Source organism: Chelonia mydas, chromosome 1 (assembly GCF_015237465.2).
Source record: "Chelonia mydas isolate rCheMyd1 chromosome 1, rCheMyd1.pri.v2, whole genome shotgun sequence".
NCBI classification, from domain to species: domain Eukaryota; kingdom Metazoa; phylum Chordata; order Testudines; family Cheloniidae; genus Chelonia; species Chelonia mydas.
In genome coordinates, this window is record NC_057849.1 from 258,066,043 (window position 1) to 258,347,809 (window position 281,767).

The window sequence follows — 281,767 nt, forward strand, 5'->3', positions numbered from 1 at the left end:
AAATAAATAATACCACCAAGCTCCTATCAGTAGATCTCAGTGCACTTCCCAAAGGTCAGTATCATTAACCCCACTTTACAGAAGGGGAAACTGAGGCACAGAGCTTGGAAGTGACTTGCCCAAGCAGGCCAGTGACAGAGCTAGGAATAGAACCCAAGTCTCCTGAGGCCCAGTCCCGTGCCTAAGCCACTAGCCCACACTGCCTAAATAACGCACTTAACCACTGAAAAGCAGCTGCCACGGAGGTGGAAGGCAATAGTTGTATGACAATGCACAGCAATGCTACATAGGAGAGATGTTCGTGACGCTCAATTTTAGACAAATTCCCACTTTGATTCCAGAAGTAAACTTCAAAATATTATCCTTGAAGCTGCCTTTTATTTATTTACTTATTTCTATAAAAGGTGTTTCTCCAGCCCAGGAAGGGATGGGAGAAGTTGCTCCAAAGTAGTTACAACCAACAGAGAGAATTCAAGTTATCACAGAATTTCAGATAGGCTCCCCCAGCAATCTCTATACCAATATTTATTACAATATATTAGATTGTGGGAGCACTGTAAGTATGATAGACACTCAACACAAAGAGACAGGTGCTTGTCCCAACAACCTTATGAATTAAAAAACTAGAGGAAGGGATGGTCAGAGGTATAATATACAAGAAAAGCGGCTAGGGTGGGGATTACCTGCTCAGACGGATTCTCTTTCTGCTTCTTAGGTCACCCCCCACAATAAAGCTCCTGGAATCCAAAACCCTGGCTGGGTATTCCGATGATTGGCAAAGCAGAACGTAACCCAGCTTTGCTCTTCTGCAGGGCTGATACTAACCAAACCAAGTCTTTCTCCAGTGTAAGTTAAACGGATAAGACTGTGGTGATGGGAACAGAGGTGGACACACATCTGGAAAGGCCAATTTTAGACAGTGTCACTTTTCTCACCACAAACATTTTGATGTCTCAACCCTTTGTTACCGATTAGGAACCCGCCTGGCTACTGGGACACTATGGGTGTCAGAGGGGCACTGCAGATGCTTTCTGTAATAGATGTTATTTACCTTAAGGAGTGGCTGAGATGCAGGCAGCAGGATAGTGGTGGTGAGTGGTGCTCAGAAGCATGATAAATTCTACAGCTTAACACATGCCCAAGAGTCGTATACAGTTTCTACTGCAGGCTACCCAATACTCAGGGACAGATACTGAAATAGTTTTCTCTGTCCAGTGGAAGGGTGGGGGTAAAGCCCACTCCAGTGGCTATTCTGGAACACAGGTGAATTGGCTTAACTATTCACAGGCAAAAAAAGCCTTTAATACAGAATTGAGGTTGCAGGTGCTCAACCTCTTGCCCTTCCAGTATGGGAGAGTTTAAGTTCTCAAAATGCAAATGTTGCAGAACAAGGAAGTGTGGTGCTAAGGACCCCCTGAACAACTGTTAGCACTACAAGAAAAAACCCTCAAACATAAGAAAGCCAGGAAATGCAATTAAGGCCATACTTCCCACACAACATAACCTTCACTTCGCCCCCTTGGATCCCCACCGTGAGGAGTCCCTCAGGCAAATCACAAGAGGAGGCAACGGAGTTGGATGCCTCCCTACACATTGTTGTCCAACCAGCAGCAAGTAGTTCCCACAGCAATGGTGTTGCTCAGAGCATAGAGAAGGTCTGTTGGAGTGTATGAACAGGTGAGCCAATTTAAAGTTGCGGTGAGCATACAGAAAACAACAGCTTTTGACAGGGACAGGTGATGTTCCTCTTGGGACTTCTACCTGGGTAGAGTTAAGGTTGTGAGGCTTGAACCATTCCTGCAACCTTCCTAGTATAATTAGAGACCTGAAAGAATCCTGAGACCCACACAGCTTAGGAAAAGCAGTAGCAGACCTTTAGTGTGCGATGCACCATCCCCAGGAAATATGTACGAGTCTTCCAGCTTTGTGATGTCATACAGACAGATGCAGAGGCCAACATTATACACAACCTGTTCAGAGAAAAGCCAATGAGCAATAAATCCCTGGAGTTGTAAATCCCCGCAAATCTCTGCCCCACACCACTCTCAAACACAAGTTTTTAAGCAGGAAGCTCATGCAAATGGCCAACCAGATGAGCTGCCATAGGAGGAACTGGACAAGAGATCCATGTGCATCAGATCAGAGCACTGTAGAGGTGCAAGCCTCAGCTCTTGTGAGGAAAAGACAGTGCGCACCCATCATTACCTTCTAGGGACCCCTCTGGCTCTCTCAGAGGTATCGGAGGGCACGTGTTGACCTACTCCAGAAACAGCACTGCTGCAACCTGAGCCTTTTAGGTTGTTGCCAAAGATGGGAAAATGGGAGAAGTGAGCCCTATGAGTGGCTTAGATAAACACCACCACCTGGATGAGAAATACAGCATTTCCAGAACTAGCTCTTCCAAAGGCCAGAAACGCCCCTTGCTGGGTAGCCATGCCCTTGAATCCCTTTCTGTAAGAGACATGCTTCATTCAGAAGCCACGAAGATTGTTAGCGCAGGTGAAGAAAGCCTTTCCCCTCCATCAGGGTACACCCATCATTAACTCTAGGCCCATCAGTTGATACTCAGGTCAGAGGGAGCATAGGTTTTTTCAGAATAATGAAAATACTGAAGATGTCAGTATACCCCATGGGCCTGGGACTGCCTCACGATCCAAATTACAAACAGAAGAGACCTAATAGGTCCCAACTTGCCCATTCATCCCAGTCAGTGGAAGATGACTCCCTATAGTGTATTAAGTGTCCCGACAATGGGGCTTCTGCCATTCCTTTAGGAGATTGCTCCTCAGCCTATCAGAAATCTTTTCTGTTGTTCAGTTCTGTTTTGTGGGTTGGGAAATTAGCAGGATAAAACTAAAGACCCTGAACATTCCCTCTCTTTCTTTGCTGTTCAAACACTTGTAGACATCAACCCATCTCAAGTCACTGGTGGCCAACTGAGATGTGTTTAATAATCTTTCCACATAAGTCACTCTTCATAGCACGTGGTCATTCTTGTTGCTCTTCTCTGAACTCCCTCCAGTTTATCAGTTACCTGTGTAGAACTGAATGTTGCAATCTAATCATAGTCCCAGTATTTCTATATATGAGGGGTCGTGATCTCTCTGGTCTGTGTTATGATGCCTTTTTATATGCTGTACCAAATCTCATCAGCTTTTTTGTTGCCAGATCACATTTCAAGTGCTTAGTGCACAGCAGTGAGATACTATCACCCCATGAAAAGAAAAGGAGGACTTGTGGCACCTTAGTCTCTAAGGTGCCACAAGTCCTCCTTTTCTTTTTGCGGATACAGACTAACATGGCTGCTACTCTGAAACCTATCACCCCATGGTTTCTTTCAACATTACTGCCTTCAAGGCATTTCTCCAGCCAAGAGGTGTAAATTTGCATTTTTCCAGGCTGAGTGTCCTATTGCTACTTCCTACTCCTGCCAACTACTCTAAGTTCCCTTCATTATTTCTCTGCCCCACTTGGCATCCTTCTCAGTTCGTATTCCCTCGGAATATCATTACTGTGCTCTTTACCCTCCTTGTTCTACATAATTTGAGATCACATTAAGTAATGCCAGAGCCATCACCTTCTCCAACTCAATATTTTTGATCATTACCCTTTGTAGATGGTCCCTTAGGTAGTTTTCAGTCTTTGTAATGGTCCTCATATCCAAACCAGTCTGAATTTAATTTTTTGCTACTTACGCTGTCACCCACAGCTACATAAAAGTCTGGTTCACATGTTCAGTGCTCTAAGCTTTACCTTGTTAGCTAACTTCTTATTTAGTTCTTCAGCAATGGAGTCATTGAGCTTCATTTCAAACTGCCACGGAGGAATCCGTACCGTATCCACCATCTCCACTAGAACAAACATGGCAGCTAGTAGCAAGTGTCCCTGTAGAAAGAGAGCAGAGGGCCAATAAAGTCTGGTCTACACTACAAAGTTTTGCCAGCATAGCTATGTTGGCTAGGAGTGGGGGGAAATAAAAATCACACACAACTAGCCGATATAGCTATGCCGGTAAATCCCCCAGTATGCAAGCAACTATGCTGACAGAAGCATGCTTCTGTTGGCATAACTAATGTTGCTTGGGGAGGTGGTGGAGCTATGCCAGGAGAACCCCCTATGCAGGCCAAGGCTCTGTACTGTAGATAAACCCTAAAAACAGAAGGACCCTTTCAGATCAGGGGTGGGCCTCTAACAGCTCATAACGGTTGGGTGAGGTGTCTGGGAAATCGTTCAGTCCCTGCAGCGTAGACACTTCATTCGCATGGAATGTCTATAAAATCTGGCAGGTTCAATAAAATACTCAAATGATTCAGCTATGCAGCAAAATGATCTTTTAGATTCACTTTGCTAGCTGTCCTACCCAGTAAACCCCAAATGGTAACTTTCTATTTTTCCATTCAAGTCTCCAGCTCAATCCTTTATAATCATGAGTTCTTTGGGACAAAGATTATCTCTTCTTTATATGCATGCACAGTGCCTAGCAACTGGGCTTCTAAGCACTACCCAATAAGACAGCTGAGAAAGGGATCAACATAATTGCTGAGAGCACATCCACAAGACAAGCTCAAGCGTAAGTGAGGATGTGTCCCCCCTGCTGGAAGTGAAAGGAAGGGCTCCTGAGAGAGCATGACTGAAGGGAACTTTGGTTCTTAGCTCATGCAGAAGATTCTGCACCACTCCACTACCTGCCTAAAGGACAGGTTAGGCCACTGTCAAAGATGCCACCTGCACATTGTCACAAAAAAGTGATCTTCAGTTGTGGGTTCGGGGGAAGAAATGGCATTTATTCATACAAACTCAGGAGCAACCCTTTGAACCCACACTGTCTAATCCCTCCCCACTAAAAATACAATCCCCCACATATAGGAACAAACAAAGGAAAATCATTTGCTTTTTTTAAAAAAGGAGTTTGTAATAGCCATTAAGGTGATGGGCACATTACAAATCCCTAAATTAGATACTGTTGTTAACACAAATTGATCCTTAATTACAATATGCCAGATGCGCATGTGCCCCAATGTTAGGTAGTTAACAGTTCTGGGCTTTTTTCCACATTTGTAGAAAGGGACTTGGACAAAAACTGAGTAGCATGGAAGGGGGATAGGAAAATCAGTTTGGATTAGTTCCTCCAGGGGTAATCAACAAACAGACCAAGGGACACATCCAGACTACCAGTCACCTTTGAATGGCCCTCCAAAATATTTTTATTTATTTATCATTATTGGGGATTTATTATTTTCTTCTCTGTATCTTGACTATACCTTGATGAAGAAATTTGGACCTTGAGAAAAAATAATTGTCTACTCCTGATTAATGACAGGTTTCAGAGTAGCAGCCGCGTTAGTCTGTATCCGCAAAAAGAAAAGGAGGACTTGTGGCACTTTAGAGACTAACACATTTATTTGAGCATAAGCTTTCGTGAGCTACATCCGATGAAGTGAGCTGTAGCTCACGAAAGCTTATGCTCAAATAAACTGGTTAGTCTCTAAGGTGCCACAAGTCCCCCTTTTCTTTTTGTCTACCCCTGAGTTACTCCTAGCAGAGCCCAACGCAAGGGTTTTAATCGGACACACGGCGGCCCCTCAGCTGGGGAATCCGGGGTACCCCCGGGGGATCAGGGCAAACCCGGATCGCACAAAGGCCCATCGCGGTCCCGAGGCCTTTCCCCCTTAGGCAGCGAGCAGCGGCCTCCCGCCCGGGCCGGTCACCGCGCGCTGCTCCCGCGCGCCCGCTCCCCGCCCCTGGCACTGGCTTCAGCCGCGCGGCCAGACTCGCCCTGGGCCCGGAGAGCGGCGTGGCGCAGCGTCCGCGCGGGCTGCGCTCGCCCCCCCCCCCCCGCGCAGCCCCCTCCTCCCCGCGCGCGACGGTAGGGCTCGCGCAGCGCCCTCACCGCCCCTGGGGGCTAACGGGCCCGCGCGTGGCCCACCAGCGAGCGAACCGGGGGGAGCGGGGAAGTGGACCCTATGGTGCCGCAAAGCTTGGCGGGATACGTAGACGGCTCCCGGAGGACCAACCTGGTTCCTCTCCAGGCACCTGCCCTGCGGCCCCTTTGAGCCCCCCCCGTGCACCCACCTCTCCCGGGTGCAGCGCGCACGTGGCAACCGCAACACCGGCGCCAGCAGATCGTCCCGCGCCGCGGCAGCCCCCTAGTTACCGGCCAGGTGACTTCCGGTGGGCTGGCCAATCGCCTTTCCCGGGCGGGCCGAAGGGGTTGATTGACATATGGAATCTATATCAGGTGACCAGGGCTCCCCCAATCCCCGAGCGAGGAGCGAATCGGGTCTAGCTCTGCGGTGGGGCGGGCGGGTTGTTGCAGGCTGCGCCATTCCCCTACCCCCGCCCCCCCCGTTGCAGGGACTCCCCTGATCCCGCCCAGGCTCGCGGGGCAGCGACGTCACGTCCCTGGCCAGCCCCGCGCCGGGCGCGCTCTGGCTTGGCCGCGCTGCCGACTCGTGGCGCTGGTGCCGGAGAGGGCCCGGCGCGGGGTTCCGCTCGGCCCGGGGCCCAGGGAGCCGGAAACGTGCTGGGGGGAGAAGGGCTCGGGCTCGCTCGGCCCCGCCCCGGCAGCCAGGCCCGGGTGGGGGACGGAAGCCGCGGCCTCCTCAACCGGCCTCTCGCCGGCAGGGTCCCGCCCCTTCCACTCGCTGCCCAGCCCCGGCTGCCAGGAACGGGCCGGGGGCAGGCACAGCACAGAGCCCCCTCCCTCCCCCCGGCGGGCCAAGCAGAAATGGCGGGGAGGGAACTTGACCCCACAGGCCTCCCTACGCGTCACCTAGGCCTGGCAGGATGTGGCGGGACAGCCCCCTGGGGAGCCAAGCCAGGGCTGGGACTGACCCAGCCATGAGGAGGGGACCTCGGTGCCCTCCTGGGGGACACATTGTGCAATCGCTAGAGCGCAGGGGAGCAAACTACAGGCCCCTCTAATCTCCCCATCCTGCTTCCTGGTTTAGCAGGTCAGGTGGTCATTGGTCCAGCTCTTCGGCTACCCCAGCTGCTGCCCACACCCGACCATTGAATGGCCGGTGATGGTCATTTTGTCCCACCTTTATGCCATGCCAGAGCAGACCATTGACCCATCTAGCCCAGTATCCTATCTCTGTTGTTTATTATTATGTTTTTTTATTACAGGAGCATCTGTAAGCCCTAACTGGGATCAGGGTCCCATTGTGCTATGCAGATGCAGTTCCTGCCCCAGACAGCTTATTGTCTAAGATGAACAATATACAAAGGGTGGGGGAAAGGGACATAATCAAACACATAGTTGTTAATATAAATATTTTGTAATGATGTCAATAAATATCAGCTTTTGTAGCAACCTTGCATGGAAGTTGGAGGGAGGAGCAGAGGTTGCAGGCGGAGGTATCCGGAGGTCAGTCTGGGTGCACATGGCTGGAATGCTAGCTGCAGTTTCAGCATCTCTGTAAATAGTTGTTTTAATAAAAAGCCAATTTAATTTTAGAAACTTGGATCGTGTGCTGTTACTATGCCGTGTGCAGTGCATGAAAGAGCTTTCCCCATTGTCCCTCAGCAGCTTGCTTAAATTGCCCTTGGTCCCCTTCTGTCTGTGCTACTCTGGTACTGAATTCTATGGCAGATTCAGGTAAAATGGAAGCTTTGTTTTCACATTTAATCCAATACAATCATACAACCAGTGCAGTGTCCCTTTGTATGATTTATTTTGCTGGTAAATTCAGTTTATTTTATTTATGCTGCCATAACTTTTCAACATGCCACAGTGTTTGCTACTGATCAGGCCTATTTGCAGTGTAGTTTTCAGCAGAGAGCGAGACGTTTGGCAGTGCAGTGGTGGATATTTGGTATCCAAGAAGGTGTGAGGGTCAGTTTATGTTTTTAACATGCAGGCAGCTGTTGGAAGCTTTTCACACTGAAGAGAGACTGCATCTTATTTTTTCCTTCCCTTTGTAGGTTGGGACATAGGTGACCGGAAACTATGGAGGGGCTTCAACTCCTAGTTCTCCTTCCCCAGGAACTCTTGACAACCACTAGCCTTCCCATTTCCCCCGACCCAATATCTGCCATTCCATCCAAGTATGATGAATATCTACATTAGCTGAATGTTTCTGCTAAAATGATCAACTGGGAAATCGTTAACAGTTATCATTTCAAGTGTCATTGTTAGGCTTTGATGTTAACCCTACTATAGAGATAACAGTTCCCACCTCTCCTGGAGCATTTATATCGGGCTGTTTGCATACTCAGGTGGTAAAAGATTTACATCTGGAATGTTTTCCTCACAGCTACAACAGCTAGAAACTTCGGACCAGATTCTTAGCCAGTATAAAGTGGCATAGCTTGGAGCTGTGATAATTGGACCTTGTCTACACTACAGAGTATTGTCAAATGCAAGTTATGCTGACAATCAAAAACCGGTATAATTACATCACTTCTGTATGTTCGCGCAACGCTCCTTCTGTTGGAAGAGCGCATTCACAGCTGGTGCTTTAGCACTGACAGAGCAGTGCACTGGAGGTAGCTATCCCACTGTGCTACTCGCCACCTTCTGCAGCTAGGAGTTGTGGGAAGGTGGAATGGATTGCAGGGCATTATGGGAGCGGGCTCAACATCCCACGATGCATTTTTTTCTACCGCATCATTCCATGGGCTTCTAACTGCATTTCACGGCATTTTTCAACGACCCGTTTACTGTGTGCCCACCATCTCTGTCTGAACAGATGGATCCTGCACTGCTCTCTACTGTTGTGGTCACTGTTATGAACATGTCATGGCTGGCCATGCAATATATTATGAGCACCCAGTCTGAACAGGAATCAGGGGTGCCTGACATACTGTGTGAAAAGAAACACCAGATCACTTTTGGCATTCACAGAGCAGCTACACATGGTGGACCATTGCTTTTTGGCTTGGGAAACAAGAACTGAGAAATGAGATCGCATTGTTATGCAAGTCTGGGATGACAAGTAGTGGCTGCAGAATTTTCAGATACAGAAAGTCACCTTCCTGGAACTGTGTGTGGTTCACCCCAGCACTGTGGTGCAAGGACACCAAAATGAGAGCTGCCTTCTTGCTGGTGATTGCTATGTGGAAGCTGGCAACTCCAGACAGCTACTGATCAGTCACAAATCAGTTTGGAGTCAGGAAGTCGACCATTGGGGCTGCGTTAACACGAGTGTGCAGAGTCGTTAATCGCATCCTGCTACTGAGGACTGTGACTCTTGGCAATGTGTGTGAAATAGTGGATGGTTTTGCAGCAATGGGAATCCCTAACTGCGGCGGAGCAATAGATAGCACACATATCCCAATTTTGGCCCTGGACCATCTTGGGATGGAGTACATCAATAAAAATGGGTACCTCTGTATGTTATTGAAGGTGCTTGTGGATCACCATGGGCATTTCACTGACATCAATGTGAGGTGGTCCGGGAAGGTGCATGACACATGCATCTTCAGAAACACTGGCCTGTACAGAAAGCTGCAAGCAGGAACTTTCTTTCCAGACCAGAAGATTCCAATGGGGGGTGTTGAAATGTCCATAGTGATCCTGGGAGACCCAGCATACACCATACTTCCATGGCTTATGAAGTCTTACCTGGGAAACCTGGACAGCCAAAAGGAGTGCTTCAACAATAGGCAGAGCAGGTGCAGAATGACTGTAGAATGTGCCTTTGGCAGATTAAAAGCACTCTGGCGCTGCCTTTAGGGCAGGTTAGACAAAAGTGAGGAAAATATTCCCATGGTCATAGCAGCCTGCTGTGCGCTCCATAATATTTGTGAGCCTAAAGGTGAAAAGTTTCCCCTGGGATGGAGCGTGGGGGTGGAGTGCCTGGTGGCTGATTTTGAGCAGCCAGATACCAGCGCTATTAGAGGGCCACAATGGAGGGGGGGGCTATTAGAATCAAGGACTCTTTGAGGCACCATTTTGACAATGAGCTCCAGTAATGTGTCTTTCTATACACCACTCTGCCATGCTTTATTAACTTGCTGCCTTGCATGAAAATTTTGATGATTCCTGACTGTGATTTGTACACAGAAGTGATCAGATTGCCACAGTGTATTAATTCCAGCAGCAACCACTGTGTATAGGAGACAAATAAAGATTGGTTATCTTTTAGAGAGTATGTTTTTATTAAATACCAATTAACAACACACACAAAAGGCTTAGTGGGAAGGGAGATAACAATGAAGGGCAGTGTAGGCTCTTATAGCTGTGTGTAAGTCCAGCTATCCTTTTGGAAGCTGTCCAAAGGGGTGGAGTGAATGGGGTACTGAGATGGGCCGGAAAGTTACAAGGAATGTGTGGGAGGAATTTGGAGAGGGCATGGAAAGCAGTTCTGTATCGACTGCAAGGGGGGGGCCGAGCACACATTAATTCAGCCTGCAGTGTGATTAGGGACTTTAACATCTCCGTTTCCTCCTCCATCACTTCTGTCATTCACTTCTGGCCCATTAAAATTCGCTCCTGGCTCTCCTTCTGTTCTGCCTGTCTATTTTATAATTTTCTTGTAAAGTCTTTCTCCACACCCCGCATTCTTGTTTTTCAGCCTCTGAGGATTGGAGCATCTCTCAAAACATGTCTGCCTTGCTCCTCCTTGGTTGCTTCCTTATCTGGCGGAGGCCTTCTGCTGGTGTGTAGGGTGTTCCCCTGACAGCCACATCTGCAGAAGAACAAGAAACAATAAACAGAAGCATGATTGTTAGTGCATGCACAACATTAAATCATTATAGTAAAATGCATCTTTTAAAAAATATGAATCAGTTTCTCACTGTTCCTTGGCAAGCACACAGCTCGGTGAATGCCCTAAACATGGTGAGTTCGGCCTGGGGTTGGGGGGAATGGGGGAGAGCACTCAAGATGGGGCAAAGGATCTTGGTGTCTTTTTAAGGGGATTACTGCAGGCCAGTAGGGGCAATATTGTAAATTCTGCCACCATTTTCCACAGGCGGTCATCGAAGATGATATCTCACTCCTGAGGATAAGCAAGGATGCAAAGGTACATCTCCTGTGTACATGAGACTTCAGACTGGGTTCTTATGCTGCACGCCTGTGTGCAACTTTGGTCTCTGCATAAGTGATTGCCGATTGGAGCAGGAAAGTTTCCTACAACGGGGGAAGGAACAAAGCAGCTCTGCCAAGGAAACTTTGGCAGAGGATTGGTGAGTACCTCCAGGAAAGTTTCCTTGAGATCTCTCTGAAGGATTCCCTTGAAATCTTGGTGTCCTTTAACACACTGTTCCACTACATTGCTTAGCTGCACAGGGGAATGTGAAGTGCACACAAACACAGCTAGTCTTGTACATTTCTATCCCTTCACCCACTTCTAGAATATACAAAGCAAAGGACAGCTCTGCCTCTTATAACCAAGCAGCATCAACTCAAAAAGATCATTTACCAGAGCTCTCCTCTCCTGTATCATGCACACCAAAAATGGACTGCTGGGACTGGCTAGACTCCTCTGGAGTGGAAACGGGGTCCTGACTTGCCACGCCACTAGGTGACCCTGCCATGTGCTCCACATTGTCCTCCAACTCAACCTTGTTGTCTACAACTTTGTCCTTGAGGTTGAGTCTCTTGTCCACTGTCTCCAGCCCCACTGAAGTATCCATAGGGCTTTGGCGGTGGAGGTTGGGTCACCGCTGAGGACGGCATCCAGCTCCTTATAGAAGCAGCAGGTCTTTGGCACAGCACCAGAGTGACGGTTTGACTCCTTTGCCTTCTGGTACACCTGCCTCAGCTCCTTTATCTCTGCATGGCACTGATGTGTGTCCCATCATAGCTCTTATCCAACATGCCCAAGAAATCCAACCGTAGGTATCAAAGTTCCTACAGCTGGACCAGAGCTGAGACTGCACAGCCTCCTCTCTCCACAGTGCCAGCAGATCCAACAACTCTGGTGTGCTCCAAGCAGGAGAGTGTTTGCTGCATGGATCCTTCATGGCCAGCTGGGAAGATGCGATGTGAGCACTCCATGCCAAGCAAACAGGAAGTGGAATTTCAAAAATTCCCAGTCCTTTAAAGGGGGAGGGGTAGAAGCCTTCCTGGGTGCAGGGCAATGGAGTTCAAACTGCTGACCAGAGCAGTCAGGATAGGCATTGTGGTATACCTCTTGGAGGCCATTTACAGTGACGTAATCAAGCGAAGTGTCTGCACTGACACTGTCGATATAACTTTGCTGCAAAAAGATCTATGCCCCTTGTCGAGGTAGTTTTATTTTGTCATCAAAGCAGGAGAGTGTGACAGGTTGGACACCCTTCCGGGATGCCTGTGATGTACTGGGATTTCACTGAGCCCACCTGCTCCACTAGCCTGGTCCCCCTTTCCCTGTTTTGCTGAATCAGGATCTCTTGCCTCTGGCAGTACGCACACAGGTAGGGCGTACCAGCTGTAGAATCGCACAGCGTCTGCAAGCAGCTCTCTATGGGGAGATTCAGCTAGGAAATTGCCCAACAGTCAAGTGCAGCTTCCCTCTGGAAAGTACACGCAAGATAATATTGTCTTGCGCTGTAGAGAAATCTCTATACAACGTAAGCTCATAAATTCACCCCCTCCCTCAATGTGGAGGAAGATATGCACACCTTCTTGCCCCCCACCCCAGTTATAAGTTGCACAACCTGGGTTTTATAATAAACAAAAACAAGTTTATTAACTATAAAAGGTAGAGTGTAAGTGATTATAAGGGTTAGCAAACAGAACAAAGCAGATTAATGAGCAAATAAAACAAAACACGCAAACTAGGCTTAATACACTCAAGAAACAGGTTACAAAATGTAATTTCTCACTCTAAATGTTGTTGTAGACAAGTTGCAGAGTTTCTGTAGCATAGAGTTCCAGTTATTTCTCTTTACAGACTAGACTCCTGTCTTAGGGTATGTCTACACTACCCACATTACAGCACGGCCACGGCAGTGCTGTGACATGGGCAGTGTAGACACGCTTTATCGCTGGGGAAGAGCTCTGCCTGTGATAAAAAAAAAACCCCCACCCTGAATGAGCAGTGGTAGCGCTCCCGGCGATAAAGCGCTGTGTATCCTGGCGCTTTTCAGTGCTAAAATATTTGTCACTCAAGGGGGTGTTTTTTCACACCCCTGAACAACAAAAGTTTTAGCGCTGAAAGTGGCAGTGTAGACACAGCCTCAGTCTAGACTCATCCCGTGCCTTCCTCTCAGCCCAGTTCCTTTGTCTCCTCGGGTACTTTCAGCTGTCTTTCTTCTTGGGCAGGAAGGCAATGGAGAAGAGTCCTGTTTGCCTTACTCCCAAGCCTTATATAGAATTTACATAAGGTGGGAAGCCTTTGTTTCCAGTGTAAAAGTACCAACAGTGTCCAAGGTGGTACTTTTTACCAGGTGACATTATCACCTGACTTTGTAGTGTCAAAACAACCATGAAACCAGGTTTATTTTCAATGTCCACAGGAAGGAACTCCCAAAAGATGAGGGATCCATGTTGTAGGAGAAGCAGTGATCTGTATGCTCTGTATAACCTGTATATTCAAAAGGTCTGTTACACCTTTCCCCCCACCCCCTTTTGTCTCCTCTCCCTCTTCGAATAACTGTGAAGTGGCTTTCCCCCTCCCTCTCCCTCCTGGAATGCCTGTGGGATGAATGGGCTGGTTGAACAACTGAAAGATCAGAAGAGGTCCCAGGTAGACAAAGTGTCTGGCACTCTGATTAGGCAGCGCTCACACACCCAATGCACGACACTGCGTGGACACTGTCCGAGGAGGAGTGTGACCAACAAGATATGGCCAAGTCATCTCTAGTCACAGGCCCTGAGGAGCAGGTCCTTAAAAGGAGAAGGGACCGTGTGCTCAGGAGTGCACTCACAAGCTTGTACGTCCCATGAAGGCCCTTCGCCCGGACTGCCTGGCCAGTGTTTCGCCACGTTGCATTCCATCGTGCCTCGGGAAGACTTACCTTCATCGCACCATCCATCGCTGAGCTATGGGACACTTACCTTGAAGAATCCTGACATCTCCAGTGCTGTGCCTGTCCTGGGAGTGTGAGAGTGTGAGTGTGACCCCCCTTCTTTTGAGCTTAGCTATCAGTATAATAAACATGCTACTTTCTGCCAAACTCTGATGGGTCATTAGTCCTCCCTAAGCTTACTAGCTGGCCCAATTTTGGGTGATAATTCACATCTTTGAAGACTCATTGTCTTTTTCCTAGCAGCCTATTAAGGCTGATTGCTCACTGTCTGGTGGGCATCTCCAAATATAACCACAGTTGTAATTGTTACATAGTCAATATTCCTAACTCCAGATACAGAAATGATACATGCATACAAATTGGATAATCACATCCAGTAAATCATGACCTTTCCAGTGATAATCATAGTTTCTCCTGCGCAGTTATTCAACAGTGGATTGTGCAGCAAAATGAGTAGTTGAAGAATTGTGGAAAACAAGGGGCTCTGCTAATGCCTGAAACTTGCCAAAGCAAGATGAAAAGAGAAGGCTTGAGGTGTTTAAAAAAAGCTTTAAGGAAAACCAAGCATCTCAGCAGCTGCCAGTCAAAACCACAGTCAGTGCAATCGCTTTGATGCAAACACTAAGTTCTACCCAGCAGTATGCAGCGGGAGTGTTTCTGAATTATTAGATACTGTACTGTCTTGGGGAACACACGTGGGAGTAGGATTGGGACTAGTGTCCCTAGGCTTTATTAGCATGTTATTTTTCTGTAGTTGGGGTTTTCAGATCAATATTATGCTCTCTCACTTAGTAATTATCCCGTTTCGCTGGAATTTTTTTCTTCATAAATATTTGTGATCTGAATATTTTTGTTTTTTTAATGGGGGATGATGAAGGCTAGAAGCATGCTTAGTGGGGGCATGTACTATTCCAGTTTCCACCTGCCAGGTGAGTACCGGAGTCCTTAACTGCTGCTATCCCAGTCCTGAGCTCTCCACACAGCTCTGTTAATGTACCTCAAGCTTTATATACAGCTCCCCTTGCTATTCCAGTCCCAACCCCACACAGACTACAAGTGTATCTTCCTGCTGCCCTACAGCACCAGCTATCCCAATCCTGGCCCCACAGAGCTTTGCTAGTGCACCTTGATTGAGATCTGCAGCACCCCTTGCTATTCCAGGCCTTGCCTTACATAGGTCTCTCAATGCACCGTTGTTAGGACCTGTAACTGAGGCACAGTTGTTTTGTTACACTTGTCTGTTAGTTTTGCTCCATCACTATTTTGTGGAAGGGTGTGGCCCTTTTCTCCATCTCCCCAGGCTCTTGCTCACGTCCTTCTCCCAACGGTATGGAATAAAACATTTCTACCTCACAAGAGGAAATAGAGGTATTGGGATGGCAGAGAGAGATGATCAGTCTGGAGAGTTTTGAATAAGAAACAAGACAGTTAAGTCGGGGCAGCAAAGGAGAGAGGAAGGTGAATTAGGGATGGGGAAGGAAAGTGAGTTAGCGGCTAATCATGTCATATTAGAGTCTGTCAAGCCTTTCAGCTCTAGATCACATTTGATCTAGTCAGGCCCATGTTGGTAATAACCAAAAATGGTCAGTGTGCAAAGTCTGCTGAGTGTCCTGTAGGAAATGCGTTTGTGGGTCTCAATTCAACAGTGGCCATATCACAAAAAACACCACCACAGCTGGTACTAATTGATAAGTCGGCACCCTCTGCCAAGAATGGAATGGGGCAGAGAGACTGATCTCTGTTCTCATCCATTATGGTTGGCCCCTCCAATAAAAGGTTGTGCCGGAGGGGTATGATGCGTGGCAGATGCTTGCATTGCTATTTTCCATGCTTTATCTCTTCTGTAGGCACACAGAGGCACTCAGTGCTCCCAGCCATCAATGCAGCACCATTTATAAATAAGCCTAAGATTTTGTCATGGATATTTTTAGTAAAAGTCTTGGACAGGTCATGGGCAATAAACAGAAATTCACGGATGCCCGGGACCTATCCATGACTTTTGCTAAAAATAACTGTGACAAAATGGGAAGTGGAGGGTCCGGCATCCAACGCCGCTGCAGCTCATGGCAGTTGTGCGGTCCCCCCCACCACCAGTGGTGCCTTAGAGCTCTGGGGCCGGTGGCTAGGAGTTGCGGTTTTAAAATTCTGCAAAACTCTGCATATTTTACGTGTCAAAATAACACAATATAGTCATGCCAGATTCAATTATGTTGGTAATTTATTTCAAAATACCTGTCAGAAAGTAATGTCTGTAATAATACAGACAAACATAATTCAGGATTTTTATTTTTTTTTTACAAATAGATTCCTCACTAGGCAAATTAATACATAACTTTGGGTAATAATTCATTTAAACTACAATAAAGAAATATATTTCCTGCACCCCTCCGAAGTAGTGCAAAGGACTGCGGGAATCTGGAAAGGGAGGAGCTGAGGAAGAGGGAAAAGAGCATGGGCGTGAACCTGGAGGGTTGTTTGTGTGGGTGGGAGAAGTATGGAACAGTTTTTTTATGGGGGAGGGGAACTGTTGGGGAGCTGACCCCTAGCCTCTCCCATTCAGTCAGGCACATCTGCCCCTGTTCCCATGTGTCCCTGCACCTCCCTCCACCCTGTCCCCATGTGGCCCTGCAGCCCCCTCCCATTCAGCCCCTGGTGCAATGCTTGTCACCCCACTAGCTCCTGTCCCCCCCAGCCCTTCTGAACCACAGTCTGTGGCCCCCAGCAGCCCCATGTATTCCAGTCTGTCCCCTCATATCCTGTGCTTCCTAACCTGGCTCCGCAGTCAAGGGTGCTGTTATGAATGCATCCAGCTGCTGGCTGTTACTGCCTGTCAGCTGCTGCTGTCTATTCTACTGCCACAGTAGCCTCTGGTGGGCAAAAGGCAGAACTGCAGCACTGCTCGGGAAGAATGTATTTTCTGTGCAGAAAATAAATTCTGCACCAGACAAGAATTCTGCACGTGCGCAGTGGAGCAGAATTCCCCCAGGAGTAGGGTATGAGTGAGAAATTCACATCTTTGCAAACAGACTTGCTCTTGCCTGAACCCCAGTTGGAGATGATTCTCAAAGAAGAGAAACGCTATAAGCAGGGAGAACAGAGGACCCAAATCACCTCTGTCCTCTCATCTCTACTCACAGCATCAACAATGTTAGAAAGAGAAAAGAGGCATCATTGAACTGGGGGAAGGGTCCTGGCTGAAAAATCCAGCCAGACTGCTGTAAGCATGTGGTGAGAGAAACCTTTTTGCTTTAAATTCACTTAGCTTGTTAAGTTACATATTAGCTTGCATGTTACCTTTTATTTCTTTGTAACCATTTCTGACTTTTATGACTCATTACTTGTAATCACTTAAAAATCTCTCTTTCTGTAGTTAATAAACTTGTTTTATTGTTTTATCTAAACCGGTATGTGTTTAGATTGAAGTGTCTGAGAAACTCCTTTTGAGATAACAGGGTTTGTGCATATCATTTTCAAAAATAAAATGACAGACTTTATATGAGTTTGTGTTGTCCAGAAGGAGAGAGCTGACAGTATAAACACACATTTCTGGGGACAAGTCTGGCACTGGGAATTTGCTGGTGTCTCTCTATAGTATAATTCAGGAGTGGCTGGCAAAGAGCACTCATATAACTCAGCTGAAAGTAACTTACATGCTGGAGGCTGTATGTGAGCAGATTGGGACTAGTTGCTCTCACAGAAAAGTAGTGTAAAAGGCACTCCATGTTGGAGAATTGAGGGGACACAGCTGTCAATCAGTCCAGCTTATACCCTGGGGATTGTCACAGGGCTGAATGCAAAGGGGCTGGGTATTGTTTTGGTGGAGCTGGGGAGGTGCAGCCAGAAACACCACAGAAGCAGACAGACCAGGTAGCAGAAACACTTAGTAATAATAATCCCTATTTATTATACAGTGTTTTTCATCAGTGGGTCTCACAGCACTTTACAATCTGTAATGTGTTTATCCTCACAACACATCCACACAGTAGGGAAGCATTATTATCCCCATTGCACAGTTGGGCACAGAGAGGCTAACTGACTTTCCTAAAAGCATACAAAAAGGCCATGGCAGAAGAACATAGCTTATGTTCTTAAGCTAAGAGAACTTTTTGGGGAGCATGCTGGCTGGAAAAAGAGGCTTGGACTACACAGAAAGAAAACTGCCTCTTGTTTGCTTCCTGTTGTATTCAGGGAATCCAAGACTTTTTTGTACATTCTTCATAAATACACAGGACTGCATCAAAGAAATAGCAGAGTTCATCATCAATTTCTCCTCCTGGTGGAAACAACCCACAAGGCCCCAAATATTGGTAACCTCTTAGGTCAAAAGGGGTAACAATACATATACCAGAGTGCCCTTGTTTCTGTATTGTCTTTCTCTCACTCGCTTGACCTAATGATTTAATGTTATATGTGAGGCTGATTTTCTGAATTCTTGACTTTTGTAAAACTCTGGAAATCAGATACTCAGCTCAATGTGTGGTGATAGGGTATGCATCCTAGATCCCACTGGTCTTGATGCCCTGCACAGCTGTAGACCTGTGTGTGTGTATGCACATATGCATGCATATATACATCTGCAATGTTGACAACCTTTGCTATTGTATTGCGAGTGCTGCAATATTTGGTGTGTTGCTTAAAGCCCTGGTTTCTGGAATCAAGAGATCCATGAGAATCTCAGCTTTCATTTTCTTTTTTTTAAAGGTACATTTCTAGACCTCGTGGTTGGGGAGAAAAGCTTTAAACCATCAAGTGAGTGTTACCTAATGGCTCATAAACCAGCAGGAAAATCAAAAGAATCCAACATTTATTATTGTAAAAAATCTCATGATTTTAAAACCAACCTTATGGTTTTTGGGGATCTGACTCATGATTTTTGAACACTTGAAGTTGGCAATCCCATAGATAGACTTTTCAGCATTGGGTTTGATCCCCCACAAAAGGTTCAAGTATCTTCTAACATCCAAAGCCCTCCATCACTCTGCCCTTGCTTCCATCTCTGTCCTTATCTCCCTCCAACACCCATACCCTAATTTCAGTTAAAGCTTCCCTCCTCTCATCTCCTTTTGTCTTCTTTACGCGCTCTGGACTTTATGCCTTTACCACTGCTCTATATGCCTTGAACCACCTTCAAGTCACCATGTGTCATGCTCCCAAGAACTCTTCCTTCAAAAACCTCTAAGCCCCCAGTTATTCCATGAAGCATTCAGGTTCTGATACCCATATCCCAGTCTGTCCTGTCTTGTACCATACTGTTTAGCTTATGCTATTAGACTGCAAGCTCTTTGGAGCTACCAAGGAAACTGTTAATTGATCAACACAGAACATTCATTGTATAGCTCCATGTACACTTATAAGGAGGACTTGTGGCACCTTAGAGACTAACCAATTTATTTGAACATAAGTTTATGCTCAAATAAATTGGTTAGTCTCTAAGGTGCCACAAGTCCTCCTTTTCTTTTTGCGAATACAGACTAACACGGCTGCTACTCTGAAACATGTACACTTATGGCACCATAACAAGTAAGTAAAAATATTTTAAAAGCTACAGACACATTATGTACTTTATTTATGTCACAGCATTTTTATGGTACTCCTCACTGTAGTAGCTGAGTGCCTCACAAATGTAAGGCTACTTCATCACCTCTAGAAGGTAGATCTCTCTCCTCCTTTCTCTAGGGAAGTCAATTTCTCATGGAGATTGGGTGCTGCTAGTGGCCGATTCATTTTGTGCTGGGTATTTTACACCATGGTTATTTGGGAAAACTCTAGTTAAAAATCTGTAGTTTAAAATCTGTAGGGCTGAATTCTTCCCTCTGCTGATTCATAGGGGCTGTGAGGCAGCTGGGTCTGCCCTCTGGACATAGGGTGAGTCCCCAGCAGGCACAGCTTTACTCTCCAATCCCACAAGAGCACCCAGTGCAGAAAGGATGAGAGCGGATATGTCCAATGCATTCCTATGCCCTGGTTGTTCACAACGGCCCTTTGCCATTGCAGCTGGGTCACAAGCTAGGACAGCTACTCGGGCTTCTGTAATCTGAGATGGGAATCTGACCCCAGGGAATACCCTGACATAGGTGCCTTGTCTGTCTTCTTTGTCCCTGCACTGGGTTCAGCACCCGCATAGGGATAAATTCAGCCCAGTGTGTCTTGCAGCACGCTGAGCAGGGCTAGTGGTTTGGTATGGTCAGTTGTATGGAAAGCCATTGTCTGAGCACAGGGGAAAAAGACAAAAGTCACAAATCTATAGTTTAAAAAAAATGCCCAAAGGGATGGGCTGCCTCTCTTTAGTCTAAATAGGGTTTATTTTAAAGCCATTTAATAGTATATAGATAGTAGCTTAAAAACATTTTGGACCACGGTCCCAGTGTCGGCTGGTTCAGCCCTGCAGCAGCAGCTGAATGAGGAGGCAGGTGAGAATCCACAGCTCTCCTTTCTTCAGTGCTGCTTCCTCAGCTCCTCAGCTCCTGCCAAAGCAGCAGGAGCAGCAGCGGACACAGTCACCTCCAACCCAGCCATATAAACTTGAGGACAGTGTGATTTGGGCTCACTCAGCTTTCCTGTAGGCGTTTATTCTGTAATTGTGGGCCCATCACTGAGGATGCCTTAAGCTGAGCTTTCACAAGTAGAAATCTAGGCTCTGCACACTGCAGTGGCTCTCTTGGGCATAGCAGGATTGGCAAAGGGCAGAAAGATATGGCCCCTAAAGCAACTGGGGCCTCACCCAGCCAGGCCTTTGAAGATGGGGACCTTGAAATGCACCTGAAATGCAAATGGCAGCCAACACAGAGTGCCACGCCTCCGGTGTGATGAACTGATGGTGTGTAGCTCTGCTTAGAAGGCATGCTGGACCATGCAGTTTCTGGGTACCTGTGGGGGTAGTCAGCTCCAGGTGAAGTGAGTTGCAATAGTCCAGCCTGGCAGCGACAGAGTCTCAGATCTCTGTGGCAATGTGTCTAGCAATGAGTATTGGTAGTTGGCCAGCTGAAAGCGAACAGAGAGATTTCTGGTTACTACATCTTCCCAGGCATCCTGGGGCAAGCAGGCCCCTGAGACAGTGTATGCCTGACCACAGCAGCCAGCAGACACCATCAGGGAAAAAGGAAGTCTTCCTTTCAGTTAGTTCCTCAAACTGCTTACTCAATTTTGAACAGCATTATCTCTGTCTTGCCTGGTTCAGTCAGCTGCTCTTCATCCAGGTCCATACTTCACTCATGTGCTGTGTCAGGAGGGAATCACAGCACCCATGATTAAGGCTACATTTATGTCATGGAGGTTGCAGAAGTCATGAAATCCCTGACTTCCAGAGACCTCCGAGACATTCTCTGCTTCAGCCACAGGGGCAGCAGGACTGGAGCTGGCAGCCAGCAGGGCCCCAGCAGGGTTTCAGCGAAGGCTGAAGGTCGACAGCCTCCTCAGGGGGTTTTCCTCAGAGTTCCAGCACAGGGGCAGGAAGGGGAGACGGACCTCGGGCTTGTGGCTAGGCGTGTCCCATTTTCTCTTTGGGAAATATGATCACCCTGCAGCTCCCAGCTGCCTTGGGAAGAGGGGGAAACCCACAGCTCACAGCCACCACAGTGGGGGAACCATGGAGCTGCAGCAGCAAAAGTCACAGACAGGTCATGGCTTCCATGATTTTTTTTTTTTTTTATTGCTCATGACCTGTCTGTGACTTTTACTAAAAATAACCATAACAAGATCTTAGCCTTACCCACAACTGTTGAAAAATTCACACTAAATTCAGAAGGTCATTTACTTTACGTCTGTATTATTTCTGCTTTTATGTCATGTTTTAGAACCAGGGATATGAATGATTCAGGAACTGAAATTTACTGTATGATATCTAGAATTGATTACTGATGACAATGGGGCTGAAATATTGTGAGACCATCTGTCACTGTTTACCAAGTAGAAAAGTCGTAACAGGCAGAAATAGTCAGTATAGTGAAATTTATTTCAATGGGCTTAGTATGGCCAGTGCTAATCTATACTTTGAATAAACAGAGAGATTTGCTAAGCGTGGACTAAACTGTAATGAAGTTTGACCCAATACAATAAATTAATGGTGGTTTAAACATAATGAGTCAACGCTATTAAATAGAAACTTTGTGGACCTCTCTATAGTGCACCATAAACAACGTTGCATTGAAGCAGAACCTGAGAGCAGGAGAGCTTATAGCATTTCACAGTCTCTCCGGGGGCAGGTACTGAGGAGGAGGCATGATAGGACTGATGGGCCTAAAGTCCCTGGGGAAGAGAAGTTACCCTTCACTACTCTTTGGGGACCTATTCAGTAGGAATCACAGAACTGGAAGGGACGTGGAGAGGTTCTCTAGTCCAGTGCCCTGCACTCATGGCAGGACTAAGTATTATCTAGACCATCTCTGACAGGGTGTTTGTCCAACCTGCTCTTACAAATCTCCAGTGATTTTTAAGAGCTGATTATGACTGGGAATGACTGGAAGCAGCTTAGAGCAAGTCTAGCTCCACCTGCCAGGGCCAATGAAATAAATGACTGTCGCCTCCTTGAACCCCAGCTTCCACCCTCTGCTATTCTTGGGTCATTCTCTGTTCCTCATAATCAGCCTCTTTCCCGGCAGTTTTCAGGGCTACCCCTCTTAGGCCATGTCATCTCTCTCTCACACCCCCAGCCCGAGTCATGTCTGAACTCTTGAGAGATGTGCTCCTACAAACCCCCCTATATCCCCCCCCCCCGGCGCAAAAAATACATGTCTCTTTAAATCCAGAGCAGCCGTTATCATCATCATCCCTCCCACTTGTCCCCTCCATCCTCCCGCCTCCCTCAGCATCCTGACGTCAGGAGTGTATAATGTGCGAGGCTCAGGGTGCAACCTCACACACGCCAAATATTTTCAATTCACCAGGAGCCGCCAGCAGCCCGACAAGAGGAGAGAGGGGGAGAAGAAAAACCCCGGAGCGAGGCTGAGTGCCACAGGACCGCTGCTCCCCGCAAGGTAACAGCGGAGCCTGCATCCGCTCTAGGCACGGAAGCTTTTTGTAAATTACAAGCTGCAGGAGGGGCTGTAATTGACTAGGAGGGGAGGGGAAATGCCCCATTTGGTACCCTCTGGAATACTGCCTTGAGAGCCAGAGGTGTAGAGTGACTCATCCTCGGAGATTGAGGAGAAGGTGTCAAATTAAATGTGAATTAACTTTCCCCTCCTATTTCTCTCTCTCTCCTCTTCCCCTCCCCTCCCTTAAAACAGAAACCCTTTGGCATCAGCCGTAGTATTGTGTGTGTGATCTATTTTTTGTGTGCTGTGGGTGAATAGCTGTAGTTTTGCCATCGAAGGCTGGGATCAGCTGGGCTACGTCTCGTATCTACTCTGTCATTTTCGGGGGGGGGGGGGGGAAGCGATTGGTTAAAACCTCTCCTTAATGATCTTTGAAAGAGGGTGGCTTTTTTTTTTTTTTTTGACTGACTGACTGAAATTGTTTCCTGCAAACAGCAATTCCAGTCTCCAAAGGAGGAAGGAAGAGGGTGTATGGAAACATTAGCTTGAGGTATTAAAACAGCCACTCTTCCCATTAAAAAACAAGCTGGGTATCTTTTTTTATTATTATGCATATATATAATATATATAGACTCCATGATGGCTTCTCTTTCCAACCCCCACCCCTTTGGCACTGGTAGCTTGTTTGTTCTCTCTCCCACCACCAGCCCCCAAATCCAGTAACCTAGCACTGACTAAGAAGGCTCTTATAATCTAGCTATAAAGGTGACATTTATATTTTACCATTAATCGGGCTGGTCTGTTGTAGACGTGGCTGCTCCTCGGAGGGGTAAGTGTGATCAGCTCAAGGGAGGCGAGCTTTAAATATGTAATCCAGTAAATGGTTTATTTATTTATCTTATTGTGATTCATCTTCCTAAAGGAGCATTTAACATCTAGGACATGTAAGTGAAAGTGCATTGCTTGTGATGTGATTTAACTCTTGGTTGCAGGACACTGTAACCAACACAGGCAGGGATAAGAGGCTTTCATTAGCATTGGATAGAGACAGCATTTATAAAAACCTGCCAGACACCAGAGCTCTGATCTGAAGAGGAGGGAGAAAGGAAGGAAGAAAGAAAGAATAAGGGTAGTCTGTAAACCAATGCAGCAGACCTGTTTATAATAACCTATTTATTTAATCACCACATTTCCCAGATGAATATCCATTAGAATAATCACCCAGGGGAGCAGTCCAGTCCAGTTCTCAGACCGGTGACCTTAAGTGGATGTGTATATAAGGGGGGGAAATAAAAATGTAATTTTGTTACTGAACTCTGAGGACAAACTAATTGTATGTGTGTGTAGACCTATATGGAGAGAGAGATGTCTGTCTAGACAATTTGGGTTTTGGGGGTGTTAGACCAGCTTCATGAATGGCTACAGGCCAGAATATGCTGCTTTAACTTTTCTGTGCCCATACTACCGCTATCTCATTGCCTGAGGCCAGGGTGTGCCAAGAATGCTTTCTAGCCTGAAGGAAATACACATGGTGGTCTCCAGTTTGGCAGCATGCTCCCTTTGATGCAGTAGTTGGGGAGGGGGGATTTTCAGTGAAATGTTGCAGGTATCAGCCCCTTCTTAAAATGTATCATCTTTATTAATGATCTGGAAGAGGTGGCAAATAGCACAAGGAAACTCGCGATGGTTCTAAACTGGGAGGAGTTGCAAACACTAGCGACCTAGATAAGTGAGAGAGATGGGCAGGAAATAACTAAATGAGATTCCAGAGGAAAAATAATCTGAAAGCAGCTAGTCTATGGAATAGGAGAAGCTAGGGAAGCAGGAATAGGAGAAGCTAGGGAAGCAGGAATGCTCAAACAGACCGGGGTGAGAGTGGACAGCACACTAGACATGAATTTGTGATGGGATATAATTACCCACCAAAAAAGCTGATGCAATTTGGGGTTGGATGTGCAGAGGCGTCCAATTAGAGAGCAGGAATGTAAAACAGTCCCATTTTAGTTGTCTTTGGTGCAATCACCCCTGAAATATTGTTATCTTCTGGGCACCTCCTTAACTGAAAGCTCTTGACAAGTTGGAGGAAATACGAAGAAGAGCAACAGAGATGATTAAAGGGCTGGAGGCATTGATTCACAGGGGCAGAGTAACCGAACTAGCTATATATACCCTAGATTGGCTGAATGATAGCTGAGGGATTTTCTTTGCTCCTATACTGAGGGGAGGGTGGGAGGGAGAAAGGGGGGTATTATCTCTTCGAAAGCATCCTTCCCATATTTGGAGGCACCCAAAGGGTGTTTAGTTAAAGGAGGCACAGCCAACTCCCAGATGAATGTGTCTATATTTAAAAGAGAGATTTTTGTTTGATAAATTGTGGGCGCTTCTGATCATCGGGATGAATGGGGTGCAGGGAACTCTGGATGAAAGCTGATGTGTCTACAGCCTCTCTTGAATAATTGAACTAGGTTTTTGCATATTCTTTGGTAGAACAAGTCTTCTTTTTTTCTATGTCAGTGACACTTGGAAGTGTTCCTTTTTTCTTTCTTGAAGAAGCTAAGGTAGCTGTCCCTCATGCTGCTGCAGGAGAGAGTAAAACTGCAGGGTTCAGGACTACTGCAGCACTTTTAATGAAGTATAAGGGTTTGGTTTTTAATTAGAACACAGGCTGCTGAGCCTGGTCCCCCAAATGAGCTCAGAGTGGGAGGCCTATACGCTCAGGTCCTGGACTCAAATGGCTTTCACCTTCTGCTACTGTCCAAGCAAAGCCACGGAGCTTCTGTTCCCCGCCAAAGGGAGATGCCTGGGGCGAATGAGTCTGTCAGCAATGGGCAGGGAGCTGTACTGGAAAACCTCTTGACTTCCATTTTGCGGAGCTGCATTGGTGCATGCAGCACTGTGCCATGGGAGTGACCTGGATTCCCTTCCCCTGGGCAGGTCTGTCACTCGGATCTCTGTTGCCAAGGCCGGCAGAGGTTGAAACACTTGTGAAGGAAGCACTCTTAGTCCCACAGCAGAGGTGAGCATGGCTGTTGGGGGTGTGGAAGAGAAGCAATGCAAGGTGCTTTTCTCAACAACCCTCCTCCACCTTGCCTAATATAGATCTTACCCGTAAGAATGTGGCTGCTGGGATCCAAAGGGGAATCCTGCCGGGGAGGGGCATGAAATAGGCTTTCTCTGTGCTCCCAAGCCCCTCTGCATCTCCCTCCGGCGAGATGGGAAGAGCAAGGACTCTTCTCATCCTCTAGTGCAGGGGTTCTAAACCTTTTTCTTTCTGAGCCCCCCACCCCAACATGCTATAAAAACTCCACGGCCCACCTGTGCCACCACTACTGGTTTTCTCCATATAAAAGCCAGAGCCAGCGCTAGGGGGTAGCCAGCAGGGCAATTGCCTGGGGCCCCATGCCACAGGGGCCCCCACAAAGCTAAGTTTGGCTTCAGACTCGGGTGGTGGGGCTGATGGCCCTGAACGCCTGCCCCATGTGGTGGGGCTTTGGCTTTCTGCCCTGGGGAGTCTAACACTGGCCCTGCTTGGTGGACCCCCTGAAACCTGCTCATGGCCTCCCCCCAGGGGGCCTCGGACCCCTGGTTGAAAACCACTGCTCTAGTGCATCTTTTCCATGACTTTATTTTCCTCCATTCCTTTGGTTGTGGTGGGGCTTCAGATTAGGTTGTGGTCAGTCTGACTATCCCACAGTGACCCATTGTGCTAAAGTTTCCACCCTGACTTACTTTTGAGCAGACTATCCCATGTCTTGGGACCCTTAATGGGTCTCTGGAATTGGGGAGGGGCCCTCCTGTCTCTCTGTTTCAGGGCATGTGGATTGCTTCCTTGCAGCAGAGGTGGATGTGGAAAGGAGGGTCCCTTCCCTGCTTGTATTTGTCTTGTGGGCATCAATGAGACTGCTGTCATGAGGTGTCCTGGCATCAGTAGTGCCTGACATAAACTTGGGCACTTGAATGGTCCAGTGGGCATTAGCTTCATGGCACTGCTGTGTGAAGCTGGATGCTGCCCTGTGGATTTGGGGATATGTGGTGAATGCCATCTGTAATTGCAGATGAGATGGAACGTAATCCTACCTGGCATTCTCTCCTCAGCCTTGCCAAATGCACACGCTCCTCAAGAGGAGACCTTGAGACCCAATCTCTAGTGGTGGGAAGGCTGGACTAGGTGATGCCCTTTGGGCCACATCAGTGTTGCTATTTGACTGGCAAGACACCAGGGCCAAGCTAAAGGAGGGTGGTTTCTCCAGGGCAATGGAGATGTAAGGACCCACGGATGCCATGGTCCCCCAGCATGGAAAGCAACATCTGCCAAAAACACCCCACTTACACATGGCTCTGTCCCTTCTCCATTGCCCTCCCACCTCCTGCTGGCCTGTGAGAGATAGGGATGCCAACCCTCCAGGATTGGCCTGGAGTCTCCTGGAATCAACATTGATCTCCCAGTAAGTATTGAAACCAATCGGCGAGATTTTAATAGGATATTTTAAGAAAATGACATTCCGTTGTGGGGGGTGGGGGGAGGAGGGAGGAAAATCTCCCAGAATAGTTTCAGTCAGAGTTGGCAACCCTAGTGGGAGAATCAACTTGAATCTGAGGTGTGCTCTCCAAGCACATACTCACCTAATCGAATGGTCCAATAACTTGCAGGCATAGGTAGAGGGGTAAAACTTGAGTCACCACTAAGGTGCTAATTAAGAGATAGTGCCTGAAAAGGTTGCTGTTGCCCAGATTATGAACCCCTAACTAGGGAGGGTGGAGGTGGAAGAATCCTATGGCCCCCCCGTTAGAAAAATATTGATCTGCTAGGAGGTTTATGGGCTTCTTATTGTGCAGCAGCTTGATCTTGAGAGATTAGCTGTATGTAGAATGCTTTGCAGACAGAGGTGACATGGGGGGCATGTGAACCCAGGTGCTCCCCCAGATTTCTGCCTTCCATTTAGCTCTTGGGGGAGGAGGGTGCACCCCACTGTTTGAAAACCATCTCCTGCCAGGAGCTGGTGGATTAGAAGTTGGTGGGAGCTGCGCAGGCTGTGGGAGCCAGGGCGCTAGCTGGCTGCCTGGCATCCCTCCCTGCCGGACTGCTTCTGCATGGCCGGGCACTCCCCAGGTAGGGCAGGCAGCACAGCTCTGAGCGGCACCCTGATGCATTTTTGCCTCTTCCCCTGGAGGAGCGCGGCCCCTGCCTGTGGAGGCAGGCTCCAATGAGATGCTCCCTGAGGAGCTTGCTCACTGCTGCCCTAATGCTCTTGACTCTGCTGCTGCTCCTTAGCCCAGAGGCAATGGGTGGGGCAGTCACATACCCCACCCTCCAAATCTTGAAATTGTGCTCCCGCCCATCATCAAGAGCTATGAGTCATCTCTGTTTGCAGATTACGCCGGGGGGAATACTGCGCACACGCAGAATTCATGTGCCATGCAGAATTTTCCCCCCCCGTTCTGCTGGAGCAGTGCAGTAGTTCTGCCTTTCACCCACCAGGGGCTGCTGTGGCACCAGAACAGAGAGCACGCACTCCGGGCCAGTCCCAGCTGTGGACAGGGGAAAGAAGAGATTGCCTTCCTCACAGTGCTCTGCTCATGGGGCCAGGTCAGGAGGCGCGGGGTATGGGGAGGACAGACAGCATGGGGCTGCTGGGGAGTCACAGACTGGGGTCAGAAGGGCTAGTGGGGGCAGTGGTGCTGGAACAATTTGTACTCTGTGTGTGTGTGTGGGGGGGCATTGAGTCAAACTGTAAACCCTGTATGTGATGGAAATCTCTTCAAGCCAGTGGGTGCTTCAGCACCTATGTTCAAGCACCAAGGAGTGTGGGGGGGGGGGGGCAACAGACTGGGGTGGGGACTGAATGGGAGTAGGGGTGCAGGGACACATGGAGCTGGGGCACTCTGGGGCTGGGGGGGGTCACATGCTGCCTGGCACTCAGGGGCTGGCAGCCTTGGGGGTGGGGCCTCTGGGCTCTGGCAGGGCCTCAGGTGGGAGGAGCAGGGCCTTGGGCGGGGGCTAGCCTCCCCGACCAGGCAGGCCACCTGCTGCCCAGATGCAGATGTGCCTGACTGAACGAGAGAGGCTAGGGGTCAGCCAGCATCTGCGCAGTGGAGGCTCCCTAACAAGCCCTCTCCGCCCCCCCCGCCAAAACCTGTTCCTTACTTCTCCCACCTACATCCAACAACCCTGTAAGTTCACACCCAGGCTCCTTCCCAACAATTACTTGCCTCTCCCACAGCTCCTCCGTTATCCCTGACTTCCAAGCCTTTACACCGCTTCTGAGGGATGCGGGAAATATGGTTCTGTATTGGAGAAGACTTGGTGTCCAGCAAAGTCTTGGCTGGGTCCATTACATGATCCACGAGCCAGAACCACACATCCTTCTCTTTAGAAGACCTCTTCCGAAAGACCAACAAAAATGAACTTTAAATGAATTATTACCCAGAGTTCTGTATGAATAGGCCTAGTAGGGAATCTACTTGTCAAAAAACATTTCCTGAATCTCTTGTGTTGTCTGTATTGTTACAGATGTACTTGCTGACAGGTATTTTGAAATAAATTACCAAAATAATTGAAACTGGCATGATTTATATTGTTGTTTTGACAAATAAAATATGCAGAATTTTGCCAAATTTTAAAATACTGTGCACAGAATTTTTAATATCTTGGCGCAGAATTCCTCCAGGAGTAGCAGCTGTAAAATGCCATGGGAATGCTGAGCGCTACTTTACATCCCAACAGCTGCCTGTGGGGCTCTTTCTGTGACGGCCTCAATCTCTGCCTCCAGTGGCTCTTCCATGTTCTCACAAAATGTCCCTTCAGCCCATCCACCCAATCCAGGGACAAGAAGCTTCCATGGGAGAGTCCTGGTTGTCATGGGTCTGCCCCACAGCCTTATGAAACAACTGAAGAATCCCAAAGAAGTGACAACAAAGAGATTGAAGTGTCACATGACAAGGTGTCACAAGGAACAGGTGGGAGATGCTAATCAAAAACAGCGTTGGCTCTGCCAGCAACTTCCTGTGTTTCCTTCCCAGCTAATGCAGATATTTGTGCCTTTTGGAATGAGCTTTTTCCTCCCCAACACTTGGCTTCTCCTTCTGCCAGAACTTGCTTGTGATGTTCCTCTTGGTCAGCCACAGAAGTGGTTGTGATGTTACAGGCATTGCGTTGGGTGACTGCCCTGCAGGGTTGACTGGGGGAAGGCAGAGAAGGTAGGACTTCAAGGGAGAGGAAGAGACTTGGGCGATGGGGAAGATAATCCCTTTGCTACATTTGCTCAGATATTGGCATTTGAAATTAAAGGGAAATGATGCTACAATAATCCCAAATGCTGAGCGGGCGGAATATACAGGGATTGTTTTTATATAAATGTTAAGTTTTGTTATTATAGCGTGGCGGAGGTTGTGTGGCTTGAGGAGTGTGACTGCCAGTGACAATCCAACAATGTCTTAGGAGGGGAAGTGACAATTAGAACCCACAGGAGGTGGGGTTAGGCCAACAGAATATTATCTGATTTGGAGTCGGGCCAGGATCTTATTGTAAACAACCCTAATTTTGAGAAGTGCCCTGAGATCTGTAATGACTGCCAGTGACCAGAGCCCTGGCTTCTCATTCTTTGTAAAAGACTGGGGCAGAGGTAAGCAGGCTTCTGCTGTGGTCCAGTCCATTTTGGAGTCTGTCTCTCGGGTCCCCAGCCCCTGCCTCTCTGCGTGTCAGGTGGCAGCAATCCCTGGCTGTGTCACGCAGCGGTGCGTCCGGGGGGTTGGCACAGATACCCCTCCTTCAGCCTTCTGTGCTGTTTTGCAGCATGCTGGGTGGTGTTTCGCAGAGATAGGAAGCTGTCCCTCTGCCAGAGCTGGGCTCAGTGTTGTGTGTGGGAGGGGAGGTGAACATATATAGGAAGGGTGGAGGGGCCGTCTTAGGCCACAGGATCAGACAGGAGGGAGGCAACGCTGTTGCTGGGGCACAAACCAGCCTGGGGGATCGAGACTTGGATCCAGCAAGAGTCTGGCAGAAGCAGAGGAGGTGAGAAATTGCTGCTGCGGGGGCTGATATGAAAACCAGGGGCAGCCGGTGAGAGGGGGGAGAGAAAGGCAGGTGTTGGCTTAAAGTCTAGGAACAAAGAGGATCATCCGGTGAGGCTTGTTTGCAGACTCCCTTAGCAATGGAGTCTCCAAGTATAAGGGTCCGATAGACAATCTGGTGGTGCCCTTTGTGAGACTCTTGGCAGGGAGAGGACAAGCCCTCAATGGGAGTAGGTCACTGGAGGGCACTGATAGTCCAAATGAGAGCTCGGGGACAGTTCTGAGGCAGGCTGGCTGCATTGAAACAAGCTGCCTAAGCTGGTTTGTGGCACAAAGTAATGAAGTGCCATTATCCAGCAATGAGAGACATGCCACTTCTTGGAGATCACTGTACGCCCCAGGGGAAATCCAGCTTGCTCTTCTGATCTCTCCTCCGCACCTCTTCCTGAGTCTGAGGGCAGGATCTGAGTGTGGGGGCAGAGGGAGCCCTCGGACACTGTTAGAGTTTGGATGCCAGAAGAAGGGTGGGGTGGGAGCAGTTAGTTTATTTCAGACTGGTCTGAGTGATCTCCCAGCGTGGGAGATCTTGGGGCACTCAAAGCTCCCTCATTTAGTCTGACATCCCCCATGGGGCTGCTTCTTGCACTGAGGGACTGTGTGTGTGTGTGTGTGTGTGTGTGAGAGAGAGAGAGAGAGAGAGAGACTGCAGGATACCAGTCCCTGCACCTGCCTCCAGTTAGTTCTGGTCCCTCCATACTGGAAGTGTGCCTGACTAGCAGAGGGTGGAGGGCGTTGTGGGGGGGCTAGGACTTGTCTGTACGTGCACAACACGATTTCAGCCTTGATTACTGCACTGCCTTGCTTCCTGTGGGGCTTAGGGCAGGCAGGGAAGGTGCTTTGTTGGGATTGTGCCACTCGCTGCTGCGCACGTCCTCTCCGTGACGTAGCCTTTTTCTGCCTCTGCTGCCCAAAGAGAAGGTCGTACGTTGCCCTGCAGGGCTGGATGGCTGAGGGGACTGATACGACACCCAGCCTGTTGCTTCTCGGCTGCTGGCTCAAGTGACCCCCGAACTGGCAGTGGCTCAAAGCTGCTGGCTGTTCTATGGTCCATGTGTAATGACTTGTGGTGGGTTGGAGGGGGTGTCAGCTAATTTCCTAGCAGACAAGGGTCCTCATTATAAAGAGCCACCAACACACCTGGCTCCCTTCTTGACTATTTGAGGAAAGAGGCCAGAGATTGAGGGATGAGTCCTGCTCCCATTGCCATCAACAGGGCCAAAACTGAGCATGGAGACAGACCTCTCCTGTAGCCCAGACCAGGAGGAAGGCCTGGTCCGTGTGGATAGGGAAACCAGCAGTGCCACTCCACACTGTATCTCTTCTGTGGCTATACAGGATATTACTCCACTGCTATCAGCCCAAGTGCTCAAAGCAGGAGTGTGGCTTAAAAAATTCAAATAATAACAAATACTGGGTTCTTGTTCTTTGCCATCTGGGTTCTGAGCCTTTCAGTGACGCTCTCGTCGTGTTTTCATACATTTCTCTGCAACCAGGAGAGCTAGAAACTTTCTTTTAAATGAAAGCTGAGATTCTCCTGTAAATCTCTTGGCTCCACCAGCTGGAGCTTTATGCAAAACATCAACTAGTGCAAGTCATCTGATAAAACCAGGAGTTGGCCACACTGCCATGGTCTAGGGCTGGACAGCATTCAATTCATACGCAAAAGCTGCTGCTGCATTGTCTCCTGAGAACTTCCATTCTCTGCCTCTCACGTAGTGAATGGGGAGAGCGGTGGGGATCTGTCACTAGATCTAGTGACATATGACACTACATTCCCCAAAGACACAGCACCCTAAATGCCAGCTGTATCCTAGCAAAGCCATACGGTGACGTGGTTGCTTCTTCCCGGAGGCTGGTTACATGCAGCTCTTCAGAGAAGGCAAACATGGCATAGCTGCATCTAAAGTGGTGGACAGCAAGGGAAGGAGGTAAAATAAGAGTTGATCAGTGTCCTCTACTGGATTGAAAGCACTGGTCTCAAGCAGGCGCTGTGCAACCTTCCTTGCGCAGTTCTGCCAATGCATTTCAATTGTGAGCTGCAGCATCCCCTGCTACTGCACACCTGACACTGTCCTTGCATCTGCCGATATAGCTCCGTCTAGACATCTGGAAGGTGCAGATCACTGTGGTGTCTAGGCATCAGAATAGGAATGAAGTGATGCAAGAAAATTAGCATAAGAGACTCCAAAGCAGAAAACTCTGTAGTGCAGGTGACTATGTCCCTTCCTGCTATTCTAGCCCTGAGGCCCTGCTCTTCCTCCACCCAGCTCTCTCAATGCATTTTGGCTAATCTGTGTTCCCTACTGGGGCTCCCCTCTAGGTCTGCCAGTGTGCTGTTGTTTTACCCCAAGCAGGGCTGGTCAGACGGTTGATCAAAGCTTTTTTGATTAAAAGAAAAGGGAGCTCAGCGAGAGGGTTCTGTTTTGGGTCCAAAGAGGGCTGGAGTAAGGTATTGTGCCCTGATAGCCTCACGCCATGGGGCCTCTCATAGCTCTGCCCCTGTGGCCTCACTCCCACTTGGATTGGTGAAGGCGGGGGGGGCCCCACTCCCTTCCTAGAGAGACAGGGGCAGCAATATGGGGCCTCTTCTTCCCCACCTTCCAGAGGACAGCAGGAATTCTGTCTTTGCCCTCTGGAGAAGCTGGCGTGGCAGGCTGGGGTCCCCCTGGTACTTAACTCAGCAGCCAGGATCTACCTGCTTGGGTGAAAGGGCAGGGCCCCTTACACTCTTTCCTGTCATAACCATAATCCCTTATTGGGGTATGTTAGCAGAGTTCTTCCAGAGCTGTCTGAGAAGCTGGGGGCAGTTCACGCTTCTCAGAGCCACTGTTTCAGGATGGTGGCAGACTCCAGCAGACGTCTCTAGATTGCTAAATGTGACCCAAGCATAACAAACCATAAGGGCTAGAAACTCTTATTACATCAACAGGGCAGCTTTTTTTAATCACATGACTCCAGAAACAGGGACCCTAGATGCACCTCTGTAGTGCTGCTGTCTTAATCTGGCTGTCGGGCTAAATTCACATCTGATCAGGTTTCAGAACTGGTGTGCTCTTGGGTCTCTGAGTGTGTCCTGTAGCTCTTAGAATGGAGCAGGCCAGAGGAGGATGTACGGCACCATTTTGTAGCAACTGCTGCTTCCCCTAGGGGAGAAGGAAGTGGAAATAGTCCCCTCTGCCGACTGTAGGAGCCAGAGGGCTCTGGTGCAATCTTTGGAGTGACACTGCAAGAAGTTACCTAATCCTGATGTTTCATTTCAGTGGAACTAGATGACACTCTACAGACAGTCAAAAAGTCTTTTCCCCCTCAACCCCCGAATGCTGTGATGTGAGCCAGACTGGTTCCAGTGAGAGGAGAATGGTAGGAGGCAGGAAAGCTGGATGGGGCTGGGAGAAGTAGGTGACCAGACAGCAAGTATGAAAAATTGGGACGGGGGTAGGGGGTAATAGGAGCCTATATAAGAAAAAGACCCCAAAATCGGGACTGTCCCTATAAAATTGGGACATCTGGTCACTCTCGGGAGAAGGGATAGCATCGCAAATTTGTGGCCATTTGGAACTTTCTTGTCTCTGCTGCACACCATGACTATTCAAACCGTCCTGGGGATGATGGGGGAAGAAGGCTGGTCATCCTGCTCCAAAAGCACAGCCCCCTATGTCTGAGCTAAAGGACTCCCCACAGATAGTTAGCAGTATAAGGCCTATGACACATCATCATACTCGGAGCTTAAGGCCAGAAGGGACCCTCAAGGTCAGACTAGATGCTTTGCTGTGTATCACAGGCCACCAGCACCCTCACACTACGTCTACCACTGAAATTAAACCAAAGTATTACCAACCCCACAGGAGACTGGCAGAGACCCTGTTTTTTTTCCGCCTTCCTCTGCAGCATGGGGTACAAGTCACCATTTACTCTAGTTTAAACTTGCAAGTGGAGTCTCCGTAACCTGAAGTCTTTAAATCATGATTTAAAGACGACTTCAGTAACTCAGCCATAGTTAAGGGTCAGTCTATTACAGGAGTGGTGGGTGAGGTTCTGTGGCCTGAAATGTGCAGGAGGTCAGCCTAGATGATCATGATGGTCCCTTCTGGCCTTAAAATCTGAGAGTAGACTCTTATGTGCCAGAAGCAGACATTAGGAGAGATCGAGGTGCACAATGTCAGGGACATGATTGTGAGGTATATACAGATAATCCTGGCAAATGACCTGCACCCACCTCTGCAGAGGAAGGCGAAACCCCCACCCCCAAGACCCTGGGTCCCTGCCAAAATTCCTTCCCAACCCCGCCTATGGCGATCAGTTAGGCCCTGAGCATATGAGCCAGAACCAGCCAGCCACGCACCTGAGAGAGAATGCTTGGTACCACCTCAGAGCCCTGGGCTGGCCCCACCCATCCAACGTCTCATCTCCAGTGGTGACCATCCCTGATGCTTCAGAGGAAGGCGATTAAAATAAAACCCTCACAGAATACATTGTATGTGTGTGGGGGGGGGATCCCTTCCTGAGCCCGACAGGTGACCTGCTGACACCATGATGCATGAGCTTTAGGAACATAAGACATCAACTGGACGTGAGCCCCTGGGGCAGCCGAGCCCTCTCCCCTGCCATCACAATCAGCCCCATTTCACAACCGCATGCAGAAATTTGTCCAGCACTCTCTTAAAGCTAGTTAAGTGGTTTGCCCCCACAGCTCCTATTCAGAGGCTGTTCCAGAACCTCGCCCCTCGGATGGTAGAAGCCTTCGTCTAATCTCGAGCCTGAATTTTGTTCATGGCAGGCTTATACCCATTTGTTCTTGTGCCATCATTGTCCATTAGCTTAAAAAGCTTTTCACCCTCCCTGGTATTTACCTTCCCCTTCCCTGGCAATGTATTTATAGTGATCAAGCATATTCCCTCTCAGCCTTCTTGCTAGACACAGCAAGCCAAGCTCTTCCAGTCTCCATTCCCCTGGTCATCCCAGTAACTCTTCTCTGCACCTGTTCCAGCTTGAATTCATCTTTCCTGAATGTGGGTGACCAGAACTGTACACGCTATTCCAAATGAGGGCTCACCAGAACAACGGCATTAATACTGCTCTACCAATCAGTGCTGGTTCCACCTAGCAGAGGGCAGTGTTAGGCGATGGCACTACCCGGTTCATCACAACAGGAAGTCAGTGAAGGGGATAAAGAATTTGGAAGGGGTGGTAGGATGGCTAGGAAGCCGGGGAAGGACCATAGAATGGTTTGGGGTAGTTAGGAACATGGCGAGGAAGCCACCAAAGAGGGTGGGAGCGATGATGAGTTGTGACCTCTGCCTGCCATAGCTGTGCTGGCAAAAGCCTCTTGTGTCAATGTGACTATACCGGGGATAGCACAGCTTTGCCAGTGCAGCAGTGCCCACGTTAGAATCACTTTGCTGGTCTGTTGGGAAAGCGCTCCTAACATAGGCCAGGCCCACTTCCTAGAATGAGAGCAGCATGGCCTCAGTATTCAGGACCCACAGAAGCTGAGTAAAAGGTCTGGGGGGGATCACAAGTGCAATGGCTGTTGTTCAGATGGGAAGTGGTTAAGGCATGGATACAAGGGTCTGCTGGGGCAGAGCCAGGATGAACGCTGGCAGCGTTCTGGCTCAGCAACTTGCAGAGAAAACAAAACCTGTGGGAGGAGCGGGGGGTGCTCCACTCGGCTTCTTTCTTCCTGAAACTGGAACTGATCTAGAAAACTTCCCCAAAGCCCTTCGCACTTTCTCTTTGCAGAGTGGACGTGAGGGGACCCCCTTTATCCGTGCACCAAGGACTCTGTTCCTTCCTCTGGAGGCTATGCATGAGTTTGGAACAAATTTCAAACCTCTGGGTTTCCTAGGGTGTTAAATGAGCCCAGCTGAAGGTGCTGGTGGTTTAATTGCAAATTGGGGGCGTGGAGCTAGGCTAGCCTTTCAAAGCCTCGTTCCCCAACACACACAAACTGCACCTACTCATGAGCCCCCCTAAGCCAGGTGGTATCTTTCTCTCACCCCTCCCCTGGACAAAAGTGACTTTTCCTTCTGGAATCTGACAGCATCATGTTCACAGCCTTTGTACAACTGCCCTGCTTCCCATGCCCACAGCATGGTGCAAGTGCTTTGGAGGATAGGATTAACATTCAAAATGATCTGGACAAACTGGAGAAATGGTCTGAAGTAAATAGGATGAAATTCAATAAGGACAAATGCAAAGTACTCCATTTAGGAAGGAACAATCAGTTGCACACATACAAAATGGGAAATGACTGCCTAGGAAGAAGTACTGTGGAAAGGGATCTGGGGGTCATAGTGGATCACAGCTAAATATGAATCAACAGTGTAACACAGTTGCAAAAAAAGCAAACGTAATTCTGGGATGTATTAGCAGGAGTGCTGTGTTGTAAGCAAGACACGAGAAGTAATTCTTCTGCTCCACTCCACTCTAATTAGGCCTCAACTGGAGTATTGTTCTGGGCACCACATTTCAGGAAGGATGTGGACAAATTGGAGACAGTCCAGAGAACAGCAACAAAAATGATTGAAGGTCTAGAAAGCATGACCTATGAGGGAAGATAGAAAAAATTGGATTGTTTAGTCTGGAAAACAGAAGACTGAGAGGGGACATAACAGTTTTCAAGTATGTAAAACGCTCTTACAAGGAAGAGGAAGAAAAATTGTCCTATCCTTAGAGGTTAACCAGAACAAGAAGCAATGGGCTTAAATTGCAGCAAAGGATGTTTAGGTTGGACATTAGGGGAAAACTTCCTAACTGTCAGAGTGGTTAAGCACTGGAATAAATTGCCCAGGGAGGTTATGAAATCTCCGTCATTGGAGATTTTTAAGAGCAGGTTGGACAAACACCTGTCAGGAATGCTCTAGATAATTAGTCCTGCCACGAGTGCAGGGGACTGCACTAGATGACCTCTTGAGGTCCCTTGCAGTTCTATGATTCTGTGCTGGACAGCTACTCACGTGGAGCATGTCCTGGAAATCCGCTTACCCCCATGGCATGAGGGCATGGTCACTTTTATCCTAGCTGGTGCCAATTAAGTTCTGTTTGGGATGATTTCAGGCATGTGATTAGATAAAGCTAATACATTCTTCTCTGGCATATCCACAGTGCTGCTACCTCGGAAGGGGTCTACCGCACCAGAGACCTAGGAGTCACTCATTTGCTGCTGCAGAGCAAAGGCCTTTGAGCGGGACCATGGCAGCAGTTTAAATGCAGTGCCATAGAAGGGTCTGAGGTGTGAAATGAACCCCAGCTCCAACTGAAATTGCCACTGGGATTTGCCCAGGGCGCCCCTCCACTTGGGAAGTGCCGAGCGCTCCCCACATGATACAGTGAATGCGTCTTAAAAACAAAACAACCCCCGAAGTGATGCATCCACCACAGCTGCCTCCCGATGACATCACATATACACATCAAACAGAGGCCACCGAATTGCCCAACAGGATAGAAATGTACAAAAATAACCTCTCTAAATGCCTCTTGCACCATCAGAGCGAGCACTACTATGCAATTGGACCGAGTGCCAAAACAGTTGAGATCACACTCACGTGGTGATTTCAAAATGACTAAACAACTAGCTCTCTGGGATCCTGATAATGGCTCTGATTCTGATTTCAGCTGTGGCCAGATCGCCCACAACAGTATCGGATTTCTCATTCTTAGCGTAAAGTCCGGCATCTGAGTGTTGCCTACTCTTGCAATTTAATTGCTTGTCTCTCCGAATTTGCTGTCTGTCTTAAAGCTCTGCTTTACGTGAGACTTTCTAGCTTTTGTGGCAGCAGACAGAAGCTTGAGAACATGAACCCTAAAGGTTTTAAAAACACAAGGCCAACCCCCCCCCCAATTTTTAAACCTCTCATATTATGCCAGTCTCACGATTCCTGATCTTTTGAATGTGTGGGGTTGGCATTCCTGCATATATAGAATCATAGAACTGGAAGGGACCTCAAGAGGTCATCTAGTCCAATCCCCTGCACTCAAGGCAGGACTAAGTATTATCTAGACCAGGGGTCGGCAACCTTTCAGAAGTGGTGTGCCTAGTCTTCATTTATTCACTTTAATTTAAGGTTTCGCGTGCCAGTAATACATTTTAAAGTTTTTTCGAAGATCTCTCTCTATAAGTGTATATATTATATAACTAAACTATTGTCGAATGTAAAGTAAACAAGGTTTTCAAAATGTTTAAGAAGCCTCATTTAAACTTAAATTAAAATGCTGATCTTACACCGCTGGCCTGCTCAGCCCGCTGCCAGCCTGGGGTTCCATTCACTAGGCTGGCAGCGGGCTGAGCGGGGCCTGCAGCTGGGACCCCGGCTGGCAAGAGGCTGGCAGCCAGAACCCCAGACCAGAAGTGGGCTGAGCGGGCCGGCAGCCGGGACCCCAGACCAGCAGTGGGCTGAGCAGCACAGCCTGCTGCCGCTCAGCCCACTGTCGGCCTGGGGTTCCGTCTGCCGGCTCCTGCCGGCCAGGGTCCCGGCTGCTGGACCCGCTCAGCCCTCTGCCTGTCTGGGGTCCTGGCCCTGCCCACGTAGAGTGGGTACATACCTTCTCCCTGGTTCTAGCCATTCTCTTCCTCTCTCTCTCTCTGCACTGAGCTGAGGGTGGGAGTGCACTGAGTACAGGGCTGGTGGTGAAGGCTCAGGCTGGGGGTTGGGGTGTAGGGTCTGGCCAGGAGCTAGAATGAGGGAGGGGGCTCAGGGTTGGGGCAGGAGGTTTGAGTGTGGAGTGCTTACCTGGGCAGCTCCCATTTGGTGCAAGGGGTGCAGGTAGGAATGTGGGGGGGGTGCAGGAGCTCCCGTTTGGTGCTCAGGGTGGGGGTGAGACTGTGGTGGGTGCAATAGTCAGGGCATGGGGTGGGAGGGCTGTGTATGTATGGGGGGTGCAGGAGTCAGAGCAGGAGGCTGGGGGTGTGTGAGGAGGGTGCAGGAGTCAGGGTAGAGGGCTAGGGTCCTGGGGGGGGGTGCAGGGGTCAGGGCAGAGGGCTGTGGGGGTGGACTAGGGTCGTGGGGGTGCTCCTAGCCCCCTGCCCAGAGCAGCTCACAGCAGGGGGCTGGAGGGGATATGCCCTGACTCCAGCCCCCTTCCCCAAGGCCTCGTCCCCACCTCTTCTCCGTCTCCTCCCTGGAGCCGCGAGCACACTGCGGCTCCTCTTCTCCCCCTCCTGCGCAAAGGCCATCAGCTGGGAGGGAGAGGAGGCGGGGCAGGAACCCAGCATGCTGGGGGAAGAGGCGGGGGAGGGGGGAGCTTGCCTGCCCTGCAGCGGCAGCTGGCAGGACCAAGCTTCTTCACCCTGCCCCCGCGGGGGTGGGGGCGGCGGAGAAGAGTGGGCCGGTCGGGCAGGATTTTTAAAGGCACGCTGCTGCCTGCTGGGGTCCCGGCCTGGGTTCGGCAGCGGGCTGAGCAGTGCCGGCGGCTGGGACCCGGCAGGCAGCAGTGTGCCGTCTTTGGCATGCGTGCCATAGGTTGCCGACCCCCGATCTAGACCATCCCTGATGGTGTTTGTTCAACCTACTCTTAAAAATCCCCAGTGATGGAGATTTCACAACCTCCCTAGGCAATTTATTCCAGTGCTTAACCACTCTGACAGTTAGGAAGTTTTTCCTAATGTCCAACCTAAACCACCCTTGCTGCAATTTAAGCCCATTGCTTCTTGTCCTATCTTCAGAGGTTAAGAACAACAATTTTCTCCCTCCTCCTTGTAACAACCTTTTATGAACTTGAAAACTGTTATCATGTCCCCTTTCACTCTTCTGTTCTCCAGACTAAGCAAACCAATTTTTTCAATCTTCCCTCATAGGCTATGTTTTGTAGACCTTTAATCATTTTTGTTGCTCTTCTCTGGACTTTCTCCAACTTGTCCACATCCTTCCTGAAATGTGGCACCAAGAACTGGACGCAATACTCCAGTTGAGGCCTAATCAGCACGGAGTAGAGCGGAAGAATTACTTCTTGTGTCTTGCTTACAATACTCCTGCTAATACATCCAGGAATGATGTTTGCTTGTTGACTCATATTTAGCTTGCGATCCACTATGACCTCCAGATCCCTTTCCACAGTACTGCTTCCTAGGCAGTCATTTCCTATTTTGTATGTGTGCAACTGATTGTTCCTTCCTAAGTGGAGTACTTTGCATTTGTCCTTTTTGAATTTCATCCTATTTACTTCAGACCATTTCTCCAGTTTGTCCAGATCATACGTCTTTCTGAAGAGCCACCTGACATCAGCAGGCATAGAGGAGTTTAAAATCTGCATTGAAACCTTTACAATGGGAAACTAGAGAGAGAAACTACTTCTTCCGTCTGGGCAAGGTGGATTGAGTAACATCCGGGGAAACAAACACTGTGCTCCCAAAAAAGGGAATCAGGGTGTGGAGTCAACTCTGAATATCCTCTTCTGCTCTGTGGTTCAAATCAAAATGAATTGTTAGTGTTAGCATTAGCATTATGTTGTTATCTACTGCCCTGACTGAGATGGGGGGCCCAGTTGTGCTAGACACTGTACAGCAACACAGAGTCCTTGTTCTGAAGAACTTACTTTGTAAATGGCTGAGGCAAAGGGTAGGAGGGGAAATGGAGGCACAGACAGGGAGGTGAAGTGACTTTCCTGGGGTCACACAGCAGATCAGTGGCAGAGAGGGCAGGTCAATGTTGTATTGCCAAGTCCCAGGAAAAGCACAACTTTTCTAAAGCAATAAACTGATGCAGGTTTCTTTAAAAGTTGGAATCTCTCTGGCTCAGTTAAGATGTTCTGTGCCTGGGCATGGCCAGGCAGAGCAGGGAGTCTGGTGAATAGTCACTCTGCAGCATGTTTCCCTTGGAAAAACATAGAATCACAGAAATGTAGGGCTGAAAGGGACCTTGAAAGTTCATCTAGCCCAGCGCCTTGCACTGAGGCAGGACCAAGGAACCTAGATCACCCCGACAGGTGTCTGTCCAGCCTGTTCTTAAACACCTCCAGTGATGGGGGTTCCACAACTGCATTGTGACTTTCTATTGCCTGAGTATCCTTGAGGGGCCCTTCCGGGGCTTTCCGGCATACGGAAAATGACTGGGTAAGCCCCTGATAGAAAAGGAAGGATGGAGCACGGGTACCTCATCTTACAGAACCATCACTAGATTCTGTTCTAGCTCTTTCTTTCTGGTGTGGGGAAAAAATAACTTGAGACGATTAGCTTAGCAGTAGGAGATTAAGTGGGAGGGCAACGGAAATGGAGAAGTCTGTTAAAAGAAAGAGGTGGTGACAACAATGTAGTTGAAGTCAATGCCAGTTTGTGAGGCACAGCGTGAATCTGGGATGACAGAACAAAAACGGAGAGGATTCTATTCAATCGAACAGCTTCCATGGGGTTTACTTTCCTCTTGGTAATTTTGAGTTGGCCCGTTCTACGTGCCTTGATGTTCACAAAGCTTACGGCGATGGGTTGGGAGGGAGGATAAAGGTTTGTTTCCTCCAACAGCAGATACATTTCTGAATGCTAGTATAGAAACTCTTATTCGTATTCCGGTAGCACGTAGATCCCAGCAGAGACGGGGGAGCATTGTGCCCATACTCACCTCTTGAATCTACTCATGGGATTTAGAAAAAAATGGGAGAGATTTTTAAAAGTGCCAAAGAGATTTGGATGCTCAACACGCACTGAAAACCAACGAGAGTTTTGCTCCTTAGGCTAGGTCTACACCAGAAAAGGTGTGTTGGTATAGCTATGCTGGCAAACCCCCTGGGGTGGATGCAGCTGAAATTGGCAAAGGAGTGTTTCTGCCAGTAGAGCTTATACTGGTTCCCAAAGCAAAATAAGCTACACTGATAAAAACACTTTGTGGTGTGTTGGAATGTAATAACAGTAGAAAATGTCAGAATAACTGGCTCCAATGGAATTATTTAATCAGAGATTCATACAGCACTGCACAGGATACAGAAAGAAAACGTCTTCCTATCCCCTGTAGATAGTGAAGAGAAGGTAGTTGGGCCCTTCCTCTGTACCTGCTGGAATGCTGGCAGCGTTCATTCCCAATCTAACTCCCCAAACCTCTGTCTCTTTATAGGGTGTGAGACAAAGAATTTTTCCCTTTTTGGAGGGAAAAATACTTTCCCATGATTAGTTTCACCCTGTTCTGCTTTTGATACCTTATCTGAACTAATTACTTATGGCGTTTCTGTCATGGCTGTCCCAGGTTCCATGGCTGAGTTAAACTAAAGGGCTTTCTGATCTGGTCATTATTACTGACAGCTGTGGCAACTGGCAGTTCTTAATGAGTTTAAAAACACCTTTCAGTGGGTCATTATTTCACCCCTTACAGAAAACATTTGCAATCACAAGTACCTCTTATTGCTCAGAGAACATAATTAGATGGCAAGCACTCCTTACCAATTACCCAGTCTTATTTATTATAACATACTTCTGTAGGTACCTTTCATTAGTTCTGAGGGGTCCCTTCCCTGGGTGTCTGGCTATATTAGTAAGGTCAGGGTAAAAGATTATACACGTTCCATTACTGAATTCAGTGTCTCCTTCACCCATTAGGTTCGATTGAAGGACAAAGTACTTTTCCGTTTCAGTAGATATAAGGCACTAAATATATTGATTCACAACATAAAAGGGACTTTGGTTAGCATATAACAATTATGAAAGTTTAACACTATAAATCATAAAGCTAATATTTACTACCAACTTTTATGCTGGTACAAACACTGCTACACTAGGCCTTTTGCTGGTATAGAAATGTCACACGAAAATCCCACCCCTGACTGAATTTACTGTACTCGCAAAAGTTTCAAGCATAGCCCTGGCCTAAATCACATCTGAAAAGTCCCACCCCATAGGTCTAACCAGTGGGAGTTACCTGTAGCTCTGTTCTATATGATGAGATTTTCAAAGCCTACTAGGGGACTTAGTTGCACAGCTCACATTAATTGCAATGGGGGTAGTGGAGCTAAATCCTCCTAAATTTTCCCTACAACTTGCCTAGTGAATTCCTCCCCAGCACGTACATAGCGAATATCTGAAGGTTCCTTCAAGCAGAAGTGACAAGGTTTTGATCCCTGCTGCAGCTCTGACTCTCAGCAGTAAAGGAATTGGAGACAGGTCCCTCAAGACGACAGCAAAGTCAATAAAATTGAGTCAAATGGGCAGCCAGCGGGAGTTCTTGCAGCTCCATCCAGCCTAGTAGCTTTCTGGGTGGGGCCCATCTCTCCACATGGGGCCCTGCAGCAGCAGCCACAGACAGATATTTTCTAACCACAAGGAGGGGGAAGACCTTGATTTATTTTTTCCACCTCGGATCAACAAATTGTACCAAATGCTTAAGTGATCTGACAAACATATGTGGGGGGTCTTGTCACCCCCATATGTGCCCATTCACTTGCCCACCAACTGATTCTGGCCCCACCCTCACCTCTGCTCCTCCTGGGGTTTCAGGCTAGGAGTAGTAATTCACAGAATCCGAAGGGACCTCAGGAGGTCATCTAGTCCAACCCCCTGCTCAAGGCAGGACCAATCCCCAATTTTTGCCCCAAATGGCCCCCTCAAGGATTGAACTCACAACCTTGGGTTTAGCAGGCCAATGCTCAGACCACTGAGCTATTCTTTACCTCCCTTTCCCAGACCAGTGAGGGGTGGGAACAGGATTCCCTCTACCCCTTCCCAGGCTGGATGCCGCAGGGAGGGACGGGGGCGGAGCCATCCTATTGCTCCCAGGAGCAGTGGAGGAATTGGGGCCACCCAGAGCCACTGGGTAGTTTCCACTTCCTCCTTTGCCCTCCCCTCTTGTGAGAACAGTGTGGGTTCCAGTGGGGAGGGGCGATCCTGGGGTGTGTGTGTGTGTGTGGTGAGCGTGTTGTGCCTGTGTCTGTGGGGGTGTGGAGCCCAGTCTGGGGGCTGCAGGAGCGATGCAACACAGGAGCTGTTGTAAAAAGCTGTGCTTAAAGCATGCCCCACTGTGACCCAGCTTGATTTCAAAAACAACAACCACTCTTGTCCCCAGGTCTGCAACCCATTCCCACGCTGCCCGCTTGAAGCACTGGCGGCACTTCCATGCTGTTACAGCACGCTGGGGCTTGGGGGGTCTGTACGGACTCACAGGGAACGCCACCGCCTACCATGTTGCCAACCCCACCTCTACAGCACCCAGCTTTTCCTTGCTGATCTCCAACTCAAGCACCGGCCAGGCCTGGCCCTGCTCATCCTATGAGAGAGAGGGGGTCAATGGGCTGCAGATCACACAGTCTGTTCCCTGTATGTTACACCGTCTCTTTCTCTGCTTTGTACCATAGGTTGAAGTAAGAGCCAAAATTGTGAGCTTGCTCTCTCCTTCCTGTTGCCACTCTCCCCTCCAAACGACGGCTCATCCTGCCAGCCACGCCATGTCGTCAGACCCAACCACCCCTCCGACAGTCCCAACCCTCCACTCCCCGAAGTCGCCTGTCTGGCCCACCTTCCCCTTTCACCGGGAGGGAAGTCGGATCTGGGAGAGGGGCAATCTTCTCCTCCGGGACCTGCCCAGCCCCCTCCCCACCAAAAGAACCAGAACATACTCTGCGTAAGTATCTGGCTTAGGCTGCTGAGGGTCGGACAGGGCGGTCACTGCACAAGGGGCAATAGGGCAGAGTATAAAAATCCTGTGGACTGCTCCAATGTGGGGGAGCAATGGGAGAGATTGTAGCTGCTGTGTGTATATGATCACACCCAGACACCCACTGGGGCGGTCTCCCTTTGCTGGTTCAACCACAGTAGCTCAGAGACAAGCAGGTATTCCCGGAGCTGTGCTGACCTGGATGATGCATACACATAAGGAGTAGGAAGCCAGGGGAGGCAGGGCCATGCAGAGTGTGTTTTTGAGTGTGTGCTGCAGACGGGGGAACAGCTTATATGTAACTGAGCTGGCACTTGCCCTGTGGTCTCTGCACAGGGGTATGTGTGTGCATGCACATACTGTTACACGCCAACAATGCTCATGGTGAGCAAACGCAGACCCATGTCCCCGGGTGCCCTAGGCCTCCACAAGTAGCTCCCTTACTTCCACCCACCCAGCTGGTTCCCTACTGTCATCCCCTCCCCTAAACAGAGGGATTGGTACCCACTCAAAAGCGCACGGGAGGTGCTTTTAACTTCAGCCCCCCTCCCTCCTAGAACCCTCTGCACTAGTTAGTGATGCTTCAAAGGAGGTCCTGAGGTAACGGACGCGAAGGATTCTAGGCTGCCAAGGACCCCTCCCTCATACACACCTCCCCCTCTACTGAGTAAAAATGGGAGCTGCCCCTTAGCAGCCATGGGGGAGCAGATAGGCAGACGCCCCAGGGCTGGTGAAGAGCTGTCTGGGACTGGCACGTTGGTGGGTGATCGGCACTCAGAGTGCTATTCCAGAGGTGCCACTTTAACATGTGGCACCCTGGGCTGCTGCCTCCCTAGCCAGTGGCCACTTGACATGGTGAGTGCATGGCTGAGCCCCCCCCATGTGCCGCAGAGGTTGAGAGAAGTGCTCTGTGTGGCATAGGGGGCCCAGCCCTTTCAGTCGCATAGTGACTGATCTACCTGCCCCCCTTGAAAGGAGGCTATTGCCTGGCTACTGTCTGTTAATTTTGTAAATAACTGACTGATTTCTGACCCAACCTTCTCCTCTTCCACCGCCTACCTCTCCGCTGCAGCGCCAGCAATTCCTGGGTCTGACAGGCCTTTGCCAGACAGTGGGGATAACAATAGAAGCAATACAATGTCTTTAATTCCTGCCTGGGTTTGGGATTGTCCGTTTTGGAGAGCTGCTTTTGGCAGAGGAGAGGGTCCTAAAAATCTGCTTCCTGGTTGCAATTGCAACCTTGATCTTCTGAGAGATCGTGATTAACGGTGTCCGTCCTGCTAAACTGAGTGGCATCCATGGCAACCAGAAGACCCTGTAAACAACTGACACTTTCAAACAAACTCTCCCTTCTTTATCCCAAGTGTGCAGGTCTAACTCTGGTATTAAGAGCACCAGTCACTTTAGTATCTAGCTTCTTGGCAGATGGCATATATAAAAGATACCCATTACCCCCTGGACTGCCAGTTCAGTGGTCCTGGGAACACAAGACCATGATCTTCATGGTAAGGGACACCATTTTGTTTAGAAAAGTGGCGACACAACCCTCTCCTGGGCTAAAGATGTGGTGAGACTGATTGGTCTGGCTCCTTTAAGTGGCACTGCCTAATGGTGTCTCTTGTGGTGCCAACTGTGAGACTGCTTCACCTCTTCCCCTTCCTCTCTCCTTCCCTAGGACAGCTCGTGCCTCCGCTGGCCCTGTCTTCAAGGGCGTCTGTAAGCAGTTCTCGCGCTCCCAGGGCCACGGCTTCATCACTCCAGAGAACGGCACAGAGGACATATTTGTACACGTGTCTGAGTGAGTCCTGCGGGGAGTGGGATATAGAACCTTTCACCGGGAGGGCATTGCTAGGTCCAGGAGGACTGGATGAATGAAGGGGTTCCTGCCCCCCCTCCTCTCCCTCCCTGCCGCTGTCCCACTGTGAATGGGACAGGATCCTTTAACGTGGAGGTCACTGGTAACAATAGATGGGAATGACCAGAAATTGTTGCCACTTGATGGCTGTTTGGGGCCTGTGAGAAGTGACTTTGGGCTAGGGGAGCCAGCAGGATCTCAGGTCAAGTTTGTTGTGGAGATGCGTTCACATCATACAAATAGCCATGATGCCTGGTGTTAACTGGGGCACGAGGGCTAGCTGATGAGATTGGTTATGGAGGGGCTAAAATCTGCAGGGGGGAGGGATGGGCCGACTCCACTTTGAAGCCTGCTCCTTTCCAGAACTGGGCTCTCTAGGTTGGAGGCACAGTGGGTGTCAGCGAAGTGCACACGCGGCTGCTGGTGGGGCAGTACCTGTACTGGGGGTAAAACCTCTTCCCGAAGTCTGGATCTTGTGTCCCACCGCAGCAAAACATTTATTAAGGCTGGGATTTCCAAAGGGGCCCACAGAGTCAGAGGCCTGAATGCCAGAGGCGTGAACTTGCTTTTGCCCCATTGAAGGACCCCAGATAATGGGACTCAGCCTGGTGCCAGAGTCCCTCATGGCGCCATCCTGTAGTCAGGGAGAGGAGGGGCCATCACTGCAGCTCTTTCCACCCCTATAGAAAGGGCACAGCTGATGTCAGGTCTTCAGGAATGAAGCATTTGTCCCCACTCCCCCAAGAGCAGCCTGTGACCAAGGACATCACTAGTGCCTGATTATTTTTTTGGCTTCAGTCTTGTTTCAGCCCCTAACGATCTACCATGTCTTCCTCTCTTCCAGCATCGAGGGGGAGTACGTCCCCATGGAAGGAGACGAGGTCACATACAAAATTTGCCCCATTCCACCCAAGAACCAGAAGTTCCAGGCTGTGGAGGTGGTGCTCACCAACCTGGCCCCGCACACAAAGCACGAGACATGGTCCGGGCAAATAATTGGATCCTAGGCTTCGGGTGGAGTCTACATGAGCTAGCTCAGTCTGGAGGCGGGGTGGGGGTGGGGACAGGGACAAAGTCTGGGACAGCTGGCTTGTGTGGGAGAGGGGTGGGATCACATTTCTTGTTTGCAAAGTGACATGTAGCCGTATCCATTCTGTGTCTTTTATAAGATTACATCCTTGTTTGTAACTGTGTCTTCTTGAGGGCGGAGGGAGAGGCAGAGCTGCTTTGGGGCAGATTCCCACTTTCCTACATGTCATGAGCTCATGTGGTCTCTCCTCAGGGACATGTGCAGAAGCGCCCGCTTTGTGTTGGGAGAGGAGAGGTGTGAACCCAGCAGGAGTTGATGTCCAGTTTATCCTGCTGCCCATGCTATCCAAACTCACCACTCTTCCCTGATCCCAACTCCTTCAGGAAGCTCCAAATCCCCCATGCAGGGGGCCAGGACAGCCAGAGTTTTGACCCCCTCAACTTCTTCAAAGCAGACGCTAAGGAGAGCCAGGGGGAATGAGGGGTGGGTGGCAATATCCCTGGAGAGAGTGGGCAAGGAGGCACTCATCATTTGAGGGGCAGGGCAGCCCCACAGAGTCTTAAAGAAGCATGTAGATTGAAAGCTCCAGTTCGGGATTCTAGAGTCTTTCCTGGGACTCTCTCACCTGGCAAGAGATAGAATCTATTCCCCCTCCAGCCAGTGAGGGGAGAGAAGAGGCAAAATGGAGTGTACCTCCCCCAGGTCATTTTATACACCCGCCTGCTGGCTCTGAGCAGCTGCAGAGTGAACAGCTGTGCTCCATGGGCTCTGGATCTGGCCACTGCTCCAGTGAGCCTCATTTGCACCCCCTTTGCCTGTAATTCCCCCAAATACTGGCATCCTGAGCCTGGGGAGTAAGAATATACCAATAGGGTGTTTTTTTTTTTTTTTTTTTTTAAGGCAATGGAATGTACCACTATGCGGGGGGAAGGGGGAGTCTTAAAATATGAATTAAGTCTCTCTCCCCACAACCCTTCCCTCAGGTCCCCACACATTTGATTGAGATTTGCCAAATCTCATTAGTGTGGAGGGAGATGTCCTAAAAACAATGAGGTTAGCTTTGAAAACCTCTTCCTGTCCAGAGTGCGAGGAGACTTTGGCTCTATTCTGCATAAACTCACTGTGGGGCTTTGGACAAGTCACTTAGGTAGCAGACTCAGAAGCGATCTCTGATTCTTATTTCGTGGTGCTTTAGTTTTCAGTGGCCCAATTTGAATCATCTTGGATCTGACATTCTGAGGTGCTGAGTATCCACAGTCCCCAATCACTTCATCTGGAGTTGTGGGTGTGCAGCATGTCTGCAAATCAGGGCCTAGGTGTCTCAGTATATGCTTTTCTGAACCTTAATCTCTCTGCCTCCATTTCCCCATTGGGACGATGAAGTCTGTTCTCCCTCAGTCCTACCCATTTTGAGGCCTGCGCTTCGTAGGTCCACTAGAAGTGCTAGTTGGTATTTACAGTCTTACTCATACTCCTTTATAAATCTTCCTCCTTCAGATGATCACAGGTCAAACAGCCCTGTATAGACGTTTGTGTGGTGTTTATTGTTGTGTGGGTGTGTGTGGAGAGAGATCAGGAAAGAGCATAACAAACCAAGAAGGCAATGGGAATAAATCTAGACTCTAGTTATTGATGTCCTGTCCAGTCATGCAGACTCACCAAATTGTAGGCTAGACGCTGTCTTTAATCCTCAAAAGAGTGGTCCTCACTAGCTACATAGCTAGATAAATAGTTTCCTGCTTTAGATTAAGTTGATTAACTTATTTAAGCAATTTAATTGAATAAATCTTTGCAAATGCAAAATGTAAGATTTTTCTTTTTTAGGAGGCACTCTTCTCAAGTTTCCTCTAGCCACAACAAGTGGTACATTCTGGTTCCTGCTCCCACATCTCACACACACACACAAAAGCCCATGGTTTGTTCCTGTCCTTGAGTGTCCTAGTTGTTGTAGCAACTCTCTCTGTCTCTGAGAACCCGTGGATTTACATGGCATAATTGCTGTGGTTGCTATGGTACCATGGTGTGCTGTACGTACAGGTCACGCTCTCTAGACAGGATGGGGAGGATTGTGCCAGGGGGTGACTTGGGCTTGATGGCTGAAGAAGGAACTCTTAATATCCTGATCACACACAGCACTATAGATGCTGCAGATGAAAAAGACCTGCTAGGTTCACCCCCCCCCCCCCCCCCCCCCCCCCGGCTGGTGATTTTTGCACTGATAATGGATGGATAGCAGAGCAGCGGTCTGGGCTGGTAGCTATTGCTGTATGCTGCTGCATGGCCAGAGACCTGGGGTTGAAGACCCCTCTGCACTTCCGCAGTGTTTAGAGGTGTTGCAGGTGAAGAAGCACTTTTCTTTGGATGGAGCTGACCTGAGTTTTGGGCTACAGCTCCCCTCCCCTCTTGTTAACGTAAATTCCCTTTGCGTATGTTTGTGTTGCTGGCTGTGGGGTGGGAAGCGAGGGAGATGGAGGAAAGGCATAGGTGGCCGTATGTTCTCAGGGGTAGTAGTCTAGTGGGCTATGCAGTAATTCATGGTGGGAATTCAGCTGCCTAGGTGTGTCTCCTCAGTCACTGCTTCCTCCAGTTATAGTACGTGGGTATCTCTGGGCACCTCCCCCTGGGGCACACAGGGTTACTGCTACAACATAACCTTAATTTCTGGTCTTCCTATAAGTATCCTGAGGAGGCAAATCTTCCAATGCAGCTTGTCAGGAGAGGGGAGGGGCTCTGCGTGTAGGGCGTGGCTGCTATGAGCTTGCATATTATTGGCAGGCTGAGGCCCATTCCAGTGTAAGCACAGGTGTCTTGACCGGGGGTTTAGCCAGGGCTGCAACTCTTTGTGCACTGATACTATCTACTCCTCAACCTGAATCAACCCTTCGGAGACTCTGTAACTGAACACGTCCTCCTGAGGCCTTATTTGGGCTGGTCCTCTGGAAAATGCCCGCATCCCAGGGGTGAAGAAGCTGGAGCGGAGTGGACGTTGCCCAGACATAGCAACAACAGTGGCGTGAGGGGTGAAATCAGTTTTGCTGAGTGGCAGGGTGCCCTTGGATGGGCTGCCAGGTCCAGAGAGTGAAAGCACCTGTGCACGAGCAGCACCTGTGTTAGAAGAGGGGGCAACGCTGCCAAGTGGCTTTGTATGGTGGTTAGAGGGCAGTGTTTTCCCCGCTCTTGCTTCTGGTACCATGGGAGCGCGGATTCTGCCGTAACTCTCTGAGAGGGGACCCCATCCTGCCAGGACTTTGCTGAAGCCTAAAATGCCTGACCCTGGTATGCTTTGGAGCCTGGCCCAATATCCACGCACAGTTGAGGTATCTGGTGAGATCAGTGGCCCATCAAGTCTGGTTGGTTCAGCAGCCCGCCTTTCATTTCCCCTACCCAAATGGGTTCAGGCTGTGCCACTACTATTCCGTGGGTGCAGTGTTACGCTCCCAGGAGCAAAGGGGAAACTCCTTGTGAGTCACAACAGCCTTCCTAGCCTGCCCTTTGAAGCTGAACTGTTCAAGGATGGGGGGTTGTTTACAGCCCCATCCTACTGCCACTGAAGTCAATGGCAACCCTTGTATTGGCGCTGCTGGGAGTGGGATCTGGCCTATCAGAGTGATTCATAACAGGGCTTATTAACTCCTGGAACCCATTGGGCTGTGAGCTCCTGCCCGCGTGCGTGAGACAGAAGCAGAGGAAGGAATGCTGTAGTCTGCTCATCTCATGCAACATCTGCCTCCGCCCTTGAGGGCAAACTAATCAGGGGACCAGGTTATTCCCTCTTCCTCACTGGAGGCTCTGTCCTGAATGCTGAGGTAGCTCCACCACATCCTCACTGCTGTTCTTTGGTTATCAAGCTTAAAACAGCAGCAGCCACCCATGTCTTCTCCCGGTGGAGCAACAAGTGCCAGAAACTGCAGCTCCGTCTCCCATCTCTCCTAGAACGGGCAGCTGGCTTGGCCATGACCAACTCTTTGGTTCTTTTGGAAGTAAACTAAAATCTTAGAAGTGTTTTTTGTGTTTTTTACAACTCTGGTGTGGTTCCTGCCTGTCTGACCTTGTGTCAACTTCTGTAACACTGGCAATAAACCATTGAAAGTGACTTTCCCATGAGCCCTGCCTCTCTCGTCTCTCTTGTGTGGTGGCTCTTTCATCTACCTGACATGGGCAGGGCCCTCACTGCAGGACTGTCCCCAGGATCCTCCACTAAGGCTGATTAGTCTCACAGCTGCAGCAGGAGAGAAGTATCTGGCTCCCCTTCTGTTACTAGACCCTGCTAGCTATTGCTGTGATTGGCCCCAGTGGGTTGCAAGAGTACTGCGGTACAAAGCACAGAGCACTCCTTAGCCACATTTAATATTTTAATGTTTGTTAAATAAATTTATTCTAAACACTTGGGATCAATTGTACAGGAGCTGCCTGGCTCTACTGCAGATGTGACCAGAGCCACCTGTCTCCTTGGTCACTGACACATCAATCGATGTTCACACACACACACAGCAATAACTCTGATACACACATTCCTGCTTAATCGTGGTAGATATCACGACAGTACAAGCTGTGGACAGTACAAAGAGAGGTTTCAGAGTAGCAGCCGTGTTAGTCTGTATCCGCAAAAAGAAAAGGAGTACTTGTGGCACCTTAGAGACTAACCAATTTATTTGAGCATAAGCTTATGTGAGCTACAGCTCACTTCATCGGATGCTCACGAAAGCTTATGCTCAAATAAATTGGTTAGTCTCTAAGGTGCCACAAGTCCTTTTTTTTTTTTTGTACAAGGAGAGTCCTCCTACATCCCAGGGCAGGGGGGAAGGCAGAGGGGAGTGCTAATAGGTCCCGCCACCTCGTGGCTTGTCAGAGGTATAACGCAAAGGAGGCATATTCCTTGTTTTGTAGCCCTTCGTGGGCTACTGAATGCTCTGTCTCCTGTTGTTGTGAGGAGGAGTGTGTGGGGGGGAGCGGGGGGGGGGGGGGGGGGGGTGAGGGACAGGACAGGGCTCCCACTTCATGCCCTCTCCACCTGTCACAGTGAGATCAGCCCAGCAGGGTTACAAATACAGGGTTAGGAAACAGACATGGAAAAAAACAGAGATGCTAAATTCTAGACCGGGGTCGGCAACCTTTCAGAAGTGGTGTGCTGAGTCTTCATTTATTCACTTTAATTTAAGGTTTCGTGTGCCAGTAATACATTTTAATGTTTTTTAGAAGGTCTCTCTCTATAAGTATATATTATATAACTAAAATATTGTCGTATTTAAAGTAAACAAGGTTTTCAAAATGTTTAAGAAGCTTCATTTAAAATTAAATTAAAATGCTGATCTTATGCCGCTGGCCCGCTCAGCCCGCTGCCAGTCTGGGGTTCCATTCACCTAGGCTGGCAGCAGGCTGAGCAGGGCCTGCAGCTGGGACCCCGGCTGGCAAGGGGCCAGCAGCCAGAACCCCAGACCGGCAGTGGGCTGAGCGGTGCCGGTGGCCGGGACCCCAGACCAGCAGTGGGCTGAGCGGCTCAGCCTGCTGCCACTCAGCCCACTGTCGGCCTGGGGTTCCGTCTGCCGGCTCCTGCCAGCCAAGGTCCCGGCTGCCGGACCCACTCAGCCCGCTGCCAGTCTGGGATCCCAGCCCTGCCCACGTAGAGTGGGTACCTACCTTCTCCCTGGTTCTAGCCATTCTCTTCCTCTCTCTCTCTCTGCACTGAGCTGAGGGTGGGAGTGCACTGAGTACAGGGCTGGTGGTGAAGGCTCAGGCTGGGGGTTGGGGTTAGGGTCTGGCCAGGAGCTAGAATGAGGGAGGGGGCTCAGGGTTTGGGCAGGAGGTTTGAGTGTGGAGTGCTCACCTGGGCCGCTCCCATTTGGTGCGAGGGGTGCAGGTAGGAATGTGGGGTGTGTGTGTGTGTGCAGGAGCTCCCGTTTGGTGCTCAGGGTGGGGGTGAGAATGTGGGGGGGGCTGGGTACGTGTGGGGGGTGCAGGAGTCAGGGCAGAGGGCTAGGGTCGTGGCGGGCAGCAGGGTTCAGGGCAGAGGGTTGGGGGGGGTGGACTAGGGTCATGGGGGTGCTCCCAGCCCCCTGCCCAGAGTGGCTCACGGCAGGGGGCTGGAGGGGATATGCCCTGAATCCAGCCCCCTTCCCCAAGGCCCCATCTCCACCTCTTCTCCGCCTCCTCCCCTGAGCACACTGCAGCTCTGCTTCTCCCCTCCCTCATCAGCTGATCGGCAGCAGGGAGGGAGAGGAGGAGGGACAGGAACCCAGCACACTGGGGGAAGAGGTGGGGGAGGGGGAGCTTGCCTGCCCTGCAGCAGCCAGCAGGACCAAGCTTCTTCACCCTGCCCCTGCGGGGGGCTGGAGTGCGGAGAAGAGTGGGCTGGGTTGGGCAGGATTTTTAATAGCATGCTGCTGCCTGCTGGGGTCCCGGCAGCAGCGTGCCATTAAAAATCGGCTTGCGTGCTGTCTATGGCACGCATGCCATAGGTTGCCGACCCCTGTTCTAGACCAACAATTATTCCCATCTTCCCTCTCACGTAACACCATTGCCCCCCGTGCACTCCCTGCTAGGGCAGTGGTGACACAGCTGGGATGGGTGCTCCTCATGCTTGTGTGCGGACACCAGCCACACCAGGGCATGGTGTCAGGACTCAGATGGGTGGATTCCCCTTCCCAGCTCCTCCTAGCGCTGGCAGAGTGGCCCTGGGGCATGCAGACCCCGCTCTAGCCCCCTGGGAGGGGTCTGACAACTAGCACCTGGTGAGTATTTCCAGGGGGCAGGAAGAGTGACTACATGAGGGAGGGCTCTAGGAGCAGGCGGTGCACACAAGCGCTTCCTAGGAATGTAACCATGGGGTGTGGTCAAACTGAGGCTTTTCCACTCCTGAAAGCTGCTGCTCAGGCAGGGCACAGGCCCTCACCCACTCCAACCCCTCCCAAGGAGCCCAGTCCTGTCCCTTCCCTCCACACCTGCATTTGGGCCCTTGCCCACATCAGTCTAGTACAGCAGGGCCAGCATTGTCAGCAGGGCCAGCGCTAATGGGAGGCAGCCAAGCTAAGCCACCCGGGGCCTGCTTCTCCGAGGCACTGAGCAGGTGCACACCATGCGCTCAGCCCCTTGGCACACAGGGTCTGGGGGGTTGGGGTTAGGCCCCCAAAATCAGAGGTGGCTTTTGAAAATGTTGGTACAAGCCCATCCCCTTCCCCCCATGGCGCTGCCTCCCTACTGCTGTCGCTGCCAGGCCAGGTGGGGGCCTGTGGGCAGTGAAAGGCTAGAACAGGAGGCCTGGCTCAATCTTTGCTTTTGCCAAGGATGGTAGCAGGGTGGGCTCTGCTCTACCCCAGCCAGGCTAACTGCTTAAAGCCAGCCCGGCCTCTCCACTTACACAGCCTTAAAAGCAGGGCTGTGACAGCCCCGGCATTGGCCAAGAGTGCAGTTTGGAGAAGGGGCCTCCACAGCTAAATCCATGAGCCTCTACAGCCAGAGCTGAAGAGCCTTGTGCTGTGGCTGAGAGGTGCAATGGACTCCCCTCTGCTGTGGACTGGCACGGGGGGAAGCCCACCTCATGCTGACCTGGCCCCTAATATGGTTTGGGTTCTAACAGACAGGGGGCCTAACGGTAGCCCAGGGCTGGCAGGGCATCACCTACTACAGTGGTTCTGAAACAGATTCATGGAGCTGCATCTGCTACCATGAGGAGCAATATTCAGGCGGCAGGTGCTGAACTGTGCATTAGCGGGAGCCCAGCAAGGCCAAGCTCCATGTGAAGCTTAGCACTGCTGAGGAAAGGCCCTTTGCGTTCCCAGCTGAGTAGGGAAGCCAGCGTTGCCCACGTTGCAGTAGTGGGCCCCTGGGAAGGTGACCCCAGGCAAGTCCCAAGTAGTTGCAGGGCAGAGCACCGTGATGAGCTAGAGCCAGTTGTTAAATTTAGAAGCCCTTTTAGAACCGGTTGTCCTGCGCTGTGGGTGCTCCAGGGCTGGAGAAAAATTTGGGGAAAATTTGGTGGGTGCAGAGCACCCACCGGCAGCTCCCCTCCCCGCCCCTGGCCCCAGCTCATCTCCGCTCCGCCTCCGCCCCTGAGTTACGCGCCACCTTGCTCTGCTTCTCTGCCCTCCTGGCTTCCCGCGAATCAGCTGTTCGCGCGGGAAGCCAGGGGGCCAAGAAGTAAGGGGCGCCTTCGCGCTCAGGCCCAGGGAGGCAGAGGTGAGCTGGGGCGGGGGGGGGGGGGGGGGGCGAGGAGGGCCACCCGTGCTGCAGCAGGTAACCCGGGGGGCAGGTAACTCCACCCCGCCCTAGCTCACCTCCACCTCCCTGGGCCTGAGCGCAAAGCCGCCGCCTGCTTCTCAGCCCTCCCAGGCTTCCTGCGCGAACAGCTGATTTGCGGGAAGCTGGGGGAGGGGGCGGAGAAGCAGAGCGGGGCGACGCGTGCAGGGGAGGAGGCGGAGTGGAGGTGAGGTGAGCTGGGGCCAGGTGCAGGATGGGGAGCTGCTGGTGGGTGCTCTGCACCCACTAAATTTTCCCTGTGGGTGCTCCAGGGCTGGAGCACCCATGGAGTCAGCGCCTAAGGCGCCACTTTTGATGTGATCAGTGGGGGGAGCAGCCGCTCCCCCTGCTCCCCACCTAGCTACACTACCCCGCCCCTAGGAGCCAGAGGGACCTGCCGGATGCTTCCCGGGAGCCGCCCCAGGTAAGCACTGCCGGGATGCCCCACCTCGCCCCCTGGCAGGTCCCTCTGGCTCTTAGGGGTGAGGTGGGGTGGGCACCCACTATGGTGGCCCACAAGACCCTCCTGCCTGGTTCCAGGGGCAAGTCAGGGGACAGGGGAGGGGGGTGGATGGGACGGGGTCCGGGGGGGGGGGCATCAAGGAATGCAGGGGTTGGATGGGGCAGGAGTCCCGGGGGCGGGGGCGGGCCATGACCCCCTCGTGGGGTGAGGAGGGAACCGGTTGTTAAGATTTTGGCAGCTCATCACTGGCAGAGCACCATGGGGTGGGGAAGCTGTGTAACCCTGCACTCAGGGCACAAATAAGCTCCTGAATGGGGAGAGCAGCCATGTTAAGTATCCTCACACCTTCTTGTCAACTGTCTAAATAGGCCATCTTGATTATCACTACAAAAGGTTTTTTGCTCTCGCTGCTAATAGCTCATCTTAATTAATTAGCCTCTTACAGTTTGTATGGCAACTTCCACCTTCTCTGTTTGTATATCTATATCTATATCTTCTTACTATATGTTCCATTCTATGCATCCAATGAAGTGGGCTGTGGCCATGAAAGCTTATGCTCTAATAAATTTGTTAGTATCTAAGGTGCCACAAGTACTCCTGTTCTTTTTGCCTCCTTAAAGGTGACTGGAAAAGGGAATGGGGCAAATTAGAGCTGTTCTGTCCTTTGTTTCCAGCTGGATAAAGAACGCTTGAAAGGGTTGGGTTGGCTTTTTAAAGGGTGGGGTTTTTTGAACTAGAAATCGAGCTCTTGTCTAGGCTGACAGTCCCAAGGGTGTCTGGTGATATCACTTCATAGCTTCTCCAGCCAGGAAGACTTGAGCAATTGGGAGAGAAAAGGGCATAACACTTAGACTGCTGAAACTGCCAGAGGTGGTGTTTGTTGTGTTTTTTTTTTGTTTTTGTTTTTGTTTTTTTTATAAACTTAATACCCATCCAACTCCAATGCCTAATGGTTAAAAGAATGTCTTTGTTAAAATTTCTACTTCCCAACCTCTTCAACTGAGGTGCTAAGGGCAGAATAAACCCCCACAGACCTCCCACAAGTCCTCCAGCAAGATAAGAGATCAGGCACAACATTCCTGATGTTTCTAGTGTAAACAAAAACAGAAATCCAGTGCACCCCTTTTCTATATTTTTTGTTTATATATATAAAAAGGGTACAAGCTCATAAGACCAGCCATAATGGATCAGACCAATGGTCCATCTAGCCATGATCAGGTCTTCTGACGGTGAACAGTGCCCTATGCTTCAGAGGGAATGAACAGAACAGGTAATCCCCTGTCGCCCACTCCCAGCTTCTGGCAATCAAAGACTAGGGACACCCAGAGCATGGGGTTACAGCCCCGATCATTTTTTAAAACCCTTTGCAGGTCACCTTTAAGGACTGGTCTGCTGTGTGAAGCGGTCTGAGAACCACCTGACTTATGGGGGTCCCAGACCCTGCTTCCTATTTAAAAGGTGCTAACTGATGAGGAGTGCATCCGTTGTGCAAATATGTTTAGAGAGTGAGACTGTAGTGATTGGCCCCTACAAATGCCTCAGATGAACAGAGCAGGGAACCGTATCCCACCAAGAACTGAACGTTCTCCTGGAAAAGGAAGAGAGTCCGTTTGGCAGCAGAAAGGAGCCTGGTCCCACACAGCCCACCTGTAACTGGGGGTAGTGGAAGGTTAATAACCCCCCTCCCTATCGCCTCCTCCACCTCAGTTTAAATCCTTCCCTCACAAGCAGCTCTGGAAAGCTTTCTTAAAAGGGCCCTGCACAGAGGCCTCGAATGAAGGTGGTTTTCATGATGTGGGAGCTCGGGAGGCGGGGTGCTGGAGAAGGGGTATCAGAGTCACGATTCATTAGCTCTCTCCGGAAAAAAGATCTCACGGCACCTTTGGACTGTGTCCTGGGGAGACTGGACGCTGTGTCCTACTGTCCGGGGGTCATCGTAAATTTCATAATCATTCCCTCCCTGTAGGGGGAAAAGAAAATAGGGAGGAGGGTAGTAATCACAACCATAACCCCCTCTCTAGCTATCGCTTGCTTTGTCTTGTACAATCCCCAATGCACTGGAGACTCTGTAGAAGGGTCATTCATCTGCCACTGAAATGCAGCCACCTCTGCAGCTGGAGGAGAACGTGGCAGCTTGTAACAGGCTACGGTGTGTTAACTGTGCGAATGGAGTATGTGGGAAAGGTCCCTGCTTACACCACTGTTCTGCAGCTACAACACTGTGGAGCAGTTTAGGACAGGAAGTGAAGAATACCACACCCATCTGAAATGATGGGAGAATTTTAGAACAGCACAATGTAGTCACCCAAGCCGGAGCTTGGCTAACACCATTCCCCCTACGTCAGTGGAGATGCCCAAGTCAGCTTATTGCAGCAGGTAAGGATCATCTTGTAACCGACTCCAGAGAGTAGGCAGAGCCGTTCCTGTTTAAACTGAAAAACCTCTGTGGAAGTGGGCGAGGTTTTGATTTACAGCTCATTGGTTACATGGCACCTTCAGCAGCATAGCCCTTCCCAGACTTGTGCTGGGCCACTAGGTCAGTAACAACTCAGAAGGAAGAGAGCCACCCGGTGAATCCCCAACACCACTTCTTACAGCACTCAGTTTCCCTCGGAGACGTAAGTTCTGCTGGGACTGCAGCCTGCTATGGTACAGTTGCAGGCCCTCATTCGCACTAGAGAGACCCCCCCTTCCCACTAGAGGGCAGTGTTGCTTGACAGCAATTCCAAAGGGAGTTAGGTGAAGTCCCATATGGCTGGGGAAGGACTCCTGCCCTCTCTTCCGAGAGGCTGCCAGCCTAGGAGAGAAATGTCCCCCGGATATACTCACTGGGGTCGTCTCGTTCCCAAAGAAGTGGATGGTGTCGAACCTCTCGTCGTCGAGGATGTTGAGGCAGTATCGCTTGTCCCAGCCCTCAGGGAAGACATCAAAGCTGATCATACCACCTGCCAGCAGAGGGAGGTTGTTAGGTCAGCAGGCTGGTGTTGGAAGGGTGCGGGGTGAATTCCAGACCTCGCTACCCTGGGGCAAAGGGAAATGTCTGTCCATGTTGTGGAGGCAGGCACCAGCCCAGCCATGGTGATCGAGTCTCTAATGCATTATCAGGATGACAGCAGCTGCTGTTTCTATGACAATGGGCTGTGGTGGTGTCAGCAAGGCCCTTGTGATTCCAGCTAAGGGCACAAGCAGGAAACAGTGAGGCTGGTGGTGGTGGTGCTCCAGAGGAATCTGCCACGGGTACTGTACCAGAGCGGTCTGTCCCCTATCAGGTGTAGTGGGATCTGGGCCTAGCCAACCCTGTTTCATGACATGGCCCCTTTAAAGAACAGCTGCTTAAGGAGGCAGCAGAGAAGCTGGAGAATGGGGGCCAGGTGTTAGTCATGGAGCTACCTCCTGATCCAGGATAAAACCCAGCTGTTGGCTGAGCAGAGTGGAAAGAGAGAGACTCTGTGGAGTAGGCCTGGATCCCAGCAGGCAGGGGAACTTGACTCTGTGCACAACCCATGGAGGAGCTGTGGAATCCCTTGACCAGAGGAATGGCACTGAGACACCAGGGCAAGACACCTGGGGAAAAACACTCCGCAGAGTGGCCAGAAGCTGAAGTGGGAAGACAGTGTTCCCTAGCAACGAGCTAACTGGAGGGGGAACTGCAAACCTGAAGGCCTAGATGGAGGGTGAAACGGGAAGCCCCAAGAGGGAAGGGCTTGGGCCTGAAAGGGCCAAAAGAGACTAACTATTTCCTAAAGCCTTAACTGAACCCCAAGAAGGGGAACGTTACTGCAAGTATTCTGGGCTATGACCATGTTCTTGGGAGAACTAGGAGGGAACTGAGGGCTGGGTGCCTGCAGGGCCATGCTGTGCCATGAGGGGGTGTGCTTTGGGACAGACCCCTGCCACAGTGCTTCCATGACCCCATCTTCACAGTAACTCCCTTACCTCACAGGGGTGTTGAGAAAAGTGCTAGCCTCCCCTTTTACATGGGGGGCGCTGTGGCACAGAGACACTAAGTGACTTGCTTGAAGGTCCCACAGAAAGCCTGGGGCAGACTAGGAATTGAACCTAGCTCTCTAAGTTCTAGGCTGGAGCCCTACCCGTAATCCTTCCCTTTAATACATCCATATGCATTCAGATATGGAAAATATTGTCAGCGTGCTCTGTCTCTAAGCAGAGCTGGGCAGCGAGAGGGGCTCCTGGTACTGGCAGGGCTAGAAGATCAAATGCAGAGGGAACGACGGATGGCACTCAAGGACAGTAAGTTCTGTCTCGTTGTTGCTCAGTGGTGTGAGCAGGGGACTGGGCTCCAGGAACTCCTGAGGCCTTCTGCCAGCTCTGCCACTTTTCAGCTCTGTGCACACCCCTTTCAGAAGGAGTCCTTAATTTTGTGTGTCTCCACTTTGGGGTACTCTAAACACTTTATGCCTTATTTTTAGAGGGGCTGAGCCCCCGCAGCTCCCATTATCTTTGTGTGCTTACTTACAATCCTAGCCTACTCCTGGCAGCTTACCAAAGTCATAGGAGAAAGGACCATTGTTCTGTTCTTGTTCCATGTGCATTTGAGGAGAATAGGACTGCAATGCCTTTGTCCTTCTCTGCTATGACAAATGGTTTGTGTAAATGCTGGCAGGGATCACGAGATGTTCTTACTGGGGCAGCGAAGGGGGATGCTGCCTAGAGACGCAGGCTCCTCTGAGCGCAGAGTCTCGGGGATTCTGAATTACACACAGGGTGGCAAATGATGTGCCACCTCCACCATGCTCCCCCATCACTCATCCCTGCTACACTCCTAGTAATGGGCTTTCTTTTTGATGAGTGCCTTCCATTTTCAGCCATACCTACCTTCCCTGGTGAATAGCTTTAAAGAATTCAGCCCTGTCACTCACCCAGCCTGATGACCTTCCACTTCAGTGGAAAGACCCAAGAGTGCTCCTCTCCTGCTGTGCTCTGTGAGGGTGGCTGCGGGCTGAGCACTCCTGAAAATCTGGCCATTAAAGTGAGTGACTGCATAAAATGGCGTACTGGGCTCCACACTTATTGCCTCTCAGTGACTCCAGATGCAGCTTTTCCTTGTAAATGGAGTAAAGGCCGTTTTCTTAACAGTCACCCCTGCAAACACAACCTGGGAGCTCAGACTCAGGCTGGGTTCTTCCACTCTCCTGCACCAGTGGATTCAGTGCGGTTACGTAGGTGGGACTGAAGGTAGAATTTGGCTCTGTAGTTGGAACGCAGTTAGCAATCCTGTTGCTGCTGTCTGAGACAGAACAGATTCAAGCTCTGTCCCAGGACTGTGTTGGCTCAGTACAGCTAACAGAAGTAAAATATAGTTAAAACTTAGTGTGTCACTAAAGCCAGCACATCTGAGTGATACCAGGGAAGCAGATCTACGGTTTTCGGACCATAATCATGCATTAAATAGGAAACAGGGCTTGAGATCGCTCCTCAGGGACGAACATGGGCAATACCCCTCCCAGGGATCTCCACTGGGAGTACACCTCTGACATTCACTCAAGCAGACGCTCTACTACTTTTAAGCAGGAAATACCCTGGCATCATTCCCTTCCAAGATCTCGACAGGAAATTCATCACACAGGGAAACCCCACAGTAGCTGTGATGCACTCTGCTCACCTCGAGAGAACCGTAGGCCCTTGCCAGCAAACTCCCTCTGCAGGGCTGCCACAAACTTCTCACGGATCCTCTCTTTCTGCAGACGAACAAACAGGAGGACAGCGGGATAGGAGGTTTTGAATGACTGTATCCTTGATAGGCCTCATTCCATTGATTGTCTAGATTACCTACAGGCCTTGCAAGCCTCTCTCAGTGCATCACCAGGTTAGTTTCTCTGCTCTGATCCCAGTTTCCAGGCCAGAATTTCCTTGTTACCCCAGCAGCAAGTACAACCTCCTTCCTCTGTCTCCTGTACTGAGCACCCAGGACAACTGTTGGGGGGGGGGGGGGGGGGGGGGAAACGAGGGAGGCATTCAGCATGTGCTGTGGGGATTCAAAATGACCTCTGCATTCATGCTACTTTCATTTCTCCCTGTATATGATTCCCCTCCCCACACTGCTGTAACCAGCCCACATTAGCCTTGGCCATGTCAGCCTAGAGCCGGGATGGGCAAACTACAGCCCAGGGGCCACATCCAGCCCTCGAACGGCTCCCAGAAGTAGCAGCATGTCCCCTCTCCAGCTCCTATGTATAGGGGCAGCCAAGGGGCTCTGCATGCTATCCCTGCCCCAAGTGCCACCCCCACAGCTCCCATTGGCCAGGAACTGCAGCCAATAGGAGCGGATGGGGCAGCGCCTCTGTGTAGGAGCTCGAGGGGGGACACGCTGCTGCTTCTGGGAGCTGCTTGAGGTAAGCATCGCCTCGAGCCTGCACCCCTGAGCTCCAACCCCCTGCCCAGGCCCTGATCCCCCTCCCATCCTCTGAACCCCTCGGTCCCAGTCCAGAGCACCCTCCTCCATCCCCAACCCCACCCAAGAACCCGCACCCCCAACCAGAACGCTCACCCCCTTCCGTACCCCAACCCCCAATTTCATGAGCATTCATGGCCAACCATACAGTTTCCATACCCAGATGTGGCCCTCAGGCCAAAAAGTTTGCCCACCCCTGGCCTAGAGGACCCCAGGTCAGCTGTTGAGCAACCCCAAACCAAAGCCCCTTTCTGCACTCCCCCATCAACACTACTCTCCCTTGGAGGTTCAGAGGCCCAGTTCAGGACCCAAAGTCCGTAGGTTCCCCACTTATCTCCCTTCATATCTTGACGTAGTCTGACCTCTTCTGCCCTTGGGGAGGGGAGAAAGAAGCCATCATAGACAGATTGGTTCAGCCAGCATTTGCCAGGATCTGAGAGCTCTGTAGATCTGTTTAGGAGACTGGTCCTGGTCTGGAAGGCCCATTGAGGAGACACCTGCTCCGTTTGGGCTGGGGAATGGGACATGATGTCAGTTGACAATGCTGCTTCGCTGTGACTGGAGATGGGCCCTGAGCTGTAAGTTCACTACCTAAGTTCAGGGCTGCTGGCTTTGAGGTTCTGGTCTAAGACCATCTCTAATCATGACACTGAAGAAACACCATCGAAAATGAGAGGCTCTTCTTAGGACAGCTTCTCCGCATAGGGAGCCTGCACCCCTACTTGATCAGTGGCAGCAGATTAGGTCAGTTCTTTTATCTCATCTACATATTTCCTTTGGTTTCCCATCCTTATCATAGCCTCAGCCTCCAGAGCTTATGCAGCCAAGCCCACAGGCAACAGAGTCATTGGCACGGATATAAGATGAGACCCGAGCGCTGTGGTATTACATGGCCAGAAATAGTCAAAGCCCCACAACTTAATACCCAGTCATGGAGGAGGGGAGGGTGGATCTTGGCCAGTTACCTTGTCCAGCTCGGAGAATTCTATTCGCTCCTCCAGGGTGCAGCTTCGGCCAATGGGAGAGATGTTCAGCATTCCGTTGCGGAACTCTATGAAGGTCCCGCTGTGCATGTGTAGATGTCCATGGTGGTTTTTTTTTTTTTTTTTAAGAATTGGGAAGGGAAGAGAGAAGGAGCCATTAAAATAGGAGTGCCTGTAAAACATGTGATGTAAGGAATGTTTGCAGGGACACTAGGCAGGCTAAAAATGACAACAGGATTATCCTCATGCTTCAGGTATCAAGTGCTCACGCTCTAAGCCCAGAAATAAATAACTCTCCACTTTTACTGATGCAGCACAGCAAGGCACATCACTGGGATATTAATCACAGCCAAGCTTTGCGGATACAGAGTTGAGGGGAGTTGTCCCAGAATGACAGGGTGTCTTTAGAGAGAAGGAAACATGTCAACTCAATCTAGGCCAGAGCTCAGGGGGAGGGAGCAGTGTTTTGGAAGCTTAGATAATGCGAGAGCAAAGCTGATCTTGTGGTTAAGACACTAGGACTCAAGTGATGTGGGTTCAATCCTTAGCTCTGCCACAGACTGTGTGATACTGGGCAAGTCACAATCTTTGTGCCCCAGTTTCCTATCTGTAAGGAGGGGATAACAATACTTCCACTCTTCCATCCCCTGGTTTGTCTACTTAGATCATCAAGTCTTTAGAACAGGGACTGTCTCAAATTGTGCATTTGCAACACCCAGCACAGCAGGACTCTGCTCTTGGTTAGGGCCTCTAGGTGCTATCAAAATACAGATAATGAGGCCAAGAACAAAGCCAGTGGATCTGCAATTCTAAATGGGAGTGTGATGTCCAAATGCCTGGATCTGAATGGTACATGAACAGCAGGTGGGTACAGGAGGATCATTACCGTTTCTTGGGCAGCTTCAGGAGTGCCATGTAGTTGAGACAGAAGTTGATCAGCTCCTGCAAAAGCTCCTCCCCAAGGTGATTCTGGATAGCCTTTGGGAGCAGGGGGAAGACAAGGTTAGAGGTCACATGAAGCCAAGACTACCATCAACTTACCACAAAGCACGTGGGCTGAGCTATTCTACAAAATTCATCCAGGATGCCCACTATGGTGATGACTGGACAGAAGGAGTAGGGAGGCTTTGGTAGGAACTGTGGGGAGTGGAGCTGTCAGAGCTCTGGATGGTGGCATATGGCTGGTTTCATCTGGTGCTGATGGAACTGGAGACAGACTTGGTGGAGGAGACAGGGAAAGAGCCACTGTGGCTTGGCGGGAGACATAACAAGTAAGCTAGGCCTACCTGTTTGGCGACCAGCTGCCCATTCTTGTACTGCACGGTGCCATTCTCCGCAAAGACGTAATCAAACTTTTCGATGACTGTGGGGAATGGGTGTGTGGGGCAGGGGACAGCAGGGTGGGGGGGGAAGGGAGATGAAGGCGAGAGAAAAAACATTAGCACAACCTCGTCCGTCACTCGGCGACGGAGCAGTGTGGAGTGATGGACATTGGCTGGATTCAGAGCTCTTTGAGCCTTTACTCCATGGCCGTAGGCTGAGCAAACAGACCTTGAGCCTCACAACTCCCTGGATGTTATGCCCATTTTACACATGGGGAACAAAGGCACAGATAGCGGAAGCGACCTGCTCAAGGCCCTGCAGGGAGTCAGTGGTAGAGTTGAGATTAGAGCTCAGGAATGCCAGACTCCCAGCCATGTGCTCATTCTCCTAGACCATCCTGCCTCCACCCTTTCCCATCCCCACCTGCACCCTCCTCTCAGCAATGCACTTGGTGGTTATCTAACCCTAGCTTCTCCTCCAGCAATAAATAGATTGTTGCTGACTCTGCAATTAACTTCATGCTCCCTTGAGCCATGAGCTGTGTCACCAGGCAGCCTCTCTTTGCTAAGGAGCTAGGAAGAGGATTTCAGAACTCCGCTGTAGATTTTATGCTGATATTAGAAAAGGGGAAAGAGGAAAGTGAGAGGAGAGGACAGCTGTCACTTCCCCAGTCGCTCCTTCTCATCCAAGCACTCTGCCCAATCTCCCACTGCCGTTCAGGACCTTCAGACCTCCAAAACACAGCATGTCCAAACATGGGAGAGAGTTTGTGCACATTCCCTTTCCATTTACTCGGACTGTCAATGGGCTATGGAACTAATGGAGATTACAGCTGATCAGACCTGGAGATGGTAGGACTATATTGCTCCTGGAGGTAGGGAAGAGAAGGTAAACTCTAAATGGGCCTCTTTCTATCCTCCCATGCTCTTTGCAGGCCCATGACAGCTAAAAGCACATGCTGCAACTGCTGGAGCTGAAGACTACTCATGGGCTGGCCCAGGAGAGACACACAAACACGGTGGGTTACATGTGCACCTCTGCTCCGTTACAGAGGTCAGCTCTGCTGATGTGGATAGCCACAGTTCTGGTTGTCGGCTGAGCTGTTCCTGCTCTCAATGGCAAAATTTCTGTTGGTTCCAGTGACTTCAATGGGAGCAGGAGCAGGCCCTTAGGTACAAGCGCTACGCTTCTAGCAAGAGTGGCTGCCTGGGGGCGACTCTCTGAGCTCAGCAGCACAAGTGGCAATGGTAGCAGTGCAAGCGCTCTCTGTGGGTACGATTTTATCCTCTCTGTGGGTGGAATCAAACTCAGTGTTCAGGTGTCTACAGCTGCATGTAATTACCAACAGCAGACAAGCCAAACTACCTCCCTCCCTGCAAAAAGAGAGTAGCCCCTCTCTCTCTCCACCCTCTGTTTCCCCCACCCCTTCCCACACTCTCCTGATCTGGGGTAGGGGGAGCGTCTCACCTTCATCCCCTTCCCCCAGCTGCTCAGCTATCTTGGAGTAGTCAGAGCCTCCCACCACGCCGATCTGGACTCTCTCACGCAGCTCCTGAAGGAACTTGTCCACTTCGGGATCAATTTTCTAGAGGGGCAGGAGCGAGAGGGCAGGTCAGAATACAGCCAGAGTATCGGACAAGCTCTGGCCCCACTTACAGCAGGGCCTCCAACGAAGGCCGTTCCCAGCCAGTAGTGACTAGTCTTTAACAGTGTTTCCCTGCCTGGTGAGCACCACTTTAGTCCAGGGAGGCAGGTGCATTGGAATAGCTGCATGACCCCAGATCTGGCCATCATCCCCTCCCCCTGCAGATGGGCTTCCATGGCTCTGAACGAAGCGGCAAGGGGTTCTTTGAAAGCCACCTGCCTTCTCTCTGCTCTCACAGCAGCCTCTGTGAGTGGGCTATGGGAGCTGCTCACACATGGAGCCGCAGGCAGCATCTCATGAACCCACACTTCTCTTCTCTGCTTCTGCGGCATTCAGCTCAGCTTTGGCAGCATGTGAGGCCTAGTCCCACGGCGATACGAATGGGCACTGTCATCTTCCCAAGCCCAGCAGCACACAGTCATCTGGGGGGGGAATGGGAACAGGAAGGGGGTACCACCAGGGCATGGAGGAAAAATGATATGGAGGAAAGAAACAGCAAAGGACTGGTGAAGGGGGAAGAGACAAACAAGGAAAGGAGTGCGTGTATGTATCCCCCCCATTTGTGAGGAATTATTAGTAAATTGGCACCCCATTCCCGCATGTCCTGTTGCTCCATGTCTTTCCCCTCGCCCTGACACACAAAGTGGTAATATACGTCCTTTTCTGTATTTAACTAAGGGGGTGGAAGGTGCCTATACATCAATAATCCCTCACAAGTGGGAGAGATCCTACCCAGAACATTTGGGAACCAGGCAGAGAGGTGTCCTAAGGGCTGGCTCCGCACAGGAACAAACCAAACTGCATCACAGAATTCACTGTAACAGAGCTAGAGATGAAGCAGTGACAGCAGGGGCCATAACGAAGGCGGCAGTCAGGGGCCTGCTCTTGCTCCCTTCCCCTCCCACTGAAGGGCTGCCCCATTACTGCCTAATCCCATTAACAGAATGCCAGCTGAAGCAGCACAGGTCCCACCAAGCCTTTAACTTCCCCCTGCTCCCTGCAGGTCTGGCCAGAATAGTCGCAAGCCATGCTGAGGCAGGAGAGAAGAGGCATCCCACTGTCGCAGGGTTGGGCAACATGTGTCTGCCAGGAGCAGACTCTGCCACCACCCTGCTGTTTATCTTCTCTAGATAAAGGTAGTTTGCTAAGGCTTGAGGGCTGACTTCACCCAGCAACAGCACCTCCCCTCCTCCCCCTTCCTTTGGCCTGGGGACTTGTGTTCTCCTGTATCACCCCCTACAGAATAACTAGCTTTAAAGGTCGGTGTAGTTAATCACATGGATACTTTGCCCTCCCATACAGCACCTTCACGTGAGGATCCCAGAGAGCCTGACAAACATGATTCTAGCCTCACAATCCATCTGCAAGGTAGGGAAGTGTTACTGGTTTGTACCTATAGGTCATGTCTCCACTAGAGAACTGAGCTGGTGGGATGATGCTGGTCTAGACACAAACATTTCAATATGTCCATTTGGCATTGCATCTACACTGGTGCTGTTCTAAGCTACTTCCCCTGCAGTGTCTTCTGCGTACCTACCCCACAGTTCCCAGCTCAGCTGCCAGCAGCAGTGGATTCTGGGAGATCTCAAAAGGTCACCAGTGGACTGTGGGCCAGTAGGAAGAGGACTGTGTGGTCTGTTCTGGTGCTGTCCAATGCAGGCTGAAATGATTCAGGGTAAATCCAATATTGTGCCCCATTTAAAGCAAGTCATTTCTATTGGGTAAACAGTTAGAGGCTCTCATCACAGGCCCCATTATGCTGGGCTCACGCACCATGTGCTTGTACACACTAGTCTAATCCAAATGCATTTGGCTCACAGGTAAGCCATTGAGAGCACTTACGTGTTGTGGGCCGAACAGGTTTTACAAGCATGCAAGGGGGCCACACAGATCTTGGCCTGGTAAGTCCCTCTAGTGTAGACAAGGCCATAACATACAGATGGGCCAACTTATTCCCATAGTGGACAAGGTCGCAGTAAAAGAAGAGGCATGTGGGGTTAGTCTGTGTGTGGGCAAGAGGCCTTCACTACAGCGGGGCTCAGAACAGTTTATACATGGATGCAGGGCCAGGGGCAGAACTTCACCCTGGAGTGGCTAAGAACAAAGGAATGTGGAGTACAGGTGGGATTACGCTGGAAGAGCCAGATGCTTCTAGGCTTTGCCAGCTAGGCCCACCAGACCTGCTCTCATTCCTTGCAAGGCTCCAGCATCTTTTGCAGGCTGTGAGGAGAAAGCAGGCCTCTCCCCTTTCCCTGCTTCTAATACCAAGCAGATGCTGTAAACTGGTCATTGCATCACAAACATACGGCAGGCAGCAATTTAAAGGAACTTTGACATATTAATCAGAGATTTTTTCTATTTCCCCAAAAGCCAAAATAACTAGGATGCAGGGAGGAGATTTCACCCCAAAATATATGTCTATGCTGCAAACTGTAGCTGGCCGGTGCAAACTGACTTGGGCTCAAGGGGTTTGGGCGAAGGGTCTGTTTAACTGCAGCGTAGATGTTTGTGCTAGAGAAAGTGGTAGGGTCCCAGAGCTCGGGCAGTCTGAATGTCTACACAGCAACTTAAACAGCCCCTTAGCTGGAGCCCTGTGAGTCTGAGGCAGTTGGCATGAACCAGCCCAAGAAGTTTAACTGCAGTGTAGACATACCAGGTCCCTAAGAGGCTGTTAGACCCTGTCATCTAGCCCGTTCTTGTCTCTAGGTGATGTAAAGATCTTGTCCCAGATAAAACCAAAAAGGTGCCCGAACGTGGGCTGTGGGAGGGGCAAGCGTGTAGGTCACTAGAAAGGTGGCCAGATCTCCTTCATCAAATATAACCTATGGTCTGTGCGTCCAGCCAGCTGGGCTGACACCTTGGGGTGGTTGCCTATGAAAGGAGCTTTTTGGTTTAAAGGTAAGGCTGAGACACATCAGTTTGCAGCACAATATAAGCATACCGAATTGGCACCTTTGAAAAACCTCTGCCTGGGGGAGACCTGGGATGGGAATAGCAGGGAGTGCGGCATGTTTGGATCATGGTGCATTGGAAGAACAGTGTGGGAGGATGCAGGGATAGCAAAGGTTGTAGCAGGGCAGGAGTGACAGCACGGGCAGAGCTATGCATGTCAGTCTAGGACAGGAACAGCAGCGGGAGGGCATTAGCAGAGCTATGGGATCAGGAGTGAAATAGTAGGGGCTGCTGCAGATCAGAGCGGTGCATTCGTAGAGCTGCATGAGAGGAAGCTTGTTCAGCCCTTGCCCATAGGGGGTCAGCCCCTTCCCAGGACCATCTGCCCCTCACTTTTAGAAGCAATAAATGTTCTCCATGTTAAATCACTCTACAACACAGAAAAGCTACAGTTAAATCTAAAGAGCCAAGGCAAAGAGAATCCCTGGTGCTCAATGGTTACGTGGACTTGCACAGTCTCCTTCTTCCACCCACAGGGTATTTCATAGAAAGGCAGCGCAGGGCTCCAGACCTGCCAGAACAAGGCCCCGAGCTTGCACGCCTGGGTTCCAACACAGGGCAGCAGGCGTGCTGGGGGCAGCATTGGCTGGGGAGGTCTGACTCCATCTCGCCCCCCACTGCCAGGCGGGGCTTAGGGGACCTGTCGCCCAGGAGGGAGAAACAGCCCCGGAAGAGACGCCGCAGGAGGCAGCTTCCTCAGCGGAGGGCCGCAGCGGCTGGGAGTCCGGGCTCCCCACTGCGCTAGACCCGACAGGCTCCCAGCTGGGCCATACGGCGCCTCTGCGCGGGGCACCGGGCAGGCACTCCGCTCCCGAGCCCGCTGCGCGCTCCGCACCCGCCGGGGGCCGGGTCCGGGGCGGACACCTCCCCGGCCGGCTCCTCTCCTTGCCCTGCCCGCGATGCTCAAGGACGGGCAAGGGGCGCGGGAGGGAGGGAGGAAGGGAAGGAGGGGCCCACGGGCGGGTACCTGGCGAGCCGGCGTGAGCGTCCCATCCACGTCGAAGAGGCAGAGGACGCGCTCCCGGCTCGGCGGCTCGGCGCCAGCCATCGCTGCGGCGCCGGCCGAGCCCCACGCTGCAGCGGGCGCGCAGGGAGAGCGGGCGGGCGGGAGGCGTCGCCCCGTCCGGGCCAATCGCGGCGCATGGGCGGGATCCGAGCCGGGGGGTGGGAGCACAAGCCGGACCACACGTACACCCCGGCGGGCCGCCTCCGGGAGCGCCCGGCCTCCTGCAGCCCCTCGGCGGAGCCCGCTGCGGCAGCCCAAGGAAGGGAGCAACCCCCCTGCCCATGCAGGACGGCCACCTGGGGCGCGGGACGAGTTGACCGCGCCCGGCCCGGCAAGGAGCCCTCGGGGAGGAGGGACGATAAGGCTGCCAGTGGCGGGCGCCTCCCGAGCCGAAAGCTCCCCCAGCATTTCGGAGACCGTGGGACGTGTTTTAAGCCTCGATCGCGACGCAGCCGACCGCCTCGCTTGGGTGGGATGGCAGGAGAAAATAAGGGCAGAATTTGGCTCGCCCACCACTAAAGTGCAGCCGTGTCTGGAGTGGAGCGCAGTGGCTGTTGAACAGCGCACAGCAACACTGCACGAGCTTTCGGGCAGTAGATGAAAACGAAGGTTCCCGATTTTCTTTCCCCCGCCCCCACGGTTATTCAAAGTCTTTTTCAGCGATTGATTTCACAGAGCAGCAGATTTTACAACCTGTTTTTACCCTAAGAGGGACTGTTAGACTAGACATCAGTGTCATTTTTGACCCTTTCTGCAAAGTACCCCAGGGGATAGTAGCAGAGACTGGACAAGATGTAGTTATGTTTCAGGTCACCCTTAGCCAGTGGCTACTGTTGTCACATATTCTTGTGTCAGGGTTCCTTCCCCACTCTAGGGTACAGATCTGGGGACGCACATGAAAGACCCCCTAAGCCTATTCTTACCAGCTTAGGTTAAAAACTTCCCCATGGTACAAACTTTGCCTTGTCCTTGAACACTATGCTGCCACCACCAAGCCTTTTAAACAAAGAACAGGGAAAGAGACCACTTGGAGACGTCTTCCCCGAAATATCTCCCCAAGCCCTACACACCTCCATTCCTGGGAGGCTTGAGAATAATATCCTAACCAATTTGTTACAAAATCATCAAAGACCCAAACCCCTGGATCTTGGAACAATGGAAAAATCAGTCAGGTTCTTAAAAGAAGGATTTTTTTATTTTTTTTTTTAAAAAAAGGTCAAAATCATCTCTGTATAATCAGGATGAAAAATACTTTACAGGGTATTCAGATGCAAAACACAGAGGATTCTGCTCTGGGCAAAACCTTAAAGTTACAGAAAACAGGAATAAACCTCCCTCTTAACACAGGGAAAAATTACACAAACAAAAGATTAGTTTATCTGCTTTGCCTGGTTTACCTACTGGTTGCAATATTGGAGACTTGGATTAGGAGGGGTTGGAGAAGATGGATTTCTGATTGGTCTCTCCCAGTCCCAAGAGAGAACAAACACGTAAACAAAGAGCACAAACAAAAGCCTTCCTCCTCCCCCAAAAGATTTGAAAGTATCTTGTTCCCTTATTGGTCCTTTGGGTCAGGTGCCAGCCAGGTTAGCTGAGCTTCTTAATCCTGTACAGGTAACAGGATGTTGCCTCTGGCCAGGGGGGATTTTATAGTACTGTATACAGAAAAGTGGTTACCCTTCCCTTTATATTTATGACACCTTGGGACTGGGGGGTTGTTGGAAAGAGGAATCTAATCTCGTGATGATCATGGAGGCTGGAAAATAATGAGGTAGGGATGACCAATCCCTTATTCCAATTACAGTTAAATTAACTGCATTTGTAAGCTGCACAAGACAGCAGCTGCTGTGGATGCTGTGATGAGCCTGAGGTAATCAGCCTTGGGCTTTACAGCCAAATAGTTCCATCAGTGAGGAAAGTAAATCAAGGTTCAGTCTTAAAAAGCTAGCCAATCTCACCGCTTCTGGGGTTTGATGTAACACCTATCATCACGGTATCTTTGTGCCACACCAAAACCCTGAACAGAAGGTGTTTTGTCTCTCCCAATTCCTCTGGAACAGAGGAGCATGACTGTGTGTTTGATTGGATAGTATCATTTCTGAGGAAGGCTTTATGGAAAAGGCATGGTTTGATCAGCACAACACCTGGTTTGGCTTCAGTCTGGTCTCTGACAGAGATCTGCAGCTGGGGCTCTGCCACTAACAATGCTCTGTTCCTAGTGTCTGGGTTATCCATCTATACAGGTACTTACACAGGGCTGTCACAATAGGATCTGAGAACCTCACAATAATTAATGAGCGTTCCTCAGAACACCCCTGTGAGGTAGGGGAGCACTGTCCCCATTGAACAGTTGGGAAACTGAGGCATAGATGGATTAAGTGACTTGCCTAAGATCACACAGGAAATCTGTGGCAAATCTGGGAATTGAACCTCGAGCTCCTGAGTGTTTATGTAGTGCCTAAACCACAAGGTCATCCTTTCTCATCAATAATAGCCATGTGGAATGTAGCTGATTTGAGGGATTGCGCAGGATAAGGCATTCTCTGCACTAACTATATCCAAGTATGTTCAGTGCCTTGTAGATTAGGATCAGGACTTTGCACTATGCTCTGAAACAAATGGGGAGCCAGTGGTGTTCACAAAGCATGGTTGTTGTGTGTCTGTGTTGGCCTTTGCTGCTAATGAGGTGCATGGGGTTAGGGAACAGCATGTGGACTGGCATTGCCAAGGGAACTGCAGGTGGTGTGTCTGCTCATAATTACTGGACTGGGTCTTTCTTCTACCTCAACCACTGTACCAGAAGCAGTGGATGCCCACGAAGACTGCTCTGCCCCACTCTTGAGCGTTGGCTCAAGCCATGCCTAGACTTGGCAAATTAGCTAACATGTTAACAAACGCTTTCACTTGGGAAACACAGTTTTCAGTGTCAACTCTTCTTTGCAAAGTCAAGTCTATTTCTTCCAGTTATATTGCTTTGACCTGGTTATCAGTTATACCACAAATAATTTGGTCCATCTGGAGTTCATGTGATTTAACATTATTATGCAGGCCTGTACATAATGGTCAATAGTCTCACCTCACCCCCAGCTTCTTGTAAAGAATATATCTTTCCCAAATTGCATTCTTACATGGATCGCAGTGTTCTTGACATTTCGGAATATTTGCTCTCCTGCTCTCATTGGAATGTGCTGTTGGGCTTTAACATCTCTGGACCCACCACATTTCACCTGTCTGGTTTCTCTTCAATATTTCTTGCTTTCAGTAAAATCTGCAACCATTTCTTCCAGTTCTGTGCCAGATTGAGGGATTCAGGTGACATCACTTGCTCCATTTTTGTCAAAGATTTTGTTTTCTTCTGATACTGTGTGTTAACACTGTGACCCACAGAAGTGCTGGTAAAAGACTTGTCTCTATTTCCTGGGTTATCACCTGGCCTGGTCATACAAAAGATATAACCTTGTCACACAGCAGGCGGCCGTATCCCTAATGTTACCAAGGTGACTATTACTAGGGTGCAGTGGTCCACTTCAGTGGAGATTTGCTCCATGAGTTTCTACCACTCCTCCCCACCTGCCAGAGATCATTCATAAGCTGTTGTGCCAATTCCCATAGCATCTCCTATGAAGCATCTCTGGTGCAGAGGATTCTGGAGCACCTTTTTGAAGAGGCAATTATTGCAAGTGGCTAAATGTGGGAGGGTCTGGAAATCTCTTTTGGGGGGCGGGCCCATCTTTTTTTTCTGTATCTGTTCAGCACCCAGCACAGGGGGGTCATGCTTCAGGACTGAGAGTCCTAGGCGCTATCACAATACAAATAAGTGGTATGAACATACATGGAACTTTCTGTCGAGGTTCTTATACTGTGCTCGTATCTGAGTGCCTGCCAGTGGTGCGTTAAGAAATGTGACTACACATCTGTCGTGTTGTTTGTTCTCTTATCCTCTTCCCAGCAGGAGAAGCGTGTATAGTGGAGTGTCTTGTTTTTGGTAGGTTTCGTTTTGATCTCTATATACCTGCTGCTATGTGTTTATGTTAGAGAAGGCAGGTCTAAGAAACAGACTGGTCACTTGGAGCAGAAGATACAGAGGCTTGTGATGGTCCTTAGTTCCTGAGGGAGTTTATTCCACAGTCTCGGACCAGCCCAGGAGAAAGTGCTGGTTCCCGGACAAACAAGCTTTACTCTTAGTGGGAGAATCCCAATAACACTGAAAGTCTGACCTTGCCCCTTTACTAAAGCAGACAGAACCTTGGTAATTAGCAACCAGGAGACAATGAATCTCAGGTGCTTTCGAATGCACTTTGCTAACCATCTTGTACAACTGACTAATGAGGGACTCAGGGTCCCTGGGCTGCTCTATATCCAAGGAAACAGAGCAAGGGAAACAGAGACACACCCACCATCTTCATACAGAAGGCCTTGGCTCGTGCAAGATGTGTATGCATGGGCTTTGTTCTCCCTCAGTTTACCCTGGGCCACAGCTACTGTTCTCTCCTGAGGAGCAGGAGATGAGGAGGTCAGATTCTGAAAGGTGAGCTTGGTCTGCGCTATTTGCTTATCACTTTGGTGATACTGGAATAATCCAGGTGGGACCAGAATGAGCTGGGAGGGTATATGGTTAGGACAGCCTCCAGGCTTCAGTATAGAATGTCAGGTTTCAGAGCAGCAGCCATGTTAGTCTGTATTTGCAAAAAGAAAAGGAGTACTTGTGGCACCTTAGAGACTAACATTTATTAGAGCATAAGCTTTCGTGGGCTACATGATAAAGTGAGCTGTAGCTCACGAAAGCTTATGCTCTAATAAATTTGTTAATCTCTAAGGTGACACAAGTACTCCTTTTCTTTTTAGTATAGAATGTGACACTCTCCATCTGATTTCCACCCCCCTTTGCATTTCCAAAAGCCCCTCCCTATATCATCCCCATTAATGTCTTTGTGTGCTTTAATCTCTGATTTTTTAATCCCTCCCTTCGAGGAGTCTATTCTACTCTGCTGTCTATTTGCTCTGACTGGTAAAGCTGAACTGCATACTAGGTAACAGATGTGAGCAGGACTCCTCTGTTCCAAACGCTGGGGAGTAGAGTTGCAGGGGATTGGGTCATCTACTGTATTTCCCCAGACTTTGGTGCTCTCACAGTTAATTTATGTCTGATCTACAGGGTTCTCTCCGTTCTACTTGTGCCGTAGTCTGCTTATGACCATCGTGTTCTACCAGGCTGGAAATATGGGTTTAGCTATAGGATGTGATCCCCAGGTACACTAGAAAGCTGTGTTTAGTGTGGCTGGCATGCAGTTAGGTGCCTGAATGTTTATGTAGGTCAAAGAACATGCCCTAACCATGGGCTTGTTTACACATGGAGTTATTACTGATTAACTTTCTGTGTAAACACTGTTATTCCAGAAAAAGAATGCCTTGTTCCTGCTTAGCTTCACCCAGTGGGTTAGATAACTAATGCACATGAGCTATCTTACTGTAAAATCCTAGTGGAGACAAGGCTCTGTAGTTCTCCCTGCAGTGTAGCTAGGCAAGCTCAAGGTGGGTGGAGGGGTATAGTGTTGACCTTCCCTAGTTACATCGTGGTGAAAACTGCCTGCCCCTTGTCTCCACTGGGATTTTACAGCAAGATAACAACTGAGTTATCTTATTATATTAAAAAACCCCAAACGGTGGGTGTGTTCTTGTAGTGAAGATGAGTGCATCTCTGGCACGTTCTAGAAAAAACTAGCTTTGCACTGATGTGGCCTTCTCCTAACGCCAAAGCACAGGGAAGAGAGAGTCCGACTTGGCTTTCGGATGGGCAGGTTGAGATGACAGGGCTGGCAGTCAGGAACTGCGTCTTTTAAAACCAAGAAAGTCTGATAACTATGGAGGAATTTAGCCATGGAGGAATTTAGATGGAAGCACTCATATTTAGAATCCTGAAACCAGGTTATTTGCCAACTTTATCTGTTGGGATTTAAGGTTTGTCTCTCTGTAATTAAAGGTCATCTGCAAAGAGGAAAACAATAATTAGAGTTCTGTTTCTTCCCTGGGCCCCCTTTTTTATGTTCCATAATGCAGACCTGCTTATGCTTTATCATAGACGTTCCGGGCATATCTAGGCTGGAAGAGAGTATGTCAACTCTGCAATGGGAGGTGTGATTGCTGCACATGTAGGCATACCCAAGCTAGCTTGGATCTAGCCAGGGTGAGTCCCAGCAGCAATGACAGCACCATGGGCTTCAATGCAGGCTGTACAAACCCATCCAGGATTCTGGCTAATTACTCTGGTGGCTAGCCCATGCTGCTGTGACATCACTGCTATTGGTACTCATGCTAGTTAGATTAAAGCTACCTCAGGTTTGGCTGCATCATGAGGCAGTCACACCATGTGATTGCAATGGGCACCTATCCTGAGGTGACTGGAGAGCTAGGAAAATGACATCCCAAGCGAGTGACAGTTGAGCAACTGAGAAACAAAGGGATTTGTCAGACTATTGACGTCTCTTTGGCTGAGACTCTCAAAGCTGTACAGAGCATTTAGCCCCACACCTGCAATTAGTTTCAATGGAAGAGGCTGTCCCCTGGGTATAGCCACCAGTGGCCAGCTGCCAGTGTAACTGCATCAGAGCAAACCCTTCGTGTAGCCAGGCAAAGCCATGATTTGACAGATATTGTTTTATTTCAACATAGCCACAGAATACCTCAGTTGTCCCCTCTCATCATAGTCCAAGCAGTCTCCACCTTCTTTCACTAACTCTAGTGTTGTCTGATTAGTTATCAGACTTTCTTGGTTTTAAAAGACGCAGTTCCTGACGGCCAGCCCTGTCATCTCAACGTGCCCATCCGAAAGCCAAGTCGGACTCTCTCTTCCCTGTGCTTTGGCATCACTGCTACAGATTCTGCAAGTTGTGCTCTGCTCCACAGTTCCATTTAGCCTTCAGATCTTTACCCTTTTGGTCCCAACACTCTTAAACATCAGAAAATATTTTGAGTTCTGCTCAGACTGAGTTGGCTTTCATTTATTTTTCATTGGTCTCCTCACAACTAGAAACCTACAGAGAAGCTGAACGCGATGACAGAGCCATGGACAGGGGAGGGAAGGGAAACAATTGTAGATGAAAGAACAAAGGTTCCTCACACTCTGTGTGAAACCACAGCCTTCTCGGTGGTTTAGAGTAGCTGGCGATATGTGCTCTCCAAGTCTTTGCAGTTGTCATTTCAGTTCTCTTTGTGCTCGTTGCTTTCAGGAAGAAGTGCTCAGCTACTGTTGTTCTCCAGAGCCTTCCAGTCTGGGTTCTTGCAGATGCTTTGGATCAGCTTCCAGGCCAGCAGGTGCATGGCTGAACATCCTAGACTTGTGAGGCTTGCCCATAATCCAGGAAGCTGTGCTTTCTCTTTGTAGCATGTTACAAGCATGAGAAACTGGTCCCCAATAAAGATCACTCTTACAAAGTGAATCTCGCATAGATGAAAGGGATGTGGCTTGGGAGACTAGAGACCTCGCTTTACTCACAAGCTAGTACAGCAGCAGCAGTGCAGGGCCACAAATGCGTCTTGACCCTGGGCTTAATACAAAGAGGCTGCCTCAGGCTCTATGTGCAGGCTTCATTCCTTGGCATCTCTGGGACCAAGAAGACGGCTTGCGGTGATAGTAGTTTGTGTGGAGACCTGTCCCTCTAGAAAGTGGACTGGAAATGAACTACCTTCAATCACACAGGCCACTAGACAGCCATTGGATGGTCACGACCTTCAGGCACTGCTTCCCACTTGGCATTTCCCAGTCTGGCTTTGCAACAGCAGCAGCATGAGACCCAAAGTGTTTGTAGGGAATGCGAGTTACATAACCATGAGACAAAATAGCAGTGCCATCTAGAGGTAGCTTGTTGTAGCAACTGCAAGTGAGTTGGCATTTTGCATCTTTCACTCCTATATGCAGATGTCAGACCAACTTCATGCCTCAAAATTGATGGGAGTCACACCCGGGATGAATTTGGCCTATGTTCTCCAAATCTGTCTCCCTCATACTATTTTGGACACCTCTTTGCAAGAAGAAAAGGAGTACTTGTGGCACCTTAGAGACTAACCAATTTATTTGAGCATAAGCTTTCGTGAGCTACAGCTCACTTCATCGGCTGCATAAAAGTGGAAAATGCAGTGAGGATGTTTTTATACACACAGACCATGAAAAAATGGGTGTTTATCACTTCAAAAGGGGGAGAAAACCTTTTGAAGTGATAAACACCCATTTTTTCATGGTCTGTGTGTATAAAAACATCCTCACTGCATTTTCCACTTTTATGCAGCCGATGAAGTGAGCTGTAGCTCACGAAAGCTTATGCTCAAATAAATTGGTTAGTCTCTAAGGTGCCACAAGTACTCCTTTTCTTTTTGCAAATACAGACTAACACGGCTGCTACTCTGAAACCTGTCTCTTTGCAAGAGTGTATGGAGAGTCCAAACCACTCTCTGACCACCCTGTGTACTGTTTAGTACCAGCTGGCTAGGAGGAATGCTCACATCCCTCTTCCCTCGGACAACAGGAATTTGCCCTTTGGGCAGCAGCAATATGTTTAATCATTCATCTGGGCTTGCTGTAAGACTGCACTTGCCCTGGGCAAACTGTCTGTCATTCCATAGTTACTGAACACTTTGAAGCCCTAACCAAACCACCTGTTCTGACTAAATGCTAGAGATCCCTTGATACATTCCCTCTACAGCAGCTGCTGCTGGCATAGAAATGGCACTGTAATAATCAGCCGGGACTATCTGCTGGAATTCCCCCTTTGGAATAGGTGTCCGCTCTGCCTGAGGCCACTGCTGATAGCTAATGTCTAAGACCAGCTTTCCCATGCATGAATCTACGTTTGGTAACTACATAGCCACCGATGCAACTGCAATCCTGACTCTGACCACTGTTTGAAATTCTTTGCCCTTTAAAATATCAGCAGAACCCAGCTTCTTAGCATTAAGGGGGAGAGGCGGACATAATTACTCTGTCATTAACGTGCTCTGAATTTACGTGGAGAGAAGCTGAAGCATGATAACTTGCCTGCATTCGGAGGGCTGAACTGATCACTAACTAAAATTGAGAAGGAATTTTTCCTTTTTCCCCAGAGCCGTGTTGATGGGAGCACAGGGATTCCTATAAAGCAATGAATGTGTTAGGATGAGGTGGGTATTCTATGCAATCTCTCCCCTGCTTCTGCAAGGAAAGCCAGGCATGGGGCCTCCCTGTTATTTAAAAAAAAACAAAATACTTGGCTGATATCTCAACATTTTGAATGGAAGATAACTAGAGTGGGTTCAGGGAGGTTCCAGCCTAGGCTCCCTCACTGCCCAGCCCCTCTTCCTCTGTCTTTTAACTCAGTTTACCTCCTTTAGCAGCAAAGATTAGGAGATTTTATTCTTCCCCATCCATTCAATGTTATGAAGGCATCTTACTCAAGTGAGGGCCGAAGAGCACCCCCCCTCCATCCAGCCATTGTTCCGCAGCACTGACAGGCTCTTCAGAGCTCTGTCAAGCATCAAGGAAAGTAGACCTGATGCAGGAGCAGGGTGTGCATGGAACCACTGTCCCCAGACTTGATGCTGCTTGTGACCAGCTCTACCAGAGTGAGGCAGCTAGTACTCCCTTTAATATCACCAAATGGCATGAGCTGCTGGGGTAGTTTCCCAGCCCACATCTTGGTATTGACAGATAGGCCCTGATGGGGCTCTAGTCACTTGCTTGTGTTCAGGAGCTGTGTCGACACACGAAGTAACACAGACCAACATACTATAGTTCTGTTTATTGCAATAGGGAAAAAAAACAGAATAAACCAAACACCACTTTCTGCCTACAGACGACATTATTTTAATGTAAAAATGCATCCCCTCTGTCCAGGCATTGTTCAGCAGCACTGAGGGGAACCCCAGAAATACAAGACAGAAAACAAGAGTTGGGGCAAAGGGGTTCTGCTCTCTTCCAAGAGAAAAGGTTCAGTTTCCCTGCCCCTTTGTTAGTCAACTCACTGGAAGTGCTTTACTTACATACATTTACATATTTATTTCTCATTCTATGTTATATACCTATAAATAAGTGTGGGTGGGTGGAATGCTGGGTATATGTATCTGCAATTTATACATAACCCGTCTGAGGGAGTGGGCTACTAATAAGCCTACAGAGCATTGGGTGGGCTCACTACACAACCATGTTAATTGGTTGGGGCAGAGGGGGCCCACTTTTATGTAATTCATTTATCAAGGATCCCAGTGTTAGTGTTGAACTCAGGCCCCTTTCTGGGTTCCCCCCTACAGTGGGACTGTGCCACAGTGACTGCTAACAGAAGCTGCTGTTCAGTAAAATTTTGTCCAGTAACTTTTTTTAAAAAGTAACAGCACTAGATGTACTGGGATTAATGGGGTGGAGGGATGGCAGATTCCAAAATACACATATTCCCCTTCTCTCCTCCCTCCCAGAAAAGATGTAAAAGGTCCTGAAGTTTGCTGGACAGTCAAGTAAGATCCAGGCTCAGGCCTAATTAGTGGGATACATTGCTAGGGTGTATGCTGGTCTCCATTTATACAACAGGAGATGAGGAAGGACAGGACAGGAAGACATGTAGAGGATAGGAAAGCAGAGGAATGCAAAGACCTGTTTGTTGGTGCTTCTGGAGGAGCAGGGAAAGAAGGGCTCTGAAAACCACTCACTTTAGAACAGTTTCTGCAGACTATGCATTTTCTGAGTTCTGGGAATGTTTATGCAAACCAGGAGCTGTTTCTAAAGGGCATCTGCTCCTACCGCTGATGTTCTACCAGATGAGTCCAGATTCATCACAATGAAGGGCTGAGGAAAAGGACTGTTATGTTACAAGGAGAAGATGACACAATGAAACACATTCTGGGTTGCATTGACCATTGCCCTGCACCTTGTGTAGTTATATACACTATCAGTCTGACTTGATAACACATTTTACACCCACTATGTACTTGTGTAAAGGACTACATAACATGCAGGGCAACAGCAAACTAAAATCCTCCTCTTCTTCCCAAACAGTGTGCACCACTTATTGTTGTTACTGAATAAGTGCAACAGAAATTGCTCTCCAAAGGATATCCTTTTGGAACTATTATCAAGGGTAGAAGCCTAAGAGAGCAAGGACACAACACCTTTAGGATCCTAGGAAGTATCCTGTGCACCTGTGTGATTAGAAGTTGAGGCAGGTCTGGACTAAGCTTGGAGCAGTTCTTTGCACAACTAGACACTGGGCAAAGGGTTCTGTACACACAAGGTGTTCCTGTTGGCAGGATCTGGGCCAAGTACTCCCCATTAGAGAGTATCAGCAACACTAGTAACCACAGGGGAAGTTTCCAGTGTCCCGTGACTATCTTTCTTGCATTGTCTCTCCTAAATACAGTTGCTGGAGAATCAATGGGGGGAGGATATCTATACTTGAAGGAAAGATAGCACAAAAGTACCCCTTCTTTCCTTTCCCTAATCTCCTACCCACAAGAGAGTTAAATGGAGAGGACTCAGTAATCTTAAATCAGGGGAGGATGCAGTTCTGACCCAACCCTTTGCCTGTTGTTCAGCCTTACCCACTTCCAATGATAGGCACATGTATCTCTTGAAGTGTCCCTGATGCCCCATGGAAAGGTGGAGAAATTCTATTTAGAGGCTGTTCTGCTTTTCTCTTGTTCATCCCTCTTCTTCTTTAATTTGGGGAAATTTACATGGAAACCAGATAGGAGCTCCTGCAATGCTGACCCGCTGTTTTCTTCACACATTTAATCAGACTCATCTGTGACATCACACTCAACTTCCATGGAAAGGATTATGGTGTCGCAGAAGGCTGGGACCTGAGTGCTTATGTTGTGACTGCAAACAGATGCAGCAGACTGTTTGCAAACCTTAGATTAATGTGCAGCTGCCATGCTATTCTTTCCTCACTGTGCATGCAACACTGGCTCAGCAGGGCAAGAACAGGCCCCATACAAAGGGAGTCAGTTTCCAAGGGTTCTGCACAGGGGCCTATGAGCTTGCTTGCTACAGGGAGAAGGAAAAGTTTTACTTAATTTTGCTTTTACTTGACCCTTATTTTCCCCTGACTGAAAGGGATACTGATCTTTTGGAGATGTCCTATCCTCCATCCCTTAATTCTTGGATCTAGCATTATGAGGCTGGTAGTGACACTCTGCTGCAGCCAACATCCAACTCATACCTAATGTCACTGAAGACTGTAACACTGAGAGGCTAGCAGGTTTTATTGAGCTAGGACACCTTTCCCCTGTAAGTATCCCACTGTGAATGTTCTGACTAGGTTAGGTTAACTTCTCCACTTGAGCAAACAACACAACATTAATGGAATAGTGAGAAGGTTTTAATATTGGGGGACCCACTGCAGTATTACAAAACTCACTGTGTCTTTCTGTTACAGACTGCAGCAAATATCCCGTAATACGGGCAGTAAAAAAGAAAAAAGATGCAAGTCTGGTAAGGGATTGCTAGGACTCTTAACCCAGTGCCTCCCCTTGGGTACCCCAAATTGAGTAATGGGCTCTCTAGTCTCCATAGAATGAATTCCACATCTCCAGCATGGGGGCTATTTAGAAAGTGTCAGTGTACACAGACAAGACAGCCTTAACAAGTTAGAATAATGCTATTGGAAATTATGGCAATCTTTTTGGTAGCATTGTCCTACATGCAACCCAATAAGTCATCTCCCTGGGAAATCTGAAAAAACATCTTGTCGTTTCCTTGAAGACAATGCTGATGTGAAATTATAAAATAGAAATCTGGTAGATTTGTGTGTTTAAAAAGGAAAAGCCTGGTGAGGCTGGGCACATCCATCCACTTGTGTTAGCTCTGTCCATTATGTCTGCGGAAGGTATTCCCACCAGGTGGCTGGATCTGGATGGAGTCCAGGAGAGGCCTCAAAGCTTGTCCAAAGGGTCTGAGGTGGCAATGAAATTAAAAAAGAAAAGAAAAAGGGATATTTATAGATCTCAAAGTGATCATGCTACATATATACAAGGATTTCTCATGCACCCTTGAAATACAGCCACCTCTGAAATAGAATGAGGTGGCCTTTATAAAGGCAACTTAGTGAAGTCCTGCTCTTCAGTGAGTTGTTTTATATGGTTTAATTTAACCAGTTAAATAAAACTTGCTACAGCAGCAACTTTAAATGTTTGTTCAAACACTAGTTTTCATGAGCCAGTTCCTTGAATCCTAACAAAGTAGTGTCAAGATAGCAGTACCCTGTCTGATACTAACTTTTAGTAATTTATCTAGTTACCTGAAGTGATCAGAATATGATTTTGCAAAGCAGTTTTCCATTAAGTGTCAAACATCATTAAATAGTGGAGTAGTAGCTATCCAACTGAAACTCCTAAGAGAAAGTTAGGGAGGCAGAATGTCAAATTTGAGCTAAATTCAAACGTGGCCAGAAACATAGTGACTATCATCAGTAACCTTGGGAAAAGGGCTATGGGATCGCTAATGGTCACAAGTGTCCAAACCTTAGTTTAATATCTCTTCTGAAAGGTGGCATCTCTGACAGCAGAACAACCTCTAGCACTTCTGTGCAACGCTGGATCAGTATTCACTGAATAATCCCTACTGAATCCTGCAGCATCTGAGTTTTCCTTGAAGGTCTCCTATTTCAGTATACACTGCATCTGACTTTGCTTAGCTTGAGCTTACAGCCTGGTATAGGAGAAACTTTTCTACCAACTGACCTTGTGTGTCATAGTCAGGTACAGTGCTGTTTGTGATAAGAGGAGAACTGGATTGTGCAGCTCTCCTTACTGACTCAACTGAAAGTGCATACCAAAGGAGGCTGAGCTAGCATCTGAGGCAGTGAGATCTACAAATCTCAGCTGTGATGAGAAGGGATGTTATAGAACTTTCACTTATTTCCTCCCTTCTGCATCCTCTCCTCCCATCCAGTCCCTGCTTTTAAGTATCTTTAAAGCTTTACCCCCATAAGGCAACATGGCAAGCCTCAACACAGTGATGGCCCTCCAGGGCAGGAAAGGTGACTCATTAGCAATGCCCACATCCTGCCCTGAGATGTAGACATTGCTTATTTTAATTTCAAAGAGGTATTAGTATCCTTAGCCACTGGCTTTTATACGGCTCTCTGACCTCTTATATACATCTTGTCACGTGATTAAAAAAAGCTGTAGGGAAGCATTTAGTTTCCGTTCATTGATGGTAGAAGAAAAGAATCTTTCACCCTTCCCACATCATGACAGGGCCAGTCATGGTGTGGAGACTGTCATGGCACATAAAGGCCCAGATAAATGAAGCGGCATCCTCTCCCTGATCTCACGAGGTACAGCAGGTACCAGTCCCCACCTAGGGCTTATCAGATGTGGCAGCAAACATCCAGGCATCAGCATGAAGCAACATACTACAGATAGAAGCAGAGAAGATTGTACTCACGTGGAAAGGACTTCAGACGGAAGGTCAGTGATGTAGGAAGGTATCTTTCTTCCTGTCAGGAACTGCGCCACTTCGTTACTAAAGGTGTTGCAGTTATGTTCAAAGAGGTTATAAGACTCTCCTCTGTGCCCAGGAGAGGAGTTCAAACACAGAAGAGTGAGAGTCAGCAATAAATACCACAAGAAAAGGAACTCAAAGCAATAATCAATTACATCAGCACCCTTCATCCTAACGGGCCCTAACACGATTTAGACAACACACACAAGTCCATTCTCTCTCCAAAACTCAGCAGAGTTGGGGGTGGAACATGGCAACCATTCTGTACTACTGACACTACACAACAGCCTTTTGGAGGAGAAATGAGGACCAACTTGTTCACTTGAAATTACAGAAGAAAAAGTAGATCCAAGTAATTGCTGAGGTTGGAATTTCACAAGGACACTAACTATTATTGTTAATTACTTTTGTAAGAACTGCCCGGGGCTTTCTAATGAACACAGGAAGTCAGAACCTTGGTTTTACATATCATCTGAAAGAGGGCAGCTCCAGCACAGTGTTTCAGTACTGGCTCTCATGGTAAAGTGCCCCTGTTGAATGAACACCATTTCCTCCATCACTTAGGTCTTCCATGAAGGTCTCTCATCCAATACATACCAGGCAAAACCCTGTTTGCTGTCAAATCCAATGCTCAAGATCCAGTGTTGCAGGCATCCTGATAGAATGCTTTTCCACCCTTGATCAAGGCTTGGGTCTGCCCAAGTGTTACGTAGCTTGCAGTTGATCATGTGCCAGCTCTAGCCCCATTATTACTTATTATCTGGATAGTACTAAGCAGCATACTAGGCAGATGAAACTTTGTGTTAGTAAGACAGGCCCTGGGACTCCCACCCCAATTTTCTTTTTTTGGCAAAGATGTTAAAAATCAAATAAAAGCCATAACTCACCGGAACATGGATTCTCCCAGCGAGGACAAGTATTCCAGGAAAATTTCTTCTGTAACTTCCGTGCTCCCCAGGTCTACAACTGAGTCTGGGGGTCCAAGCAATGTCCCTCCCTGTGAAATGCACAAGCAAAAGAAGATTCTAAATGGACAGAATGAATTCTGATGAAGCACTCCAAGGGGTGGGGATTCCTGCAGTCCAGAATGCTGCTGACATAAACAAACTAACATGGTTTGCCCAGGAGCAGGGAAAGCGGCTTACAGTATCAGATTCAGAGCAAACTATTCTGTCCCCAGCTCTCCCCAGTTAGAGAACGAGAGGTACAAGACACTTCATGTGGCTTATTCTGCAACTTGCTGCTGTGTTCTCCATGCTGTTCCAGAACTGTGTGGCAGACCTGTGTTTTAAGGTGCTTTCAGAGGGTGAACTTTGGGCTAAGACCACCCCAAGAACTGGAGAGGATGTCAAGGTAGTCAATGTGTGTGCATTTTAAATACCATGAATCACCAAGGTCTAAGTATAAAAATCCTCCATTTAGAGCAGGGGTGGGCAAACTTTTTGGCGTGAGGGCCCCATCGGGGTTCTGAAACTGTATGGAGGGCTGGGTAGGGAAGGCTGTGCCTCCCCAAACAGCCTGGCCCCCGCCCCTTCCCACCCCCCTCAGAACCACCGACCCATCCAACCCCCCGCCCCGCTCCTTGTCCCCTGACTACCCACTCCTGGGAACCCCCGCCCCTAACCGCCCCACTGTGACCTCACCCCCTATCCAGCCCCCCGTGCTCCCTGTCTGCCCTGACCCCTATCCATACCCCCGCCCCCTGACAGGCCCCCAGGACTCCCATGCCTATCCAACCGCCTCCTGCTCCCTGTCCCCTGACTGCCCCCTGGGACCTGCTGCCCCTTATCCAACCCCCTTGCTCCCTGCCCCCTTACCATGCCGCTCAGAGCACCAGGACTGGCAGCCGTGCCGCCCGGCTGGAGCCAGCCACATCGCCGCACAGTCTAGAACACCAGAGCAGGCCGGCAGCTCTCACAGTCGTGCTGCCCAGCAAGAGCTTGCAGCCCCATCGCCCAGAGCGCTGGCAGCACAGCAAGCTGAGGCGGTGGGGGAGGGGAGACAGCAGGGGAGGGGCTGGGGGTGAGCCTCCCCGACTGGGAGCTCAAGGGCCAGGCAGGACTGTCCCGTGGGCTGGATGTGGCCTGTAATTTGCCCACCTCTGATTTACAGCCAACCAAGGCAGCCAAGGGGTGGCTGAGCTGCAGGAAGCTTCTTCCTTCTCAGAATGCTGAGCACAGGAAACCCCATAGTTTGTTTTGAACTCTCGCTGATGTTCTAACTTGTGGTTGGGACCAAACCCATTGTGCAGGTTCCCTTTTCCCCAGCTGACCAGCCATCATGACCCTTAGCACCTCACCTGGCTGCATCATGCAATCTCTTAAGACTAAATACACTTGTACACTTTTCCTAAAGGGCAAACACAGGGCACTCCTGATTAGAGAAATTAATCATCATCAAGAAACCATATGGGAAGAGAAAAGAGTAGAGCTAGGAAAAAGTCCCAAGAAGGCTGAACTTACAGGTGCACAGCTGGAAATCCCACCACTGCCATAGAAGAACTCATCCTTATGGACAATTATGGAGGTGTGCCTGTGGAGGGAGAGCAAGGAGACATGAAAAGGAAGCCATATGAAAGAAGAGGAGGAAATGTTTAAGACAGCTTATAAACCACTCATATGAGTGGATGAAAGGCTAGAACTGTAGTACATGTTGCCTAAGATATTACTGAGGCAAATAACTTAGTAAGAGGCAAGAAAAGATTGAGACCCTTCTATGAGTAGGAATAATGTCTGCTGGTACACTAACCAGAAGAAAAATGGTCACACTGGTTATCAAGCCTCATGCTACACTGCAGGTGGGAGCAAATGGCTCAGTCAGGACCACCATGAGTATCCAAGGCACCAGAAAAGGTGGGAGAAGAACCCCCAATAGCTTCCCTTCTCCAGCCATATGTAGTGAAGGACAAAACTTCTCTCATGGGCAGTTAGAAATTTGGGAAAGTTTGGGGCATGAATTACCCAGGGTCACCATATGGACAGAGGGTGGCTGGATATGGGGACTGGAAAAGAGTTGGACAGTGAGTGGGATAGTTGGATGAGGGATGACAGGATGGTTGATTGGTGAGGGAGGATGGAAGACATTGGTCAAGGGGCCTGTAATCCTGGATGGAGACTTTGGCGAGTTGGGCATGATGGTACTTTATCTATTGGAGAACATATTTTCTAACAAAATGTGCATATAGCTACTAAGTAACCATGTGGTGTTATTTTTGTAACCTTTGTCAGCAATCCTCCTATTTTCACCTGCTGTTGGTGCTCTCATTTTAAGTCATGTCTGCAATCAGAAGCTAAGTTGTTTTGGACACAGACAGTATCCTGTGTTTGAAAAATGACTAGTACATTTAGGGTGCTACTGCAATAAAATATGTAATAATAATTATTGTTGGTATGAAGGTCCATTGACAAGAACTGAAAGGAGATTTGCACAGTGCCTAATTCAATGCGATCAATCTTTCTTCTAGTAACTCTAAGAACATTCAGAAAGTACCTCAAACTCTGTTCAGTACCAATGGGTTCCTTCAGATCTCAAACATGCCATATTGGAAACGCTATCTAATGTCTAACACACATTATGCAAGTTAAATCTAGTCACTTACCAGATCCCATCCAGCTGTTTCCCTGTATGTAGAGAGAAGGAGAGAGTCATCGGCAACTTCCTTTACACAATTCAGTATACTTGCTGTCACTCACCTATGCATCTTCACCTATTACCACATCCTGCCTTAAACCCAAGCTGCAACCTTAATACCAAAGTTGCAACTTTCTAAAGCAGTGGTTCTCAACACGGGCTACATGTACCCCTGGGGATACGCACAGGTCTTCCAGGGGGTACATCAACTCATCTAGATATTTGCCAAGTTTTATAACAGGCTACATAACAAGCACTAGCAAGATCAGTAAAAGTAAAATTTCAAACAGACAATGACCTGTTTATACTGCTCGATACACTATACACAGAAATGTGAGTACAATATTTATATTCCAATTGATTTATTTTATAATTATATGGTAAAAATGGGAAAGTAAACAATTTTTCAGTAATAGTGTGCTGTGACACTTTTATGTCTGGTTTTGTAAACAAGTAGTTCAAGTGAGGTGAAACTTTGCAAGACAAATGAGACTCCTGAAAGGGGTACAGTAGTCTGGAGAGGTTGAGAGCCATTGTTCTAAAGGATCAGGAAAAATAGCTTTTTTTCATTTAGTAATGAACTGTAGCGCTAGTGAATGGTGCCACACTGTTTGCACTGGTGACTTAATTTCTCTGTTTACTTGCATGAGGAATTGGCAGCGCCAGACTTCTCTGCCAACATACATCCTCCTAACCCTGAATGGGCCCACTTCTAGGGAGAAGACGAGAGCACCATTTCAGTGGCTCAGTAAGTCCTTGGCCTCTAAGCTTACCAACAAAGGTGCTCAGTCAGTACCGAGTGTACTAGTTTCATACTAATTTCACATAGTCCATTATAGAGCCATCATATAATAATGAATTTCCTTTTCAGTCACTACTGATAAAGGGCTAGATTGGAACTGGTGACCTACAAGTGAAGGCTCTGTAGCTCATTCTCACTATCTCTTCTTAAAAATAAAGTATGGGGCTGAAATTTAAATAGGTTTTAAAATTATAACCTACCAAATCTGAGTTGTTGTTTTTAAATTTACCACCTTATCCAGTTTTGTGACTTCGGCCAGCAGCAACAGTTAAAGACTTGTTGCGAAGATCACTGAATTCAGAAGATGAAACAAAAAAAGCCACTTTGGTTTCAGCTCATTTAGAAACATGGAAATCTGCCTCATGACACTAAACTAATTAGAAAGTGACTAAAAACCAATACATGGAAAGTGACTTGATCAGTGGAAGAGGAATTGGAGAATGGACAATGGAGAATTATACATACAGTGTCTATTCTTATGTATTTGTGCATCACCTAACATAACTGGATCCCTATATGCACTATTAGAATATAAATAATAATTTATTTGAAAGAGAACCCAATAGTGTCTCCCTTTCAAAGATAACCTATAGGGCATTTAAAAACAGGATTGGGGTAGATTAAAAAGTTACAAATATTTACATCTTGAAACTAAATGTGAAAATAGCTTCCTCCTTCACTCATCATGTCAAGAACATAGTTCAGAACTCAGTGTTTTCTCTGGCAACAGGTGATGACTCTGTCTAAGCAGGACAGATAAAATAAACTTCAGCGGCTAGTTTATAGAGACAGAATTCTGGCAGCAGGTTGGAAAGAGGAAGGAACTAGTTTTCTAAAATGTGATTTTCTATGGTAATTCTCTCTAAAAACATATTCTATTAAACAGAGAGGATGTCAAGATAAACTGTGTTTTAAAGCATTCCTTTACTTGTGCCAATGCCTAAGATTCCTAAATTGGAAATGTTTTTAAAAATCAGGGTCTCTTCACTATTTCTGCTGTTAGTTTTTGTACTTCATTCGTCATAGACAGTGAAGCTCTACTGGATAGTTCCACTTACTGATTATAATTTATTAGTAAAGAGAAGTTGTGTTTGGATTCCCAATGCTGCAGGGGAATATCAAAATTAAGATCAAGACATTTTAAGTTGCTTTTTACAAAATTTACTAAAATTTACGACTAAGCTATTTGATAGCCTTTAAGCCTTGATTCATCAAGATAGTTAAGCATATGCATATCTTTAAGCATGCAAGTAGTCCCATTAATCACATATTTATATACTTTGCTGAATCTGAGCCTAAGTGATTTGGGAGCCTACATAAGGGTTTTTTTGGATACTCTATTTTTTAAAAAGGTTTCTGTTTCAAATAGCTATCTTGCCAACCTAAACACTATTTATGGGGGCAAGAAAATAGGTTAAAGCTCATGAGAAACAATTCCACTGCCCTCAAATTAATTGTGGGAATTTGAAGAATTACTAGACTTTATTTACTTGTTCTGTGACTAAGTTAGGACACAGGTTCATAGTTAGGATACAAGGTCACTTTTATACTAGAAACTGAGCCTGTATAATTTTAGAATCCAATCAAACCAGATTACTCCCATGCCTGGGTTTATCCAGAAGGCCACGTACTGGGAAGATTAGATGGCTGTGAATCATCTATCTTGTTGGCACAATTAATTTATTAATCTTGAGGGTTAGGGGATGGAGCGTATGCATGTGCAGGTTTTTAACCCCAAATAAAAGTGGAGTTTGTAGATGGATCTGGATTAATCAAATCCAAGAACAGTGTACTAGTGATGCACGAAGGGATTATATAAGGAGACAGCTACTACTCAGGATACCAAATACCCTGACTGGGATGCAAAACTGGTGCCTACACTGGCACAAAAGTGAGAGCAACACCTATTCCCTCAGCTGGGTAGCACGGAAATAAGGTGCTATCAAATTTAGCGTGTTTAGTCACTTAGGATGCCTCCTCATTTCTGAAAGAATATTGCCCTACTTAGTGAAACTGCAGCACAATGCCAACGGAGGGAGTGAAGAGGAGTCTGCATCTGAGTCTCAGTCCCTCATTCCCAGAGGTGGCTTGGAGTGTGCGGAGATAGGGTGTATGGGGGAAAGCGTAGACAGTTTAATTTTCAAGCAATCCTCTTTAGTAAATGCTTTGGGACAAAGCTGATTCAGTCTTGCTCTGGAACCATCCTGTCCTCTTATTTAAATCATGAGGAGCTGGATCGCGCATAGAAGGAAAAAGGCAGGAGATAAGTAACAGTTATCCCCTGCTCTCAGAGTCTTTATGGGCTAGTGGAGTGGGAAGGACGGTAGTGCTGGCTGAATATTCCATCAAGAACTGTTCCAACTAATGTATTCTTAATTGATTGACTGATTCACACAGTGGCAGCTTTTGCCTTATACTGCAGTCTAGGGTTCCACTCATACAGGGATCCCACGTACACACATCTGACCCCTGAGTCAGTGCCATTAGCTCAGGTACATGAGGGGAGCAAGTTAGAAAAGGCCCTGAACATTTCATTTGCATATCACCCTGAAAAACTTGCGCCAGCACTGAAGTGGCGGTACATTAATCCTCACCATGGATCTCTCTTAATATTAGGGTAGCTTGTCCACAATCAGGGTGTTAGAACAGCTCAGCTTCCAGTTTTCATTTGCCCCCACCCCCTCCTGGAAGAATAAGACCAAACATTCTAAGAATGGAACTTTCACTGCTTTCCCATTGGTGAATATTATTTTACTATTTTAAAGCCAGTTTAGTTGGACATGCTAAACTAGTCAAGCATATCCCAAAGGGTAGAGCAAGTCAGATAAATGCCATTACAGTTTTGGCTTGCACATATGACGTCACAGACAAGGAAGTTGATAGTTCCTAAATGCAGTAGAAACTACAGTGTTCAATAGTGCATACCTCAATATCAGAAAGATGTCTGGTACACTGGAAGGAAATTCAGGGAAGAGTAACACCAGAAAATGGATTAGGGGGATGGAAGGAAAACTATATGTGGCCAAAGGACATAATTAAGTCACTATAACATCTGTTTCAACAATGCTACGGAAATCTTGAATTGTCCAAGTTCAGCATTCAGCTACTGTGGTGATGATCATTATAAAGTTACCTTACAGAACTTTCTACAAGTATTTGAGGGATGAGAGGACTAATCCTTGAGCTTTGTACTGACACATATTAACACAATACTCATTACTACTTCAGGATTCCTCTAGCCTATCTGAAATTGCCAGGCAATTATGCCTTTGCTGTGGTGGGTCCTATGATGTGGAATCTGCTTCCCTTTGATACACATCTCATTCCATTCTTCCCCTCCTCTAAAACACCTTAAGAACCGTTTGGTTCTATATTTGTCACCTTCCTTTCCAATCTTTATTTTAAATGCATTTGTATTTTAAGAAGGTGGCATTATGAGGAATTATCCCACCAAAGAAAGAGTCACATTGCTTTATCCAGTTTAGCTCTAACAAAGAAGAAGATACTATTAGGAGTAATCCTGGACTGGCTAGGGATGACAAGGGTTTAGAACTAAATCATCTAATACATTATTTCCCTGTCTAATTTTTGTATTCCATGAAGCTTAAGAGTCTCACATCTGAACTGCTCTGGGCTCCAAAGGAATAAAAGCTATTGGCTGCATGAGATCCCCATATAAAGCCCATCTATAGAGTAGTGCCAAACCCCTTTTGTGGCCACTCAAAAAGGGGATTGGATATATTTCGGGAAAGAAGGTACTTTTCCCATCTGCCTACTTTGGGGAGATCTGTGGAAAACCACTAAGGTCAGTTTTGGCAATGGGGAGCCCACACTAGAGATTTACTATCACTCAAAGAATAAAAACCAAGATCTATCTTTGGGACAATCCAATCACCAAATTCATATGATCCCAAATATTCTGAAGTTTGCCTTGTCACTGTGACTAAACAAGCCTAGTGGGCATTATTCCCAGAACTCATGACAACTTGCCCAATCTCAGCTGGTTATTAACCATCACTAGCAATCAGTATTTCCCACACAACTGTGGACTCTGATCCAATTTGTAATTTTCTCTTTCTTTCTGCAGACTCCTACAAACTTAGACCTGTGTACTGTTTTTCAAACACATTATTTTGCAATTATTGGTATCATAAAAATCATAGCATACTTATTACCATTCAGAAAAAAAGTAAATAAAGCGTATCATGCAGGAACTTATAAAGCAGCAAAATACTAAGACTGGCATCTTACGTCATACCAGAGCTAGAATGCTTTGGCTTGGTCTGCATATGAATTTGCATTGTAATAACAAAAGATGTGAATAAACATCAGTTTAGTTTTCAGTACAAGCCTGTGGGCGGACACTTATTCCAGAAGAAGCATGGCTAAGGTTGATTTAGCTAAACTTTATCACATTTAGTTAAATAATTGCAAATGTGTGTGTAAACCAGGCTTTCCCCTCCAGCCCAGATAAAACGTAGTCACTAAAACCATTACAAGAGAAAGTTACATCCTTGCCAGTACAATGGAAAAGAGCCTGAAGGGATAAATAAGTATCTGTAATTATTCTGAAATTATCCAGCATGGGGTGGGATAGTCAAATGCACTCCTCTCAAAGCTGCTGTTTCTGTCTATCTGTCATACACAGAATTAATCACTTAGGGTCTCAACAGGAATGTTTTCTTCTCAAACTCACTGTTAGCATATATGGACCTTCATGTGCAGTATAATTCAGGCTTTCATTTTCACTTTTAAAAAGCCACAGGAAAGCAAAACATCTTTCTCTCAGGACAGGCAGATGAAGTTACTGCCAGCAGTTCACACAGTTCATAGGGCCATCTATTCAGATACTGAGGTGGATAGGAAGGCTGATATACATTGTTAGCCTGACATGGGGCAGACTCCGTAAGAGACATTTACAGGTCCTCCTCTTCCGACAAGGCCACTTCACACTTCAGAAACCATACACAAGAGAGACAATTCCTCAAAGTCATCAAACTATTGGTCAGTTGACAAAGGACAAGTTCTTGGTAAGAGAATTGATAGTGATATGAATAAACTATGGCCTAGTCTACACCACAGACAGTCCAGGGTGTATGGCCTTATCATGAGTCAGAGTACAGCATTAACAATTAGTTAGGGCCTGCACCTCCTTTACTCATAAAGTTCACCCATTAAGATCCTGGGCAGAAAGATCATAATATCTCTTGTGAAAAATCTGTGAAGTGGTAATAAATTCATACACTTCCAGGAATTGCTCTTTAGATGCACCAGTGTCATATAGTGTAGCACTTGACACTGGAACACTGCCCACGGTAGAATTCAGTACTTCTACCACAGATATGTATAAACTGCTTGAAACGGGTATATATTCTAGCACATTTCAAAACTGGGTCAGTCCCACCCTAATGTGATTTTATCAGCAGGGTTGCACTGATCTGTGAACCCTACCCTACCGTGTCAAATGGGAAAATGTATCCTTGCTGCCGTGAAAATCTCTTTTCTTTTAGATAAAGGGCCACAGCTCCACTCCACCACGGTGCAATTTCTGCGAGGGAGCCTTTGTCCCCTCGGGGAGCAGTTTGTGTGTGTGTGTGCTGGGGGGCTCTGCAGGTGCCAGCGCTCTGGCGGGACACACGTTACTTTGCAGCTTGGGAAGCCGTCCCAGCGTCCGACTCCCGGGAGCGACTCGCCTCCAGAGCGGCAAACTGGGGTGGGGCTGTGGGGGGACCAAAGGGCCACCGGGGGCAGGACCCAGGACAATCCTCCCCGCAACGGCCCGGCCCCCGCCCATCCCACGGCCTCGCAGGCCCCCCGTCCCAACCCCACCGACCCTGCCCCCGGGCCAGCCCTCTTACCCAGCATGAGGGGGCTGAGGCGCCGGGCCATGCCCTTGGACAGGTCGTAGACATAGAGCTTCACCGAGTGCAGGGTGGGCGGCAGCTCCATGGGGGACGGGGTCCGTGGGGGGGGAAGGGCCCTGAGAGGGACTAGGAGGCTCCTTGCCCGGGGGATGGCGGGCGGGTGCCGGCCGAGCAGAGGGAAGGGGGGGGAGGGAGAGCCCGGGCCAGCCCTGCTACTCCTGGGTCTACAGCAGCGGCGGCGGCGGTACCGGCACCAACTGTGACGTGACAGAGGGGGCGGAATGGGGAATGCTCCCTCTGCGCATGCGCCACAGCCATAGACCGGCCGGGCGGCTTGTCCCTGCGCCGCTATGGAACCCGGCGCCGCTGCTGAGGCGGGGCTAGAGGCAGGACGGGGTGGGGCTATGCCGTTAGGCTGCGTGGCTTCTGCGGGGGGGAGGGGTTATTTCATCAGGAGGGGGTACATGAGGTAAGTGAGCGGGACTCCATCTTGTGGGCGGGGTTACGGATGGGCCCCACTTATTGGCTGGAACGCGGTGATGCCCTGTGAATTGAGCTCTTTCTGGGCGGTGAGTGGGCGGGGCTGTAACCTGGAGCTGAGGTGCCGGCTCGGGAGAGGAGGTCGAATGTAAGGGGCGTGGCCTCCTCGCTGGCAATCGCGCGGGGGCGTGGTTTCCCTCGGGCCACACCCACTTTCGCAGGATTGGGTGGGATTGTTTCCGGGGGCGGGTTTCCGGTTTCGGTGAGCTGCTACGGGCTCAGGTAATGGCGGGAGTCATTTATTCGCGCGGAGCCGAGCCGCCCTAGGGGCTGGTGGGGCCCCGCCTCCTTCTCTACCGAGCCCCCCACTCAGGGGGGCTGCCAGTCCCCCCTCCCAGGGTCCCGGCCTCCCATTGCCAGCGCGGCGCTGAGCTATGGCTGGCAGCGGGAGCGGATGTTCCCGTCGCCTCTCGCCCCCCATCCGCGGGGCGCGTGTCCTGTCCGGGCTGCCGCTGCAGGGACAGGCCGTGCCCGGGCCCTGCAGCCCGAGATCGGAGGGCGGGTCGCGGCTGATGGGCAGCTCGCGGCTCGCTCTGCTGGGGCGCCCCAGGTGAGGGCGCGAGACGCTGGCGGCGGGCTGGAAACCAGCGGGAGGGGCCGTGTCCCGTTCGCTTCCCCTGGCACGAGGCCGGGCGGCGGCGGTGGCGGGGGGGGCAGCAGTTCCAGGCCGTTATCCCGCCCGCGCTACTTCGCGCGCCTTCCCCTGCTGGCGGAGGGGGCGTGGGGCTCGGCTCCCCGCCCCCCCCCGCGGCCCGCGATTCTCCAACCGCTCCGAGCGGCTCTGGGAGCTTCCCCTCCCCCCCCCCCCCCCCGCAGGGAGCCCCGCTGGTGACTCCGGCCGGTCGCTGCCGTGGCAAAGTAACGCTCGGGGGGCGTCTCTGCTGGGTCGGGCGGTGGCCGCGCGGCTGTAGCGTAGGCGCTTCCCACGCGACTCCGTTAAGTCGAGCGAAGTTAGGTCAAGGTAGAGCCGCTGCAGTCATGCCTGTGGGGGCTACGCCGGGCTGTGTCGGCGGTGCCCCTGTACTGACTTCACCGGGTGGGGCGCTGTGAGCCCCACGCAGGCCTGACAGGCATGTCTACACGGACACTGCGTCACCCTAACTGTATCGACAGCGCTGTGCCTCTCACGGAGGTGGAGTTATGAGGTCGGTGACTCAGTGTAAATGGGTGATTTACATTGAGGGGAGCAACGTTGTAGTGTAGACACTTAGGCTATGTCTGCGCTTACCATTTAAAGCGCCAAAAGCCCCTTCTTTGTGCTAACACTGCAGGAGCGTCTACACTCGTTAATAGAAAGAACAGGAGTACTTGTGGCACCTTAGAGACTAACAAATTTATTTGAGCATAAACTTTCATGGGCTAAAGCCCACTTCATCGGATGCATGTAGTGGAAAATACAGTAGGAAGATAGATACAGATAGATATACACAGAGAACATGAAAAAATGGGGGTTGCCATACGTCTCTAAGGTGCCACAAGTCGTCCTCGTTCTTTCTGCTGATACAGACTAACATGGCTACCACTCTGAAACCTACTCATGTTAATGACTTTTTGCAGTGAGACTCAGAAGTTTCACTGCAGAAAGAAAACCACCTTCACGAGAGGTGTATAGCTCTTACCGCTGTTCTTTTTGCGCTGTTGTGAAAGTGAAGACACATTCTACCAGCGTAAACACCTTTTGGCCTCCGGAGGATATTCCACCGTTCCAAAAGTGAGCGCTCTGGCCAGCATCTCTGCTGCTCTGACTCCAAGTAAACAAATGTCCACCCCTCCCCCTGTAAGCCCCAGGGAGTTTGAAACTCCCTTTCCCTTTGCTTGTAGATATGGTGGGGAAAGCAGCCAGACAGCAGGGGTTTTTAAAAAAAGCCATGAAAGAAACAAGGAAGTAATGGGGCTGTTGGGACATGAAGCAGTGCAGCAGGGGGCACTGAGCAGGGACCCAGAATGCCTTCCACTCACCCCCCTCCTCCCCCTTCCCACAAGACCTGTAGAGAGAGCTGCACTGTGGGATAGCTGCTCTACAGCGCTGCTCTCATCGACAATGGAAGTGCTGGTAGTGTAAACACTCTCTGACGCCTGAGGAATTGAGTGAGTAAACAAACCAGCTCTTTACTTTCACCAGTTCCCTAGCACAGGTGAAACTTAAAGCGCAAAAACCCTGTAAGTGTAGACATACCCTTAGTTAGGTTGACGTAAGCTGCCTAACTCTGTAGTGTAGATCAAGCCTTAACTGTATCTACTTCAGGGGTAATGCCCTGACTAGCGTGCTTAGGGTATTACATTTTTCCCAGCAGTATAGCTAGGTCAATCTAATTTTTAAGTCTGGACCAGACCTTAGCAACTGAAAATGAGTGCCCAAACCATGTGACCAGTTATTTGGATGGTCTTCAGACTGAAGGTCAGTACAAACACCTGCCTTGTCTGCTCTTTTTAGCAAACAGTGGCAGCCATGTCAGAGTGGATGTCTTACTACAAAAAGGAGGAGGATGAGGAAGAGGAAGAATATCCTGAAGAAGCTGAAACTGGTGGTAAGAATTTGACCTTTAACCAAAGAGTGTTCTGTGAATGTGATCCTGAGTGCCTGCTTTCTTCCCCTTAGCATGGGGTCCTCTGCTCCAGACATATTTCTGAGGATCTCCATAGATTCTTTTATTTTTGCTCTTTCAAGCCCCTGTATTGTGAATAATCTTCTGTGGATGAATTTTGGCTACTCAAACCACTCTTCACATGTGCTTATGTCAAGGTTCCTTCCCTACTCTGAACTCTAGGGTAGAGAAGTGGGGACCTGCATGAAAACCTCCTAAGCTTACTTTTACCAGCTTAGGTTAAAACTTCCCCAAGGTACAAACTATTTTACCCTTGGACTTCCACTGCCACCACCAAACATTTATCTGGGTTTATTGGGAAAACGTTGTTTGGAAACGTCTTCCCCCCAAAATCCTCCCAACCCTTGCAGCCCACTTTCTGGGGAAGGTTGGTAAAAATCCTCACCAATTTGCATAGGTGACCACAGACCCAAACCCTTGGATCTTAGAACAATGAAAAAAACCATTCAGTTCTTGAAAAGAAACATTTTAATAAAAGAAACAGTAAAAAGAATCACCTCTGTAAAATCAGGATGGTAAATACCTTACAGGGTAATTAGATTCAAAACATAGAGAATCCCTCTAGGCAAAACCTTAAGTTACAAAAAGACACACAGACAGGAATATTCATTCTATTCAGCACAACCCAATTTCTCAGCCATTTAAAGAAATCATAATCTAACACGTATCTAGCTAGATTACTTACTAAGTTCTAAGACTCCATTCCTGTTCTGTCCCCGGCAAAAGCATCACACAGACAGACACAGACCCCTTGTTTTTCTCCCTCCTCCCAGCCTTTGAAAGTATCTTCTCTCCTCATTGGTCATTTTGGTCAGGTGCCAGCGAGGTTATCCTAGCTTCTTAACCCTTTACAGGTGAAAGGGTTTTTCCTCTGGCCAGGAGGGATTTTAAAGGGGTTTACCCTTCCCTTTACATTTGACAGCTTATATTACAGAGCACAAATAACATGGGTGGGTACTTTAAGGGGGAAAAAGGATACAGCCAATTATAAGACTATACTTCTTTTTTTTTTCTTCTTCAGGGGAATATAAATATTCAGGTCGAGACAGCCTAATTTTTTTAGTTGATGCTTCCAAGGCCATGTTTGAATATTATGATGATGATGAGTGGACTCCTTTTGATATGACAATTCAGGTAAGATCATGTGTTAGAGATTAATAATAACCTGTCTTGTAGACTGAAAGATCTCAATGTGCTTTATGGGTTGCCTATATACAGATTTCTTATCCGCTGTAATATAGCTAATGTAGCTAGTTGACTGCCTTATCTGTTTATGTATTTCTCATCACCATGCTATCAGAGCACCATATCTCTGGTATGAAAATCAGAAATCATTCTGCAGCAACAGCAGTGGTGGTGGGCTGGAGAGGTCTGATCTGTAGTAGGGATGTAAAATGTTAACCGGTGAGCATTAGTCTTAGCCCTGGCCAGGGCAGCCATTTAATTGGTTAATCATTTAAATGATTAAAAAATAGTTAGTTTAAACAGTTAACTTTTTAAACTATATTTACATCCCTAATCTGTAGTCAAATCCAGAAATTTTGGTGATGATGGTGATTACAAAATGAGGAATAAATTTGTATTAGAGTAGTATCTCTGGGAAGTCTTTCTCTTGTCCTCTTCTGTAGAAAATGTGTTATAATGAAAAGTACTTAATGTTCAAATGTAATCATAAACATCTTGTACCTAACTTGTTATGAAATGTGGCTCAAAGCATTGTGGTAGCCCTTGGCATTGGCATTATGAAGGGCTGATTGCCAAGGATAGAACTCTAGCACCATTTTTTCAGCTAACTTTCTCCCTCCGTTTTCCCTGATTCTGCTGTTTTCTGTTTCCAGTGCATCCGGAATGTGTATACCAGCAAGATCATTAGTAGTAACAGGGACCTCTTGAGTGTTGTGTTTTATGGCACTGAGAAACACAAGAACTCTGTGGATTTCAAACATGTGTATGTTCTTCAGGAGCTGGACAATCCAGGTAAGAGATAATAGGAATATAAGACTTAAGAGGAAATGGGGAAGTTTGTAAAATGTTTTTATCACCATTTGTCCCCTTTGGGGAGAGAGGCCTGTTACTGTAGCATTTTAATTTCTTTTTCTGTGCTGGGATTTTTGATAGGTGTAGCAATTTCCCTGCTTAGAGTTTCCTTATTGAATCAGATAAAGAATACAAACTATCCGTGTTTTATTTCCTTTGTGTGGGGTTCCATATTTTTCTGTACTTTAACACAAGGCCCCATTTTATGGCCACTGCCCTCTTTGATTAAAGAGGACTTCTAGAGCATACATGATACATTTAGCAGTACAGCAGGTGCCTGACGGGCTTTCAAGAGAATCCCATCCCGACCCTTGAAAGCTTGTCAGGCACCTGCTCTACTGTTGAATGTACCATATATGTGCTGCCATACCTTTTGATTGCAACAGGAGATGGGCAGGATGACCTGCTAGCGGTATTCTGTCTCAGACTTCCATAATAATAATGTTAGCAGCACAGTAACTCTGGTTGAGAACCAACAGCAGGAATAAGGTTAATGTGACAAAGTGTAGGAAGCAGAGTGAGATGTGGGAGGCTCTGCAGAGAGAGAGAGATAAGATAATATTGTAATTTTCTTGTTTGAGGGAGGGGCAGGAAATAGAAGGTGAGTGCTTCCAGCCAGAGTGATTTAATGGAACTAAGCGCCCATATCTGTCATGGCAAAGCAGCATTTTATCTAAAAGCTATTGCTTTGTCTCTAGTGGGAATATTCAGTAAATAGGAGTGGGAGAACAAGCAGATGTTTCTCCAGAGGACGTGAACTGTTCTTTCTCACTGAGACTTCTTAGCCCTCGTGCTGAAGTACTTTTAGGAGAATGGGATGTTGTGTGGAGAAAGAAGGGCAGCTCTGTTTTAGCTACTGTACTGGCAGGGTAGGAGTGTGAATGAAGTCTGATTCCCAAACTACTACTTTGCAGCACCTCCTATAAGCAAAGTGCATCATGGTGGAAGTTCTGCCTATCAACCTCTAATATATCACACTTCCAGAGACAGAGGGGGCTATTGTTCTCTTGGCCCAAAGGTGCAGATGAAAGGTGTGGGCCATTAATGGGGAAAAGAGTTGGGGAAAGACTCCTTCCTGCTTGAGGATGTACCCTGGAGGGGGAAGGGTTTATGTAATCTAATTCTTCTTGTATAGCATCTTCTCTCAGAACACTAATTCTAAACTATATGCAGTTAGTTAAATAACAACAGATGGGGTAGGAAATTAAATAACAAATAGGATCCCTTTTCAGGTGAGATCTTAAGAGATGGAGAATCCAGTGAGGGAGCAAGATACGAAAAAGCTGATCAGATAGCAGTGGTTGCAGAGTAAAAGGTTCTTCCACTATCACTTGCAAGGTTTTGAAGAGAGAGAGAGAGAGAGAGAAGCAGAAGGGGAGCCATTGGTCAACTTGAGCAAGTCAATAGTTTGAAAAAAGAGGATAGTTATCGATGGTCCATACACCTAAGGATGTGTGTACACAGTAGGTCGGAAGTGTAATTCCCAGCACATATAGACATATATGTGCCAGCTGTGCTTGAGTTAATGCCCAAAAATAGCAGTATGTCTGTAGCAGCTTGGGCTAGCTACATGGCTAGCTGCCCATTTACAATCCTGCCCGATCCTCTGCATACGTACGTGGGTGGCTATCCCAAGCCACCGCCTGTGTTGCTGTGGCCACACTGCTATTTTTAGGCAGTAACTTGAGTAGTGCTAACGTGTATATGTCTACTCGATGTTGAGAAGCATGCCTTTCAGTTGCTGTGTAGACATACCCTAAGACCCTGAACACTTTTCCTACCCAACTGCTGGAAGGGCCATGCTGTGAAATGTTAGTCAAACATCAGCTGTAGGGAGCTATGTGTTTTCTCTAGCTGGAAAAATGGTCAGCAGGTTTTGGCTTTTATGTGCGAACTAGAACCAGTAATGCCCTTGCTGTCCTTCCATTTAGGTGCCAAACGAGTGCTAGAGTTGGATAAGTACAAGGGAGATCAGGGAAAAGCACTCTTTCGTGAGTCGTTTGGCCATAATGCTGACTACTCACTGGGTGAGGCACTTTGGGCCTGCTGTAATCTTTTCAGTGATGTCCGGCTCAAGATGAGCCACAAGAGAATCATGCTGTTCACCAATGAAGACAACCCTCATGGGTATGACAGCACTAAAGCTAAGCTGGCCAGGACCAAAGCTGCTGACCTTCGAGACACAGGTGAGCATTTTCACTTTTAATTTAGAAATTGAGCCTTAATGAAGAGTAAAAATGATGCTTCCCCGCAGCAGACACCAAGTAACTGCTTTGTACAATCTTGGAGGAAAGTGAATGATGTGATCGGGCTTGGGGAATTGCTAGGAGTAAACAGGATTTTGGGCTACTACATTTCTGGAGACGATTCTTCAAAATATTTGAATCAAAACATAAAAACCCTTTCTAAATTAGAGGTGCTCAATCCAGTTTTTTGTGGTTAATAGGCACTAATTAAGCACCTTTTGTTTGTCTTGGCTTGTAGTCAGGGATTGAATGGGCCATAGAAATTAAACCCCCCTCATACTTCCTTGTTTCCCCCCTCTTCCAGGAATGGAGTGACATGATCAGATTGACAGGCAAAGAGGATTACTTTAGTGTCTGTTGTCACACTGCAGGGCAACTACATCTGTTTCCCTGTCCGTGGTTCAACAACAGCACACATTCTAGGCTCCCGGGTCCTCAGCCATCACTTCTCTTTGGTGAAGACCCACATCTCTCTCCCTTCTGACTGGGGTTTTTTCAGCCTGCACAGTTCCCTGCTTATACTGAAATATCCCCAGCAAGCTAGAGTGCCTAAACAGGCCAGTGTCTGTGCTTTGCTTTCTCACCAGAGGCTATGAACAGCTGTAGTTGCCAGCAGTCACAAGTTAGTACACAGCTTTTTCTAAGTAAACATATTTATTCTTAAGGTGAAAGCATTACAGAGAAAATTTATATGAAAAATAATAAAATAATTTACATGCATTCTAATAAGTTTACAAGAGATCGCCCCCCAACTCCAGCTAGAACTCTGATAAGAATCAGTCTTTCAAACTCTGCAAAGGGGTTTTTCTGTGGTTACAGGTTCATAGCAGACTTAGCTCAGAGCTAACACACCCATGAATAGTGCAGTCTTTCCTTTATAAAGCTTGGGCCTTTGATCTTGAGATTCTGGGAAGAGGTAATCAGTAGACAGTGGTCCCCTCCTCAAGCCATAGCTTGAAAAAGCTGAGTTTTTGCGTAACTGGAAATGGGAATTTGCATTCACCTCCCCTCTAGAGATTTCCCCTGGCAAATCACTTGACATTTAGTCTACCAAGTCCATTCTTGTCTGGCACGTTGTTGAATATAGTCTTTTGACATTCACAGCACTTTCCAGGGTTCACATCATATCTCTTCTCTTCCTCTCCCCCTCCAGAAAGATTACATACAATCTAAGCCAATAATAACACATCACCTTTGTATTTAATACGATGGACTCCAGAGATACTTTAACTTAATTCACTAAGGTTTTTCAAGGATATTGCAGAACTTGCCTTCGGTCACAGCTGTATTTTATATGAATTGAAGGAAAGCATTATGTTTGGAGGCCAGGAAGGAGGATGTTGTAGTAGTCACAGCAAGTGGCTTAGAGCCAATTCCTTCAGAATTCAGTTGGTGTGCTAGAGCCTAAGGGTAGTCAAGCATTGTTAAGACATTGTCCCTTATACCTGGCAAAAGAGTTTTTGTGGGGGATTCTCTATAATCTTCCATCTTCTCTTCCTCTTCTCTCCCTATGGACAAGAGTGGGGTGGATGCTAATTCTTCTGGAGCCTGTCAGTGCTGCTTTGAGCATTGGCCACAGTGGGTCATTTCCTCCCAGGTAGGGGCTGAGCATGGTCCCTCTGCTGCATTGCTTGACTAGGTGCAAAGAACTACCAGGCCAATTCTCATTAATTACTTTCTTTCAAGAACCAACACTTACAAAAAAGAAAAATACTAAACAAAAGGACACCTCTTTGTTCTTGGACGACTGTCCATTTCGACTTCCTTTTCCATATAAAGGAATATCTGAGTATTGTATGAACATGCCAAAATAAGTAGAAATCAATTTATATGATCCTCCCCACATTTGTACCTTGCCCCCAGGTATCTTCCTTGACTTGATGCACCTGAAGAAGCCTGGGGGGTTCGATATCTCCTTGTTCTACAGGGACATCGTTAACACAGCAGAGGACGAAGACCTAGGGGTCCATACTGATGCCTCAGGCAAGCTGGAAGATCTCATGAAGAAAGTGCGAGCAAAGGAGACAAAGAAGCGGGCTTTGGCCAGGTGCGTACCACATGTCAACATTTTCAATAACCATTTTGAACACGTCACCATTTTGAAATAACCCCTTCCAGAGGCTGCTGATTCTATGTCCAGCCTTCTTCATGTGGAAGGATTGTTCTATAAAGACACGATTTGAGCAGTATTTTCACTCCTGGGCCTTAACTCTCTAGCATGAGACTAATGGAACTCTTCTAGCTCTTAGACCCTTGAGGATTGCAGTAGTGGAAAATAGAATGTGAACTAGGCCCCTTCTGGCTATCACATACCTCCTCCTATTCTGAGAGGTTGGCCTGAAATGATCCTTGCTCCATCCTGACCCCGGAGCCCTTTTCTTGACATGGTAGTCTGAGTATGGGGTTCATGTCCTCCAGGCATCTCAGAAATCATCTACTGGAAAAAAATCTACAACTCAAACCAGAAAATGTTTGTGTTTGTGGTAAAGTCAGGCTTAAGTCGGCCTTTGCACAAAAACTTCTTGACTGCCTTCACTTGTCTGAGTTTAGCTTACTGCATTCCAGCATGTTTGGTAGCTGTTTCAGCTTGTCGCACCTGCATTAGTCATATGTGGGCCAGTGTCTTTGCAGGCCCTTGTTTTCTGGTTCTTATGAGGAGTGACACTTCTGAAAATTCACATTTAAAAAGTGTTATGGGATATTAATGTGCTCTTGACAAAGCTGCTGAAAATTCCTTCTGAACCATCCAGTTTGTGTGAGTTTGTTTCTTACAGGAAGTTCATTTTCATGGTGGCAATGATTTCAGCTCAGAGTGAGTTCAAGGGCCTAGTGATTGATTCCTCTTATGCCATGTTTTATAAGGATAAGTTAATGCTGCAGATTCATCTGAGCTTCCTCTTCAAGGTGGTGGTAGACTTCTACCTATCCTTCTGCCAACATGTTTCCCCAGGCTGTGTGCCTGTCTGGTGAGGCCTTTCACCCTATGCTAGATGTCAAAACATCCCTGGAGGTTCTGTATGGAGCAGATTGAAACCCTTAGAAATTTTACCCAACTTCTTGTGGTGTGTGTGTGTGTGTTTTTTGGTTTTGTTTTTTGTTTAACACCAGTTTGATCAGCAGTGTTGTACTTGAAAAGACCATGTCTAAATGGATGTCTGCATTTCATGACTTGGCTGGGTTGAAACTAGAAGTCTCTGTCAAGGCTCTCACTCAGTTTGAGGGAAGGTTCCAGCCATAACCAGCCTCAAGGTTCAGTCACAGATGTCTGCAAAGCAAACAAATGGTCATCTTTCCATGCATTTATAGAGCATTATTGCTTGAGTTCAGGGACAGGAGAGAGTCCCTTCTCAGGATGTCATCCCAGATTTTCAGGTTGCCAGTTGCACTTTAACTCTTGTGGAGTGAGAATCCTGTACTGACGTTATCTTTAGAGGAAGGGAAATGCCTTGCCTCACTCTCTTGCTTTTCTACTCATAAGTTGGTAGGTTTCCTTCTCTCTCAAGCGTTGTTTCTTTTTCCCCCAGAGGCATGTTTTTGCTATTGCATTGGCTTTTTCTGGGAGCTTTGCCTCCTGCTCACTCAAAGGAGCTGGCTAAGAGTTTAAAGGGCAGCATTTACATTCAGCCTGGGCGCGGTGCAGAGTTGTCAGTAGTGGGTGTGCCTTGTGCTCTACCTCACTGTAGCTGCCCTCAAGGATAAAAAGCACAGAGAAGCTGTGAGTTCAGCTAAGTGGTTTGTATTAAAGAGCTATGACCAGGACTGAGAATCCTGCACAATATCTTCAGAGAAGCAGAATTGCAAGGTAAGTAATATTTTCATTTCAGAGATGCAGGTGGTGGTGGGAAGTGAATAAAGGCGAGCCTGAGGGAATAGACTGTCATGTGAGAGACCCACTTTATGAAAAGTGTCCCTTTAGAAATTTGAAGTCTGTCTGTTATTTCCACACAGGTTAAACCTCCATCTGGGTAAAGACTTGTCCCTCACTGTAGGTGTTTACAACCTGGTCCAAAAAGCTTTCAAACCATCTCCAGTGAAACTTTATCGGGAAACCAATGAGCCTGTGAAAATAAAGACACGGACATTTAACCGAGAGACAGGCAGCTTGCTTCTACCTAGTGATACCAAGAAGGCTCAGGTAACACACTCCCTACACACTTTGTTCTTCCTGTTGCTGCGGGACCTGCATGGACATTAAACATCTAAATAAACCTGCTGCTTATTTTTGTGTTGGACTTTTAAGATGATCTACAGAAAGGCACAGTACCACTTGTTCATACTGTTTCCATCTCTGTCCTCTTAGGGATCTTTGGTCTTTGTCACATTCATAGGTTAAGCAGAATTTGAGTGGGTCATTGCTTGGGTGAGGCTTTCAAGGGAGAAAACAGCTACTAGTGGAAGTGAGGCTGGGGCTTTATAGGGTGTGCCCTTCTTCTGGAGTCAGAACTGTATCATCCTGAAAACATGACACTAGCAGCCCTTGTTCTGTTGCTGGTGCTGTTTCTTGATGATCTAATCACAGAGATTTTGACCACTTATGAAGAATATCATGGAATCATTAATTACCATAAGGTCAGGGGTATGAATCCCAATATCTAAGTTAACTTCCAACCTGGGTAATTGCACTCTGCATCCCTAAAATTCCCTCTTTGTTCTTCACTCCCCCTGTTGCCATGTAGTATTGCTGGTACAGAATGATTGCCATGCTCAGGTGTAGCTGTATTTCAGGGCAGGATAAGTGATTCCTATATACACAGTTTGCAAAATACTTCGAGGCTCTGGGATGGAAGGAGTTATAGGCCTATACAATTATTTTGTGTCCATCCTTTTAGCTGAAGATGCTGGGTTTTATTGTCATTAGACACTGATTGCTCAAAGCAGAAGGTGTCTGGAAGAAGCACAAGGCTGAAATCTAAACATCTCTCTCCTGTCTGACCTTTTGTAGACTGGATGAAAGTACGGAGATTAAACACTGTTCTGATCAGCTCTGTGAAACAGAGCAGTACTTTCAACCACCAGGTTGATTGCAAATGTCTGCTTAGAAGAGAGGGTTGTGAGCACACTCCCATTACTGGGAATTTGCTGAAGCAGATTTTCTTAGTCATTCACGCCCAAACTTCCTCCATAAACCATCCTGCCAGGTCTTACACTGAATGCCATGGAGTACCATGGAAACTAGTGCAAAGGGATCCAAGGGGTGTCTGAGAGAGACTGGTGATGAATAGATAAAAATTAAACTATTGTCTGAATGGCTGATAAAAACCTGGGATTAGAGAAATCGAAAGGCGCATGAGAGATGCTCCATTATGGGCAGTAGCAGGTCTGTTCTTCACATAGACTGGCTATCAGTCCTTTTAAACTGCTGGCTTTGTCAATGTTGAATGTATTCTTTTTTTTTTCTATTTGTTAGACCTATGGGAACCGTCAGATTGTGTTGGAGAAAGAGGAGGCAGAAGAAGTGAAGAGATTTGATTCCCCAGGTTTGGTCCTGATTGGCTTTAAACCATTGGTGATGCTGAAACAGCACCATTACATCAAGCCCTCCCAGTTCATCTATCCTGAAGAGTCTTTCATTAATGGTAAACAAAACTGGGAGAGAGTGACCACCTGGCAGTGCAACAGCAAACTAATTGACAGAAGAGTGGAACAGAGCTATCATTTAAGAGGGACACGGGACATACAGAGTTTAGTTTGCTCCCTTGCCCAGTACAGTAACTCCTCGCTTAATGTTGTCGTTATGTTCCTGAAAAATGCTACTTTAAGCGAATCCAATTTCCCCATAAGAATTAATGTAAATAGGGGGGGTTAAGTTCCAGGGAAATTTTTTTTTTTTGCCAGACAAAAGCTTATACACACACACACACACACACTATACGTTTTAAACAAACAGTTTAATCCTGTACACAGCAATGATGATGGTGAAGCTTGGTTGAGGTGGTGGAGTCAGAGAGTGGAAGAGGGTGGGATAGTTCCCAGGGCACGCCTTGATGCTAAATGATGAACTAGCAATCGGCTGAGCGCTCAAAGGTTAACACGTTGGTAATGTAGCCTCATACTCTACAAGACAGCACGAATGGAGGGAGGAGACACAGCATGGCAGAGAGAGACACACACACACACTGTGTGTGTGTGTGTGTGTGTGTGTGTGTGAGAGAGAGGAAGAGAGAGAGAGACACTGTGTGCGAGAGAGAGAGAGAGATGCGCGCATTGCCCCTTTAAGTATGCTGACCCCACTCTAAGTACATTGCCTTTTTAAGTAGATCAGCAAGTTGAGACAGCAGCTGCTGCCAGTGGAGATGAGATACAGGAGTGGGGGGAGGGGGACACCCTGACATTAGCACCGATCTCGTGTCTCCCTCCCTCCCGCACAGCAAGCAGGAGACTCCTGGGAGCAGCTCCAAGGTAGAGGGCAGGAGCAGCACACGGCATTGGGGGGAGGGACAGCTGAACTGCCCGGCTATTGATAGCCTGCTGGACGGCTGCCGCACAGGGAACTTAGGGGAGCTGATAGGGGGGCTCCCGGTCCACCCTGGTTCCACGTCCCCACCAGCTAGCTCCAATGGGCTGTTCTTTCTGCAAACAGTGGACAAAGCAGGCAGCTGCCAAACAACGTTATAAGGGAGCCTTGCACAACTTTAAACAAGCATGTTCTCTAATTGATCAGCAACGAAACAACGTTAACTGGGGCAACATTAAGTGAGGAGTTACTGTACAAAATCTTAAGAGCAATAATGTGGGTTTAACTGCCACTCTCTGCTCCAAGTCACAGCTAATGTTCTCTTCCTTCCACACTATGCTTCTGAACCTGTTCTGTCTTCTATTTCCAATCTACAAGCAGCTGATCAAATGTGACCCCAAAAGATTTGCTTTTGTCATTCACAGCAGTGTCTGTATTTGAAACCTGAAGTATATTAGAAGACAGGGACCAGAATAGAGAGCTCTAGGGTCATGGGTAGGAAATCTAGATTCAAAGGTGACAGTTATATCAGCTAAGCAGGACAAAGGCATCCAAGGAGGGATGTATACGTTAGCAGCATTTGGGGGTTCTGGATTGTTTTATAAGCAGATGTAACTATGAGGGGTGGAACTGGGGCCTTTTTTCTCTTCTGTCACCATGTTATGTGTGTACTTGGGGTGGGGAAGTAATACTGTAATTTGTAAGTTAAGAGTGCTTAAGATGAAATAGTTAATACTTCTCTCACACAGACAGTAGGCCATGAACTAAAAAGGGCTCTGTTAGGACAGGGTGCCCTTCTCCCTCAGCGTCTGAGATGATGCTCCTGGTATGGGGAATAAGGCATTACTCCCTAGAATGTTGCACTGTTGAGGTGGATATTTAGCTAACTCCTTTACTGCCTTACAGTCCATTTAGGTCCAGCAGAACAGCACCTACATGACTCTTGACTACATAGTCTGAGTTTAGGTGTCTGGTGAAAATAAAAGCTCATGTTTGGTCTGGAAAGAGGATGCAGTTTTTACAACCTAGATTCTTAGTACCCTGCCTCTGCAGTGAGGGCTTGGGTCCACCAGTGCTAGGCCTCCAAGAGGGTGTCACTGTATATATCCAAATTGAAGGGGGGCTTTTCCAGATGTCTCCTTCCATTCTCTCCCCCATCTCCTGTTGCAAATGTTGGCGAGTCCAGCAATTTCACCAGCATTCTCTTGCTCTTCTGTTCAATTGAGACCATGTTGTCATCTCAGAGTTTTGCCCTGTTAACGTTATTTTTCTGCCTTCTGTTCTGGCCTCCATCTGGAGTATTGCAGGTATATTCAAAAAGTGGCAGATGCTAAGTTCTAGAACGCTTTGGGTCAAGTGTCTGTGTCCCAGGAGGGCGCAGGAGTTCTTAGTCTGACAGATATATGGCTTTTGTTGCACAGGGAGTACGACTCTGTTTAATGCCTTACTGACCAAGTGCCTGGACAAGGAGGTGATGGCATTGTGCCGGTACACCCCCCGCCGGAACACTCCCCCCCGTTTTGTGGCCCTGGTTCCACAGGAAGAGGAGTTGGATGAACAGAAAGTGCAGACAGCCCCTCCAGGTATGTGAAGAGACTGCATTTTTTCCATCTTGCAGCATGAAAAAAGCTGCCAGCTAGAGAACATGCACTATCCCTGCCAGATACTGCGTGCTGCCTAGTATAAAGATTGGGGAGAAAATGACTTGCAGAAAGAGGCATGTCAGGAATCTGACACAGAACAAGGTGCTTATTGGTCTCTAGCCACAGTTGCTCACCTGAAATATTTACTTTGCACAGGTTTGCCATAGTTTTTCGATTGAGGCAATTTAAAATGAATGCCTGCTTCTATGGATTTCTGATGCAAGGCTGGTATTGGCCTTGTTTACCTGTGCCTGTGTAGTGTGCCCTGCTACACATTTTAAAAGCCTCCATTTGTGTCAGTTCTTGCCCTGCATAAAATAACATTCAAGTCCAATGTGGCTGCAACAGTTTCCCTCCCCTCCCACATCTTTGCTAACTGCTTCAGGTAGCCAACATCAGAATGGAAAAACCTCTTTCTCTGTTGGTTACCTAGAGCTCTTATGCCTCCTTGAATTTTGGTCTGTCCCTGGGCTCTTCTGAAGGTTGTGTAGTGATGATTTTCATTTGATCATCACTGTGTACCAGTTGAGTGGGGTGTTATGAAAGAGCAGTGGTAAATTATTTTCCTTCTGCTTTTCCTCACTTTTATAATTGGAGAGCCTTGGATTGAGAGGTTTGTCTAGAAAAATAATGATCCTTGCATGTAGTGTGTGATTCCATCCAAATCTCTTCATAAGCATTAATTCCATTGTCACAACACCACTGTGAGATGGATGAGTGTTCTCCTGATTAAAAGATGGGGTGATGCTGAAAAGACAGGTGACTTGCCCAACTCCACTGAGAATCAGTGTCCGATGGAATTACAGCTCAAGAATCCCTAGTTCCTGCTCGCATACTTAGATCGTTTCTCTCAAAAATCAGCAGCATTAATTATTATTGATACTGATCTATATTATGGTAGTGCCCAGAGGCTCCAGTCAGGATTGGGGCTTCGCTGTGATGTGTGCTGTTTGAATACACCTGAAGATATTGTTGGCTCTTCAGAAAAGAGACTGCCTAAGAAATGTCTGAAAAGGGAAGAGATGCTAGTTAATTGTGCATAATTGACAGATTGTATACAATAAGTGTCTGGCTAGCATAGATAGATAGATTTTCCTGCCAACCCAACTTCTGAGCATTTTGGGCTTGCCCTTGACATGCTGTTCTGAGGTCAGGCTTTCAGATAACTGCTCTCTGGTCTCTCTCTGGTCTAGGTTTCCACCTCATTTTCCTGCCTTATGCAGATGACAAACGGAAAATTGACTTCACAGAAAAGGTCCCAGCTAATCAAGAACAGGTGGACAAAATGAAGGAAATAATCCAGAAGCTCCGGTTCAAGTACAGGTGAATGGAGGCCAGAGACATGGGGCATGAAAACGCAAAGCTATCACCTGCTGTGTTGTACAGTGTTCCGCGGCAGCTGTGGTATGCACACAGAATCATAGATTTCAAAGCACTAGGTGGCTGAAACTGTGCAATTTGTAATGCAACTTGGGTGCTTTTTCTTAACTCTGAATGAATCTGTTAAGCTGTCTGGTGATCCAAGGACATGTCTACTCTAAACATTGTATAAAACCATTGTTTAAAATGCTTTGATCGTGCAATGCTTTTACAATATGTTGTCCACATACAACCGCTAAGCCAGATAGCTTCCAGGTATTGATTATAATAGTTGGCGGCAAACCTTGAGAGCAGAGCTTTAGGTCACGTCTGGTTGATCTGGTGCAATCCACTGTGATGTCTGCCCCAGTGTGGTCAAACCTCCGATACATGTATAGCTGCACTGGTTCAGATACCATAATGATGGGTACAGTGTAAGTCTAGATAAGATTAATTAGTCCTAACTCCATTCCAGGGTGCAGTGTCTCACATTTGGAAATTACCCCAAAGTTCCTACTTCTAGGGGCCAAAATTGAGCTAATAATTGAAAATTAGCTGTGGTATAGGTCTCCATATATATAGGTGTAGGTCTGTTTGCACTAAGCTAGGAGACTGTTGCAGGGAGATTGATTGCCTGAACTAGTTTGTTACATTGTTTGTCCTTGTAACAGTTTACTGCATACATTCACATGCAGTGGGCTATGGCTAAGACATAGTTTTTAGTTTATTAATATAACACGTGTAGCAACACTTACCGACAGAGCCATTTTGACACCACCCACACACAGCATGCCTTACAACAGTTGTACCAGTACATTCTCGGACTCCTTTAACACATGTCCCATAGAGCAGGGCCATTACACCATATTCCAGAGGCAGTATGTTTCAGTGGCAATGAGAGAACCTATGTCTGATCTATCTGTAAGTCAAGCATTTTAGGATGTTTAAAATGAAAAGTACCACAGAATACTTGTTAAAGGGAGTTATGCCTCTCCATCTTGAGGAGGATCAACTTCATAGTGCTCACATTAAAGGGCATGTGTATTCAGATATTGGCTGTGTGGAAAGGGGCAAAGCTGGTTTTGAAGTGTGGGCTGATGCCATCTTCATTTTTTTCCACATATACACATCATGCTTATTAATAAGCTGGCAGCTTATTAAGCTAGTGACATGGTCACTACTTCTGCAGGCAGTAAACCTGAGAGAAAACCAGTCTTCCATGAAGCACCACTGGTGATGGAGATGCTTAACTGTGCAGGGGAGGATGGGCTGAACTGGGGGCTCAGTAGCCCTATTTATGGGCTCAGCTTACTCCTGACGTGTGTGTTGAATGTTTCTGGGTTTTGTTGGCAGGAATGACAGCTTTGAGAATCCAGTTCTGCAGCAGCATTTTAGGAACTTGGAGGCCTTGGCACTGGACTTGATAGAGCCTGAACAAGCTGAGGATCTGACACGTGAGAATGATGAGTGGATGCAAAGAGGGTGGGGGTAGAGGCCTCTTGATTTTCACTCTAGGTGGTGGTGTGTTTCTAGAAAACACAAACGGACTTCTTGTGCTTTTAAACCAGTTAACGTTGTGCAATGGTAGGACTTAATTCAGAGCGTGTGGTGGTAACACACTTCAGTCTCTTTAAAGTTGTAATTCTGGTTCTGTTCTCTTCCTCACACGCACCCTTTCCTCCCCAATAAGTACTTGATAAAATGTCCCTTTTCAGGACACATGGCAAAAATGATTTTTGTGCCAAAGTGCTTGTAGTCTAACATGAGAGACAACAGGTGACTATAAAAAACAGATGGGGATAGCCCAACATAACAGTGAGATGAATTAAAAGCTGCAGCATACCTATTTCTCTAGCATGCTGTTATATTTTTTCTTCTGTTTGGTCTGTGCATAAGCATGTCTGTCCTTCCAATTTAGGTATACGTACAAGTCTAATTAGAAATAAGACATTACACATGGGCAATATAAGTTAATGGTATCATCGAGAGCCTTCCTGACTCTTGTGCATTCAAAATTTGTAACTACCATTGCATTAACATACTTTTTTGCATTTAATTTCTCATGTTTGCAAAGCCTTTTGGAATGATAGTTATTCTGAAGACAATTCTCTCTCGCTGTACACTGGAATATGTTGGTGACATTTTCAAGCCATACAAGTTTCCCTGTGCTTGGTTATGTTTCTGTGAGTATGAATTTCTCTTCTGCCAGAGCCCAAGGTTGAGGCGATGAACCACAGACTGGGTGATCTGGTGGAGCAGTTTAAGCAGCTGGTTTACCCTCCGGACTACAATCCTGAGGGGAAGGCTGTGAAGCGGAAACAGGGTGAGTGGCGGTGAGGAGCCTGCACTATTGTGACATGAAGCATTCTGTCCATATCAGCTGTTGCTGAGAGGTCTGCATTTCTCAGTTTATCTCATGATTTAAAGAAACCTATTATGAAACCACTCTCGCTGATAGACTGTCGGTTGGCTTCATGCCAAAATGATGATGGTCCACCTTGGATTGTGGCCTTATTAGAACTCTCAAGCTGAAATAGCGTTTGGTCAAATTGGATCGTTTCTTCAATGGGAGATCTCTTAAGGAAAACCCAGCTTGCAGCAGGAAGTAATGTGGGTCAATAAATAGAGCAACCTTTAAATGTTTTTGCTCATTTGACTTGAGGTGATTTTTTTGCAGGGGGGGGACAGGCCAGCAAAATTATTATTATTTTTTTTTATTTACCCATACCCTGGGCTGCTAAATTTTTTTTGTAAGGCAGTAGTAGGAGATTTCTTCCCTCAAAGTAACGATGCAGTGTTCCGCTATGAACTTGTCTTGAATTAGCTGTACACCGCAATTGTAATTAAGATTCCATGGGACTTCTCATAAAAGTGGGGTGTTAACAAGGGTGTCCTAGCCAAATTCCATGTTGGGACTTTACATTCTGCTGTGCTGTCCCTGTGAAAATCCTCCATAGTGTAATTTGGTTATGGAGTCTTTCCCATTAAGCCACAAACTGTTCTAGCCAGCATATAAATATGTATATATTAATATGCATTAAGCACCAGTAATATTAAGCACAAATATTGTAACAGTGATGTAGCCTAAACTGGCTGATGCCCTAATCCTGTTCACTTATGCTAAGTATCCTGTATCTCCTTGAATTTGCTGAAGTAACCATTTGGCACAATCAGATAGGAAATTTGTTCTATGTCTTAGTACAAACTAGGGAAGTATCTTCACAGATCAGTACTTGGAATGCTAGTATCCAAAACAAAGGTAAGGGAGGAACAGAAAAACAAGACAGGGACCTGAAACAAACTGATGGGTTGGATTTTAGTGACATATAAAGAAATGTGTAACTTGTAAAATCATATAAATAATACCAGCTGAAATGTGTAACTTGAGGAGCACACCTTCTGTATAAGGTGAATATAATATCGCTCCATGGGACTGCTCTTCAGAGACTGGTATTTTATAGAATCTTTTTTCCTGCACCATATCAATAAACCTAACTGACATTGGTTATTTGATCTCCTGTGATCACTCACCAATTAAATACAGCTGCTTCTGAGATGAAATGCAGAATCTAGAAATTTGCCATGTATCCATACATAGCTATTAAGCCACTGCTTACTTATCGGTTACTAGACTGGCATATTAAGTGTAGCAGTGTTTTCCCTATACTTAAAATTCTTTTAATGTCGTGGTCCAAATTTATTTTTCTAATAGGAGAAGGTGCTGGCCAAACAGAGAAGAAGCCCAAGATGGAAGTCTCCAAGGATGAGCTTAGGAGCCATGTACAGAAGGGCACTCTGGGCAAATTCACTGTGCCTGTTCTGAAGGAAGCATGCAGGGTTTATGGGCTGAAAGGCGGTGGGAAGAAGCAAGAACTTCTAGATGTACTGACTGAGTATTTCAGCAAGTTCTAACCAGGAGCTGAGGACTTTGATGACAAAGGGGTGACTCCCTTCCGCTTAAAACTTCAGTCTACTCACCTGGGTGTTGGGTCTGAGTTCCGTTTTGATGCTGGTGGAAGAGGGGGTGGGGAAAGGATCCCTTCTCTACATCCAACACTGCAGACTCCAGTCGGGAGGAAACTTATTTCTTCCTTTTGGTGACAATAGATCCTCTTAGCAAATGTGTCTTCTGCTGGTGGTAGCAGAGGGCAAAATAAACCCCATCCCAACTCTGGTCCTACAATTCAAATGAACACTGTTGTGCCTTGTTGATGTCTGAATAAATGCAAGTTAGTTTTGGAACCCTTACTACTTTGGAACAGCAGGAATGGCATAAAAGAGATGTCATGTACAACAAAACTTGCTCATTTTAAATAAGGAAGTGGAATAATGTATGGTGGCGGATGAAATAGTGCTATATTGCTATCAGACTTCCAAGAACTATAAAAGTGGCATCTTACTGTACTGATTAACACATTAAACTTATCAGAACCAAAATCATTATGCAAGACCAGTTGGATTCTATTCTGCCTTAAGCATAATCAAAGTTGTCAGCATATACTGATAATGGCATAGGCAGAAAGCTATTTAGTGCTGAGTAATAGCAGTTGTTAAAAAAAAAATCTTTTCCCTTTTGAAAGCTAAATTGCCAAAGGGAAAAAAGGCTAAGGATAACTAGTTTCTTCTTAAACACTAAATATCAGGTCATGTATTCTCTTTGAGGGATACATTTTTTGAGAAGAGGGATAACATCATCCCATTAGGCTAGTGGTTTTCAAACTTTTTTTCTGGGGACCCAGTTGAAGAAAATTGTTGGTGCCCGTGACCCAACGGAGCTGGGGATGAGGGGTGTGGGAGGGGCTCAGGGCTGGGGCAGAGGTTTGGGGTGTGGGGGTGAGGGTTGCAGGGTGGGGCTGGGAATGAGGGGTTCAGGGTGTGGGAGGGGGCTCTGGGCTGGGGTTGGGGTGCAGGAGGGGGTCAGGGCTCTGGGCTGGGGCTGAGGGGTTTGGGGTTCAGGAGGAGCTCTGGATTTGGTGGGGGGCTCAGGGCTGGGGCTTGGTGTGCAGGAGGGTATCAAGGCTCTGGGCTGGGGATGAGGGGTTTGGGGGGCTCAGGGCTGGGGGCTTTGGGGTGTAGGAAGAGCTCCAGGTTGGGGGGGTGGGCTCAGGGCTGGGGCAGGGGGTTGGGGCACAGGCATGGACTTACCTCCGGTGGCTCAGTGGCCCAGCCGGGGTGCCCCACAGACCACGCTGTGCCCCGGAAACGGCCAGCAGCCGGTCCGCCTCCTAGGGGGAGGCGCACAAGTGGCTCAGCGTGACTCTTCCCTGCAGGCACTGCCCCTTCCTCCCCCCCCCCAGTTCCTAGTGGCTCATGCAGGGCCTGTGGCAGAGCCAGGGGTTGAGCAGTGAGTATTCCCCAGGACGTTGGAAACTTGGCGCCTGTAGCTCCAGCCCCGGAGTTGTTGTTTATACAAGGAGCCGCATGTGGCTCTGGAGCCACAGGTTGGCCACCCCTGTTCTAGTTTGTAGGTGCTGATTAGATAAGTAACATCTTCATAGCACTCAAGTGGACTTCATGGTCTATTTCACTTTTAGCCTTTCCTCAGTCCTGTTTTTTAACAGACCCTTTTCTTGTGTAAGAATTTAGCAAATAGGCAGTGAAAATTGGGTTAGTTTAATTGCCTCTGCTTGCATTGTTAACTAGCGAACTCTCCCTTTACTCAAGAATCCTTTATTCCTGGTGCTCTTGTGCAGTGTGTTAAAGGAGACAATTGTCTTGGCATGTTGTGAATTGTCTAGGTCCTTTACATAGTTGTGGTTTTGAATATGTTCAGCTATCATAGTTGAGATAAACTCCCTTATAAGGAAATGATAGTTCTACTGTAGTTAAGGTTGAGAGGTTTACTGTTTAAAAGAGAACTATTCAAAGGGCTCTAAAATCCCCCTGGTAACACAATTGCCTTGTAGTGGTGTGGGATAGGGTTAGTAGTCCAAATTTGGGATCATTTGAGCCTCAGATCCAGTATCCCTAAAAATCAGCCATTTACAAATGGCTTTTAATGTGTTCTTTTGTACAGCTGGGGCTCAGGCAAACCCCAAACAGCTGAGATCAATCTTACCTATGGCAAGCTTACAATTCCAGGTTGGTGCATCAGCTTGAGCCAAAGCAAATGAAATGTGCATGCAGCTAGAGTAGGGCTTTGCTAACAGCTGTAGGGCTTGCATGCCATCTCTTGCCTCAGTAACTGGGTGACTCAAGGTGATATGCTGTGGTCAGTGAATCTGACCATGCCCAGTGTAAATTTGAGCCCTACTCTTGGCAGTTTTCAGAGACAGTGGCCTTGTCTACACTTGCAAGTTGGAGAACATTAAATCAGCCCTGGGTGCCCTAACTCCTGAGGTGTCCTCACTGGCAAGGCATGTAGAGTGCCCAGACTCCATGGCTGGAGTGCCCCTGGTAATCCACCTTCACGAGAAGTATAGAGCTTTCTGCACCCCATCTGGAGTGCCACAGTGTATGTCCTGGTCTATTAATGTGCTCTGATCGGCCTCCAAGAAGTGTCCCACAATGCCTGTTCTAGCCACTCTGGTCATCACTTTGAAGTCTACCACCCTGCCCTCAGGTGACCAACTGTCAGATCGCCCTTTAAATTCTCTGGGAATTTTGAAAGTCCCCTTCCTGTTTGCCCAGCAAGGCGTGGAGTGCTCTCAGTGCATCTTTCCCTGTGACCATGCCTCCATGCGCCAGGTGATCCCCAGTATGGAGCAATGGTGAGATGCTGGATCTCATCAGTGTTTCGGGGAGGAAGCTGTGCATTCCCAACTACGCTCCAGCCTTAGGAATTACGATACCTACGGGCAGATATCAAGAGCCATGACCAGGATCCAGTGCAGGGTTAAAGTGAAGGAGGTGCAGAACGCCTACCACAAACCGCTGCTCCAGTGCTGCCCCCATGACCTGCTGGTTCTACGAAGAGCTGGATGAAATACTTGGGGGTGACCCTACCTCCACTCCAAACAGCACCATAGACACTTGAGAGGCCGTGGCAGTCCAGAGTGCAACAAGGCAGGAAGAGGAAAGCGGGAGCGAGGGTGCTGAGGAGGCGGGGGGCCCAGAGACAGCGGATGGCCTGAAATCCCTAGATGCATGGAGGCAGGAGCTGTTTTCAAGCCAGGAGGAAGGTAGTCAGTCACAGCAGAGGGTGCTTGGGGAAGAACAAACAGCAGAGGTGCCTAGTAAGCAGTTTTTATTTTGAGAAGGGAGTTGTTGGGTGCGGGTTGTTGGGGCGAGGAGGGTTGCAGAAAGAAGGGTTAGGGCTGCATGCATGCCTCGATGCGGAATAGGGTGTTGATGTGCGCTCTCACATCATGGTAATCGGCCTCAGTGATCTCATCAAAGGTCTCATGCAGAAGCTAGGCAATCTGCCTGCGCAGGTTCCTTGTCCCAGTCAGGCTAACATGTCCGTACCACTTTGCAATGAGGGGGCAGGGGGGACCATTGCTGCACACAGGCATAAGGGCCAGGGTGGAAGTTGTATTGTTGCAGAAGACCCTCCCTTGCTTCCCAGGTCACCCTCAGCAGCAAGATATCTTCCAGGATGAACCCATCCTGTGGAAATTTTGGGGACAAGTGTTGAGTATAGGGGTCCCGTGCAACTGTTGGCTCTCCCCAAGGCACAGGACCCCAGAGGACAGTATGGTCTCAGAACAATCAGTCCCCCCTGCCCCTCTGGTTACTCACCATTTCAGGGCTCTTGTGGGTTGTGTGTGCTCATCTTGGGACAGGCAGTTTGTACTATTGTGTGCACTGTGCTTGTCTTTAAGTTCATCAGAATCATTGCTCTGGCTAGTGTTGTTAATGCTGCCTCTGTTAAATGTTGAATTTTGGCTTTATAGATGCAACCTTGAGATCCCAGCCATCCTTGTTATCAATGGCCGAAAGGCTGCACAAACTCAGGAAGTGGCCGCAAAGAAGCAAGGAGGACCTTCTGCATGAAGTCATGCAGCAGTCCCTTACTGAGACCAAAAGGAGGGTCTGCCTGGAGAATGTGGATCGCCAGCAACAAACCACAGAGTGGCTCCTAAGCAGCATGGAGCGCTAAGCAGACTCCATGCAGGCACTCCTAGCACTGCATACGGAGCAGATTCACACCTCTTTCCCTTGCACCACCATGTCACAGCCAACCCACTTTTCCCAACATCCAGTTTATCGCCAGCAGGTGCCTCCAACACCTTGCCCAGCCCTGCAAACTATGACCCCTTCTCTCAACCCTGCTAACATGCATTTTAGCCAGCCTGAAGTGCAGCACTCATTGCACAGTACTCCAGGGAGAAAGGCTGAATATGAAAACAGGACATGCAAATCTTACTGTCCCGTTCCCTCCTCCCCCACAGCACAGATGGGTCATGCTATGTGTTTCTCTCCAGCAGTTGTTTCTTTTCAATACATCAATTTTTTGGTTTTGGAAATGTTCTTTATTGCATTAAGTAAAAGAGCATAGCCCAGAAACGTAACAGGGACTGCTAGTCAGTGCATCATACGTAGCGGCCTACTAGCAGTGGAACCACTGCGCTTCACTCTCATGCAGGGCACTAAATTACTTCCTCAAGGCATCCCTAATCCTTATGTCCCCACGGTGGGCCCCTCTAATAGTCCTGGTCTCTGGCTGTTCAAATTCAGCCTCCAGGCATTGAACCTCAGTTATCCATGCTTAAGTGAAGCTTTCAGTCTTCCCTTCACAAATGTTATGGAGGGTATAGCACGTGGCTATAACCATAGGGATGTTGTCATCAGCCAGGTCCGGCTTCCCATATAGACAGTGCTAGCAGGCCTTTAAACGGCCAAAAGCGCACACAGTCATTCTGCACCGACCCAGCCTGTTGTTGAACCGTTCTTTGCTGCTGTCAAGGCTCCCTGTGGAGGATTTCATGAGCAATGGCATTAAAGGGAGGTGGGGTCTCCAAGGATCACAATGGCCATTTCAGCTTCCTTTATGGTAATCTTCTGGTCCAGGAAGAAAGTCTCAGCTTGCAGCTTCCTGAACAGGCATGTGTTCCAAAAGATGTGTGCGTCGTGCACCTTTCCAGACCAGTCTGCGTTAATGTCCATGAAATGCCCACAGTGATCCACAAGCATTTGGAGAACCATCAAAATATACCCCTCCCGATTTATATACCCAGAGGCTACATGGTCTGGTGCCAGAATTGGAATATGCATGTCATCACCCCATTGCAGTTTAAGGAAACCCATTTGTGCAAAGCCATCTATAACGTCACGCACATTGCCCACAGTCACGGTTCTTCTGAGCAGGATGCAATTAAGGGCCCTGTACGCTTGCGTCAACACGATTCCAATTGTAGACTTGCCCATGCCAAACTGGTTAGCGACCAATTGATAGATGTCTGGAGTAGCAGGGCAGCTCTCAATCTCGTGTCCTTGCGCTATGGGGTGGGGGCAAGCTCAGCAGAGTCCCATAAAAGTGGCTTTTCTCATCCGAAAGTTCTGCAGCCACTGCTCGTCATCCCAGACTTGCATGACAATGTGATCCCACCACTCAGTGCTTGTTTCCCAAGTCCAAAAGCAGCATTCCATGCTGGTGAGCATGTTCGTGAATGCCACAAGTGATCTTGTGTCGTATGCATTATGCATGTCAACATCATCAGCGGACTCCTCACTGTCACTTTGTAGCTTAAGGAGTAACTCGACTGCAATTTGTGACATGCTGGCGAGACTCATCCGCATATTCCTCAGCAGTTCAGGATCCATTCCCACAGACCGAAAGGGAAGACAGAGCACGCAGTACAAAAACCGTTGAGAGATAGCACCAAATATGGACGGAAGAACAGGGATTGCTGGGATGCGAAACAATGCCTCACAGGGCATGGGGACAAGACCCAGGATGCCCTGCGCCCCCACCCCACGAGCCTCAGTGCCAGAATGGGAAGACACGCTCTGTGGTGCCCACAGGCGCCATGGTACCCACCGGTGCATTTTTTGTGCCCACACAACACCCACCGAAATGCCAAGAGGAGTTGCCGTTTCTTGGCAGTGACGCTTCTTCCCGCTGCCGCTTTTCGGTGGCAGCATTTCTGCTGCTGGGTGTCTGGTGCCCACCACAGTCTTCTGGGAATAGCAATATGCTATTCCCACAAAAAAGGTTGGGGACCACTGCTCTGTGGGATAGCTGCCCATAATGTACTGCTCTGAATGGCATCACAGCTGTGTCACTGTAGTGTAGACACTTCCTACAGTCACAGAAAGGGTTTTTTCCAGTAGTATAGTAACACCTCCCTGATTAACTGTAGGTATCAATACTGCCACATCTACAGTGATGTTATCATCAAAGAGGACGTTTGCTCTCTGAGGTCTGGTCAACATAGCTTAGGTGGTCAGGCTGTGAAAATCCTCACCCCTGACCTACATTACTATGCCAGCCTAACAGTGTAAATGCAGCAATGTTGATGGGAGAATGCTTGATGGCGGGAGGTAGCGTTCCTACACTGCCAAAAACAAACCTGGTCAGCATAGCCTACTCTATGGGACTACTCTTGGATTCCTTGCTGACACTGGGCTCTCCCATCATAATGGCCATGACTAATGCTTTCTACCATCAAAGACCTGAACTTAGGTATTCATGCCTTTGTCACCTCTCAGTTGGACTACAGCAAGGAGATATACCTAGGTATGATGCATGTATTGCTGAGAGGTGCTGCAGGTAACTGAGCACACCACACCTGTCCTCTGCTCTCTACAGAATATTGAATCAAGGTCTTAGTCTTTATCTTCAAAGTACTCAAGGGCCCAGACCCAGGAGACTCTCTAAAGTTCCAGGACGAAGTGTGATTGACAGCTTTGCTCCACTTGCACATCGGAACTGTCGAACAGTACGAGTAAAGCTAATCCCTGGTGTAGACAGAACTTGTTCCAGAGGCTGTTGGAGATGGTGGAACCAACACTGCCCAGCAACCATTACAAGCCACCACTTTCTTTTCCAAGTGTAAGGCATTTCTTTGATCTTGCTTCCTTCACTATAAACAAGGCAACAAACACCTTTCCAAAGACACTCCATTGCCTATGCTTCCCCTTGTGGGGAAGAGGGTAGGAGAACATGACAGTGTAGTCATGTTACTTAATATACTATTAGAAGGTGCCAAGAGATATGATGAGTATGGTATAAAAACCTATATAGACTAGAAGACAGCCTGGTATACCTCTGACAGTCTCCAGAACACAATGCTGAAACAGCCTATACTTCTCTCAAAATACACGTGCATCTCTGTATCACAGCAAGAGCCCTTCCTATCTGCTCCAACTGATCCTACCATTCAGTACAGCTACACCTAACAGTTAACACAACCAGAGTGCATCTAGATTAGCAGAACCCAGCCAATGGAAAATTTATTCATGTCCACTTATGGCACGCTCCCCCACTCCCCTACCAGTGGTAATGCCAGCTCCAGGATTGCAGTTAATATGGTGTTGTAGGGGTGGCACCTATTTTAACTCTTGGACAAAACAGAAGCAAGATTAACAATTTTTTTTTTAAAAAAAGCAAGTGCTGGTGTGGGTGGTAGGCAAATTGGCCAGACTAGCTTAGACCTAAAAAACAGCATTCCAATGAGGAAAGGCCATGCCTCATTTCACCTTTAAAGTGAAGAGAATAATAGACTTTCTGTTTTCATGTTCAGTTCTAAAGCTAGGCCTTTGCTGACAGTAACAATACACCTTTGGGAAAAGTATGTGAATACTTACACTGTTCCTTGCTATCCTTATTTCCCTTGCACAACATGTGGGCCTTGATAAGATACTTCCTACCAGGAGTAGCAAGCTTATTTTCTTCCCGTGTGGGTGTGGTTGGTTTTTTGTTGGTTTTTTTTTTTTTTGGAGGGGGGGGGGGGAGAACACCCTTGAGAACTAGCTTTTTGTAGATCACAGCAATGCTCCAGGCAGACATCACTACTAAACAAAATTATAGGGAGCAGCTCTAATATGCTGTATTGTAATGCACAGCATTAGCCCTGGGGTGGTCTCCAATTCATTTTAACTAGTAAGAGGCAGTTAGCAGCACATTCCTATCCAAGATGGGCTGAGAGAAGTCATGTACATGAGTTGACAAATCTGGGAGTAAATGGATTTATTTAAAAAAAAAAAACCGGTTTAAAAAAAAACCCACAAACAAGCAAGGTTAGAACTATCACCCATAGCATTGTAGTAGGATTTCTCCTCCCTCTACACCTCTCATAGTGGCCGCTTGTCCAGTTTCACCATGTCTGCTGACCTGATCTTGGCCTGTATCCTACATTACATATCTCCCACTGTCTTTATTTTCCCCCTCTCCCTTAAAGCAGCAATTTGCCTCTCCCTTAAAGCAGCAATTGCTGAACATACACCATTACACTGCAGATCCACCTTAATTTTCCTCATTGGACCATACCATCTAGAACACACATTAAATGATTCATGTCTGTTACAAGTCAAACTTATCACAGAAGAATGTGTGACAAAATGAAGGAAGCTAATCCATTATTGGGGGAGAAAGAGTATAGGTTAATCATGCCCTAGTGAGGCAATACGTTATTTTGCATATCACACAGGAGGAGCTATTCTCACTCTGTTGACCAACAGGGTTTTGAGAACTAATATAGCAAGAATGTCTTCTGAAAAGCAAGCGAGGGAGAGAGGGAGGAGAAAAATCTAGACTGACCCACAGTGGAGAGTGGAAATATATAATAGGAACAAGCCACTGGAAAACAAACACCTGGCATTCTGAAACAAGAGTTTGGTATCAAACTATTGTATTGTCTAACTATCATTAATTCCCTCCCCAACTGTTTTTTTAATTATAGATTTCAGCTATTGGGTTTTAGGCAGATTTAGACCAACAGTCTCTCTATGGCTTGCTGGACCGATTGAATCTGAGGCTTCAGTTGTGACCCTTCCTTGATGGTAATTGAGCAGGCAATGACAGGCCGGGAGACACCACATGCCCGGCCCAGGGCCTGCTTGGAGCGCACAAAGACATAGGGCACGTTCTTGTCCTCGCACAAGAGAGGGAGGTGCAGGATGATCTCCAGGGGCTCAGCATCTGCAGCCATCACAATGAATTCTGCTATTCCTCTGTTCAGTGTTTTAGTGGCTGTAGAGAGAAAAGGAAGAGGATTAGGTGGAGGTCTTGCGGTGGAGCATATTAACACAAGAGAATGTTATGAAACACAGAAATCTATTTAGTAACAGTGAATCTATTATTGGTAGATGCCATGGTAATGCTACTAGGAGCCCTAGTCAAGGGCCAGGACCCCACTGAGCTGGGTGTTGTACAACCAGAACAGAGACAGTCCCGCCCCAAAGAACTTGTGAAAAATCTCCTGAGGAAAGTGGTAGATTTGGTGTCATAAAAAAAACAAACATGCAGATTGGATAAGGCTGTAAGGAACGTATTCTAGGAATCAAACCTATTGTGTGACAGGGAGGGAGTGAAGGAAGGTGATGTAAGCGATTGTATAGATAAAACTGATCCAACAACTGTTTTCATTCTATTTTTTATAATTAGGACATAGGAGTCCTATTTGTCTGGATCCTTCTCCAAAGCCAATAGTGTCCAAACTTTTCTCCTCACGCATTGCCTTACCAGTAATGGAATATGTCTGCAGCCCCCGGGCTAGGAGTACAGTCACAGCTGGGCTGGGGGCAGGTGGTTGAGCCGTGGCAAGAAGCAGGGCTGCGGCCAACGTCCGGGAGGGGAGCTAGGGCTGGATGCCCTCTCCCCCCATGGGGGCTGGACTGGGCCCCACCACTCCCCTGGACATTCCTCCACACACCCCAGTTTGGGACCACTGCCCTAAACACTATCCATTCTTATGCAGCACAGCAATGGGCACTACAGACAAATATTAAGGATGTAATCCTGACAAATTAGTCTCATCACCAACCAGCCATCTTCCATAACACTCTCCCCTGATACCCCTCCCCAAAACACACACAGGAACTGTTATACCAACAACCTTATTTTATGCAGTTAACAGAGAGGCAGGTGAGAGCTGCACACAGTTTTGTTCCTGTTAGAATATTCGGGGGGGGGGGGGGAGGAGGAGGAGACGACGGACCCAAACATTTACACAAGCCAGAAACCGTATAAAACAATGTGGATTTGGAAGGGTGAATTACCAAACATCCTAAACCCATAGCTGTAGACAGGGGAAGCCAACCATCATCTGTAACATCTAGTGTGGTAAACTAGATACTCTAGGAATTATCTGGGGGAAGTTCTCTTGCCTCTGAGGTCAGACTTAGATGATCACAGTGATCCCTTCTGGCCTCAGTCTATGAAACCCTTTCTTTACTTTCAGCAAACACAGCATGTTTTATAACAAACAGACCTCACCTTCATTGGCACCCTTGCGTAGCTGTTTGTAGTTGCAGGACTGCTGTACAAGGTCCAGCAGGGTTTTGGTGAGTTGTGCATCAGCCAGTGGGTAAGCTTTGGGGTTCACGTCTGCCTCAGTCTAGAAAAAAGCAAGAATTACAAGAAGCAGAGGAAAGCTTCACTTGGAACATTCACAGGCAGGTACTGAGTCAAACACATCCAAACTCCCTAGAACTACAGGTTCACATCCTGCCAGGATCAACTCAGTCCCTGATTCTTCTGAAAGATCTACACAAAATCTATCTGCAGATGAGACAGGAAACACTGAGGTCTCATCTGCTCTGCATGGACACTAAAGATTGCATGGCATCCCAAAGTTACATACACACACAGGTTTGTTCTCAGTCCTAAACCAAAGTTCCCCTCTACATACTGTTGTTTCACATACACCATGCCAATTCCAGCCCAGACGTAGTTCAACAGTGAGCCCTTTGTAATTTCATGTGTGATGTTAATATAAAATGTTTATCTGCCAACATAGGGAGAGCAATTACACGTTTTTAGATCTGAACTTAAAAGAATAATCCTGTCAAGAGAGTCAGGCACCAGGTTTATTTTGCAAAGGCATGTTTTAAATATTAAGCAGGGAATGTTCTGAGAACAATTCAAAAGGAAATTTTCTACTTAACACTTCTCCCTTCTGCCCACCCCGCAAGTGTTGGAACAATTTTGTGCTAGCGCATAACAAGCAGGAATTAAAATCAACCATGCTAGTTTGTGCCCATGATAAGTGAAAAACAAACAAACAGCATCAATAGGGGAAGAGTTAGAATTCTTTTCTGTTTTAATTAAGGCTTTTCTAAAACCTTATGTTAACAATTAAACTGTTCTAGATCTGCACAAACAAGTGACAGGATTTTTGAGGCCCTTCTGTAACGGACATGCTTTTGCTCAGGGTCAGCTCTACTACATAGGTAGCCAGATACATAGTAGATATTCAGATAAGGGATTATGGAACTGAAAGGAGATGACAAGTTTGTCTAGACAGAGACAGCTCTGCTTCTCCAGTTTGAGATGTTCTTGTGCCTAAGAAAGGCACAACAGGATACCTCCTAAAGGAAAGTGTGTGATCTACTGGCTAGAACACGGAGTGCAACTTGGGAGACCAGGGTCACGTGCCACTGGAGGGCTGGGTGAGCTTTGGCAAGTCTGTCACTTCTCTCTCTCTCAGTTTCCCCTCTGTAAAGTGGTTTGAAATCTACAGACAAAAAGCACTATAAGAACTAAATATGGCTATTGCTACACGAACTGTCGCTGTAAGTTACCCCTTTAAATAACCCCTTCTTATTGTGGTCAATTTACAGTCAATAAACGGAGACTCATGCTGTGAAATAAGCAGTCACATCCCGTACTAGTCTCATACAAGGCAGGGGAGGGGAAGCATAACCTTCATGTGCTCCCACCCAGCCCTGTACCCCCCCCCCCACACCCCCCGAGAGGTGGGGAGGCAGCATAGCATCCTGCTGGTCTTCGCAAGCTCCCACCCCACCCAGCGGAGGCGCACGTAGGCAGCAAAGGGGGTGAGGGGCAATCGGGACACAGCGCTCAGAGGAGGGCGAGCGGTTGCCCACACAAAAGCCACAGGACATGGCCGCAGTTGCTGGGGCCGGCCAGCTCCCCCGTGCGCGGCAGCTGGAATCGTGGAGGGGCGCTGAGATATACGCCCCCGCCCCAGCGGCCTCTTCCCCCGCCCACATGGCGGCGCCTGTGCTCCACGTGCCCCGGCCCAGGCAGGGCCCCCGGGAGCCCGCCCGGCGATCCCCCGCCGTGCGCACGCTGCTCGCAGAACGCGGAGTGTCCCAGCGTTCCGCCCGCCTCCCCCCACGTGCTCTGCCACCAGCCCACATGGGCCACCCCGGCCTGGGCGCCACTCACCATGACTGCGCTGTAGGCGAACCGAGCCCTTCCCTGTGCGGAGCGGAGCGATCCTCTCGGCCCGAAAGCTTCACGGAGGAAAAAAAGCTAAACTGCTCTAAGTGCGTCGCGCCCGGAAATGAGGTTTAGCTGAGCCCGGCCGGGGCGGGGAGCCAGGAGAGACTCTCACCTTAAAGGGCCAGCGCTGCTCTTTTTAAAAACCAGCCGGGTCTCAGCTCCTGGCTATACGTGGGTTGCGTTGTGCATTGCGCCCCCTGCGCGTGATCAGGTCCCAAGACAGAAGCAACAATTCAGGAACCAGAGACCAGCTTTGCTTGCAGCTGAAAGGGATTTTTGGCGGAAACAATATTCAGTATCCTGCTCAGTCTGGGATTTCCACGTAGAGATTGTTATGCTGGAGCTTAGAGGCGGAGCTGAATTCTGATTTCAAATGCATTCTGAATAGAAAGATAAACCTACTCACACTATACAAGGCACATAAATTATTCAGGAAAAGAAAAGGAGTACTTGTGACACCTTAGAGACTAACCAATTTATTTGAGCATAAGCTTTCGTGAGCTACAGCTCACCTCATTGGATGCATACTGTGGAAAGTACAGAAGATCTTTTTATACATACAAACCATGAAAAAATGGGTGTTTACCACTACAAAAGGTTTTCTCTCCCCCCACCCCACTCTCCTGCTGGTAATAGCTTATCTAAAGTGATCACTCTCCTTACAATGTGTATGATAATCAAGTTGGGCCATTTCCAGCACAAATCCAGGTTTTCTTCCCCCCCCCCCCCCCCCAAACCCATTCTCCTGTTGGTAATATCTTATCTAAAGTGATCACTCTCCTTAAAATGTGTATGATAATCAAGGTGGGCCATTTCCAGCACAAATCCAGGGTTTAACAAGAACATCTGGGGGGGGGGGGGGTAGGAAAAAACAAGGGGAAATAGGTTACCTTGCATAATGACTTAGCCACTCCCAGTCTCTATTCAAGCCTAAGTTAATAGTATCCAACTTGCAAATTAATTCCAATTCAACAGTCTCGCTGGAGTCTGGTTTTGAAGTTTTTCTGTTGTAATATCGCAACTTTCATGTCTGTAATCGCGTGACCAGAGAGATTGAAGTGTTCTCCGACTGGTTTATGAATGTTATACACAAAGATGGACTACAAGCCATCAAGAACACTATCCCCGATAATGTCACGGCTAACCTGGTGGCTGAACTTTGTGACTTTGTCCTTACCCATAACTATTTTACATTTATGGACAATGTACACCTTCAAATCAGCGGCACTGCTATGGGTACCCGCATGGCCCCACAGTATGCGAACATTTTTATGGCTGACTTAGAACAACGCTTCCTCTGCTCTCGTCCCCTAATGCCCCTACTCTACTTGCGCTATATTGATGACATCTTCATCATCTGGACCCATGGAAAAGAAGCCCTTGAGGAATTCCACCATGATTTCAACAATTTCCACCCCACCATCAACCTCAGCCTGGTCCAGTCCACACAAGAGATTCACTTCCTGGACACTACAGTGCTAATAAACAATGGTCACATAAACATCACCCTATACCGGAAACCTACTGACCGCTATTCCTACCTACATGCCTCCAGCTTTCACCCTGACCACACCACACGATCCATTGTCTACAGACAAGCTCTGCGATACAACCGCATTTGCTCTAACCCCTCAGACAGAGACAAACACCTACAAGATCTCTATCAAGCATTCTTACAATTACAATACCCACCTGCGGAAGTGAAGAAACAGATTGATAGAGCCAGAAGAGTTCCCAGAAGTCACCTACTACAGGACAGGCCTAACAAAGAAAATAACAGAACGCCACTAGCCGTCACCTTCAGCCCCCAACTAAAACCCCTCCAACTCATTATTAAGGATCTACAACCTATCCTGAAGGATGACCCAACACTCTCACAAATCTTGGGAGACAGGCCAGTCCTTGCCTACAGACAGCCCCCCAACCTGAAGCAAATACTCACCAGCAACCACATACCACACAACAGAACCACTAACCCAGGAACCTATCCTTGCAACAAAGCCCGTTGCCAACTGTGCCCACATATCTATTCAGGGGACACCATCACAGGACCTAATAACATCAGCCACACTATCAGAGGCTCGTTCACCTGCACATCCACCAATGTGATATATGCCATCATGTGCCAGCAATGCCCCTCTGCCATGTACTTTGGTCAAACTGGACAGTCTCTACGTAAAAGAATAAATGGACACAAATCAGATGTCAAGAATTATAACATTCATAAACCAGTCGGAGAACACTTCAATCTCTCTGGTCATGCGATTACAGACATGAAAGTTGCGATATTACATCAGAAAAACTTCAAAACCAGATTCCAGCGAGAGACTGTTGAATTGGAATTCATTTGCAAATTGGATACTATTAACTTAGGCTTGAATAGAGACTGGGAGTGGCTAAGTCATTATGCAAGGTAACCTATTTCCCCTTGTTTTTTTCCTACCCCCCGCCCCCCAGACGTTCTTGTTAAACCCTGGATTTGTGCTGGAAATGGCCCACCTTGATTATCATACACATTGTAAGGAGAGTGATCACTTTAGATAAGCTATTACCATCAGGAGAGTGGGTTTGTGCGGGGGGTGGGGAGAAAACCTGGATTTGTGCTGGAAATGGCCCAACTTGATTATCATACACATTGTAAGGAGAGTGATCACTTTAGATAAGCTATTACCAGCAGGAGAGTGGGGTGGGGGGAGAGAAAACCTTTTGTAGTGGTAAACACCCATTTTTTCATGGTTTGTGTGTATAAAAAGATCTTCTGTACTTTCCACAGTATGCATCCGATGAAGTGAGCTGTAGCTCACGAAAGCTTATGCTCAAATAAATTGGTTAGTCTCTGTGGTGCCACAAGTACTCCTTTTCTTTTTGCGCATACAGACTAACATGGCTGTTACTCTGAAATTATTCAGGGTACAGGAGGGGGCACGCGAGCTGATTTTCAGTGGCAGTCACGCCGACCGGGTCCTGGCCACTGGTCTCGGGGCTCTGCATTTTAATTTAATTTTAAATGAAGCTTCTTAAACATTTTAAAAACCTTATTTACTTTACATACAACAATAGTTTAATTATATACTATAGACTTATAGAAAGAGACCTTCTAAAAACGTTAAAATGTATTACTGACCCGCGAAACCTTAAATTAGAATGAATAAATGAAGACTCGGCAAACCACTTCTGAAAGGTTGCCGACCCCTGGGGTACAGTTTGGAGTAACAGGGTGAGATTTTAACTGGGCATCAACATATTTTTCTAACAGTGCAATCTTTCAGATGACTGAATCCTCTCCCAAAGAAAAAGGTGGACACTTTGTTGACAATATACTGAAGGATACAATTCCCTACTAGGCAGGGTATGGAGAATGAACAAGATGTGACTGAAAAGTATATGTCATTACAATTTTAATTTCTGTTGCTTTAGACTCTAAGGACTTGCTTTTCAGAACAGCTGATAATTCACAATTCTAGTTGAAGGCTCTAAGAGCTGTCGCACTTTGGAAAACCAGGCCCTAAATTCTGTATCCGTTGATTGCCTATCTTGATCTTTACTTACTGACTTTCATCTATATTACCCTGGATTTCCACATGTAAAAAATTGAGACATAGAGATCACATTATATTTCCAGGATATACAGGGGCATACAATTATATTTCTTTTGCTGTAGCTCCACCCTTGTTCTCTTTTGTCTTTCCATATTTCATTCTTTTTTAGTCTTTGTTCCATCTTTCCTATTCAGAAAGGGATGCAAATGTTTAACTCATTTTTAAAACCTTCCTAGTTCCAAATGCAATAAAACCATCATGATCATTTTCTGGACTTGGAAAGACATAAGCAAATATTGTGCCCGATAATATCATTCATCTTTGTTCCCTTCTCTACTCCAAACAAACAACATACACACTTAGTGTTGGATTATAAATTCCCAAGACATCCTTACTGATGCGAAACATGGGACTATGAACACCAGATCTGTTCTGCAGTTCTGGATGGATTAAAGGCATCTCTGTGCCCCCTGAATGCTGCTGTAAGGGTAAGGTAAATGTGCATGCTATTGGGTGGCAGTGCTAAACGTTCTACATTCTAAGTGAATCTACGCTGGGAGAAGCTGCTGTAATTATAGTTCCGGAGACTACCATCTCTTAGGTGTTCTACAATGCAGATATTGCACTGCTGCAGCAGTTCAGGCATCTCAAACACACACAGCTGATGAGTTTCAACTCTGACTTGAAGGGCCCATCTCTAGAGTAAGAAAAGAGATTTAGTCCCTATAGCTAATTCAGTCTTTGACTTCTCTGAGGATGACAAGGGGCTGGTATTGGGAAGAACATTAGTACCAGCTGTAATTGTGGCTTTTGTGTTGCTGATCCGAGTAGGAACTGGACTGAGCCAAAAATGATTTCACATAGGTCACCAAATAAACATCAACTATAGGGCTTAAGTGCAGCAGTATCCTCGGTCAAGGACTGATCACTCCTCCACATTCCAAGTACAAGAAGGAAAAGGCTGGCTTGGCTTTTATGTCACCCCAAAACATAGGTTGCAACCCATAAAATGTAAGGTTCTGGGTTTTCTCCTTCGGCCTTGCTTATTTTGTCATCCCTCAATTTTCTCTTTCCTTTCTGCACATTATTTCCCCTTCCTCATTTGGAATCCCCTGTGTCTTTCCCCACACATTTCCCTGCTCTCTCATCTTCTCTGTCCCTCCCTCGCCAATCTCTCCCTCACTGTTTCTGGTCCTTCCACCGGTTCTCTGCCCAGGGTTCTCATTTCCCCACTTGTAACAACCCCCGCCCCCGGACCTATGTCAGCTTTCCCTTCCTCACCTCTCACTTCCCCCCCCCCCCAGCGGGGTTTCTGCTCTAAGGCTACCCCCCCATTCCCCCATGCAGCGCTGCTCCACGAACTCTCTTCTTCTCCCCTTCTAGGTTCCCCAGCAGATCCCTTCTCCTTCTCCTCCTCTCTTGGCCCTCCCAGCTGCCCATGGTGCCATTTTTTTTTCTTGTTAACTAAACTAAAATTTATTTAAAAAGAAAAGAGAGAGCGTGTTGGTTAAAAGATCAATATACACACATCGCCAGGCAGGCAGCAGGCGCGTTGCATGGTCAGTGGCTCCCCTAGGGGGCGGGCTCAGGCTGGGGATGGAAAGAAAGGTGCGGAGGGTGATGTGTGTGGCCCTTTAAGGACAGAAGGAGCCTGAAAGGAATCAACAGCCTCCCTCGCCTGGGCCCCGCCCTCACCTCCAGGATGCACGTGCTCGGTACGCACGGGGCTTCTCCCCATGCGTCAAAACGAAACCCCGCCCCTCCAGTTACGCATGCGCAGGACTTTCCCCGCCAGTTCTCAGCTTTTCTTTTCCCTCCCCAACCACGTGACGCCTGCTCGCGGCGAGGCCCGGGCGGCGCGCGATGGAAGCGGCCGCGGGGGCGGGGCTGCTAGTCTGCGAGCGGCTCCACGCGCGCCACGACCCGCGCTGGCTCCTGCGGCTGCCCCCGGCGCTTTGCCTGGCCTGCGTCATCGAGACGCTGGGGGACGGCGGCGCCTCGGTACGGAGCCCGGCCAGGCCCTCCCCGCGCCAGCGCGCCCCGCCCCCGCCTGTCGGGGCCGGCCGCTGGGGGCTTAGGGGGCTCGGGTTCCACACCCGCCCCCAGCGCGTCCCCTCACGTCTCCCCGAGCCGGTCCAGCCCCGCCCCCTGCCTAGTCCGCCTCGGCGCCCCGCCCCCTGCCCAGCCAGGCTTGGCTCGGCTCCCGCCGGTCCGGCCCGTGCCTGGCCCGGCCGGCTCCCTGCCCCCAGCCGGTCCCGTCTCGCCCAGGGCCTTGCCTGGCCCGGCTCCTTCCCGCCCTCTGCCGGCCCATTCCTCCCAGATCACTTTCATATGGGATGGCCTCTGTGACTTGAGTCCTGGTCTCTGATGTGGGAATAGGGCTAGTGCCCTGCTGCGTTTCTGGGCTCCAGGACGGGTCACTCGGGCACCTAGGCACGCTGGGCTTTCGTCCCCGTGTCTTCTTCAGCCCCTTTGCATGTCATGAGGGAGCTTTCCAGTGATACTTTTCATTCCATCTTTAACCTTCAGCTGGTGCGCAAGAAGCACGTGCTGTCTTGCTTCCGGGATGTCCTGGCCTGGCATGCCGTGCCAATCCTCCAGCTGCTAGCACAGGACGAAAGGGTGTGTGTTCATTTCATAGGAACTCTCTTTGGTAAGAGCACCCCCTTTATGTTAACTAATACCGCTAACGGGGGAACGCAGTGCTGATCTTTACTTTTCTGGGATCCCTCTGCCTCAGTGTTCCCTGTTTCTATCTGCCCCATCATGACTTTCAAAGCTCTGTGTCATGAATACTACACTCCCGGAGAAACACTATGCCTGCGCCAGTTCATACAGAACATGTGAGTTTTTTCTCATCCAGCTGGAGGCAGAACCAGCATGTCTGTGTGGATCATGCTCCTCTTCTTTTTTAAAGTCTTGCTACAAACAGAGAGCTTTTGGGGGTTATGTCTCTTCCCAGAATGCACTGCTGTTCTTCCACAAGCACTGTCAGAGGTATAGAATAGGTGGGACTGCAGCTTTGGGATGAAGTGGTAGAAAACCAAAGGTGTCTGGGTGGAAGGAACACATTGTGTGGTTTAATAGTACAATATCCAAAACACTAATCTACACGATACCTTTTCAACCCACACCTCGGAATTTGTAGAAATTCTCATTGAAGCTTTAGGGCCATTCACCTGCTCCTTTCCAACCAGCTTCACAGTAGAGCAGGGATTAGGAGAGGTGTCTTTCCAAGAATGATCTGCTGGCCAGAGCATATGCACAATCAGTTTTTGTTTGCATCACAGCCCTTGCAGGAAGGGTTGCTATGGAATGTTGGCCCATTGAGCGAAGGAATAGTAAGGGAAGGGGAAGGTGGTGGGGTGCATAGAGGTCCCAAAAGCTGGTTGTTTCAGTGAACAAATATTGGATTCTCTGTTTTTGCCTTGTTACTCCTCAGATCTCCTTTACACTTGAGATTTTTCTTGCTCTTTAAGGGAAAATACATCTCAAGATCCCTCCCTCTCATTCTTCTATCCTGGCACATTGAATAATTTCAGTGGTGTTTTCCTATTTTGTTTGTATATATGGTGCTGTTCATTGTTAGGAACACAGCTTTGTAGATTTTAATAATTTTATTCACAGAGGTTATACCGAGCACAGTCTGTGCATTTGGCCCAGTACAAACGTGAAGGAAGCAGCCCTGAGGAGTTTACAGACAATTCAGATCTAGATCATATAGTTCTAATGCTAAACACACATGGATCCAATAACTTAGGAGGCCAATGCGTGCTTTAAAAACAGGCAATAGCATAAAAAATACCTCTTTTCTATATTTTGGAAGGCTTACTGTAGAGAGGTTTTTGGGGTAGGAACTGTCTTTTACTGTATGTTTGTACAGTGCCTGGCACAATAGGGTCCTAACTGGGGCCTCTGGGTGTCACTGTAATACATATAATCAATAATAATAAGTATTAAAGTGGGATTGGAATGAGCTGATTTTGGTTTTTTTGGTACACTAGCTGTGGGAGGGAGGTCCAAGGGCAAGGGCAACAGCATGGGGAAGGCAAAATGACCAATATGGTGGTTAATAATTGGCCCTACAAATGTACATAATTAAGAACTCAACTGTAAAAAGTATGTGAAAGTTCCTAAAATGACAAAGTAACCTATCAAGAATAAATGTTAATGGGAAAAGATATGAAAGGGAGACAGAAAAACTGAATTAGTCTAAACAAAAAGGCTACGGATGTAACTCAAGGATGGTGTTTGTTTGTTTTTTAAAGTGTAAAACCAGTTGTCAAGGCTGAATCCCCACTCTGTCACTTTGAGTGCAGAATGTGGGGGCCCGTAAGCATTTTAAAAATTAATACTTGCCACTCCAGGCTTGTATTAAACTCCCAAGGTTACAGCTTTTCTCTGACCTTGGCATGGTAAACGCTGCCACCACCCAAATGTAAAAAAAAACCCTTGGACCCAGGAAGGAGCACTTGGGAATTCCTCCCTGTGGGATACCCTCAAGCCCTTTCACCCCACCCCCCCGGGGAACAGCTGAGAAAGAAAACAAAGGAAATTAGCTGTTGCTACCAGCTAATCAAACATCATGCACAAACCTTTTAGGACACCAAAAATCCCATCCTGTTCTTAAAAAAGGTAAAATTTATTAAAAACAAAAAGAAAGGAAATACATTTGGAACTTACGCTTTTTGCTAGATCTTAAAAGAAACAGTTACAAAAAATAAGCATCAAGATAGCTCTCTTGAGGTTCAGCTTAAAGGTTACAAGCAAAACAAAAGCATCTAGGGTTAGATCCACAAGCCAAAATAAAGAAATAAAACTAATCGCGTCTATTTAAACATGCCCTGTCCAGTGATTTCTTCTAGGTATGGAAGATGAATTCCTGCTTATAGCATTGCTGCTCCGTGTCTTGTTCTCTGGAGACAAAGGGAAAGTTTCTTTCCCAATTTTAAAAAGTTCCACCTTCCCATTGGCTCTTTTGGTCAGGTGGCTGCTTTTTTTTTCTTTACCTGGGGGACTTTTTAACCCTTTACAGGTAAAGCAAGTAGAAAACAGCTACCAAGAGGGATTTTACAGCTAATTGGCTGGATGGGTGTCCATCAAAGGGAGCTACCCCTCCCCCCCCATTTCATTTATCACACCAGAAAAACAAAATTGATGTATCAAAATCTAGGCCTAATTGGTAGACAAAATAATGTGACGTTCCCCTGGTGTTATCCGGACTGCTGATTTGCTAGGTCACTCCAATCCTTTACTCTGGGAACCAGCCTTACCCTGCTCTGCTGTGAGAACCCCAACTCCTGGGCTGTTCACACACAACTTCTGGTATGTAAGCTGCTCCTTGGATTGTGCAATCGAATGACACTAGCCAATATCTCTGGTCCCAGACACAACCCTAGGAACCGCTGTCTTGAAGTGTCCAGTTATGCCTGCTAGACGCTACAAGCTTATAGAAGTTCAACAATTTAACAAAGAAATTGATATGTACTAGGCTTGTTATCCCAAAGGGAGTCTCTGACATGCTTCAAACCAAACACGCTGCTTCAGGTAGAATAAACAGACAGATTTATTAACTACAAAGATACATTTTAAGTGATTATAAGTCAAAGCACAACCAATCAGATTTGGTCAAATGAAATAAAAGCAAAATGCATTCTAAGCTGATCTTAACACTTTCAATGCCCTTACAAACTTAGATGCTTCTTACCGCAGGCTGGCTGGTTGCTCTTCAGCCAGGCTCTCCTCTTTGATCAGTGCTTCAGTTGCTTGGTGTGGTGTCTATAGATATAGATGGAAAAGAGAGGAAGAGCATAGCAAACATCTCTCCCTTTTATCATGTTCTTTCTTCCCCCTTGGCTTTGCCCCCCCTCCCTCCTTCAGAGTCAGGTGAGCATTACCTCATCACAGTCCCAAACTGACCAAAGGAAGGGGGGCGACTCACTCTAGAGTCCAAGAGTTGTTGTTGCCTAGGCCAGTGTCCTTTGTTCCTGTGAGGCTGCGCTGGGTTTGTCCCATACATGCCCTGATGAGGTGTGAACTGCCCCTCTGCTTTTGGAGAGTTTTTGTCTGGGCTTTTTTTAAGCCATGAGGACGCATTTTCAGCCTCATAACTATATACATGAAATTACAACCTATAACATTACTATAACAATAATTACTATGTCAAGTATCAGAGGGGTAGCCGTGTTAGTCTGTATCTGTAGAAGTGGCAAAGAGTCCTGTGGCACCTTATAGACTAACAGACGTATTGGAGCATAAGCTTTCGTGAGTGAATACCCAGTTCATCAGATGCATCCGACAAAGTGGGTATTCACCCACGAAAGCTTATGCTCCAATACGTCTGTTAGTCTCTAAGGTGCTACAGGACTCTTTGCCAATAATTACTATAATGTCACGATAACAATGCTCAGTGCATCATGAGCCTTCCGAAGATACCCAACATGACAAACTTTGCATTAGATACTACACAATCGTATTATAAGGATGAACATGGGGTGTAGGGTGTTTCCACGAGGTACAGAATGTCACACACTCCTTATGTGGTCCTTAAATTAAAAATCTTTGGAAGAAAAATTGGCTACTGAATGAAGCGTCACCATCATGGCTGTCACTCCGATGATCTACAGGGACTCCAGGCTTTCATCATCCATATCCTAAAAAACGTCCTGACCAAACCAGGCCAAAAAAAAGACCCAAATGACATTGCCACCTCTACTGGTTCCAACTAAATCCCAAACACCACCTAAAATAAAACAAAATCAAATGTTAACAACAACAGCAACACCAACAGCTCAAGCCTCTCTCAACCAATTTCTTCTCTTGTCACTAAAAGGACAGTTATTACCATTTAAAAACTGTCAAACAATGGGTTTTTTTCCTTCTAAAAACTCACTCCAGCTAATTCCCCTCCCCCCCCAAAAGTTGTTTAAAATAAAAACCTTGTTTAATACTTTACCTTTCAAATCCTTTAACTGTTTTCCTTTCTTTGCTTTATCTTTAATTTAAAAGTTTAAAAAAAATGTAATGGCATGTTTGCCATGGTACTAAGCAGGCTGAAGTCTCTGTATATCAAACCCCAGACCTGGTTTAATACTGTTTAATGTTGGACAGTGACTGGGTTGTTAACACCTTTAGCCCCTTTATTTAATCTAAATCAATACTACATTGGAAAAGGATAAAAAAGGAGGGTGTTTTGGGAGGAATATAGGCAGAAGAAAGGGAGGTTAAAAGTGAAGGAGGGAAGAGATGCAGGCTCGGGTATTGTGAAGGACCATGATGGTGAGCATGAATAGCCTGAATTTAATGTGGCAAGTGAAAGGAAGATAACTCTACAATATTCAGTAATAAAGGTAATTGATCCTATGATGTAGAGGGGGTGGGATGAGGCAGGAAATAAAACTGCTTTCTCCAGATCCAGTGTCTCAGTATTGTTCAGTTGGTCAGCTGTTTTATGTGGAGGGTTTTTGTCCTTTTGAAGCATCAGAAGCAAAAGGACAAAACTAGAACTAGAAATACTGTTGGTGGAACAGGCCTGGTATGGCAGAAGAAGGGATTGTGGTGGACCAGTGCTCTAATCTAATGTGGAAGGAGGTGGGGTACTGGATTAGAAGTCTCATCTGGTGCAGCAGGAGGTGGGATGATGGCCAAATCTTATTTTCTGGTTGTGAAAATAAAAGATTATGATGAACAGTTCTGTAACAAAAAAAAGGAGTACTTGTGGCACCTTAGAGACTAACCAATTTATTTGAGCATAAGCTTTCGTGAGCTACAGCTCACTTCATCCAATGAAGCTGTAGCTCACGAAAGCTTATGCTCAAATAAATTGGTTAGTCTCTAAGGTGCCACAAGTACTCCTTTTTTTTTTGCGAATACAGATGAACACGGCTGCTACTCTGAGTTCTGTAACAATAGATTCAGTTTACCTCTGGAATAGTCTCCATGGGAATGTGAATTTCTAATACTGATGGTGTTTAATTTTAGGCTAGATAATCTGTTTGGCAGTGTTCACTGCTGTAAGGGAACAGGAACAAAACTGTTCATGACAGGAGTGAGTAGAACATAAGAGGCTGATCTGACAGACAGTCTGTAACTTCTGGGATTCTGGGTAGTGTGCTGTATGTTTCTAGAAACGGACTTTTGTGAGTTGGATTTAATAATACCAGCCGCAGACGCTCAGATGTTCTGGTGATGGGGGTTGGGTATGTACCTAGGTGGGTGGAAACAATTATTTTAGCAAAAATAAAAAAAATCTCTCACTATACTCCCTAAAAATAAAAACACAGCAGGCAAGTTAAAATATTACAAGTTAGGCTGTATGTTTCAGCCTCTTGTGAACTGGATACAGGGAGCACCTTGTATCCTGCTCCCATAGAGCAATATCCTCTCATTCTTGACCAGAAAGATAGGTTGGTCACATGTGAAGCAGGGCTAATAAATGGGTAAAATGCGAGAGTCCTGAACGGTCCTTTCAAAATCAGAGATTACAAGCCCCAACACTGATGATCTCATATGGACGATATATTACGTAATTGTGGTTTATATGTGAATTGATCTTTCAGGGATGTTGCATACAGCAGAAGACAGCAGTGCACTGGATCTACCCACTGAAGGTGAGAGGGAGGTTCTGGGTCTCACTGGCAGGTTGGGAAGAGGAATCTACTGTATCTGGTCTGATGCTGATATTGAGAGTCTCAGCAACTTCACAAATTGAAGAGAGCAGCTGTTCCCTCTCGTTGCCGGGGTGCTTTGCATGCACAGTGAGAGGGGAATAGTCTCCTAAGAGTTGTTTTTGGGGGAAGCACACCCACAGCTCATTTAATCTTTGGCATTTCTGCTGGCACTGGTGTCTTTCTCACAAAAATCTTAAAGAGCTGAACTGAGAAGTAACCAACTCTCTTCAGGGAGGGTAACAATTTTCAGTCAGTAGGAATGTGGGCTGGACTTGATGTGGTGACACAGAGGTAAAGTGTCTGTGTCACATTACTAATCCTCTGAGATGTGCACACTCCCAAACCGTAAAACCGTTTAACTTATTGGTGCCTCATACCTGAAGGTTTTCATAGATTTTAAGGCCAGAAGGGACCGTTAGATCATCTAGTCTCCTCCATAACGAAGGCCTTAAAATTTTACCCTGTTACATCTGTATTGAGCCAGTAATTTGTGTCTGGCTAAAGCACATCTTCCAGAAAGGCCCAGAGTCTTGATCTGAAACCATGAAGAGATGGAGAATCCACCAAGTTCCCTGGTAACTTATTCAAAGGGTTAGCCACACTTCACTGTTAACATGTCACTGAATACCCTAACAATATAAACGGAAAAAAGTATGTTCCATAAAAGCATATAATGCCCAAAACAAACCACACAATGGAAGCGAGAAAAACCCACAACAACCCTTCATATAATGTCAAACAATATACAGTAACTTCTCGCTTAACGTTGTAGTTATGTTCCTGAAAAATGCTACTTTAAGTGAAACGATGGTAAGTGAATCCAATTTCCCCAAAAGAATTAATGTAAATGGGGGGTTAGGTTACAGGGAAATTTTTTTCGCCAGACAAAAGACTATATTTTATATATATATACACACACACACATATACACAGTGTAAGTTTTAAACAAACAATTTAATACTGTACACAGCAATGATGATTGAGAAGCTTGGTTGAGGTGGTGAAGTCAGAGAGTAGAAGAGGGTGGCATATTTCCCAGGGAATGCATTACTGCTAAATGCCGAACTAGCACTTGGCTTAGCCCTCAAAGGTTAACACATTTTTGTTAATGTAGCCTCACATTCTACAAGGTAGCAGGAATGGAGGGAGGGGAGATAGCATGTCAGAGAGAGACAGAGACACGTACTGTGTGTGAGAGAGAGACGCGCCTTGCCCCTTTAAGTACACTGGCCCCACTCTAAATACAGTACACTGCCTTTAAAGTAGATCAGCAAGTTGAGACAGCTGCTGCTGCCAGCAAGCTCCCTCTGTCCTGAGCCCTGTCGTGTGTCCCCCCGCTCTGTGGAGATGGGGTAAAGGAGTGGGGGGGAGGGGGACACCCTGACATTAGCACCCTCTCCCTCCCACCCGCACAGCAAGCAGGAGGCTCCCAGGAGCAGCTCCAAGGCAGAGGGCAGGAGCAGCACATGGCAGTGGGGGCAGGGACAGCTGAACTGCCCGGCAATTGACAGCCTGCTGGGTGGCTGCTGCACAGGGAACTTAGGGGAGCTGATTGGGGGGCTTCTGGTCCCGCCTATTTCCAAGCCCCCACCAGCTAGCTCCAACGGGCTGCTACTTCTGCAAGCAGTGAACAAAGCAGGCAGCTGCCAAACAGAGTTATAAGGGAGCCTTGCGCAACTTTAAATGAGCATGTTCTCTAATTGATCAGCAATGTAACAATGAAACAACATTAACTGGGACAGCTTTTAAGTGAGGAGTTACTGCACTCTGACTCCATCCTCTGTGTATTACCCTCATAATAGCTTTCTTGTCTGTTTGGTTTTCTGCTGGAAAACTTTTACTCTTAAGTCAGACTGAATGTTCCTTATACCCATGTAAATCCTGTGATCTAAACATGTCAGAAATTGTTTTGGTTCTTCATGTCAAGCAAGAGGTGACCAACGGGCACAGGATGTTATACAGTTTTTTTTTTAACTGGGAAAGCAGTTGTCTTGCTTCATGCAACTCACCGGTTGTTTTCTTCGTAAAGCCAAAAATGATGTGCAAATGGTATCTAGTGAACCTAGTTTCTTGTTGATTTCCATTATTCCACCTCCTCGTCACTAGGGCGGATGGAATAAGGCTTCCTTGCAGTTACTGTGAGCCAAAAATAAGAGGTCTTAATTGCTGCTGAGGAGGTGGAAAGATACAATTGGGACACCCAGCTGAAGATATAGGACTTGATACGCAGAATAATCACAATTGGTGTAAATAACACCTAGCTGTTATCATCAGTAGACCTCAAAGCACTTTACAAAAGAGATCAGTATCGTCATCCTATATTTGGGGAAACTGAGGGAGAAAAGTGGTTTAGTAGCACGAACGCAGCAGCAGAGCTGGGATTCAAACACAGGTCTCCAGAGTCCTAATTCAGCCCCCTGTCCACTAGGTTATTACAGTCTGGTCTGTAACAAGACCACAGGTACTATTGAAGAGCCTGGTATTAGATGAGGGCCCCTCAAATTATATCTGGTCATCAACTGTGTTCTTATCTAATCTTGGAAAGGAAGTGTGGGAAACTTGCCCTGTGCACTACTTATGTGTGTATTTGTGCTTGAAATAAGGGACTAATTCTTTTCCAGCCTGATATCTCTTCCTTGATATCGAAACGCTGAATTGGTGACTTGAAGTTAATTTCCTTGTAAACAGACGGCAGTCACTAATGCAGGGTTTATTATGACTTCACTGCAGAAAGATCAAGCTGGGGCAGGAGGGATATCACATAACAGCAAAGGGAATGCAGATGTTACCCTGCTTTATAAGCACCCATATATGCGTTAAACACATACTCCACCTGCTCATTTGCCTGGTAAAGCTGTGTGGAAGATGTGTTATGAGTAAACTCTGGTATGTGTTATTGTTACTGATCCTGTTTCTTCTGCTCAGTTCTGGTGCGACTTGTGGCGGATCTGAAGTTGGAACAATATGTACACTGTGTGTTGGATGAAAGCCAGAAAGAGGTCAGTAAAGATTATTTCCTTGCTCTCTTTGGTCCCCCAAATTTGAAAATATGGAAAGTTACACAGTATTGTGAATGGGCTCTTGTGGAATGTCCTAAATGCTGCCACTGCCTTCGTGACTTTGGCAATGTTGACATCTGCCCTGGAATTTTTGCCGTCGTATCTCCTCCACCGTGGCAACATAGCATCCTATGTGGTTTCTCTTTTCCCTCCATTACTGCGGCAATAATATGGGCAGCTTTTTAGACCTGGAACTGCTTGGCAGGCCTGCTCCCTTCGCTTGTGCTCTCTTCATTGCCAGGTTCATCATAAAATGTCAGGCTTCCCCAGAGCACAGACACTTGGGAGACAGCAGAGGTTGGGAGAGAGTTCGCCAGCTCCCCCATCCACCTCGCATCAGCTTTGGGGGTGCAGCAGCAGGGCAAAAACCAGGAGGAGATTACAGCTGGGAGATTTGGTGGATGTGTTTAGGGACAATTGGCTGGACAAACACATATCTTCTGCTGATTTATCCTGAACAGTTAAGGGGGTTCCACTGGCTTAGAAGGTCCCATTCCAAGGGGTTCATTGCACTGTGAGGGGAGTTCACCATTTTGTGTGTGTTTCCCATTTTGGGCCACATCCTTATAGGTGGTTCATTTTCTTCCCTCCCCAGTTATCTAAGGCAGCCACCATGAGAGGGAGCCTGCCTACGTTTAATCTCCTGGGCAAACTGGCAGATGCCATCCCGGGCTTAGCTGATATATTGGTGATTGAACACGGTGAGTCATGCTTCATTATATCATGGTAGCATCTAGTGGCACTAACTGAAAGAGGGAGACAGACACTAAAACAAAGAGGAGTCTGGTGGCACCTTAAAGACTAACAGATTTATTTGGGCATCCGCTTTCGTGGGTAAAAAACCCCACTTCTTCAGATGCATGGAGTGAAAATTACAGATACGGGCATATATATACAGGCACATGAAGAGAAGGGAAGTTACCTTACAAGTGAAGAACCAGTGTTGACAAGGCAAATTCAGTCAGGGTGGATGTGGTCCACTCTCAATAATTGATGAGGAGGTGTCAATGCCAAGAGGGAAAATGGCTTTTGTAGTGAGCCAGCCACTTCCAGTGAACTTCCTGAAAACACCATCCTGGCCACCATGGATGTAGAAGCTCTTTATACCAATATTCCACATGAGGATGGATTACAAGCTGTCAAGAACAGTCTCCCTGATGAGGCCACGGCACACCTGGTGGCTGAGCTTTGTGACTTTGCCCTCACCTGCAACCATTTCAGATTTGGGGACAACATATATCTTTAAGTCAGCGACACTGCTATGGGTACCCGCATGCCAACATTTTTATGGCTGACTTAGAACAACGCTTCCTCAGCTGTCGTCCCCTAGCACCCCTCCTCTACTTGCGCTACACTGATGACATCTTCATGATATGGACCCCCGGGAAGGAGGCCCTTGAAGAATTCCACCTGGATTTCAACAATTTCCACCCCACCATCAACCTCAGCCTGGACCACTCCACACAAGAGATCCACTTCCTGGACACTAAAGTGCAAATAAGTGATGGTCACATAAACACCGCCCTATACCGGAAATCTGCTGACCACTATACTTACCTACATGCCTCCACCTTCCATCCAGGACACATCACACAATCCATTGTCTACAGCCAAGCCCTAAGATACAACCCGCATTTGCTCCTATCCCTCAGACAGAAAAAAACACCTACAAGAATCTTTATCAATTCTTAAAACTACAGTACCACCTGGGGAAGTGAGAAAACAGATTGACAGAACATGACGGGTACCCAGAAGTCACCTACTAATGGACAGGCCCAACAGGGAGAACAACAGAACACCACTGGCCATCACGTACAGCCCCCAGCTAAAACCTCTCCAGCATGTCATCAACGATCTACAACCTAACCCTCACTCTCACAGACTTTGGGAGGCAGGCCAGTCCTCGTTTACAGACAGCCCCCCAACCTGAAGCAAATACCAACAACTACACACCACACCACAGAAACACTAACCCAGGAACCAATCCCTGTAACAAACCCCTTTGCCTGTTCTGTCCCCATATCTACTCTAGCGACATCATCAGAGGACCCAACCACATCAGCCACACCATCAGGGGCTCATTCACCTGCACATCTACTAATGTCATATGTGCCAGCAATGCCCCTCTGCCATGTACATTGGCCAAACTGGACAGTCCCTATGTAAAAGAATAAATGGACACAAATCAGACATCAGGAATGGTAAGACACAAAAGCCAGTAGGAGAACACTTCAGTCTCCCTGGACATTCAATAACAGATTTAAAAGTAGCTATACTTGAACAAAAAACTTCAAAAACAGACTTCAAAGAGAAACTGCAGAACTAAAATTCATTTGCAAATTATCACCATTAATTTGGGCTTGAATAGGGACTGGGAGTGGCTGGCTCATTACAAAAGCAGCTTTGCCTCTCCTGGAATTGACATCTCCTCATCAATTACTGGGAGTGGACTACATCCACCCTGATTGAATTGGCCCTGTCAACACTGGTTCTCCACTTGTGAGGTAACTCCCTTCTCTTCATGTGTCAGTATATAATACCTGCCTCGTTGATAATGGGCTGTACGTGATGGCTAGTGGTGTTCTGTTATTTTCCTTGTTGGGCCTGTCCTATAGTAGGTGATTTCTGGGTACCTGTCTCACTCTGTCACTCTTTTTCCTCATTTCCCCAGGTGGGTATTGTAGTTTTAAGAATGCTTGATAAAGATCTTGTAGGTGTTTGTCTCTGTCTGAGGGATTGGAGCAAATTTGGTTGTATCTTGGGCCTTGGCTGTAGACAATGGATCGTTTGGTGTGTCCTGGATGGAAGGTGGAGACATGTAGGTAAGTATAGTGGTCAGTAGATTTCTGGTATAGGGTGGTGTTTATGTGACCATCACTTATTTGCACTTTAGTGTCCAGGAATAGGATCTCTTGTGTAGAGTGGTCCAGGCTGAGGTTGATGGTGGGGTGGAAATTGTTGAAATCCAGGTGGAATTCTTCAAGGGCCTCCTTCCCGGTAGTCCATATGATGATGATGTCATCAGTGTAGCGCAAGTAGAGGAGGGTGCTAGGGGACGACAGCTGAGGAAGCGTTGTTCTAAGTCAGCCATAAAAATGTTGGCATACTGTGGGGCCATGCGGGTACCCATAGTAGTGCCACTGACTTGAAGGTATAAGTTGTCCCCAAATCTGAAGTGGTTGTGGGTGAGGACAAAGTCACAAAGCTCAGCCACCAGGTGTGCTGTGGCCTCATCAGGGAGACTGTTCTTGACAGCTTGTAATCCATCCTCGTGTGGAATATTGGTATAAAGAGCTTTTACATCCATGGTGGTCAGGATGGTGTTTTCAGGAAGATCACCAATGCATGGTAGTTTCCTCAGGAAGTCAGTGGTGTCTCAAAGATAGCTAGGGGTGCTGGTAGCGTAGGGTCTGAGGAGAGAGTCCAAATAGCCAGATAATCCTGCCTTAAGAGTGCCGATGCCTGAGATGATGGGGCATCCAGGGTTTCCAGGTTTATGGATCTTGGGTAGCAGATAGAATACCCCTGGTCGGGGCTCTGGGGGTGTGTCCGTGTAGATTGGTTCCCATGCCGTAGCAGGGAGTTTCTTGAGCAGATGGTGTAGTTTCTTTTGATACTCCTAAGTGGGATCAGAGGATAGTGGCCTGTAGAATGTGGTGTTGGAAGGTTGCCTGGCAGTCTCCTGTTCATAATTCGACCTGTTCATTATGACTACAGCACCTCCTTTGTCAGCCCCTTTGATTATAATGTCAGAGTTGTTTCTGAAGCTGTAGATGGCGTTGCGTTCTATACGGCTGAGGTTATGGGGCAAGTGATGCTGTTTGTTCACAATTTCAGCCTGTGCACATCTGCCTTGTCAGCACTGGTTCTTCACTTGTAAGGTAACTCCCTTCTCTTCATGTGCCTGTATATATATGCCTGTATCTGTAATTTTCACTCTATGCATCTGAAGAAGTGAGGTTTTTTACCCATGAAAGCTTATGCCCAAATAAATCTGTTAGTCTTTAAGGTGCCACTGTTTTTTTTTTTTTTGTTGTTTTTGTGGATACAGACTAACACAGCTGCCCCTCTGATACAGTCAGTCACTTTCCCAAGGTCACAAAGCGAATCTGTGGCAGAACTAGACATTGGACCCCGATCTCTTGAGTCCCTGTCCAGTGCTTAGCCACAAGACTGCTCTACCTCTCCTGGCCAGTTCGGCCTGTTGAAGACCAGCTGTCAGGGTTCCTTCCCCACTCTGAACTCTAGGGTACAGATGTGGGGACCTGCATGAAAACCTCCTAAGCTTACTTTTACCAGCTTAGGTTAAAACTTCCCCAGGGTACAAACTATTTTACCTTTTGCCCTTGGACTTTCGCTGCCACCACCAAACGTCTAACACTGGTTACTGGGAACGAGTCCGTTTGGAAACGTCTTCCCCCCCGCAGAATCCTCCCAAATCTTACACCCCCTTTCCTGGGGAAAGTTTGATAAAAATCCTCACCAATTTGCATAGGTGACCACAGACCCAAACCCTTGGATCTTAAGAACAATGAAAAAGCAATCAGGTTCTTAAAAGAAGAATTTAAATAGAAGAAAAAGTAAAAAGAATCACCTCTGTAAAATCAGGATGATAAATACCTTACAGGGTAATTAGATTCAAAACACAGAGAATCCCTCTAGGCAAAACCTTAAGTTACAAAAAGACACAAAAACAGGAATATCCATTCCATTCAGCACAGCTTATTTTCTCAGCCATTTAAACAAACAGAATCTAACGCATATCTAGCTAGATTACTTACTAAGTTCTAAGACTCCATTCCTGTTCTGTCCCCAGCAAAGGCATCACACAGACAGAGAGAGAGGCTTTGTTTCTCCCTCCCCCCAGCTTTTGAAAGTATCTTGTCTCCTCATTGGTCATTTTGGTCAGGTGCCAGCAAGGTTATCCTAGCTTCTTAACCCGTTACAGGTGAAAGGGTTTTTCCTCTGGCCAGCAGGGATTTTAAAGGTGTTTACCCTTCCCTTTATATTTATGACACCAGCCTTAGTGGACTGGAATTTGGAGCTCTGTTTGCCTTTTGGGAGACATGCAAGTGGTTGCACTTCCCCAGGTCTCCCTTCCCCAACGTAGGAGTGTTGGTGTGAGCATGCTCAGCCCCTGAGTAGAGGAGTCGGGGGGCGTGTATTGTTATGTAGTTTAACTGTGAGCCCCTCAATTGTTACAGCATCACTCACTCCTCAGAGAATCACAGCAGTTGGCCCCACATCTCTAAATATAAGGCTTGATTAGGGAAATAGGGAAAGGTCAATTAACATGCCTTAGCTAATCTCAACCTAACCTCGACCTCTTTTCCTAGCCTGCATGGACAGGTCTGTAAAGTGTTTGTGGAAGCTTTTGCAGGGAATGTGCCTGTGCCGGATGACTTAGAAATGTCTGTTACCAGTGTTTTCTCTCAACAGCGGTCATTGTCGTTCACCACTCTAGGTAACTTAATGGAACACCTGCTGGCAGGCTTGATGTACCCCAATGAGGGTATAAAGGCTACTGTCTGCTATCTTTACGGCAAGCTGTATTCTTCCCCCATCAGTTCAGAAAGGCTGTCAGTGCACTTCACAGAGAGGCTGTGTGACCTCTTCCTGGCTACCCTAGGGAATGCACAGACAAAGGAACTGCAAGTTAACTGCATGGGTAAGACACCTCAGAGAAACAAAAGGTGGGGGCTTGTCTTTGTTAGTTTGGGAGTCCTAATGTGTGCTGGATTCTGAATTGTTCCTCAGAACTCTGAACTTGCAAACTCTCAGCTGGTTGGACTGTTCCGGAGGTGGTGAGCATACTTGTCCACAGCTGCTGATCCCTTCTGTTACTGCACAACAATTGTTCATCCTAGCCCCATTGCCAAACCCTCCTGGTATAACCAGGGAAGCAACACACCCTGTCCCACCTTGTTGCTGGAACCCCAGTGGTACCTGCTGTAACTATCTCTGAAGGCCTCCAGCTTGCACCATGGCTTGACCTATCCCAATTTGACTATGTCATCTTCCTGGAAATCAAGTAATCCCCTAAGGTTAAAGTGACTGATTCTAACCTCTACATACAATCAGATAGATTGGTTTTGTAAAGTAGCTGGATTGATTCTGAGAAATACAACTTGGAGATATGAAGTGTCTCGTAGTTGAGGCTGAAAAACTAAAATGGAGATTGGCTTTCTCTCACAGGCGCCAACTTTCCAATATGCTCACCTCTTCCCACGCCTGGCCCACCCCTGCCCTGCCTCTTTCCACCCCTCCCCTGAGCACACCGCATCCTCACTCCTCCCCCTTCCCACCGAGATCCTCCTGCACGCCACAAAACAGCTGATCACGGTGGGCGGGAGGCACAGGATTGGAGGGGGAGGCACTGATTGGTGGGGCCCACCGGCAGGTGGGAGGCGCTGGGGGAAGAAGGGGGGCTGTTATGGGGGCTGCCAGTGGGTGCTTAGCATTCACCATTTTTTTCTCCATGGGTGCTCCAGCCCTGGAGTACCCATGGAGTCAGTGCCTATGTTTTCTCTACGCTTCTGGGTGATGCGGTCGGAACCATCGCTTTGTATAGAGCAGCGATGTCATGCAGTACACAGGATGGTTTCGGCTTCATTCACACAGCTCAAATGCACACCACACAGCAATCTGTCTCTTTACTGTAGAAGGGGAACAGTAGTCTGCTTGCTTTTCACATCCAGCAGTCAGCCATTTGTAACAGAGGACTCTTTTCAAAAGTTCACTCCAACAGCCATGCTACATCACTTCTGAACTTACACTGGAGCGTCGCCTACAAAATCTCTTGTTTATGATTTGCATCAGTGCATGTAACGACGTACACTGTATGTTTATAATGTGCTGCTTGTGGCAGTATCTTTAAACTTGCAGCAGTTACAGAAATGGGATTATTAAATGGGAAGGTGTGAGAGCAGGTTGGGAGAATGGATAGCAAGAGGTGTGAATGGTTGGCACTAGTAAGTACCTGAGGGAGAAACTGGTGGTTGGGTCCCTGGCTGCAAGCAGCAGAGAAGTGGTGGGTTTTGAGCTGCGCTTTTTAAAAAGGGTTTGGAGGTGAGGAATCAGAAAGGCAGAAGGAGTGGATCAGGTTGAGCAGAGAGCTGGTGCAATGGCAATTAAAGGATCCACCGATAGAAGAGGGAATGGGGAATGGAGAGAATCAGAAATGGCAAAGAGGAGAATTGGGGATGGGGTGGGGTGTAAAGCATTGATGGACGGTGGAGATACATGGGGGCATGCCCAGAGAAGGCCCTGAATGTAAGCAGAAGGGTTTTGTCAAGAATACAGAAGTGGGTAAGGAGTCAGTGATATGTTTTAGGGCAGAATGTTGTGAAGCTCCCAATCCTCCGCACTCCCAGTTTGCTGCTTGTTCCTTCTCTCCCTTTGTAGGTTTGCTAAAGGAGCTGCTGAATTCTGACCATTTTGTGTCAGTTATTATGAACAATTCAAGAAGAGGGGCAGATTCCGAGAATGCTGAGTTGCTGGAGAAAGAGAACCCACTGCCGCTCATGCTGAAAAAGGTAATTGCTGAAGGGGTTACCACATCTGTGAACGTGCCTTGTACAAGTGGCCAGTCAAATTATCCGTTTCTTTGAGGCAAGTTATCAATAGGAGCAGTTATTTGCTGCACTGGTTCAAGTAGCCTCATATTATGTCCCCCATACTGATCAATGTCAGATGCAGCCTAGGAAGGTGGAAATCCCGCATAATGCACCAGTTGTTCAATAGTGCACAGGTAGTGAGTGGAATTTCTTCCTGATCCCAGCTATGTTTAGCCTGAAGCATGAGGATTGACATAGCTCTTGTAAGCATTCGCCTGGCTAGTGCGATTGCAGAGCTATTCTTAGTCATAGGCTTCTTTAATGTTTTTCTTAATCTTGCTAAGTTACTTGCCTTGGTATTATCTTGCCATAGCAAGTTACCCTAGGGAATTATATGTTGCTTAAAGAGATTTCTTTTTGCCTGTTTTAAATTGGTCTTTTTCAAGCTCCCTCTAGGAATTCTTTCCTAATCAAGTCTGTGGTTTTGATTTTTTTTCTTCATTTTTGTTTCCACACAGCTGTTGCTGTCCAGAGATGAGATGCTACAGGTGGCAAGTGTTCAATGTATGACTGCTGTGCTTGTGCATTCTCCCATCAAGTATGCTCCTGCCTTCATTCATGCAGACATCCCAGGTGAAGAAATACAATAATACCTTGTAGTTCTACAGTGTCTTTCCCTCTGGGGGCACCTTCACAGTGTACAGTTTGTGCACATAGGTAATCAGCCTCAATCCGTGTAATGCATCCACCTCTGGGGTAGTCACAACAGCCATTCTGCATCAACAAAAGCCACCAACAGTATTTTGGGAAGCGAAGTGAAAAATAAGCTCCTAGTTGAAATTGTAGGGGGAGTTTTATGTAGGCAGAATGTAATGTCCTGAGCTGGAATTTGGGCAGGTCATCAAGTCTAAGACTCCTCTTGCAAAAAGTGCAGATGAGGATACTTATTAACCGTAATTGGTGTAAAAACTGCACTTCCAAATGCACGGCACGGCTAGGAGGCATTGGTGCAGTAGTGATTCAGAGCATAGACCATCCTTTACCAAATTACTAATTGCTTCCTGCAGCATTTGAATTTTCCTTTGAAGTCTCCCATCTAAGAATTGACCAGGCCCAACCCTGCTTAGATTATGCGTTCTCATGAGACCACAGCCCATGGCATTATAACTGCAGAACCCAAACAAGCCAGCTTCTGTCCTGAATTAATCCTATGTCATCCCATTGACTTCAGTGTCGTTGCACAGGATGTTATTCAGCTCAGACTTTGGCCCAGGATGCCAACCCAGGGAGATGTTAAACTTTAATTTCCCATCCGCAGAGGAATTAATCACTTTGGTTTTGTGCATCCCCTTCTTTGGATGTGTAAGAGCGTGAGAGGAGGGGTCACAGCTGCTGTGACAAAGCTGGCTTTATATCCCTTAAATCAGATCAAAGTCTATAGCCATATTTCAGCTGCTTGCTAGCTCTGTACTGGAAGGATAGCAGCCCACCTGCCTTCAGGACCCTGTTGCTCTTTAGTCACTTTATTTTGAGGACAATTTCCTGGTGCAAGTGCTGGAGGAACCAACTAGGGGCGGAGCTCTTCTTGACCTGCTGCTCACAAACCGGGAAGAATTAGTAGGGGAAGCAAAAGTGGATGGGAACCTGGGAGGCAGTGACCATGAGATGGTCGAGTTCAGGATTCTAACAAAAGGAAGAAAGGAAAGCAGCAGAATACGGACCCTGGACTTCAGAAAAGCAGACTTTGACTCCCTCAGGGAACTGATGGGCAGGATCCCCTGGGAGAATAACATGAGGGGGAAAAGAGTCCAGGAGAGCTGGCTGTATTTTAAAGAAGCCTTATTGAGGTTACAGGAACAAACCATCCCAATGTGTAGAAAGAATAGTAAATATTGTAGGCGACCAGCTTGGCTTAACAGTGAAATCCTTGCTGATCTTAAACACAAAAAAGAGGCTTACAAGAAGTGGAAGATTGGACAAATGACCAGGGATAAGTATATAAATATTGCTTGGGCACGTAGGAATGGAATCAGGAAGGCTAAATCACACTTGGAGTTGCAGCTAGCGAGGGATGTTAAGAGTAACAAGAAGGGTTTCTTCAGGTATGTTGGCAATAAGAAGAAAGCCAAGGAAAGTGTGGCCCCTTACTAAATGAGGGAGGCAAACTAGTGACAGAGGATGTGGAAAAAGCTAATGTACTCAATGCTTTCTTTGCCTCTGTCTTCACGAACAAGATCAGCTCCCAGACTACTGCACTGGGCAGCACAGCATGGGGAGGAGGTGGCCAGCCCTCTGTGAAGGAAGAAGTGGTTCGGGACTATTTAGAAAAACTGGACGTACACAAGTCCATGGGGCCGGATGCGTTGCATCCGAGAGTGCTAAAGGAATTGGTGGATGTGATTGCAGAGCCATTGGCCATTATCTTTGAAAACTCATGGCGATCGGGGGAAGTCCCAGAAGATTGGAAAAAGGCTAATGTAGTGCCCATCTTTAAAAAAGGGAAGAAGGATGATCCTGGGAACTACAGGCCGGTCAGCCTCACCTCAGTCCCCGGAAAAATCATGGAGCATGTCCTCAAGGAATCAATTCTGAAGCACTTAGATGAGAGGAAAGTAATCAGGAACAGTCAGCATGGATTCACCAAGGGAAAGTCATGCCTGACTAATCTAATTGCCTTCTATGATGAGATAACTGGTTCTGTGGATGAAGGGAAAGCAATGGACATGTTATTCCTCGACTTTAGCAAAGCTTTTGACACAGTCTCCCACAGTATTCTTGTCAGCAAGTTAAAGAAGTATGGGCTGGATGGATGCACTACAAGGTGGGTAGAAAGTTGGCTAGATTGTCGGGCTCAACGGGTAGTGATCAATGGCTCCATGTCTAGTTGGCAGCCGGTATCTAGCGGAGTGCCCCAAGGGTCGGTCCTGGGGCCGGTTTTGTTCAATATATTAATGATCTGGAGGATGGTGTGGATTGCACCCTCAGCAAGTTTGCGGATGACACTAAACTGGGAGGAGTGGTAGATATGCTGGAGGGTAGGGATAGGATACAGAGGGACCTAGACAAATTGGAGGATTGGGCCAAAAGAAATCTGGTGAGTTCAACAAGGACAAGTGCAGAGTCCTGCAGTTAGGACGGAAGAATCCAATGCACCGCTACAGACTAGGGACCGAATGGCTAGGCAGCAGTTCTGCAGAGAAGGACCTAGGGGTGACAGTGGACGAGAAGCTGGGTATGAGTCGACAGTGTACCCTTGTTGCCAAGAAGGCCAATGGCATTTTGGGGTGTATAAGTAGGGGCATTGCCAGCAGATCGAGGGATGTGATCATTCCCCTCTATTTGACATTGGTGAGGCCTCATCTGGAGTACTGTGTCCAGTTTTGGGCCCCATACTACAAGAAGGATGTGGAAAAATTGGAGAGAGTCCAGCGAAGAGCAACAAAAATGATTAGAGGACTGGAACACATGACTTATGAGGAGAGGCTGAGGGAACTGGGATTGTTTATTCTACGGAAGAGAAGAATGAGGGGGGATTTGATAGCTGCTTTTAACTACCTGAAAGGTGGATCCAAAGAGGATGGATCTAGACTATTCTCAGTGATAGCAGATGACAGGACAAGGAGTAATGGTCTCAAGTTGCAGTGGGGGAGGTTTAGGTTGGATATTAGGAAAAAAATTTTCACTAGGAGGGTGGTGAAACACTGGAATGCGTTACCTAGGGAGGTGGTGGAATCCCCTTCCTTAGAAGTTTTTAAGGTCAGGCTTGACAAAGCCCTGGCTGGGATGATTTAGTTGGGATTGGTCCTGCTCTGGGCAGGGGGTTGGACTAGATGGCCTCCAGAGGTCCCTTCCAACTCTGTTATTCTATGATTCTATGATAATGTACCATCATTTTCCTTTGCGTTCTCCCTACCTCCTTTAAGAGTCCTGTTCCACAGTAATCCTCACTTTGGCTGAGCAGAGCTGGAATCCCTTTTTCCTTCAGGACTCATCAGTGCTGCTGGACACCACCCAGAGGTGGTGGGTGGTTGTCTCCTCTTCCCTAGGGACTATTACTGAGTGTTACTGTTAAATTAGTATGGCAGTAGGGTGGAAAAAAGAAGACATTGCTCCCAGTTAAAGCCCCTGTCGTTCTCCCTGGCCCCCTTTCCCTTACACTAGGGGCATTTGTGCCATGCATGGCGGAGATGCTGTTTTACTACGATGGATTTATTGTTTGTTTGCAGAATTCCTGTTTGAGCGTCTCTCCTGCACCAGTGAAATTCTCCTCTGGTCGGTTTATTGCTGCCTGTTGCTCCTAACTGAGGAGCGGCTTTTCTTTTCCAAGTGTCACACAGTCTATGGTAGGTCCCAGTCTTTCCTAGCCTGTCAAAATTGCTAGAGTAATATCACATGGACACTGAAGATGGGTTTGGGATTTCAGAGCCTTTTACTGCAAAGTCACTGGTCCCAGTCAGGCCCCAAGTTGGTAGTAACTGAAAATTATTCCCATATTATGCTTGTCTGGAGACTTCCATGACATAGCTTTATGGTGCCTGAGTCCAGTTCCTGATAGGCACATGTCCACATTACAGAAGCCACCAGCACTGTTGACATTAACTGATGTCTTGTTGGCAGTCTCTAGAAAGAGGCCAAGGACATAGGAAGACAGAAGCTGAATTCACCATTAGGGTGTGTCTATATTTGAGCTGGGAACATGATTCCTGGCTTGTGTAGATGTAACCACCCTAGCTCTGCTTGAGTCAGCACCTAAAAATAGCACCGTGTCTGCACTGGCACAGGTGGTGGCTTGGGGTAGCCAGCTGAGTGTGAACCCAGAGGAGTAGGTGGGATTGTACTTGGGGTAGCTACCCCAAGCAGCCATCTGGGCCACCACAGCTACGCTACTGGTTTTAGGTGCTAGCTCAAGCAGAGCTAGTGCAGGTATGTCTGCGTGAGCTGGGAATCATACCTTCCAGCTCAAATGTAGATGTGGCCTTTACAAGTGGAAGCTGAGGCATGTTGGCAGAGAGCAGAGTGTATGGGGAACTTTTTGCTGCCATTGCCTATGTCCTGCCAATGTCAGCAGATCCCCGTCCCCCTTTGAAAACTCATAACTCTTCTTGGGCTTTTGGTGTGTGTTAAAATCTTCCTGATGACATCTTGTGAATGCATGCCCCTCTGCAGGCATCGAGTCTGTGGTGAGGAGCCTGAAAGGGATCCTGCAGCTGAATAATGTGGAGCTGCACAAGCAGGGACTCTTGCTGTTCACTGAAATACTGAAACGGTAAGGGACCCCCTGCTCGCTCACACGTCACTGAGTTAGAGGACATTGCGAAGGCAAGGGAGAGCACCTGTTCACCAAAGAAGGGCCCAAGAGCAGGTTTCAGACAAAACTGATTCAGCCACATCTCATGCACCACCTACCAAAACAACTGCCCCTCAGTAGCTCCCGTGGCAGTGTCACAGAGGACTGAGTAAACAGTCCTCTCCGCCTTGGGCAGGACATTTCCAGGGTAGGACAGAGGCACATTGGTGAGGAAGGGGGAGCCAGGGGATTGGGTCAGTGTATGCAAGCAGCTCTGCACGGCCTGTGCTGCTCTACGGCTAAACGGAGAACACAGCCTCCAGGGCTTTCAGTCTGTCACCTGGGTTAAATTTTACACAGAAAAGAAACATTAGGCTGAAATACGAATTTGTTTCCCATCACTCTTCTTTTCTGCAAAATAGGAGAATTCCTGTAGTGTCTGTTTTTACCCCACCCCCCTTTATTTCTTTGCCTTTCCATCACCCCAGTATCTCATCCTTTTTCTTTTTCACTCCGTTCCCCAAGCTGGATTTCTGCGGCGTGACATGACAGTCATTTCTGTAGCAATAAAAAATAATGTGATGCTATTGGCACAGGATGGTGGTGGCGGGAGCAGGGTCCGTCAGAAGGAGAGAAACCAGGACATGGGAAGAGAAAAGCTCTTGCTCAAAGCACACATCTCTGCATTAATCGTTGCAAATGGAAGAGAGGATAATACTGCATTTTGCCAAGCTCATGGCATTTTTAGTATGTGTTCTTCTTTGCTGTGCTTTGAAGTACAGTGTTTCTTTCAGATGATCTGTTTTGTGCTGGGGAAAGGGATCCCATCAATGATCCTCTAATTTTTCCCCTTCTGCTTGCTCTCTAACTGAGGGTTGCTGCATTGCAGTAACACCTCCTCTCCCCCACACCACCACAAGCACTGGCCAAAGGGGTGGCTGAATACAGGAATCCCTCCCTTAGGAATCCATTCGCTTTTTGAAAGGGTCAGGTGACTTGCAGAAGAGTCAGCACAGGAGGAGCAGTGGGCAGAGTTTGGGACCCAAACAGAGATGCTGCCATTTAGACCTTTCCTCCAATACAAGATTACATCATAAAGTGCCCTACTGCAGTGATGTTTGTGCCCCAGTAGGGAAGCGTTTCTCAAGGATTCGTGTTTCAAACAAGAAAGTAAAGTTAATTAACAAAATAAGAAAGTAAACAGAAAAAGGTGGGGTTTGATGCATGGAGACCATCCTTCTCAACAGCATTCTCCTTACCCTGTCTCCCAAGCAGCTGTTCCAGCTATTCTTTCAGCTCTTGCCTGAAGCACCCGTGCATGGGGTAGGTGTGGGGTGCTGAGCTGGAGTTAATCCTTTCTTCACTGAGTGACCAAATACTGCTACTGCACTCAGTCACGCTTACTCCTGGTCTTTCCCCATTGGTAAAGACCCCTGAGGGCTGAACGCTGTGGCACTGAAGGTTCTAATGTGTTCTGCAATGAGAAGGTCAAGTCACCAAAGCTCTCATTTTTCAAGAACAAGAACCTTTTCTGAGGCTTAAAACGGGGATGTATCCAGTCAGTGCAATTCTCCCCATGCCTTTGCGATCCAGCTGCTGGACCTGCTGGCCAGAGGCTAGAGGTGATATTTTTAAATTAAATGTATTGGTCAATGTGGTGCTTTTTTCAAGTTCATGGCATCATCCATGCTTCCTGGCCCCATTCGGCATTAGAAGTGCCACAATACTGCAAGAAAAGCTCTTTTCATGGCATTTCCAGCCTCTCTGGAAGCAGGGTATTTGTTTCCTTATTTCGAAATGTCTGTGTTCAGGTAGGCATTCAGGTACCAGAGTGTTGAGCATGGTGTGAAATCCTAGGGAGGTGGGTTCTTTCTCTTGTAGGGAGGCTGTTTGTCCTGAAGTTTTCAGACCAGTGTTTGCTGATCCAATCACATACTTAGGTTTTTCTCCAAACCTTCTGACATTTATTTTATGTGATGAAGTGGGAATGTTCTTGATGTTTTCTCTGAATACTGTGTGGGTGCCTCAGTTTCCCCTGTGCAGTTCTTAAGTATCTAGGTGGTGGGATAAGGGTGTGTGATTGTTGCAGATCCCTAGAGGGGCCGCACAGAGAATGGCCGACCCCCTGTCTCCTGGCAACTGATGGCCTGGGCCCCTCTCCTCTGCAAAGGTGCCAACTGAAGGTATTGGAGAACAAAAAGATCAGGTGACCTCCTGGCCCCGGAAAGAGACAAAGGCTGAAGGAGGAGTGGTGGGGGGGCGGGGGGGGGGAAGGCTGGGGGAGACTGCTGGAGAGTGAGTCAGTTTGGGCTGGCTGGGGACGTGGAGTGAAGTACAGATGTGGTTGTCTGGCTCACTGCCCCCCAAAATGGACCCGGCTGAGGGGTCCTGTTCCCTGTACCTACAAGCTCTGTTTTAGACCATGTTCCTGTCATCTAATAAACCTCTGTTTTACTGGCTGGCTAAGAGTCATGTCTGACTGCAAAGTTGGGGTGCAGGACCCTCTGGCTTCCCCAGGACCTCGCCTGGGGGAAGCGCACGGAAGGGCAGAGGATGCTGAATGCTCCAAGGTCAGACCCAGGAACATGGAAGCCATGTGAGCTTCTTGCCCTGAAGACAGTCTGCTCACAGAAAGGAGACTTCACCAAAGTCCTGACTGGCTTTGTAGGGAGCAGTTCCAGAGCATCGCCCAGGAACTAATTTGCCTGTCATGAGTGGTGCTGGGATCCAGCCATAACAGACTCATAGACAGCATGAATGTTTTGCCTGGAGACTACATGAAATCCATGGAGAGTCACTATCTCAGTACAATGCTAGGACTTTGCTGTGTGACATCTGGTAGCATGGCCTGAAGCTGCAAGACTTAGCGTCTTTTGGGGAATAAACACCGAGATGGTCTTATTTTTCGATACTCTCTTTTCAAGCGGGGGTTGTAACAAAGCTTTACTCATTTGCTCCTTGTTTCCCCTTCTCAGGCAGCCAGTGGAAATCAAGTTATTCACAAATCTAGCCATGTGTAAAGATGCCATTGGTGTTCTTGTGGAGGCAGTAAAATGTCCAGTGCTGGAGGTAGCAGCAGAGGCTGTGAAAGCGGTGGCAGCTATTATGAGGTAAGCGGGAAGGGGTCTGATAGGCTTCTTTCAGGAGAGATGTACTTTGGATGTGACACATCTGTCTTATCCATATTGGCCTCCTCAGATCTACTCCTGTCTGTCCAAATCCATCACAGTTGCCTTCAGCCCAGTTACAGGCTGAAGGCTTTGATTCTGTATAATGTGGCTGCACCAAGCTTTGGCTGGAGCGAGTTGGTGAAGGTGTGCTGTTGTCCATCAAGTCTTTCTTCATGCTGACCTTGGCACGACGTGATCTTCTAGGGAGTTCTGTCTCCAATGGGGAAAGTTCAGAGGCTTCTTCCAACTCTCAGCTGCTGTCCTTCTTTCTCCCCGTCTCCACAGGAAGGACCACTTGAGCTGTCCCCCAGTGCAGTATGTAGAGTTGCAGAGACTGATTGAGACTATGCTGAAGCGGTGCGCTGACCTCTCACTGCCACCCATTAACAGGAGGTCTGCAGTAAGTCAGGGAGGACCACTGCTGCTCCTCAACAGGGGTGCAGATGATGGCCTTTGTATATAGCTGGGCATATAGATGCCGCATAAACTCATACTTCCCCCTTTTTCCATGGGTGGTGGGTAGCCCTTAGGGATCCTTGCAGTTTCTCTTTATTTCTCCTCCTCTGGAAAGGTCTCAGTTCCTGTCTAGTTGAGGCAGGCTGGGTATGGGTCCCTTTGGAGGCCATTCTTGCTTCTGCCAGATCAATGGAAATGTGGGGAGGTTTGCTAAGAAGTGGTGCAAGGATTCCTTCCATCAGGGCTGCGTTTGCTCCCTCCATGTGGTGTCCTCAGCTCCAAGAGAGTTCAAGCTCCCCACCTTCAGGCTCCTTCACAGCGTGCTTCCCCTTTCATGTTTATTACCGGTGATGTTCCTCACTCTGACTTAAACTCAGGGGGTCACATTCCTTGGGCTGTGACCCCCCCTCTGACCAAGAGAGCTACCAGCAATCATTTGGATTGCAAATCTGGTCCTCTTCTCATGAAGTGGAATTGGGCAAAGATCCAGAGGTGTATTTGAGGAGGAGGAGCAATTACAGGTGGCTGAACACAAGCACAAAGGTTAAGAACCCCTGTTTTAGATCTATATGCACATGGGTTTATGTCACAGGTGTGTCTGTAATGGAAGGAGCACCTGGCTGAAACGTAGGGTTGTGCAGGTAGGTGCTGAATTTTCTCTAAAAGAATTGTGCATGGTCTGAGTAATGTGGCATCTGTTGTTTTTGTCTTATCTGATGGGGGACTATGAAGTTGTTTCATGCTGCTTGGTTAGACCTTAGATGTCAGTCTATATGCTTTTCATGAGCTATGAGCTCCATTAGCACTAGTGAATCTCTAATAGAGGGGGAACTGGGCTGTGGAAAAGAAACTAGGTGTTGACTTCTTTTGACTCAGGGAAAGCAGAAAATGCTTATTATAAGGTGGAAGTTGTTTCAGCATCAAATGGGAAAGGGGCTCATGGACATGCAGTTCTCAGACTGCTCAGGCATCAATCTGTAACTGTTCTTAAATGTTGTCCATTCGGAGGGAATTCAGAGAAGAACAACTCAGATGATTAAGGAGCTGGTGGGTTTGACTTATGAAGAAAGATTAAAAGAGCCATGTATGTCCTTGCTCACCAAATGACTAACACCCTGGTCCTACAATTGGGGAGATGCAGGCAGACTCCTGTGGTCCCTTGAAGCCACATTGAAGTCATGGGACTCTGTGGGAGCTGGGGCTGCCCATTCAGTCAGCTGCAGGATTGGGGTCTAAGGAGGGATATAACAATCTACAAGCAACTTGCATGATGTAAACTCTGAGGAGGAAGAGGAATTGTTCAGGGTTGTCCAAGAGGTAATGAGATGAAACTGAATTAAGAGAAAGTTAAAGCTGAATAGTCTGGCCAGAGCAGTGGTGGAAGCCTCATTACCTGAGCCATTTAAAACTGGACCAGACAGACCCTTGGCAATATATTGCATTGTGCAATGGGCAAGGTCTTATCTAATAGACCTGTTCCATCTCTAATCTGGATGAGGGAAGTGCAGATGGGTAATAATATTGAACAGAAAGGAACCCATCTGTGGATGAAATGAGTTTAGCTACAGGTTTTTTCCCCTATCCCACCCCTGGATGGTTAGATGGTTTTGGGGGAGAACGTTAATTTGTTTCACATATAAACACAAGCTCTTGAGGACATGTCCCTGCTTCTGTCCTTTAACGGGGTGATCTTCTCTCCTCAATCTCTCAGAGTCACCCGGGGCACAGCACTCAGAACAAAGCGGTTTTGCGACAGGGGCAGTTCCTGCTCAGCACTGTGGAAGGCTTCAGAAATGCTTGTAGGTGAGGAGATAAGGGGATTTCTGTTGGTTCTGGCTCTGTCTAGTCCATTGGTGAGCGAGTTTCCCCCTCCCACACACACACCCTGTGCCCAGCTAACATTCCGTACAGTCTCTCTTCAGCATGAGGTGAAAGTACAGTATATGGTCTGTCAGCACAACTTGTGGAAGGGCTGCTCTTTGGTGAGTCTGCCAGTTGTTAGCCAGATGCTAGAGCAGACTGAACTACTTAGAGGAATCATTCTCTGTGCCCTTCAAGGCACTAGAGTGGATGTATCCAGTCAGTGGAGTTCTCTCCATGCGTCTGCGATCCAGATGCTGGACCTGCTGGCCAGAGGCTAGAGACGATTTTTTTTAAATTAAATGTATTGGTCAATGTGGTGCTCTTGAAACTGGAGATTCAAGTTGTCTGTTTAGCCACATAACACGTAAACCACAGGAAGTTGTAAAGTATAGTCCCCCTCATGATGACTCTACCCAGATGTGGAGGGACTCACTTCTAAGAGTGAGAGAAGAATCTCCTGTGGCCTATTTAATCCTTGGTGGCTTCACTGACATTCCAAAAGAAGGAGGACCCAGTACCAGTTCTGATGGTTTTGTGACGCAAACTAGTCCCATTAGAAACTTGCCTAACACCCACCAGCTCATTCCCTGAACAGCTATTAGAAAATAACTTCTGGTCACTAACCAAATTTGGTGGCTAAACTTGAACTAGTGGAAGACTGTATTCCATTTCCAGTCCCCTCGTTTTAGTAGGTGCTGAAATAATGCCTTGCTACAGTGTTAGGGGGTGCTGTGCTTATATAATACTGTTTTGTGGATGAGATGCAAAACTGGGTTCATGGCCACTCATGATCATTAAATACCCTATGGCATTTTTATAAGATTTGAGGCATTAGCCCTGGTGTTCAGGCCAAATTCCAAACTGGCTAAGTACATTTAACCAAACAATATTGTCTCCTTTCCCTGCAGCAGGAATTTCATTTAATTCTTTCCCCTCCTGTGATACTATTGTGTAGTGTCACTGGCTCAAAATGGCTGTCAGGTTTCACTCGAGACAGCTCATTTCATTGACTGATCCCTGTACATACAGCGTGTGATGTGCTCTGGGCTCCGTCAGGTTCTAGAGGTGTAACACATTGTAGGTTCTGCAGAGAGCAGGAGAGTGCATTCTCTGATGTCCATGTGTATGTTTCTAGGTTCGCTGTGGAATGTCAAAGCGACCCCTTGGCTCAGGAGAACGCTTTCACTGCTCCTGGCTCGGAGAGCGAGAATACTCTGGGCAGCTACTCTGAGTTTCTGCTGAGGATTTGCGACAGCCTTTGCATCCCCGTAGTCCTGGTAGGGTTAGTTCAGAACCCAGGCTGTCCCTCAGGCATAAGGGGCACCCAAGCAGTAGAGATGCTTATGGGAGATTGTTGAGAAGGATTTGTGTGGGAAAGAGGAGAATTAGGGATAAACCAGTGCATCAAGCTCATACAAGTGTAGTTGTGGCATATTCTGTCTCACGCTGAGCAATCCTCAAATTATTTGGCTTATGGGAAACGGAAAAGAGAAGTCTAGAGGGAGGGTGTACGAACTCAAAGCCCTGCCTGCACTCCATAGAGAGGACAGCAAATGTCTCCAGACCATGAAGTCTCTGAAATAGCATCCACCTAAATTATATAATAAATGACAGGTTTTGCCATTGCTGGAGGTGATGTATGTATGAACCACTCTCCCTCTTCTCCTCTCTCAAGGCCTGCCACTAGCCTGGCAAGCAACAGAACTTGCAAGTTCCTTTTCATATAGGCTAATGCAGTATATTGATTAACCTGTGGAACTTGCAGCCACAGGGCATTATTGAAGCGCATAGCTCCAAAAGGCAAAGAATAAAGGTAAAAGAAGGAGCAGGTGCACATAGCTTTGTACTTTGTTTCTTACAAATCTATCACTACACCCCTTACAGACTTAGGGCCATAATGAGCAAAGCACTTAAGTGCTTATTTCCGTCTCTATTCAGCAAAGTGCTTAAGCACGTGCTTAAGTCCTATTGATATCAAAGCACACGCTTAAGTGCTTTGGAGAATTGAGGCCTCAGTATCTGAACAGGAATACCATTTACTGTGATTCTGTGTAGAGTGAAAATGACAATATCAGTCTTATGCTTCAGGGCATAAGCTGATTAACAACTGCAACCAGGAAGAATTTTTCTCCTTGGTGTAGAGTCTTGCACAGTTAGGAACAATTGTTCAGAGAGGGAAGTTGTTAAATCTGTCTCTGAAACACCTGGCATAGGCCACCGTCTGAGGCAGGATACTTGCTGTCAGCCATCTTGTTGGAACGAGGGCTGTTTGACTTCAGTCGCATTTGCCTGGCTTCGTAACCATGTGAGACTCACTGGAAGATCACTGATTCCTCCGGTGTGTGCTTGCATGTTTCTCACCACAAAGGCATAGGCGCTGACTCCATGGGTGCTCTGGGGCTGGAGCACCCATGGAAAAACAATAGTGGGTGCTGAGCACCCACCAACCACAGCTGTTCGGCTGGCCCTGCTGATGAGCTATTCAGTGACTGGCAGGAGGTGCTCGGAGGAGGGGATGGAGTGTGGGTGGGAAGAGGCGGAGTGAGGGTGGGGCCTTAGGGGAAGAGGTAGAGCAAGGGTGGGGCACTGTAGAAGGGGCAGAGTGGGGATGGTGCAGAGCAGGAGTGGAGCATCCATCTGGAAAAATGAAAGTCAGTGCCTGTGCACAAAGGGATACGGCATTTGCTTGCTGACCATTTCCTCTCCCCACAGAAGCACTCAGAAAGGACTTCCAGCCCAGCTCTGATGGAGGTTTTCATATCCGCCCTCAGCACTCTGTTCGCTGTTGTGCCGAGCATGCATGAGAAATTCTCTAGGAAGCTGGGTATGCAGAATTCTGACATTGTATTCACTGTGCTTCTTTACACAGTGAATAACCTGATTAACCTGGGGAACTTGCTGCTGCTGGATATGATTGAAGAAAAGAGCTTAGCAAGATTTCACATAGAGCCATTTATTTGAGTAAGACTAGCATCTGCACTTATGTTAACTAGGATAAAACCCAGGATTAAAAACAAGATCTGCTGGGTGCTGGAAGGAGTTTACCCCATAGCATAGCACTTCAATTAGGTCCGTTATGGGAGCTTTGTACTTTTCCTCTGAACCCTCCAGAATTGGCTACTTTTGGAGTCAGGAGATCAGACAAAGTGTTTTATTTCCTCTGTATTGTCTGTTTTCTTTACTGCCTTCTCGGTCAGAGGTGAAGAGGAATTCACTCTCACCCTGAGCTAGTACATCTGGCAGTGCTTAACTCTTCTGAGCCTGTAGACCCAGTGACCCACTCTTCTCTCCAAAATCTGGAAAAATAATTTGCCCATGGAACCTAAAAGAGAATGAGCCTGGCAGATGCATTCTGTCTGGGGTGACCTGTGTTGTTTGCCAGCTGTTGCTTTGAAAAGCCATGGATGGTTGTTCGTGACATGGGGTCCTGCATTCTGTGCTCTCATGATGTGTTTATCTTCCCTCCTACTCTGCCTTCTCTCTAGCATCCTCTTCTTTCATTCGACTGGCACTGGAGCTGAAGGCCAAATTCTGCACTGGACAAAGGTACTGTCCTCTATATTGAAACCAAACCAAGAGTTTCCATTTGAGAAAAGAGGAAATGTCCTATTCTTGCAGCAGAATTAAATGTGAATGTATCTGAAATACCCTCTGCTCAGTTAGGCCAGCACCATTTTCCTTCATCTGTTGAAAGACCTAAATAGTAATTGGAAAGGAAAAATGAGGTGGATGGAGGTGGGATGGGAAACTGATCATGTAGTGGCAAAGTGAACTACAAACTTCTCCAGAACTGGTTTAAAAGATGCCCAGTAAGGAACATGCTATGCAGATTCAGTAGAATGGTGCTGCTGTGATGGAGTGATGATACTGGATGCCATGGAGAGGAGAAGTTACAGCAGGTTCCATCTCACTGGAGCTCTGGCATTCCAGGAACAGAACATACCATCTGTAGAAATACTGGTTCACTCATTAGATGGGATGGGGAGGGTAAGAATGCTAACAAAATACATTATGCTGGGTCGTTTCAAGCAGAGCTTGGAAGCTTATGGATAGAGCCCTGCGTGCATAGGCGACACATAGGGGGATGTGTGGGGTCAAGTGCCCCTCTCCCCCCATATTTCTCTGTGGCCTGCCGGGGAGTGGGGAAGGAGAGGGGCTCCCTACTCTCACTGCATTTGCCCCCTGGCACGCTTAGCCCCTGTCCCTAGCAACTAGGCTCAGGTGTGGAGCGGAAGGGGCGGGATCAACCACTTCTCACACCAGCTGCTCCAGGTCGCTGCTCTGGCAGCGCAGTGGCTGCCTGAGAGAGAGCCTGGCTTGGGTGACTGTCCTCCCCGCTCCCTCTGCTCCCTGCCTGGGCCCAGCTGCCAGGGACAGGGGCCGAGTGAACTGGAAACTTGCTGGGGTGGAGGAGGGACTCTGGCTCGCTCAGCCCCCGCTCCCAGCAGCCGGCTCGGATGGGGAGCAGAGGGCTGGGGCAGGGCAGGCCGCCACCCCAGCCAGACTCTCTCTCAGGCAGCTGCTGCGCAGCACAGAATAGGCAACCCAGAGTGGCCAACTTCAGCCAGCATGAGAAGTGGCTCCCTCCTGCTCCCCGCCCAGGCCCAGCTGTCAGGGAGAGCGGTTGAACGTTGAGGGGAAGTAGAGTGGAAGAAGGACAGAGCCCCCTACCTGTCCCCCCTGCCAGGTAATTCTAGTGGGGCGGGGAGAGCATGGCAGCCCTGGGCTGGGTGCAGGCAGTCGCAGGACAGAAGAGACACGTGGGGCGGTCATGTGTCCTCCCCTTTAGATTGTGCCCTCTCCTCCAGTATCCAGAGGCACTAGTCGTCTATGCCTGCACCGATACAAAATTTGTATCCGTATCCGATCCGCAAGCATGGTCCACTGATACCTGTGGATATAAAGCGGATATTGCAGATTTGTCGGGTTCTACGTATGGAGCACTTGCTAATAGTCTGCAGCAAGCAGGCTAGTTGTGTGGTATTGGCTCTCCTTGTATCCAGCTGCTACGTCTCATTACAAGAGTAGCTAAAAATACATCTGCTATGATCCTAGTATCACTTGTCCATGTGAGCAGGTGTGATAGTTAAAATGGGGATGTTTTGTGATTGCGATTGGGCAGGGAGGTGGTCTGCGACTGGGAATAGATGGGCAGGCGGCCCATGAGACACTGGGCTCTGTGATGGTCCTGTTCTATAGGGGTCTTCGTGAGAAGTCCTCACAGCCAGGGAGGGAAGTGCCTGGGATTGTGTTATTCTCACCCTTTTAGGTAATTTTTTTGCCACTCTTCAGTGTTAAACCCTGGAATGCCACTGCTCTGATAGCTCTTCACTGCAGTTTGCTATTCATCCCGAATCGTGTGAGGTGCCCCTGTGTCTCCTGGAGCCCCAAGCTCTGGGTGTCATGTCTTGACAGAGGAGATGTTGTGTGCAGTTAGTTGTTGCCCTTAGGTTGATGCTCTCCTGTCAAATAAACACAAGGAATCCTGAGCCTGGAGAGGATGCATCAGCCTAGATCTCCATTCTCATAATATCTTTTTGTTCTCCCTTCAAGTAACCCTGCTTTGAATCAAGCCTGTTCCAGCTTCCTCTACAGCATGTGCCTCAGCCTTCATTCAGCTGCAGAGAAGATGGAGGACTCTTCCCAGGAGGGCAAGTTTGATGAAGGAGACAATTTAATCTGGTTCAGATTCGGTGGACCCAGTCTGCCTCTGATTTAAAGGTTTTTCAGCTGGTTTAGCTTGTCTGACAGGGAGGCGAATGGGGCTTTTCTACACATAGTTACTCCATACTCAAAACCAAGCCTTGAGCCATTTAAAAATCCATCCGTCTTTCAGCAATCTCTGGGGCTTGACTGCACGCAAAATTTACTGCCACAATACTGCTGGTATAATTATACCATGATGTGCATGTAGTTGTAGCCATGTCAGTTCCAGGGTATTAGAGATACTGTGATAGTTATACTGATATAACTCTCAGTGGGGACCCCATTCTCCTGGAATAAGAGTGCTTTTTTCCAATTTAGTTGCACCGATAATTTCAAGCCCTAAGTGAAATGAGTGTGTCGGTCTCTCACTCCAGTTCTGGGTGGGTGCACATTTCTACACCACAAAAACCACACAGTTGGCACTAATTAGTATCTCTGTTGATGGCCTCAGCAGAGAGCCAAGGACTGAATGGTCTGTGAAAGTAGAACTCTCTTCTCATCTTTAGATATGGTCTCACTAGGTAGGGTTGAGGCATGTACAGCAGATCTGCACCAGAGAATCATGCTTTGCTGTTGCTTGTGCTATAGCTGCTCTGGGGATAAACGAAGGACTTCAGTGTTTCTCAGCCAGATCCCTCCCTGATTTTATATTCCTGACTTTGGGTTGGGGAACTATGTACCCCTCGCTCCAGACCTCTCTGCCTTTGCTCTGGTATTCCTGAGTCCTTCCTGCCCTTCTCATGCTGGTTTTTTTTCTAGAGCGAGAGATGTCGGAGCTCCTGCAGAGGAGTCTGCCCCAGTTAAACTGCAATGTGCCTGAAAGCCTCACCCTCCTGTCAGAAACCCCAGATCCCTTCTGTTTAGATGAAGCTCTTCGTAGCCACCAATATTGCCTCCTGCTCCTCTTGTACTGTGCCTATGCCCTGGAAGACAGGTGAGCCGAGTAGCGTGATTGAGGAGGGGGCAGCACTGTACACAGATACCAGAGGGTTCAGCCTGTCATCATTACTGTTCCCTCTCCCCATCCTCGTTTGCAGGTTTGTTCCAGAGGCAGAATTATTTTCAGCCATAAGAAATTTCCTTCTGTCAGTGCAGGACCAGGGAGACTGTCCCCCACCTTATGTCTTCAGAGCCGTTCTTTACCTTCTGGCAGTCTGTCAAGACAAAGGCGAAGCCTTAGACTTGGTAAAAGCTGATTTCATCGCCACCACTTTTTACCTTCTCCCCTCCACCCCAGAAAAGTGACTGTGTGTGATGGTCAGTGAATAGACTAGGGGAGCTCACACCATGTATACTCTCAGGTTATTTAACTGTGCCAAACACTTCAGGATACAGATTGTATTGAATAAAGTTGTGTACATGTGGGAAGGTGTTTGCATGATGGGTAGTCCTGGGAGTGCACGTGAATGCTGTTATAAATTCCATAGCTTCAGTCTCCTGAGAGCAGCAGCAGCCTCGACAGTAGGCTTTCTAATGCTTCCATTTGGCTTTTGCTGGTTTAGAGCACTGAACAGAGCTTGCAACAGTTTTTTAGACTTTGTGATTCAAAGACTTTCACAAGACTGTATTTAATTGGTATTGATAGACTGCATAAACAGGGCACATAATTGCACTTCTCACAATGGGATCTCATTACATCAGCTTCATCTAATGGTTATATCTCTCTCTCCGTCTCTCCACTCTTGTCAGAGTCCACTGTGTGCCATAAGGAGGGTCCTGGAGAATACATCAGATCTGAGCTTGGTCTACATTCATCATCCTCTTCTGCTTAAATTTTTCCTGCATTACTCTGAGCTTATGGGCAAATTCGGTCACCGGATCCTCCAGCTCTGGTTTTCCTGGGAAGACTACAGTCAGATTGAGTCTGAAGATGCTGTCTCTGGGCTCTCCTCTAGCTTGCCTGATTATCCAAACAGCTTTACCACTTTGCTTCACATCCTGAAGGAGAATTCCAGTGTTTTACTCATTTTGCTGGTATGTGACTTTCATAAGGACAGTTTGCCATCTGTGGCCCCGATTCTGGAGAGCACTTAAGCACATGGATAAGTGCTTTTTTGAATCTGGGCTTAAGCGAGCAGTCTCACATGTGCATATGCAGTCACAGACAGTGTCTGATTTGTAAAGAAAGAGGTGCTGGGGCTCAAGCAATAGAGATAATACTGTTCCTAGAACAAAATGGCACCATTCAGGCAAGGTCATGCTGCATGGAGGAGGCCATTTTGCAGAACAGCATGGTGTCCTCCGCACAGAGTGCCCTCTGCACACACCGTACGTGCAAGGCCATGCCTTGCGTGCAAGTGTGGAATTACATGCTTTACTGTAAATGTCACAGCCCGCCACTGACAGGAGAGGGGTCAGGGCTGTGCCCTGGCACAAATTAAGCTCTGGTCACAAACCAGACATGCATACCTGACATGGAAAATGGGATTGTGGGCCTTTGGCTGTACCTGGGCAACCCGCCCAACCTGCCTGGAGGGCCTTCAGCAACCCAGATAGGTAGTGAAGCCCATCAGAAAGGTGCTGCTTAACTGGCACTTGTTTATACACGGTACAAAAAAATTCATTTCACACGTACTGTGAGCTCCTTGCACACAGCTGGTAATCTCTTCTGTGGTAGCTTTGCAAGAAGTTGCTCTGTTAATGTGGGGACTGTGATAGGCTAAGGATAGAATAGGATAGGAAAGAAAGGGAGGAATAAAGAGCTTCCAAAATGGCATGTAAAGACTGGAACTGAGGGAGTCTGTTTATTAACTGGGAGGTGTTTCTTTGTGCTATTCCCAGGACTGTAAATAGCACCCTGTGCTGCTCTTACAAAAACTGAAATCTGAAGCCTTTGGGATCAACGAGGCAAGGTTCTCCCAGCAGTTGGAATAATGAGCCAGATCTTCAGCTCATGTAAATCAGTGTAGCTCCATTGAAGTCAGTGACACAATGTCATTATGAAAGTATCAAGCCCTTGGTGGCTGTAAAGCAGAGTTCTTTGATAAGACTAAGATAAGTTAGCTTTTCACATAGCAAATGTATTTAACATCTCTTCAGGCAAATCTGTATGGCCTGAATCTGTAAGGGAAGCATAACAATTGTGTTGTTATTTCTTCCCAAACCTGATAAGGATACTATATATTTTTCAGAATAGAGACCTATTTCATTACTAAAACTGCTAAGCTTTTAGATAAAGTAATAGCATGCTCTTGGATAAACAGCCTCCCAAAATAATTAAGAAACAAGGTAGGTTTTATTATGAATAGGCACATACAAGGCAGCATACACAGGGCTTGGGGTGTTGGTACATCTAGCCTGGTCTAAGAGGTTGCAAAGTATTTTTTTCTCTCCAGTTCCTGAAAGGGCCAACAGACAGAATCGACATTTCTTAGAGAAATCCTTCACCATTTGAGACTAGGTTCCAGAATACGAAACAGTATTCAGGCAATTGATATTTCCAGAGGATCAGTGAAAGTGAAGGATGAGCTGACAAATCAATGTGAATTAAAAGGAGGGATGCCCCAGGATGACTTATCTACCCCATTATCTTTCACAATAATTTTGAAACCCTTCATTCAGCAAACTAAAATCAGGTTAAATATTACAGGTATAAACAGGTAAAAGAAAAACAAATTGCATTATTTGTGAATGATATTATGTTCTCATTTTCCCATTTTGTCTTTGCCATGCACTCCTACAGAAAGAAATTAATTTAGCTCTGTTTCAGGTTTTAAAGTAAACTACAGTAAATCACAGATATTGGCAATTCACCTCTCTGCAGGGGTACAGCATGATCAGTTTGAATTTAGATGAGCTAATCAAACAGTCCAGTGTCTTGGTATAAATATTCCATCAGTTATAAACCAAATTTATGAGAAAAATAACCACCATCTGTTAGGGCAAGTTAAAACTCTTGTAAAATGGAAAGATTTGTCACAGGAAGACAAAAATGAATATCCTTCCCAAAATGTTTTATTTGCTTAGCTGTTCTTATTAAAACTCTGGATTAGATAGGACAGATGGTGCGTGGCTTCATTTGGGACCGTTAGCTCCTGAGTAAAAAAAGAAAAAAATGTACACAGTGAAGACATTCTGCCAATTTTAGATTATATTCCTGACCTGTACAGTTGAAGGCCACCCTGGAGTGAATTCAAGACTAAATATAAGAAGTAGCTCGTAGGAACGGTGTTGTATTGTGTTAAGAACAAAGGACTTTTTGGGTCAGACCACTGGTCTATTTCTTGTGGTGATCAGTATCCTGTAGCTCACAGGAAGATGCAAGAAACCCCATAATGGATGATTATGAAAAAACTTGCTCATAAGGGAAGTTTTTTCCTAACCCTGGGAAATAAGTGGTCAGCTCATGCATGTAAGCCTAAGGGTTTCTATCTCTTGGAAATATTTTATCCTGTTAATGTAACTGTGGATGTTCTCATTATCCATATAGATATCTAATCCTTGCTTAATAGAATTCAAATCTTTATATCTCGTTGCAGTGAGTTCTACAGGGCAATTATACATAATTGCATGAATGATTTCCTTTTATCACTCTTAAATGTGTTGTCTTTCTGCTTTACTGAATGTCCCCCTGTTCTTGTATTACAAACAAGGGTAAATAGGAGTGCTCAATTTACCTTCTCTGAAGCATTCATTACATTTATACTTCCATTGTGTCTCCTCGTACTCCTCTCTGAACAGTCCCCATATTTTCAGTCTCTCTTCATATGGAAATCTCTCTATCCTTCAAAGTATTTTTGTGGCCTCTCTCTGAATCCTTTCTGTTTTGGCTATACTTTTTTGAGATGCTGCAGCCAGAGCTCAGTCTGTTATTCCAGGTGAGGGAATACTGCTGATTTATAGGATGGCATTATAATAGTCTCAGTATTTTCTACCCAATAGGTAGTCTTCATAGGTCCCAATTCACCAAAGCACTTAAACATAAGCTTAATTTTAAGCACGTACTTAAGTCCTTTCCTGTTCAGCAAACACTGAAGCACATGCATAAAGTAAAGCATGTGCTTAAGTGCTGTGCTGAATCTTGTCCAGAGCTAGTGGAAATTTAGCTATGAGACTCCAGGAAGGACTATGCTGGGGGCGGGGATGGACTAGGTGATCTATACAAGTCTTTTCCATTTCTGATTTCAGTGATTCTAGGAATATTTGGTTTATGTATCACACAGTTGATCACTTTTATCAATTATGTTGCTTCTATATGTGCTAGGTTTCTAGGTCAAGAACTTTAAAACAAAGTGCCTAAAGTTAGGCTCATAAATCCATATTTAGGCACTTACCATAAGTGGCCTGATTTTTCAAAGCAGTAGTTCCCCATGAGAGTGGCGGGCTGCTCAACACTCTTCAAACTCAGTCCACTGATTTGGGTGCCTATCTTCAGGCACTTGTTTTTAAAATTCTTGGCCTTCAGCTTGTATTACTTCCTATGCCTATGCACTTGATAGCCACATATCAATATATTAATTCTAACAGCCCACTTACAGAAGGTGTTTGGCTATCAAAGAGGAGAGCCTACCTATGTTATACAATACACTCTGCTTAATGGCCATACTTAGTTTGAGCATCCACATCACTAGGGTGTCTCCCAAGGAACCAATGTAGCATAATGATAGTGAACAACAATGACTTCTGCTTAATGAAGACCGAAAGGTAATGTCTGCACTTCTTCCCTTTCAGGACCTGGTCTGCCTGAGCACCACAGAAGTGGCTCACAAGGTTTTGATGACCTTGAGTATGTTTCTGAAAAGAAACGAGGATGTTGTTGTTTGTGACCTCCTTCGGAGTCAGTTTCTACAGATCCTGCAGCAGCTTCTAGTGGAGAGCAGCTCCACCACTTTACGAGGTGAATCCCACGTGTAATTAGGGACACACATGACAAAGTTTATGAAAGGACTGGCTAGCTCAAGGGGCTAAATCTAGGATAAAAAGCCTTTGATTTCTGAGTTACTGGTTCTAATCTAGGCCTTGCCTACATAGGAAACCCTGCAAGTGGAGATATGGGTTATACCAATTTCCGGAAATACACAGCATATACATTAGGGCTTGTACTGGCATAGCTATGCTAGTCAAAAAAATCACACCCCTACCTGACATAGCTTTGCTGGCATGAGATTTAAATGTAGACCAGGCCCTAATGACAGGGCTTGTCTACATGGGGAAATTTAGCGGCAGTACTGTGCCATTATAGTTACACTGATATAACTCCGCATGTGGACACACTTTTATTCCAGAATCCAAGTGCCTTTTCTGGTTTGCTTATGTCACTTTGAAAATGGTCTGAATTAAATTTTAAAAAGGCATTCTGATTCTGGGGTAAAAGAATGTGCCCACAGAAAGTTACATCAGTATAACTATAGCTGTAGAGTTCTGCCAGTATATGTCCCATGTAGACACACCCTCAGGTAGCTAGTAACTGAAAGTCATTCCTGTCTCTTTTCTGTTCAGCTCTCTATGCAGCATGAGTTGGTGGAGCTCAGTACAGTTCCTAGTGCATAGGTAACAACATGGATGCAGATTATCCCACCTCTGCCTACTGTCAGGGTTCTTACACCTTCCTCTGAAGCATCTGGTGCTGGCCACTGTCAGAGACAGAGTACTAGGCAAGATAGATCTGAGGTGTGATCTACCATTGCAGTTCCGGTATTCCTAACATCACAGGCACCTGCTTGTGTTGCGGTTTATGCTAGCTGTGGCCCATTTATTCATAGTCTCATCTGGGAAGCCAACGACTGAATGAGCCTCGGAGACTTGAATTCTTGCCTCCCACTGGAGGTGGCCCCTTTGACAAGGTCTGTATCTGGAAAACTTGTATAAATAACCAGAGGGCTTTGGGCTCAAGTTCTCTGAACCCCAAGTGGATTTTAAAAAACAGTTAAACCTCCCCTCCCAAAAGGAAAATCCCCTGAGCAGCATTTGGAAAAGTTTTTCTAAGGCTATGGTAATTCATCCTGCATATATCACTCAGACACATGTACAAACACACACACATATGTAACTATTCACCTGTGTGCTGCCCGGCAGATAGAAGCTCAGGTAGAGGCAGGGGAGGAAAGATGGCTTTGTGGTTAAGATTGAGGACTGAAGCGCTGGAGACATAGCTTCAATTCCCTGCTCTGCCGCAGCCATCCTTTGTGATCCTGTGTAAGTTGTTCAGTCACCACGTGCCTCAGTTTCCCATCTGCAAAATGGAGATACTAATGCTCCCTTACATCCCAGGGGCGTTGTGAGGATAAATACATTAGAGTGTGAGGTGCCACATAATTACCTAAGATGGATAAACGTTTGAGACAAGAAGCATCAGAATGGAAAGAAATGCTTTCCAGCTTCTCAGAGGGTTTTGGACCCTTTTGTAAAAATGCATGTGAGAGAGTCTCTTAAATGGCTCACTAAGAAAGTGAAACCCAAGTTCTGTGCTGAAGGGGCCCTGGCCTCCTGGGAGAGGAAGTATTACCCCATATCCCATCCTTTTTGCTCTTCTCTAGCTAATCTAGAACAGTTGGTGGGACCCAGCTGTTGAAGGGAAGGAAACTCAGCTCTGATCTAGAGTGAACAAGGGGTTTGGGATGGCAGAGATTGTGGCAGTTAGTTTACAACTCCTCCTCCCCCCTGCTCCAAAATGTGCAGTACCTATCAGACAGCAGGAGGATGGCATGCATTGACCAACTCTTCATATCCTTTCTTAGCTAGCAAGAACCTGCCTCTGTTGCTGAGCCTTCTCTTCCTGGTGCAGCTGAGGAATGAGGCTGAGAGAGAGCTGGACAGCACAGACTTCAAGCTGCTTCACCATGGTGAGCCTCTGCATCCGTTGTTTTCCTGTTGGGATGTGATTCTGCATTCCCCAGGGTGCTCTAACCCAGCAGTCTGTACTGAGTCCAAGGGCCTGGTTCTTATTGGAGCTCAGGTCCCATTACACTGCCCTGGCAGTAAGTTACATCACATTTACAGTCACTTAAAGGTCCTTTTCCACCACCAGAGTGTGGTGTAAAGCATCTGTACAATAAATGAGGCTCAAGCTGTGAGAGTGTTTCCTCTGCTTCCTGCCTTTAAAGCACCTTTGTTGCCTGAGACCTCACATCAAGGCCACAGTTTTTTCCCTTTGGGTGGGACTGGACTGGATGAGAAGGAGACTATCACTGGTGCCCCTTAGATGGCTGGAGTGGGTTGCTGATGTGCAATGCATTGCCTGCAGGCATCCTGCACCAGTGGCTGAGCAGATGGTCTCTGCCTTACTCATAGTCCTGGGAATGAGGTTTAAACTGGGTTTCCAACATAGCAGTGGAGGATACTTCTAGCCTCCAGCAGCCAAAGGGAACCAGAGAATGAGGCTGGGTATTGTGCTTAGCTTTCACATGTAGCTGGAGGGAAATGCAATAGCCAGGGCTTTAGGCAGATGAAAATTACTCCAGACTCCTTCAGACAATATTTGGAACCTCTGTTGCTCCTTTTTGCCTATGTAGTTATGTCACATCTCTCTTTCCCTTCTGAAACCCATCTGTGTACTTCTGTATCTGTCTCCATTCCTCAGGAGCAGAAAATCTCCCTCCTCCTTTCTCAGTTTATTCCAGTTCTCCCTCTGCAGATGAGGCAGAGAAGGGGAAGCTGCGTGTAGGAAAATGAAATCAGATGGGCCTTTTCATGGCAGGCCTCAAAGATGTGCTTTGGGCTGCTGGAGCATACCCTTTCACCTCTCTGTGCATATGGGGACAGCAGATGGACGTGTCATGCAAGCTTCTCAGTTATCATAGACATTAGAGATGGAAAAGAGGTTATTAGATCATCTGCTCCCTCCTCTCCTATTTCCCACCATGGCCAATGTAGGGATATTTTTTACAGTATTCTTCAGGTGCTATCCTTTCAATAGAATAGCGCCGCCCGGGGTGGGGTGCGGGGACGCTATTCCATTGAAAGATCCACACTTTGGTGCTTCCGTTACTTTCCTTGTGACTATTCCACAGATTCTCAGGTAGCATCTAACTCAGTGGTTCCCAAACTTTAACAACCTGCGAACCCCTTTCACTAAAATGTCAAGTCTCGTGAACCCCCTCCTAAAAATTAATATTTCCAAGGATTTTCTCCCTTACCTCAGCATAAATTATAAAAGCAGTGATCTTGGAAATATAAAATTTGTTTTTATGAGATGCTTATTACACACTATTCATTATTATTTATCATTACAGTATTTTTATCACATGATGAAAACAGCAACACTCCTCCAAGATCTCACTTTTGTAGCTTGTTTCACTTTTGATTAAGCCTGTTATAAGACAAGGCTCCTCTCAGAGGTGCCAGTAGAAAAAAACGGTGCGGGGGCGAAACCCGTATGCACCCCAGGGCCTGGGGGAGGGGCACTGCTGGAAAAGTGGGGGGCCTGTGGGGGCTGCCAGGGAAAGAGGGGAGGGACCCGCTGGGGGGGCGTGCTGACGTGGGGGCGACACATGACCCTCGTCGTCGTCCCTGTACTGGTGCCTCTGGCTCCTATGTTTCATCAAGGAGTATCAGATGTGAAACAGCATGAAGATATTTAAGAAGCCAACTCAAGAGTTCCTCCTACACAAGCAGTCAGGTCTTGAGCAGTCCAGGCAAACAATGCACGTTACAACAAAGCTCAAACTTGTTCTTCATAATAATTTAAAAACAACACTAGCAGCCTATTTAATTTTAAAAACAGCAAAAATATCCACCTCCCTTTCTATTTAGTATAAGGAGTCTTGAAGTTTAAATCTCCTTGCTGTGATAGATATGCTTGCTTTGATCTAATTAGCTCTTGGAAGAGCTCAAGGCTCCGGGCTGCTGGCCCCGGGCTGCCCGGGGTCCCTATGGACAGCTCTGTCTGCCCTTAGGGAATTTTTTCCCGAGAACTCCCTGTAACATTTCGTGAACCCCTAGGGGTTCACGAACCTCAGTTTGGGAACCACTGAGCTAACTAAAGAGGTCAGGGTTAGGAAGAAGCATCTCCTTTTAGACTGTCAGCTTTTCTGAGTAGGGCACTGTCTTTTTGTTATGTTTGCACTAACCTAGCATACTGGGTTTGGAGCCTCCAGGCTATACTGCAACACAAATAATAAACAGGCGGGCAATTCATCATGGTGTTTCTTGCACTTTCCTCTAAAGTATCTGCATTAATTTGTACTCTTTGTTTAGCCAAAGTATTCTGTTAGTTTTGTTAATTTTCCTCAATCCCTCCAGCCCATCCATCATTCTGTTGTTCTTATCTGAATTCTCTCCAGTTAAATGGCATCTTTCTTGTAGTGAGCTGCTCAGAATTGTCTTTATATCAGATATTTCTGAGGGTGCTGTGTAGTGATATATAGCGTTCTGTCTTCTAGTCAGTGACCTTTGTGGAAAATGCAGACCAGGAGATGTTGAGCTGCTGCAGCCTTCCTTGAACTTCCTATATTGGAGCCTTCACCAGACAACAACATGTAGTCAACAGAGAGGTGAAGTGGAATTGTGTCAAATGATGTGGGGTTGGATGATTTCACTGACTTAGTCTCATCGTGGTTGTAGCTGGGCTAACAAAGGTAATAAGGGCAATCAATGACAACTGATCACCTCCTTGTGGAAGTCAAGAAGGCGTTTTTTCCTTCCATTTACAGCATTATGCAGTTGGCCAGGTGCATTATGGGGTTGGGATGTGGTTTTTGTTTTTTGCTTCAGGGTTCAGGTATTGGCCACTGTGGAGCATGGGACTAGCTTTGTTTTACTTGTTTGTACAATAGCTAGCTAGCACAGTGGGGCCTGGAAGCCTCTACCCCCAATTAAATAATAATATAGAGAGAAAAATTAAGATGGCCACCGTACTAGATTATTTGAATGCTGTTTGTTTTATTAGCTGTATCAGGGATCACATCTGTGTGGCACAAGGTGGAATGCCAGACTAGACTGACCACTGGTCTGAGGAGCTGTGCCCTGTGGGTTTTTTTGGTTGCCTCTTGATTGTAGTGGCTTGCTTAAATCACTTGTGTCACATACACGCTGATTCCTTCTATGCCATCCCAGCAGACTCTTGAAGCCTGTTGTACCCTTTTCTCCTGCATAGTGGTGGCTGTGCTGCTCTCTAGTGTGCCTTTGCTGGAGTTGCTCCAGAAGGTTTTGGAACTCACCTGGATGTGGCCCTGTCGCTCTGGACCCGCTTTATCTTCATCAGAAGAGGCGCTTCTCTGCTCTGCTTGGTTGCTGACTGCTTCCCTCTTAGCTCATCAGCACCGTTACAACTCTGAGGTTAGAACTGCTGTCAAGCCAGAACCCAAGCTGTGAGGGAACAGTCATCATCATGCTAAAATAAAATCCCCGTTCACAGGCAGAAATGATTCACATTGGCCTGGGCTCTGCTGGCCCTTGCAGTTACTGCACTGTTCTGTTCAGGGGATTCCTAGTTCTGGTCTCCTGCTGTCCCAGCCTGGCAGGGGGGTAGGAATCCTATCCAGTGGCTAGCTAAGATGTAGACCATTTGAGGGCTCAGGAGAAGGGTGGTGATCCTGGGGAAAAATCTCCAAACTCCCCTTTCCTCTCAAAAAGCTAAACTCTCTGTGAGAGAGTGACACATTTTAAAGGTGCTTTTCAGGAGGCTAACAACCATTCTGTAAATTATAAACCATTTTGTTGGTGCTCTCTATTGGAATTACGGGTAACTGTGAATGGAGTATATTTTAACACCAATGCAAGGGGGTGACCTTCCCCTCTAAATATATATGCCGGTGCCACATACCATTCCTTTGTGATAAAATGGAGTTAAAGCCTCAATGGCGTGAACTTAGGCTCTGATCCTGCAAACATTTACGCAAATGCTGAAATTGACTCGTGGGTAGTCCTACTGAGGTTAGCGGGGCTACTCATAGGCCATGTCTACACTACGAAAGTACTCCGATTTTACAGACGTCGATTTTTGGGAACATATTGTATAAAGTCGAGTGCATGCGTCCACACTAAGCACATTAATTCGGCGGTGTGTGTCCACAGTAAGTGTGTCCACAGTCGACATTCCAAGCGGTGCACTGTGGGTAGCTATCTCACAGTTCCCGCAGTCCCCGCTGCCCATTGGAATTCTGGGCTGAGCTCCCAATGCCTGATGGGGCCAACATTTTTTTGCGGGTGGTTATGGGTAAATGTCGTCAGTCAACCCTTCCTCCCTCCATGAAAGCAACGGCAGACAATAATTATGCACCCTTTTCCCTGGATTGCCCAAGCAGACGCCATAGCATAGCAAGCATGGAGCCCGTTCAGCTCACCGGAGCAGTTATGACCATTGTAAACACCTCGCACATTATAGTGCAGTTTATGCAGAACCAGCACCTGAAAAACCAGGCGAGGAGGTGACGGCAGTGCGGTGATGAGGACATGGACACAGATTTCTTTAAAACCGTAGTCCCCGGCAGTTTGGAGATCATGGTGTTACTGGGGCAGGCTCATGCTGTGGAACGCTGATTCTGGGCCCGGGAAACAAGCACAGAGTGGTGGGTCCGCATAGTGTGGCAGGTTTGGGATGATTCCCAGTGGCTCCGAAACTTTTGCATGAGTAAGGGCACTTTCATGGAACTTTATGACTTACGTTCCCCTGCCCTGAAGCACAAGAATACCAAGATGAGAGCAGCCCTCACAGTTCACAAGCGAGTGGCAATAGCCCTGTGGAAGCTTGCAACGCCAGACAACTACTGGTCAGTCGGTAATCAATTTGGAGTTGGCAAATCTGCTGTGGGGGTTGCTGTGTTGCAAGTAACCAACGCAATCATTGAGCTGCTGCTATCAAAGGTAATGACTCTGGGAAATGTGCAGGTCATAGTGGATGGCTTTGCTGCAATGGGATTCCCTAACTGTGGTGGGGCTGTAGGCGGAACGCATATCCCTATCATGGGACCAGACCACCAGAGCAGCCAGTACATAAACCGCAAGGGGTACTTTTCAATGGTGCTGCAAGCACTGGTGGATCACAAGGAACGTTTCACCAACATCAGTGTGGGATGTCCGGGAAAGGTTCATGACGCTCACGTGTTCAGGAACTCTGGTCTGTTTAAATGGCTGCAGGATGGGATTTACTTCCCAGACCAGAAAATAACTGTTGGGAATGTTGAAATGCCTATAGTTATCCTTGGGGACCCAGCCTACCCCTTAATGTGATGGCTCATGAAGCCTTACACAGGCACCCTGGACAGTAGTAAGGAGTTGTTCAACTATAGGCTGAGCAAGTGCAGAATGGTGGTAGAGTGTGCATTTGGACATTTAAAGGGTCGCTGGCGCAGTTTACTGACTCACTCAGACCTCAGTGAAACCAATATTCCCATTGTTATTGCTGCTTGCTGTGTGCTCCACAATCTCTGTGAGAATAAGGGGGAGACGTTTATGGCGGGGTGGGAGGTTGAGGCAAATTGCCTGGCCACTGAATACGCACAGCCAGACACCAGGGCAATTAGAAGAGCACAGCAGGAAGAGCTGTGCATCAGAGAAGCTTTGAAAACCAGTTTCATGACTGGCCAGGGTACTGTGTGACACTTCTGTTTGTTTCTCCTTGATGAAAACCCGCCCCCTTGGTTGCCTCTAAATTCTCTGTAGGCCACCCGCCCTCCCCTCTTCGATCACAGCTTGCTTGCAAAGGAAATAAAGTTACTATCGTTTAAAAAACTTGTATTCTTTATTAATTGATTATAAAAATAGGGAGATAACTCACAAGGTAGTCTGGGTGGGGTGTGGAAGGATGGTAGGAGGGAAGGAAAAGGCCACTTCAAAACTTGTTGAATGACAGCCTTCTGTTGCTTGGGCTGTCCACTGTGGTGGAGTGGTTGGGTGCCCGGAGCGCGTCCCCTCCCCCTCCCCCCCCATTCTTGGGCGTCTGGGTGAGGAGGCTATGGAACTTGGGGAGGAGGGAGGGCAGTTAAACAGAGGCTGCAGCAGCAGTCTCTGATCCTGCTGCCGTTCATGAACGTCCACCACACGCCGGAGCATGCCCGTTTGATTCCGCAGTAGCCCCAGCATTGCGTCATTCTTCCTCTGATCTTCCTGCCGCCACCTCTCCTCACGTTCATCGGCCGCTTTCCTGTACTCTGCTATTGTGTCCCTCCACACGTTCTGCTGAGCTCTGTCAGTGCCGGACGACTGCATGAGCTCAGGGAACATGTCATCACGCTTGCGTTTTTTTTCGCCGCCTTATCTGAGATAGCCTTTGGGACGGAGGAGGGAGGCTTGAAACATTTGCAGCTGCTGGAGGAAAAAAAGGGAGTGAAGTATTTAAAAAGATACATTTTACAGAACAATGGCTATACTCTTTCATGGTGAGCAACACTATTCACATTACATAGCACATGTGATTTTGGTACAAGGTCGCATTTTGCATCTTATATTGAGTGCCTGCGGCTTTGGTGTTAGAGATCACACACGCAATGCCGGGCAACAGAATTCGGCTTGCAGGCAGCCATGGTAAGCCATAGTCTTTAGGCTTTTGCAACCTTCATAACAGCAGCGCCCTCCTCTCCCATACCAAGCAAAGCACGTTGAGTTGGCCATTTAGTGCTGCGGTTTTCCTGTTAACGTGCAGCAGCAGAAACCAAACTAATACCCCCGCATCCAATTCTCTGGGATGATCGCTTTACCCTTCACCCCACTCCATGGCTGGTATCAGGGAAGATCTCTGCTAGCCAAACGCGAACAGCTCAGCTCCAGCTTCCCCCCGCCCCCCCACCATGTGGCTAACTGCGGGGAGGATTTCTTTTCAGCCACAGGCAAACAGCCCAGTAGGAAAGGCCATCTCTGAATGTCCCCTTAATTAAATTCCCCTATTTCAACCAGGTTACCATGAACGATATCACTCTCCTGAGGATAACACAGAGAGATAAAGAACGGATGTTGCTTGAATGCCAGCAAACACTGGGACCATATGCTGCTGGGCTTTGTCATGCAATGATACCAGATTACTTGCTACTAGCATGGCATGGTAAAGTGTCCTACCATGGAGGGCGGAATAAGGCTGCTCTCCCCAGAAAAATTCTGGAAAGGCTTTTAGAGTACCTCCAGGAGAGCTTCATGGAGATGTCCCTGGAGGATTTCCGCTCCATCCCCAGACACGTTAACAGACTTTTCCAGTAGCTGTACTGACCATGAATGCATCCCAAGTCCTCAGGCTACTTAATCATTAAAAAACACTTGCTTTTATAGCAAGTGTTATATTTAAAAAGGTACACTCACCAGAAGTCCGTTCTCCAGCTTGGTTGGGTTGGGAGGGTATTTCAGTCAGGATGATAAAAAGATCCTGGCTGTCGGGGAGAACGGTGTGCTGTGTGCTCTCCTCAAGCTCGTCCTCCTCCTCCTCCTATTCCGCATCTGCAAAATCCTCAGCCTTGGCGGAGAGTACCCCATCATTGGAGTCCATGGACAGGGGTGGGGTAGTGGTGGTGGCCTCCCCTAGAATTGCATGCAGCTCAGCATAGAAGCAGCATGTCTGGGGCTCTGTCCCGGAGCGTCCATTTGATTCTTTGGTTTTCTGGTACGCTTGTCTGAGCTCCTTAAGTTTCACGCGGCACTGTGTTGCGTCCGTGCTGTAGCCTCTGTCCCTCATGGCCTCAGAGATTTTTTGAAATGTTTTGGCATTTTGTCTTTTGGAATGTAGTTCTGATAGCAGGGATTCCTCTCCCCATACAGCGATCAGATCCAGTACCTCCCGTTCGGTCCATGCTAGAGCTCTTTTTTTTTTTTTCAATTCTGGGACTGCATGGTCACCTGTGCTGATGAGCTCGCCTGGCCAAACAGGAAATGAGATTCAAAAGTTCCCGGGGCTTTTCCTGTACACCTGGCCAGTGCATCCGAGTTCAGAGTGCTGTCCAGAGCGGTCACAATGGTGCACTGTGGGATAGCTCCCAGAGGCCAATACCTTCGAATTGCATCCACACTAACCCTAATTTGAAACAGCGATGTCTATTTCAGCGCTAATCCCCTCGTTGGGGAGGAGTACAGAAATCAGTTTTAAGAGCCCTTTATGTAAAAAAAAATGGCTTCATTGTGTGGACGGGTGCAGGGTCAATTCGATTTAACGCTGCTAAATCTGACATAAACTCGTCGCGTAGACCAGGCCATAGTCAGTGAAGTTACCCAAGTGTGTAAACTTGTGCAGGATTGGGGACTAAGTCTACATGGCTAGGAAAGGGTGCACAGGTTTTGGGCCCCTTGATGGGTGTGTAGCCCCTTGTAATCCCTTGCAGCACTGGACTTTTCCATAGAAAGACCGATGTGTTTCTAACCTGTCCATCGGATATATCTGTAACCTGCAAAAGGCTCAGCTTCTCAGGGCTTACAAACCTAACATCATGAGATACCAGGTGAGGAATAGAGACCCTGAGACAAATCAGTCACAGTTTGTCATCTCACTTACACTTTCTCCTCGGAACACACTCTTCAAGGCTGTGATGTTGTGAAGGCTCCAGGGATTGTTTTATCCTAGTGGCCAATGCTGTGCTGTGTCTTTTGGGAGACCCAGGTTTGGTTTTCCCAGCCCATATTGATCACTGGGATGTGAGCATTTACTGTCTTGTAAGCCTATCTCTTAAATTCCACAGCACTTGATTGGCATGACAGCTTACACGGGTATTGCCGCAGAGAGCTCTCCAGTATGTCAGAGGTAATTAAAGTACCCGTGGATGCAGGATAGGTGGTGGACACTTAGGAATCGCTCGGGGATCAGGCTGAGCAGTGAGACACTTCAGTGGTATTTCTCTGGAAGTCCCATCAGTTTCTGAAGAATTTAAGCTTTCCTTAAAATGGGGGGAGGGGTAGAGCCACTGTTGTTCTTTGGCTGCTTTCCGCTGTTCCGTTGCTGCTCATGCAGTACTGCTGGAGTCACGCAAAGCAGCCAGATCTGGCCCAGAGCTTTTTGCCTTTATGGTTGTGAATGAGAGCAGATGCCATGCTGTCTCCCTGAGCCTGCAGAAAAGTGTGAACTGCCCTCTGAGGGGTGTTAATGAGTTCAGTTTATCTGCCAGCAACAGGTTTGGTCAGTATCTCTTTTACTGCTGATCATTTTAGTAGAAACAGCTAACTGTTTGGGGAAAGCAGGCAGAGTGCAGAATAACAAGTGGAGCTTGGGCCCCAGTCATTCCTTACCCAGTCTGACCCCAGAAATCTTGTCATCTTTACCTAGTCACATATTTCCAAATGGTCATTTATGGACATTGGCAAAAGAAAGGCAGAGGACAGCAGGGAAAGAAGTGATTGCAGTCTATAGGTATCTTCGTGGGGAACAAATATTTTGATAATGGACTCTTCAGTCTATCAGGGAATGGTCTTCTATGATCCAGTGGCTGGAAGTTGAAGCTAGACAAATTGAGACTGGAAATAAGGCATACATTTTTAACCGTGAGTGTAATTAACCATTGGAACCACTTACCAAGGGCTGTGGTGGATTCTCCGTCACTGGTGATTTTTAAATCAAGACTGGCTGTTTTTCTAAAAGATCTGCTGTAGGAATTTATTTTGGGGAAGTTCTATGGCCTGCATTATGCAGGCGGTCAGGCTAGATGAACAAAATGGTCCCTTCTGGCCTTGGAATCTATGAGAATTAAGAGCAATTAAGGGCAGAGTCTTCCACCTGATAACCTGTTGACTCAACACCAGAGATAGGCTTTTATTCATTCTTCTTTCCCCTGGTGTTTCATTCTCCTAGGTTCACCAGACGATCTCTCTGGATGTAGAACAGGTCCTGAATGCAGTCATCCTCAGAAGGAAGAAGCCTGCGCTGCTCTTAGGTATGCAGAGGCTGTCTAGGGTCATGTTTCTGTTGCCTGGGAACAATAACTGGCACTTGCTTAGTTCCAAGACTGTTTAAAGTAGATAGAGAGAATGTTGGGAGGGAAGTTGAGACTATTGGAAGGCAAAAAGAACACAAATAAGAGTGACTGACGTACTGGAGGTGAACATGCAGGTGGGAGCCTGGCACCTTTGGTGCATTTATCTTTGTCCACATGGGCGGTGGGTATCATAGGCTGGGGGAGGCTGCACCTCCCCAGACAGCCAGTCATGGCCCCAGCCACACTCCACCCCTAGACCCCCTCCTCCTGCTTCCCACTCTGCAGCTCCCCCTGTGCCGCCTGCCCTCCCAGCACTCTGGGACTGGGGGGAAAGGGGCTGCGCCGCCCACCCTCCTGGCACTCCGGGCCTGAGGGCGCTAACTTGGGGCAGGGGCTGACGGCTGCGGTGGGAGGGGCTCTGGGCTCTTGTGGGGGATGGGGCTGCAGAAGGGGCGGGGCCTCAGGTTGAAGGGGCAGGGCCTCCCCCAGCCGACGGTTCACGTGCCGCCCATGTTTGTCCACTACAGATTTGGGGTACTTGGGGCAAAGGTAAAATGAGTTTGGTGATGTTCATCCCTGGTGGATATTTTTTCATTTCTTAAAACCACCATAGAGTTAGGTAACAGGGCTTGAAACTGAGCAAGAGTTGGAATAACAACCAAGGTGGTGCTGCAGGGCAGGGTGTGTGGGGACTTAATTTAGTGGCATTCATGTCTGCAGATGCTAGCCAGTGCAATCACTCTTTAGTGGGTCCTGAAAATAAATCCATCCAACTTTTCCTTCTCTCCTCTGCCAGGCTTTGCTCTGGGCATTCATGTGCAGGGTTGGGTTCCTTGGTGCGGAATGGTTTTGGTTTCATGGGGTTGGGGTGGGGGAAGGAAATGTTGTGCTGTAATAACAAGCAGTTGTGTGTGCAGTCAGTATCCTTCAGTTCTTGCGAGCCATCCTCAGACAGAACTTCTCTTCCGCCCTGCTGGTGCTCATAGTCCAGCCCACAGCTCAAAGCAGGATAGAGCCATCATCGTCAGAGGACGATGCCTCCCTGTATCCACTGACCACTTGGCAGGTGCTCTCGCTTGTCGTCAGTCTGCAGAACCTTCTGGTCCAGGTACATTTACAGACATAAATAAACACAGATTAGTCTGAGGAAAAACACCTCAAATAACATGGCCCAAGGGAATTTCTCCCCTTCTTCACCCCTTACAGAATGATAGAAATTTGATCTGTAAGGAAGCATTAGACCACATTCTCCCACCACAGCCAGTGCAGGGCTGTTATATACGGTATGTCCTCCAGGCCTTTGCCCAGACCAGCATGCTTTCACCATTTCCCTTGGGACACTGTTCCTCTGTCTTATAATTTCTGAAGCAAGTTCTGGCCTCATATGACTTTATGGTGTAACTGAGAGCAGAGCTGGCTTTGTAAGTTGTACATTGCATACCCTGAGGACGATGAAAAGTGTAATTTGCCTATGTTAGACCTTTTGCACCTCCTGTCCCTTGAATTTTCCTCTCTCAACAACCATCACCTTTGTTCTTTTCTCTGTGTTTTCAGAAAGACCTATTGCTGTCTCAGAGTGTTGTTGCCTGCCTGGAGGTCTTGATGGAGTACCTGCATAGGAAGAACCAGGGCATCGGTAAACCTGCCCAGTCCTTGTTCATTTGGGCCTCAGTCCTACTGAGCATGCTGGCCCTAATCCAACAAGCACATGTCTGACGTCAAGCCTGTGGCTATAGTCCCGTTGAAGTCAAAGGAACTACCTGTGTGCCTAAAGTTAATCACGTGCTTCAGTGCATTGTTGGATTGAGGCCAGAATACCCAGGCCCCTGCAGAATCAAGCCCTTGCTGTGGTCACAGACCCATCCCATGGTTTGTTTTCAGAAGAACAAAAATCATGTTCCCCATCCTCATGTCTGCTATGATTGAAAAGACTAGATAGCTTGGGAATGGGATTCAGAACCTTTCACCTGCAGGGCATTTGTTCCAGTCCTTGAGGCCAGAACAGCTAAGTGACTGAGGGGCCCAAGAGTGGATATGGAGCCTTTTACCTGTAGGTTGCCAGTTGCACTTTGGTCCCAGGTTAAGGGCACAGGGAAATGGGATAATGGTGGTATTCCCAGAGACCAAGAGTTCAACACAGAATTTGAACTCAAGAACCCCATGTCACAGTGCGCTCTGCTGGCATGCAGAAGGTTTTTTTTACAGCTGAGCCAGTGGAATAGAAGGTTTCCCTTAGTTTCAGCCTCCTGATACAGGGCAGTGGGCTCTGTCTTCAGTCTTGAAACAGAAAAGTTCCCTGCTCCATGACCCATTCGAATCAGTCACAAAGGGTATATCCACCCAGCAAGGAGGAGCCCAAGGCAGCAAATCTCAGACCTTGGTGTAACAGACTGCTGGGGACACCCAGAGCTGTGAGTCACTGTGTTACTCTCTGCCTCAACAAAAGTGAGCTTTGCTGGAGGTTAGATTATGTCAGCTCCCTGCCCCACCAATCTGTCTTCCTGAACAGCAAACTCCTCAAGGCTCTCCCAGCCCAAACCTTGCCTAGCAGATAACGATCAGTGAACTCTAGCCACCCAGCTCCTCAAAGTGATGTTTCTCTGCAGTGCACGGCACCTATCTGTGCATTCACTAAGGATATTAAGTTTGCTTCTCTGTTAAATAGTCAGTACATTACATCTTAATTTAACTGGGGTAAAAACATCTTCTCTTCAACCACAGCACTGAATGGGCTTATAGTAAAGGTAAAACAAGTTTATTAAACAAAAGTTATGGTTAAGTGATATCAAGTAAAAGGGATAAAGGTAGAAATGGTTACAAGCAAATACAAGCGAAAACAGGCATCTAAAAGACTAAAACTTAATCTAGCAAGATACAGTCTTTGTTCAAGATAGTCTCTTTCCCCCACAGTTGTCTTTCCAGCTTTTTCTGGCAGGATCCATTGCAATGATCAAATTGCTTGGTTCCTTTGTTTCCTAAGGTGAAGGATATGGAATCCTCTCTGTTCGCTGTAGCCCCAAGGGGACTGTGTTTGTCTTATAAGTCAGGAAGGCCTCTTGGCGGTTCAGTCTCCTGTCTTTCTGTGGGATGCAGGAGCCATCATAATTCTCTGTCTCTTGAGTTCAGGATCAGGATAACCCCCATTGGTTTAACTTGATAGCTTTGTTTATTGCTAATATCTAAATTGAGGTAAACCCACATTCCTTTGTCTAGGACAGACCTATTTATTACCTTTCCCTAGGTAGGCTGTCTGGTCTCAATCATGTTAGAGAGAATTCATAACTTCACATATAACATTAATGCATGCATTTTACAGTGATATTAATAACCAGCATGTTACTAGCTTTCATATGATGCCTTACACAATATCTTTTGGATAAATATCATGACGACAGTGTTGGGTGTAGTGAGTTGGCTGGGTCTGATGAGAGACAATGTACCCTATGTCAGTGGGCATTAAGGGCTGTTAGGGTCTCCCCTGGATCTAAAGACTCCGACTTGCGTGGCTTGCACCACAGCACTAAAAATAGACACTAGGCTTCAGGCTGGAGCTCAGGATCTGAAGCCCACTGCTGTCCCTAGGTTTCAGAGCCCAAGCTCCACCTTGAGCTGCAACTTCAAAGCAGGCTACACAACTATTTTTAGAGCACTAACCCATGTCTGGGAGGCTTGCTTAGATCCATTCATAGATTCCAAAGGCAAAAGGGACCTTTGTGATCATCTAATCTGACCTCCTGTGTAACCCAGGCCACGGAATTATTTTGGGGACGTTCTTAGAGCAGATATTTTTGAAAAATACCAATCTTGATTTACAAATTATCAATGATGGAGAATTGACCATGACCCTTGCTAAATTGTTCCAATGGTTAATTACCCTCACTGTTAAAAATTTACACCTAATTTCCAGTCTGAATTTTTCTAGCTTCAGCTTCTAGCCATTGGGGATCATATTACACATTTCTCTGCTAGATTGAAGAGCCCATTATTAACTATTTGTTCCCCCATGTAGATAGTTGCAGACTATGATCACGTCACCCCTTAATCTTTTCTTTGTTAAGCTAAATAGATTGAACTTCTTGAGTCTGTCACCATAAGGTATGTCTTCTAATCCTTTAATCATTCTCTTGTCTTTTCTCTGCACTTTCTCCAATTTATCAACATCCTTCTTGAATCGTGGGCACCAGAACTGGACATAGTATTCCAGCAGCAGTTGCAGCAGTGCCAAATAGAGAAAAAATAACCTCTCTACTCCAACTCAAGATTCACCTGTTTAAGCATCCAAGAATCACATTGGCCCTTTTGGCCACAGTACTGGGAACCGACATTCAGGTGATTAACCACCACAACCCCCAAATCTTTTTCAGAGTCACTGCTTCTCAGGATAGAGACCCCCATCATGTCGATGTAGCGTACATTTTTTGTTCCTAGATGTATACATTTACATTTAGCCATATTAAAATGGTTGCTTGCATCCAGTTTACCAAGCAATCCAGATCACTCTGAATCAGTGACCTGTCCTCTTCATTATTTATCACTCCCCCAGTTTTTGTGTCATCTGCAAACTTTATCAGTGATGAGTTTATATTTTCTTCCAGGTCATTGATAAAAATATTAAATAGCCTAGGGCCAAGAAACCATCCCTACAGAACCCTGCTGGAAACACATCTACTTGATGATGATTCCCCATTTACAGTTACATTTTGAGACCTGTCAGCCTGTGACGGGGTCTGCTTACCCTGCACTAGCCCAGACAGGGTTAGGCCCATATTATTGACAGAGGAAGTCCCACCTCCCTGGCGGGACTGGGCATGCTCCAAATGCTCTAGCAGTGTAAAGGGAGGAAGCCTAACTCATTCTGGGCTGGAGGCTGCAGGGGAAGGACCTGTCTGGGAAGCTCCTGCGGAGGGCCAGTCACAGCCCCTGACTACGCCGGGAATCAAAGCCTCCTTGGGCCCTCCTGAACCCCGGCGACTGGAGGAGCTGCCGGAGGTGACAAGCCCAGCTAACCACAGGAAGTGACCCAGGGAGGGAGACGGAGTGGTACCTCCCACCCGGGAAATCTCCCCATGTTTCGGTAGGACCCCCCTGCTGAGTCAGTGGCAAGTTGCTACACCACTGTTAGGGCCCTGGGTTGGGGCCCGGTGGAGTCTGGTGGGCCCGGGACCCCCTACCGGGGCCGCCACACCCCTTGGTGGGCAGCCCACCTCCATAGACTCTGGCCGCTAGGCCACACTGCCCTGCACCTAAGGGCTGCTCTATAGACTGTGACCGCTAGGCCATGCTGCCCTATACTAGGAGCGTAGACCATCACACAGCCCATTTATAATCTATTTAATGCGTGTTATATTAATTTTATATTGTTCTAGTTTTTTAATCAAAATGCTGTGTGGTACCAAATCAAATGCCTTTAAGAAGTCTAAGAATAATATGTCAACGCTATGATCTTTATCAACCAAACTTAGAACCTCATCAGAAAAAGAAAAAGGTTGATTTGTATTAATTACATTACCTTCCCTTAATCCTTTATTAATGAAGTCCCATATCAGCTGTTCCATTATCTTGCCTGAGATCAATGTGGCTTACTGGCATACGATTATCCTGGTTATTCTGTTTACCCTTCTAGTCTTCTGGAACTTCCCCATACTCCAAGACTTACTGAAAATCAATATTAATGGTCCAGCGAACTTCTCAGCCAGCTCTTTTAAAACTTTTGGATGCTGGTTATCTGAAGCTGGTGTTTTAAAAATGTCCAACTTTAGTAGTTTCTGTTTAACATCTTCCAGAGATACTAGTGGAATGGATTGTTATTATCTAATGAGACTATTTCGTCTGGTTTTTGCCCCAAATACAGAACAGATATATTTATTGAAGACCTCACCTTTTCTTCATTATTATTGATAATTCCACCAGTTTTATCTAGTAATTGACCAATAAGAACATAAGAATGGCCATACTGGGCCAGCCAAAGGTCCAACCAGCCCAGTATCCTGTCTGCCGACAGTGGCCAATGCCAGGTGCCCCAGAGGAGTGAACCTAACAGGTAATGATCAAGTGATCTCTCTCCTACCAACCATCTCCACCCTCTGACAAACAGAGGCTACGGACGCCATTCCTTACCCATCCTGGCTAATAGCCATGAATGGACTTAACCTCCATGGATTTATCCAGTTCTCTTTTAAACCCTGTTATAGTCCTAGCCTTCACAACCTCCTCAGGCAAGGAGTTCCACAGGTTGACTCTGTGCTGGGTGAAGAAGAACTTCCTTTTATTTGTTTTAAACCTGCTGCCCATTAATTTTATTTGGTGGCCCCTAGTTCTTATATTATGGGAACAAGTAAATAACTTCTCCTTATTCACTTTCTCCATACCACTCCTGATTTTATATGCCTCTGTCATATCCCCCTGAGTCTCCTCTTTTCCAAGCTGAAAAGTCCTAGCCTCTTTAATCTCCCATAATATGGGACCCGTTCCAAACTCCTATTTTTTTAGTTTCCCTTTTCTGAACCTTTTCCAATGCCAGTATATCCTTTTTGAGATGAGGGGACCACATCTGTACGCAGTATTCAAGATGTGGGCGTACCATGGATTTGTATAAGGGCAATAAGATACTCTCCGTCTAATTCTCTATCCTTTTTTAATGATTCCTAACATCCCGTTTGCTTTTTTGACTGCCGCTGCACACTGCGTGGACATCTTGAGAGAACTATCCACGATGACTCTAAGATCTTTCTCCTGATTAGTTGTAGCTAAATTAGCCCCCATCATATTGTATGTATAGTTGGGGTTATTTTTTCCAGTGTGCATTACTTTATATTTATCCACATTAAATTTCATTTGCCATTTTGTTGCTCAATCACTTAGTTTTGTGAGATCTTTTTGAAGTTCTTCACAGTCTGCTTTGGTCTTAACTATCTTGAACAGTTTAGTATCGTTTGCAAACTTTGCCACCTCACTGTTTACACCTTCCTCCAGATCATTTATGAATAAGTTGAATAGGATTGGTCCTGAAACTGACCTTTGGGGAACACCACTAGTTACCCCTCTCCATTCTGAAAATTTACCATTTATTCCTACCCTTTGTTCCCTGTCTTTTAACCAGTTCTCAAGCCATGAAAAGATCTTCCCTCTTATCCCATGACAACTTAATTTACGTAAGAGCCTTTGGTGAGGGACCTCATCAAAGGCTTTCTGGAAATCTAAGTACACAATGTCCACTGGATCCCCCTTGTCCACATGTTTGTTTGACCCCTTCGGAGAACTCTAATAGATTAGTAAGACATGATCTCCCTTTACAGAAACCATGTTGACTTTTGCCCAACAATTTATGTTCTTCTATGTGTCTGACAATTTTATTCTTTACTGTTGTTTCAACTAATTTGCCCGGTACTGACGTTAGACTTACCGGTCTGTAATTGCCGGGATCACCTCTAGAGCCCTTTTTAAATATTGGTGTTACATTGGCTATCTTCCAGTCATTGGGTACAGTAGCTGATTTAAAGGACAGGTTACAAACCATAGTTAATAGTTCTGCAATTTCACATTTGAGTTCTTTCAGAACTCTTGGGTGAATGCCATCTGGTCCCGGTGACTTGTTACTGTTAAGTTTCTCAATTAATTCCAAAACCTCCTCTAGTGACACTTCAGTCTGTGACAATTCCTCAGATTTGCTACCTACAAAAGACGGCTCAGGTTTGGGAATCTCCCTAACCTCCTCAGCCATGAAGACTGAAGCAAAGAATTCATTTAGTTTCTCTGCGATGACTTTATCGTCTTTAAGTGCTCCTTTTGAATCTCGATCGTCCAGGGGCCCCACTGGTTATTTAGCAGGCTTCTTGCTTCTGATGTACTTAATACCATTGTCAGGATTCTTTTTGTTCCTAATATAGTGAAAAAAAACTCCTTCTTATTTACCTTCTCTCTGGTGGCTACAAATTTCTCCTTGTGTCCCTTTGTTTCCCTTATCAATTTTCTGCAGTTCCTAACTTCTGACTTATATTCATTGCTATCAAGTTCCCCCTTTTTCCATTTGTTATATATATATTTTTTTATTATTTTTTAAAGCTGCTTTCGACTTTCCCTCTAAACCAGGTTCATTTTTAATCAGTACCGGCTTCTTCCTCGATTGTGCCTTTTTGGGCATCTATAGTAAGGTGTTCTTAAATGATTCCCAATTATCATTCACGTTTTTCGTTTTAAATTCTTCCTCCCAGTTTGTTTGGCTCATAAGTGCTTTGTGAAATTTGCCCTATTAAAGCACCAAGTATATATATTACTGGTCTGGACTTAATTCTGCTTTCCCATTATAAATGCAATTAATTAATTAATTAAGCTACCATTAGTTTTTAGTTCTGTGATTTAGTTCTGCTTCTGTGAGCTGTGTAAACATACCCAGAGAGAGAACACCAAACAATGAATGAGCACCAAACAAAAGGGCCATTGTTGGCAGGGAGGAAACTCGTAAATGAAAATGTGATGTTACAGATGAATGCTACTCAGTAGCCCAAGTGTGTCTCTGATAAAAGTCCCAGTAGAACAGAAAGAGAGAGCAGATTAGTAGGAGGTTCCACTGATTCAATATTAAACAGATCACATGCTATTTCAGCATTTCAACAACAGTCTAGTGTCACAAACTGTGGAGTTTGGAGTATTCTCGTTTGGAATTCTAAGAAAGGGGAAAACAGTATGGATCTGTTTTTATGGCCGTAGTGCCCAGAGCCCCAGGTTAGGATGGGGGTCCCATTGTGCCGGGTGCTATAGAAATACACAGGAAGAAATGCTCCCTACTTGTGTAAGAGCTTACAACGTAAGAAGGTGAATGACCTACAAAAGGTGGGGAGACAACCAAAGGGGTACAGCTTTTCTGAGGCCCTGAGCTTGTTTACACACCCAGTTGCACCAGTTTGATTTAAGGTATGATTTTAAACTGATTTAGCTAAAACAGTTAGCTATGTGGATACAGAAGGCTATGTGGATGCTCCTTTTGGTCTGAACCAGGCTTATTTAGCTTAAATAGATTAGGAAGATGCTTAAGCAAAACTGAAATGGGAGTGTCCACAGGGGTTTTAGTCAATTTAACTAAACTAGTTTTATTAAACCATTACAAACTTTTGTGTGGACAGGGTCTACTCCTGGGGGAATTCTGCACCAAAAAAAAAAAATTCTGCACACAATATTTGAAAATTCTGCAAAAATCTGCATATTTTGTTCGTCAAAATAACACAATATAATCACGCCAGTTACAATTATTTTGGTAATTTATTTCAAAATATCTGTCCGCAGGTGTGTCTGCAACAATGCAGACCCAAAAAAAAAAAAAGATTCTGGTAATTTTTTTTTTTTGACAAATCAATTCCTTTCGGGGCATATTAGTACAGAACGTTGTGTAATTCATTTAAATTACAATAGAGAACTGTATTTCCTGCACCTGTCAGAAGCAGTGCAAAGGCTTGGGGAAGTCAGGGGTAATGGAGGAACTGAGAAAGAGGGAAGGAGCCTAGGAGTGAACCTGGAGGCTGTTGAGTGGGTGAAAGGTTTTTCTTTTGGGGGGCGGGGGGATTGTTAGGGTGTTGGGAAGCCTCCTCCATGCAGACCCTGGCTGACGCCAAGCCTCTCCCATTCAATCAGGCACGTCTGCCCCTGTCCCCACACCCCTCATCCCCATGGGTCTCTGCAGCCCCACACTCCTGAGCTCATGCTCCATTCTGTCCTGCCCACTAGCCATTCTGAACCCCAGTCTGTGACCCCCCCCCAACAGCCCTGTGTGCCCTGCTCTGTCCAAACCTGGCTCTGCGGGCAGGGTGCTGTGATGAACTCTACCCCTGGGGGAATTCTGCAGAATTGGGCATAGGATTTTGTATTTCCCCCCCAATAAAATACATTTTGCCTAAGTGCTGCAGTTCTGCCTTGTGCCACCAGAGGCTGCTGTGGTGCTAGTACAGCTGGCATGAACACAGCTGTCTGTTCTGGTGGCACAGCAGCCTCTGGTGGGCAAAAGGCAGAACTGCAGCACTTCTTAGGCAAAATGTTTTTTATGCGAGAGTACAAAATTATGCAAGACAGATTAATTCTGTGCATCCCTTGTAGTTCTGGGCTAGGGATAGCCTGCTACTCTTTCTGAAAAGTGCCCCTGGAGATCAGTTTAACTATCACTTGTACAAATGCCAGACATGGGGAGAAGGCAACTGGGTTTACTATCTCAGATGATTGGCTCATCTGATACTGCAGCCCCCACACCCAGTACTTCACTGTAGTGTCTGAATTAGCTGTGAGCTCAAGTCATGGGGTGAGGCCCCAAACCAGAAAGCAGTGGTTGAAGATGCTAAGCCTTTGGCCTCCTAGCTGATAAACCCTCCCCTGATGAAGGGATATAAAACAAATACCACTTTTGTCTCCAGCGGCTTGGTGTCTCGCGGAAGAACAGAAGGATTTGGATTTGGTATGAAGGAGTGCTCTTAGCTAAGAGCACCCTGCCACTGCAGTTTTTAAAACCACCTGTGATGAGTTTCTCTTGCTCCTCCAGCGCTCCATGTCGTCTCACAGCCCTGGAATCGATTCCTGCTCTTCACACTACTGGATGGTGGCGAGAACTCCTTCCTTCGTCCAGAAATTCTCAGGCTGATGACTTTGGTGAGCAGGGGAGGAATAGACAGTTCTGTGAATCGATTGTGTATTAGTGCAATGCAGGTTTGTAAGTTATTGGACAGTACATCATAAGTTTACCTCCCAACTCGCACACTTCCATTGCTTTCAGTCTGTACCTGTATTGTTGGCCCATAATTGGACAACAAACTAATGTTCTTGAAGTGCAGAAGGGAAGTCACCTATACATTTTGACCTTTAGGTGGATACACCCTGTTCTTCCTCTGTTTAACATTCTCATCATACGTGGGGGCAGGGAGAGAAAAGAGGAACAGGGAATATGTGGTTTTCTTTGCTTTACTGCATTGTTGAAGCACTGATCTCACATGTCAAATATATGTGAAGATATTGTTGAAAGAAAGATGATGGCAGCTAATGATCTAAGACGCTGCCCTTCCGTAGCTGAGCTCTTGCCTGCACAGATGTTTCAACGGATTTAGTTAAACCAGTGCAAACCCCTGTGTGGATACTCTTATTTCCATTTAGGAATGGCTTATTTTGGTTTGGCTTCAACTGATTGTTAATTAACTAATGCTAAACTGAATTACGCCTGATTTAAACCATAAGTAGAGTGGTTGCACAGCCTTTTGCATTGGTTTAACTAAATTGGTTTGAAATCTCCCCTTTGGTTAAGTGCAGTTTCCTTGTGTAGCTGTAGATGAGTCACTGCTGGAATCCATATGACTTCTGTTATTAAATGTCCCTTTTTCCTGTTCGTCAAGTTTGTGAGATATCGGAGCAGCGGTATTATTTCTCAAAGTGAAATTAGCCAGATACTCCAAGAGGCAGTAAAAGCCAAGTTAGCAGAGCTTCCTGTTGCCACATCCCAGGCTCTACGCCTCTTGCTACTTCAGGTAAGAGTGCTGGCAAGGCCCAGGAGGAAAAGAGAAATGGGGGGAATGTGGGAAGAGGTTATGAGAAGGGGATCCTGCAAACAATCTCTTCTGTTTTTGCTATGAGACTTGGGAAATGCTTTGGGTTCTGTGAGGTAGAAGGTAATGGGATGGGGAGGGTCCTGCAGATGATCAGCTTGGCTGTTCGTATCTGGTGCAGTCAGGGAGGAACTGTGGAACGGGAAAGCAAAACGTTTCAAGCAGTGCCCAGATTGTATTGTTTATGTTGCTATGAGTCCCTCTGCCTGTTGAATCTCACCCTTTGTAATAAGAAGAGCACGAGGGTTCATTGCCATGGATGAGGGAGTGGGGGAAGTAAGGGATGGAGATGTGAAGGAACAAACCAGTTAGTTGCCCTTTGGTCTGGAAATCATCCCTTTCCTTTGGTATTCAGCTTCAGAGTGGGAGTTGTGAGATGGAGCCAGCCCAAGAAGGGACCATTCAGACCTTGCTGGAGAGCCTCCCAGCCAGGACCAGGACACATCTAAGCCCACAGGACATGGTGTATCCTTTTGCAAGACACATATCCTTGGTAAATGACATTGCTAAGCAAGGCGCAGCAGTTGGGCGAGGGGTGATATTTAATCTGTTGCTCCATGCCATCATCCAGCTAAGATTGAATGAGAGTAAGAATGTATTCAGTACATCTCCACTTGTTGCAGATGCCAAGACCCTCATGCTAAGAACTGGCCAGGGGCATCGTGTGGTGAAAAAAATCCTAATTGTGCAGAAAAGGGATTAATGATACCTAGCCCCTCGCTGCCTGTGCTGGGAACAGTGTCTTGATGGGACGATTCTTGTCTACCTGACAGAGACAGCTTGAGGAATGAGCACAGGACTGGGAGCCAGGGATATCTGATCATGGCCCCGTCACTGACTCCTCCCTAGGACGAGTGATTCATTTAACTTCTCTGTCTGCCTCAGTTTTTCCATCTGTTAACCTGTGCTGCTACTCATTTTTCCTTCCTCACAGGGGTGACATGAAGCTAACTGGACACTTGTAAAGCACTTTGAAAACAACCACCGTTATGCAAGGACTAGGTATTATTGTTAGCCCTTGTTAAAAGGGCAGGCATGTCTTGTGGCATTGTCAAGCATCTCCACCACTCAGCCTGAGCTAGAAGCAGAGTTGATGGGCACTGCTAGCAATTGCAACTAGCTCATCTCAACCAGAAGGGTTAGTTAGCCCAAAATTGCCCTTGTTGGGGGTTGGGAAATAAATGAGGGAGCCTAGAATATATGCTTAATTAAGTGGCTACTTCTCTCTCAAATTAGCTGCTTTAGCCTGCCTGGCTAAAGACACTGCATTGTCTCCGCCAGCTAATGCCCCAGATACTGTCTCTGTTCTTGTGCCTGTGCAGGGGACTCTGTCCAAAGTGCTGCTGAAGCTAATGCTGTTGCGAGCCACCTGTAGTGCAGTGTCTGTGAAGCATCTCTGTTGCATTTGACAATCACATGGGAGTCGCCCCTTAAGGATCCATTTTCTAAGTAAAACCCTGTCTGGTTAGTGATCAGCCCCCACTGGGAGGCTGGCACCACCTTCAGGATTCCTGCTAGAGTGGTTCCACCATTATCCCATGTTGGGTGCTGAGGTTTGCTCCAGAATAAAAGTTCTCAACCTGCACACATTGATCCCATTCCACATGAGAGTCCCTGCAATTGTCTTTTTTGCAGGTAGAGGGGGTAGCGCCCTGAGCCATCTCCCTTATTCCTTGCCTCCGGGCTGTTGCAACTGGTCTTCCGATGCTAGGGGGCCCAAAGATCCTTGCACTGTTTTTTACAAAGTATTCGGGATGCATCTGAATAGGAATGCGAGGGTCACTGTATGGAAGGGCAAGAATCCTCTAGTTGAAAGCCAGGTTTTTAAGTTTAACATTGTCTGGAAAGCTGTTCCCCTCCCCACAGCCAGAACCCAGGTTTAGGGAAAGGACAGGTGTAGTAGCTTTTTGGCAACATTTGTTGAGCACTGCCCAAACAGGAAATTACAACAGCGAGCTGGGTTTTCCTGACTTGTCCTTCCCTTTGGTTTTCCATTCATGCCATCAACATCAGATGCCTGGGAGGAGTGGCAGTGTCTCTCTTGCACATTGCAGACTGAAACAAGAGGAGGGAGCACGTGGAGCAGAGAAATAAGAAATGGACGGATAAAGACCATTCCTGCCCTTTTTCCCAGACAGTGGCTTAGATAGGAACAATAACAGAAATGGTTGGTAGCTGGTTTTCAAAAGTTATGTGTTTACTGTTGTTGAAAAGCAATCACAAAATAAAATCTTGCATTCCCTCTTTTTTCCATTCATTTGTTAGAGATGGCTTGGTTGAAACCTGCCCTTCAGGTCAGACTTGCATTCATGGGGAGCACACCACAGCACTTCCCAGGTGGTATGTGTGGGGGGGAGGCAGTGTCTCAGCCTGTAGCAGCAGTTAAAATAGATTGAAACAGAAGGGGGAGCTCTCACCACACTAACCAGCAAGGAGGATGAGCGCTGCTTACCTCAGCCAGAGCATGGCAGCTCCTCTCTGCTTATAGTAGAGATGGGGGACCTGGGCCACAAAAAGACACAGGCAACCCCTTTACATTAACCCTGGCTCCACAGCCTCCTCTCAGAGCCCCTTGCTTCCACTTGACAGACTTGTAGATGCAATGAAATCAATTCCCTACTTGTCTTTAAAAGAGTCACTTCTTCTCCAAAGCTGTGGTAGCATCTGAATGTGTCATGGATCATAACTCATATCATCACAAGCCTCCAGCTACTACTGCTGACCACAGCCAAAGCTTTTATGTTAATTGCTTCTTCCTGAAAAAACTCTGTTGGCTTACCATCCATTTTCTTTCCCATTCAAATGCCCTCTTCTCATCCTCAAACACCATCACAACTGTCGGTGAGGGAAACGTCCCAGGCAGGTGTTGGGCAACCAGATGTAAGGAGGCAGAGAGCGTTTCCCAGGGCTGTTGCTGCAGCCAACCAAAGCCTTTAGGAAGGAGAAGAGAGCAAGCAGTGTTGTTGCCTGCTAGGGCCCCTGGTGTGCGGTCAACTGGCCATAGCTCGTGTCCCGCAGAGCCATGCAGTGCGCAGCCCTGCCCCTTTCCTCGTTAGTATAGTGGTGAGTATCCCCACCTGTCATGTGGGAGACCGGGGTTCGATTCCCCGATGGCGAGAGTGATACCTTTTGAATGGGGAGAAAGAAATGCATTGCCCGGCCAGCACATTCCTCATCTCCTTCGATGGCGACTTCCCTTCACACCCCCCCGCAGTGTGGATTTTCATCTCCAGAGAGATAATTAGCCTGCAAGGCCACCACTGCCCTCATGAAAGCCTCCACATCGCCTTCCGCCACTGGGCCCAGCTTCAAGACCTGCACATTGGGGCACACTTGAGAGTCGCAAAGGGAAATACTCTGGCCAAGGGCATGAGGACAATCGCCCAGCCTAAGGTGGTGGCAGCTGGTCAAGGGGCGAGGAAGAGAGAAAAGCGGACAGGCAGCAGGCTGGCCTCCTGTCTTTTTTTCCTTTTGTTACGATTTTCACTGTGACAGTAATGGGGAGACTTGAGAAATAGCTGTGGCCGTAGGTGAGGTCGGTGGCCGCCCCAAGAGCGCAGAAGGGAGCAGTTTCCACTCAGCTGCTGTGTCACCCAGCGGCTGGCTGTGATTGTATAGTGGTCAGTAGTCTGCACTGTGGCCGCAGCAAGCTTTGAATCGGAATCACGCCTTTGCTTTTTGGTGGGGGATCTCCTGAAGCACACCCAGTGGCTTAGCCTGATTGCATCCATTTGCAAAGAGAGCCAGCAGCTGGTGCCTAGTTTCCGCTTGGTAGAGGAACGTCAATGAGATAAATCCATCAGAAAAAGAGTAACGGGGATGAGTAACAGGAAGTTTTCCTGGGCACCGGTGTCCGGAAGCAGCGTATTCCATCCTGGAAAGGGACGAGTTTGGAATGTCCGGCCACTGTGCGTTGAAGGGAAAGTTGTTCGGGCCTGGGAAGCTACGGCCCTCAAGAGGGGCTTCTAAAGCCAAAGGGAGCTTGGGTGAGTTTGTGAGGGCGTGACTTTGAGGAGCGTGTGAATTATGGAAGTGGAAGGGTAGAAAGAAAGAGTTGTGTGAGGAAGAAGGTGCTGAGCAGCCCGTTGGTGAGGGAGAACAGATCTAAATAACATGGTGTTACAAATGCCTATAGCTGCCTATCCACAGTGGGACTCCCAACGTTGCTAACAGTAGGACCAATGCAACAGTGGGAAATATAGACAGTTGCCCCATGGTGGATGGTGTTTTTTTGAGGTCTCCCATCTAAGTACTGGCCCTGCTTAGCCGATGGATCACAGCACTTGGTGCTATGGCTGCAGGCATTCACACTTTAAGGACTTAATCCTGCAAACATTTATGCAGGTAAGCTGACCCAACTTTATCCATATGAGCAGTCTTATTGACCTCAGTGGGAAGACTGGAATGAGCAAAGGCACATATGCAAGTCCTGGCCTGAGCTAGCCTTTTGCCTGTGAGTATTTAACACTTTAAATCTACACATTTTATTTTGAAGTCTTTCTTTTCATTTTCATCTTTTATTTTTGATCCATTTCCACTCTATGTTCTGTATGATTCAAAGACATTTTGTTTTTAAAAAATCCTCATAGTCATCACTTTACATTTCCAGGGTCTTTCAGCCTGAAGGATCCAAAAGATTTTACAGTTTGAATATACAAAAAAAGAAAAGGAGGACTTGTGGCACCTTAGAGACTAACCAATTTATTTGAGCATAAGCTTTCGTGAGCTACATGCATCCAATGAAGTGAGCTGTAGCTCACGAAAGCTTATGCTCAAATAAATTGGTTAGTCTCTAAGGTGCCACAAGTCCTCCTTTTCTTTTTGCGAATACAGACTAACACGGCTGCTACTCTGAAACCTTTGAATATGCAGCACATACTCCTCTGCCCCGGAAATGCAGCCCTTGCTGCGCTGGCATCCTATTGCACGTTTGTGTCAGTGAGATTACCGTGTATGTGTGTGCTAGGGTGAGCAGACATCAAGTATGTAAAATCGGGAGGGGAGGGTAATCGGGTCCTACACAGTGCTTAATTTCTGCTGGGGCAGCCCTGGCACCTCTAGGCTTTGCAGTTCAGGGCCCAAGCACCTCTGGGTTTGCCCAGTCAGGTATGAAAGTAAAAAACTTGCTTGAGCCCCAGCCCCGCTTTCATTACACATGAAGCACCGATCCTGTATAAGACAAAGCCCCTATAATCCGGATGATCCTTTTCAAAGCGGGACGTCTGGCCCGTCTCTGGGTGTGCGCGACACCCAAGCGCGGCCCGGATCCAGCGGCCGGCGTGGCCCCCAGGCTGAAGCCCACACGGCGGCTGGGCTCAGTTCTGCTGGGCGCAAGCGGCGCAGTGACAGCGGGGCCCAAGACAGCGCCCTGCCCTGCCACCTGCCGGCCCGCCCCGGCCCGCGGCGCCCGGCGCAGCCCGCGGGCCCCGCACCGAGCCGGCTGGCGGGGCCGGCGGGCTCAGGAAGTGACATCGCCGAGCGGTGCATGCTGGACCCTTCTCCGCACAGCCCGCCCCCGGGGGCAGAAGAAGAAGCGCGGCGGCGGCGGCGGCATGGCAGCCCGGTGGCAGTGAGCGGCGGCGGCGGCCCCGCAGGCTGGAGCCTCCCCGGCGGCGGCAGGTGCGATCGCGGCGGAGCCCGGTCCCGGGGGAGCGCGGGGCCGAGCGCTGCCCGCACGTGCCGGGCGCGGGGCCGGCTGCTCAGCACCGGCCGGGGCGGGGCGAGAGGGCGGCGCGGCACCGCGGCCAGCCCCGCAGGGTGCAGCGGCACCAGCCCCGGGGGGGCTCGTCGCGCTCTCGTGGGCAGGGGGGGAGACGGGAACGTGGCTTTCCGCCGTCGCCCGCTCTCCTGCGGCCCTGCGCCAGCCCCGCCGCGCTTCTCCGACAGAAATCGCCTGCTTCACAAGCCACCTGTTCCTTCCAGGGGGCACCCGCCGCAAGTTCCCGTGGTGGGTCATCCCTGGCTTGTGCTTCATGGCTAGGCACGGAGGGGGTTAAAGGAGAGGAGGGGGCGGATGGCTGGCGAGTGGTGGTAGCCGAACTCAGGTTGGCCACAAGGCAATACCCCCCCACCCCCCCCACTAAACTAGGTAATGCAAGAGGAAGTGTGGTGTGCAGGGAACTATTTTGGGATCAAGCTATTAAAATGCAAGCACATAACTGGGCTAGATGGTCTTCTCCATGTCGCTTAGAGCATCTTTCATTGAAGTATCTCAGAGTGCTTCATAAACCAGCCTCACAGCACCCGGTGTGGCAGCTATGTTGTTATACCCATTTTAAGATAGGTAAACTGTAGCACAGGTAAGTTGAGTGACCCCTTGTCTCCTCCCCCCCGCCTCCCCCCATAGTCCTGCAGGCCATGAGTCATAGCAGAGCTAAGCATAGACCTAGTGCTTAATTTTGGAATGAAAGAGGTTTCTGACTCAAGCAATTAGGTGCCAAGGCTCAAGAAATTTTTTTACTTTCATAACTGACAGGGCAAACCCAGAGGTGCCAGGTCTATGAACTGCCAAGCCTAGAGGCACTGGAGCTCAGCCCTGGCGCAAATTAAGCACTGCCTAGATCCCCATTGTTTTTCAGTTCCTTGCTCACAATACTTAATTGAGCAGTCTGGCCCGTACCTGGTACAGTTTTGTTTCTGCCTAAGAGGGTAATTTTCTGACGAGATGTTAGTCTGATATGTTGTGTGCAAAAAATGGTGTCCTATTTATAACTATGGAAAAGATTGTGATGTTGGATCAGCCCAGTGACCTTGCTGATCTATTATCCTGTGTCTCCAATATCAGCCAAATCTAGATGTTTCAGAGGAAGGCTTAAACTCCCCATAATGCCTCTGATTTTGCATTATTACAAAGGAGGAAGCTTGTTTCTGACCTCATACACCCGCCTCTGAAGGTCTGCTTCTCGGCATCTCTCAGGAGTAGAGTAGTGAAAGAAAAAGACTTGAGGGACCAAAGGCCACCGGATCTCCTCTCCCCCCCCCCCCAACTCCAACAGATGATCTCTGCTGAATGCTCCATAGAAAGGTGGAATTCACATGGGTTGTTTGTGATGCTTTAATTCATGTCTGTAAATCGCTTTGATCTTTCCTGCAGTTACTCTTCAATGTATCCCAATAGATAATCCCTCTATCATGCTTAGGAGAGGTAATTTTCTTTCCCCTTTTTCCAGTGTTGGAAGCATATCACTTTTATAAAAGGCTCTGTTGCTGTCAAACACTGAAATTTTCTGAATCTCTCCTTCACACTCACACAGGGCACCTATCCTCATATCATATATGTGCTGGACAACAATTACAGGGAGTATGCGCATTCCCTAAAGGCACTCTCTCCTATATGACATCATGGTCTCATTCCCCTCCTCCCCCTCTGCTCTTATGCTCTTGTTCTAGTCAATAAAAAGCAGTCCTTAAAAAGGACAGAGATACCTTTCAAGATGGGAGGGAGGGAGGAGGGATAGCTCAGTGGTTTGAGCATTGGCCTGCTAAACCCAGGGTTGTGAGTTCAATCATTGAGGGGGACATTTAGGGATCTGGGGCAAACATTGGGGATTAGTCCTGCTTTGAGCAGGGGGTTGGACTAAATGACCTCCTGAGGTCCCTTCCAACCCTGATATTCTATGATTTTTCACAGCCTGCATTGTGACAGAATTATGTCCTACTTGTGTGATGCTTGCTGTTCTGTAATTGATGTGTGGATGACAATCAGACGGTTGGGTTTTTCAGAAAGCTGCTGGGGCAATGAGAGCTAATCCAATTTCCACACTATTACCACCCTGTGTGATAAAGACTGGATCCCGCAGTGCTTAAAGGGAAGCTCTATGGTTCAACCGTACCACACATGAGCCTTTTAAGGTGCTGCTGATTTCCCTCAAGTGAACACAAGCCACTAAAATTAAATATGCTGGGGTCGGATCCGTAGCTGGTGTAAATCATTGTGGCTCCAGTGACTTCAATAGGAGTGATGCCAATTAACACCATGTGATGATCTGCTCCAGAATATTTAATCTATCTAATCTGCATTTTTAAGGGATCACTGAGGTAATTGTATTTAAATATTTCATACCTGCATTATTAATAATCATAGAATATCAGTGTTGGAAGGGACCTCAGGAGATCATCTAGTCCAACCCCCTGCTCTCTTATGCTGTGCAGATGTAAAGAAGTGGGAATATCTTGTTGTTTCCACCACTGATGCTGTTTGTTTTTTACATTTCGTTCAGCTCGGACGAGGCACCTAAATGGATCCATTTCGCTAAAGAGGCTTGTGGTTAAAGCAGAGGGCTAGCCAGAGACTTCTGACGATTCCAGGCACTGCTTTGCCACAGACTCTCTGTAGACCTGGGGCGAGTGACTTAATTTCTCTGCCCAGTTCTCTGTATGTGTGTGTGTGTGTGTTTTAAATTCAAATGGAGATAATGATACATCTCTACCTCCTGGGGTTGTTGTGAGAATAAATCCCTAACTGCTTGTGAGGAGCTCAGATACCAAGGTGACAAGAAGTCTGTAGATTACAGATTTTTTTTCTCATGCACTAGCCAGATGCTCTAGATTTTGAGTTACTGCAGGAGAATATTTAAAGTTTACTGCCCTCCCCCCCCAATTGAATTGAAAATGGTAGCCATTCACAAAGCCAGACTATTCATACTGGCTTTTTAAACACAATCTAAATTGGGAGATTCAAGCAACCAGTTCAGACAAATGGATTTTCTGCTGGACAGAGCTGGCAGAGAATATTCGTGGCAACTGCTTCCCATCTGCAACATCACAGGCCTTTGCTTCCCAACCTTCTCTCTGCCTGAGGCTGCGGCAACAGCTCTGCTTCAGCAAAGATTGTTTCAGTGGGAGGTGGGGAATGTGTATTTCAAATTTCTCCTTCTCATCTGATCCCTAAGATGGTGAAGACTGAGGCAGGGATTCCAGCTTCCAAGGGGAGTTTTTTCCCTAGACAAAACACAAAAGAGCATCACCTGAAAATTTCCACCCCAAGCCCTGTAAACCAGTGGCCTGGTCTGGGTGGGAAACATGTCCACAGAATTCTAGCAGTCTTGAAACGCAGGTCAGCTAATGTGATTTTAAAGCCCCTTGGAAGTGCAGGGTGAATCATGCTACAGGTGGGCTAAACCATTTTCAGAGCCTGCTGAAGATAGCGGCTCAGTACAAATGGTCCAGATCACCTGGAGCCTGGTCTACAATACAGCTCCATAGATTCCAAGGTCGGAAGGGACCATTGTGATCATCTAGTCCTACCTCATGTATAGGACAGGCCATAAAAATTCTCCAAAACAATTTCTAGAGCAGATTTTTTAGAAAAGCATAAAATCTTGATTTAAGATGACCAGTGGTGAAGAATCCATCACAACCCTTGTGTAATGAGGTCAGCACCCACCTCTCATGAGCACCCCCTCTGGTTGGCTGTATCCACATTTTTTAAACCAATCCCAGCTCTGGGTAGGCCATACCCCCAGGGCTACCTCCCTGGAAGTAATGGTTTTGCCTTCTCAGTCTGTTTTGGCCCTAGTCTTCAGCTGGGCCTCCTGAGAGTTCAGTCCCCTTCTGGGGTTTTATTGATATCCAATTGTAGGCCCTTCCCCAGTGGCCGGTGGAGGGGGTGGGCAGCCTTCACCCATGCCTTACCCTTAGCTCAGGGCATTTCTAAGCTCAGGACCAGTAGCCAGCCAGGAGCTCTTCCTTGCTTCCCCGGACCCTACTAGCACTGGGCTGTCCATTGTGCTGTAGTTCCCTCAGCCATCCACACTCTTCCAACTCTAGCAAGGAACTACTCTGTCTCTGGCTGCTCTGTAGCTCCTTTTTATAGGACCCTCCTGGACCCTGATTGGCTGCTTCCCCTGCAGCCACTCTAGCCTGCTTCGAGGACCTGGGACGAGTGTGGCAAGACCATGAGGCCTCCAGCCTGGTCCACCCCGTCACATCTTGGTAGATTGTTCCAATGGTTAACTACTCTCACTGTTAAAAATTTACAGCTTATTTACAGCCTGAATTTGTCTCACTTCAGCTTCCAGCCATTGGATTGTGTTATACTTTTCTCTGTTAGACAGAAGAGCCTGTTATTAAATATTTTTTCCCCATGTAGGTACTTATAGATGGCAATTAAGTCATCCCTTAATCTTCTCTTTCTTAAGATAAATAGATTGAGTCTATCTATGAGTGAGTCTATCACTATATAAGACGTTTTCTAATCCTTTAACAATTCTCGTAGCTCTTCTCAGAACCCTCTCCAATTTATCAACATCCTTCTTGAATTGTGAACACCAAAACTGTACACAGTATTCTACTCTAAATCGAGATTCCCGTTTATGCATCCTCGGATCGCATTACCTCTTTTGGCCACAGCATCATACTGGGAGGTGATACCCAGTTGATTATCCACCATGATCCCCAAAACTTTTTCAGAGTCACTGCTTCCCAGGATGGAGTCCCCCATCATGTCGCTATAGCCTACATTCTTTGTTTCTAGATGTGTACATTTACATTTAGCCATATAAAAATGCCTATTGTTTGCTTGTGGCCAGTTTACCAAGCAATCCGGATTGCTCTGTATCAATGACCTGTCCTCTTCGTTATTCACCACTCCCTCAATTTTTGTGTTATCTGCAAATTTGTCAGTGATGATTTTATGTTTTCTTGCAGGTCACTTATACAAATGTTAAATAGCATAGAGCCAAGAACTGATCTCTGCAAAACCCTACTAGAAACACACCTTCTCATTGATGATTCCCCATTTACAGTTATATTTTGAGACTCATTGATTATCCAGATTTTAATCCATTGAATGTTTGCCATGTTAATTTTATATTGTTCTAGTTTTTCTTCAGAATGCCACATGGTATCAAGTCAAAAACTTTATAAAAGTCTAAGTATATTATATCAACACTATTTTAATCTTTATCATCCAAACTTGTAATCTCATTAAAAAATATATCAAGTTTGTTTGACAGGATATATTTTCCATAAACCTGTGTTGATTGTCATTAATAATATTGCCCTCCTTTAATTCTTTGAGTCCTGAATCAGCTGCTCCACTATCTTGCCTGGATTGATGTCAGAAAGACAGACCTATAATTACATGGGTCATCCTGTTTACCCTTTTAAAATATTGGCACATTAGCTTTCTTCCAGTCTTCTGAAACTTCCCCAGTATTCCAAGCCTTATTGGAAAAATCAACATTAACAGTCCAGTGAGGTCCTCAGCCAGCTCTTTTAAAACTGTTGGATGCAAGTTATCCAGACCTGCTGATATAAAAAAGTTTAACTTTAATAACTGCTGTTTAACATCCTCCTGAGATACTAGTGGAAAGGAAAGAGTGTTATCATCACCATGATGAGATTATATCATCTGCTTTTTTTTCCCAAATACAGAACAGAAATATTTATTGAAGACTTCTGCCTCTTCTGTAGTGTTATTGATAATTCTACCAGTTCTATCTAGGAATGGACCAATAGCATTATTAGGATTCTTTTTGTTCCTAATATACTTTAAAAACTCCTTATTGTCCTCAATTCTACATAGAGTTCTCCTTGTGTCCCTTTGCTTCCCTTATCAATTTTCTACAATTCTTAGCTTTTGATTTATATTAATTACTATTCAACTTCCTTTTTCTTCCATTTGTGATCTCTTATTTTTTAAATTTTTTATAGCTGCCTTTGCTTCCCCTCTAAACTAGGTCGATTTTTAAACTAATACGGCCTTCCTCCTCAGTTGTGGCTTTTTGGGCATCTAGTAAAGTATACTTAAACAATTCCCAATTATCATTCATATTTTTCTGATTAAATTCTTCCTCTCAGCTGATTTGGCTCATGACAAAGTTTTCAGCTTTGTGAAACTGGCCACTTTTAACACTGATTTAGTGAGCCAATTTTAGAACCTGTTAGAATTGGGGGGGGAGGGCGATAAATTCCTCCCCCCCCAATTGGGTGAGGAGAGCTGGGCTGGGGCTGGGAGGAGGGCTCACGCTTTGGTGAACAAGGTAAATTCATTTCTCTGCTGCCTTGGTAAAGACAAAAATTAGCGACACCTGACCGGCCCCTCCGCTGTCTTCCACATCATTGCAAGAGACGTTTTCTCATTGCGTTTTTCTTCTGATTCTTTTACCTCGGGGAGACAAGACGGCACAGCGGACTGCAGTGAGCTCGCTCCCTGTCTAATGCAGCTTCCCCTCCCGCCTGTCCCCTTCTCCCCCCACACACACAATACAGCCTCAGTGGCTTTTGAATGGGAGGCTTAATGGGCTGAAGCTGTTTGGAGGCTTTTGAGCTCACACTCTTGTTAAGGGCAGTGAGCAGCTCCAGCTTTCGTCAGCTTCTCTGAGGGCTGGTCCCTGCTATGAAATGTAACAGTGTCTCAGTGCAGCTGTTGGCAGGCTTGTTAGCCGACCTGGGGCTGAGGGCATGTAGACAAGTTCAGCCCCGGGTCCATGAATGTCATAGCCGACAGCCATGTTCAGGCACAGCTACGTTGTGCGCTGGAGACCTGCCCAAATGCTCTGACTCTTCTGAGGCTCTCGTGTCATTTTGTTTCTCTGGGCAGGCGAAATTAGAGTCTCTGCTACAGGATCAGCAGGACTTCAACCTACTCAAGCAAGTAACCTCCCCCGTTGGCAGTGCCGCTCCCTAGTCCTGGCTGATGCACACTTATCTGACTCAGTAGGGTCTGGTCTGGGTGGATCTGGGCTCTTGTAGTCTCATCTTCGCAGGAGAATTGAACCTGAGCAGTGGGATCACAGCAGTGCGAACTGTAACTGCGTAATATGTCCCCACTAGCCTCCTATTTCACCGGACCAGTGTGATGAGGCTGGGCAATTCGGCCTCTGGCTCCCTGCTTCTCTCCCCCGCGTTGTTTCTCCCCTCAGCTGATGAGTTGCTCCCAGTCCCCATCAACTCCTCTGTTACCTATGTCTGCATCTGCTTACATCTCTCCCCGGCAGTGCTGTGGGTTCAGCACAGATGGCTCTCCACTGCCCCAGAGAGGGCTGCTGCACACTCTCTCTTTCCCTGTCCTCCCTTCAGCCAGCCAGTGCCTCTTCAGACTCTGCCCCACGTAAAAGGAGTCTGTGGTTTTGGAGACCCTTGTGAGGAAACAGTCACCACAGGCTCTGCCCAAGACTTCTCAGCAGCAGGAGGAGGAGGGCCCAGCAGAGCCACATTGGGCAGCAGAACAGAGCAGTTACAGGCAGGAATTCTTCCCATCCCCTTTCCAGAGAGCTGCTGGCAGCCTGGTCGTTCCCTGTACTGTCTGGGCCGGGAGCTCCCAATGGACTGACTAGCTGACTCCAGCTGCCACAGACCTTTCCCCCCAGATCCCTCTGACATCTCAGCCGTCGTCAGTCTGCTCCTTATGGTTGTAGCATCACATGGGACCAGACAAGGATGTTGGCTAAGGACACACATAGAGTCGCACACACACAGGTGTCTGGATCCCAATGACAGCTGATGATCTTTCAGTCCACAGGCTGTTCCTTTTCCTCCGATCCAAAACCATTAAGGAGAATCAGAGACTGAGCAGCTGCCTCTGGCTTGGTGGAAGTTGCGTCTACTTATCCCAGCTCTGCTTTGGCCGTTGCTCTCATTTGCAGGAGGCTCTGCAAATGCTCTGTTTGAGCCCATAGCTCAGTGGTTTGAGCATTGGCCTGCTAAACCCAGGGTTGTGAGTTCAATCCTTGAGGGGGCCATTTAGGGATTGGGGCAAAAATTGGGGATTGGTCCTGCTTTGAGCAGGGGGTTGGACTAGATGACCTCCTGAGGTCCCTTCCAACCCTGATATTCTATGATCTCCATTGTAAATTTTTCACAAGGACTGGCCTCTTTGTTGGGTGTTGCACAGTATTGTGCCTAAAGCAGTACATCTACTTTTCACTGAGACCAGAACATATCTCCTTGCAGCCTTTGCTCAGCTCCTAAATTGGAGAGGGCCCAGGACATTCTCAGGATTTGTGGAGAAAGCACCTTACATTTTATGATACTGGATGTGATCACATTGATACTTTAACTCCTGCAAGTGCTGCCCTTGGCCATAGAGGTCTCGGAAATATAGCAAAAAGCCTGTATTTGATTGCAGCCTTCAGTTTGTCAGCTCTGTAACTCTCCCTCATGCAGCGCTCAGCGTCTCTAAACCTGGTAGTCTGGCGTGGTGGGACTCCGACTCCTAAGGGAGAGAGGTTTACCTAACGATTCATGTTCTGGGATTTGCAGCTACCAGTGCAGATCCCCTGTCTCAGTTGGATAAATTACCTATTCGGAAAGAATTGACGTGCAGTGTTTGTTACATTGCAATAAAAAGTAATGTTCCTACCCGTGTTCTTTTCCCTTGGATAAGCAGAATACACTCTTGAGAGTGCTCTCAATCCCAGCACCTGAATAACCAGGGACTGTTTTTCTTTGTATGCCTTAGCTATCCTGATATGTGCCAAGAAATCTGTGCCTGGAGAGAAGGCTCTTGCTGACTTATATGTGGACCTCTCTGACCCTCCTTGATGTCTCTCTCATTCCCCACCTGAGGGATTACTTTAAATCTGGCACTCCAGGCAGGACCACTTCTACCTGATATGGTAGCGTTCTCTTTTCTTGTTCAGGGACTGGATCCCCCAGGCATAACAAGTTCTGTTACGCAGCTCCTACAGTGCCTGTCTTTACTTATCACATACACTAGTGCAGTGGTTCTCAACCAGGGGTCTGTGGCCCCCTGCTCATCCACGAGCTGTTTTCAGAGGGGCTGCAGGGGCCATGGCTGAAGCCTGGAGTCCTGTCGCCCCCTGTGGGGCTAAATCCAGGAGCCGCGGGGAGGAAGCCCGGAGCCATGAGCCCCAGCGTCCCCCACAGGGCTGAAGCCAGGAGCTGCAGGTCTTAAACTGAGCCCCAGCGCCCCCTGAAGGGCTAAAGCCACAAGTCCCGGCGCCCCCCACGGGGCTGAAGCCAGGAGCCATGGCACTCCCTGTAGGCCCGAAGCCGGAGACCATGGGCAGAGTTGCAAGGGGGGGGTGTCTTGGGGGACATCACCCCCCACTCCAGACTTGTCCAGAGTGCGGCAGTCCCGAGGATGTCTCCCCCCCCCCATCCCCTACACACACACATCTCCTCTCCTGCAGTCCCCCTACACTCTGTCCCCTGGCCAGGTTGGAGGCTTGAGTTGGGTAGTGCGGGGCAGCTGCTGCTTTGGCTGGTGCCACGGAGCGGGAAGCTGCAGCATTCCCCATCTCCTGCTGCTGCTGCTCACCTGAGTTGTGGCTGCTCCTCAGCTCCCAGCCCCCTTTGACTTCTCGGGCTGCTGGTAAGACCCGCCTGGGTGGGGGTCCTGGCTCCAGGGCCAGCAGAGCCCTCGGGGAGCAGCAACTGCAACGAGGTGTGCCCGCCCCAGCACACAGCTCCAGCTACTCCTCTCCCTGCTCCCTCGGCTACATGCCTCACTGCACCCAGCTCCTAGCTACCCCCTGCCTGCACACAGCTCTGAGCTGTCCTGCTCTCTGAGCTTCCCCCCGCCTGCACACAGCTCCTAGCAGTGCTACCCCTCTCCCTGCACCCTGAGCAGTTTTCAAACTTTTTGAGCTGAGTCCCCCCTGCTTTGAATTATAATTGTTGGTTGTGCCTCCCTACCCCCCAGCCCTGCTCAGGCAATTAAGTGGGGAGGATCCTAACAGGACTGCTTAGATAATACCCCCAAGGAGCTAATGCTAAGGCAGGAACGGGAGTGAGCCTGCAGTGAAATACAGAACTGTTTGGGCTGGAAGTTCGGAAGAAGTTTGTAAGAGAGTGATTTTAGGCAGTAGCATAGAATATGGTTGCTAAAGGCAAGTTTGAAGAGTAGGTTGAACTGAGTTCAGACTTCAATGGGAATAACCGGATTTGCTGAAGGGGGTCAGAGCCCGGTCCCATCTAGTCTGATATCCCTGTCTCTTGTGCTGGGCAGTCTTAGGCTCCTGATGGATCTTGGCCACCATCCTGCTTCTGCCAGTGACTATTGGATGAAATATAAGAGAAAGTGGCAGCCCTGCCTCCCCCTATTAATGCACCTGTTGTGCAGTGGGGAGACGACAGGGAAATGGATAGAAGACTGTTCGGAAAGGAGCCTCTTCAACGAGAACCCCTGGTGTCTGTCCTGGGGATGCTCTTTGGCCCCGGATGTCAAAGGGTTGTGTGGCATGTGGCGCTGGGATGTGTGGGGCGGTTTGTACATCTTATCCAGCTCATGAAGTCTTTGTTGTTGTTTTGTTCTGATCCAGGACTTCAAACATGGATCTGTTCCGGGTCTGCACCTTTCTCTTCATGCTGATGTTGTCCAGGGGCAGCTCTTCGGACCCAGAGAAACAGAGCATAGACTCTGGGTTGGAAATCTGTATCCTTCTCTCCAGGCCTGCACTTGGGCTGTGAGTGAGGGCGGGCCGGGGGAGAACTGCAGGAGCAGTTGACAGGTATTAGAAGGATTAAACACTGAAGAGGGAGAGGAGTTATTGAGGGGGCCTCAGGGTTATAATTACGGACAATGACGTAAAAGTGAACTAAGGAAAATGCAGACTGAATATTGGGAACTGTTTCTTCACAGTGAGATCTAACACACTGGGGAAGAGTCCCCAGGGGCAGTGATGGGAACTCTATTAACTGAGTCAGGTAGAGCTGGGCTGAGAAAAGGAATTGCAAAGACCAGTCCTGTGTTAGCCAGGCAATAGGTGATGAACTACATGACCTTCTGGCTCATTTCTGACTCTGATTTCTCTGATTATGTGATAGCATCAGAACTGCTGAGCTGCCACATCTTTGCTCTTCTGTAGGGAGGATTTATCTAGGCTCCGTAGTTTGCTTATATAAGACCCATTTCGCTTCATTCTTTTATCATTGGTGAGCACAGAGGCAGATTCTCAGCTTGGCGTGGAGTAGGTACAGATTGTTTTCTAGACAAGGGTTTGAGCCACAGTGTGGTGACCTGTCCTGTGCTCCCAGGAAGAAAAGCAGAGTGACCTGTAATACACTTTCTCTCCCTGCTTCCAAATTCCTCAGTGAGATTCTTGCAGGAATTGTCAGGGTTTGTCCTGTCTTAGTCCATATGCATTCTCCAAAAATAATCCAAAATCTCCCAAATGTCTGGGATCGAAGCCAAAAGGTTCTATTCCTTCCAGGTCGTAGAGATCAGCCGGGTACCAATCAGCATGCACCACACAGTCGTGATCAATGGCTTCTTCAGCTGGGAAAGTGACTGAACTTTTCAGCCAGATCATGCATTGGTGTAGCTTGGTGCTGCTCCATTGACTTCCCTGGAGCTATGCCAGCATACACCAGCTGAGGACCTGGACTTTACTTCTCTCTTTGTAACTTGGGGGAATCACACTGGAGTGTGACAATCTGGAGTGCTGTCCTTTAAGTGAACCCTCAAGGAACCAGTAAAAATAGTTGCCTAGTTGAAGTGACTTTTAGCTTAAAACTTTAATCAAGTTACACTAAGAATGCATGGGGCTATCTCACCGTGATTGCCTGACACTCCTGCTATTGGCGAGGGGCTGCTTTGTACATGGTTTCACTCGGCATGGTCTATTTCTCTTCTGTGTTTATCATTCTTACTGGGCATCAGCAGCTGACATGAATCCTTCCTCCCCTGGTGAAGGGTTAATCAGATTGGCATTGCAGGATGCTCAAAGCCCCCCGGTGTATTACAGGAGAGGTTGGGAATTGACATGAGTTCAGAGTGGCTGTTCCCAGACTGCCAGTCATGTCAGTGGGTTGTAAATGTTAAGCTCGATATAAGTGCTTAGTATTTATTAAATGCCCCAAGGGGGCTGTTGGCAGATGTCTGTGTTGCAGGGTTGTTAAAACCTGCTCCTGTTTCCCATCTCTGAACTGCTGGAGCGGATAGGCTCAGTCACTTACACCCTGCCCTCAGACACCATGGAGGCCCCATAAATGATTGGTTGTACTGGCCTGGGTGGTCTCTCTTCTGGAGCGCTGCATGGGTCAGTGCATCTCAGCTGGAAACGGTTGAGTTTGGAGTTGTGGGAGGGAAAAACTGTTACAAGCCCGTAAAATGAGATCGTGGGGCCGAGCCCAGCTCTGGGAAAGAGGGAGGTGGCCTGTCTGTGGAGACTTCAGGGTGGGGGGTTTCTAAGGGTATATCTACACTACCTTTGGGAGCGAACCTCCCATCCCAGGTCCACAAACGTGTGCCGGCAGGGCTCGTGCTAGTGCGATAAACATAGCTGCGTAGACGCTAGGGTGATGTTGCAGCTCAGGCTCTCGAGCCTAGGGGGGCGGGGAGGTTCTGCACAGCTATTTTGAGGACAATAACGCGAGCCCTGCCAACACAAGCGTGTGCGCCCGGGCTGAGAGGCTCGATCCCACCCAGATGCAGTGTAGACATAACCTCAGAGGCCCCAATGTTGGACGCTGCAGTGCCATCAGGAGGCAGGACCTGGTCCAGCAGTGAAGTCTGGGCAGTGGGCATGATCCTTGACAGAGCTGCAGATAAGAAGCTGTTTGAGGTGAAGCGCAAGGACCAGATGAACGCACTGAAGAACCTGATTGAGCTCAATGATGTGAACCAACAATATAAAATCATCGACATCATGCTCAAGGGACTCTTCAAAGTGAGCGTCACCCACTAACTGCCGCCCCCATCCCTCCTCCGGGGCTTTGGGTGCTCTTTGGGAGCCCTCCCACCAATGGCTGAGCAGGGAAGGCTCACAGTACAACTTACCTTTATCCCATGTTCCTGAGGGTGTGTCCCAGCCCAGACCACCACCATGGGAACGTGACAACGGGGGGAGAAGAAGGGGGTTGATAAGAGTGAGCAGTGGGGTTGGGAACTGGACCCAAGGTCACTATGGGCACAAGAGCGCGGGGCTATGTTTTAAAACAGGGTGGGAGAGTTGGGGCAGACTGCACCACCGAGCTGCTGCAGCAGCAAAAAGGAGGAGGGGGTGTGAGACGAGGCTGGAGCTGGCAGGATGCTTGCGGCAGGCAGGAGAAAGATGAGATCTGGGAAGCAGATGGATTCACTGAGTTCATTTTCTGAATGTTCAGGTGCTGGAGGACTCCCGAGCGGTCCTTATAGCCGCAGATGTGCCTCCAGATGGGCCCTTCCCTCAGGATGAGAAGCTAAAGGATGGTAGGACTTCCTCTCTTTTTAGTCCCAGTTTCCGCTTCCAATGCTCTTTCATACTTCTCTCTCCCTCTCATTTGCCATTTCAGTTGGGCTCAGTGCAGCGGTAATGAGGGAAATTCGATAGCCTGTGTTGTGCAGGAGGTTTGACTAGATGATCTAATGGTCCCTGCTGGCCTTAAAAATCTATGAAACCATTACCGCCTCCCCGGTCAGTCCACATTCGGAACCCTTTCTCATCGACTTGGCTCTTTGTCCTGCTTCCTGCATCGTTGTTGCCAGCATCTAGAAGACCCTAGGATGGGAGTGGAGCCAGGGAACTCTGCCAGTGATCTGTGAAGCAGAACAGAATCTGGGTGTTACTTTTCATCAACCATGCAGAAGAAAGCACTTGGGGTTCTGTCCAGTGTGCTGAAAAGGGAGGACACTGGAGACCAAAACAATTGATTGGACCACCTCATCTGGTATCCTGTCTTCAATGCTGAATGCTTCAGAGGGAGGTGTAAAACCTCCCATAATGCATCTCTTTGTGCAATGCTATACAGAACGTGGAGGAAGAAATTTCTTCCTGACCCCAGCCAATGATTAGTTTATGACCTGAAGCATGAGGATTGAGAGCCCTTACGTTGTAGAGGAACACAAGAACCTCTGTCAATTACCCTCTCTTTAAGCAGTTGCTGGCCGGTAATGGTTTCAGAAGAGAAAATCACTCCAAGGATGGAGGCTAGGGAGAGTTGTATTTTACCCTGTCCCCAGCCTATGGGCCAGTGTCTGTGATGGCTGGAGGGTTGACTTATGCGGGAAACAAAGACCATCAGACAACGCCCACCCAGAGAGAGATGCACAGATTGGTATCTGAGGGATGAATTCAGCCCTGTGGGATGACTAAATTGTCTTTAAGAATTTGGTTAAATGATGGCAAAGGGGGTGGGGGGACTATGCAAACCTTCTATAGTACCTGTAGGCTGTAAACAGCAAGCAAGAGAGAAAATGAACCAACGGGGTTTATAACTCTGACTTAAAAGCAAGAAATTAACCAAGGGAAAAGTTGGGCTGAGTATAAAAACCCATTTCCTAACACCTAGGTCTATTATACAGGAGAGCACTCTCCCAAGGGGAACGAGTGCTGGAGGCCACGTCACTTAAGTTATTTAAAACTAGACTAGACGAGGCCCCTGGAGTTAGTAGCGTAAGGAATAATCCTGCATTGGCCAGGTCTGAGGAGGGCAGAGAAGATCTTGCCTGCTGGGGATCTTCCATCCCTCGTCTCTGTCAGTAGGAAAGTGCGCAGTCTTGTGCTGTGCTTATTAGCACCCTGCTGAGCCAGACCCAGCCAGGGTGCCCGCTCATTGGGACGTCTGCTGACTGGAGCAGACGTAGACCATTAGAAACCTCCAGTCACCCAGGCTTGCTGTGTTTGAGGGCACATCCTGCATGTCACCACTTAAACTGGGACTGCCATGGAATCTTTTTGGCAACTTGAGAGGAGGGCTTTCCCTCTGGCCTGGCCACGCAAGTAGGGGCCACACCGAGAGTTTCTTGGCTGGAAGGCGATCTCTGCTGGCTTACATGCAGTAGGAAGTGGACAGTGAAGCAAGACCCTCTGCTGACTGTCCCTATGACTCTGCTCCCTAGCCTATTCCCACGTGCTGGAGAACACGGCTTTCTTTGGAGACGTGGTTCTGCGCTTCCCCAAAATCGTCCACCATTACTTTGACCGCAACTCCAACTGGAACAACCTGGTCCGCTGGGGCATCAGCTTCTGCAACCAGACGGGCGTGTTCGATCAGGGACCTCACTCCCAAGTGCTCGGACTGGTAAGGCTCTGTGCTTAATCATCTTGACTCCCGGCATGGCCGGCCCCCCTGGAGGCAGGGGACAGGCCAAATGGAGGGGGAGATGACTGCGGTTATTGGACTGGAGAAATGGGGAGAGAAGTGAGTCGAGAGGGGGAGAGATGGGGTTGGGGGAGAGGGAGGAATAAGAGAGGTAGGGCAAGGCATGGAGCAGTGGGGTGAGAGATGCTGCTCTCTAGCATTGACTTTCTTTTGATGCACAGATGGCTCAGGAGCTGGGAATTAGTGAGAAGTCTCCGGATTACCGGAATCCCTTTAAAACCGACCATTCCGAGGTAAGATAGCAAAGCCACGAGTCAGTCCCTGTGCACGTTTCCTCCTCCACCTTTATCCTGTGCTGAAGGCAGCTGGTTTGGGAATGGAAAGGCCAAATGTTTGGGGCTGTTGATTCCTGGGGTGGGGCAGGATTCTAAGCTTACGCCAAGCCATTTGTGTTGTCCATGATGGTGGCACCATTTGGTGAGCAGTCTGATCCTGCCCTTCCCTTCTCCTCCCTCCCAACCCACGGAGCAGTGCCAGCGACTCCTCCCTACAGGCTCTCAATGCTCCAACTCCAGAGAGTGAATTCCTTTTGCTGCTGAATGCGTGAGATGGACGGCAGTATGGGAAAGGCAGGTCCATGCGCTCTGCCGTTTGCCCTCAAAGGGCTGCGTTCGGGCCTGTCTGTCTGTCCTGTCGGACACAGCTCTTCCCGGAGCCTGGTGCTGTGTCCAGTTTGACTGCTGAGTCCTGGTCTTTCAACACCATCCCCCCGTGGAAAACTCTTCATAGCATTTGGCAGAGAATGATCTCGTGGCAGCAAGGCAAGGAGCCATCCCTGCTGCCTACAGGCCCTGCTGCCCTCACAAACCCACCTCTCTCCCTTCTCTCTGACGGTCCACATTTGGCTCCACCATAGCCTCAGAGTTGTGGGCCCCTTCCGCAGTCAGCGTGGCTAGGAGAGTTGGGACGCTGATCTTATGGGAGTGCTTTGGGCAAATCGCTTATTCTCTCTATTCCTGAATGTCCCTATTGGTAAGATGGGGGCAGTCGTACCTGCCTCACAGAATGAATTGGGCCTGATTTGCCTCTTGCTTAGCGTCTGATCTAAAGCCCATGGGAGTCATCAGGAGTCTGTCCATGGGCTTTGGATCACCTGCTTTCTCCACTGACATCAGTAAGGCTACAACTGGCAGAAGGGAGTGGAGACTCTCCCCTCTTTACGGATTAAAAGCCTTAATGAATTAACACTGTAAGGCTTCCCGAGACCGCTGAGGCACTGGGATTGCTTTTCCTGTCTCCACCTGTGCAGCCCGAGGAGCTGAGCTCCTCCTTGCGCTTTCAGTTTTTCCCCAGTGCAGACACGTTCCAGAAGGCCCTGCGAGAGGAGGAGAAACGGAGAAAGAAAGAAGAGAAACGGAAGGAGATCCGCAAGGGGCCCCGCATCTCGCGCTCGCAGTCGGAGTTATAGTGCTGCCTTGCTGCTGAGACCCCTGCTGGCGGGAGATGCCGCGGCTGGAAGCAGAGTGTCCTACTCCCTCAGCAGCCTCAGGAGAAGGCCAGGCGGGTCACCTTTAATTTGTTTAATGGTTTTTGTTTTCCTTTTTTCTGTGGTGTATCGGACAAGGACTGGATTGAATCCTGAGAAGGGACTGGACGCAGATCCTGGATACAGCCCCCCGTGGGAAAGCTCTCCATAGCTATTGGCATACGGAGGGTCCAGCAGAGAACATCCATTGGGTGCATGCACTGTAGGGCTTTCCTGATACTAACAACGAGACTGCATGGAGGCAGGGAGGGATTAGCGTGGTACCCGCCCCCCTGGAACCACAATGCAGGATACAGGGCATAGTTATACTGGGCAGGACTATGTTGCGAGCTGCATAGTTATACCGGTCAGAGGGAAAGCATGGTAGGGTTTGTGGTTAGAGCAGATACCCACAGGCCTTGGGAACCTTCAGTTACTAGAGAAATACAATGTATCATGTATTAAACATGCTCCCTTCCCCCTGGAAATGGGGGGTAGGCGGTGTAACTTAGCGGCTCCAAAGGGGATGGCGCTTTTATATGGTTCAGTTAGCCAGCTAGTCCCTCCCCTGCCACTTATACCAAATCCTGCATTGTTGGAACCTCCATCCACAAATCAGATCTCTCCTTTCTAGATGGCTGTTTTATTAAAGAAACACAATTTAAAAACATCTAAACGGACCATTGGCTGATCTGGATTGGAGAGAGCCAATCGGGGTGAACCCCCACCTATGTAGTGGGAGGCAGCCCACATTCTCAGGGCTGCAGGAGGAAAGGGTTTTTTGGGGGGAGGGGGGACTGGGTGAAGGAGAGGGGGGCTGCTGTGCATGCCAGGACAGACTGAGCAGGCTCCAGAGAGTCTAACGTCACCGTAAGGCCTCCCAGCAAAGGATCTGGAGTAAAGACTCAGCTTGAACTGCCAAAAAAAAAAGACTCCTTATGCCGGTGGCTTGCATGAGCTGAACTTGTGGTTTCTGGTCTCGGCTCAGTTCCTGGCAAACAGGTGCCCACGTGACAACCACCATGGCCACTGTCACTCAGTGGGAACCTCAACAAAAAGACCAAGGATTGAATAAGCTATGGAGGCGGAACTCCTCTTCCCCACCTTCCCCCTAGAGAATCCCACTTGCTCCGGATTAGAGGCACGTTGTTGGGGGATGTGAAGCCCATGCTGTGACTACCTTTACTGTAGTTGTTTTGGGGCTAAAGAGGGGACCTCAGACTCCATGGGTGCCAGTTGGGCACTTTCAATCTCACTAAAGTCACTTAGTGCTTTGGGTTGTGGATTTTTTTAATGACCTTTATTTTGCTGTGTTAAAATGAAAAGCTACCCACCTACTAGATCACCGTGGCAGGATGATCTGCCACTACATAAACAGTGGGAAGAAAGAGAGGTGATGATCATGTGTTCTGTCCAAAATGGATTCTTTCCATTGGACCAAGCAACCGATTGTAGATTTAATCGTCCAGTCAGAGTTATTGCGAGTGCACTATTACTGACCTGCTGCCTTACTGGCTCAGAGTAACAAGGCTTCTCTTTTGCATGTGCAGCTACGCCATACGGACATGTTCTTGTAAGTGTACTAGAAATAAGCTGGTTTCTGACTGATGTTCATTTTAACTGTCATCAGTAAGGTAAAGGTTAGTGATCCAGCCTTGGGCTCAGTGCAGCTAACGCTCTAGTCCAGATCCAGAGCTGGTTGCCAGTTAAATGAATTTGATAGATCTCATCCAAGTCCCCAGTGGACGTTTGCACAGAAGCCAGATTGTGTGGAGGCTTTGTATCAAGTGGTACCCACTGCACAGGGGCTCACGACTGGAACTGCGGGGGATGCTGCAGGTCGGGATTGATGGCCGTTGGCAGAGCTGTGCATGCATAGCTTGTGCAGCATTCGCCTGGCTCCAGCTAGCGCTATCAGCCCCTCGCTGTCTTGAATACGAGAACTGTAATTTACTCTCTCAAGATTTGTTTTTGATGTATTTTCAGTCGCTGATCAAATCACACACACCCCTAGCTCGTTCTTGCTGGGGGATTATCCTGCTGTGGGGAATAAGGGACTCTATCAGGGGACGCTGTAGTCTGACTTGCTGCCTTCAGGCTGTTTTACATGGCCAGAGATGGGAAATGTTGTTTATTTTTAAATGAAGAGCCAGTTACATGTGTTTTGTTCCTTGGACATGCATTGAAAGAGGAAGCCTTTTTTTTTCCTTGAATAAATCAGAATTTTTAAAATCAAACCATTGTACCTTGTTAGTGTTTCAGTGGGAGCTGTTTTGAACCGGGGCATGCCTGGGGGTGTCTCTGGGGTGGGAATGGGTATTGGGGCTGTTGAGAACCTCATATATTTTAGAGGCTGGATTGGTGCTGAGATACAGTTGGAAGAGTTCCCTTGATCCTATCTGGTTACCTGCTAAATTAGTTACTGTAGCACTTTAAAGATGAATCTTCCTCTAAAATATACGGTGTGTCTATATTCCAAAAATCCTGTCCCACAACCACCAACTGCCACCTTCAGACTGACACAAATACCCCTGGAGTGTCTCATTTAACATACACAGTACTATAGCTTTGAGCTTTTTAATGGTACTCTTTCCCCATACTCCACCAACCTTCCTTGGCATCTAGAGCCAGATTTTCAAAGGTATTTCGGGGCCTAGTGGGATTTTCAAAATGCCCAAGCAGGCTAGTCACCTAACTCCCGTTGGTTTCAGTGGAAGTCAGGGGCCTAACCTGCTTAGGTGCTTTTGAAAATCCCATTAGTGTCTACTGCCTGCATCTTTGAGCACTAAATACATTCTAAAATCTGGCCCCTTGCAGCTGCCGTGCTAGATCAGACTAGTGGTCTATCCCCTACGGCTGTCCCATCTCCTGTTCTGCACCATCAGACCTCTTGTGGGGAAGACATGCAACCCACAGGGCCTGCACTTACCCTTGCTCCTTGCTGGCTTCTCATGCAGTGGGGGAGAGATTTGTTGCTTGCATCTCTCCTTGTTCTCTTCTCCCTCGTATGTATACCTTTGCTCCCTCTCCCAAAGAAAGGATGGGGCTCCAGGAACCAACATTCAGGTATTATTTTGTCCTGCAGTAGCATCCAGGAGCCTGAGCTGGGGACTAGGACCCCATTGTGCTAGGCGTTGTACAAACAGAAGAAAAAAAGATGGTCCCTACCCCAAAGAGCTTACAGTCTAAGTATAATCATAGAATCATAGAATATCAGGGTTGGAAGGGACCTCAGGAGGTCATCTAGTCCAACCCCCTGCTCAAAGCAGGACCAATCCCCAATCAAATCATCCCAGCCAAGGCTTTGTCAAGCCTGACCTTAAAAACTTCCAAGGAAGGAGATTCTACCACCTCCCTAGGTAACGCATTCCAGTGTTTCACCACCCTCTTAGTGAAAAAGTTTTTCCTAATATCCAACCTAAACCTCCCCCACTGCAACTTGAGACCATTACTCCTTGTCCTGTCCTCTTCTACCACTGAGAATAGTCTAGAACCATCCTCTCTGGAACCACCTCTCAGGTAGTTGAAAGCAGCTATCAAATCCCCCCTCATTCTTCTCTTCCGCAGACTAAACAATCCCAGTTCCCTCAGCCTCTCCTCATAAGTCATGTGTTCCAGACCCCTAATCATTTTTGTTGCCCTTCGCTGGACTCTCTCCAATTTATCCACGTCCTTCTTGTAGTGTGGGGCCCAAAACTGGACACAGTACTCCAGATGAGGCCTCACCAATGTCGAATAGAGGGGAACGATCACGTCCCTCGATCTGCTCGCTATGCCCCTACTTATACATCCCAAAATGCCATTGGCCTTCTTGGCAACAAGGGCACACTGCTGACTCATATCCAGCTTTTTGTCCACTGTAACCCCTAGGTCCTTTTCTGCAGAACTGCTGCCTAGCCATTCAGTCCCTAGTCTGTAGCTGTGCATTGGGTTCTTCCGTCCTAAGTGCAGGACCCTGCACTTATCCTTATTGAACCGCATCAGGTTTCTTTTGGCCCAATCCTCCAATTTGTCTAGGTCCCTCTGTATCCTATCCCTGCCCTCCAGCGTATCTACCACTCCTCCCAGTTTAGTATCATCTGCAAATTTGCTGAGAGTGCAATCCACACCATCCTCCAGATCATTTATGAAGATATTGAACAAAACCGGCCCCAGGACCGACCCCTGGGGCACTCCGCTTCATACCGGCTGCCAACTAGACATGGAGCCATTGATCACTACCCGTTGAGCCCGACAATCGAGCCAACTTTCTACCCACCTTATAGTGCATTCATCCAGCCCATACTTCTTTAACTTGCTGACAAGAATACTGTGGGAGACCGTGTCAAAAGCTTTGCTAAAGTCAAGAAACAATACATCCACTGCTTTCCCTTCATCCACAGAATCAGTAATCTCATCATAGAAGGCTATTAGATTAGTCAGGCATGACCTACCCTTGGTGAATCCATGCTGACTGTTCCTGATCACTTTCCTCTCGTGTAAGTGCTTCAGGATTGATTCCTTGAGGACCTGCTCCATGATTTTTCCGAGGACTGAGGTGAGGCTGACTGGCCTGTAGTTCCCAGGATCCTCCTTCTTCCCTTTTTTAAAGATTGGCACTACATTAGCCTTTTTCCAGTCATCTGGGACTTCCCCCGTTCGCCACGAGTTTTCAAAGATAATGGCCAATGGCTCTGCAGTCACATCCGCCAATTCCTTTAGCACTCTCGGATGCAACTCGTCCGGCCCCATAGACTTGTGCACGTCCAGCTTTTCTAAATAGTCCCTAACCACCTCTTTCTCCACAGAGGGCTGGCGATCTGCTCCCCATGTTGTGATGCCCAGCGCAGCAGTCTGGGAGCTGTCCTTGTTAGTGAAGACAGAGGCAAAAAAAGCATTGAGCACATTAGCTTTTTCCACATCCTCTGTCACTAGGTTGCCTCCCTCATTCAGTAAGGGGCCCACACTTTCCTTGGCTTTCTTCTTGTTGCCAACATACCTGAAGAAACCCTTCTTGTTACTCTTGACATCTCTTGCTAGCTGCAGCTCCAGGTGCGATTTGGCCCTCCTGATTTCATTCCTACATGCCTGAGCAATATTTTTATACTCTTCCCTGGTCATATGTCCAACCTTCCACTTCTTGTAAGCTTCTTTTTTATGTTTAAGATCCGCTAGGATTTCACCGTTAAGCCAAGCTGGTCGCCTGCCATATTTACTATTCTTTCGACTCATCGGGATGGTTTGTCCCTGTAACCTCAACAGGGATTCCTTGAAATACAGCCAGCTCTCCTGGACTCCTTTCCCCTTCATGTTAGTCCCCCAGGGGATCCTACCCATCCGCTCCCTGAGGGAGTCGAAGTCTGCTTTCCTGAAGTCCAGGGTCCGTATCCTGCTGCTTACCTTTCTTCCCTGCGTCAGGATCCTGAACTCAACCAACTCATGGTCACTGCCTCCCAGATTCCCGTCCACTTTTGCTTCCCCCACTAATTCTTCCCTGTTTGTGAGCAGCAGGTCAAGAAAAGCTCCCCCCCTAGTTGGCTCTTCTAGCACTTGCACCAGGAAATTGTCCCCTACGCTTTCCAAAAACTTCCTGGATTGTCTATGTATTGCTCTCCCAGCAGATATCAGGAAAATTAAAGTCACCCATGAGAACCAGGGCGTGCGATCTAGTAGCTTCTGCGAGTTGCCGGAAGAAAGCCTCATCCACCTCATCCCCCTGGTCCGGTGGTCTATAGCAGACTCCCACCACTACATCACTCTTGTTGCTCACACTTCTAAACTTAATCCATAGACACTCAGGTTTTTCTGCAGTTTCATACCGGAGCTCTGAGCAGTCATACTGCTCCCTTACATACAGTGCTACTCCCCCACCTTTTCTGCCCTGCCTGTCCTTCCTGAACAGTTTATAACCATCCATGACAGTACTCCAGTCATGTGAGTTATCCCACCAAGTCTCTGTTATTCCAATGACATCATAATTCCTTGACATCACCAGGACCTCCAGTTCTCCCTGCTTGTTTCCAAGGCTTTGTGCATTTGTATACAAGCACTTGAGATAACCTGCTGATCGCCCCTCCTTCTCAGTATGAGGCAGGAGCCCGCCCCTCACAGACGTCCCTGCCTGTGTTTCCTCCCGGTATCCCGCTTTCCCACTTACCTCAGGGCTTTGGTCTCCTTCCCCCGGTGAACCTAGTTTAAAGCCCTCCTCACTAGGTTAGCCAGCCTGCTCGCAAAGATGCTCTTCCCTCTCTTCGTAAGATGGAGCCCATCTCTGCCCAGCACTCCTCCTTCATGAAACACCGTCCCATGGTCAAAGAATCCAAAGCCTTCTCTCCGACACCACCTGCGTAGCCATTCGTTGACTTCCACGATCCGACGGTCCCTGCCCCGTCCTTTTCCTTCCACGGGGAGGATGGACGAGAACACCACTTGCGCCTCAAACTCCTTTATCCTTCTTCCCAGAGCCACGTAGTCCGCAGTGATCCGCTCAAGGTCATTCTTGGCAGTATCATTGGTGCCCACGTGGAGAAGCAGGAAGGGGTAGCGATCCGAGGGCTTGATGAGTCTCGGCAGTCTCTCCGTCACATCACGAATCTTAGCCCCTGGCAAACAGCAGACTTCTCGGTTTTCCCGGTCAGGGCAGCAGATAGATGACTCAGTCCCCCGGAGGAGAGAGTCCCCGACCACCACCACCTGCCTCCTTCTCTTGGGAGTGGTGGTCGTGGAACCCCCCATCTCAGGACAGTGCATCTCATGCCTTCCAACCAGCGGAGTCTCCTTCTGCTCCCTTCCCTCAGACGTATCATCTGGTCCACTCTCCGCATTAGTACCTGTGGAGAGAACATGAAAGCGGTTAGTTACCTGTGTCTGCGTTGCTGAAACCCGGACATCCCTCCTTCTTCTTCTGGAGGTCACAAGACAAGAGACGATGGGTAGAGAGAGAGGGAGGGGAATAACAGCAAACAAGACAATATTGATCAGCATGACAGGAAGTGTTCTCAGCTCACCAGCAGCCTGTTGGCAAGTTTTTTGTAGGCATCAGCAAAAGAGTTTCCAAGAGGGAACTGGAGGTGGACAGTGAGGTGATCTTGCAGATGTTTATGGGGCTCTGGTTCCACGTGTGAGGGGTAGTACAGGCGAGAGCAAGGAGGTGATTGTCTGGAAAATGAAACAAGCGGACAATGAAGGCCGGAAGAATGGAAGCAGAAGTTGACATCTCATAGTGAATGAGAGACAATAGCGAGGGTGGGGATAGGCTATAAAGGTATTTGATGATGGTGCCCAGCTGCTGTAGCAGCTTGGGTTATGATTGCCTCTGAGCCCACAGATGAAATAAGACTATGCCTGATCACTACTAGCCTGATTTGTCAGAGGTGCTGAATACCCACAACTGGCACTGATTTAATGGAATCTACGGGAGCTCAGCACCTCTGAAATGCAGGTCCCCAATGGTTGGGACCAAGGCAAATAAAGCAGCTGTTGGAAGTGGTGCTCTCCTTCCCACGCTTGGTACTGACCTTATGTCCCAGCATGGTGCTTTGGTTGTGCTGCTGGAGGCACCATCTTTTGACTGGATAATGAAATGGAGACCTGAGTGTGTGGGGTCACTGAAGATCTGATGACACTCTTGCAAAAGCAGGGATACAAATCCCTGGTCAAATTTCAATTTGGGCTAATTTACCTTTGCCTCTCAAGCCACTCCTGGCATCTGAGCGGGCTACAGGTGGCCAGATCCTTCAGAGCCTGGGTGCAAGGGGGATGGAGGAAGACTCTCCCATGTGAGGTGGGCCACTGCTTGCAGCCCCCTCCAAAATCTGTACTGCAGCAAAGATGCACGATTTGATACAACAGACAGCTTCATGAGTGCCAGCCCTCTGAATGACAGCTCTTCCAACAGCCAAGCATATGGCCAGCTAGTTCTGTTGCTTGCTTCTACTACTGTCATAGTTGGAGATGGAAGGGGACAGGAAGGCCTGACAGAGTATTTGTTTACCAAGAAGGTATATAGGCTAGAAAGCAATGAGCAGGACCAACAGTCAGCAGCGATGGCACAGCCCCCCGTTCTTGAATCTCAGCTGTTCAGTTGTGATCCTCTCCTCCTGGTGGTGTGTTGATAGAAAACTTGGAAGCGCTGGGGAGGCGCAAGCCCATTCCAATTCTCTGTATCTGACTTTCCACCAACATGCGTTTGCTCAGAGGATGCCACGAGCAGCACTCCACAAATTCCCTCATTGGAATCCAATCTCTCATGGGTTGGTAACTGGTTAAAAGATAGGAAACAAAGGGTAGGAATAAATGGTCAGTTTTCAGAATGGAGAGAGGTAAATAGTGGTGCCCCCCAGAGGTCTGTACAGGGATGAGTCCTATTCACCATATTCATAAATGATCTGGAAAAAGGGGTAAACAGTGAGGTGACAAAATTTGCAGATGATACAAAAGTACCCAAGATAGTTAAGTCCCAGGCAGACGGCGAAGAGCTACAAAAGGATCTCACAAAACTGGGTGACTCAGCCACAAAATGGCAGATAAAATTCAGTGTTGATAAATGCAAAGTAATGCACATTGGAAAACATAATCCCAACTATACATATCAAAAGATGGGGTCTAAATTAGTTACCACCACTCAAGAAAGATCATGGAGTCATTGTGGATAGTTCTCTGAAAACATCCACTCAATGTGCAGCGACAGTCAAAAAAGCAAACAGAATGTTGGGAATCATTAAGGGATAGAAAATAAGACCGAAAATATCGTATTGCCTCTTTATAAATCCATGGTATGGCCACATCTTGAATACTGCGTGAGATGTGGTCACCCCATCTCAAAAAAGATATATTGGAAGTGGAAGAGGTTCAGAAAAGTGCAACAAAAATTATTAGTGGTATGAAGCATCTGCCATATGAGGAGAGATTAATAAGACTGGGACTTTTCAGCTTGGAAAAGAGAAGACTAAGGGGGGATATGATAGAGGTCTATAAAATTATGACTGGTGTGGAGAAAGTAAATAAGGAAGTGTTATTTACTCCTTCTTATAACACAAGAACTAGGGGGTCACCAAATTAAATTAATAGGCAGCAGGTTTAAAACAAAAGGAAGTATTTTTTTCACACAACGCACAGTCAACCTGTGGAACTCCTTGCCAGAGGATGTTGTGAAGGTCAAGACTATAACAGGGTTCAAAAAAGAACTAAATAAATTCATGAAGCATAGGTTCATCAATGGCTATTAGCCAGGATGGGCAGGAATGGTGTCCCTAGCCTCTGTTTGCCAGAAGCTGGGAATGGGCGAAAGGGGATGGATCACTTGATGATTACTTGTTCATTCCCTCTGGGGCACCTGGCATTGGCCACTGCCGGAAGACAGGATACTGGGCTAGATGGACCTTTGGTTTGACCCAGTATGGCTGTTCTTATGTTCTTTTTGCCTCCTGGGACACGATGCAGAGGAGTTGGGAAGACAGATGAGAAGGAGCAGTTGCAAATGACTGAATATAGGATCACCTTTTGAAAAACATTCAGATCCTTTGTCTTAGAGGGTCTCATTTTTGCATAGCTACTCATGTTACAGATTGGTTGCTCCACTCTGCAAGGGAAGAGGTTTGCCTGGTAAGATTTCTGTCTCCTTGCTCTGGTCAAACATAGTCCATCTGCAGTGCTGAGAATCCATGGGTAGGAATTCATTTTGGAAATGTCTCCATTCACGCGTCTTGTGCTAACGGCTGGTTTTGCAGGGTTAAATTTCAGCTGTGTCATATACAGGGAATGGGGTGGTTATGCCACCTGGTGGTGTGATCACCTCACATCTTATATTCTACTAAGCAGAGTTGGGTCTGGTCTGGAAAGTAGTTGGATGGGAGACTTCTCAGGAAAATCCACGGTGTTGCAGGAAGTATTATTTGTAATTGATGGTGGTCATTCTTTAGAGTCTATACTAAACCAGTGCCCCAGAATAGCGCTAGAAGAGCAGTGTTGCGGTTGTCTTTCAGATGGCACACAAACAAAGAGGCTCTAAGTTCTAATGAGCATCAGAACTCTAAACAGACCCCATGGCCCTTTCCATAAAAGTAGGGGTGGTAGCCCCAATGGTCTGGCTAAATTTTAATTGGGAAGTTACATTCTGCTGATCAAAATGTCTCCCGACAATTTCAATTGGATGCTATTGTCTTCACTCCTTGTCCTGCACTGTTGTGTAAAGCTGCTATTAAATGCCTGCTCTGTTTCACTATTAATTATTGTTACTATTTTTTTCATATAGTGCCATAAGCTTATGCAGCACTTTACTTCTAGATCAATGTTTTCTACCCACAGAACTGACTCTCAAACTATGACCAACACAACGCACAGGCAACGATTCAGGATGGGGAGGGTGTGGTGATTATTAATGAGGAAGAGGGAGGAGAGATGCCTGACGAGGACGACAGGGATATAGTAGGAAAGAAGGATATAGAACTGTGGGGGGAGAAGGAGAGAATACAGAAAAAGGAACAGTAAACTGAGAGGACTGGGAAGAGTTTAGATGGTGGGTGGGGAGTTGCTAAGGGAAAGTGAGAGCAGAGGTGTAGGTGGGGAATTACATAAGGCCTTGCATATTAACATGAGCTTGAATTGGATGTGTTGAGGCAGGAAGCCACAAGAAAAAGAAGGCATCACTATGGAGCAGAAGGAGACAAAGATGACATTACTAGTGGTATTTTGGACATGCTGAAGAGGAGAAGGTTACAACAATAAGGGCAAGAACTGACCATGACTTTAATGATGGGAACAGAAAGGAAAAGGAGGATTCTGGTGATAATTAAGAGGAAGAAGTGACAGGACTTAGCGAGAGCCTAAGTGGTGAGTGTGTTCCTGGGAACATGAGGGAAAAGGCAGATTAGAAAAGATCAGAGGCAGTGAACTGAATGTGGTTAGACTCCATAGAAAAAGGGGTCTTAGCGAAGAAGACGATCCAGCATGAGAGCGCTGAATTAGACAGAAGAGGAGCTGTGACAGAAGGGAGAGCTAGGGAGGAGAGCCAGGAGAATGGAGTGATTCATAATACAAAGGCTGCAGTGAGGTAAAGGAGCCTGGAAAGAGGTTTTTAATTATATAGAGGACGTGTATTTCAGGACCTATGGGAGGCCCGTGTGGAATGCACCATGACCAGGTGAGGCACAGGCAGCTGCATGACGCTGGTTTAACCTTAACCGGGTAGAGGGCCTAATGTTCTTCTTCTTCTACTCTAGTGAAACCCCAATGTACTATTGCCAGCCCCAGACATTCAAAGATCATGAGTCAGGTCCCAAAAAATCACAGAGATTGGCTTTAAAATAACGAGAATTAAAAAAATAATACTTAAATTTGACTTCTGGTTTCTGAGCCTTTAGGAGCACTCAGGCACAGGCGCCAGCTTCCTCATTTCCCCCAGTGGTTGCTAGATCTTTGCTCTGCCCCAGGCCCTGCCCGACTCCACCCCTAACCCCAAAGCCCCACCCCTGCCTCCCCCACCTTTTCCTGCCCCCGCTCCATCCCCTCCCCTCCAGCATCTCCTGCACCCCACTGTTCGGGAGGCAGGGGAGGAGCTGATTGGCAGGGCCGCCGGTGGGTGCTGAGCACCCACTATTTTTCGCCATAGGTTCTCCAGCCCCAGAGTACCCATGGAGTCAGCATCTATGCACTCAGGTCACATTTGCAATATTTTCTCTGCTACCAGGAGGGCTAGAAACTTACCCTTTTTATATGAAAGCTGAAATTCTCACAATCACTTGCCTCCAGGATCTGGGGCAGTAAGTAAAACACCAAATATTATGAGATTCATAATAAAAATCGAGTAAATGGGCAACAAGATGACCTCTGACTGCACTGGAATTATTCTTCATTTCCGGTAGTTTTCACTGCAGCATTAACTTGGGTGATTGGCACCCGAATTAGCCTAGCCTGGGCAAGAGCAGCCATGCTGAAAAACCATATCCAAGCTATTGTGTCTTTACTGGTGCTGCACTGTGGTAGCTCTTGCCAGGTGGGCATGTTACTGGGCCAAAATTACCCTGTTGGCATTATATTGCGGGCCTGACTTGAGATTTTTGAATGCTTCAGATTGACAATACATCTGTGCCTCTCGCCTGCCTTGCCATTCCCCCGTCCCTCGCCCACCCCTTCACCTTCCCCATCCCTCGCCCTCACCACACCTGCGCCCCCCTCGCCATCACCACACCCGCTGTGCCCCCTCCCTCTCCCACTCCCTCCCCTTCCCTGTCACCACACCAGCTGCCCCCCACCGTCACCACACCCGCTGCCCACCCCCCTCGTCACCACACCGGCTACCCACCTCCCCTTCCCTGTCACCACACCAGCTGCCCCCCACCGTCACCACACCCACTGTTCCCCTTCCCTCACCACACCCGCTGCCCACCCCCCTCGTCACCACACCGGCTACCCACCTCCCCGTCCCCGTCCCCGTCCCCGTCCCCGTCCCTCTCCCTCTCCCTCTCCCTGTCACCACACCCGCTGCCCTCCAGGCCACTTCGCCCTTGTCCCAGATTCGTCCTGTCTCTTTAAATCCTACTTCGGACTGATGACTAATCAGCGTTCTGTCCCCGCCCCCTTATGAATATTCCACCTGGGAAGGAGGCAGGGCTCGGCCCCGTATGCTAATCGCAGCTGCTGATCGCTGACGTGCAATCACACCACGAGCCGCCTCGCCCGCTGATTGGCCGGAGGAGACCTGGTCTCATTGACAACAAACCGAGGAAGCGCGCGGCCCTGGCGCCTGGCACGCAGGTGGGGGCGGGGCTGGGGCTGGCCTAAGATGGAGGCGGCAGCGGCGGCGGGTGCTGGGAACCTGGGCTGAGGCGGTGCCCAGGCGGGGGCGGGCTCGTGCGCGGAGCCGGGATGGAGACCCGCGAGCTGGGTATGGAAGCCATGGAGACCCTGACCGAGCTGGGGGACGAGCTCACGCTGGGAGACATCGACGGTGAGAGCGGGGAGTCCGCAGGGCAGGGAGCCCGGGCTGTGCCCGCCCCTCGGGGGGGGTGCCTGGAGGTGGTGCGCACACTGCATAAATCACCTGTGGAACTCCTTGCCAGGGGATGTTGTGAAGGTCAAAAGTGTAAGGGGGTTAAAAAGAAGAAGTAGATAAGTTCATGAAGGATCGGTCAATCAAGGGTTGTTAGGCAGGGATGTAACCCCATGCATTAGGGGACCCTAAACCTCTGATTGCTAGAAGCTGGGACTGGATAACAGGGGTTGATCACTCCATAATTGCCTTATTCTCTGTGTGTCTCTTGGTGCTCTGGTACCGGCCACTGTCAGAAGACGGGCTACTGGGCTAGATGGATCATTGGTCTGACCCAGCATGCCATCTCTTATGTTCTTATGTGGTAGGTGTATGGGGGGGCACTGACATAAGCCCAGGCTCTGCCCAGCTCACTGGGCGGTACACCAAGGGGCACTACCATGTGTGTGGAGATAGGTGCTGATGTGTGACTGGGCTGTGGTTGCTTCTGGTGGTGGCCTCAGCATGTGTGATTTCAAGTTTTGCCCACTCCTCTCTAAGGTATGTAGTGGGTGTATGGCCAGCTTGTGCCCCCCTCCCCTTTCTCTGATGGGGAGAGTGATGTGTGTGGCAGCTTAAGCCTGTGTCTTCCTCCACAGAATAGCTGGCAGGGGAATGAAATGTGTGGGGTTCAGTAATGCACATGTGGCCATCCACTCTGGGATGTGTAGCATAGGTGTGACGCACATGTGGCAAGCCTGTGATCACCTGCACAGTATCTAGCAGGGCAAAATCATTCAGTAGACTTGCAGGGTGCTTGGTAAAACTTGCGCCTTTAGATATGTCACGTCCTCTTATGATATGTATATGATGTGCATTGTGAGGCCACCCCTGCAGTCCTGGATACATGTGCCTGCCTAGACAACATTTATGTACCCACCTAGGAATGTCTGTCTGTTATAGATATGAGTCACGTGTGGTGAAACTGTCCCCATCCCACCCCAGGCAGGCATGCAATGTGTGTGTCCTATTCATTGGTCTTCCCATGATGTGCCTGCAGCATCCTGTGTGCCTCCATGTGAAACAGTACTGACATGAAGAAACGGAGGACTTATGGCACCTTAGAGACTAATTTCAGAGTAACAGCCGTGTTAGTCTGTATTCGCAAAAAGAAAAGGAGGACTTGTGGCACCTTAGAGACTAGGTGCCACAAGTCCTCCTTTTCTTAGAGACTAACAAATTTATTTGAGCATAAGCTGTCGTGAGCTACAGTTCAGCTAGCATGGTAGCTGCACCCTAGAAATCTGCTTTCTGTTAGTGTCAGGGGACTTCCTTAGGGGATAGAGGTGTGCCTGCTTGCTTTCTTCCTGTATCCCTACTGACTACCTTGTTGTGTTATGGGTGTGTAGAATGTCTCTCAGAGCAGCATGTATACCAATCTGTCAGTTTAAGACACTTATTTAAGAGTTTACAGTGTGGAACTCTCTATCTAAAAATGCTGCTACTTTGATGTGTGGGAGCAGTCCTGTCACTTGCTGAACAATCTTGTTTAACTTGTACCCGCTGTGTTTTTTTTAATGTTTTTCAAGGGACTGACTCACTCACTGTGAGTGGTGCTTAGATACCCGGGTGGTGAGTGTAGTATAGGAACCTATATGGAACATATTAGAATAGTGCCCTTTCATTCTGGGACAGGTGCTCTGTCCCAGGTCTAGTAGGTCCTGTCCCTTTTTTCTAGTTCTTGTTTTTGGCTTCTTGGCAGTACTACCCAGCAGTAATAGGGATTACAAATATCTTTCTTAGAATCAAAGAAATTAGAGATGGAAGAGCCCAATTAAATCACGTCTTTTATCCCAGCACCACCCTTGCTGAAATCAAGGCTTGGCTGTTTCCAACAGCATATTCCCCAGGGCTTTTTCAAAGTCAGTTTCAAATGACTCAAGTGATTTGGCTTCCACTAATTGCTATGAGAGGTCATTCTACAGATCATGTACCTTACTGTTAGAAAAGTTTTCCCTTTGTTCAGTTTCATCTTGTTGCTCCTTGTTACATCTCTTTGGATCACTCTAAACATTTCTACCTCTTTCTTACTGTTTATACTCTTCATGTTTTTAGAGAACTCAGATGGTGGGGCAGTGCTGGAGAGGATGGGATTCTACTTTCCAGCAACCTGGGGCAACCAAAAACTTAGCTTCAACAAATGAGAGCTACTTACTTACTGCTTGACAGACAGCTCTTGTTGATTCCCCAGGGGTTGAAAATGAAAACTGACCTGCAAAAGACAGTGGAGATTTGCCAACGTGGCCTGATATTGGGCTAACTGCCTTTCCTTGCTTTGCTCACCAGTTGTGCCCTTGGGTGCATGAGGCTGAGGCGGTGGGTGTCTAATGGGTGCAACACAGGATTGAGTCAGATGTCCTTGAGTAATAACTGCAACTAATTTGCAGTGTAGCCTTGGACAAATCAGTTATTGTTTCTCTCTGCTTCCCAGTCTGTAAAATGGGGGTCATATTCTTATCTTACAAGATTGTGGTAAGGCTTAATTACAGTAATTAATGGTTATGATGTACCCTGAAGATTGAGTTACTCCGTGCGAGTAATAAATAATATATGCTCTCCCTGAGGAGCTGCATGGGATGCTACTTACAGCTTGGACACTGAGGCAGGAGGCAAATTCTAATCAGTCTGCAGTCAGTGTTCTGGTTGCACTCATGTTTATGTTCAGTTCAAAGCAAAGGAGAAGCTTATCAGGGAGGGAAGGGAAGCCCAGGAGCCTTTCTTCCTTCAACAAATTGTGGTTCTATGTGCCTAGCCACTGATTTCCACCAGCTCAGTGGTTTGACTTTCTTTAAAACTTGGCAGCAAAGGTGATGTTTAATGTTCATTTCTATTAAATACAAAAAATTATTTGACTAGATTATTTAAAATTAAATTTGAAATTGACTGATATATTTTTAAAAATAAACCTGTATTTATTTAAATAAAAAACCAAAATTCTGGTCACCATCCGAGGAGGAGACAGAAACATAATTCAAGTGTTGGACTAGTTCTTTGCATTTGTTTAATTAGTAAAGAGCTCAGCTTCTTTACTGATGTGATTGTGGTATTAAATCATGGGTGGACTCAATGTCACAACATTTTGTTGACATTTTATTGGTACAGGGTTGCCTAGAACTGTGTTCTGTAGTAACTTGTCTTGTTCCTCTTTAGTGGTTCACTCCTTTCAAACACATAAGGGCATACATAATCTTTGCAAAATAAGAGGTTCATCATTTAATTGCTAGCTGTTGGCAGCCTTCCATATTCCTGAAATCTTATTTTCTGGCTTTTGCGGTTTGCGTGGTTATTTTGCAGGTTTCCTCTCTCCTTCTTTGCTTTGGCAAATAGGTTTTAGGAGGGAGCGTTGTCAGCTGGCTTTGTGTTTCTTACAATTCTTTGTATTTTATTCTCCTTATTGTACTACTACTAGCAAAGCTATATAGTTTCTGGAAAATGTGTTTGTTCCATATGCAGCCAAATTTCCTGAAATTCATCCTTTGGGGTTTTTTTGTTTTTGACTTTTTGGTCAAATTCACGTTAGGCAGCACTTGGTTACTAATAAAAGTGGGATTTGACTTGTTGATGAAGCAATATATTTGTAAACAAAAAACTCCTAAGATTCCAAGTCAGTAACTTCAGAAATTGTGAATAAATGCTCTTTAATACAAAACAGTTGAAAATTAGCTCCTAAATAGGAACTACCGTGCCGGAACAAAACCTTGTCCAATTTAGACCTGTTTCCTGCCTCCAATAATAGCAGCTGATGAATTTTTCAGAGGAAACTGAAAAGCCTTGTTGTGTAAGACTACAGTGATAAGCATGGTGGGTATTTTATTCCTGACCCCAGCTGGTGATCAGTTTGACAGCTTATGAGGATAAATATCTTTTGTCATTTTATCCACGTTAGCACCAATGTAGATGTTTTCCTTATTTACAAATGTTTAATTTTCTTGACATTTTCCTACATCCTTCAGTAGTATTTTGTGACAGGTTCATTGTATGCTGCATAAAAACGTATGTCCTTCATTCATTTGGCCAAAACCACAGTTAGTTTGATAAGTCTTTTGCCCCATCTGGTAGCTGTTTCCCTCAGATAGCTGATGTGCGGATGGAAAGTAAATTATTGGGCCTCTTGCAGCCGAAGTAACATCAACATATTCTTGATGTATAACTAGGCGGGGGGGGGGGTGGAATCTGTTTGGGCCTCCCAGACTTGACAGTTTTTTTTCTTTAAAATAGATTATCCTCACTCTTGGGGATTTATCCCATCAATTTGCTGATATGCCCATTGGGTAGAAGTGAGACAGATTAATATGGTAAAAGGCATAGAGGATGCAAAGGTGCTGGATAATATTTACTTGCTTTTCTGCCATGGAGGCTGTGAAAATTAATTAGTTAATATGTATGTGGCATTTTGGAGGAGTGAAGTCCTATATAAATGCAGAGTATTAAGAGCTCTTCTGCTGTGTCTGTACAAACTGAGCCAACATCTTATGAAGAGCTCTCTTTTCCCCTACACTCCTCCCTAGCCACCAAGGCAGCCTTATGGACGTATTGCACTCTGCAGGATAAAATGTAAGGATCTCTAGGTTTAGATCATTTTAGGGAGCAGCGCTGCTTTCATTTCTAATGTATTTTTCTTTGTTCCCATTGTTAATGGATCAATGCTTGCATTAGATTAATGATTGCTGTAGAACTCTAGCCTGGTTAGAAGGGACATGTATTGCAGGAGATCATGAGGCATGTTTATTTTTAAAATAAACACCTTTTTAAAAAAAAAAGAAAATCTAAGAACTAAATGTGGGCATTGCTTCCTCTCACCAAAGCCCTGTAGGATGATGGTTCCGCTAGGTTTTTCTCTTTCCCTTAGGTTTAAACTTTAACTTAAGCCGAATTCTTGTCCAAATTTCCCCACTTCTGAGGTGCTTATTGAGACAACTACCGTTTATTCCTTTACGCTCCCCTAAAAGCTTGGTGGGAGAGTAACTGCTGGGTGGTGCTCTGCAATTGTTTTGTTCCTATATCACATCTGATTGCCTCAGAAGGCTGCTGTGTTAAAATGTGGGTTTTTGTAATGTGGGTTTTTGTAATGTCTGCGCTCATTTTGGAGATGGCTTTATTAATTCTTATTGGCGTGGGAGTTGCGGAACAGGCTGCAGTCAGACTCCGCATGGGTAGGTGCTGTTGCAGACTCTTCTTATGCAGCTCTTCTGTGTCTCGCTCCTGACTGTAGCAACCTCCTCCCCACCACTGTTCTAGATGTGACCCCTTGCTGTCTGCAAATACTACTGTGTGTTTGTGTCATGTAGCCTCTCCTATTGCAGTCTTGGATCACCCTGAACCTCTGTCCCCTCCCTCCCACACTCACATAAGCTTCTGAACCTGACCTAATGATGGTGGAGGAATGGAGCAGTATGAGGATAGCACTTAAAATGTTTTCTTATTCTTTTTAGAGATGCTGCAGTTCGTCAGCAACCAGGTCGGGGAGTTTCCGGATCTGTTTTCAGAGCAGTTATGTGGCACCTTCCAGAGCAGTGGTGGAGGTAGTGCTGGTGGAACCTTGGACCATCCACTGCAGAGCTCATACAGCCAGGCACAGCTGCAGTCCTTCCCATCCACCGCTGCCTCTCCCCAACTCCAGCCTGTGCAAGTCAAAGTGCCCCAGGCAACAGCACCTGCCCCTCAGCGATCTGCACCCCTCCTTCAGCCTCGTCCCCAGCTCCAGCCCCAGCTCCAACAGCAGACTGTGATGATTACTCCAACTTTCAGCTCTGCTCCCCAGACCAGGTTCATTCAGCAACCGCTAATATACCAGAATGCAGCCACGAGTTTTCAAGGTAGTGCCTGGGGGCTCAGAACACTGTATTTTTTATTTTGTAGTCATGAAAAAGAGCTAACCTTCAAAGAAAACTTAGGCATGATGGCTCTAGAGGATGCTGTTTGCCCAGTAATTCTAATTTATGACCTGGTCTTTGGGAAATCACTTGTATTACATGAAGAGTTTCAATCTAAATGAAGTGTACTTTCACTCAGATTCAATGGGCAAGACAGGAAAACTCTAGTGTATGGGTTTCTAACTCTTTTCATATGATCTACTTGTGACCCATCTCCACTTGCTCACCTCAAACGTGGCCGCACAGTCCTTTGCATTGGCTTCTTAGGGGGGCTTTGTAGATGCTGCTTTAGGAATTATGTCATAGTTTACTTTTGTAGTGCTCCTAGCTGTGGGAGCAAAGGATAAACCCAGGACCTGAACTCTCATTCTCTCCCGTATGGCAGTATGTTTTGCCACTAGAAGGTTGAGCTGTCTTCCCTCTGTGACTGTATCCAGGGCAATAAAATAAGGGACTAAGGCGTGTGGTATGAGAGTTCAGGTACTCAGAGTAATGCTTTAGGTGAGTAGGGGCACTTCCCAGAAGGTTTAATTGGAACACATCTGACCTTAGTGCCTGGGAGCCCTAGTCATGGACCAGGACCCCCCTGAGCAAGGTGCTGGACAAACACAGAACAAAAAGCTCCTGCCCCGGGGGGGCTAAAATAATAATAATAATGAGCTCTCATTAAGTTCTCTATTGCATAGGCATTGGGTTCTGTTTTCATTTCAGGCGCTAAGAGCTGATGCAAGGATAAGTCACGTGGAGTACTAATGGCAGCATTGTAGGGAAGGCCGGGCCAGAGACTCTGTTATAACTGAAGTGTTCAGCAGACAGAAGGGTGCCCAACCTCTTCCTCCCATGCTCTTGCCATTCAGCTGCTCCCAACTGGTCCCCAGTGCATCCCAGATTCTTTTGTGCTAGGTCCAGTGCCATTAAGGGAATTGTGTGATAGTTCACAAGGTGGTGGTGGTGCCAGGAGTTACCTACTAAGCCGTTTACAGACTTCTTGGGCGTCACAACCTCCAGACTGAGAGCCTGTCTGCTGTGCTATCCCTCACATCTTTTTCTCCTTTTCAGTGCTTCAGCCTCAAGTTCAGAGTCTGGTGACGTCCTCCCAAGTTCAGCCAGTGACCATCCAGCAGCAGGTGCAGACTGTGCAGGCTCAGAGGGTGTTCACGCAGGCTGCCAATGGCACCATCCAAACGCTAACCCCTGCCACAGTCCAGACAGTAGCTGCTCCTCAGGTCCAGCAAGTTCCAGTAAGTAAAAATATGGAATACGCAAAGAAGGGAGTGTCTAGTGCCCTCAGCAAATGCAGTTGTGGAGGGCACAATTTGCAGAACTTCAGGGATCCCCAGGATCCATCGAGGAAGATATTGCAGGAGCAGGCTTGGTTGCTTGACTGATCCAAGGATGGGGTGTGCCGCGTGGGGCTAGCTGAGGCTTAGTTGCTTGATTGGTGCTGGGCTTACTCTGGGATCCTGAGTTGTTGGGTGTGGAAAGTGATTCTAACAAATCTTTCTGTTTAAAAAAAACCCAAAAAAAACATCTTTATTTAACCCAGACAAAGGAGCTCCTTACTGTGAACATACCACTTGGAATATCTGTCCTGTCACATAGCACGATTAGATGTAGCACTGGGCAAACTTCACAAGGTTCTGTTTGACTAAGCATCTAAAAGTCTGGCTGAATAGTTATGTTATCCTGTATGTCTAAGTTGCTTTGGTCAGCCAAACCAGACTGGAAATCTCATGCTAGCAGTCTTTTATGGTAGATTTCTAATTCTTCCTACTTCTGGTTAGGCTGCCAATAACATGTCTGCTTCTTCTATTCTTGTTAAAATTTCACCGATGCAGCTATTAGAGCCTTTTCCACTGTGGACTTCTGCTATATGGAACATCTTCCTGTATTTCTCTGCTGCTTCATCTCCTATCAAATCTTTTGAAAATATACCCACAAGAGTAAAGGGATCTGTTTTCTCCCTTTGCTATTATGTGAAGTGCTTCACCGTAGGGTATACACTGTGTATGAAAGAGATTACTGAGGTTAAGCAAAACTGTATCATGCCATTTCTTGTCCCACCCAGGATCAGGGATGGTGAAACAGCTGCAAAAATGGAAAAGCAAAGAAGAATATTTAGGGTGAAGGGTAACCACCGTTTACTGTTGGCTTCAGTTTGAGTGAAGTTTGGGTTAACTGGTTATTTCAGCCAAATGAGGTTGTCATAAATATAAAGGGAAGGATAAACACCTTTAAAATCCCTCCTGGCCAGAGGAAAAATCTTCTCACCTGTAAAGGGTTAAGAAGCTAGGATAACCTCGCTGGCACCTGACCAAAATGACCAATGAGGAGACAAGATACTTTCAAAAGCTGGGAGGAGGGAGAAAAACAAAGGGTCTGTGTCTACCTGTGTGATGCTTTTGCCGGGGACAGAAAAGGAATGGAGTCTTAGAATTTAGTAAGTAATCTAGCTAGATATGCGTTAGATTGATTTCTTTAAATGGCTGAGAAATTAAGCTGTGCTGAATAGAATGGATATTCCTGTCTATGTCTTTTTGTAACTTAAGGTTTTGCCTAAAGGGATTCTTTATATTTTGAATTTAATTACCCTGTAAGGTATTACCATCCTGATTTTACAGAGGTGATTCTTTTTTACTTTTTACTTCTATTAAAATCCTTTTCAGAAACTGAATGCTTTTTCATTGTTCTTAAGATTCAAGGGTTTGGGTTTGTGGTCACCTATGCAAATTGGTGAGGATTTTTACCAAACCTTCCCCAGGAAGTGGGCTGCAAGGGTTGGGAGGATTTTGGGGGGAAAGATGTTTCCAAACAATGCTTTCCTAATAAACCCAGATAAACGTTTGGTGGTGGCAGTGGAAGTCCAAGGGCAAAGGGTAAAATAGTTTGTACCTTGGGGAAGTTTTAACCTAAGCTGGTAAAAGCAAGCTTAGGAGGTTTTCATGCAGGTCCCCACATCTGTACCCTAGAGTTCAGAGTGGGGAAGGAACCTTGACAGAGGTAAAACCTGATTTTAATCCTCAGGCGATAGGTGAGAATAATGGAATCCTAGAAGAGACCTCAAGAGGTCATTGAGTCCAGCACCCTGCAAGACCAAGTACACCTAGACCATCCCAGACAGGTGTTTGTATAATCTGTTTTTAAAAATCTCCAATGATGGGGATTCCACAGCCTCCCTTGGAAGCCTGTTACAAAGCTTCATTACTAAGAAAACCTTTTTAACTATAAGGGTATCTAATGTAAATCTCTCTTGCTGCAGATTAAGCCCATTACTTCTTGTCCTACTTTCAGAGGACACGGAGAACAATTGACCACCATCCTCTTTAAAACAGCCCTTAACCTATTTGAAGGCTGTTATCAGGATCTCCTCAGTCATCTTTTCTCAAGACTAAACATGCCCAGTTTTTGAACCTTTCCTCATAGGTCAAGTTTTCTAAGCCTTTTATCATTTTTGTTGCTCTCCTGTGGACTTTGTCCACATCTTTCTTAAAGTATGGCACCCAGAGCTGGATGCAGTACTCCATCTGAGACCTCACCACTGCCAAGTAGAGCAGAACAGTTACCAAATGCTATTAGACTTTTTCACAATTGCACCACATTGTTGACTCCTCTTCCATTTGTCATCCATTATACCGTCCAGATCCTTGTCAGAAGTACGATCACTCAGCTAGTTATTCCCTATTCTGAAGTTGTGCATTTGATTTTTCCTTAGTGTAGTAATTTGCATTTGTCTTTACTGAATTTCATCTTGTTGATTTCAAAACAATTCTCTAATTTGTCAAGTTTGTTTTGAATTCTAATCCTGTATGCCAAAAGCGCTTGCAGCCACTCCCAGCTTGGTGTCGTCTGCAGATTTTATAAGTTTACTTTCTACACCATGAAACAAGTCATTAATGAAAATATTGAGTTGTATTGGACTCAGGACTGACCCCTGTGGGACCCCACTAGGTACACCTCTTTATTTTGACACCAAATGGTTGATAACTACTCTCTGAGTACAGTCTTGCAACCAATTGTGCACCCACGTTAGAGTAATTTTGCCTAGTTTGCTCATGAGAATGTAATGTTGGACTGTGTCAAATGCCTTACTAAAATCAAGCTATTCCACATCTACAGCTTTCCCCTATCTTAGTCCAGTGACCCTGTCAAAGAAGGAAATAAGGTTGGTTTGGCATGTTCTTGACAAATGGCATGGTTCTTCACAAATTCCATGCTGGGTATACGTATAACCCATTATCCTTTAGATCAGAGGTGGGCAAACTACAGCCCATGGGCCACATCCGCCCTGCGGGACCATCCTTCCTGGCCCTGGAGGCTCACCCCTCCCCCTCTCTTGCAGCCTCAGCTCACTGCGCCAGTGGTGTAATGCTCTGGGCAGCGGGGCTGCAGAGCCCGGCCTGACCCGGTGCTCTGTGCTGCGTGGCTGCCTATCCTGGTGCAGCCGCGCCACCAGCCGCTGGTGCTCCAGGCAGCGTGGTAAGGAGGCGGGGGGGTTTGGATAGAGGGCAGGGGAGTTCGGGGGATAGTCAGGAGCTGGGGGTGTGGATAGGGGTCGGGGCAGTCAGAGGGTGGGGAATGGGGGCAGGGGTCCCGGGGGGGGGCAGTCAGGAAGGAGAGAGGGTTGGATGGGGCAGCCGGGGGGCAGTCAGGGGCTGGGGGTCCGGGGGCGATCAGGGGACAAAGTGGGGTGTTGGATGGGGCAGGGGTTCCTGGGGGCTTGCAAGGTATCAGTTAGGCTGACTGGTCTATAATTCCCCAAGACCTCTTTGTTCCTCTTTTTAAAGATAGGTACTGTTTGCCCTTCTCCAGTCCACTGGGATCTCACTCATGCTCCAAGAATTCTTGGAGCGTATGACTGGCAACTGTTCAGAAATTGATTCAACTAGTTCCTTAAGGACCTTAGAGTGAATTTCATCAGGCCCTGCTGACTTGAATACATCTAACTTATCTAAATATTCTTGAACCTGTTCTTTCCCTATTTTGGCTTGCATTCCTTCCCCCTTGTCAGTATTATGTTGAGTATCTGGTCACCATTAACTTTTTAGTGAAAACTGGAGCAAAATAGGCATTAAACTTCTCAGCTTTCTTGATGTCCCCACTTATTAGCTCTCCTTCCCTGCTAAGAAGAGGACCTACATTTTCCTTTGTCTGTCTCTTGCTCCTACTGTGTCTGAAGAACCTCTTCTTACTGCCTTTTATGTTCCTTGCTAGTGGAATTCATTCTGTGCCTTGACTGTTCTGATTTTGTCTCTACATGCCTGTGCTTTCTTTGTTGTACTCTTCCCTAGCAATTTGTCCATGTTTCCATCTTTTTTTTTTTTAGGATTCCTTTTTGATTTTTCAGGTAATTAAAGAGGTCCTGGTGGGCTGTATTGGCCTCTCTCGCTATTCTTCCTATCTTTTCTTTGCATTGGGATAGTTTTCAGTTGTGACTTTAACATTCTCTCCTTGAGAAACTGCCATATCACTTGAACTCCTTTAGATTGTCTTCCCATGGGACGTTACCTACCTGTTCTGAGTTTGTTAAAATCTGCTTCTTTCAAGTCCATTGTCCTTGTTCTGCTGCTCTCATTCCTTCCTTTCCTTAGACTCATGAATCTCTCATTTCATGATCACTTTTCACCCAAATTACCTTCCACCTTTAACTCCACAATGAAACCCTCCCTGTTGATGAGAATCAAATCTAAAATGGCTGCCCCTCTTATGTCCTCCACTTTCTGAAATAAAAAGTTATCTCCAGTACGTTCCAGGAGCTTACTAGAGATTTTGTGTGTTGCTGTATTACTTTAACTACTTAGACATTTGTTGGAAAAGACCTCCACCACTATCAGGCTTGTGTTTTGGATATTTGTTTGTTCACCACCACCACCACCACATCCTCCTGACTTGGTGGTCTGTAATACCACCAGAAATGATGTGTTCAAGCCAGGTGGCTGCCAGAGGCTGTCTAACCCTGTTAGGTAGTGAGTGCTCCCCCCAGTAAAATCGGGTATGTTCTCAGGGGAGCCAGTTATAGGTGCAGCCATTCAGAGAGGAGACTTAGGCCCACCCTTTTACTTTTGCATGTCAATTTCCCCATAGAAATTGACATGACTTGAAAACCAGAGGCCGTCTTGTTCCTCCCTTTCCCATCTTCCAGGTTTGCGTACAGGTTGTCTCATTGTGGAGTTTGTGTTGACTTCTGACGTTTGGAGAAAGTCCTGGTGGTGTGGGGTGAGGGAAATAGGGTTTACGGACCCCGGGCTTTTGCTACCTACCAACTCTTCATGCAGTCGGATAGGTCTGTTATGTGACAGGTTTGTGGTTACTGGAGATGGAGATGTATTTCCTGATGCTCACCTGCTGTGTTCCCATATTCTGTAACCCCTAGGTCCTGGTCCAGCCTCAGATCATAAAGACAGATTCTCTTGTCTTGACAACTTTGAAGGCAGATGGCAATCCAGTTATGGCTGCAGTTCATAATCCGGCCCTCACTACACTGACCACCCCTATTCAGACAACGGCACTGCAGGTACCGGTATGAACCTTTCCTCTAAGTTGTTGCCTCTCTCTTAAGTGTTTGTTAGTGCTCTCCATGAGTGACAATGGGAGGGAGTTGGAGTGTTATACTGGTCATGCCCAAGATGAGGAATAGCCTCTCTCTTCCACCAAGGCTACATATGCAGTTTGTGCATTTTTGGCAGTGTCTGCTGACCAGAGAGCAAAGGCCAAGGGTAGACTCCTGTTTACCTTTTTCCTGCATTAGCTGGAGAGGAACATGACCAAATAATCTACTGCCATTTTAAAGCTCCGTGGAACAGGAGAGCACTCATAATTACAAGGTAGCAAACTTAAAATAGCTCAAAGAAACCTTAATGAACACTCAAACTTGCTACTACTGGATACTGTTGAGGCAAAAGGCATGGTAAATTTCAAAAACAGATGTCTCTGTGAACAGCATCCTCAGTGACACTTAACTGTAATAGCGATTGCAGGAACTGTCAGGCATGCTTCATGGAACAGAAGCCTTGGGCCATACTTGTTAGCTGGTGGAATTGTGTGTTTTTTCTCTTCTCCCACAAAGGGATTCTCAAAGAGCTTTATTTCTCATTGTATGAAGGTAGCTTTGGAGATCCATTGGTTAATACAAAGGATTCCGGGATCCAGCAGGATCCTGGGTTTGTTTTTCACATCTTCAAATGAAAGTGGCTCAATCCTGGTGAAAAGTCTTAGGTCAGCAATCCTGGAGAATGAAGTACTTTCTCTCCATACAAATATTGGCACGGCCGATGGCATTGCTCTACTAATGTGTCTTATCCTCGACTTGGGGATGGGGTGTGTACTGAGGTGAGGGGGGTGTATTTCCTTGGTCTTTGTAACCCTTTTATTTCCTGGTTCCACACTTCATTTTTCAGACTCATTTTTCTAATGTGGCACATATATCGTGTGTAACTTGGCTGTTCCTAGTAATGCTGTTTGTTTGCTGCCTTTTTAGACCTTGGTTGGCAGCAATGGGACCATTTTGACCACGATGCCCATGGTGATGGGACAGGAAAAGATGCCCATCAAACAGGTGCCTGGTGGGGTCAAGCAGCTGGAACCGCCCAAAGAAGGAGAGAGGAGGACGACCCATAACATAATTGAGAAGCGCTACCGGTCATCTATAAATGACAAGATCATTGAGCTGAAGGACCTGGTCATGGGAACAGATGCCAAGGTAAAGAGATGAAAGCTGCTGTCATTAAGCTTGTGTGGTCTGCATCCCCCTCACCTCCAGATGTTAGATAAGAAGAATACTGCTTGACTGCTTCGCTGGTGAGACCTTAGCTGGTACAAGCTATTAGTAATAGTTGGTTTTAATAATATTAATTTTATTGGGATAGTAGACTGTCAAGGAAAACCCATGAATAAGAATACTACTGGCTCAGTGTTCCATGATGATGCTGGGGCACTGTTGCTGGAAACTGAGGTAACAAAACACATAACCTAACCTGTCTTGGAGGTTAAAGATCCCCTGGGCCCTTTGTAAGAGTTAGCTGTGTTAAATAACTCTCTGGCCAAATTCCAACCTGGCTAACTACATTGTTACACCTTTCCCCAGTAGTTTCAATAGGTTATTCTTTGCTTCCTTTCTTAACTGTACTGTGCTGTTAAGTAGCTTCCTGGAAGTGGCTGCGTTTCCCTGATGGGTAGATGAATCCTATAAACTGTCTCAAAAGAGCTTTGGAATGAAATTTGTAGCAATATAAAACAATTTTTTTTACATGGAACTGGGCAATTTGATTCCTTGTTGCTTTGGTTTGTGAGAACTACTATTGGTTCAAATGCAAAATGTGCACTGTGAAAGGCTTTGCCACCATTCAAGACCTGAGTTCATGGTCGTGCCCTTTCATTCGCACTATTTGCTGACATCACTCTTGCAGATCAGGGAGCTGCAATTCTTAACGTTGCTTCTGGTGTTAGTGAGGTCATCAGCTATTGCCTGGGGAAATGGGAAACTTGAGTTTTGAAAATCCAGGTGATACACGGTGCTTCCATAGCTGTTTGTGTCTGAGCAGCTCCATGTGCTTTACAAGCTAAACCTAGCAGTGTCCCCTCAGGGGGTCAGATATTTTCACTCTGCAGATGAAGGTGGGTTAGGAAGTCTGAGGCATGTAGAAATTATGGGACTGGCTCAGGATCTACTAGTGAGCCAATGGAAGAGTGAGAAATGGTCCTAGCGTTAACCCATAAGAGCATGCTCCTCCTGAAAAGAGCCCCTTTACTTTCTAGCTATGCACTTGTATCTTTTGTGGTTAAGGCTGAACTTGAATTCTGTTACTCTGGGGTTCTTAAACTGTTTTTAATGTTTGTTTCCAATAAATGTTAGTTCACCCATATGGTTCCCAGACACAGTAACTCCTGCTCTAGTTAGCAAGCCACTCTGCATCTTTCAAAGTGTAATCTTTCCTGACCTCAGCGCTGACATTTTCAGTGGCTGTGTTGGTGTTACTGGATGGTCATTTTTCGACTCTCTCTGTATATCACATGGCGAAGAGGGTGGCATTGCTTAGGGCAGATGGACCTCTGGTTATGTGATTGCTCTTATAAACTGCTTTCCGTACGTGTTGCTTCCATGCAGATGCACAAATCTGGAGTACTGAGGAAGGCCATTGATTACATTAAATACCTACAGCAGGTCAACCATAAGCTGAGACAGGAGAACATGGTTCTGAAGCTGGCTAACCAGAAAAACAGTAAGTTGTCAGTCAGGCAGGAGCGGGCCAGGAAGCAGGAGCACGTGCTTCCTCCTGCCCATTTGCACCAATGATGAAAGATTGCATGTGAAATCAGATCAGTGTTGGCCCCTATCTCTGTGGCCAGCTGAGCAGGGTGGGTATGGCACAAGGTGTGGTCGAGAGGTGTGTAGTAAGTGGAATCTCTGATCTTTGCAGAGCTGCTGAAGGGCATTGACCTGAGCAGTCTCGTGGACAACGATGTGGACCTGAAAATGGATGACTTCAACCAAAATGTTCTCTTGATGTCTCCCCCGGCCTCTGACTCGGGGTCTCAGGAGGGCTTCTCCCCCTATTCCATTGACTCTGAGCCAGGAAGCCCGCTCCTGGATGATGCAAAGGTAATGGTAGTTAACAGGAGAGGAAGGCAGCTAGCCTCTCCAAGGGTATGTCATGGCCAGGACTTTAGATCCTTGAGAGTCTCAACAGTGCCAGCTGCTTGTCATTCAGGAGCAGTGCTGACAGAGCTCTGAAGGATAAGGCTGCAGGGAATGGAGAGGATCTGTAGGGCAAGGGGTGGTGTGGGAGGAAAAGCAGATTGTTGTAAAGGGTGCAAGATACTCTCTCTGGACGAGACATGACTCTCGCCTAAAAGGACTCTACTTCAGGGGGAGAGCCATATGTTCACTCTTGTTTGTTTGTATTACAATGGCACGTACAGGCTCCAACCAAGCCAGGCTGCATCGTGCTAAGCTCTGTGCAGATATATATGTAGTAAAAGACCCTGCCTCAAAGAGCTTTTAGTCTTGAAGACAAGACACATGACATAGATGAAATAGGAGATGAAGGAAGGGAGGATGGGTTACTATTAACAGCATGTATTTACACAAACTAGCTGTGTGCCTAACTTCTACAGGCAATAAGCCCATGAGTAGTTGCAATATTAACTCACCACCTGCCTAGTTATTATCAGATAAAAGGATTTTGTAGGCATCACAACCAAGATGAGTTTTATGCAGGATCTGCAGGAGGGCAAGGTGGCTGCTTGTGGCTTTGATGGAAGCTTAGTGCTGGCCTAAAATAAGGAATCAAAGAAACTGAAATGATGGGGGCCCCTCTTACTGAGCCAGGAAAGGCTGCCCCAGAGTTCTTGGTGACATTAGTCAAATATGTTGAAACTCATGTTCTCCCCCACATGCATGTGTGCGCACGCACACACACACTTGCTGTTTTACATTGTGTTTAAAGTTATTTCTCTTCTTGCTCTTCCTCTCCATCCCTGCCCTTTGTGAAGGTTAAAGACGAACCCGACTCTCCCCCTGTGGCCCTTGGCATGGTGGATCGCTCTCGAATACTTCTCTGTGCTCTCACATTCCTCTGCCTCTCCTTCAACCCTCTGACATCCCTCCTGGAGGGCCGAGGGATGCCCGAATCAGACAGCCCTATACACCATGGCTCTGGAAGGAATGTGCTGGCCTTCGAGTCAGGTAACCATTTGAAAACAGAACAGGAGGACTTGTGGCACCTTAGAGACTAACAAATTTATTTGAGCATAAGCTTTCGTGAGCTACAGCTAACTTCATTGGATGCATTTTCCACTGAATGCATCCGATGAAGTGAGCTGTAGCTCACGAAAGCTTATGCTCAAATAAATTGGTTAGTCTCTAAGGTGCCACAAGTCCTCCTGTTCTTTTTGCAGATACAGACTAACGCGGCTGCGACTCTGAAACCTGTCATTTGAAAACACTTTCAGAGTGCATCAAGCCTCCTTTGTTTACAAAGTATTGGAGCAGTGAGCTAGAACCCTGGCAAAGTAGGAGGTCAGAAACCTGAATAGACTAGTGAGTGCTTTGGCATGATTAGTACTTACTAGAAAAAAAAATAGGAGTGGTAAAATCAAACAGTCCAGTGAGCTACCAGAAAGTACCTATCTGTAGTCCATCACCACAAGCTACCCTGGTTGGACAGATGTCGTGGAGTTTTGAACTAGGTCACTTTTTTCTATTTCCATAAAGGTGAACTTTCTATTTCTCTAGTCATTTTTCATAATTTACAAATCAAGTCATTTGTGAAAATCAGTGCAGAAATCATGGCTCCTGCCACAATATTAACTTGGCTGTGCTTCCCAGACTGTTTGGTTTATGGTGTGTTTAACAGCCTACACAGATGTGTTAAATTACACTTTTAACAAGGACCAGGAACCCTGTAGGGACGTCTGCAGTTCCCTGACTATGCAGCCTTCTTGTTGCACTAGCTTACCTTTGTGCATTTAATTAATATCATACTGTGTCCCTTTCAGGCATCAAGGATCCTGGGATGCCCAGTTCTTCACTAAAGCCACTTGCGCAGTCCTCCCCCTCAAGTGGAAGTTTAGTTTTTTTTAAATTAACTTTGTGAAATGAAATATTTTTTTTTAATGTTGCAAGCGTCTGAGTCAGTGCTCAGATGGAGAGAAATCAATAACTACAGTCAGTTGAAGAAAATCAAATCTTCCCAAGATTCAGGACACGTGAAACAAAGTCAGTGGCATGTTGACAGGGCTGGACAGGTTTGTCACCTGTTGCCTGCTGAACTTGTGCTATCCAGGCTGACTGCTCTGTATTTCTCTTTTTCTGCCAGGTGCTGGCGGCTGGTTTGGCTGGATGATGCCCACTTTGCTCTTGTGGCTGGTGAATGGTGTAATTGTCCTGAGTGTGTTTATAAAGCTCCTTGTGCATGGGGAGCCGGTGACCCGGCTGCACTCCCGCTCGTCTGTAATGTTCTGGCGGCATCGCAAGCAGGCTGACCTGGATTTGGCAAGGGTAAAGCAACCCCTCACTATACAGAGCAAATCCTGCCCTTCCCCCAGTAAACCCTTTGGAGGTGCCGATGGCTGGCACTTGGGAGAATGCCAGCATTTCTAGGGTTAACCTTCCTGTGCAGTTTGAAGTGGAAAACATGGAGAGAATTGGTGCCAGATAAAGGACACCAGTCAGTTCGATGTTTCGCACAATTAAATGTGTATAGCACAGACGACAGCGCTCCGATCTACAGCCCCTGCAATCTCTGCCTCACTCCTGCCTTGCAGGGCAGCCTCTGGGGGAGCGAGGGGAGTTCAGTCTTCATTCCCTCTCGTACTTGGCCAGCAAAGGGTCAGCTGCGCTGCTTGGGGATTTTTAGCGTAGGCGCTTGTCTCATTAAGAACTAGACTGAATCCACTAACTTGCTGTCCACTGAACAGCTGTCCTGTGGTTGCACCCTCGTTGTGAAAGGCCCCCTATTTTCTGACCGTCACAGTCCCCCTGCCCTCCAGCCCCCCAGCAGAGCTTTCTGTGCTGCTCTCTGGCACTGAAGCAATGTGCTGTTTTTGATAGTGGGGGCCCAGTGATTCCACCTGTTTTGCCACGACTGAACCCTGCCTCTCCCCCAAGCTTCTCTGTTTCTCACAGTTGCTTTTTCAGCCTTCAGCATGTCCCCGTATTCGATCTGTGGGCTCAGATCGTCAGCTGGTGCCAATCAGCACTGAAGTTGGTGGAGATATGCTGATTGATCCCAGCTGGTGCTAACACTGAGTACTTAGTCTGTTCAATTCCTAATGGACAGGAGTCCTCAAAAGCCTAGGCCTTGGCTACATGACAAAGTTTTGTCAGCAAAAGCTGCCTTTTGCCGACAAAACGGGAGGGGTACATACTACAAAGTTACTTTTGGCAGCAAAACTATTCTGTTTTGCCGACAAAATAAAACCACCTCGACGAGAGGCACAAAGCCTATTGCCGCAAAGTTAGTGACAAAGCATCAGTGTAGACACTGCTGTTTGTTTTGTCGACGTCCACCAGTATCTCACAATGCCAACTGTGACCGCGCTGCTCACTGTTTTGATCTCTGCTGCCCTGCAGGCTTGCGCCCCTCCCCTGTCAAAGCTCTGGGAAGTATCTGTCATGCTCAGCTGTCAAAGATCAAATCATTAATGTGGAATGCTGCTTTTCTGATGTGCAGCAGGAACACAGTGGCCTGCTTGTGCTGCTTTGACATTCCTCAGCACAGAGAGCTCCCAGAGCTGCTCAGGATGCCGCTCCCTGCGGGGATCACAGAACCATAAGCAGGCAAGCAGAACGGGCTGCTTCAGGAGAAACTGCTGTGCCGTGTAGAGTAGAGCTGGGGGCTGACGGGGGGGGCGGGTGAGGGTGTCCCCCTCCCCCTTCCTCAGGATAGGTCAGTCAGCCTGCTGTCTCCCCCGCCCCAGACACACCACTCTCCTCTCCCTCTCCCCCAAATACCTCAGTTGGAAAAGCGGCTGACAATCTACTAGGATCTCCCTGAACGATGGGATTGAGAAACCTGCATCATGTGAGGCTGTACCTGCCCCATGAGGCATTGCAAACCCCTCCCAAAGCATGCTGTGGCCAGTTGCACAGTGGGATAGCTACCCACAGTGCACTGCTCTGTTTCGATGCTAGAGCTGCTAGTGTGGATGCACTCTGCTGACATAAGGAGCTAGTGTGGACATGCAGCAGCGATTTTAATTAAAGTGGCATAACTTTTGCTGACAAAATTTAGTGTAGACAAGTCCCTACACTGAATCATAGAATATCAGGGTTGGAAGGGACCTCAGATGGTCATCTAGTCCAACCCCTGCTCAAAGCAGGACCAATCCCCAACTAAATCATCCCAGCCAGGGCTTTGTCAAGCCTGACCTTAAAAATATCTAAGGAAGGAGATTCCACCACCTCCCTAGGGAACCCATTCCAGTGCTTCACCACCGTCCTAGTGAAAAAGGTTTTCCTAATATCCAACATAAACCTCCCCCACTGCAACTTGAGACCATTACTCCTTATTCTGTCATCTGCTACCACTGAGAACAATCTAGATCCATCCTCTTTGGAACCCGCTTTCAGGTAGTTGAAAGCAGCTATCAAATCCCCCCTCATTCTTCTCTTCCGCAGACTAAACAATCCCAGTTCCCTCAGCCTCTCCTCATAAGTCATGTGTTCCAGTCCCCTAATCATTTTTGTTGCCCTCCGCTGGACTCTTTCCAATTTTTCCACATCCTTCTTTTAGTGTGGGGCCCAAAACTGGACACAGTACTCCAGATGAGGCCTCACCAATGTCGAATAGAGGGGAACGTTCACGTCCCTCGATCTGCTGGCAATGCCCCTACGTATACATCCCAAAATGCCATTGTCCTTCTTGGCAACAAGGGCACACTGTTGACTCATATCCAGCTTCTCGTCCGCTGTAACCCCTAGGTCCTTTTCTGCAGAACTGCTGCCGAGCCATTCGGTCCCTAGTCTGTAGCGGTGCATGGGATTTTTCCGTCCTAAGTGCAGGACTCTGCAGTTGTCCTTGTTGAACCTCATCAGATTTCTTTTGGCCCGATCCTCTAATTTGTCTAGGGCCCTCTGTATCCTATCCCTACCCTCCAGCATATCTACCTCTCCTCCCAGTTTAGTGTCATCTGCAAACTTGCTGAGGGTGCAATCCACACCATCCTCCAGATCATTTATGAAGATACTGAATGAAACCGGCCCCAGGACCGACCCTTGGGGCACTCCACTTGATACAGGCTGCTAACTAGACATGAGCCATTGATGACTACCCTTTGAGCCCAACAATCTAGCCAACTTTCTATCCACCTTATAGTGCATCCATCCAGCCCATACTTCTTTAACTTGCTGACAAGAATACTGTGGGAGACCGTGTCAAAAGCTTTGCTAAAGTCAAGGAACAACACGTCCACCGCTTTCCCCTCATCCATAGCCAGTTATCTCGTCTTAGAAGGTAATTAGATTAGTCAGCATGACTTGGCCTTGGTGAATCCATGCTGACTGTTCCTGATCACTTTCCTCTCCTCTAAGTGCTTCAGAATTGATTCCTTGAGGATCTGCTCCATGATTTTTCCAGGGACTGAGGTGAAGCTGACTGGCCTGTAGTTCCCAGGATCCTCCTTCTTTCCTTTTCTAAAGATGGGCACTACATTAGCCTTTTTCCAGTCGTCCGGGACCTCCCCCGATCGCCATGAGTTTTCACTGGCACTCAGCTGAGAGTTGTCAGATTACATGGGCCATGGAGACTTAACTCTCCTGGTTCCTGGAGGTGGAGCTTCAGGGCTTGGGAGGGGACGGGGGTGAAAATGGGTGTGGAGGTGCATGGAAGAAGCTTGCACTGCCTCTGCTTAGACTGTACGTGTTCTGGGGGCAGATAGAGCCCTCTGGTCTCAAGGACTGTCAATGCAGCCCCGTTCACCAACTTAAATGATCTTCGTTTAACCATTCACCATTGCGTTTGCAGGGAGATTTTGCAGCAGCTGCATCAAATCTGCAGATCTGCCTGTCAGTTCTGGGCCGAGCGCTGCCTGCGTCCCGCTTGGACTTGGCCTGCAGCTTGTCCTGGAACGTGATCCGCTACAGTCTGCAGAAGCTGGGGCTGGTTCGCTGGCTACTGAAGAGGACTTCACGGCGACAGCGAGCAAGAGAGGCTGCTGCTGGTTTTGAGGATGAGGCCAAGACCAGTGCTCGGGATGCAGCTCTGGCATATCACAAGCTCCATCAGCTCCACATCACAGGTAAGGGCAGAGGTTGAAATGGGACTGTCTTCCCCTGACAGAATGAGGATGCTCGTAGCTGCCCTTCTCATGGGGTCCTTGGAAGGGCTCCTTGTCCTGCTCTTCCCAAATCTGCTACTAGCTCAAGGGACAAGTTACACACAGACTGACTTGAAATGTCACAAGGGAACAATGCCATTCAGAAGAACAGCTCAGTAAGCGTCACCTCTCCTGGGGCAATAGTATCACCTCTGGGGTGCTGTGATCTGTAAGGCACCTCCAGGGCTTTAGTCGGCATGATGGAACACTGTTATAAGGGCCTGTCTACACCACAGAATGGAAGTGTCGAACTGGGTGGGGGGTTAACCACATAGTAACCTGATAGCCCTACTCAGTTGTAATTGTACCATGGATGGGCTCCAGAATGCCCCGTGGCACATTTTGCAAGGGTAAGCTGTTAGCAGGTGCCCTGGGCATATTCCAGATTGGTTATGCCAGCCTAAAATGAATGTTTTTTTCAATAAAACCTTGGGTTTCTCTGACTCTTCTCCACTGAACTGCCGGGTGGCATTGCTGGATGCTGTCACACAGCTGATGCGGTCCACCTGGCAGGTTTCCGTGGTAAGTGATCCATGTACATTGGGCTTGAAAAATCAGCTTGTCCCTGGGGAGCGAGAGGCTTTCCCAGGTGGCTGCCATTAACTGCTATAGAATCCAAGCTTTCATTGAAATTATAAACATTGTTTCTAGCCCTTACAACTGTGGAGATAATCTTCCAGACATGAACAGCAGGGACGGATGCCGTGCCGTCTGCAGAAAGACGGCTTGGAGCCTTTTTGCTGCTGCTCGGAGCTTTCCCATGCAGCAGCAGACTGAGAACGGACCTGAGTCTTGTCAGTGTTCACTGCTGCTAGTGGGGACCGTGAGGGTCAAATTCACTCATGTCACTTAAGCAGGGGAAGTGGAAGTAGGTACCAGGCTAACCACTGGAAGAACCACCTAAAATCAGAGATGAGGGGGAGGAGCAGATTAGCAGGGACCACCACCACCAACACTCTCAGGCTTGCATCAGCCAATAGGTGTGGAACGCTTCTGAAGCTCTGCTTACATGTATGTACGCACTGACGAGCTTTTGGGGTTCGTTATGTGATGAGTGGAGCTTTCACCACTTCATTTGGTAGAATAATTCACAGTCTAACAAACCACTGGCGCATCCTGATGTGTAGCCTAAGCTGCCCTTAGCCAATTTTATCCCATTAACGCTAGTTAGGCCACCTTGGACCTCCCTGAGCAATTCTCCACCCTTCTTGATCATGCTGTTCAAATAGCTGTACAGTTCTGGCCCCGAAGGAAGCTGGCTGTTCCAGTGATGACGTGTGCAGCAGCACAATTCCATCTCGTTCCTTCCGTGGCTTTTTGGGTCTTGGCGAGCTGGGGTGGGGAAGCAGGGAAAGTACAGAGCTGTGGCTGCAGCCCACAGAATCCAGGGAGAGAAGTTGAGGGGCAGCTGCTCTGTACACAGAGCACTGGGTCGTGATGCCTATGGCACTGTAGACTTTTTCCGCCAAGATGGTCCAGTCTATGTACGGTGCAGGCTTTGAGATGCATGGTAATTGTATTAGTTGCACTCGGATCGGTTTTGCATGGTGACTGTATAGGAGAGGTGAATTTGTCTCTCTTCCTGGCACAGGTAAACTTCCATCCAGCTCGGCCTACTCAGGTTTGCACATGGCCCTGTGCGCTGTGAATCTGGCTGAGTGTGCGGAGGAGAAGATCCCACCCAGCATGATGGCAGAGATCCACCTGACTGCTGCTGTCGGCCTGAAAACCCGCTGCGGAGGCAAGCTGGGCTTCCTGGCGGTGAGTGAGTCCCGATGTTCTCCCCACAGGGCCTCCCAGCAGAGCTCTGAGCAGGGGAGACCTGCGTATCTCCAGTCAGTCGCTCTTTAGCCAAAGGGGGCATAGTTAGGTGTTGGTGGTTGTGATGCTTTGGGGTTCAACCCAGACCAGTGAGGGGTTGTCACCACCTGCCTTGCTGCTCTTGGTGCCTTCAGTGCTATGCTGCCATGGCTCACAGCCCTGAAACAACAGCCAGCCTACAAGCATGCAGGTCAAGCCCTGTCTTCTACTACCCGGTTACTTTTTGCAGAGTGACCCCAACACCCTCCCCGTCCCGAATTTCCCCAAAACCGTCTCCCTGTGACAATCTACTGGGGTTCCCAGAACTGAGAGTTACTATGTTCCCCCTCTCAGCCTCAGCAGGTGAGAGCTTTGCTACAGCTAAGCTGTCAGACAGCTCCCTGATGCACCAGCTTGTCTGCCTTGCCAGCAAACTCTTCAGGACTCTGCCAGTCCAAACCTTGCCTTGCAGATAACCGTGAACCCCAACTCCTGAGTTCCCCAGAGACATCTCCCCCTTTACTGAACACACTCAAAGTTCAGTTCGTCGCTCCTTTAGCGAGACAATACGCTGCAGCTCATGAATTTAACTGGGGTTTGACAAACACTCTTATTTCAATCAGTGCACTGGAAAGGGTTAGAGTAAAAGTAAATCGAAGTTTATTTACCAAAAGGACACATGTTTAAGTGTTACCGAGTGTATAGCACAAAGAGAGAGAGGGTTACAAGCAAACAAATGTAAAAATACGCTTCTAAGACTAAAACTTAACTGCAGCAAGTTACAATCCTTACCTAAGCAGGTTTCTCACCTAAACTCAATTCCCGAAGACTTCAACCCCTTTGCTTAAAGGATCCAATGTTCTGTGTTTTCAAGAACTTTGATCCCCAAGGGATGGATAACTCAGATGCCTTTTTGCGCCCCCCCTTCCATGTTCATAGTCTCTGTTATGAAAAGCCGGTAAGGCTTCCTGCTGTTCTTCCCTTCCTGTGCACTTCCCATCCCCCTGCTGATTTGTATGTCAATGGGGCTTCCATTGTTTTGATTCCACACTACTTAAATTACACTGGAGACAGGTATTTAACCTATTTCTCCGTTTGTTTGGTCACGGACTTCAAAGCATAATATCAGCGAGTATCCATAATTCTTCATAGTGTTAATATACGCATTGCATAATGATATTAATCACCAGTGTGACCTGCTTTCATAAAATGTTACTCTATGCTTTTATAGTACAGTAATACTGTATACAGTCAGCTGATTCAATTGCTTGTTCGTTGGCGTTTAGACCCTTCTATTTTCCCCATGGTATGTCTGACCCTGATTCTCACAGTGGTGCCCAACAATTCCACTGAATTGGAATTACTTTGAGCTGGCCTGTAATGAACCTTGCCCCTGCTTACTATCACTGAGTCATATGCATGATGTTTGCATGTGTCTCTCCCTCTTCTTGGCACCATTCTCCTTTCTTCCCAGGGTTATTTCTTAAATAAGGCCCAGAGCCTGTGTAGCTCAGAGCGGAGCGCCATTCCCGACTCCCTGCGCTGGCTGTGTCACCCACTGGGACAGAGGTTTTTTGTGGAACGGAGCTGGACTGTGAAATCTGCTACAAAGGAGAGTCTATACTGTGCCCCGAGGAACCCAGGTAAGCACCACTGTGTCTGACACCCTCGAATGCATGACCTTCCAACATCTTGCCCAGGGATTCTTTTCTACACTCCAATATCTGGAACAGCTTGCAGTACCTGATCGCAGAAGATTCTCTAATTCCTGCAAACTCCCCCAAGTCAAGATCACTTGACTTTCTCCATTGCTAGCAGCTGAGAGGGCAAGTTTAATCCCTTCGTTTCCTATTGTGTGCTGTGTTTCTGCACATGGTCCCGCCTCTGTCCTCCAATCACATAACAGAGCAGCATTCCCTCAAGGTATGGGGCTGAGTGACTAAGAGGGGTAAAACCATGGTCTTCTCTCTTTAGAACAGTATCCTACCCATTCTTTTGCGCGGGTGAAGTGGCATTTCTGATTGGGATCTGTGGGCTGGCTGTGCAGAGCTAGATCACTAATAATGAACAAACCAACGGAGGTATGGAGGGTCACTTTGAATATGTCAAAAGTTTGAATTTTTGGGATCTTTTAGTTCCCTGCACCAGTCCCTCAAGAACATCCCTCTTGCTGGCTCCTACTGTTTCTGTCTTGGAGTCTGCTTCCCTCCTCCAGCTGGTCTTATTGTGTCTGGAGATGCTTGGGTTTTGAATAAGAGAAGAGCAAGACTCTTGTTCTCTTCTTTCCAGCTGATCCCATAGCCCAGGTTCACCAGGCATTCTGTGAGAATCTGTTGGAGAGAGCTGTGGATTCCCTTGTGAAGCCTCAGGCCAGGAAAGGGGCTGCGGGACAGGAGGAGGAGGAGCCGGAGCCCTGGTAAGTTTCAATGCTTAGATTATTACTGTCTAGATGAGGGGGACCCAATACTCTGAGGCATCAAGGGCTGCATTCATAATTTACTAGGAGCTCTGAGGCCAATGACTCACTTACATCTTTTCAATCAAACTGATAGGGGCCACTGTGATCATCAGCGGGGATTGAACTCAGGACCTGCCAAGCATTCCCTCTCCCCCCCCCCCCCCCCCCCCCCCCAGCTAAGATTTCTCCTTCAAATTCAAGTGTAACTGTTTTGGGCCCAGACACTCGGTGGGGGGAGACATGGTGACATACACTGGCTCCATGCCTAACATTTGCTTGTCAGTATCTTGATAGCTAAATAAAAAATGTTAGCTTGCATTTACCAGCAGTGTAAACCAAACCAAGATATATAGATGTGTGAGGGGCAGAGCAGGCTTCAGCTGCGGTCTTTGTTGTTGGACTCTGTCTCCATATCTGAGTGAAATGGAGGGAAAGGAAAGAGCTGCTTTTTATACTCCAAGCCATGTCTAGTTTGGGACTGAACTATGGTCATGCCTTGTCCTAGACCAGTCCTAATTGTCTCTCATAAATCTCTGAAGTTGTGTAGTGATCTGCCCCCCTGCAAAAGAGGAGTGGGGGCCAAGAGGACACTGCACTTCTCCCCTCCCCACCCCCCGATCAGTTAGGAAAAAGTATAGTTTTTAGTATAGTGCAGGTTTAGTTACATTTTTGATGGTACATCTAAGTACTGGTATAGTTCCAGTGGGTGACAAACAACTTGACCCAGCTCATTGAAATCGATGTATGACAAGCCACTGCTATTGTTAATGTGGTGGAAAGCTTGCAAGGTGTTCTACACCGTGCGTGGACTGCTGTGAGAAGGTAGCCCTAGGTCTCTAATTGGCAGGGGTATCTTTAATACTAATAAATTTTCCATGGACAGCGTCCCAAAATCCTCTGACAGACACAGAGGAACTGGATAAGTACAAAATGTGCTGTCGTCTTTGGCCAAGGTCGAGAACATTTGATAGCTTTTGTGACTTGCTGAAATGTAGTTCAGATTGTCTTGGAAGCTACGCATGGAAAGGAGCCTGTAAAGGACTCGTGATACTGTCACACCTAACGTGTGGTCAGATACCGGGGAGAAGGCTGGCAGCTTCCAGACAGCATCTGTAAAATTTAAAGTGCTAATTAAAATGTTAGAGCGAATGTTCCCTTTCCCATAAACATCACTTGTTCCACACAGTAATTCTCCTCTGTTCGTTCCAACTAGTCCTTCCCATAATAAATGGCCTCTTTTACAGTTTGTGTTTTCCCACCGATCAACAGACTAACAGAGCAGGTAGAGCACGTTTGTTGTGACCTTGGGGCTGGCACCGAGTGTACTCCTGGCCCTGATTATGCTGACAGTGAAGCCCTAGCTAATGCTGCCCCCTGGGGACTGAGGATCCATCTACACTGCGGCTGGGAGGGTGCATCTCAGCATGGGCAGACAGACACAAGGTAGCTTCACTTCGCTAGTGCACTAAAAAGAAGTGTGGCGGATGCAGCGCCAGTGAACACTCAGGTTAGCCGCCTGAATCCAAGCGCGTGCAACCCTTGGGTCTGAGCTCGGGTGGTTAGCCTCAGTCTCTGCCGGAGCTGCGATGTCCGCACTGCTCGAGCTAGCATGAGTCTGTTTACCCGTGTGGGGAGGCACTCACCCAGTTGCAGTGTAGACATACCCCACCCGGCTTCCTCTTGACCCAGTCGTATTCTTCCAGGCCTGGGAAGGTTGCTTGTAGTAAAGCAGCGCTACTCAGAGCTTGAACTCTTGTACCTGCCCCCTAACTCACTAACCTAGTGGGTCAGTGGCGCTTATAAACGCGACTCATCCAGATTATATTGTGACACGCTGTAGATGTGGCATCTCATGCCTTGCTGCCTAGTGAATGTCTTTGTCTTGCCTCTGCTTCCAGCGAATTCTCTAGTGCTTTGGAGTACCTGAAATTAGTCAACTCCTTTGTGGACTCCATGGGAAGCGGGACTCCACCTTTCAATAGCAGTTCGGTCCTGAAGTTGGCCCTGGGTGAGTGTTGTGGTTCAAAGCCTCTCCATCGCTGGGACTCTGAATGATAGCCCTGTTTCTGAAGCACCCTTCATCTTGGGGGTTTACTAACTACAGGGGAATCAGCCTCTGCTGATGTGCAGCCCCTTCTGAGGTGGGACAGAGCTATTCAGCAGCACACCACATACAGCAGTTCAGGACAGGACGTGAAGAAAGCTCCATGGAATAGAAACTCCACTGGTAACTTCAGGTGGACGGAGTGGATTGTGGTGGCTGTTTATGTTGCAGCAATGCCCAAAATGTGTTCGGCACTTTCCAAACACTGGTAGGAGCACTCCTGCCCTAGCTCCTTCCAGCTGTCAAAGAGCAGGCGGACACAGGGCAAGGGGGTGCAACACACAGACAGAAGTGCAGTGGGCAGGACTCTCTGGTCTCACAAGGGGAAGGCCTCTTGCCCCCCAGGAATAGGACTGGCTAACGATAGTTACTAAAGCTGGACATAGGTCAGGCTAGTGGAAGCAAACACCCTTACCCTAGCAAAGTTGGGTCTGGTCTGCACTTGGATGGGAGACCTTCAAGGCAAGGTTAGGTGACTCAATAAACTCCTCTCAGTCAGTGGGAACCAGTGCGTGAGCATTTTATGTGATGCTGGAGAAGCTGCTCTTTGGATGAGAGAGGAAAACCGAGATCTTGACAGCTTATCATCTGAAGAGCCCATGGCCCCCTTCATTTGAGTAAGGGAGAGAGTCTGGCTAGGCTGACTATGTTCTGAAGGCCTAAAATTCCCCTTGCAGTTTTGAGTGAGTACAGTGTTCTTCACTTCTTGTCCTAGCCTGTTGTGTAGCATTGCTGTGTGCTGTCGAAGTTGCAGTATTTCGTTCTAGAGACAGCTGCATATCAGTGCTGGGTGAAATAATTTCTATCCATACATTTCCTAAAGCTCTTCTGGATTCATCAAGGTGGAAGGCATTAGAAATACTAAACATTATCCTTTTGCTTGTCTGATCTTGGCACCGCTTTTTGTGCTTTCCCTGGCTGCAGTGTTGTCTTACTGTTTCCACAGGCCCTGATTTGGTGTGCAGATGGTGGTCAGCGGCAATCGGCATGGCAATCAGTTGGCTCAGAGGGGACGATGCAGGCGTGAGGTCACGTTTCACAGAAGTGGAGCGCATGCCCAAATCTCTGGAGATGTCAGAGTGCGTGGGCCTTTTTACCTTCTTCAAACCACCAAATCTTTCCAGAAATGAATATATCAATGGCCCGATTGAAAGCAGATGTTCTGTGGGGCAGGCACATGTTGACACTTGTCCTGTGGGCTAAACCTATTAGTGCTTGCAACAGAAGGTGGTTGCAGTGTCATGCTGTGAGATTGCTTCAGTGCCTGCTGATGTAATGGCATGGTGTGGAAACGTCCAACATGTAGGAGTGTGTGTTGTCATGTTGATCAGCGCCTGTGTTACAGATCTCTGGGCAGTGGGTTGGGGAAAGTCCCGTGGGACTGTAACGCCCCTGTACTTGCTATCTAAACAAAATTATGGGTGAACGTTATCCTCATCTGGGGCCTTTCTCTCTGAGTTCCCTAGGCTGATGTCCTGTGTGAGGGGAAAGCATGTAAACCTTTCCTAATAACACTGAAAGCAGCAGCAGTGCCCATCACTGATGAAAGCTCCTTCGTCCAGCTGCATGTAGGCTCCTATATATAGAAACTCAGGCTTGGTCTACACTACAAATGTATGTTGGTATAACTACGTTGCTCAGGTGTAGACAGTGCTATGGAGAGCTTCTCCTGTCGACATAGGTACTGCATCTCAGGGATGCCGACGGGAGAAGCTGTCCTGTCAGTGTCAACAGCGTCTTCGCTAAGTGCTACAGCAGTCCAGCTGCTCTACTGTAAGCGTAGACAAGCCCTTAGTGGTCCTAGCACACGCACAGACACAGGCTTTGTGATGGGTGCCCCCCATGCCCTTGGATCTGCCAGTGCTGCATGTGTTTCTATACCAGTCTGCCGCTTCTCCGGGTTGGCAGTACTCTTATGTCAGACTACGTGGTGTCTTTTGTGATCTGAACCGACTGGGGTGGGGAGAAGACTGAGACCACTGAACTCCTTTCCCTTAGGACTTAAGGTCAGTTCAGTAAAGGTCCCTGGAGGTCCCTGGAGGCCTTGTTTGATTAGAACTGGACGGTGCTTTAGAACAGCTGCTGGAAAGGCCTGGACACAGCACCGTTTGACAGTGTTGCCCTGTCTCTGTCTTTCAGGAACGCCCTGGTGAAAGCGATCTTCCATGTTTGCAAAGCCATGCAGGCCTCTCTGTCGGGGAAGGCAGATGGGCAGCAGAGCTCCTTTGGTCACTGCGAGAGGGCCAGCACCCACCTGTGGAACAGCCTGAACATGAGCAGTGGTGTGTCTAACGCTGGCCTCAACAATGTAAGGGTCCAGGGAGGGTGCCCTCTGCCAGCCTGTGCTTCCTTCCTCCTCATTCCTGCATGGAACTACCATGTAGTTTTCACGAAGGCTGGAACGTTGCTCTGGTCTCCCCTTGTGGAGGAGTTCAAGGCGCGTCACACTTCCTCTCCAGCCTGGAGCGGACAGAAGGGGGCAGATTTCCCTCCACCCAGTACCCCATGCTTATGGCTGAAGAAGAGGGGAGAGGTGGACTCCTCATCCAGCTTCCCTCCCCTCCTGCTTGGTGTGGAGGTGGCTCTCTGTTGTACTGGGGGCATGTGGTCATAGCTTGGTGCTTGGCTGTGTCATCTTGCCTGTTGCCACCCCTTCCTTGTTCCCTTAGTCACTTCTCCGTATTAAGTTGTTCCCGTAGCAGCCCCCGTCTCTGGTCTGCTCTGGGGGAGGTCACTGATAACTGTGTAAAGGAGGGACTGCTTACATCCACTCTGGTCTGGCTTGGGGCACTTGACATCATTTGAACTGTCAGCTCCTCTCCTCAACAGGAGTAAGACTGTACTGCGCCATTTCTCTGCATCGGTGCATCTCTCGTGTCTTCACTTTTCAGAGCACCACAGAGCTCGAGTGTCCCTGCAGGCCGTGTGGGATGCCGCGCTCTGGCCCGCTCTGGTCCCTGGGGGCAGCTGTCGTGCATTGTAGTTGCATTGCACGTTCTGGCCGTACTTGTGCAATGTTTCTGCAGCGCAGCACAGAGGCACTCTCCGTTCCTGCAGCGCAGGGAGGCTCTCCGAAGGGTGGCGAGGATAACACCCCATCCCCCCTGCCCGGGAGCAGCAACGGGTGGGATTCGGGGAGCTTGGGTGGGGACGAGGCCTCCCTTTTCTGCCTGTGGTACAGCTCTCTGTGGCCTGTAGCCTTGTACCTCCGGTGGGGATCTTGGTAGATCTCGGTAAGCTGGGGCCTGGTCAGTACTTGGATGGGAAGACCGCCAAGGAAGACTGTGGTGTGGCTGATTCCATTTGGAACTCCCTCTTGGTGTGTACCTAGAGTGTGTGTAAGGGTGGGGTCGCCCTGGGTGACACCATGGAGCTCTGAGGTGGGGTTGGTGGCTCTGCCATAGCCATCTCCAGGTGGGCCTGCTTGTCACTGTGCAGCTGTGGAAGGCACTTCGTTTTCATTTGGTTAATGGCTCAAGCCAAATGTGCTCATCGACATTTCCTTTCTGTGGTTTAATGTAACAATACGGAGCAGGCTGTGGTGTGCTGAAGGAGGGTGCACCAAGTGTTTGCTTGCTTTAGGCATGCTGTCCTGCAGCCTTTAGCTTTAAGGGTCTCGGGTTACCCAAGCCTGCCTTGGGGGTAACTAGCTCTCTGGGGCAGGATGGCTCCAGGTGTCTGGTCAAATGTGGAGCCTTTTGCCTTGGGGCTGGTGGTTTGAATCCAGCTCAGCTTGGTATTGACTGAAGGTTGTTTTGGATTTTTGGTGGCTGGTCTGCAATGTGTTTGGAGCTCTCCAGCCACTTCCTGCTGAGCCGGCACCACATCTCAGAGCCATAACCCCATGTCAGCAGCACTCACCCTTTAGAAATGGTCCCTTCTTGGCAGGGCCTGCCCCACCGTCCCTGTTCTGAGATGAAGGGAGAGGACTTTGGTCCCCAGAGCCATTGATTGGGCGCACCTGCAGCACTAAATTCCCCTTCAAAATTACTCTAGGCACAGCAAAGTGGTTCTGCTCAGGTGGGCTGGTCACTCTGCCTGCCTGCAGCTAGAGGGCACTGCTGCTCCCAGCCATGGATAATCCTGGCCACTCTGCAGTGGGCCGCTGCTGGGTTTCTTACCTTCTGTCCTCTCTTGTGGGGCTCCTTGCAGATGATCCAGCTGCTGACTTGTGACTTGCTGCTCTCGCTCCGCACGATGCTGTGGCAGAAGCAGGCGAACTCAAGCCAGGCCCTGGGTGAGACCTACCACGCCTCGGCCTCTGAGCTGACGGGTTTCCAGCGAGACCTCAGCAGCTTGCGCAAACTGGCCCATGGCTTCAGGCCCGCTTATCGCAAGGTAAAGTCCTGTCTCTTTTCTCATTCCCATTTGCCTTCCCCTCAGTCCCACAGAGCAAGCACTGTTCATTTTCAGCCTGCTCTGCACAGCAATACGCTTTCAAATAGTTGCCCCAAAGAAGCTTCGTCACTTGAGTTTGTAAATCTGAAGTGCAGAAGAGGACAGAATGGCCCAGGGGCTGGAGACGGTGCGTGGAGTTCTTACATCTCCAACAACATTCAGTGTCTCCCCAGGCACTTAGTGAGCGAGAGCCACTCCCCTCCGACATCTGGGTGGGGAGCTGGCATTATCAGTCCTGTTCCCAATGGGCGGGTGTCTGTATTAGTTAATTGGCCTCCTTTGTGATATAGACTGCTGCAATTGCCAATGAAAGACTGCCCCTCCTATCCCTAGAGGTGACTGCAGGTTAGGATTGAGGCCCATTGGCAGAGGGTAGGGCAGGGAACCTTGCCCTGTCTGTCCATGCTGCTCCTGCTCTGTGGATAAATGGAGGACTTGGGTTCCGTCATTTGGATGCTTTTCACTGATTGGCCAAAGCACCAGGGAGCATCCTGTGAACACAGTCCTGTAATGTCCTGAGGAGATGCGTGTGCCATGTGGAAGGGATGGAGGTGAAGGCCTGGGGTTTCTTTCATACCTAATCCCTGTGATCTTCCTGCTTAGGCTGGGGCACTGGGGAGTCGGGTGGGGGAAGAGTCTGTGCAGTGTGGGACTCCGTTCACCATGCCCTAAACAGTCGCTGAGAAGTATGGGGCAAACCCTCGTGTCTCATCCGGGGTCCTCCCTCTCTTTCCACTCCATGTCCCTGTCTGTGCAGGGTTACTCTTATGGTCTAACCTGCAGAGCTTTATCCAGTCGAGTTCTAAATGTGTGTAAACAGCGTGTGTTAAACAGCTAACTCCACTAGCCTGGTTCTCATGGCCAACTCTGTTCCTGGGGCATCAGACCTATTCTCTGGGATAAGGAAATCTAGGGCTGGGGCCACACCTCTTCCATTTTCTGCCCTGGTTCCTGTGTTGCTGATGTGCTCCTGCCATCCTCTTCCACCCAGCTGCTTCCTTGCCCTCCAGTACCCTGGCAATGTAACAGCTTTGCTTCTCGTTCCGTTCTTGCCCCCGTCTTGGGACCACTCAGTAGGGAGCTCCAGAGGTGAGGCGGGAGGGGAAACAGTATCCCTGCTTGTGAGCTGGGAGCGGTCTCCCACGTTGTGGCAGTATGGATGTAGGATCTTCCCAGCGTGAGGCTGCCCATCGTTGCCTTCTGCTCTATTTCCCCCAGGTGTTCCTGCATGAGGCTACTGTGCGTTTGATGGCAGGCGCCAGCCCCACCCGCACCCACCAGCTGCTGGAGCACAGCTTGAGGCGATGCACCGCCCAGAGCGGCAAAAAAGGTCAGTGTGGGCACAGGCTCCCTGTTGGGAGGGGGATCTGTAGCATTTGTTTGTGCTGTGGGCTCTTTGGCGAGCAGGGGGTTATTTGGCAAGGCTTAGTGTCTGGAACTGAGCTGCCCAGCATGGTGTGTGTTGGCAGTGACCTTGCTGAACGATGCAGGGGTTGGAGGCAGGGTGCAGGATATGTTAGATCTTCCTGAAGTCCGTAGCTGAGCTGCTGGGGTTTTGTGGGGCTTTGGCGCTCTGGTTCAGGGAAATAGATCCCAGCAGAGCCTGGGATCCCTACGCAGACCTGCAGCAGAAGATGGCATCTCACTGGAGACTCCTATATTCTAGCAACAGAAACCAGTCCTGGGGACTTCGGGTTACAGGGCAAACCTTAAAACGCTTCTTAAAAACTATCATTAAGCTGAATTTAAGGGGAGTGAACTACCCTAATGAGCTACTCTTAGGAAGCAGAGAATTCACAGATCAGGGTAAAGTTTAAAGTGTGATCTCCTAAAGAAAAGCCATCCGCTTAAAAAAAAAATCCTTTTAATAAGCAAATGTCTGCTCAGGTCACAGTGAACATCCAAGGTCACTAATACTGGCACAAGTTAAATTTGGAACAGAGGGCCTGGCCCCTGGTTATAGATCCAGTCAGTGTTTTCCCTGGGATCAGGGTGTTACCGCTGCAATCCTGGCCAAACTGCAGCTTGGGCCACCTCACCTTGCTGCCTTAAAATAACTCCCCGAAGGTTTCATCCTGTCATACTCGGGCGTGGTGTATTGACCGCTACGGCTGTTCAGCCAGCCCGGAGAAGGCTGTGTTTTATGGTGGGCTAGAGCTATGCAAGGCTTGGTTGCAGTGGTTTTTCTTGTCCTGCACAGGTGAGCTGGACATTCTGCCAGGACAGAGAGAGCGAGCCACGGCGATTCTCCTGGCCTGCCGCCACCTTCCCCTCTCCTTCCTCTCGTCCCCGGGCCAGCGAGCGGTCCTGCTGGCAGAAGCGGCCCGCACTCTGGAGAAAGTGGGGGACAAGCGCTCCTGCAACGACTGCCAGCAAATGATTGTCAAACTGAGTGGGGGCACCGCTATCGCCGCCTCCTAGCCCAGGGGCCGTGTGGCCAAAGCTAGCCTTGTGAGCCGTCAGACTGGACTCTCCCCCCATTATCCTCCCTCTTTAGAGCAGACCGTTCTAGATTAGGGCCATGCAAGTGGAATCACTTGGGCCAGAGAGGGCTCTGGACTAGCCCAGGGTTAGCTTTCCTAGCCATTGGCTGTGTTCAGGCCTGGTGGCAGGACTGGAATCTGGCTGGTGCCGTTCTAGTCTGTGTAACCAGGCCAGCAGCTCCCCCACTCCCTTGCCCCTCACTGGGGTAAGAGAGGCAATGCCGGTTCAGGAGGAGGGGTCAGCAAGCCCTGAGGACAGAAAAGTGCCATTTCCTGGTGCTGGGTGGGTCTGTGTTCCGGGGACTGCTTTCCCCTCCCTCCTCTTCCAGACCGCCCGGGGGTGGGTAGGGGAGCCACCCCCCCCCCCCCCCCCCCCCCGCCCCACACAAGACAAAACCAGCATCTCAGGCAACTCTCTACCTGCAGGCTGGCTGCTCCGGGCTGGCTGGAATGGGGAGGGGAGAGTACTAGCACTCTCCTCAAGGCGGGATTCACTAAGCTGTTTTTATGGGAGCCTTTTTCTATAGACTCGGTGTGTGTGGGGAGCTCTTCAGGAGGGGTGGTGCTTGGGGCCAGCCCACCCCACCCAGGAATCTCCCTGTGGTTTTTATACAGTTTTTTATAGCGCCGTCTGTGTCTTTACAAAATGTAGGGAACGGTTTCAGTAGATTTCTCTTCTCCACACCCCCCGCCCCTTGTGCCTCTCCCCTGTCAGGTCACAGAGCTGCCTCTGTTGGTGGCAAAGTTCTAGTGTAAATCAGCATCCATATTGAGGGCACAAGGGTGCCTTTTTCTGGGCTGCTCATGTGGTGAGTGACCTAGGATGTGCAGAGACCTGGGCTGAGGCGAAGGGAGAGAACGGTCCCTGCTGGGCCCTCTTTGTTGGCACAGATTAAAATGGGTTTTAAAAAAAAGGTTTGATATTTCATTACTCAAAATCCTAGATCCGGGGTTCCCCCCGCTTCAGGCTGGCTGGATCCTCGGTGTACTAATGCCCAGTCCTGTGACTTTGAGAGAGGGTGGGGTAGGGTAGGGGAGTGACCCAGTTTTTCCCTTTTGCTCCGCCGCTCACATTGCCTCTATCCAAAGACCATGTGAAATCATTCCTGTTCACACCTGCGATATGGAAGCTAGCGCTCGGCAGGAACGCATTGCTGCTTCTCTCAGTGTGCGTGTGCTGTGTGTATGTGTATAGCTAGAACTGCACTGGTACTGGGTACAATCCTATCCCGAGCAGGGGCCTGCTGCTCTTTGTTACCCAGAATGGTGTCTCACTGCAGAAGCAGAACTCGCATTTTTGTTAGATTTTGTCTAGATTTATTCGGTTTTCTGCAGCAACTGCTGTTGGAGCTTCAGTTACTGCAAAGAAAAGGCTTTTACAATACACGTGGGACCTTCTGCCGCTGTTTTGCAGCATGTTCCTGGCGAAGGTTTTTCAAATGCCACAGAACTAAACACCGTGGGAATATTGTCCACTACAGCTTTGCTAAGATGTAAATCTTACTGATGTAATTCTGCCTGCCATCAAACCACATGTTCACAGTGGTTCCATACTCACCATTTTTGAACTGCAGGGCATTCTGGAGGCTGCAGTGAAATGCCTCCCCCCTGCCTCCGCATCTCTCTCACCCCTTTTGGGGGACATTTAATGGAAGAGTCCTAACTGTAATTATTTTCTCAAATGAAAATGTCCTTTGTTTCTTGCTGGCGTGTGGGTGGATGCATTCAAAGTCTTCACTCAGAACTCCTGCTTCACATTGGCGTCAGCAGCCCATGCTAAGTAGGACACTCAGGAGTGGTTTTCTTACCTCTGGTTTCTGGCTCCTGATATCTCTGTGTACGAGAGATGTTCTAATGCAGATTGTATTGGCTGCTTCTGCGTTAAACCCACATGAGTACAATCACGTGGTGATACACGTACCCTGGTAGTTTGGCCCAAGAACAGATGCTGTTTTTTATGGCTCAGGACCACAGCTGCTTGGCTTGTCAGATGGGCCAGAGATACTGCTTGTTTGTGGAGAGGCTAATGCCCACCCACCCCTCCAAGGCAGGATGAAACTAAGACCCTGGTTTCCAAACAAACAACTCCCATAAAGGCTTCCTGATCTAAAGCCCCAAGCTTTTTAATGTTTAATCTGCCCATGGCATCCTCCATGTCATTCAAACCTCCACTGACCGGTCTGCAATGGCAACAGTAGTGTACTAGGGAGGGGAGGAGTTCCACACCCATCCCTGTTTGTCCAGTAGAGTCAGTCAGAGAGTCTGAGCACTCATGGGAAGTGGTGAACCTCCTCCTCCCCTGGTCACTTCATCTGAAGGTGAACAGAACACAGTGCTGGAGCATTAGCTAGGGGAGTTGGGATGGACCCCAAGAAGATGTTGAGGGCAGTACTGATAGCTTAAGGCTCAGTGCAGGCCGCCCTTGTGCAAATGGTCCGTGCATGATGTTCATTCTTTACACCTGTGGCACTTCTTCGGGTGTCAGGTTCCTCTCTGTGCCTGTTTGTGTGCTGTTATTTATGGACTGGCTGTCTGTATCCCCCCATCTTTTTCCGTGTATACTGTAATATTTTTTATTGGGGTGGGGGCAGTTTATGGATGATGTGAAAAACTGTCTATTTATCCAACTGATATTAGGAGTGGGACACTTCGCTGTAAAAGAGATAGCTGGTGATGGCTTTAGGGAACCATTTCTGCTCTCTTTGAGAGGTGCCCAGTTATGTACCCTGTCCCAGGGCTAGAGAGCGACTGTTGCCTAATAAAGACCGATGGTACCACCTGGCCCCTGTGTGTGGTGTATTTATTAATAGCCTCTGCCACAATCCATACTGCCTTTGGGCAGTGGTAAGACTGAATAGCTTTTAAACTCAGCAGTGAAAGGGGCTGGACTAGAAATGGCCAAACCACCGAAGTTCTTAAAGGGGAGTCACTTCATAGAAGTATCTACAAGCCCCAGTACTTCTCTAGACATCTTGTCTGCTAAACTAGGCTGGCAGTCTTGCCAGGAAGGACTTCCTACTGCTCGCCACACCAGGAATGAAAGCAAGAGCAGCATTTCTTGATAGTTTGGGGTTCCTGTTTCTTGTGGAACCTGCCAGTACAGCGCACCAGATTGCACTAGTGGTCTGTCTAGGCCAGGATCCTGTCTCTGCCAGTGGTCATCATCAAATGCTTCAGGGATAGGTGTAAAACCCTGTAATGGACAATTATGAATTAATATGCTCATAGGGAAAACTTTTGCTTAGCCCCTGTTATTTCTGCTCTTTATTTGATCCCTTAGTTTCTTTTATAGCCCTTGTGAAGGGCTTCTGACAAAAGCTTTTAAAAATCCAAATTAGAACAATGCCTTCTCCTTTATCCACTATTTTGTCCACATGCTCAAAGAATCCTAGTTGATGAGGGGTGGACTTTCATTTTCAAAAGCCCTACTCTCTTGTCCCATCACATAAATCTGTCTTCATTTTACTTGTAATTATAGCTTTCAACCAGTTGTCTTGGTGGTCTGAAACTCCTAGGATCACCTCAGTGCTTAAGATAGGCACAGCATTTGCTATAGTAGCTGATCTTAAAAAGTGGATATTTTTGTTTACACTCATCTACTTCAGTCTTAAAAACCTTCAAATACAGTGTGTATCCTCTGGAGCTTATGAATTGGTGGTCTTGAATCTAGCCATTGTTCCAGCTTCTCCTTGGATATCTTGTTCTGACAGTGCTTCATCTTAACCACGTGAAGAGCAGTTTTGGATAGACATCTCCCCCAATCTCCTCTAAGTGATGAGGACTGATGCAAAGGAATGCTTTACTCTCCATTTCTCCCTTTATGTTTTGGGAGTCAAGCAGATTGATCCCCAGGCTTCCTGCTTCAGACACACACGTGTCACACTTTTTTTCTCATTTTAATGTCCTTGGTTATTCTTCAAAATTCTCTTGTAACCCACCTGATTCCCATTTTACCTGCCATTGTTTCGTATTTGGCTTCACTTGGGATGGATTTCCATTTTCTGAAAGATGCTTGTTTGACTCAAATAACCTCTTGAAGCTTGCCATTTAGCCATACTGGTTTTATTCTCCTTGCCTTCCTACTTCCTTGTTTGTTTAGGGGTATGCCTAACTTCTGTGACTCGGTTAGAGTTGCTGACCTAGCCTCTATTCAGACCCTAGGCGTCTTAATTTCCTTTTTGGTCTTTGACTAGCTTCCTCATTTAAAAAAAAACAAACAAACTTCTAAAGCTGTGTCTGTGCTATGGTTTGTCTAATTCCTTCCCTAAGAGTGTTGCACTTAATTAAATAGGCCCAGATTCACAAACGAATTTAGTTTCCTAACTTCCAGTGAAATCAATGAAAGCTAGGAGCCTGAATGTTTTTGAGGGTGTGGGCCTTTGTGGTCACTATTCCTCCGTGGGTCTGCTATTGTGTGTAAACCAATTCATTCAAGAGTAACCTCTGCTCTTGGGTGCTTTAGAACTAGCTGTTCCAGAACCTGCTGGGAAATTGCTTCTCTAACCCTTGTCTGGCTGGGAGATTCGACCAGTTATGAGCAGCTGACTGGAGTTGCCCATTATGCGATGTTTGACTGAGTTCCCTTGTCAATCAATCTTAACATGGTGTACCTGCTGCCCTTTCCCTGAGTAGGTAGTGGCATAACCCTTATAGTATAGTTGCGCCCTAGTTGGGGTCTGTACCCATGCAGATACTACAGCGTTTCCTCTCCCTTGTGAACCTTATTTCACCAAGCGGTGGGGCCTCTCAGGATCTGTGCAAATGGAAAATGAGGCGGTGGGGGGTCGGTGAGGGAGGGCCGTTAGGACAGTAGCTCACACTTCGTTGTTCAAACATCAAAGAAGGCGCTCGTCTCGGTTTTGGAGGAAAGCTTGGGTTGGATCTTTAGAGTCCTTTGCTAGCTCTGCAGCTTTACAGCCGCTGGTGACTGATTCGATGTGTGCATACCTCAGGGGCAGCCTGTCTGTGTGCCTCTGGCCTTCAGAAACCAGCTCTAGCTCAGGCAGGAGTTTACTCTTGGGCCTGACGTCGGTTGCCCTGGTTCTGTGTGGGTGGTGGGACAAGCTCCACACTAAAGCTGTGTTTCTGAACTGCAGCCAGGCCCAGAAACAACTAGCGTTTGCTCTCCACAGGGTCTTCTCTTCCCTGGTGACATGATCTCCAGCCTAGGCCTTGCTTTGTAATGCAGACTTCCCCTCTGAAATCTCTCAGCGGCAGGGCAGGACCAGGGCTGCTCACCCCTTTACTAACACCAGTAATCTGGATTGCTTTAACAAATATTTTGCTACTTACACTTAGCTATGAGTAATCATCCCAAAAGCGTTTGCTAGTAACTTAAGCCCCAGGCAAAGCCTTCCCTCACCAGCACAGATGCTGATAAATTGTATAGTTAGTTGCCGGACTTTGCTTTGGTTTGCTATGAAATATATTCAAGAGACCAAATAATCAATCTAAGTCAGGTTTCTTGCTAAAAGTAAATAATGGTATGCTCCAGGAAGGAAGGCCATGTGGGAGCAGGTGGAACTTCCCTTAGGGGAGGCTAGCAGCTGGCTCTACCGCTTCTGCCCACCCCTGCAGCCGCAGCCCCAAGACCCCTGCCCCTCTCCTGCAGCTGGGGCCACGAGTCCCGAGCGACTTCCCCCCTCGGTCAGAGGAGGCCAGCGCTGGCCGGAGGCTTGAGTCCGTCTCAAACCCCACCCCTGCCCCAAGGGCCAGAGGAGTCCTGGGCCAGCAGCGGCTCTGCCTTGCCTCCCCTCCCCAGGCCCCAAGCCACTGCAGGGAAAAGCCTCTCAGCAGGCTGCCAGTGGGGGCTAGGCAGCTCCTCTCACCACACCTGCCTGGGACCTCTCTCTCACCCACAGGCTGCTCAGCACCTTCTCCTCTGACAACCATTTCTTTCTACCCTCCCCGTTCCACACTTCAGATGCTCCTCATACTCACACCCTCACAAACTTACCCAAGGCCCCTTTGGCTTTAGAAGCCCCTCTTGAGGGCTGCAGCTTCTCAGGCCCGAACAATCTTCCCTTCAACACACAGTGGCCTGACGTTCCAAACTCAGCCCTTTCCAGGTTGGAATACGCTGCTTCCGGATGTTGGCGCCCAGCAAAACTTCCTGTTACTCGTCCCCGTTACTCTTTTTCTGATGGATTTACCTCAGTGACGTTCCTCTACCAAGCGGAAACTAGACACCAGCTGCTGGCTCACTTTGCAAATGGACTCAATCAGGCTGAGCCACTGGGCGTGCGTCAGGAGATCCCCCACCAAAAAGCAAAGATGCAACTCGCATTCAAAGGCAGGTTGTTGCGGCCACAGTGCAGACTACTGACTGCTACATGATCACGGCCAGCTGCCGGGTGACACAGAAACTGAGTGGGAACTGCTCAGTTCTCTGCTCTCGGGGTGGCCGCCGACCTCACCTACGACCACAGCTATTTCTCAAGTCTCCCCATTACTGTCACAGTTAAAATTGTAACAAAAGGGAAAAAGACAGGAGGCCAGCCTGCTGCCTGTCCGCTTTTCTCTCTTCCTCGCCCCTTGACCAGCTGCCACCACCTTAGGCTGGGCGATTGTCCTCATGCCCTTGGCCAGAGTATTTCCCTTTGCGACTCTCAAGTGTGCCCCAATGTGCAGGTCTTGAAGCTGGGCCTAGTGGCGGAAGGCAATGTAGAGGCTTTCGCTGTAGAGGCCTTTGCTAGGGCAAGGAGGCAGGGGTGGCCTTGTGGGCTAATTGTCTCTCCCAAGGTGAAAATCAACACTGGAAGGTGTGAACAGAAGTTGCCATAGAACTAGGTGGTGAGGAATGTGTTGGCCTGGCCAAGTATTTCATTCTCCCCATTCAAAAGGTAAAAATGAGGAGTACTTGTGGCACCTTATAGACTAACAAATTTATTTGGGCATAAGCTTTCATGGGCTAAAACCCACTTCATCAGATGCATAGAGTGGAAAATACAGTAGGGCGATATAGCAGTATATGAAAAGATGGGAGTTGCCTTACCCAGTGGGGGGTGGAGACAAATCAGTTAAAGTGGGCTATCATCAACAGGATGAAATATCACTTTTGTAGTTGTAATCAGGGTGGCTCATTTCAAACAGTTAAGAAGGTGTGAGTAACAGTAGGGGCAAATTAGCATGGGGAAATTTAGGTTTTTAGTTCTTGTAGTGGCTCATCCACTTGCAGTCTTTATTCAGGCCTAATTTGACGGTGTCCAGTTTGCAAATTAATTCCAGTTCTTCAGTTTCTCATTGAAGTCTGTTTTTGAAGTTGAGGAATTGCCATTTTAAAATCTGTTAGTGAGTGTCCAGGGAGGTTGAAGTGTTCTCCGAACACTTTTGAATGTTACAATTCTTGACGTCTGATTTGTGTCCATTTATTCTTTTGCATAGAGACTGTCCGGTTTGGCCAATGTACATGGCAGAGGGGCATTGCTGGCACATAATGGCATATATCACATTGGTAGATGTGCAGGTAGCCTTTAATTGATTTGTCTCGACCCCCACACTGGGTAAGGCAACTCCTATCTTTTCATATACTGCTATATCTCTTCCTACTGTATTTTCCACTCCATGCATCTGATGAAGTGGGTTTTAGCCCACAAAAGCTTATGCCCAAATAAATTTGTTAGTCTCAAAGGTGCCGCAAGGACTCCTCATTGTTTTTGCTGTTACAGACTAACGCGGCTACCACTCTGAAACCATTCAAAAGGTGACATCCTCCCTGTTGGGGAATTGAACACCTGTCTCTTGTATGATAGGCAGGGATACTCACCACTATATTAACAAGGGATAGAGCAGGGTTTTGTGCTGCACAGATCTCCTACAGAGCAGTTACAGCCAGCTTACACTACACCATGGCCTCCACCAGGCAAGGACACCCCTTCCTCTCTTCTTCCTAAAGCCTTTGGCTGCAGCAACAGCCCTGGGAAAAGCCCTGTCCCTCCTCACATGCGGTTGCCTCTCACTCTCGTCAGAAGAAGCTTTTCATGTGCCCCGCCATGCAGCTTCCAGGGCGGCTGAGATGATGGTATTTGCTACTCAGCTCCCTGGGTCCATCAGCAATCTCCCTGGATATATATTGGTCAACACAGAGTACTTCTCTCTGCTGGTAATACATAATCCACCAGGCATTAGTTCAGCAGAGACCATCCCTAACACAGAGTACTGGTAAAGGGGCCACTCTGAAAGAGCCTCGCTCGCCTCACAAGACCAACGCAGCAAGGGGGAAGTATCAAAGTTAATTACAAAAAGAAAAGGAGGACTTGTGGCACCTTAGAGACTAGCAAATTTATTTGAGCATAAGCTTTCAGGAGGTACAGCTCACTTCATCGGATGCATCCACCAGAGGGCAGTAGAGGTCTAGGAAAGAAATAGCGTGTGAACGCTGCAAAGGAAGGACTACAGCTAGCTGGGGATTTTTTTTCAACAATTTTTTTTTTTGGTCAGGTGACCCTGATTTGTTGAAATCGTGACTTTCTTAGACCCGGCTGGTTTTGATGAATTTCTCCACTGGAAAACATTTTGGAACTGCCTGTTTAGTTTTGATGTCTTTTGAAATGAAAAGCTCCAGTTTTCTAGTTTAAAAACTACTTTTTGTGCGCATTTCCTGAGGGTGTGCACCCAGGGAATTTTATTTATTTTTTTTAAAGGCGAACATTCATTGAATACTCAATCATAAAGGACATTAGTTTTATTCATCAAACAAACTAAAGAAACTGGAACTGAACTTAATTTTTTTAAATTAACAACTAAACTTTACTTAAAAAAAATACAAACTTAAAAAATGAGACACAAAATGGCAAATTTTTGCTGTAGTGATTACCAGGCGTATACAAAGATACAGTCAATTTTCATGATCTTTGTCTTTAACCAGATAATGAGCGAACCCAAATTGACCAAAACAGATTAAAGTTTCTTCATCTTCCTGTCCTAGAGAATGAGACGTCGCTCAGCAGGGTGTTATGGACTTAAATTCCTCAATCACATCATTGTAATTAACTGACGAAGCCAACTCTTGTTCAATGTACAAAATCATGAGTGAGTCGAGGCGCTGTTGGGACATTGTACTTCTTAGTTTATTTTTTACATGTGCTAGTTTCGAAAAGACTCTTTCACATGAACAGCTTGTAGCAGGTAAGACTGCAAAGCATTGAAGAGATTTGTAAAAGGCCAGGAACATGGAAGACCGATCCGATTCCTTTAGCCAATCAAGCCACTCTCTGGTGGTGGTCGTAGTGCTACCTTTGGGAACAGGTTTCAGAGTAGCAGCCGTGTTAGTCTGTATTCGCAAAAAGAAAAGGAGGACTTGTGGCACCTTAGAGACTAACCAATTTATTTGAGCATAAGCTTTCGTGAGCTACAGCTCACTTCATCGGATGCATAAATTTGTTGGCAATGATTCTCGTATTGTCCCTGCCAATGTCTAACCTTTGCAGTTTTCTCATTGCAGTCACAATTTTACAAGTCTCCTGTTCAAATCGCTGGTCAATGCCAGTAATCACTGAGTCTAGGAGTGGGTAAAATGAAGTTATTCTCTCCTGCTCCTCTTTTGTATCAAAGTGATGCTGGGACTCAAATGCATCATCAATACTAGTGGACATTTTTCTCTTCTTAACTGGGGGAATCGATATATCATTCTCTACACACTTTCACACTGTCATTGAAAATAGATTGAAAATATTCTGGGCCACTTCTTATCGCAGCCAAAGAGTTACGCAAGCTTTTCACCCCCGTCATTGCAGTAAGTAAGTTGAGATCTGGAGCTTGAAGAGCCTTACTCACTTTTACCACCATCTGGAGAATAGGGTGCATCATGTGAAGGGCAAAGATGAACTCGAATGAATTTAGTTCATGGATAAGACCCCTGGCTTTTATTTTAGCGTCAGCAAGGCGAGTTGTTTCGATAATCTCTTGTAAAATGATGAGTAGTTTTGTTTTACAGCAGCCGCTGCTTCTGCTCTGCATGCCCATCTTGTGTTTGACAGGGACTTCAAAGTCTTCAACTGGGATCCTACTTCTTGTGAAATCTTCTCCATTACTGCATCTCGCACAGGACTCCCCTCCATGAAGGCATAAAGAGTCTGATTTTTTTTTGGTGTTATTCAGACAGTTCTGTTTTGTTTACGTGCAGTGCATGCAGCTTCTAGGATGAGGTTCAAACAATGCGCATAGCAGTGTACATAGAGTATTTCACTGTTTCTTTCTTTACAGTTCATTTGAACTCTCGCAGGACATCCAGACATAGTAGATGTAGGGGCGGCAAGTTCTATGGGCCTGTGGGCCCCGAGCACCAGGAATATTCCTGTCCCAGGGGCCCGGCTCCAGCAAAGTTTCCCACTTCCCCTGGTCCCACCTGCTGCCCCCGGGTGATTTAAAACAGCCCAGGGGCTCCTGCCACCACCCGGCAGCGCAGCGGGGCTGAGCGGCTTCCTACGCGCTCGTTCCACGTGGCTGCCGGCAGGTCCTTGCAGCCCGTGTGAGGGGGTTGTTCTGCTGCACGTTGCCCCTGCCCCAAACGCCCCTGCGGCCAATGGGAAGCTGCAGGGGTGGTGCCTGGAGACAGCAGCGTGAGGAGACCCCCCCCCGCGCCCCCGCCTGCCTTGCCTAGGAGCCACTGCCAGAGGGGGTGCCCCAGGTAAGCATCGAACCCCCACCATCCACTTCCAGAGCCTGTATCCACCCCCCCTCTGCAAACACACCCTTCAGCCTCCAGATTTCCTCCTGCACCCCCTCTCGCCCCCAAACTCCCTCCCAGAGCCTGAAGCCCGCACCCCCTCTTGCCCCCAAACTCCCTCTTGCACTTCCACCCCTCCCCTGCACCTACTTTTGTCCCCAAACTCCCTCCCAGAGCCTGCACACCCACCCCCTCCTGCACCCCCTGCCCACAGCCTGCACCCAAACTTGTTCCTAGAGCCTGCACTCCAGACCCCCTCCCCCACCCAAACTCCCTCCCAGAGTCCGACCTCTCACCCCTTCTGCACTCAAATTCCCTTCCAGAGCCTGCACCCCAATCCCCTGCCCCAGTCCAGAGCCTACAGCCAAACTCCAGCCCAGAGCCTGCACCCCAGACCCCGTCCCCCACCAAACTCCCTCCCAGAGCCCGACCCCTCACATCCCCTGCACCCAAACTCCCGCCCAGAGCCTGACCTCTTACCCCTTCTGCACCCAAACTCCCGCCCAGAGCCTGCATCCCCACCCCCTTGTGCACCCTAATCGCTTGAACCCCAGACCCCCTCCCCCACCCAAACTCCCTCCCAAACCTTAGGCAGGTGTGTGTGGGGAGTTTGCGGTGGGGGGCGGGGGGAGTTTGTGTTCTGGGCACCACCAAAATTTCTACAAACCTGCCGCTCCTGAGTAGATGCGCCATCAAAAGACAGACAGACATCACTGATGACCAGTCAATTTTAAGAATGCCAAGGACGTCATTAACAGGTCAAAAATAGACTGAACATCAACTGTTAATAGTCTCTGAACAGACACAAAATGTTCAGCTGGACTATGCTTTTCATTGTCAAAGTACCGCACCATCACGGACATCTGTTCATGGTGTCCACAGTCAGTAGCGTCCTTGGCAATTATTGAGACCATTTTTCCATTTAGAGAAGACAGTCTTTTGTTGCACAACGTTGTGCAAGGCCACAATTAAATAATTTTGGATGCGATTACTCAGATAGGTAAAAAGAAAAGGAGTACTTGGGGCACCTTAGAGACTAACACATTTATTTGAGCATAAGCTTTTGTGAGCTACAGCTCACTTCATCGGATGCAAAGCTTATGCTCAAATAAATGTGTTAGTCTCTAAGGTGCCACAAGTCCTCCTTTTCTTTTTGCAAATACAGACTAACACGGCTGCTGCTCTGAAACCTGTCAGATAGGTAGCGTTTCGAGGAGATTGTTGCACGTGCTTTGCCGTTACAGGATCATATTTTTGGAGCATATTGACAAGATTTAGAAATAAGCCTTTCTCAAAACGGTCAGCTTTTTCATTGTGACCCCTGAATGGTCTCCCACCTTTCGCCAAACACAGAACAATGTCAATCAGTCGCTCCATTACACTTCAGTTATGGCACTGTTCTTCTTCTTGTTTAGACAGATAAGCCTGCTTGCCCTCATCCACCAATACACCAATAGGTTTCCCTTCATTAAAACTTGACCATGAAGAACAGCTCGACACATGAGATTTTGACAGTTGGTGGTTTTAAAAATATTCGTTAGCCCTCTGCCAGCTTCTGAATCCCTTATCAGTAAATGCTGGATCAGTGTGACCTTTGTTTGCTGCATCATTAAAGGAGACGAAACGGCCGTAAATACTGCATCCTTTTGATGGGCTATATTCTAAGCACCTATACTCTTCATACCAATCGGACTGAAAACTTTTGTTTGTTCCCTATTTTACTTCTAGGAAACATACTCAATCTAGGCTGATAAGGACCTCTAGATAATCGAGACTGGCGTTCTAAGCTATTTTTTGGAATATCACAGACCAGGTCATCAGATGGAACATTTGATGGCTTTGAATAGGAACTACACTGACCTGAACTAAGAGACAAAGTCTGTTTCAGTTGGTCGTTACTCAGTTTATTGCACACATTGGAACTGGTGGCGGCATTATCTTCATGTAAGTTCTTAACCGAGGAGTCTGAGGTATTTGCACTACCATCAGCATGTTCATTATAATTCAGTTTGTCTGCTCCTTTTCTTATCTTAACAACGAACCGATCCATATTTTAAAATTAAAAGGGGGTATCATATGATTGAATTAAAACATAAAGCAACGGGCTTGTTATGCTATTTCAGTAGAGTACACACGCCACAGATTACAAACACTGTAGACCCTGCGCTGGGCATGCCTGACCCGGCCGCTTATATAGGTCAAAGAATTTTCTAGAATAGTAGTTGGCGGGGAAGGGAGGACCAATGGTAATGCGGCGCCGCAGTAGTGGGGACCCATGCTCCAAGCGAACACAGGCTTTCTATACATTTCCACAACATCCATATTACGCAATTCGGCACTTATTGCATAAGCCAACAATCCATACTTTAAAACTAAAAGAGCGTATCCTGCGATTAAATTAAAGCGCAAAGCCACTTTTTTTGGGGGCGACATTAGGGTGAGTGTGGGCACACCCCCTACGCATGCCTCTCTTTGTGTATCTATTTAAGTTAATTATAGTACCATTAAACAAAAGTGATTAGATCAAACCGAAACACTTTGACCCAAACCAATTTTTATTTTTTGGTTCAGGAAAATGTTTGAGCTCTTGACCTTTTTGTCCTGGTTCAGCGTGGGAAAGTTCCCTCCCCCCCCCCGCCCCAAAAATCCCAGCTTTTGATGGAATGGGAAAAGTTTCCTACCCAGGTCCACTAAAGACTTCCAATGCTCCTACCATGAAAGGAAGAGCTTG

At 47.7% G+C, this 281,767-nt stretch overlaps 9 protein-coding genes and 4 long non-coding RNA genes across 40 annotated transcripts in view; 6 read left to right on the forward strand and 7 right to left on the reverse strand.

The window, feature by feature from the left end:
• The window catches only part of POLR3H (RNA polymerase III subunit H), an 11,143-nt gene extending 4,916 nt beyond the window's left edge, over nucleotides 1-6,227 (reverse strand). The window contains exons 1-3 of the mRNA XM_037882561.2: nucleotides 6,073-6,227; nucleotides 3,754-3,885; nucleotides 1,874-1,970 (exon numbers count right to left, since the gene is read on the reverse strand). Of these exons, the coding sequence (XP_037738489.1) occupies nucleotides 1,874-1,970; nucleotides 3,754-3,864 (208 nt within the window). The 5' untranslated portion in view covers nucleotides 3,865-3,885; nucleotides 6,073-6,227. The remainder of the gene's footprint in view (nucleotides 1-1,873; nucleotides 1,971-3,753; nucleotides 3,886-6,072) is intronic.
• A 78-nt stretch (nucleotides 6,228-6,305) lies between these two features.
• Nucleotides 6,306-10,088, forward strand: LOC114019614. Its single transcript, XR_006289997.1, has 2 exons — nucleotides 6,306-7,837; nucleotides 7,927-10,088. It is a non-coding gene; the product is annotated as an uncharacterized LOC114019614 (long non-coding RNA).
• A 12,636-nt stretch (nucleotides 10,089-22,724) lies between these two features.
• Nucleotides 22,725-52,497, forward strand: CSDC2 (cold shock domain containing C2). 4 transcript variants are annotated; one of them, XM_043544156.1, is made up of 5 exons: nucleotides 30,726-30,885; nucleotides 41,108-41,248; nucleotides 45,210-45,475; nucleotides 47,184-47,306; nucleotides 48,208-52,497. In XM_043544156.1, the coding sequence occupies exons 3-5, from the start codon at nucleotides 45,300-45,302 to the stop codon at nucleotides 48,368-48,370; spliced, it is 462 nt and encodes a 153-aa protein (XP_043400091.1). In that variant the 5' UTR covers nucleotides 30,726-30,885; nucleotides 41,108-41,248; nucleotides 45,210-45,299; the 3' UTR covers nucleotides 48,371-52,497. The 4 variants fall into 4 exon arrangements, with proteins under 4 accessions (XP_007053383.4, XP_043400087.1, XP_043400091.1 ...); XM_043544166.1 differs by having other exon boundaries at nucleotides 41,121-41,248; XM_007053321.4 differs by lacking the exons at nucleotides 30,726-30,885; nucleotides 41,108-41,248 and adding an exon at nucleotides 22,725-22,874.
• Nucleotides 52,498-58,211: 5,714 nt separating this feature from the next.
• PMM1 (phosphomannomutase 1) lies at nucleotides 58,212-71,526 on the reverse strand. The gene is made up of 8 exons (XM_037882589.2): nucleotides 71,371-71,526; nucleotides 67,274-67,391; nucleotides 65,770-65,846; nucleotides 65,370-65,461; nucleotides 64,466-64,565; nucleotides 62,712-62,787; nucleotides 59,918-60,033; nucleotides 58,212-59,048 (listed from the first exon to the last, which is right to left on the reverse strand). The coding sequence occupies exons 1-8, from the start codon at nucleotides 71,449-71,451 to the stop codon at nucleotides 58,926-58,928; spliced, it is 783 nt and encodes a 260-aa protein (XP_037738517.1). The 5' UTR covers nucleotides 71,452-71,526; the 3' UTR covers nucleotides 58,212-58,925.
• A 9,635-nt stretch (nucleotides 71,527-81,161) lies between these two features.
• Nucleotides 81,162-96,606, reverse strand: DESI1 (desumoylating isopeptidase 1). 2 transcript variants are annotated; one of them, XM_043544186.1, is made up of 7 exons: nucleotides 96,164-96,520; nucleotides 89,472-89,493; nucleotides 88,336-88,405; nucleotides 86,761-86,870; nucleotides 85,817-85,939; nucleotides 84,666-84,758; nucleotides 81,162-84,320 (listed from the first exon to the last, which is right to left on the reverse strand). In XM_043544186.1, exons 1-6 carry the CDS (start codon nucleotides 96,252-96,254, stop codon nucleotides 84,713-84,715), a joined length of 462 nt encoding a protein of 153 aa, XP_043400121.1. In that variant the 5' UTR covers nucleotides 96,255-96,520; the 3' UTR covers nucleotides 81,162-84,320; nucleotides 84,666-84,712. The 2 variants fall into 2 exon arrangements, with proteins under 2 accessions (XP_043400121.1, XP_037738529.1); XM_037882601.2 differs by lacking the exon at nucleotides 84,666-84,758 and having other exon boundaries at nucleotides 96,164-96,606.
• A 166-nt stretch (nucleotides 96,607-96,772) lies between these two features.
• Nucleotides 96,773-117,491, forward strand: XRCC6 (X-ray repair cross complementing 6). Of its 3 annotated transcripts, none has more exons than XM_037882628.2 (13): nucleotides 96,773-96,931; nucleotides 99,144-99,237; nucleotides 100,337-100,449; nucleotides 101,154-101,292; nucleotides 103,284-103,538; nucleotides 105,462-105,645; nucleotides 107,547-107,733; nucleotides 109,006-109,174; nucleotides 111,474-111,635; nucleotides 112,889-113,018; nucleotides 114,408-114,508; nucleotides 115,264-115,377; nucleotides 116,767-117,491. In XM_037882628.2, the coding sequence occupies exons 2-13, from the start codon at nucleotides 99,159-99,161 to the stop codon at nucleotides 116,964-116,966; spliced, it is 1,833 nt and encodes a 610-aa protein (XP_037738556.1). In that variant the 5' UTR covers nucleotides 96,773-96,931; nucleotides 99,144-99,158; the 3' UTR covers nucleotides 116,967-117,491. The 3 variants fall into 3 exon arrangements, with proteins under 3 accessions (XP_037738556.1, XP_037738545.1, XP_043400126.1); XM_037882617.2 differs by having other exon boundaries at nucleotides 96,912-97,259; XM_043544191.1 differs by lacking the exon at nucleotides 96,773-96,931 and adding an exon at nucleotides 98,260-98,470.
• Nucleotides 117,492-125,110: 7,619 nt separating this feature from the next.
• Nucleotides 125,111-129,498, reverse strand: SNU13 (small nuclear ribonucleoprotein 13). Its single transcript, XM_007053323.4, has 3 exons — nucleotides 129,292-129,498; nucleotides 127,375-127,495; nucleotides 125,111-126,129 (listed from the first exon to the last, which is right to left on the reverse strand). The coding sequence occupies exons 1-3, from the start codon at nucleotides 129,292-129,294 to the stop codon at nucleotides 125,867-125,869; spliced, it is 387 nt and encodes a 128-aa protein (XP_007053385.1). The 5' UTR covers nucleotides 129,295-129,498; the 3' UTR covers nucleotides 125,111-125,866.
• A 5,165-nt stretch (nucleotides 129,499-134,663) lies between these two features.
• MEI1 (meiotic double-stranded break formation protein 1) lies at nucleotides 134,664-200,223 on the forward strand. Of its 17 annotated transcripts, none has more exons than XM_043544221.1 (31): nucleotides 134,664-134,888; nucleotides 135,417-135,540; nucleotides 141,446-141,496; nucleotides 144,482-144,555; nucleotides 145,211-145,316; nucleotides 150,080-150,283; nucleotides 152,020-152,150; nucleotides 152,690-152,804; nucleotides 156,398-156,514; nucleotides 157,338-157,437; nucleotides 160,434-160,568; nucleotides 160,914-161,028; nucleotides 162,796-162,887; nucleotides 164,083-164,224; nucleotides 165,660-165,771; nucleotides 166,433-166,493; nucleotides 168,501-168,598; nucleotides 169,413-169,587; nucleotides 169,691-169,838; nucleotides 170,343-170,627; nucleotides 174,324-174,489; nucleotides 176,330-176,434; nucleotides 178,973-179,083; nucleotides 179,686-179,867; nucleotides 186,286-186,367; nucleotides 187,396-187,517; nucleotides 187,964-188,045; nucleotides 196,929-197,035; nucleotides 197,770-197,901; nucleotides 198,335-198,444; nucleotides 199,993-200,223. In XM_043544221.1, the coding sequence occupies exons 1-31, from the start codon at nucleotides 134,751-134,753 to the stop codon at nucleotides 200,036-200,038; spliced, it is 3,768 nt and encodes a 1,255-aa protein (XP_043400156.1). In that variant the 5' UTR covers nucleotides 134,664-134,750; the 3' UTR covers nucleotides 200,039-200,223. The 17 variants fall into 17 exon arrangements, 11 of the variants coding, with proteins under 11 accessions (XP_043400156.1, XP_037738583.1, XP_037738576.1 ...); XM_037882655.2 differs by having other exon boundaries at nucleotides 134,697-134,888; nucleotides 187,327-187,517; nucleotides 198,335-198,472; XM_037882669.2 differs by having other exon boundaries at nucleotides 134,698-134,888; nucleotides 187,327-187,517; nucleotides 198,335-198,472; nucleotides 198,914-200,223.
• Nucleotides 178,403-190,784, reverse strand: LOC122465299. Its single transcript, XR_006290033.1, has 3 exons — nucleotides 190,751-190,784; nucleotides 178,661-178,668; nucleotides 178,403-178,565 (listed from the first exon to the last, which is right to left on the reverse strand). It is a non-coding gene; the product is annotated as an uncharacterized LOC122465299 (long non-coding RNA).
• LOC122465298 lies at nucleotides 182,692-183,875 on the reverse strand. Its single transcript, XR_006290032.1, has 2 exons — nucleotides 183,819-183,875; nucleotides 182,692-182,837 (listed from the first exon to the last, which is right to left on the reverse strand). It is a non-coding gene; the product is annotated as an uncharacterized LOC122465298 (long non-coding RNA).
• Nucleotides 200,224-203,440: 3,217 nt separating the features above from the next.
• On the forward strand, nucleotides 203,441-222,672 carry CCDC134 (coiled-coil domain containing 134). 4 transcript variants are annotated; one of them, XM_037882750.2, is made up of 7 exons: nucleotides 203,441-203,598; nucleotides 214,209-214,321; nucleotides 216,436-216,557; nucleotides 216,994-217,078; nucleotides 218,708-218,889; nucleotides 219,132-219,203; nucleotides 220,253-222,672. In XM_037882750.2, the coding sequence occupies exons 1-7, from the start codon at nucleotides 203,465-203,467 to the stop codon at nucleotides 220,376-220,378; spliced, it is 834 nt and encodes a 277-aa protein (XP_037738678.1). In that variant the 5' UTR covers nucleotides 203,441-203,464; the 3' UTR covers nucleotides 220,379-222,672. The 4 variants fall into 4 exon arrangements, with proteins under 4 accessions (XP_037738678.1, XP_037738682.1, XP_037738692.1 ...); XM_037882754.2 differs by having other exon boundaries at nucleotides 203,454-203,598; nucleotides 220,535-222,672; XM_037882764.2 differs by lacking the exon at nucleotides 203,441-203,598 and adding an exon at nucleotides 203,708-203,926.
• Nucleotides 222,673-227,183: 4,511 nt separating this feature from the next.
• Nucleotides 227,184-232,485, reverse strand: LOC122465300. Of its 2 annotated transcripts, XR_006290039.1 has the most exons (4): nucleotides 232,118-232,485; nucleotides 228,096-228,674; nucleotides 227,422-227,572; nucleotides 227,184-227,244 (listed from the first exon to the last, which is right to left on the reverse strand). It is a non-coding gene; the product is annotated as an uncharacterized LOC122465300 (long non-coding RNA). The 2 variants fall into 2 exon arrangements; XR_006290037.1 differs by lacking the exon at nucleotides 227,184-227,244 and having other exon boundaries at nucleotides 227,353-227,572; nucleotides 228,408-228,674.
• Nucleotides 232,486-233,071: 586 nt separating this feature from the next.
• On the forward strand, nucleotides 233,072-271,152 carry SREBF2 (sterol regulatory element binding transcription factor 2). 2 transcript variants are annotated; one of them, XM_007053324.4, is made up of 19 exons: nucleotides 233,072-233,360; nucleotides 238,874-239,257; nucleotides 240,374-240,555; nucleotides 245,685-245,825; nucleotides 246,789-247,010; nucleotides 248,415-248,529; nucleotides 248,728-248,909; nucleotides 249,803-249,995; nucleotides 251,128-251,309; nucleotides 254,776-255,049; nucleotides 256,719-256,888; nucleotides 258,402-258,570; nucleotides 259,217-259,343; nucleotides 261,284-261,393; nucleotides 262,436-262,568; nucleotides 263,629-263,797; nucleotides 265,642-265,827; nucleotides 267,106-267,217; nucleotides 268,088-271,152. In XM_007053324.4, the coding sequence occupies exons 1-19, from the start codon at nucleotides 233,279-233,281 to the stop codon at nucleotides 268,306-268,308; spliced, it is 3,354 nt and encodes a 1,117-aa protein (XP_007053386.2). In that variant the 5' UTR covers nucleotides 233,072-233,278; the 3' UTR covers nucleotides 268,309-271,152. The 2 variants fall into 2 exon arrangements, with proteins under 2 accessions (XP_007053386.2, XP_007053387.2); XM_007053325.4 differs by having other exon boundaries at nucleotides 233,119-233,360; nucleotides 245,685-245,831.
• The last annotated feature ends 10,615 nt before the right edge of the window (nucleotides 271,153-281,767 follow it).

Bases quoted from the DNA above. Each gene is read 5' to 3' on its own strand.
- DESI1 (XM_037882601.2), bottom strand. From the start codon at position 96,254: ATGGAGCTGCCGCCCACCCTGCACTCGGTGAAGCTCTATGTCTACGAC. The intron at 88,406-89,471 runs GTAAGTGACTAG...CTCCCTCCACAG, and splicing joins AAACAGCTGGATGGGATCTG to GCACACCTCCATAATTGTCC. The intron at 84,321-85,816 runs GTGAGTACAATC...TTGCCACCTCAG, and splicing joins CCGTCTGAAGTCCTTTCCAC to ACCCTTTGGACAAGCTTTGA.
- CSDC2 (XM_007053321.4), top strand. From the start codon at position 45,300: ATGTCGTCAGACCCAACCACCCCTCCGACAGTCCCAACCCTCCACTCC. The intron at 45,476-47,183 runs GTAAGTATCTGG...CTCCTTCCCTAG, and splicing joins AGAACCAGAACATACTCTGC to GACAGCTCGTGCCTCCGCTG. The intron at 47,307-48,207 runs GTGAGTCCTGCG...CCTCTCTTCCAG, and splicing joins ATATTTGTACACGTGTCTGA to CATCGAGGGGGAGTACGTCC.
- SNU13 (XM_007053323.4), bottom strand. The intron at 126,130-127,374 runs GTGAGGTCTGTT...TTCTCTCTACAG, and splicing joins ACGCAAGGGTGCCAATGAAG to CCACTAAAACACTGAACAGA.
- PMM1 (XM_037882589.2), bottom strand. From the start codon at position 71,451: ATGGCTGGCGCCGAGCCGCCGAGCCGGGAGCGCGTCCTCTGCCTCTTC. The intron at 64,566-65,369 runs GTAATGATCCTC...ACACATGCACAG, and splicing joins CTGAAGCTGCCCAAGAAACG to CGGGACCTTCATAGAGTTCC. The intron at 59,049-59,917 runs GTGAGTATATCC...TTCCCCCTACAG, and splicing joins TTGGGAACGAGACGACCCCA to GGAGGGAATGATTATGAAAT.
- SREBF2 (XM_007053325.4), top strand. From the start codon at position 233,279: ATGGAGACCCGCGAGCTGGGTATGGAAGCCATGGAGACCCTGACCGAG. The intron at 255,050-256,718 runs GTAAGGGCAGAG...TTCCTGGCACAG, and splicing joins CCATCAGCTCCACATCACAG to GTAAACTTCCATCCAGCTCG. The intron at 263,798-265,641 runs GTAAGGGTCCAG...GGCTCCTTGCAG, and splicing joins CTAACGCTGGCCTCAACAAT to ATGATCCAGCTGCTGACTTG.
- XRCC6 (XM_037882617.2), top strand. From the start codon at position 97,104: ATGTTCCCGTCGCCTCTCGCCCCCCATCCGCGGGGCGCGTGTCCTGTC. The intron at 97,260-99,143 runs GTGAGGGCGCGA...TGCTCTTTTTAG, and splicing joins GCTCTGCTGGGGCGCCCCAG to CAAACAGTGGCAGCCATGTC. The intron at 99,238-100,336 runs GTAAGAATTTGA...TTTCTTCTTCAG, and splicing joins TGAAGAAGCTGAAACTGGTG to GGGAATATAAATATTCAGGT.
- CCDC134 (XM_037882750.2), top strand. From the start codon at position 203,465: ATGCTGGACCCTTCTCCGCACAGCCCGCCCCCGGGGGCAGAAGAAGAA. The intron at 214,322-216,435 runs GTATCCTTCTCT...ACAGAGCTGCAG, and splicing joins AGACTCTGGGTTGGAAATCT to ATAAGAAGCTGTTTGAGGTG. The intron at 216,558-216,993 runs GTGAGCGTCACC...CTGAATGTTCAG, and splicing joins TGCTCAAGGGACTCTTCAAA to GTGCTGGAGGACTCCCGAGC.
- MEI1 (XM_037882647.2), top strand. From the start codon at position 134,751: ATGGAAGCGGCCGCGGGGGCGGGGCTGCTAGTCTGCGAGCGGCTCCAC. The intron at 135,541-141,445 runs GTAAGAGCACCC...TTGATCTTTCAG, and splicing joins TTTCATAGGAACTCTCTTTG to GGATGTTGCATACAGCAGAA. The intron at 187,518-187,963 runs GTACATTTACAG...CTGTGTTTTCAG, and splicing joins TGCAGAACCTTCTGGTCCAG to AAAGACCTATTGCTGTCTCA.